This window comes from Sceloporus occidentalis, unplaced genomic scaffold (genome assembly GCF_023333645.1).
Source record: "Sceloporus occidentalis isolate IW3139 unplaced genomic scaffold, rSceOcc1.0.p SCAF_13, whole genome shotgun sequence".
In the NCBI taxonomy this organism is placed as follows: Eukaryota; Metazoa; Chordata; class Lepidosauria; order Squamata; family Phrynosomatidae; genus Sceloporus; species Sceloporus occidentalis.
The window spans coordinates 3,629,664-3,851,504 of record NW_028316993.1 but is presented as its reverse complement, the minus strand read 5'-3'; the positions used below and the strand labels follow the sequence as shown (position 1 = coordinate 3,851,504).

General features: G+C 45.6%; 10 protein-coding genes across 16 annotated transcripts; 6 read left to right on the top strand and 4 right to left on the bottom strand.

The window, feature by feature from the left end:
• The first annotated feature begins 3,532 nt into the window (after positions 1 to 3,532).
• Positions 3,533 to 22,863, top strand: SLC1A5 (solute carrier family 1 member 5). Its single transcript, XM_089479447.1, has 8 exons — positions 3,533 to 3,878; positions 12,103 to 12,145; positions 13,977 to 14,057; positions 14,916 to 15,082; positions 15,742 to 15,975; positions 16,498 to 16,692; positions 18,408 to 18,542; positions 19,741 to 22,863. Exons 1-8 carry the CDS (start codon positions 3,547 to 3,549, stop codon positions 19,976 to 19,978), a joined length of 1,425 nt encoding a protein of 474 aa, XP_089335573.1. The 5' UTR covers positions 3,533 to 3,546; the 3' UTR covers positions 19,979 to 22,863.
• Positions 22,864 to 24,913: 2,050 nt separating this feature from the next.
• On the bottom strand, positions 24,914 to 36,818 carry FKRP (fukutin related protein). 4 transcript variants are annotated; one of them, XR_016271834.1, is made up of 5 exons: positions 36,760 to 36,818; positions 36,007 to 36,135; positions 32,687 to 32,768; positions 27,934 to 29,610; positions 24,914 to 26,117 (listed from the first exon to the last, which is right to left on the bottom strand). XR_016271834.1 is itself a non-coding variant. In XM_089478622.1 (5 exons), the coding sequence occupies exon 5, from the start codon at positions 29,589 to 29,591 to the stop codon at positions 28,017 to 28,019; it is 1,575 nt and encodes a 524-aa protein (XP_089334748.1). In that variant the 5' UTR covers positions 29,592 to 29,610; positions 32,687 to 32,768; positions 34,031 to 34,163; positions 36,007 to 36,135; positions 36,760 to 36,818; the 3' UTR covers positions 24,914 to 28,016. The 4 variants fall into 4 exon arrangements, 3 of the variants coding, with proteins under 3 accessions (XP_089334748.1, XP_089334747.1, XP_089334749.1); XM_089478622.1 differs by adding an exon at positions 34,031 to 34,163 and having other exon boundaries at positions 24,914 to 29,610; XM_089478621.1 differs by having other exon boundaries at positions 24,914 to 29,610.
• Positions 36,819 to 36,904: 86 nt separating this feature from the next.
• STRN4 (striatin 4) lies at positions 36,905 to 57,490 on the top strand. Of its 2 annotated transcripts, XM_089478620.1 has the most exons (18): positions 36,905 to 37,350; positions 42,374 to 42,477; positions 42,794 to 42,867; positions 43,731 to 43,809; positions 44,127 to 44,327; positions 45,841 to 45,994; positions 46,887 to 47,037; positions 47,583 to 47,696; positions 47,847 to 47,962; positions 48,504 to 48,679; positions 48,955 to 49,002; positions 49,254 to 49,375; positions 49,719 to 49,889; positions 51,458 to 51,598; positions 52,350 to 52,448; positions 52,675 to 52,761; positions 54,046 to 54,235; positions 54,339 to 57,489. In XM_089478620.1, the coding sequence occupies exons 1-17, from the start codon at positions 36,961 to 36,963 to the stop codon at positions 54,213 to 54,215; spliced, it is 2,397 nt and encodes a 798-aa protein (XP_089334746.1). In that variant the 5' UTR covers positions 36,905 to 36,960; the 3' UTR covers positions 54,216 to 54,235; positions 54,339 to 57,489. The 2 variants fall into 2 exon arrangements, with proteins under 2 accessions (XP_089334746.1, XP_089334745.1); XM_089478619.1 differs by having other exon boundaries at positions 52,347 to 52,448; positions 54,046 to 57,490.
• On the top strand, positions 54,215 to 90,414 carry PRKD2 (protein kinase D2). Of its 2 annotated transcripts, none has more exons than XM_089478618.1 (18): positions 54,215 to 54,235; positions 71,757 to 71,895; positions 73,215 to 73,346; positions 76,355 to 76,509; positions 77,041 to 77,242; positions 77,685 to 77,765; positions 78,135 to 78,285; positions 78,818 to 78,935; positions 79,700 to 79,777; positions 80,608 to 80,866; positions 81,154 to 81,206; positions 81,328 to 81,400; positions 81,657 to 81,763; positions 82,342 to 82,503; positions 83,295 to 83,393; positions 85,595 to 85,862; positions 87,096 to 87,181; positions 89,060 to 90,414. In XM_089478618.1, exons 3-18 carry the CDS (start codon positions 73,307 to 73,309, stop codon positions 89,279 to 89,281), a joined length of 2,154 nt encoding a protein of 717 aa, XP_089334744.1. In that variant the 5' UTR covers positions 54,215 to 54,235; positions 71,757 to 71,895; positions 73,215 to 73,306; the 3' UTR covers positions 89,282 to 90,414. The 2 variants fall into 2 exon arrangements, with proteins under 2 accessions (XP_089334744.1, XP_089334743.1); XM_089478617.1 differs by lacking the exon at positions 54,215 to 54,235 and adding an exon at positions 65,021 to 65,353.
• A 2,499-nt stretch (positions 90,415 to 92,913) lies between these two features.
• On the top strand, positions 92,914 to 117,068 carry DACT3 (dishevelled binding antagonist of beta catenin 3). Its single transcript, XM_089478730.1, has 4 exons — positions 92,914 to 93,129; positions 113,100 to 113,211; positions 114,211 to 114,369; positions 114,852 to 117,068. The coding sequence occupies exons 1-4, from the start codon at positions 92,932 to 92,934 to the stop codon at positions 116,498 to 116,500; spliced, it is 2,118 nt and encodes a 705-aa protein (XP_089334856.1). The 5' UTR covers positions 92,914 to 92,931; the 3' UTR covers positions 116,501 to 117,068.
• Positions 117,069 to 127,625: 10,557 nt separating this feature from the next.
• Positions 127,626 to 128,062, top strand: GNG8 (G protein subunit gamma 8). Its single transcript, XM_089478741.1, has 2 exons — positions 127,626 to 127,709; positions 127,934 to 128,062. Exons 1-2 carry the CDS (start codon positions 127,626 to 127,628, stop codon positions 128,060 to 128,062), a joined length of 213 nt encoding a protein of 70 aa, XP_089334867.1.
• An 8,513-nt stretch (positions 128,063 to 136,575) lies between these two features.
• Positions 136,576 to 154,457, top strand: PTGIR (prostaglandin I2 receptor). The gene is made up of 3 exons (XM_089478922.1): positions 136,576 to 137,442; positions 151,666 to 151,966; positions 153,780 to 154,457. The coding sequence occupies exons 1-2, from the start codon at positions 136,576 to 136,578 to the stop codon at positions 151,915 to 151,917; spliced, it is 1,119 nt and encodes a 372-aa protein (XP_089335048.1). The 3' UTR covers positions 151,918 to 151,966; positions 153,780 to 154,457.
• Positions 154,458 to 164,191: 9,734 nt separating this feature from the next.
• CALM3 (calmodulin 3) lies at positions 164,192 to 174,952 on the bottom strand. Of its 2 annotated transcripts, XM_089479445.1 has the most exons (6): positions 174,837 to 174,952; positions 168,360 to 168,390; positions 167,777 to 167,920; positions 167,029 to 167,135; positions 166,666 to 166,801; positions 164,192 to 165,745 (listed from the first exon to the last, which is right to left on the bottom strand). In XM_089479445.1, exons 1-6 carry the CDS (start codon positions 174,837 to 174,839, stop codon positions 165,717 to 165,719), a joined length of 450 nt encoding a protein of 149 aa, XP_089335571.1. In that variant the 5' UTR covers positions 174,840 to 174,952; the 3' UTR covers positions 164,192 to 165,716. The 2 variants fall into 2 exon arrangements, with proteins under 2 accessions (XP_089335571.1, XP_089335572.1); XM_089479446.1 differs by lacking the exon at positions 174,837 to 174,952.
• Positions 174,953 to 180,220: 5,268 nt separating this feature from the next.
• Positions 180,221 to 195,298, bottom strand: LOC149304603 (uncharacterized). Its single transcript, XM_089479086.1, has 14 exons — positions 195,215 to 195,298; positions 194,795 to 195,097; positions 191,085 to 191,148; positions 190,644 to 190,898; positions 189,961 to 190,021; positions 188,194 to 188,324; positions 186,698 to 186,817; positions 186,304 to 186,438; positions 185,512 to 185,625; positions 184,969 to 185,082; positions 184,492 to 184,538; positions 184,089 to 184,265; positions 182,937 to 183,078; positions 180,221 to 182,780 (listed from the first exon to the last, which is right to left on the bottom strand). The coding sequence occupies exons 1-14, from the start codon at positions 195,296 to 195,298 to the stop codon at positions 182,419 to 182,421; spliced, it is 2,109 nt and encodes a 702-aa protein (XP_089335212.1). The 3' UTR covers positions 180,221 to 182,418.
• A 9,449-nt stretch (positions 195,299 to 204,747) lies between these two features.
• PPP5C (protein phosphatase 5 catalytic subunit) lies at positions 204,748 to 219,109 on the bottom strand. The gene is made up of 13 exons (XM_089478397.1): positions 218,872 to 219,109; positions 215,766 to 216,007; positions 214,895 to 215,042; positions 213,201 to 213,322; positions 212,219 to 212,284; positions 211,603 to 211,701; positions 210,736 to 210,841; positions 210,315 to 210,457; positions 210,107 to 210,194; positions 209,460 to 209,500; positions 208,439 to 208,617; positions 207,662 to 207,743; positions 204,748 to 207,504 (listed from the first exon to the last, which is right to left on the bottom strand). The coding sequence occupies exons 1-13, from the start codon at positions 219,008 to 219,010 to the stop codon at positions 207,442 to 207,444; spliced, it is 1,518 nt and encodes a 505-aa protein (XP_089334523.1). The 5' UTR covers positions 219,011 to 219,109; the 3' UTR covers positions 204,748 to 207,441.
• Positions 219,110 to 221,841: the final 2,732 nt, after the last annotated feature.

Genomic DNA, 221,841 nt, shown 5'->3' with positions numbered 1-221,841 from the left:
TGCCGTGGACAACCCTGATTTAAACATTCAAGTAATGACAATCTTGTCTAGTTTCTTCAATGCTGCCTTTTGTAGTCTTCTGATTTCTTGACTGCAGCCTCCATTTTGACGAATGACTGAGCTAAGGCATAGGGAATCTTAAACAATTCCAATGTTTTCGCCATCTGCTTTAAAGTTACTTGCATCATACATAGCCATTATTTTCATTATCTTAACAACCAGCTGTAACCCTGTCCTGGTACTTTATTCCTTGATTTTTCTGAGACAGTTTCTGGGTAGACACATTGGGAAGCTTGTTAGAAATCAAGCTTGAATTGGCAGGAGATGGAAGAGCGTCTCTTGCTGAGTTTGCAAGAGATCTCCTTTTCTTAAGGCCATCGAGGACCAAGGCGCCAGGGTCTAAAATTACCATCTATATAAAGGAGACGGTTGTATAATGCCGAAGCAAAGCGGGTCCTGAGCAGAAGCACATGCTTTGGATATCATTTAGCCCATTACACCTAGCAAATACATATATTTATACTGAGAGAATATATACATGATTTCATTATGGTTGTAGCAGAACAAGAAGAGCAGCCAACGGTCCATAAGAGAAGACTCTTTTCCCAAAGCCTTTTATAATGAAGAATGTTAACCAACAATAGTCCACAGTGGCTGAGTTTTGGATTTCTTCCAGTATGATAGATATATAATTAGAATTTGGCTTGTAATTAATTAATTGTTAACAAAACATGGAAGTCCCATATATATATATATATATATATATAGAGAGAGAGAGAGAGAGAGAGAGAGGGGAATCCAAAAACGCAACACATTTTTGGGTAATGAGATTATATCCTGTAGTTAAACAGCTGTTTACTAAACAGGGATGTCTCTTTTATTTTGTATATATAGATTGCCCAAATAGACTTAGCAAGCTATTTTGTAATTAAATGATGGTGTGTCATGAACAAATTGTTTCCAAAACACTGATAGGTCCAGATTGAATCTGAATCAAAAAGCAACCTCAGATTTTAAGATTATAATTTTTTTTGGAACTTGCTTTGACGTTTGTTGTGTTGCAAATGTGCGACTCAATGAGTCCTGCGAAGAATTATCTTGCAAAGAGTAAGAGTTGAAGATTATTATTATTATTATTTGTTTGATTGTTGAACGGTTGTTGTTTGCAACTGTTTCAAATGTCAAGTTTGTGTTAAAAATTGTATTATTAATAATAATAATAAAAAATCAGTATTCAAAATTCACTGGTATGAAACACAAAATAATCATTTCAAATAAAGCACTGGGACCTCAGCATCCACACTTCCCCAAAGCCAAACAGCAACTGAATTTATGTACAACAACATACAAAATCCACCACAAAAAAAAAAAAAAAAAAAGGATTTTGTTATTGTACTTTGATATCTTTATTGGAACCACCAAACCCCACAAAATACAGGATGCAAACTTTGTAAGCTCCACCGTCTTCTTCGTCGGCTATAAAGTTCGTCATTGTATAAAGATATCATCGGTTTTGTGGATTTTGGATGTTATTGTACTTTGCTCTATGGATAGTTTCATTTAATAGGGATGGCCATGTTGGCCATGTAGCAAAAATCCAAATTCCACAAAACAGAGGTATCTTTATTAAACTGAATGGGGGAGAATGTCAAATTTGTGGAAGACATCACTGTTTTGTGGATTTTGGATGTTATTGTACTTTGCTCTATGGCTATCCCTGGATATTTTAACATATATCCATGGGTGGCCACGTTGGTCATATAGCAAAGCATAATAACACCCAAAATCCACAAAACAGTGGCTGTCTTTATTCAACAGGTCACTGAATGGGTAAAAATAGGGAGTTTGTGTGGAAGAGCAGTGTATGTGTGAGGTACATTTTTGTTGCTGTTTTTCGAACTCAGAGCCTCAAAAGACCCTAAAAACAGCCACTATGTTGGAAAAAAGTATCTTTCATGGCAGGTCTGTGTACTAAAAGAAGTGAAACATGAAGCCCGGAGGTGAAGGGCGTGGGCTTTATGTGTTTCTGCCTTTCTGAGGTGAGGCGCCATTTCCCCGCCTCTGAGGTAAATAAGCAAAAAGCCAATTTGGGTGGGAAACCCCGCAGAAAGCCCTCTCGAGGCCGTCCCCGCCCCTCCGCCCCAAGCCACGCCCACTCCCCCACCCTCCAGCGTCCCCACCTTTTTTGTTCTTCTCGCCCGATAGCTTTCGCCCCCGTCTCCATTCGTTCCGATGACGACATCACCCCTCAGCCAATCCGGTGTCGGTATTGCCCGATCGGAAACAAGGGGCGGTCCTTTGCCTCCCAAAAGGGGCGGAGCGGAGAAGAAAGACCGGCGCCCAGCTCTCCGGCCGGCAGATCCCGCGTGGCTGCGGAAGGAGGCACTTGGGAGGCGCTGCTAAGCCTAATTGGAAGCGGCGCGGCCACGTGGAACCCTCGCCACCCGGGAAAGGAACAGCTGCGCCCCGCCGGATCCTAAGAGGAGATCCGCTTGGAGATCCAGTGGGACACAGAGAAAGAGACCGGGACCAGATTTCCCCCTCTCTTTTCTTCCTTGCTTTGCAACAGATTTCCCTACTTTTAAAACTCCCTGAAGGCAGACTGAGATAGTAATTGTTTTGCATTGGCTTCAGAAGCAAAAGCCACCTTAGCATTTTTTGAAAAGGGTCTTTTTCCTCCCCTGATTGATTGATTGATTGATTGATATAGGGAAGGTTCCCTCTCCCCTCATTGATTGAGATCTTATAAGGAAGATTTGATTGAGTTATTGATCTAGGGAAGGTTTTTTCTTCCCCAGTTGATATATATGTAGAGAGAAAGAGAAGGTTCCCCCCTTCCCATATTATATTGATCATTGATTGATACAGGGAAGATTTTTCGGATTTTTCCCCCTTTCCCATATTATATTGATTATTGATTGATATAGGGAAGGTTTTTTTTTCTACCCAGGTTTTGTTTATTTATTTATATATAGAGAGAGGGAAAATTTCCCCCAGATTTTCATTTGGGTTTTTTGTCTCTGATTGATCGATTGATCATACAATATACAGAGAGATTCCTCCATTATATATATATATATTTGAGAGGGTTTTTTCCTCCCCAGATTGATTGCTAGATACTACATATCTATACAGGGAGAGTTTCCCCCCATATATTTATTTTTGTGGTATATTATTTATTTGGGAGGGTTTCCCCCCCCAAGATCTACACAGGGAGAGATCTATTTAGATCTCTAGTCTGTGGGGCTTGAGGGCTGCCCTGTGGCCCTTGAAGTCCACCTAATAAGGACCTCTCTATCCCCGTTTCCTCTCTCTGTCCCTGCCATGGCGCTGGACCCTGTCCTTGCCGAGGAGGGTCCCTGCAAGGGCGGCCCTCCTTCCTGCTCCAACGGCGGTCTCCCCGGGGGCGAGTCCGTCCCTGTCCGGCGTCGAGGGCGCTCCTCTTGCTGCGCCCGGACGTTGCTGTTCCTGCGGGGCAACCTGCTGGTGGTGCTGACGGTGCTGGGGGTGGCGCTGGGGGTGGCGGTGGGGATGGGGGTGCGGCAGATGGGCCTGGGCCCAGCGGAGGTGCTGCTCTTTGGCTTCCCCGGGGAGCTGCTCCTGCGGCTCCTGAAGATGATCATCCTGCCGCTGGTGGTGTGCAGCCTGGTGGCCGGAGCGGCCAGCCTGGACCCGGCGGCGCTGGGGCGGCTGGGCGGCTGGGCCCTGCTCTTCTTCCTTCTCACTACCCTCCTGGCCTCCGCCCTCGGCGTTGCCCTCGCCTTCCTCGTCCAGCCGGGACACGGCGCAGCCCCTGCCACAACGGGGCTCCTTGCCGGACACGCCGAAGACGTCCCCGAGGCCAAGGAGGTCGTCGACTCCTTCCTCGACCTCATCAGGTGAGGGAAAGTGGCACCGCATGCCCTGGACTATCAGCCAACCTCATGTATAAGTCGAGGGCAGGTTTGGGGGGGACAAAATTATGGGTTTTGATAATGACCCATGGATAAGTCGAGGGTAAAGGTTAGGGCCACACAACAAAGGATCTAAAGGATGAAGCAAAGGAAAACAATGCCAAAGAACTGAGAAAATTCCAGCAGATATAACTGGAATGGATGGATAAGGGAGGAGACTAGAGGATGGTCAGTGCTTGCAGGACAGATTGCACTCTTGCCTTTCACCAGGGGATGGTTCCTTTTTTAAAATAGGAATTCAGGTACAGTACTAACATTGACCTGTGGACAGGTCGACTCAGGTTTTTGGGGTCAGTTTTTGGATTAAAATTCTAGACTTATAGCAGTGTAAAACTGCATTATTTCTCCAGAGCAGATGCACCCTCACTTGCCTTTCTAAAGAAAGGTGCTGGAGTTCGTGTCTACCCCTGTCTCACATAACACACTCTTTTGACCTGGCTGTCTGCTGCGTTATGTGTGTTGGGAAGCAGCCTTGTGTTGTGGGTGTGAACAAGTTCACATGTGTCTGCTTGTCACTCCTTGGCTGCAGTATCCAAGGTGTGTGAGAAGCAGCTTTGCAGATTTCTCACCAGATAGTAAATGTGCACAGTGTTGGCCAGGGTCCATTCCAAACACAGTCTGCTTTTTGCGAAAGATTTTTGGGGTTCTTGTGGGAGTGTGCAAGATTGTCATCATGGTGGGCTCTTTTGAGGACAGTATCACCTTTTTGTCTGAAGATTTTCCTCTACCAACCATTCCTTAATTGTAACAATAATAATTATTTCTTACCTGACTCTCCCCATGGATCAAAGCAAGGAACAACAACAATTAACAGACAAACAACATCAATTAAAAGACACATCAATTTAAAAGGACAAATAAGATGCACAAAGATGAGTTAAGAGACATCAGTTAAAAGACACATCAGTTTAAAAGGACAAATAAGATGCACACATATTAAAACAATCCGCATCTAAAATTCACAATTTACTTGTGTGTTGGAGTATAATCTGGGATAAGGACCATAGCTCTCGAGATGCAGAATAAATGAATGGGGATGCTTTATGTTTTGAGAATGGGTATGACAGTTTGGGCTGGGCCTGGACATGCTTTCCCTTTAAAAAGCCAGTTGTGTACATTGTGTAGTTTGCTTCCCCCTCCCTCCGCAGACGGTGGTACGGAATGTTCTGTGACACACCGCCTTGTCCCACCCCTTTGTTGGCGCTTTCTGACCTCCTTCCCCTAAAAACGTGTCCCAGAGTAGAGGAAAATCTGAGACATGCGTGTATGGAAGGAGCAATCTCAGAATGCACTGGGATTAGAAAGACCTGGGATGGTGTAGTGGCTGGAGAGTATTAGACTAGAGGGAGACCAAGGTTCGAATCCCCACTTAGCCCTTAAAATCCACTGCAAGTTTTGGGCAAGTCACACTTCTCAGCCTCAGGGAAAGGTAATGACTGAAGAAAAAGGTTTTTTTAGAGCCAGCATGCTACAATGCGTTGAGTGTTGGACTAGGACTTTGGGAGACCAAGGGGTGAATCCCCACTAAGCCAAGGGATACCAGGTGCTGTTAGGGTCTCTTACAGAGAAAGAAGCTGTATTCTTTGCCTAAGAAAACTGAAATTCATGGGGTCTCCATAAGTGGACAGATGCATTAAAGGTTCATGCACACATACAAAAATTGGGATGGTTATCTTCTCCCCATCATTAGAGACATTATAAACTTGGCAGGTGAAATAAGGGCCATGGCTCCTCTCTCTTTAATAGGGACTGTTTTGGCAAGGGGTGCTGGAGCTTGCAGTCCCACCACTTCTGGAGGGCCACACGTTCCCCACACCTGTCGTAGGAGATCTCTTCTTGTTTCCATCCTATGCGCACAGCTTCAGAACGTGAATGCTTATCCAGGGAAAGAGCACCTTGAAACTTGCCTAGACATTGCCCTGAGCCACAAGATTTGAAAAGAGCTGGGGAGAAGGCGGTGGCAAGAACCAGCTTGCTCACACTCCTTTGCCCTGGGTACCTGTGCCCAATCTCAGATCTGTGGCAAGCTTTCTTTTAAGAAGAATAGCTTGGAGCTGTGGATAGAGCTGGTATGAAATGATATCCCCCTTCCAGTGAGAGGTGGGCAGAGTGTGGTCCTTGGGACCCCTAAATTCATCCCCTGATGTCCCCCAAAGCACACAGATTTAAGTTAAAAAAAAGAAGCAGGGCAATATGTGGGCAATTCCAAAAAGTGCCCCATATGTCCCAAACCACGTCAGTTTCCTTCCCTGACCCTTCAAAGCCTCCAAACCTCTCCATAGCACCAAGGGAATGGAAGTATTTGAGCATGTGGATGGCATGTGGAAATGGTACCATTGGTCATAGTAAAACACACCAGTACGGCCCACTAGCCAGGTACAGATTAGAGAAGGAATGATGGGAGTTGCACCCCCAATGCAATTTGACACCCCCCTCCCCAAATATGCAGTTGGGACAGTAGCACTGAAATGCCCTTCAGAAGCAAGCAGAAGCCATTAGAGTGTTTGGAAAAGTTTCTAACATAATTTCCTGCGCTGCATTATCTTGGGACGCCTCCAAACTGCCTACTCATAGTTTGCTCTGTCAGACCAAGTACTCATTCGGTAACAAGAGCAGCCAGTGTGTCGTTGCAAATTGTTGCTGTGTCATTGTTACTTGCTATTCAGTTAACTTTGGCAATCCTATGAATTAGAGATGTCCAAGGGCCCATTCCTCAGCAGTCCCTCTCAGGTCTTGCAAACTCAGGACAAGTCAGGCTTGTAGGTCAAACAATCCCCGTTAATGTGATCTTCTTCTTCTACTGCCCTCCGCTTTCCCCAGCTTCGTTGCAGAGACAAGTCATGTTTCCACAAACTGTTTTCTTTTTTTAATTGTTCTTTGTATATTGATTCTTAAGTCTAGTATGGTTGAATCTGGTTATTTCTGGAGTCTTTGCCAGAGCAAGATGCTTGGGCAAGGGGTTGAAATGTATTTCCCTTTCCGATGCAATTGGGACAGTAGTGCTGATATGCATCTCAGAAGCAAGCAAAGGCTCTGCAGAGACATTTCTGACATCATTTCCTCCTCTGCGTTATCATGGGACATCTCCAGTGACGGGCGTGTGTATCTGCAAGTGCTCCCCTTTATCTGGCCTATGCAACGCATGTTCTTGCTGCACAGGGAGCCATGACCCTTCCCCTTTGTTAGCCTTTCCCCTTTTGCCATTTATTCCTCCCAAGTCTCCTTTACTCTCCATGCTTGCACAAAAATTCAGTGAGTTACATCCTGCATTTATTAACTGGCTCCACATGCCTCATCGCGCCTGATCTGCTGCTGAACCATGGCAGCCCCTTGCCTCCTTTTTGGCTTGCTTTAGGAAGCCTTGCAGTTTTGCAAGACCTGGGTGGCACTGCTCAGTATCACTTGCCTTTCTTTGCTGAGTCAACTGGCTGCCGGTGTCCCATCCTGGCCTCATCCTAGTTGGATCTGCTCCAAGTGAGCGATAGATGAGCTCTTAAAGAGGGGAAGGTGCTGCTCAGTCTGCCAGCCTGTGTTATTTGAATGCCACCAGCTGGGAGAAGTTGTGCGATTTCAATTAATGTTGGTAGTGATTGGGTTTGCACACTAACCCTGCAAGGCAGCTGCTCTCTCTTAGCCGAGTCTTGAACCTAGAAATAAGCAGAACTGATGCTTCCAAATTTCTGCTCATTCTTTGTGCAGGGAACGGCGGCTTGCTTCCTGAACTCAGTGGGTGTATTTCATACTTCAGTTAGCAAAGTTGACAAAGAAGCGTCTGTTTGCTATGTCCTCTTATGCTCACCAGCTCACCTTTCTTCCTTGTCTTCTATGTAGCTGGACACTTTTTTGCAGCATCGGAAGGATGGTGAAGGCACCTGGAGAAACAGAGTTTCAGTGCCTGCCAACAGCTTGTTTTCAGTAAACAATGCAATAAAAGGTTGAGCAGGGAAAGAAGGGGATACAGCTGATCCCTGTACCTGTGTGTCCCTGTTTACAACAGGCAAGGTAAACAGCTGTCACTGCAATCCCTTACTGAGCATATGTCAACAGCCAAGCAAGAGAGCAAAGGGGAAAGCAGATAAGTCTGCTCACCAGCTTTTCCCTTAGCATATTAGGAAAACATAGACCTGGACATTTGGCCTCCAAAACGGAAATGATAAGAGGAGAGTGGTGAAAGAAAATGTCACTTCTGGATGCATTTTTGAAGAAGTCTTTAAATAATGAGTTTGGGAGAGGCAAAGTGCTGAATTTTACAGCAGTTGAAAACCATTTGGTCTTTGGTTTGTTTGCACACTTAGCGGATGATTCTTAAGAAATCAGGAGAAAGTCGGGGAGATTTATGAGGGGATATATTAGGTGCACCCCCCTTTTGAAAATAAAGTATTTTCACCCACCTGCAACCACAACCTTTGTTACTACACATCTGTATCTCTCACTGTGTGCTTGTTGAGAGATGTAGCACCTTTGAGCCTAACTGAAAGCAAGCAGCTGGCAGCATTAGCTTTCCTAGACTTAGTTCCTCTAATGGATTTGGTGGAGTGGAAAGCCAGGGACAGGCCTATATATGTCATTAATGTGTGCTTGTTTTATGTGTTTTAAAGCAGTGGCTTTCAGAGAAGGGCTAACTTTTCCCCAAGGTCTGTGACAGTAGGGTCCCCGATACTTCGAAAAGTCTGCTGAGTAAATCTGCTTTTCTTTCTTCCTTTTCGGACCAGACAGGTCATTACCATGAGATCCAACTCTCTCACAGGCATGCATTTTGGATCAGACAGTCAAAATTTCCCAGTTTTGACCATGAATCATCACGAGAGCTGACATTTAAACATCTGTTGCTGTTTAGAGAAAGCGAAGCTTTAAAAGAACCAGAAGGAGAGCTCTTTTTGAGAGCTTGACGTATATGGCTTTTGTTGGTATTTTCAGTGAATCAGCATCTCGTAGTTGAACCTCAGCACTGGTACAGTAAGAAAGGGAGATCCTGCTGCAATGCTTCAGAAGGTGCAGGAGTTATTTTCATGCTGCCTGTTTCCTTGATTTGAGAAGGCGTTTCAAGGGGGAGTTGCTCTCCCGCTGTCTGATGCAACACACTCGAGTATTGAGTTTACTTACCAGCCTCTTTTTTTGCTCCTTCTTCTCTAAGCCTCCTTGTGGAAGCTAAATAAGAGTTCATCCAGGCCGTTAGGCAAAGCTTATTTTAGGGCTGAGAAGGAAAAGGTTTTGGATGCCTAGACACTGGAACGCCCAAAAATGTGTGTGTCCCCCTTCCCTAAATTTATTTAAAAACAGTGGATTTCTAGATTCTGTCCTAAAAGGACAGCAACGTGGATATATAGTGGTGTTGCTTGTTTTTAAGAGATAGTCCTATCAAGCTGATGAGAAAAGAGTACAATCTAGCAAAACAAACGTTGAGTTGTTGGTAAGAGATAGAAGGAGGGACCTTTAAAAACTGATGTGTTTCAAAGGCCAAGAGGATTTGGAGAATCTACGTGGCAGAAGCAAGACTGGCTTTCTGTTTACTTCACTGTCATCAAAGAATGGTGGAGTCCCTTGCTCTATTTTAATCCATACAAAACAGCTGATCTGGTTGAAAAGGGCATTTTTTCCCCCAGCAGGTTGGAACATACAGGTATCCTTCAGTTAATGAAGTAGATATCTTCCTGGGTATTACCTCTCTGTTTGAAAATTTGGTTCCAGAGGCAAAAGTAACACGGAAACAACAGGGAAAGGTTTCTACACAAAAAGAGCAGTTGAACCTGTTGCAGCAAAATTTAATCCAAAACTAACACTATGCACACATGCCAAATGAAATAACCAGGTCAGGTGAGCCTTGAAGAAGTAGAGAAAAACATTCAGAACCTTCTAGAGATCACTTGAAGGTTTCTTATGGGAGCTCTGTCATGAATGGCTCCCTCTGAACTTTTGTGTTCATTCAAATCCAAATAACTACCCTAATGGAATTACCTGTTAAGCATCCCTTATATGTGTTTTACTGTTAACTGATATCCTAAGCTTGTTGGGACATTTTTCTCAAGCTGCCCCCCACATTGTAAGAGCAGCAAATGGGGTTGGCAACATTTCCTCCCCATCACCATAACCTTTTCCTGTGGGCTGATAAAGCTGCTTACTGGGTGGGAGCCAGCTGGTCACTTGCTGCCTGAAAGGATTAGGGTTTAATCTTGTTTGCACTGCCCAGTCAATCCTCTGGCAGTGTCAGGCCCTGAATGGGATGAAGGTGGCATGGTGTGGGGGGGATACGTAGGGTAACTGGCAGGGATTAGGGCACAGGGAAAGCCCAGCAAGCAGAAGTTAAGCCCCTGAGAGCTGATTGTGTCTGCAGATAAGGCGACAGGGCAGGTTACTCCTGGTCAGAGCATGGGTACTTTCTGGATATACACATGCAAGTGCTGATGTGAACGTTAGGTTGGCACTCTTGGAGAAGTTACTTTCTTGGATAATGAATCCCAGGATCTGCCCCCCCAGCCGGGTGGAAGTGAATTCTGGAAGTTGTCATCCAAAACAGTAATTAGGTCAACGTCTGGTAAGATTTTTGTTTTTGTTGTGTGACTTCAAGTCATGTCTGACTTATGGTGAACCTATCTTGGAGTTTTCTTGCCAAGATTTGTTCAGAGGAGGTTTGCCATTGCCACCATCTAAGGCTGAGAGCGTGTGACTTGCCTAAGGCCAACCTAGTTGGTTTATATAGCAGGGCTGAGACTCGAACCCTGGTCTCCAGAGTCATACGATAGTTCAAACTGCTACACCATGCTGGCTAAGATAGCATCTAGAAATGCAAAGGATTGGGTCCTTGGAATATCATGGGTCCTGCATTTGGAGAAAGGAGAGATACAAATAAAATAGACATAGAGTTGGAAGGGGCCACAAGGGCCATCTATTCCAGCCCCCGTCATGCAGGAATACAACTAAAGCGCTCCTGAGAGATGACTAACATCTGTTTAAAGATCTCCAAAGAAGGAGTTTCCACCACCACCTTCTGAGGTGTCTGTTCCTCTTTTGTACAGGTCTTGCAGTCAAGAAGTTCTTAAAGTCTAAGTGGAATCGCTGAATTTCAAGCTATTGGTCCATGTCCTGGTCTCTGAGGCAGTAGAAAACAGGCTTGCTCTGTCTTCTAGATGACGTTGTTGTAGTATAGTGTGACAGGGCCCCTTGATGTTTGCATGATTCCTAAAATAGTCATTTGTCTGTGATGAGGATGAATAAGTATTTCCTTCCAGGCAAAGTTCTTGTAAACTGGAAAAAGGATCTGTTTATGCATCAAGAATGAGGACAGCAGTGGCTAGAATTCAGAGAAATCACCCTGTTAATCTGGAATATCAGTATGCGAAGGGAGACTATCTGAGCGAAAGTAGTTGCAGCATGAGATTTTGTAGACCGAGGTCGACTCCCTCAGATGCATGGCAGAAGACAGCAGTGTAAAAACAGCTTGTGGTTAGATATTTGTGTGGTCTTAAGTTTTAAACTTGAGTCTTCAATTGCCAGTTGTTAGCATGGTGGGAGTCACAGGCCCACTTTCCTGCTTTTTACTTAGGAAGGAATCCTTTGGCTTATCGCAAGTGGTGGCAGCCATTTGGAGAGTGTTGGTGATAATGGCACTGGAGAGAGTTTGCTTGCTTTTAAGTCATACAAAACAGAACTTCTGGATCCTAGAAGGATGAAGCTAAGGACTTCAAAATGTATATTAACTGAAATTATATATATATATATATATATATATATATATATATCACAAAACGATAAATCTCAGAATTCCATAGCATTGAGCCACAGCAGTTCAAGTGATGTAAACTTGCATTAATTCTGCAGTGTAGATGCACTCATAGTGAAAAGAGCCCATTAAAAAGAAAGCAATAATAAATAGTACACCGCATTCTGCAAGGGCCTCGGTCCATGGGGAAAGGTGGGTAAGAAATAAATATTATTATTATTCCCCTTGTTATTAAAGCTTTATCAGCAGCAGCAACAATAGTAATAAGAAATGATAATAAATATACACTCATTTCAAAGGTCCCAGTGGTGATACTTGTTAGGTTTTGGTTGCAAGACTGGAGGGTTTCTGGAAGAAAATGTGATTTTAAGTGTCCATCTTTGATGAAAAGTGGAGCCTTCTTAAATGTTTGGTTTTCCTCTCTCCTTATAGGAACATTTTCCCCTCCAACCTGGTCTCAGCTTCATTCCAGTCGGTGAGTCACCTAACTCTTTCTACATCCTTGGAAACTGTCTTCTGACCTCCTGGTGTGAGAGCCAGGGTTGGAAGGGTTGCTGTTTTTGGACTACAGCTCCCAGAATTCCCAGAAAAGGAACTTTAAAATATTCCAAATTCTGAGAGTTAGAATCTAAAGCAACTTTTACATTGGGCACATTTGTAGCATCAAGTCTATTGTACACGGAAGGCCAGTCACTATGGGTACTTGGATTTTGGAAAGGCCTTGGGAGATTTCCCTCCACATGAGTCTCATTCTTCTTGTATTTAATTTATATCCTACCTTTCTCCCAGTGTGGGACCTGAGGCAGCACCTTAAAAACACAAGCTCAGTGGCTTGCATTGAACTACCTTGGAAAGAGCTTTAGAGCACCCCTATTAGAATCAATCCACTTGCAGCACAAGTTTCTCTTTTTCCCAGCCTTACCTTTCCTGGTGAAATATCAGAGTTGGAGATGCTGGCTGCCCTTGGGGCTTTCAGTTGATCTCCTGGGTGTTTTCCAGGTCTGTGACCCTGAGGAACCTGTAACTTGAGATGCTGGTTGGATTGAACTGGAGCACCTTTGACTTGCAAAGAGGGATGGGTGCTCTTCTGCCAAGCTCTTCCCCTTCCCTCCCTCCCTCCCTTTAATACTGGGAAGATGAGGACAGAAAAATCACAAACAGGAAGAAAACACAAAAGAGTTTCCATGTTTATCACTTGCATCTGTTCACTCCTAACCCTCACTTTCAGCATATGCTCATTAGACACCCCCCCCCTTTCTTCAAAAAGAAAGATCTTTAGTCTCTGGTTACAAAATCATATCCTAACGTGGTTAATGTTTCCTTGCCTTTCTTCTTGTGATTAACTGGCTCTTTTGTGATGTGTTAATCCTCTTGAGGGCTTGGACAGGTTCAGGATGGCAAAGCCAATGTGGCTTAATTTTTAATAGCCTTGATAAATGAACCAAGGCAGATCTGAGAAAGGAGGGAGAGAGCAAAGGAAGAAAACCAGGTTGTCTGCTCAGAAAACCTCCTTTGGCTTGTATTTAACTGACCTAGTTTGAAATTGCCCCTCACCCCTTTGGCTGTGTACTGCACACCCTCCAACAGTTCACAGATGAAATCTGGGATGCATATGGCCAAGGAACATCAGATGGTGGCTAAGATGAGAAAAAGTATTAATAAAGAAAAGCACAGAAGCTAGGAAAAGCTACAACAGTTTGCTTTTGCCTGAGCCTACTAGGAAGGAAAAGATGGTGACTGCTTCTCCACTCCCTCCAACAGAGTGCAAGCTACTCAGTTTTCAGCCACTGAAATAAGCTGAGGACAAAGGGGGAAAGTAGGAGGAGGAGAGAGAAACAAGGATCTTATAAAAGCAGCTGGAAAAGTGGGATGATAGAAGATTAATTGGGACTGTCTCTGCAGAATTGGGACAGTTGGAGGCTATTTTACTGCCACCATAGCTCAGTGCAGTGATGGTTAGTATGCAGCTGCCAAAGGCAGATCTCCCTAGTTGCGTACTAGAGTGTATTTTTGGTTGTGTATTTTTTCTACCAAAAAAAGGAAGAAAGAGCAAATTGGCCGCCTGGAAACCTTCATGAGTGATGATCTCTCTTAAAAATAGGTTGCAGTGATCCCCTACCTACGCTGGCAGTGTCTTGTGCCTTTAGACAATGGGGCTAATATTAATTAAAGCTTTGCTCTTTTTAATTTAGTATATATATGCAAATAAATAAATAAATAGATATATCCTTAGACTCAAAGATGCACCCATTTGTTTAGAATGCCACTGACACTGTGTTGTCCTCTTTGTGTCCCTCCTTCTCCAGTACACAACCACTTACAAACTAATTAAGAAGAACACAACAGAGGAAGTGGGCATCATCAATGAAACCATCACAGAGCTGAAGGTAAGACGAGGGAGTTTTGCTCTTACAGAGCAATGTATGCCTTTGGGTGTGTTGGCTTGTACAGGTGAAAATGCTGGGTGTTTGTCCTTTTTAAAGTTTCTAGTCTTCAGGGTTGTGGTGAAGGTAGAACACTGGAGAATGTGTGTTTGATGGCTCCATGAAAGATTTGTGGGGAGAGTGGTAGTAAAATGTGTAGGTTTGTTTCCACTTGGTAGCCCAGTGTTTCTTGCCTCCCCTCCTGAGAAGTGAGGAAGCCTGGTCCCTCACCTGCCCCCCATCCTTGCTCTTTCCCTTCCCTTCTCTTTTCCATGCTGTGCTGATACGGCATCTCTTTGTGGCTTGGGAATGGGGTGCTACCAGGCTCCCCCAATAGCTAAAAGCTAGGAACAGTTTTTCCTTCCAAAAAGCACTTGCTGGGTTTCTGTATTACTGTGGCCCAGGGAGTTGTCGAGGAAGGAGACAGTAAGGGCTCTACCTGTGGGTGAGGTGATGACATGTGCTCTTATGCCTCAGTCGGTAGTGCTACAGAGTGAAATAGAGAGTATGTGTATGCAGGGGTCTGCAATTTCATTTTTCTCAATTTGCAGTTGGTTTCCATTTGGGTGACTGTTAGATTTGGTGATTGCATTGCTGGGATCAGTTCTCTAAATTGTTCCTCTGTCTGGTAAAAAAAATGGGTTTGAGAGAAGTGTGTGTTTGTGCAAAGCTCTCTGAGAGAAGTATGTGTGTGCAAATCTGAGTGAGAGAAGCATGCATGTTTGTAAAACTGAGTCTCTCCTTTTTAAGCTCTTGGGTTAATTTTTTTTTAACTGAAGCTTATGTATGTCTCTGCTGATCTCTTGCTTCCTGTTTCTTCAGCTCCCAATAGGCAAAGAGGTTGAAGGGATGAATATCCTGGGCCTGGTGGTCTTTGCCATTGTTTTTGGGATTGCGCTGCGGAAACTTGGGCCTGAAGGAGAGAACCTGATCAAGTTCTTCAACTCCTTCAACGAAGCCACCATGGTCTTGGTCACCTGGATTATGTGGTAATGAGTCCCTCTGCTCCACTTGGGGAGCTATAACCATCTCCAAGAGAAAGGTGCTGGTCAAGCATGTAGGGAGAGGGTTGCTGCAAACTGGGGTAGGCAAACTGCAGCCTGTGGGGTGATTTTGGGGTGATTTTGCCCCAGAACCATGTGAAAAATATGAAAAAATACCCCCAGAAGTTTCCCTGAATGCTACAGTATTCCCAAACACTCCCGTTTTCTTTCACCGCCTCTCTCAAAATGGGGACAGGAAGTAACATCCCATATCTTGCTGTGGCCATTTTGGGAGGGACAGCAGAGGAAAATAGAGGTATTTGGGCTTTCTGTGCAGAGATGCACCCCATGGTGGGGTGGTCGGGAGAAGGAAATTGGCAACTGTCCCTGACACACTTGCCCTCCCCTGCTGGACCAGGACTTTATGTACTCTGTGCTAATCTGGTAATTGTATGTTGTTGTTGTTTTCCCTTTTGAGGGTCCATGCCAAGGAGGCAGGCTCTGGCAAAAACTGAATTCTGAGAGCTGGATCTGTTGTACTAATTAGGGTTCATGGCAGCATGACCTTGCTTGCCTGAGTGTCATTTGTTCTGCTTTGGTTAGTCATAATGAGGCAGGCTATCAAGTCCTCACAATGTCCTTCCTTCCTTCCTTTCTTCTCCCAGGTATGCCCCCTTGGGTATCATGTTCCTAGTGGCTGGCAAGATTGTGGAGATGGAGGATGTGGCCGTCCTGTTTGCCAGCCTGGGCAAGTACATCTGCTGCTGCCTGGTGGGCCATGCGATCCACGGGCTCCTTGTCCTGCCCGCCATTTACTTCATCTTCACTCGCAGGAACCCTTACCGGTTTCTCTGGGGCATTTTCACTGCTTTGGCCACTGCCTTTGGCACCTCCTCCAGGTATCTGAATTTAATTATATTTTAATATACCATTTTTGTATGCTTTTAATTGTAATGTTTTTTAATGTTATGAGCTGCCCTGAATTCCAGTTTTGGGGAAAGCATGAGGTATAAATAAATATATGTAAACAACAATAATATATTAAGAACAGATAAATCCTTCAAGAACATCCCACTGGAAAGCTCATTGAGATGGGATTCATTTAAGTTGATTCCTAAAAGGTTCAGAGAGGGAGCCTACCATATCTGTTGAGGTTGGGTGCCACCACTTAAAAGATCCTTGTTTTCATATTTCCCAGATGCACTTCCTAGAGCAGAGGCACAAATATCAGACCTTGGAAAAAGTGACTTTTCCAGGTGACAGTTACATGCTGGCTCAGTGCTGTTGGGAATTTTAGCCTCAAAGGGTAACTTCTAAAGCTCAGTGCTGCCAAACAAATGGAGTTTGGGATCTGTATGTATTGGCTGGTTCTGAGGCAATTGCTGTTTGGGTCCTCATCTGTCTCTACCTCCTTCATGCAGCTCTGCCACATTACCTCTGATGATGAAATGTGTTGAGGAGAAGAATGGTGTCTCTAAGCACATCAGCCGTTTCATCCTGCCCATTGGAGCCACTGTCAACATGGATGGGGCTGCTCTCTTCCAGTGTGTGGCCGCTGTCTTCATTGCACAGCTCAACAACTTTCCTCTCAACTTCATCGAAGTCATCACCATCTTGTGAGTATTTTGATTAAAGTCCCAGACCGCATGAACCATAGGAAGAGTAATGGAATATATTTCCCCCCAAGAGTCAGTGCACAGGGCCTGATTCTATGCATGTCACTCAGAAGTACCCCCCACTGTGTTCAGTGGAACTTGCTCCAAATAAATATTCACAGGACTATTGTCTAATTCATGGGATGAGAAACATGCAGTCCCCCAAATGTTGTTGAACTGCAACTCCTAATAACTAGCATAGCTAATAGGCATGTATGCTGGGATTTAAGGTCCGACAACATCTTGGAGGCCACATGATTCCAACCCGTGGTCTCACATAGCTTATATGTCTCTGTGGCGTAAAATCAATTACACTCCCTGCATACCTCTCCTCAGCAAAAGGAGACAGTTGTTGGTACTTGGACATTCCACAATGTCCTGGTTACCAGGCTCTGTTTGTCTTAGCAGATTATATTGAAGCTGGTCTATGGCCGTAATAAATTATTGATTGATTGATTAGTAGGTTATATCCTGTGTTAATGATCATTCATTCAAGCCATCCAGTAGAGGCAGACCTTTGTTAACAAAGCCTCTTACAGTCAAGCTCATTTTCACAAAGGTTTATCTTATCCCAACCCGCCTGCCTGTTTCCTTCTTGTCCTCTGTCTAGCTTGAAGGGTTCTCCCTTGCTGGTTGAGTGAGAATATGAAAAACAAGTCAACCAACAATGAGGAGGACATGCGCTCTTGTGACTCCGTGTTATAGCTTTAGCGGGACAGAATTCTCAGAGGGAGATGGGATCATGGGGCTGGTGAAGGAACAAAGGGAGGATTTAAACTGGGAGGTCGTCTCAGGCCACCCAAAGGGCGATGAAAGGGACAGAGGATGAGATCACAAACGGTCAGCGAAGAAGAGTTTGGTGTGAGCTACAGAATTGGTTAACTGGATGGTACCCCAGGGAATGCCCACAGTTGCAGTTTGCGTGACTTGAGCTGGGTTCAACTGGCTGGGTGGAGCAAAGCTGCCTTGGCCAAAGTTCTCATTTCAGGACTGAAAATTTGCTGTTTTGTTTTGAGCAGAAATGGAGGTGGTACAGGGTGGTGGTTCTCAGGGTAGAAGGAACATAGGTTTCAGGAGGGTCAGGGAATCCTGATCACAAGAAAACTGGAGGGAGAAGAATCTTTGCAATTTGGGACTTTGTGGAAAATGCTAGTGGGTTCTTTTAATACAGAAAATACAATATAATTCCTTGACAGAGAAGGACACTACTATTCAGAAAATGGTGCTTTTTAGCACAAAAACCCACGTGTTTTTCATAAAGAATAAGTCCCAATCTCTGTATAGTCATAGTTGAAAGTGAAGACTCAAAGAGCTCCAGCCTTGCATTCCAGAGGCCGTGTTTTTTGTGTATCACAGTCACAAACCTCCTTTGGACTTTGGGCCAGGGCCAGAATCTTCCTGGTTAATAAATTTTGCAACAGAAAACTTTGCTCCTAGAATTTGGAGCAAAGTTGTTCCTGTTTTTTTGGATGACAGTTCCCAGAAACCATGCAGGCTGGGGGATTCTGGAAGCTGTCATTCCAAATAGGACCTTTTCCAAAGTATGTTCATCCCTTGCCAAGTAGTTGGGCCAACCAGTGCTTGTCAAAAGTGGCACATTTAGGCCTCCTTCAAAACTGGGGATGCAACTGGAAAACAAGCCCAGAATTTGAGTTTCTTTATCTGACCTGTCGCAGGGTCACTGCAACAGCATCCAGTGTTGGAGCAGCTGGGATCCCTGCAGGAGGTGTCCTCACCCTCGCTATCATTTTGGAAGCTGTTGGGCTGCCAACTAATGACATCTCTCTCATCCTGGCAGTGGACTGGCTTGTGTAAGTATGGAGTGACAGCTGGAACAAAATTTGAAGGAATATATTATGCAATAAGAATTCAAAGATATAGCTGTGTTAGTCTGTAGAATCAGTATGTAGAGAGATCTCTACAAGGTGCTGCAAGATCTCTCTACATTATCAGGAGCAACAAGTGAATCTACAGTGCTGTTGATGGGATCGTAGAGATCAGGAGGGTTAGAGAACTAGTCTACATTTTTGCTAACAGATAAGGATATTTTCCTACTAGGTTCCCTCCAGAACTGCCTGCACAGTTCAAAGTGATTTCGGACTTATGGCAACTCTAGGGCCAACCTAGTATAATAATGTAAAGGCAACTCAATCACAAAATGAATAAAATTTATTTTAAAACTTTTTGCTTTCAAACCTTGTGGAAGAAGAAACAAAATATATCACCCATCCATGTTAAGCCCCTTCCACTTCCTTTAAGCCTCTTCCACTGCAAATCAGGTATTCATGTGGAGTATGTTCCATTTTATGTCCAGGTACTAAGTTGTGACTGGATGAGAATCTAGTGAGCAGGCAGGTGTAGACCATGGTAATGAGCTAAGTAAACCAGGTGATTGTATTAACAAATTAGAAAGGTATAATTGCCTGGTGGATCTACTGGGTCTTGGGAGCACTCACTGAATCCTGCTTTCCATGCTGCCCTCATGGTAATATATGCATGCTGCTATGATTTTGTACTATGCCATTCATATTGTTTTGCTTCAGTTTTTTGAGACTTCTATTAAGTAAAGTTTTTGTTAAATTTCCTCAAACCTCTGCTGTCATTTTTGCTATTATACTCACACCCCAACATTTTAGCATGCCAGAAGTGATGTTGTGTCACTTCCTGCCACCATCTTGGTTGTTTTTCAACCTTTTTGTTTGTTTCTTCATAGGAGTGGAGGGCTTTGGAATGGAAGAAGTAAACCATAGCATTTCTGGCTGGTTTTTGGGTCAGTCTGGTTGTTTTGGGGCCCAGAAAATGCCTGACAGTCAACACTACACCACACAGATACAGTACATAGGATTATGGGTTTCAGGGACCACCTGTTGGTATCCCAAGGGCCACATGTGGTCTGCAGGCTGCACTTTGCCCTGGATTAGGTACAGTCATCAGTTCCTGCAAATTACTCTGAGTATCTTCTCCAACAGCCTCAGTTATTAATACTCCTTTTTCATCTCTCCCTTTCAGGGATCGTACCTGCACTGTCTTGAACGTGGAAGGTGATGCCTTTGGTGCAGGACTCCTGCAAGTGTATACCGAAAAGTCAATGGGCAAGGCAGAGGCTGAGGAGCTGATGGAGATCAAGACGGAGCCCCTGGATGGGAGCAAGGGATTGGGGGCAGAGGAGGGATCCCCGCTGATCAAGAGAGACAGTCCTGCCCTCTTGGAGGGTGTCAATTCTTGTGAAAAAGAATCAGTGATGTAATTATTGTAACCTGCAAAGACAACGGACTTCTTGGGAGAGTTTTTCTTTTATTTCTCTTTATTTTCTCTCCCCTTTTCATGTTAGGGTTCCAGTTTCTTTTGTTTTTTTAAAAAGGACAATGTTCACATCTGCTCCGCCTTTTAAAGACTCAGATCTCCCCTAAGGGACAGTTTCTTGGGTGACAGGGAACTTTTCAGTTAAGATCCTGCTAATGAAGCTCACGCCCTTTTTCGACGTCAGATTCTTCGCTCTTCCTACAATGTGGTTCACTTTAAAAACTTTATTTTTACATTACAAGGGCTTGATGTTGCCTGGAAATCACTCCGTTTTCACCTGGAAACTTTGTCCTCCAAGGGTGTGGGTTGTAGCATTGAATGCAGCAGAGAAAAAGATATTCTGCATAATCTCCCATTTCATTTTCCTGGCTGAACTTTTGTGTTTTTCATTCACATCATGGAAATTGATGGCAGAACCCTTGGAGGTCTCTTAATCACTCCTTTGCTTCAGCAGATCCTCCAGGTATCTTCTGCGCGTTGTTAAAGACTGGACCAAACAGAGAGCTGGAAGAACAGCTCTCTTCCACCCAGCCCAATGTTTAGCCTCCTACTCATGCCCTTTATGTATGATATTCCAACTTGTTACTACTGCAGAAAAGATGCCACTCGCTGGGTGAGACCTTCAGATTTTCTCCATGGAAAGGGACGCCAGGGGACAAACTGACCACTGTGCTGTTATCAGAGGAGGAACTGGAGGGGGAGGGAAGCCTCTGCATCACAACTGCTTTCATATCACCATCTCCTAGAATCCACATCTTGAAGTTAGGATCTCCTGGTGAACAGGGGCATCACTGTTTCGTTTTGAGAACTCCCTTGACTGCTGGCATTGCCAAATCGTATGAGTGGTTGGAAGAGCATGTTGTTTCCCTGCCGGTGGGGTGTGTGCCCATATGTGATGGTACTTCAGTGTCATGATGTCGCAGCTCTTTGCAGCTCTGATTTTTAATTTATTTCTGGAACTATTTTTTTAAAGGTTGAATGAATGGTTTCTCTCTCCTAACCAAATTATGGGAGAGACTTGTGGGAGTAGCTTTTCTTCTGAGAATCGGAGATAGCTTTGGGCTTTCTTCCTATCAGGTGCTTCTTGTTAGTACTAGGCATACATTGGCCTTGTAATAGGAGGCTGGTGACTGACTCTTTCTGGACCAAATATAGACCACTGTCTGGACTTCCCTGAACTAGCTTACATGGCAGATGCTTTAGTTTTTAGAGAGGAAGGAAGGTGGAAATAACATCAGCATATACTCATTTTCCCCCTTCCTACTTTAGCCCCTGGACATTGAAACCTTTTGTGTTTTTAAGGGTCTCCACAACCATGAGGACTAGGAATGTGTGGACTTGTTAACCTTTTCTTGGTCACCCGAACACCTTGGATTCTACAGAGGCAGAAAACTTGTTTCCATTTAAGTTGTGAGGTTTGCATCTGGGTGGATTTAGGAACAGAATCCTGATTCCTTTCCTTTTAAGATTGCATTCTGAGAGATTTCTCACAGGTGCAAATATAAGTTCTGGCCTCTTTGTAGCTGCCTGAAGCCAATAAGGGGAATGCTTTGCAATCCTGTTGTTTAGTGTATTAAGCCAACAAAATAAGAGAAATGCTTGAGATTCAGTTTACACTTGAACTGGCGATCCCATATATCAGTTCAGGATAAAGTCTGCTGTGTATGTTCTTTTGGGGACAGCTGCCTGGGAGCTTTGTGCCAAAAATACAAAGAGCCTCAATTAGTAAAGTTGATGCATTCCTGAGCATGACTTATTTAACAGAAAAATTGGTACCAGAGGCAGAAACAACATGGAAAAAAATAGGGATATGTTCCTGTATCGCAAAAAGAAGCAGTTCCAACATGTTTCAGCAAACTTTATCCAAAGCTAACAATATGCATGTGTGAAATGAAAGAAATAGATCAAGTAAGCCTCACATAAATAAACATTTTGAACCTTCTAGTGACACTTGAAGGTTTCTTCCAAGATGCATCCAATGACAACTTTTTCTTTTACCATCTTCCACTATATTTACCATTTTGGTGTCACACTCCTAGATCTATGTGTTTTTAAGATGCAAGGGGCAACTGGTGAGGCAGTCTGATCTGGTTTATTTTTCCCCCTCTATTCATGTATGCTCAGTAATGGATCTGAAGCTTTAGTGCATTCCAGGTACATTACTGCAAGCTGACACTGAACATCTATTTTTCCAGCCTGCCTATGCCATTTTATGAGATGCGATGCTGGGAAAACAACAACTAAATGGTACAGCTAGACAAGAGAAGTAGGGGCTGGGCAGGCATTTAAAAGAGAGCTTCACTGAGGTGGTGTTAACTGATTTATGCCTGTGTTAATATTTTTAATGGTGTCTTTGGAAACTCAAAATTCATCCTATTGTAAAAACACTCAAACTCTTCTTAGAAACCTTAGGAGATGTCTACGTAATCTCTAAATTGAGGTTGATGGAATCAAGCATGAGCAAAATAGATTGAACTCTGCCCAGTTTATGGACCAGCAACTGACATCTTCTCAGCTGTTTTTCTTTTTGTGAAGATTGTGGGATATTGAGGCTATGTGTGGCCCACCCTGATTTTGCCGTATTGCAAAAGCTGTTTTTTTGTTTAAAAATATGCAAATACATTTCCTTATTGGGCATAATGAATTGGTTGCTAGTTGTGAAAGGACAAGGGATGTATCCAGAAAAGGCAGACCTGTCCCTGGCAATTGGAAGTCCTAATACACACCCTTCCCTCACCCCTTTTCTGGGTTCTGGGATTACCTATGCAGCAATAATGGCTACCAACTTGACATTTGTAAAATAAAAACTGCAGTTCTCCAAATACCAAACTGTGTATTCAATGTGAAATTCTACTCTTGTGTGACATGTGATACACTTGGAGTATAACTCGACACTAGATTCATTCTCAAAGGAAGGAACCTGCAATTTTAGCAATCTTCTTCCCACTCCGAGAAAGTCTCTGAAAGCAACACAGGACTTGACACACTGTTCAGGATTTATTCTGTGCAAAGTTCACATGTGGATTTCTGTGCGGAAAAATAGTATTTCTGTGTGGCAATACTATTTTCTGTCCATAGTATGATGCCTGTGCAGAAAATGTTGTTTCATGACCACAAAAACAAAAAGCCAGTGTGTGCAATTTTGTGCAGGAGAAATCTAGAATTGCAAAAATTCTTGTTAACCCAGGATTTTCTGCATCAGCATGTCCTAATGCTCAAACATTTTCCAAGTATCCTTTCTATCCCTACAATAAGCTCTCACCTATCTGAATATGCAAAATTCTTCTAGCCAGGTGTCAGGTGTCCCATCCTCTTTGCCTTGGGGCTCCTCGCTTTTGGAAGGAGAAAAGGCTTGTTCTTTGAGAATGCAGAAGTGAGAGACCTGAAACTGAATCTCTTCTTTAAATAGATGTGGGAAACAGTCGTGTGTCAAGGGTTCCCTTGACAACCATCACTAAGGCAACCCAACAATTAACGTCTGCCTGCATCTGAGCTTCAGGTGAGAGAAGGTAACAGTGGCAGCTGTGATGGAGGCATCCCCAGAGGTCTGTCTCTAGTTATCTTGCCCTAACCTGGAATTGGCAAGTTTGCAAATCTGGAGCTTTGGAGCAAGGCAATGCATCTGCTCCAAAAGACATGAATTGAGTTTCCTAAGCATTTTCACTGATGGACAAGTTCCTAGCCCTCATAACTGTAATGATATGCAGGAGTGGCTCCTCAACTCACAGGACTCAGGAGGTGAAGGAAAGTCACCTTCCTCAGCTCTGAAACTTAGCTCTGAGTAGTATCTGCTCCTACATGGCGGGGGGTTGGTCTGGATGGTCCTTGAGGTCCCTCCAAGCTCCTTGATTCTCCTCCTCACTGGTCAGCCCCGCAGCTGGCAGCCTCCCCAGTTTGGCAGAAGCTGCAGAAAGGAAGAGCACTGGTTCCTGATATCTTTTCACACCATCTTGGGCTATAGGTGAGCCTGCCCTTCCAGGTCTCACTAACACACCTTTTGCAAGATGCAAAGCGCAAGTCGAACAGCAGCATCTGGTTGTTCGCTGACCTGCTCTCTAAACAAAGAAAAGGAGACTTATAAAGGCATCAGAAAACAACAACAGAGAGGAACGCGGCTTTGTGTGCTCAACCTGCCCCAACTTGCTTTCCATTTTCTGCCCCTTTGGTTCCTAGAAGCGCTTGATACATAACGCATCCCAAAAGAGGCACGGCTGGTAAGCCAGGGTGGCTGAGAGACTAAAGAAGCCAGAATCCTAGTCTATGAGTAGCTGGCGAGAGAGGTTGAAGGAGGAGGGCGCTGCCACCTCAGGGGAGAGTTATGGAAAAATTAGGGCATTTCCCTCTCAAATAAGATTTCTGCCCCCTGAAATTTTCCTCCACTCCTCAAATTTCTAGCATTGCAACCACCTAAAACTGCAGTTTGAACAGAGTTTAGGCATCCAAAGGAAAAGGGGCAAGTAAAGTGGCCCAAGGAAAGCCAACAGGCAGCTAGAAGAGTTCAAAGTGTGAGCAATTCCTTTGCAACATCAATTAGAGTATTTTGGAAATGCATGCCTTTCTGAGTATATATGGCAGAGGGCTGGAAAGAAAGAAATGTGCTCAGAGGATGAAATAGTTACACTTCCAGACTACGGCTTCCCCAACCTGGCTGGGGGATTCTGGGAGCTATAGTCCAAAAGAAGGACTTCACCATCAGATCTTAATGATGGAATATTGTTTCTGCAGCGCTGGAAATTGTATGACAGCTGGATAGAAACATGACTTGAACAGTTTTGAGTTAAAATTCCAAGTTAAAAAAAGGAAGGGAATGTGGGATGTAGAAATTTTTTACAAGCTAACTGGCCTGGAATAAACTGGATGACACATTTATTACACAAGATGGATTGCAATGGGTTTTATTTCATTTCGGTTTGGCTCAACCCTATACAATTTTAACCAGATGGAAATCCCGCCAAGATCCACGGAACAACACAGTGCTGTACATATTTCCAAAGAAGGGTCCCAGCTGTTAGTCCCTATGCAACTTTTCCCAGCAGTCAATTGGAAATGTCAGATGAAAGCCACCCATTTTCTGCCTCCAAGCTGACCCCTTCAGCTCCGTGAATGAGGCTTCCTGATCAAGTGAAACCTGGTTTGTTCTTGTGTTAGAAATGAGGTTTCATACAAAGCTTGGAGTCTGATGCTGCTATCAAAGTGGAAGGCAGTGACATTTGTAGCTCCCATAGTCCATGGTGAGAGCTAGTGTGATGTAGTGGTTTGGGCATTGGACTACAACTCTGGAGATCAGGGTTGGCATCCCCACTTGGCTATGGAAAACCCACTTGACCTTGGGCAAGTCACATCCTCTCAGCCTCAGAGAGAGGTAATGGCAAACCCCCTTTGAACAAACCTTGCCAAGAAAACTCAGTGATAGGGTGTCCTAAGTTGGAACTACTCGAAGGAGCCAGTGAGGTGTAGTGGTTTGAGTATTAGACTACAACTCTGGCATGCAGTGTTTGATTCCCAGCTTTGCCACGAAACCCACTGGGTGACTTTGGGCAAGTCGCATGCTCTCAGCCTCAGAGGAAGGCAATGATAAAACCACCTCTGAACAAATCTTGCCAAGAAACCCCCACGATAGGTTCCCTTTAGGGTTGCCCTAAATTAGAAATGATTTGAAGGCACACAACAACAAACAACACAATATGGTCCAGGACTGCTCTCCTTAGGTCTACTGACAGCTGTTGCTGTCCTCTGCTGGCAAGGATAGGCTACTACACAAGCAAAGACCTGGGCATTGGTTAAATATCTGCCTCTGGAAGGAGGGCCATTTAGCATTTAGTTTTGTTCTTATGTACAGATATCCCAGCAAAAGAAGACCCACTGTCCTCTTCGCTGGGCTTCCTCTTGCTAGAGAGAAAAGCCACTTCCTTTCTAGGCCCATCTGTTTCCTGCACTGGAGAGAAGGCTATTTCCTTTTCTGTTACCTTGATTCTTTTCCTGCAGAGAATCTAACTTCCCTCTCTCCGAAGCTAAAGGAGGAATCAGTTTTCTTTCCCCTGCTGCTCCTGTGTTAACAACCTTCCAAGAAGAAATATTTTGCTCTAGGAAAGGCAGAGGGAGAGAGACAATAAAGTTCAAACTATCCAAAACAGCACAGCAGCAGATATGCCCATGTTGGCATTGGGCTACTGGCATTATTTTCACATAAGCCTTACACCCAGTTTTGCACTTTCTGTGCCTGTCTTATGCAGGGAAGAGGAACTCTATGTTGTCTAAAGCAGATGTGTCACTTTGAATATAAAGTTCTCTTCTGCTTTCTACAACACACTGGCTGCAGTTCTAGATCACTATCTATATTACAGAACTCTATGCATATTAAGGTACGTAGGATTCAGTTTAAGTATAGCTACTTAGCCACAGAAAGGTTCTCCTTTCCGGATGAATTAGCTAACAACCTTTCCCTCAACTGAAGTGCGAGGTGTAGGCCATGAGACCGTGCATGTGACTGTCACAAGCTTTTTCATTTAATTGTTTTAAAACAGCTTTTGTTTCTATGAATGGGACTATAAAATACGGATTGGTTTCAATGACACGGCCGCACCTGCCTGATGTATTTGTGGCTATAAGGAAACAGCTTGTGGGAGGGTGAAGCAACGTAGCCCCATCTGCAAAGCAACCTCCTGGACATTTAGCACAGAGGTGGAATGGGGCAAGGCGGTCACGTAGAGTCACAAGGCACCTTTGCTCCCAAACAAGGAGGAATCCTTGCCACAGGTACTGTGCAACTGTGATGTGGGGCCCTGGAATCCTTTGTATGCATTGACTACACACATGCTCTCCTCTTCAGACCACTCAGAAAGTTACTTTTCTTCACTACAGCCCCCAGAATTTCCCTCCAATCAGCATGGCTAGTATTATACCAATAAAGGAACCTTTTTTTCAAGCATCCCCTTAGCACACCTACCCTATGGACCATAATATGCACAGCAAGCCCAACATGTGTTATCCTCTGCAGTCCCTCTCAAAATGGTGACAGGAAGTGACATTATGCCACTTCTTGTTGACATTTTTATAATAATAATAATAATAATAATAATAATAATAATAATAATTTTGAAGTCTTTCCAAATTGCTGACTTTTCTTCAGCTATCATCTAACCCAGCCTTCCCCAAATGGATCTTCTCTAGATGTGCTGGACTGACACTCCTAGAGTGTGAGAGGGCACCTGATTAGGGAAAGTTGACTTAATCCAACAACCCCCAATTGAGTTAGATTTGGAATTTACAACACCAATCACTGGCCGTTTGCTTAAAAGGAAAGAAAAACAGAATGAAAGCCAAATATAAGAGAAGCCTTGCCAAGTGAAATGTTAGTGGCACAAATGGCATTTGTGTGCGTGTGCATGTGCCTTCAGGTCCCCTGTCAAATTATGGTGACCCCATTAATTTCATAGAGTTTTCTTAGGCAAGGAATACCCAGAGGTGGTTTGCCATTGCCTTCTTCTGAAATACAGCCCATTGCTGTCTTCTGAAATATAGCCCACAGCACCTAGTATTCCTTTGCAGTCTCAAACTAAAGTCACCTATCCTACCAAGAGGCAGACAAACAACAGGAGACATCCCTTTCCTTTATTCTCCTCTCTCACCTTTCTATACAATTTTATAGCACTTGGATACCATTTTATCTGCCATGGCTCTATCTCATGGAATTCTGGGATTTGTACTTTCATGAAGTGTATAGAATTCTGTGCCAGAGAGCTCCAGTGCTTTACCAACCTACAAATCTCAGGATTCCACAGGATGCAGCCACAGCATTTAAAGTGGTATCAGAACACAATGACTGCAAGATCCCAGTGTTGTAAACACCCTCGCAGACTGCACATTCTATGAAAAGACTGGCCATGGTCAGGTAAGCACCTCAATAACCCATTGCTTGTGTGTGTTAAGGAGCTCTGAAATGCTGAAGAACATCTCAGACATGGGCCTTGGCAAGCCTTCTTTCAGCTTCCCTTCTCCATTCTCTTCATGGCTGGGTTGGGATATTCTGGCTTTTCAATCACCCCTTCACCAAACTTCAGTTCCAGGAAGCTCCGGTAGTCGTTGGGCGCTAGGGCAAGGAAGCCGGCAAATGGGATGGGGACCAAGGGCTTCAGAAAATGCTCAGGAAACTCAATGTCCTGTCGGTGGTCCATCCACGTGTCCTTGGTCATCAAGCCATTCTTGGGATAGAAGGGCCACAAGTCGACATGCAAGTGATTGTGCTCACTGTACTGGACTCGGTAGAAGTCCCCCTCAATGGCCTTCTCCCAGACAAAGCCCTTCTCATCCACGATGGAGCCAGACTCAGCGTTCCTGAGCAGCTCACAGTTGGGGATGTCCTCCAAGTAGATGCCGAGGTCAACATCGTAGTCCCATGGGATGATGTCTTGGTAACGGGCCGCCCCGAGGAGTGTTCCCCCTTCCAGCCAGTATCGCACGCCGGACGTCTCCAAGATATTGATAACATATTTGGCAGTTTCTCTCAAGGCTCTGAGGCAACAAGGAGGGGTCCAGCGGTTCAGGTAGAGGTATTCTGGGGTGTCATCATGGATAGTGCCAAAGCACCGTGGTGTCTCCTTGCTGCACCCAAACCACTGCACCTTTCCATCCTCCAGGATCACCCGCTTGATGCCAAAGTCTTGGAAGAGCTGCAGACGGTTCGCCTTGCCGAGGTTGTCAGCTTTCCACTGGTTATGGGAGGACGTGAGCACAGGCTGGTGAAGGAGTGAGAAGGAAATATCAAGGACACGGACTGTCCATCCTCGCAGTGAGGTCTGGATGAAGAGGGAGGTCAGCAAGGGCCTGGCCAAGGGGGCTGATAGGTTGAAAAAGTCCCTGGTGCGGAGGAGGACAATGGCCTCCCCTTTTAAGGCCGCACAGAGTCTGGAGGCAGGAGGGGCCGCTGTGTACTCAGCTGTCCATTCCTTAAGGCTCACCTTGAGGTTCAGGCACTGGAGGGGAACCAGTGAGTGCAGGGGAGCAGCTACCATCTCAGCCTTACCTTGGCTGCTCTTAAATTCCTCCAACATTCGCTCCAGTTGGGGTGACATGATGTCTGCCTTCACCCCATCAGGCACCAGGACCACATATTCTGTCCTCACATAGGTCTCAGGTCTGAATATGTGGGCAGACTGGTCAGGGGAAGGTTTGAGGAGGACCACCTGGACATTGGGAGTGTTAGGGAGAACCATGGGGGGGTAGGGCAAGTGGTCAGCCGTCACGACCACAGGCAGCTCTGGATTCTGTTTCAGAAAAAAACGCACCACATCAGGGATGTAATTTTCAAAGTCCTCGAATTCCCGTATGAGGATGGTCAGGCCTGACCTCAAGGGAGGGTAGAGAGGCTGACGGGAGCCAGGTTTCACATGGTCCCTGTGGCGGTGCAAGAGGCGCTGCTGAAGCTTCGAGATGTAGTAGAGGATCAGCAGGTTGACTGCGATGGCGACCGCAAGTACACCCTGGCAGAAGGTGATGCGCATTTTGTGAGCGCCGGGTGGCAGCCAAAGGACTGTGTCCTCCAGGCCCAGTAGGTTCATCCATCCACATTCAGTTTGCCTGGGGACCATGGAGAAGAAATGAGAGCAGGATGGTGACTATGGCATTCAGATTTCTAGCATAATGGAGAAATGCAGAGTCTCATCCAAGGATTAGAGGAAGCAGAAGGCACTAATGCTATTCTAATCCACATTCGTCCTTCTAAGAAAGACCAGTATCTTACAGTTCTCTTCAAAATCACAGTAAAGTCACCATTTTGAGAGGGATTGCAGAGGACAAGGGAGGTATTTGGGCTTTCTGTGAGGGGGTTTGAGGGAGAAATTGGCCTGTGCCCCCCTCACTATTTCATTTATTTATTTAATCTGCTATCTTTCTCCCAAGGTGGCTCACAAAAGAATTTAGGATGGATTCTGTGCTGTTCAAGACTTATTCAGAATAGGTCTTCAAAAATGCTGCAGTATTCAAAGACTATTAGCTGTTCGGGACTCACTGTGTAAAATTCAGATGTGGTTTTTTGCATGTGTTTACTGCATGTAGAAAACAGCACAAACTGTGGGGAAAATGCTGCTTTCTGTTTTTTGTACACACAAAAAGCCTAGTGAATTTTGTGCAGAATGGGTCCATTAACTACAGCATCTTCTGCATGGAAAATAATATTCCTAAATTGTATTTATTTATTATGGTATTTATACTCCACCCTTCAACCCTAAAGGCTATCAGAGTGTTAATATTATTGTTATGATTAATATTAATACTGCTTAGTTTTACATATGTAATTATGTTGGGGGTGTAGGAGCTCAACTGTTATTGGCAGAAAAAATCATTTTAGTGTCAACCTTTTCCACTGAGTCCTAGTTCTGGGGACAAATATATAGTGTACATATAGTATAATAGTAATAAAAATAACAATGCTAGGTAACACTCTCCCAGACAGACTCATCTTCTAGCTTCAGGTGAAGCAGCTTCAGCTGTTCCTATGACTTAACATGCAATAAATGCATTCTAATCTCTCAGTGGGGAAAAGCAGAATTTCACAGCCAGTCTTTCAAAATGTATCTCCGTTTTCAAAATGCTGTCTGTCCGCATGTGGAATTTCGGGTTTTGTACTGCAGTAATTGCCTGGAACAGAATCTCCAGGCAAGGGCCAGATTAGGATCTGCAAGCCCTGTGGGGTAGATAGGTAAGCTGGGTTGGAATCCAGCCTCCCAAATACAGATGAGATACTGATGAGAAAATGAGAGAAAGAGTCAACATTCCTGGGAGTGTGCTATCTGGCCCCTGTTGCGTATCGCCAGAGGCAAGGAAGCCAAACAAAAGAGTCACCCTAATAAGTGCAACCCTTCAACATATGCTTATTTTAAAAACCCACTAATCTTTCTAGTGTAGCAGATGGACCAGGGAGGAGCAGCCCTATTTAATCTCATTTAGATCAAGCTTGCTCATTTCCCTGGATAGATCACAGCTTCCGCTTTCAAGGGAACAATAAGCTTTCCACAACCTTCCTTCCCCAGCCCCCTCTGCCCCTCTGCTGACAAAGAGCAGGCGACAGAAAAGGGTGGGCAGGAGACAGACAGACAGCTTCCCAGGAGGGTAGTTTGGTCACAAAGCGGTTTATTCTTTTGCAATAACAATAATACAGCTGTAATAAAGAAGTTATTACGGTTGTAATAACAGAGTTATTACAGAGCAGGAAAAGACAATTAAGACTGGGTAAAGTGGAAGGCAGTAGGAAAAGAGAAAGACCACAATACAGGTGGATTGGTTCAATCAAGGGTTTTTTATATAGCTTTCCCCATCTGCAAAAGCCTTTGGAGCATCTAAGGGCCGACACACAGGAGGCTTCCGAACAAATAAAAGGCCTAGTTTTTTGTGGGTTTTTTGGGCTATGTGGCCATGTTCTAGCCCGAAAAACCCACAAAAAACTATGGATGCCGGCCATGAAAGCCTTCGACTTCACAAATAAAAGGCCATCTTTTCAGTATCCTGAGAAGTGCGTTCTTTCTCTTTTCTGAGTAACATGGTTCATGCAATCCTGAACAGGATCTTACCCTTGCACAAGCTCTGAGACAAAAATGGAACCACTTGCATAATGGCACTTGTGCATGTGTAATGTGCCTTCAAATCGCCCATTGACTTATGGGGAAACCATGAACTTCACATGGTTTTCATAGGCAAGGAATCCTCAGAGGTGGCTTTGCCAGTTCTTTCCTCTGGAATATAGCCAACAGCACCAGGTATTTGGCAGTCTCCCATTCAAGTACTAACCAGGGGTGACCTTGCTTAGCTTCCAAGATCAGACAGGATCTGGTGCCTTTAAGGTATTTAGGCTTACAGGTATTTACACCAGTATAAAGTAGGATTATGGCCTACATTTATACCATGTCATCCCTTCTCCTTCCTTACAACCATCCTGTGAGTTAAGTTACGTGAGAGCTGGTGATTGGCCTGTGTTCACCCACTAAGCTTTATGGTTGAGTGGCCACCTGAACCTAGTCTCATCAAATCTATTCTGACATTTCTAACTACTACACCATTACAATTAAGTGCCACAATTGTGGACAAAATCTGAGAAGGGGCAAAAGCTGCAGTTCATTATGAAGTATCATGGAATATGCATGTGTGGAGAAGAGTGTGTTTCTGTGCGTAATGCACTAATCGCCTGTACAAAAACTCCACATGTCATGATAATACTGAATAAATGCTTAATATTTCTCTGCTAGTTTCCTTGAGAGGTTTATGAGGGTCATATGAAAACAGGCTATTATGTTTGTGTCATGCTTCAGTTGGCCTAAAAGGAAGGTGATTTTTAAAAAGTATTTTAGAAATGGCAAAATTGCCGGTGGAGTGTACTTCAGTGTGTGAGATAATGGTGTAAATGGACCACTCCAGTGATAAGAGGTAACAAACATCTCAGTGATGTTTGCATTCAGCAGTTTACCTGCCAAGAAAGCCAGGGAGAAAAAAACTGCAAAGAACTCATCCAAGAAACTCATGGGACGACCCTTGGGCAAGTTAGTCTATTTTAGCCTAATCCATTTTGCAGAGCTGTTTTAATGATACACACAAGGAGAACCACATGTGGCATCCTAAATTCCCTGGAGGCACAGTGCAGTAGCAAGTTCAAAAGTAAGACTACCTGTTGTGGAGAAACTGGAGGACTATGAGTGCTGCCACTGTCAAGAAGGTGCTTTCCTCCCTCTAAAGCAGCGTTCAGCAAGCTGAAAAGCAAATTTAACAAACAATGATATAAGAGAGTTGCAGGGCCTAGGGAGAAAATATTAATCAAATCTGTGAATAATCAAATCTACAGAAGTCAATGCCACAAATGTGGAGGGCCAACTGTACTCTGAAAAAGTATTTACCCTATAAGATTAATAAGAGGTGGGTCAACTGACACTCAACCTGCCAACAGGAGGTCATCTGTTTTACCTGAGGCAACAAGGCAGCTGGAAGAGGAAAGCAGCAATGCAAAAAGAAGCGGAAAGTTAGATAATCTCAGATGAGCTGATTTGACCCATGGAGGCTTGACCCTTTTTGGCTTACCTAGGTTCCTCAAGAGAAGATTCATCCTTTAAAAACCTTCTAATTGCATTATGCCATGGAGTTAGACCAGCAAAGAATTAGAGGCACAGTTTCCCTTAGCTAACAGATAGTCCACTTTCCCTACTTTTGACAGCATCTACAAGACTAGTAACATGACACTAGTTTGGTTAACTCCTAGCAAAGATCTCTTCAGCCGTGTGTAAATCCGAGAGTGCATTTGTGAGAACAGCATCACAACATTTACCTATGTGATCCGATATTCTAATCATTTAGCGTTGCCTAAATTTCTTCCTCTTTGTCATCTTTCTTGACATAAGGTGCACCTACACTGTAGAAACAATGCCGTTTGACATCCCTTTAAGTGCTGTTGCTCCATCCTATGGAATCCTGGGATTTGTAGTTTTACAAGGTCTTGAGCCTTCTCTGAAAAAGAATCCAGGTGCCTCACAAAATCACAAATCCCAGGATTCTGTAGAACAGAACCATGGCAGTTAAAGTGGGGAGTCAAACAGCATTATTTATACAGTGCGGATGCACCCTATGTCAAGAAAGATGACAAAGAAAGAGCAAAACATTTAGGCAAGGGTAAATGGTTAGATTAATCAAACCCTTAAATGATAATTTGTAAGCCCCTTTTTTATGCTGCAAAGCACAATGTGCCTTGATAATGCTCTGTATAATGTTATCATTAATAATATAACATAATAATATTATAAGGCTCTAAGTCATATTATTATTCTTGACGCCTACAAGGCGACCAGCAAAAAAATGGGTATGCTGAGCGTCATTCTCTTGTCAGAGTTATTCCTACTGTCTATATTTGTCAAAAAAGGCTATCATCAAATATTAATTCATCTCGCTGTAACCCTCTCTGTTATTCATTTTCAAAATGAAACGTGCTGGGACTCAAAGCGTGTCTGGAATACAGAAGCCTTACTTTGGAAGCTCAGTTCCTTCCTCTCCCAGATGTCTGTCTGGAACAGCAGAACAAAAAGATGCTCTGTACATGCTCCTTCCTCGCATTTCTTAAGGCTCTGCCTTGGGATGCCAAAGAAGCACTAGGCTCAGGCCTGATCCAATTTAAAAAAATGTTTTTATTAATTTAAAGATTAAAATATACACACCATTTCCAAATTACACAAATCAATCATAAATTTACAAAGCTTCTCCTCACTTTCAAAGACCGGTTTCATAGTAACTCTCACTGGCTTCCACCTTTATCCATTGCTATTTCCCCCCTTTTTTGCCCTCTACTGGTAATTCAGAATTTTCTTTCCATCCTCCGATGCCTCTGCTATAATAAATCTTACCAGAAATATCAGGATGAACAACTCTATTTTTATTCTGCCCAAAGAGCCTGAATTGTATTACTCTAGTCTAACAGGTCTTCCTAAACTATTGCAACACGAATGGCTAAAAATAAATGGTTAAAAAGTCACCAAATCTGCGGCTATATGTGTTTTCTCATTTCAGGACTATAAACTCCAATAATGGTTTGCGTCCTTTTACAAATCTGGAAGTGCAGCCAGTCCTCCACATTTGCAGCTTTGACTTAAGTGGGTTTGATTATTTGTGGTTTTATCTAATATGTTCTCTCTAGGAAGCTCTAGTTCCTCCGACGCAACTCTTCTGGAAGCTGAACATAGAGCTATGATGGTTAACCAAGAAGTTCCTAGAGAAAACTTTCTCTAGGCATTTGTAGATCCTCCATCATGATTCTGTGGTCAAATTCTGGCGGATGTTGACCTTAGAGTTGCACTGGAGGACCTAGAGATTTCTAGAGAGGCATTCTCTTAAGTAAACAGACAGGCCAAAATAAAGCTGCTTCAGGTCACTTTTGGAGGTATGCTGTTTAACTGATGCATGTGTCCTAAGAGTCCGGAAGCTGCGCCAAAGCTGCGCTCCAGTCCTTAGGACTGGATCATGGCTTTGGTGTGGCTTCCAGACTCTTAGGATGCATGCATCATTTAAATAGCCTATCTCCAAAGTGACCTGAAGCAGCTTTATTTTGGCCTGTCTGTATGGGGCCAGTGTTTTGTTATTTGAGGCTTTCCCCCACATTCACAGGGATCCTCCATCCCTAACCCCAGTGAAATTGGAGGGACCACTTAAAATACATGTATATTATAATGTGATGTGTATTATAAGGCCTGGCCCAAATTAAAATCCAGAAGACACCCGCAATTAAGTCTCCAGCCACTTTCCACAGTTGTTATGCCGGGAATCTTGTCTATACCTTTCTCAGCCATTTTGTCTATACCCTTCTCAGCCAAATCTGGACGTCTTTATGTATTTCTTTGGAGGAAGGATGCTTCTGGATTGACATAGGGTCCGTTGCTATAGCAACTCCTCCTCCCTGGCTCCTCCACCTCCTACCCCCTTGTTGCCATAGCAACTCCTGCTTCCATCCACCCTCTAGGCAGGTTTAGGCATGCATACCATAATCCTATTGGAAGAGATAATATATGTCTGCTGTCCCCATTTTATTGGAGCAAATCAATCTGCCTGGCTATCCTCAGCAAGTCACACTCTCTCAGCCTCTGAGGACGGCCATGGCAACCTGGAGGGCCTAGAGATTCCTAGAGAGAACATATCAATCAAATCTGTGAATAATTGAATCTGCAGATATCAAAGGAGAAAATATGGAGGGATGAGTGTATAGGTTTGGACGCTATTGTACCATACTGTACAATGCTGGAAAGCCAGACAGCCTGGCCTAGTGGTTTGAGCATTGGTTGGACTATGGCTCTGGAGACCAGGATTCGATTCCCAGCTCAGCCACGAAACCCACTGAGTGACCTTAGGAAAGTCACACTCTCTCAGCCTCAGGGGAAGGCCAATGTCAAACCTCTTAATGAATCTTGCCAAGAACAACACCGCGAAAGGGTTGCCGGACAACAGCAACGTATTTACCATTTTAAGAGTCGTAGCTCCATCCTGCGCAAGGCGACCAGCTGTCCTCCTTTTCCACAGACACGTCCTCCATCTCAACCTTCTGTCCAGGAGGAGGGGATTCCAAAACGTCCTCCATTTTGAGCAGGTCTAAGAAGCATGAGTTTACATTTACATTAAGTCTCCTAGCTTTTATTCTCTAATGTCTTATATGCACTCATCCCTCCATTGCGGCTTTGGTGTTTTGCAGCTTTGATTGTTCACGAATTTGGTTAATGTGTCCTCTCTAGGAACATTTAGGTCCTCCAGCACAGCTCTATGGTCAACTTGAACCAAAAGTCGTCCTGAAGGACCTAGAGATTCCTAGAGAGGACACTCTGCTAGGCCTTTGCAGCTCCTGCAATGCAATTATATGGTCAGAGTCTGTCGGACGTTGACCATAGAGTTGCCCTGGAGGACCTAGAGATTCCTAGAGAGGACACTCTGCTAGGCCTTTGTAGCTCCTCCAGCACAAGTCTATGGTCAGTGTCTGTCGGACGTTGACCACAGAGTTGCCCTGGAGGACCTAGAGATTCCTAGAGAGGCGTCCCCTCAGGTTAAAAAAACCCATGGCGTTTTGAGCGAGACAACGAGTTAAAGCGGTGCCAGACTGCCTCCACCTCCTCCTCCTCCTCCTCTGCCGCTACAATGGTACCTCCCTCGTCTCCCCCCAAGAAACAACCAAATGGGACCGTTCCAACGAGAGAGGAAAGGGGGGAGTAACTAGGCCCTCACCTCCCGTTGCTATGGCAACGCCTGATCTCCTCCCCCAGGTAGCAGCAGCAGTAGCAGTCTCCGTGGTGGCTGAGGGAGCTAGGCCTCACTTCCGGCGCGGCTCCTTATTTGGCAGGAAGTGGGCTGCCGCTGCGCTCTCTCTCGGCCGGAGCGCCTGAGTGGCTCGGTCCCTTTCCCTCTCAGAGGCGCCTGAGGCTCACTATGTGGCAGCAGCCGCGGCAGCAGCAGCAGCAGCAGCAGTCGCCACCGCCTCCGCCTCCGCCTCCTCCGCCGCCGGCCAACGCCGCCTCTTCCTCCGCCGCCGCCATGGAGGCCGAGAGAGCGGCGGGACTCCGGGCCCAGCAGCAGCAGCAGCAGCAGCAGCAGCAGCAGCAGGCCGCCTTGTTGGCCTCCTCCGCGGGGGGAGACCAGCCGCCTCAGCCGGCGGCTCCTCCGTCGCTTCAGTCGGCCTCCTCCTCCTCCTCCTCCTCCGCGTCCTCCTCGAACCGGGCCGAGCTGAGCCTCCCGGGCATCCTGCACTTCATCCAGCACGAATGGGCCCGCTTCGAGGCCGAGAAGAGCCGCTGGGAGGCGGAGAGGGCAGAGCTCCAGGTCAGGAAGGCTAGAGAGGGATATGGATCTATGTCTGTGTTCCTTCGGGGTCTTCCTCGGAGGATTCCTCCTCCTCCTGCCGCCGCCGCCGCCGCCGCCGCCATCTTGCGGGGAAATGGTGGCCGAGGGGACCTGGCTGCCTTCGGCGCCGAGGAGAGAGGCGCTTCCCTCCTTCCCCCCTTCGTCCGCCCCATCGCTCGGGGCGAAGAGGGGCCTCCCTTGGCCTCCCCTTCACTTGCATTCCTGGGGGCCCTCCCCTGGGCTTTTCTTGGCTGGCTTTGGCCAAGGGGGGTGCTTTGACAGGGAGTTCCTGCATGGCAGAAGGGGCCCGGACTGACTGCCCCCGAGGTCTCTTCCAGCTCCGGGCTTTGGCCACTAGGGCTTCCCCTGAGGCTGAGAGAGAGTGCCTCAGAAGCAGAGCGTTGGAAGAGACCCCATTCTGACCCAGGGTAGTCTTGGCAAGGTTTAGCATTGTAGATCATAGAGTTGGAAGAGAGACCCCTTTGGCTATGGCTGCAACATACTCATTGACAGAGGTTGTACAATCTCAGTCTGTAGGGAAAACAATAATAGAATCATAGAGTTGGAAGAGAGCCCAAGAAGGGCCCTGATCCAGTCCCACCCCATTCTGCCATGCAGGAACTCACACCCAAAGCCCCCTGGCAGATGGCCCTCCATCCACAGAAGGAGGAGACGTTGCCACCTTCCAAGGGAGAGGGTCCCACTGTCAAACGGCTCTTGCTGCCAGGAAGGTCCTCCTGAGGTTTAGCTGGAATCTCTTTCCTTGCAGCTTGCATCCATTGTTCATCCAGGCCTTATTCTTATTCCTTCAATCTTTGGACTTCTCCCTTTTTTAAATGTATTATGTTCATCTTTCTGTACATTCACCTATTACACATTACACAGACATTTCCTGTCCTACATCACCTCTTCATACTAATCACATCTACCCTTCACTATTCCTAGCCATCCACACCTCAAAAGTGGTGTCAAACTGCATTAATTCTGCAGTCTGAATGGTTGCTATTCACATCCTTATGGTCAGTGGGGGGAGGTCCTGTTAAAGGTCTCTGTCCAGCAATGAAAAGGATGGGGATGCATATTGGATTTGTTCTCTTCCCCTTAAGAAAGAGGGTGGTCATTTTTGTTGTGTGTGCCTTCAGTCATTTCCGATTTATGGCAACCCTAGGGTGACCTTATTACAGGCTTTTCTTGGCCGTAAAAGAAATACAGTTAGACATTGCTGCCCAAAGCCATTCTGGAAGAAAGAGCGAATGTGGCTGAAGTTTTGTGACATGAAATGCATCTCAAATGCCAATCTTACTGCTTCTTCCTGCAGTTAGGATAGATCTAGCAGATTCATGTAGCATGGTTCAAATCTTGAATTGTGAAACTCATCCCCTCAAAGGAGGGATGCATGATCCAGGCATCCCTAGCCGTCACACTGGCCCACCTCTAGATGAAAACCTTCCCTCTTCTGCCCAATTTGCTTGAGAGGATAGGAAATGTCAGGCTCTGCTTTCCTCCCAAATGTGCCGTGATTTTCAAAATAGTGACTTAAAAGATATGTTAAAGAGGTTTGAGGAGGCATTTCTCCCCAAATCCTAAGACCCTTCTAGAAATGCTGCACATGAGATCTTCACCCTCATTTATAGAGACCAATGGTGGGAGATGTTGGCTTCCTGAGCTCCACAGAGCTCTTCTGAACATAGGCTGAGATTGTCCCAGTTGGGTAGGATGCTTCCAGTGCTGTCTCAATTACCATTCATTACAGAATAGGGGAAGATATGCATAAGAAGTGTGCATTTGAGGGGGATGCTAATTCAAAAACTGTTTGTATTTATGATCCAGAAGTCTAATCCCCCAAACAGGATTTCAGTCCCCATTAATTTCAATGAAAGTTGCTTCAAAGTAGGTGTGCTTAGGCTTAGTTGTTTTAAAAATTATTTTAGGTGAGAGGCTATGGGCCTGCCCAAAACGTAATGGAGGAAATAGGAACAGGGAAGATGGATGGGATATTTTAATCCAAACAATGGCCATGTTGAGTGGATGTGTTTAGTGCCTGCCTTCACTTGACTGGGGGATATTCAGAAGCATTCCTGGACCTGAGCCTGGGTATAGCAAACAGAGAAGAGGATGAGTTTCTTTCCTTTGTAGGGAATGGGGAGAGAAAGCAGTGGCCCACACACAAGTAGGCATGGAGAATTTGTCCCAAAGTGTTACCTTGAAAAAAAGTTAAGAGACAGAGCGTAAGTGACATCTCTCCAACTGATGGGTGGCACATGGAAGGACCGCATGGCAATGGAGTGGGTGAATATCACAGCCATTCCCTAAGACAAGGGGCTAACCTTGAAGCATATGTGAGAAGCAGGAGAGGATCATCTGTCCCCATTGCCATAAGATCTTTTGGGAACTGAGATTGTATGGGCTGCTTGTATTTGGGGGAAGGGCACTGGGCAGAAAAGAAGTCTACTTAAGCCTAAGAACAAGTGATAAGTCCCCCCCCACACACACACCCAAGGAACTGAAGGCAGTTTGAAAGCAAGTTTACTCTTTATAGATCTGTATGTTCGTCCTCTTATTCTTCTGATAAACCAGTTTTTGAATTGTGCTAAAAGCCTGTTCTACTGGAGGAAGCTTGGGGTGGAAGAGAGGAAGCATTGGCTCTGTCAAATCTCTTTCAGCTCTTTTGAAAACTGACAGGTTGTCTACATCCAAAACGGTGTGGGAGGCTCAGTCCGCGGAGGGGGAAAATCTCTCTCCAAACTGACACTTGGGAGCATCCATTACAGTGGTGGGGAAAGTATAGTCTGCAGAGGGCCCCAGCCTCTTTCTTGGGGCCTCTGATTCCCCCTCCTGAAATCTCCAAACTCTCTATGCTCCCAAAAAATGCACAGGGGAAAAATCCCCCAAACTCTCTCACTGCTGCTAGTGGTGCTGGATATTCTCAAAATGCACACCCACTTGCCAAAACCTAAAATAACTCCAGGGAATCTGGATATCACAATTGCAAGTCAATTCTGGGTGCTATTTTTGGCTGAAAATGATGCAGTGCAGCCTGCTGTGGGGGCAAACACTGGCCCCCGCCACAGTTGCCCACTTGCAGCTTAATAAAACATAGATCTAAAACACACTGCAGAAATCATTCAGTTTGAGACCTCTTTAACTGCCTTGGCTCAGTGCTAAGGAGTCCTGGGAATTGTAGTTTATTGTCACACCAGAGTCCTCTCTGACAGAGAAGGTTAAATGTCTCACAAAACTAGTTCCCAGAATTCCCTAGCATTGAGCCAGGGCAGTTAAAGCACTCTTAAACAGGACTATCTTCTTCTCTGAAGATGCTAGCCACAGATGCAGGCGAAACATCAGGAATAAATTCTTCCAGAACATGGCCACATAGCCTGAAAAACCCACCAAAAAAGATGAACTAGAAGTGCTTTAACTTGTCGTGGTGTATACAATTTCCTTTTTGCCATTCAGCTGCCACTCAACAAACGGGTTTCTCTAGTCCAGGGGTGTAGTGAATACATTGTGAAGGGCATGTGTTCCTCATAACAGTCTCTACATCCACGCCCCAAAGGAGAGTCCGGAAATACAGGCAGCAGGTTTGATTGGTATCAACAAACCGGTTTCGAGCAAGTCTTATCACCCCACAAGAGCAGGTCTTTTGCAAGCCCAATGCACATTCAGGTCTAAGCCATTCTGAAATATTTAGCATTACAACAGAGCTGTGTTGTTGTCTGCCTTCAACTCCTTTTTTGAGTCGACCCTATTGTGGGATTTTATTGGCAAGATTTGTTCATAGCAGGGTTTGCCATTCCCACCTTCTGAGGCTGAGAGACTGGACTTGTTCATGAATGAGTGGTGATTCAAACTCTAGTCCCCCAGAGCCCCAATTCAACCCTTAGGCTACTACACAATGCTGCATCTGATTTCAGACATAGCTCATAACAATATATGGTTGCTGGAAAATCCATTGCTGTACTGCTACTGTGAGGAATGATGCTCAACTCGGAGAGAATGAGGAAAGCCTGAGAGGGTTAGCAGGTTAGTGTAACTGCCTCCATTAATCAGAAAGTCCCAGCCCTCTGGACCCTGGAAGGTCCATTGAACCCTTGTGTGAAGCTTTGAAATGATACAAAAGCTTGGAGAGTTACTATCCCAAAGGTGAATGTGGGAGTGACTATATGTACTGCATGTGGGGAACAAAACTTTGAGGACCACACAGTAAGCAAGCAGCCAAAAAAAAAAAAAAAAAAACCCAAACACCATGGAAATGATAAAGCAAATCACCCTTTCAAGCTATCTGTCAAATGAGATTACTCTCCTTATCCTGAAAGGTTTAAATTTGTGTTTAAAGACAGCACAGTTTGGTTTTTAAGGACCCCTTGAAGTACTAGTTCATTAAGCCTCTTCACTTATGCAGCATAATCTTTCAGCAGGATTTTGAATTTAGGACAAGAGTCTGAGATGTTGTTGAAGGGAAGTAAATGAGTCTGTGTCTTAGCCTCACATCCGTGAAAAGCCACAGTTTCAGAGCTCTTTCTCTCCCTTCAGACAACCCAGTTCCTGGGCACCATCTACACTGCAGAGATAATGCAATTTGATGCCGCTTTAGCTGCCACGGTTCTCTGATGGAGAAGGCTAAATATCTCACAAAACCAAATCCCAGAATTCCATAACATTGAGCCATGGCAGTTAAAGCTCCATCAAACTGTATTATTTCTGCAGTGTAGAAATATAGACCCTGCTTCTCCCGTTTGTTGAGTGGCCATGTTCTAGAACATGCTCACATAGCCTGAAAAACCCACAAAAATGAAGAGTTTATTCCTGACGTTTCACCAGCAGCTGTGGATGGCATCTTCAAAGGAAGTTTTAATTTTATTCCAGTGTATATTGCTGAAAGAGTTTGCGTGAAACTTTACCGGAGTGTGTACCTGCCTGCAATGCCTTTTTTCTAGACAGGAGTATATGTGCCATGTTGTCAGAATCCTGTGTCCCTAACTTTTAGTTCTTGCTCCCTTAGGCACAAGTGGCCTTTCTTCAGGGAGAGAGGAAGGGCCAAGAGAACCTGAAGACAGATCTTGTGCGGAGGATAAAGATGCTGGAATATGCTTTAAAGCAGGAAAGGTGAGCTGCATGCACACCAAGATGTCCTCTTTCTGGAAACAGAATAGATATTCACAGCCATAATTGAGAGAGACCTCTTAGTTGCTCAGCTTAGAAGCCAGAGCCCTTGTTTTGAGAGGCAGTGAAGTTTCCCTTTCTTGTGGTGGGAAGGTACAAGCTGGGCTCTTTCATCTCTAAATGCCATCCAGATATGGTTGGGTGGCAGTCACTTCACCATTGTGTTGGATAGCATCTGCTTTCCGTAAAGACAGTAACAAATATTTACTGCTGCATTTGTTTCCCACATTGGTTCCTAAGGTTCTTTTGCCTGTTCCAGGTCAAAGTATCACAAGCTGAAATTTGGCACTGAGCTGAACCCAGGAGAAAAGAAACCTGATACGTCAGAACCAGGTATTGTGGGGTGTGAGACATCTGTGGATTTCTTGTCTCTAGCAGGGACCTGTTGTCTTGTAATTTGTAAAATATCATGGGCCTAGATGGCTCTAGATAGATTTTAAAAAGTCATGTTTAAGAAGTAGGTTGAGCAGAGTATATGGTATTGAGTGGTGTTTCCTCAAACTTAAGAGACTTTGTGCTAGTCATAAGAGACAGAACTAGTATAAATCCTGGGTAGGCAACTTTTGATTATCATTTCTGCCATCCTTAAGACTACCCCCCAGAAGGTGGACTATCCCACAGTACTCTGAGTATTTATTTTTAACGAACTATGCCCCCAAAGCTTTGGGAGGTAAGAAAATGTCATATTTTGGAGAGAAGTTACTAGCCAGGAAGGGCGAAGTGCCTCTGGACTTATACAGAATGCTACCCTTTCCCAAGTCACAGCCTCTTTCTTCAGTTGAAGTGAGGAAAAGGGCTTCCTCTCAGCTTGAGGTCTCTGTTGTTCTCGTTGTTATGTGCTTTAAGTCTACTCTGACTGATGGAAACCTCATCCTAGGGTTTTCTTGGCAAAGTCTCTTTGCCGGAGGTTTGCCATAGCCTTCCTCTGAGGCTAATAGAATGTATGGTTTGCCCAAGGTCACCCAGTGGGTGCCTCTGACTGAGCAGAAATTCAAACCCTGGTCCCTTGGAATCCTAGTCCAACACTTAACCTGCTACACATGTCAGTCCTCGCTTCCATGTGGGCTGCTTTCAGAAAATTGAGCCTTGCCTCTCTCCCTATCCTGACAAACCTTAGTATAGCACAGCAGTTGGAAACGTGCTTATGATAAGTAGCACTCATTGCTAATGGAAGCCTTCCATTGTTTTACACCTAGTCTCCAATGGACCAGCGGAGCCCATTTCCTTGGAAAGCAATCAATTCATGTGGAAGGAAGGCCGCCAGCTCCTCCGTCAGTGAGTAGTGAGACTCCTAGGGCCGAGGTTCTGGGAATCCAGGGAAGGGGATGAGGGACCTTTGCCAGCAATTTCTCATAAGCTGGTTGCCAAAGGGGCAGCTGCTCTTTAAACCAGGGTTGGGAATTGTCGTTGGACTGTAGCTTCTAGCATTCTTCACTGTTGGCTGTCCAGGGAGTTGTAGTTCCGCAATATCTGAAGGCTTGATAATTCCAGTATCTCCTCTAGAGAGATTTGACATAGAGCCTATCAGTTGCTGGCCTGCACAAAACTGAAGACATATGCTTCCTCCTCCCTCATGTGACTGGTTTCCCCAGGTACCTGGAAGAAGTGGGCTACACAGACACTATCCTAGACATGCGTTCCAAGCGGGTTCGCGCTCTGCTGGGACGCTGCTCCGTGGAGTTGAATGGCGCTGCTGAGCCCAGTGGCTTGGGGACGGGGCCAGCTTCAGGGCCTCCTGGTCTGAATGGGGGAGAGTCTCTCCTTGTCAAGCAGATAGAGGAGCAGATCAAAAGGTGAGTGGCAGCTGCGTTGGCTGTAGAGCTCTGTGTGAGAGTGAGAAAGGGGAAAAAAGAAAGGGAACACCCACTCTCCATATGCTAGACCTGTAATTTGACTGAGAGTGTGACTTCTCTCCAGTTTCCCTACTCACTGCTCTCATTGGCCGACTTCTTTCAGGAATGAAGCCTGGACCAGTCTCTAACCTCTTGAATTGTACTGAAATCTTTATTGATATTTCCTGCAGTATACAGTGGGTCCTTGGTATTTGCTGGTTTTTGGTTCCAGGACCCACCCACCTCATGGATACCAAAATCTGTGTATGTTCAAGTCGCATTATATACAGTGATGTAGTAAAATGATGTCCCTTATATAAAGTGGCAAAATCAAGGTTTTCTTTTGTTATGTTTTCAAGCCATGGATGGTTGAATCAGTAGATGCAGAATCCAAGGATACATTGGAGCTAACTATATCCTGCCAGTAGGCATGTGAAATTTCTGGAAATTTTGAAGCCATGCATGGGCACAGACAACTCTTTTCCCCTGCTTTTTGGGGACTGAAAGTTGTTGGGAAAATGCAATCTTAGCACTGTTTCCAAATCGAAAGTCATTTTGTTACTTTAGGAACATTAAATTTCATCATCTGTAACTTGGATTGGCAGGCAATTGTCATGTTTGCTATGTTAAGAGTACAGTTTATTCAAAATATAACGAAAAATTTAACATGCTGGTTTGCTCATTTATCTTTTTGTTTTGTAAATAGAGTTACATAGTCTTGAACTGTAAGAAACACCTGAACTATAAGGAATGTCTTTTGGTTCAGGATAAACAAACAAATACAAATTAATAAAATTAAAGCAGAAGAAACTGACAGTGTTATGAAAACAAAATTATCATGCCACCACTAGTTCTGCATAGCATCAAGCAGAAATAATAAACTGTTTTCCATAAAAAGAACTGAGAATAGAAAACCTAGAGTAAGAATTGTAATAAACTAATACCATATGTATTCTTATATAAAAGTCTTTCGTATTTCTACCTCCTACTGCTAGTTAAAGTGTTAGAGGATTTCACCACTGAGTTTCAGGGTGGGGGCAGTAGAAAGTATCCGTATCTACCTCTAAGGAAGGTCCTGGCTAATGCTGGCTTTCATAGTTCTTTTCAGCCATTCATTCATTCAGAGTTATTCTGGTCTTTTCTTGTCTCCTGTATAGCAAAGAAAGTGTACATGTTCTGTGTGGGAGAAGGGGCTATGATTAAGGAAGGCTGTAAGTGATCTTGCATGGAATGTGTAATGATGTTTGTGAGTGTTGGTAAACCAGGAATGGACATGTTGCATCAAACCAAGAAGAAAATTTGTATGCAGTTGCTTTAGGAGTTGGTATCCTATCTCCAAACAAGAAATTTTGTACCATTGAAAAGATAAATCTATAATGTCAAGTGTACTTTTCCCTGTCTTTCCACATGAGGGGTGCCATAGGCTTCAAACTGCATCCCAGTGTCGAACTGTTCCTATTTTTCTGGTTGGCAGGAATGCTGGGAAAGAGGCAAAGGACCGAATTAGCAACACAGTGATGGAGAAGATCCCTTTCCTGCAGGGCTGCGAAGAAGATAGTGATGAAGAGGAGGACTTGGAAAGCCTACCTTTAGAGACACAGCGGCAGCACAAAAAGCAGCGAGTAAAGGTACCACTCTCCTCCTCCATTTAAAAAAATAACAATTTGGAATCATCTGCCTCTTTTACTTCATTTACCAACCCACTTAGCAAATGTAACTTACATTTGGTCAAATAATTCCTCTCCTCCTACTACATTTTTATACTTGCCAGTCAAAAAGTTGCAAGCACTCTTGAGAAGATTCGTGTCCAATTTTGCCTAGTCAGAGGAACAGAAAAAACGAAGGCATAGACCTAATTTATTCTGTGATTAGCTCAGTTTTCCCAGACAAGAAGCAAGCATGTTTGTGCAAAGAGAATTACCAGTGTATTTGTCATCAGATATTCAGTTGGCACAATAGAAAACGGGTTGCAGTTTTGGAGTGGGGGAGAGATTGCAGTGCCAGCTCCTACTTTTAATAGCAGGGGGGCTGATCTAATGAGAAGCGTTCCATTTCTGAAGGGAATTAGTATCTAGTGATTTTCATTAAGAAGAAGTTGGACTGTAGCCTTTGTTGGCAACTTCCTCAAGGCAATGGAAGCCCACACATTAGTCACAGGTTTTCATTTAAATCTCTATGCTCACTTTTCAGTTGATAATGTCACTTGAGTATTTTGCCTGTCTTTCAGTCTTAACTTTTTCCCCATCCAAGTTGAAAAAGCAAAATGGGAATTGCCACTTCCAAGCTCAGCCCTTGAAGGATTCTGGGAGATATAGTGTGAAAAAGAAACTTTTTCCAAGCTGTTTTCTCTGTTTGGGGACAAAATGGAGTACCTAACACCTCTGCCATCTCCCCCACCTCCAAATTGATCTAGTCATACTCCTAAAATGCAACTTTTCCTCTAGCTAGACCAGTGTTGTTCTTCTCTCTGTGAGGGCATTGATGACTCACCCAACTCTGACCGTCCCATTCTCTTGGCAGCTCACCAATAAGCCCCTGATGCCAGAAGTGGAGGATGAAGATGATGATGAAGACTCTGAGGATGCACTAAGCGAATTTGACTTTCTGGGCTCTGGGGAGAATGGCGAGGGATCCGGGGACACACGGCGGGCCGGAGATGGCAATGAGCTTGGTAATTACAGAGCTGAGTCTCCCTCCTTTTTGTCTAAGCTCTATGGGCAACCTATCATGTAAGATCTCTGAATTGTCTCCTAAAGAACTGTATTAGGGTGAGGATATCAAAATGCCAGTATGTTGTTTCATAAATTGCCAGAGTTCATCCAATCGGTATCACTTTGCAGGAGAAGCTGAGACTTGTGGGCTGTTACATGGTGGAGGAGTGATCCTTTTTAAAGACTATAATAGGCCACAGGAATCCATTATTAAAGCCCCCTAAGGTGACCATCCAACCTTGCTTAAAAACCTCCAAAGGGAGATTCGACCACCCTTTGAGGCAGTCTGTTCCACTGTCAGACAGCTCTTATTCTCAGAAAGTTCCTAAGGTTTAGTTACACTCTCTTTTCTTGTAATTTGAATCCACTGTTTCTGGTCCTGCCCTCTGAAGCCGAAGAAAACAAGCTCGTTCCATCATTACATAGCAATCTTTTAGATATTTAAAGAAAAGTCTAAAGATTTATGGACTTCTCTCTTCCTCAGTTTTCTGCCTGCCTTTTACAGAAACCCGCAGGGTGAAGCTGCAAGGTATGCTTGCTGACCTTCGTGATGTGGATGGACTTCCTCCTAAGCCATCCATGCCCTCAGCCATCTCCGGTCAGCCCAGATCTCATGAAGGTGATGGATTAGTTAGCCCCCTGAGCTTTCGATCTTCCTGTTCCCTTTTGTGTGTATCCTGCTTCTCCTGGCCTCCTCCCCTTTTCTTCTGTACAGCCTGGCCTGTTGCCACACATATAAAATATTTTCTCTCCCCTCTCCTCAAAACAGGGTCACTGGGGTTCTCCTCGGATGTGTTTATAATGGACACAATTGGTGGGGGAGAAGTCAGTCTGGGCGACCTCGCTGATCTGACAGTTACCAATGACAACGAACTAAGCTGTGATGTGAGTAGCTGTAGAACGTGTACTTCCACTGTTGGCTCGATTTCCCCCATCTCCTGCCTCTTCAATCCCCCTTCTGCTCACCCATCTGCAAGGTGACTGTCATAGCAAGAAAAAGCAGATGTGGAAGTCCTTCAGAAGCAGAGGTTCTTAACCTGGGGTCCACAGACACTCTGCCTGGGGTCTTTGCACTTTTCAGGGGATCCATGAACCTGGATGGGGGAAAGTTTGCATCTATATTTTCACTAATCTCTCTAATGGAAATTTAGCATTTCCTTCAATTATGCATGTAGGCAACAAATCACAGTGGTGTCAGCAGTACTAGTGACTTCATCAGGAATAGAAATTACAGATATTTTCATACCACTTTGCAATTGTTGCAGATATCTCAAAAATTTAAATATTACTTTGAGAAGGGACCCATAGACTTTGCAGTTCTGCCAAAGGGGTTGATGGCACAAAAAGTTTAAGGACCCCTCTTTTTGAGGGGAAGGAAGATTTAGAAGGGGCACATAGATAACTAATTATTCTTTCTCCTCTACAGCTTTCCGACAGTAAAGATGCCTTTAAGAAGACGTGGAACCCGAAGTTTACCCTGCGGAGTCACTACGATGGCATCCGGGCTCTGGCATTCCACCATGTGGAGTCTGCCTTGGTCACTGCTTCAGAGGATGGCACACTCAAGCTGTGGAATCTCCAGAAAACAGTGGCAGCCAAAAAGTGAGCACTAAGAGAATCAACCAACTTATAGCCCAGAGCAGTTAGCCTAAAAATGGGTCAGCCCTTGGAGGCAGCAAAGCCAAAGAGCCCGTCATTGTTGGAAGAGCGTGAAGGTCAATCTGTCAAAGCTAATCTGCTGTGGACCAGATTGGGGGAGCTATCAGGGTGGGTGGGGGATAGCTCCATGTAAATAATATACTGGCTTTTTAAAAATGTGCAGAAGCATAGATTGCCTGACTCATCTTTTCATTGTCTCTCCTTCTCTGCCATTACAGGAATGCAGCTTTAGATGTAGAACCTGTCTATGCATTCAGGGCCCACAGGTGTGTATGTATAGAAGAGTACAGTATATGTGTGTATTGGGGAGGGGCTTTTATTGAAAACTGACCCCCTACCTGAATGAGCTGTATATGTGCCTAAGATACTTTACTGCCTGAGATACAGCAACAAGATTATTCCTTGCTCGAGGCCTGCTACATTATTTAATATTTAAGGCAGAAAATTCCTGGTTTAAAGAACAGCTCACCCTTTGATCTTTCTCCCTGTCTCTCACATACCTGTTGTTCCTTGATAGGGGCCCTGTGCTTTCTGTCACTATGGGTTGCAACAGCGAGTACTGCTATAGCGGTGGATTGGATACACGGATCCGTTGCTGGAGGATCCCAGATCTCAGCATGGATCCTTACGACGGTTATGGTAGGGACCGTTATCTGCTCATCCTGACTCAGCAGCATCTCACCTTGTTGCTTCTTGGGTGCCAGTGGCTGAGAATCACTGTGGTTTTACAGGGGAAGGAACTTGCAAGTGACCCCTCACATTGCACATTTAGATCTGAGAGCATGTGGTGATGGTGGCATAGGTAATGATTCCTGTTGACATCCAGCCCCTGGCAAAAGGAGGTGGGAAGAGGGAATCCTACCACATTGAATAAGTTGAGAAGCACTAATGCAAACTAACTGCAGAAGTCTCATGCCTCCTTCATTGCTGCGTTGATCTTAATGGCAGGTCAGTGATGTTAAACTTCCCTTTTTTTGTGCAGACCCTAGCATGCTCAGCAACGTTTTGGATGGCCACACGGATGCTGTCTGGGGCCTGGCCTTCAGCCCCTCAAAGAACCGCCTAGCCTCCTGCTCTGCAGATGGCACAGTGAGGATATGGGACCCAAGCAGCAGCGACTCCTCCTGCCTCAGCACTTACAACACAGAGAGTGGTGAGCTGGGCCTCTTTTATTATCAGGGCTTCTAAGGATGCCTAAATACCCTACAGGCCTGGTTAATATTTGGATGGTGACCACCACAGAATACCAGGTGCTGTAATTTGTATTTCAGAGGATGGCAGTGCCAAACCACCTCTGAGTATTCCTTGCATAAGAAAAACGGAGGCAGTTAAGGCACAATCCCCTCTGGCCAAGTCTGCATTCCCTAGGAATGAGCTCATCTGGCATACTAGCTGAACCAGGGCAAAGGCTGCAGCAGCCTCCTAGCCTTCCAGGAACAAGGTTTCAATAATACTGGACTTTCAGTAACCTTCTCCAAGCTTTGTGCATGTAATTTATTAATTGATCATAGTTCCTCTTCCTCTCAGCTTCCCAGAAAAGGGAATCATAGTGACCGTAGCAAATAAATAAAGAAGGTGTGACTGTCATTCTGTTGCAGTTACCAAAAGGAAGTAGGTATATAAAGCAACTTTTGGACTGTGCTAAATAATGGACGGTAGAGGGAGCCCTCCTCTTCTTAACTGGCAGCTGCTGTCTTGAACTGGTAGTCTAAAACTATTTCTCCTTGCAGAGCATTCATTATTTCTGGTCCAACCTGGTTCAACATGTGCAGTATTAGTTGGCTTCTGTAGTATCTGAGGCATTACCTCATCGGAGCCAAGTACATTCTTAGCATGTGTACAGGCCACAGTTGGATAGCATTTGTGATAAGTAATGCGCTGTGTGCCTCACATCTGGAGTTGGTTTGGAGCTGCATTAAATTTTTTAATTAATTTTTAAATACCATGTTAAAGGCAGCAGCACAGTTCTTCCATGCATTTTATCGCTTTGCAGTACTCTGCTATTGAAGAACATTTTTGTTCTTGGAAGTGAAATGGGTTAAACCAGAAGCCTTCATGCCAGGTTGTCTGATCAATTACACTACACCATTGACTTGTTGGCTGTAAAGGGAAATGGCTGACATTTTGCCAGCCTACCTGTGTTCCCCTGGCGGCCACGCTGTTCTACCCAACATGACATCTCTAATGTTCTCAAGCAAGCCATGCCATATTGGAGATAATGAAAGCCAATGTGGTACAGTATAGTGGTTTGGTCATTGGACTAGGATTTTGAAGACCAGGGTTCAAATCCCAGTTCAGCCATGGAAACCCACTGGGTGACCTTGGGGAAGTCACATTCTGTCAGCCTCAGGGGAAAGCAATGACAAACCCCCTCTGAAGAAACTTTCCAAGAAAAAACCATGACCGATTCTCCTTAGGGTTGCCATAAATTGGAAACAACTTGAAGGCACACAAAGTATTGAAAGAGAGTTACTCCAGTTCCTGCCCTGGGTCTTTTCTTAACACAGAAATTGGGTTCTCAAAGCTGGGAAAATGGGGGCAGCAGGAGGTCCTGTATTTTGAAGCCATGAAGAGGTTCATCCAACCTCAAGATTAGGCAAGGCTTTTTGTGAATGGTATGGAGAAATCGCATGTAATTGGAAATCTCCCCCTCCAGCTCATCCTTTGAATCGTACGATGCAGATCTGGTGTCCAGATGCTTTTCTCTTTCCTCTTCTGTAGAAAATGGAATCCCAACTTCCATCACATTCTCCAGTACTGAACCCACACATGCCGTGGCAGCTTTTCAGACAGGCTATGCAGTTCTTTATGACGTGGAGACCTCCTGCCCTGTCCTGACACTGGAATCTAGACCAGCCAATGGTGAGTATGGGCAGGAGGGAAGATAGCCATGTAGTTGATTTCTTGTCTTTAATTGGAACAAGAGACTATTCTAGGCATGCAGTCTTGGGAGCAGGGACTCTCTAGTTCTGGGGGAAAGTCAGTACATCTTGGTTAGACTTGAATCCATTTAAGAACTTTGGTAATGTGTTTCTCTCCAGGACATTTTGCTACATGCATTGCCTTTTCTCTTCTAGTTTTAGTTGCTTCATTGAATGAGTAATCGTTTGTTTAAATATATCCGTTTTAGTTAGCTTATTTTGGGCGGGGGAATAGCAAATGCTCTAAAACACGGGTGGCAAAGCCAGCCACATTACCCATCCCTGCCTTAAATCAATCCTTGTGGAGCACAAAGATACTTCATGGTTAGTTGTGCAAGGGTCTGACTGTAAGAAGAGTTTCAGGAGAGGCATTGTCTTGTGGGTGAGTAGGAAAAGAAGGGGTGCCTCTGTGAGGATAGTGCTGACCATCGCCAATTCTTTTTTACATATTAAAATAATATGCTTAGTTAATTGAGGGTATCTTCTTTTAATACTGCAGGAAAAATAACAAGTGTCTTCCAAAATTTGAGTGTAGAATTGATTTTCTTTTCCAAGGTCCCCTGAATAGAAATCCAAATAGGTTTGTAATGTAACATCCCAGAAGATATACCCAGCCTTTGTTCTTTTCTCAAGGAAAGATTTTTAGCCAACTTGACCATGGCCTAAAATTGGGATTCAACTTCTCTCATCAGGGGCCAGTCAGATCAACCAAGTGGTGAGCCACCCAACCCAGCCAATCACAATCACAGCACACGATGACCGGGGAATCCGCTTTCTAGACAATCGGACAGGTAGGAGAGAGCTTGAGAGTTGCCCAATGGTGGAATTGATAGTGGTGCAAGCTTGTCACCTCTGCCTCCTTCCTACTTTTAATAAGCCGCTTCTTAAAACACTGTTAACTGATCATCCTGTTCTCAGTATTCTTGTCCAAAATAGCCCAGCAGAAGGAGTTATTTACAAATGCTAATGTTCTGCAGTTGTTCTGAAATACTTGGGAACACTCTCCTTTTTCCACAGGGAAAGCTGTGCATTCCATGGTGGCTCACCTGGATGCTGTCACCTGTCTTGCTGCAGATCCCAACGGTGTCTTCCTTATGTCAGGAAGTAAGTCTTGCCTCTTCTTCTATATCCAGGGGGCTTTCTGGGGCATTTTGCTCCTAGACTAATGCTTTCGGTATAGATTGGAACCTTAAAGAGAAGGGAGGATATAGAAGCGGGGTTTATGTGTGTCATATACTGCAGATTGTTTGTATGCCCACAGATGGTGGCACTCCACTGACTTGTAGGCAGGGATGGACAAATAAAATTTCAGAGGACATACCCTCCTGCTGCATCCCTTCCCCACCCAAAAAGAGAAAGCATCCCCCCCCCCCACCTCACTCCCAAATGGCTGCTAGGGAACAGAGGAGCAATTTTCATTATGCCCTATCCCTGGCCATTTTAGGCTGTGGACAGACTTGTTTTAGTAACAGGAAGTGACTCAGAAGTTGACTTGTGCATTACTTCCTTTAGGAGAAAAGCCTCCTCTGGGCCTAATATGGCCTGACAAGGCCATGAATGTGGTAAAAAAACACCTAGAGGGCATTGTGGGGGAAGCAAAAATATTTGGGGGCTACAGAAATTATCCTGGGGCCACTTTCTCCACTTTTTTGTTAGGGAGTAAGGGCTGACATTTTGACAGGTTTCCCTCCAGAGCAAAGCTGTCCTGCCCACTGTTGCAAATACTCAGTGATCAATTTTAGCCCATGCCTAACTACTGCTGGGAGGTAGCATGCTCCAATTACATGCCCTGGATTTCTGGTGAGCATAAGAATGGGACGAGAGGGCTTCTCAGAGCTGCGAAAGAGGGTGCAGCAGGAAGTCCTGTGTTTTGAAGTAAGAGTCAGTACAAAGACAGAAGCTTTATTTTAAAATTCAGCTTTGAATTCGAGACCTGCAAATTCCTAGACTGAGTCTGTCCCCTTGAGTGGTCTGATTTGCCTTCCAAACAACATAACCTAGAGCAGTGATTTCCTAACTGTGGTCACCCAGATGTTTTAGACTTGAGCTCCCAGAATTCTGACAGTTAGCCAAGTTTGCTTGGGTTTCTGGGAGTTGAAATCCAAAACATCTGGAGGGCCAAAGTTTGGGAGCCACCGACCTAGAGGCAACAGAGTAAATGGGAGGTATCTGTGGTCATGTGCTTTGCACCTGGCTGCTTGGAAATGCATATCCCCCTCTGCCCCTCAAAGTAACCCTATATGGCTCACTTCTCTTACTCCCCCAATGAAGACGGTTGAGGGCTTTCGGAGGCACACCTGAAAACCACTATGCCCTCCTCGATGTCTCACCCATGTGTAGGCCTGTGACCCCCCCATAGTTAACCCCTTGACCCCTTGTCTCTTCCAGGCCACGACTGCTCCCTCCGACTGTGGAACCTCGACAACAAAACGTGCACGCAGGAGATCACTGCCCACCGCAAGAAGCATGAGGAGGCCATCCATGACGTGGCCTTCCACCCCAGCAAGGCCCTGATTGCCAGCGCCGGGGCTGATGCCCTTGCCAAGGTCTTTGTGTGAGGAGAGGGCAGGGCCTGCAGGTAAGCCACACCCAGAGGGGCGGGGCAGGAAGCAGCTCCACCGGGCCCACCTCTTCATGGGTGCTCTTTCTCTCTCTCTCACTCTTTCTCTGTCTCCCATTAGGTGTGTCCCCAGGACCTCCTCTGTTCTGTTGTTTTCTTTATTTCTTTCTCTGGCCCAGCCAGTGGTGCTAACACCTCTCCTCTTCGCCACGGGCGCCTCTCACCATCTCAACCCGAGCTCAGGACTGATCCCTGCTGGACAGCGGTGGCCGAGGCATGAGACCAGGGATCAGCGGGGGAAAGGCAGCTGCTTCTCTCACCTTGGGGCTCACCTTCACCAGCACTGAAATATTTTCCACTCATTTCAAGGTCGCCTGGTTTTTATTATTTCCCAGCTCAGGGAGCAGAAGATTCCCCCTCCCCCCTGAATTGTTGGAGGGGTGGCAATGGAGGGCGTTGAGACTCTTGTGATGTTGCAAAGGGCTTTTGGCAGCTCCCCAAAACATTTGCCTCCATGCTGTCTTGTGCACCAAGTTTTGACGTTTCCAGAAGTTTTAGCCTTCTTGGGCCTGTGACCTTCTTTTTAAAAGGACACCCCTGGCCAGCTGCAGCACAGCTACTGAACATTGACCAGGGCAGGCCAAAACTGAGCCACCAGGACTTCCTCTCTCTCCCTCTTCTCTCAGTCTTGGCTGTGTTCCTTCAGCTTAGCCAAATGAGGGACAGAAGATGCAATTGGAGTGACACTCCCACCCCCCACCCCAATTTCAGCTCTTAACAGCAGCCTGTTGTGGCAGTAATACGTTCCAAGTTGCATGCTGACGGTTTGACTTCTTGTGTGGAGGAGAGACTGAATCATATGGTAGCTGCTTGGGCCACCGGGTTTTCCCTCTTCCCCATGTGCTTCCTTGAGTTTCTCATTCCTTCTAGCTCTCCCGCCTCTTGACTCCCAAGGCACCCCTACACTGAACATCCCACCTTCACAATACTGATAATGTATTTGAACACCAAAGGAGGAAGGAGCTCTTTACCTACCTACCTCCGACCTTTTGTTTCCAGAAACCCTGACTAGGGCAGGAAAGCTTGCTCCTGCCTCTGTTTTGCTTCTGTCCTTATTGTGGAAGAGGCCACAGTTAAGAGGAGTGGGAATAGGTGGGGGAAATGAAAAAGGAAGGGGCAGGCAGCAACCATAGTTAAGTAAATAGGTGAGAGACTTGATTGACAAGATGGTGCGGGGTCATTGGTGGGCTGCTTGTGAGACTATAGGCTCCTAGTTACTTGTAATTGTTTCAAGAAGGGGCTGGAGTGATGGCAAGATCTGGGAACCACAAAGGAGGGGGATTGAAAGAAACATACCAGTAAGCAAAGTGGGGTTAGTTCCCAGTGAACTTGGAAGGGGTAGGCAGCCAAGGGTGGCAGTCTTGAGTTGACAGTTCTGCTTCTGCTGGCAAAATGTTCAGATCTTGCCTCTGCTTGCACTTAAGGCAGGAGTTGTACTGGCTCCACTTGTGGAAGCAATCAGAAGTCTTGGGAGGTGGGCTGCATTTGTTTTTCTCCTGGGGAAGGAATCGCCCCTCAAGGTCCATTCAGATTCCACTCCTCTATGGGATCAACCCCATCTCAGCAATAAATAAATCTCTTTCGTCCCTATGCCCTAGCTGGGAAGGGCCTACAACCATTAATTTTCTTGGGACTTTCAGTCAGCCTCCTCCCAGAGCCAAGTAAAGGGGCAGGTCTGGCCCCAGCTAAAAAGCAAACCAGATTGGGCACTACAAGTGGCATCTTGGGGTTGGGGTGGGTTTTAGAGGGAGGGCACATCTAGGGCTTCAAATACTGCTAAGGGGAGGTGCTGTCACGGTATCTTGGGTTTATCAGCTTTGGGAGTTGGTATCACATGTGAAGTCTGGTAAAGAGGTGTTGGCTTCATGGTTCAAGGCAAGTGTGGGGAGGAACCAGCCCTTGAGAGCCAGGAGCTTGAACTTCCATCCCCCTAACTTGTGTGGGTATTTGCAGGGGAGGGAGGGATTACTGTGTTTTTAAATATTTTATCTTTTTATCTTTGGTGTAACTTACCCTGCAGTTGGCAATCCTTACCAAAAACACTAAAAAAAGACAATGAAGAAGGAATGCTTGCTGGATTGGCGCATGAATTGCACATGGATTTTAGTGAGCATGTCCTCAGGGTGGAGGGCAGGGTTGAACTTCAACTTGTCTTCCTGTTGAGGTGGGCGGTTAAGGGAAAGGTCAAAGGTTCCAGATCAAAACGGCTTGGCATAGAGTCTGCCTGTCTTGATGGCCACATCAAAGCCTCTTTGTCCACTGCCTCTGGATTCTTCCACCTTGCTGAGTCCACCAGTCTGAAATTGGGATTGAAAGATATCCATGTCTTCTACAGGAAAACACACACGCACGGCTTTAGAGCACCCTTCCTGGCCACGGCACTTGCTCTGGGTGACTCTACCAGAGTCTGCTTTAGCACTAAAGGATAAGCTTGTTGTGGGGAGGCTCTGTTGTGCCAACATTCCCCTAATCAAGTGGAAGAGTAAAACCATGAAAGTCTCTTGGTTTGGTTTGGTTTTAATGATGGGAACTTTCTTCTCCCGATGGGATAACTTTTATACCTGGCTTGAACTTCCCTGACGTCCCCTTTATTGTTGTTCCCGGGGTTTAAAATGCCTCTTTCCTTGTATATTCTGTGTATAGTAAAAGAAAATCAGATTCGAGGGCGGGAAAACGAAACCCAAGAGACACACAAAGGGCTGATGCTGAAGTAACCACGATCACGTTATCACTGTGTGATAGTTTCTACGAGCCATGGTCTTTTTTAAAATAAAAATAGTGCTAATTTGAGCTAAAATAGGGACTGGGGAGGCAGTGGGTGGGTAGGGAGGGAATTAAAGACACTGCTTTTGAAGACTGTGCTTTCTCTGAATCTCATGGGCACATCGGATAAGAGGCTCATCTTCCTCCTTCCAAACTGGGGGCCACCCTCTGCCACTGACAACTAGCCACTTGCGAAACTTTTGGTCTAACCCCCACCTTTGCACCAGCCGGTCCCCAATTACTTTCCCCCCGACCCTGATACGTATCTGTGTGCTGTATTTATCCAGACTGAGAGCACTCCTGCCTTTTTAAAAACGCCGGTTAGCTTTTTATTGTCTATTTATTTGAACTCTGTCTTCTCTCCCTTTTTTGTCCTCTTTAATCACAAGACTGAAGTTGTATGTGGGACAAAAACTGCCTCAGTAATAATATTAATATTAATAATAAAAAGAATCCTTTGGAATAAAAGTGGGTTTTTTGGTGACATTGAATAGGAATAACCACTTCTCCTCCAGCCTCTGGCATGACTTTGTGATTGGGAACTATTTGTGCAGTCCTCCTTTCCAAATCAATGGTGGCCTCATGGATTGAGAGAGAAGCCTTATAGATGTCTAGAGGGGCAACTTCAAATTCTAGGCCAAATTTATAGTTATCTCTTTCACTATTTTGCCATCTTTCTCCAGAAAAGGGACCCATGGTAGCTCACAGATAATGCTTTACCTTATCTTATAAATGCAACAACATCCTCCCCCAAGTCTGAACTGTGTTCAGACTACAGATTCCATATTCTCACAACTGGCTATAGCAGTTGTGGAAGTTATAGTTCAACAAACCTTCGCCTGAGTGGCTTAGAGAGGCTGGGCTTATCACGAACAGGTTGAGTCTCCCTTATCAAGAAATGTGAAATACTCCAAAAATGATTTCCCCCCTTGCAATGGCTGAACTATTGACACCTTTGCTTTCTGATTATTCAGTGTACACAAATTCCCATGCACAAAATTATTTACAATATTGTCTAAAATTACCTCCAGGCTATGTGTAGAAGATGTCTAGGAAATCTAAATGAATGTTGCATTTGGGCTTGGGTCCCATCTCTACGATATCTCATTGCTTTGATTGTGGTTTCCTGCATGGCAGGGGGTTGGATTTGATGACCCTTGTGGTCTCTTCCAATGCTCTGATTCATTAGGTACATATATGCAAATACAGGTATTCCAACATCCAAAGGAAATCTGAAATTCAAAGCCTTTATAATCCCAATCAGTTCAGATAAGGGAAGCCTAACCTGTATGAATGTGAGGGGCCCAATCCCATGAGTTTAAAAAGGAAGTCAAGGAGGAAAAGTAAGAATTTAAAACTGATCACAGGTGGTGATTATCATTTTTGCAAAGAGATACCAAGGCTTCCTGTTGGGTGCTCAATTCTCATTGCATTGAGTTTGCTGGGGCTGGGGGAGAATAAGGCAGTGCTATATACAGTACCTTATGCCAGAGGAACTTTAAATAAAAATATTCCTGTTTAAAGAAGGAAGGATAGTCTGAACAGTGCTGAACTGATGTGATAGAGGACAGTAGGGACAGAGGCAATTGCATAGGATCTGACTTGTTCAGTTCAAGCTGCATTGCACTTCTAATCATGCGAGTCTGGGTGGGGCAGCTGCCAGAAGACATCAATGTTTCCTCTTGTGTATCATACAAACTACTGGGCTGTGCGCAGACATGGGGTAGATTGGAGGTGGCAGGTGCACAGACCCAAGGGACTGAGAGCCAGGGGCTGGCTTCAGTTGTGTGAACTGCTGCTGCAGCTGACTTCATGAAAGGATGCAGAAAGGGGAGCATGAGCCAAATGCATATCCTTCCAATGTTTCACAGATGAATACTGAGCCACATGTGGGCATGCAGCATCAGAGTGTGGTCCTGTTTGCCAAAGCTATTAGCAAGGAAGAACAGGCTAGCTAGAAGAGGCGGCAGCAGTTTGCTTTTGCCAGAGCCTCTTGGGAAAGGCAGGATTACCCCTTTTGTTCCCCTGCTGTGTTTGAGTGCGGATCACTTTGCACTTTGAATTCAGTGTGCAATCTGGAATAAACTGAGGACAAAGGGGGAATGTGAGAGAAGGAAACTGGGACCTTGTTAAAAAAGAACAGCTGGAAAAGTGGGAGGATTAAGGGGGATCATTATTAAATGGGGAGAGTTGGAGAGCATGAAAATGATGTGTCCTCATTTGCTCTCGCCTCCCATCCCCAGTTCGGCACCTACGTTGTCACTTGATTCTGTCCAAGGTTTCTCTTTTGTTGCTTCTCTTCTGTTGACCCAGCTATTTGCTTGCCTTTTGTTGTGTGTGCCAAGCTCCATGGGGAACTGCATGCAGAGGACTGTAGCTCTTCTTGAATGAAGATCTTCAGCCAAGGAGAGAATGTAGAGAAGAAGGCTGCCAAGACTCACACCTGTGAGCTTGGTCTTGAACAAAGCTCCCCTTGTGAAGGGAGACAGAACAGGTCTTTCACTACACTTGCTGTGTCCTTGGAGAATACAGGACATGGAGTAACACCCCAAAACAGCTCTAGGAGTTTGAAGCGGCCAAATCTTTCTCCTCCACCGCACCATTTGTGTATTTTGCTTTTTTATGAAATCAGCTGCACCAGCAGTTCACACATCTCTCCTGCATCCAGCCATGAGCATGCCATACAAATAGGGGTACCAGCAATATCTGACCCTTAAGAAAATTAAAAGATACAGCCGTATTAGTCTGTAGAATCAGTATCTATAGACATCTTGTAGCATCTTTAAAACTAACTGAAAGAAGTTGTTAGCATGAGCTTTTATAGACTGCATAGTCTATGTCCAAATGCATCTGAGGAAGTAGACTGAAGTCTAGGAAAGCTCATGCTGCCAACTTCTTTCTTTCAGTTAGTCTCAAGGGTGCTACAAGATCTCTCCACATTAAGAAAATTAGGTCCGTGTGGCTGTGAAGATAAATGAGTCTTTTGCACGTCACAGCTAAGAAACAGGAGAAGGCACTGCAGTCCTGTCACACAGGCAGGAAATCCTATTGTATTCAAGATTTGTGTTGCTCCGCAGGTACAGGACTGCAGCCTGAAGTTTCTAATCAGCCAACATACATTGAAGGTGCCCTTTTTGTCTGGTTGAAATGAGGCTGGATTCTTGGAGGACACTCCAACCACTGTGCCAAGATTTATTTGGTTTGCCTTTGCCTACGGCTGAGAGAGTGGGGTTTGCCCAAGGTCACCCATTGGGTTCCCATGGCTGAGCAGGGATTCAAATCCTGGTCTCCCAGAGTCCTAGTCCAACACAGGCCACTGTGCTACACTGAATCATAGAATTAGAAGAGACCCCAGACCTTTTGCTATTTTGGTCCCCTTCCTTTGGACATGCTTCAGCTTTTCAACATCCGTTTTGAATTGGGGTGCCCAGCAGTGGCCCCTATATGCCCAAACAGCCCCGTTTGCTCAGGCCTATAGCTGCAAGCTGAGCTGGGCCGCTCTTGCCTGCCTTCCTAGCCCTTTGTGCTGGAGGTAAGGTGGCTCTGCGCCCGTGACGTCAGGGCAGATCCCGATGAAATGCAGTCGGACCTGCTGGTTCTCCTTGGGATGGCAAAGGAGGGTGGGGCAGGGGTGCTGAGCAGGGAGCGCATGGCTCTGTCTGTCTGCTTTCGGAAGACAGTCACAGCCATAGAGAGGGTGCGCAGGTGTGCCTCTAGGTAGCCTGCAGAGGACCTTTGCTTTGGCCTTCTCCAGAGGGCAATCTTGCTTGCAGCGTGGATCATAAAGCTTTTATTTAAACAAAGGGGAAGCGAACGGCAGACAGGAAGGCACCATGCCTGTGTTTCAATTTCTTACAGCAGTCTTCCCTGCCATATCCCTTTCTAGGGACAATTCAAAGCCACAGCCATGTCAGTCTGGAAAATCAGTACGCAAAGGCATCTTGCAGCACCTTTGAGGCTTAACTGAAAGAGAGAAGTAGGTAGCACGAGCTTTTGTAAGCATGACCTACTTCTTCAGGCGAAGGCTGCTGAACCTATCATTCCCAGTCAGCCATGCTGGGAGTTGTGGTTTACCATGGTTGGATGGTAATGTACTACAAAAGGTTGCCCCACAATCAGGGCTTGGAAATGTTACTTTTGGGGAGTTGAGAGTCCCCAGAAGTACTATTTCCAAGCTCTACCTACAATCTCTTTTCTCCCAAAGCTTAGCTGCAATCCTATACAGTCTTTCTCTGGTGTACTTTACACTAACATTTGACTAGAAATGTGTAGGATTGTGCTGTAAAGTGATAGCCCTACCCAACCAGCCCTGGCAAAGCTCAGGTCAAATATACAGGTATATCTGTTAACAATGTAGATGTGTTCCTGGGTGGCAAGAATAGGGAACGGTTCCTACAGCAGAAGAGGAATTCAGCATGGTTCAAATGTTCATTCAAAACTAACAAGATGCACATGTGAAATGAAACAACAAGATCAGGTAAGTTTTTTATAAGTAGACAAAAACATTTTGGACCTTCTAGACGTGAATGAAAGCACCTTCCAACATGCACCCATGGATTACAGGTTGAACCTCCCTTGTCCAAAATGCTTGGGACCAGAAGGGTTTTGGGTTTTGGATTCTGGAATATTTGCATACCCATGATGAGACATTTTGAAGGTGGGACCCAAGTTGAAAATGGAAATTAATGTTTCTTATACACATAAACTGAGCATAATTTTATCCACAATATTTTAAATAATTTTGTACACGAAACAAAGTTTGTGTATGCTGAACCATTTGAAAGCAAAGGTGTCACTATCTCTGCCACTTGTGCGGACAATTTGTCTTCGGCAATATGAACGTTTTTGTAAAAAAATACTAATTTGGAAACCATTGGTTCTGCTGAGTCTACACTGAGTGGTGGAGCCAATGCAAGTCCATATTCCCAAAGGGGATTAAATGCCTCTTGTGTTTCAACAATAGGTGACCATTTCTGAAGTTTCTTCCATGTCAGTCCCTTTGCTCATTAAAGAGAACCTATATTGCACCGATCCTCTCGGAAATCACCTCTGATAATATTTTGCCCAGGTAAATGCAGTCGGTTCAAAGCCAGACAGGTAATTAAAAGCTTTTGGAGAGCCCAGATTAATGTGGCCCTGGAGAGATTATTAATTACATCTCTGGCAATGCTGCAAATTGCCTTTTGGACGGTTAAGTCATTTATCAACTCACTAGCAATGCTTATTATAAAGGGGGGGGGGGAGCAGGTTGAACAGATTAGACACAATGGAAAGGAGGCAGAGACATCAAGAAAGACTCGGAGCTCTCTGACTGAGAAGGCAATCTCACAAAACTATAAACCCCTAAATCCCATGGCAGTTAAAACAGTGTCAGACTGTATTATTTCTGCAGTGCAGATGCAGATCAAGAAAAACCTAGGAATGGGTTGCTATAAGTCAGAGTGAACTTGCATTGATTGCATTGCTTTGAGTGTTGGCCTGGGACTCTGGGAGGCCAGGGTTCAGGTAAAGAAAGCAGTTTCTTGACTTTGGACAGCCTGAGAAGAAAGCAATGACAACCCTCTTCTGAAAAAGATACACCCGGATTTACAATGTCCTGGTTTCTCTCTCCGCCTCCCACTTTCTCCCTTAGTCCTTGGCTTACTTCCAATGCTGCAAACTAAATTCAAAGCACAATCCAAGTCACCACAAACTGGAGCACACTTGAAGGCATGAAACAACAACAACAGAAGAGAAGCAACCATAGGTCCGTCTGACCCTCTCCAGGCCACACCAATACTGGCTCATAGGGAAACTTCTAGATTGATTTTCCTAATGTTTCAGGGCAAAGGTCCCCAGAACAGTATTTTCAGCCAAAACTGCATCCCCAGAGGCTACTTTTAGCTGAAGAAAGCATTTTAAGAACGTTTCAAGACCTTTCCAGAGCTTGGGGTGCTGCGTTACTTTCACCCAGATGTAGAAGAACCAACCAACAAGTGTGTCTCTATGCATACGCAGTGGGCAGGTCACAGAATAAATCCATTCAGGGGTCACGTTGCCAAGTTACTCTGCGCTCCTTGGAGAAGGGTGGGGATGTCAATACTTATTCCAGGCTAGCCTTTTGAATGCCTTGGGAATCATGACTCCTGGGCTGGGTCCATGCTTTGGGGGAAGTTGTGGCCCCGCTGACCTGGGCATGTTGCCTCGGCTCACAGGATGTTTCTGTGCGGCAGGAGACAGGAAGACTGGAGTGAAGCTGCCCCCAGTTTGGGAGTCAGATCTTCTGCCTCCTCTTTACTTTCTAGATTTATCATCAAGGGTGAGAAAGGGCAAAGAGGAGCCCATCTTGCCTGAAGAATCATAGCATCATAAAGTTGGAAGAGACCACAAGGGCATCAAGTCCAACCCATTCTGCCATGCAGGAACTCTCCATCAAAGCATCCCTGACAGCCATCCAGCCTCTGTTTAAAGACCTCCAAAGAAGGAGATTCCACCGGTCTCCAAAGAAGTGTGTTCCACTGTCAAATAGCTCTTACTGTTGTTATAGTTTAGTATTAAAGGATCCCTATTGTGTGGCTTGCGTGTGCCAGGGACTAGCGCCATCTCTGTGCCCATTTACTACATCTGGTCCATGAGCCGCCAATGTGAACAATTTGTGCAAGAAGGCAGAGAGACCCAGAGCGGGAAGCATGGAGAAATGACATTGCTAAAATGCCATGGAAAGCGAGCCAGGCTGGACGAAAGTGTTTGCCCTCTCTGCAGCGGAGAAGCAAACCCACAAGACTTCCTCAATCCTTGGAGAACTCTCTACTTTTTCTCAATGGAAAGGGGAGGAAACAGGAACCTGATCTTGGCAGGGACAGTCCAAAGCATCCTCTGCCCTCCGACTTTTCACTCAGCCTTTGAAATGCCCTGTGGCTGGCATCTTCAGAGGATGCTGGCATGGAAGAGAGTGGGGTGTGTGTGTGCGCGTGTGTGTATAATTGTGGTTTCCCTGTTAATCTGTGTGTTGTTCTGTTGTTGAATGGCAAGGCCTCAGAGTGGGAGGATACGCAAAGAGGATTTGTGTCTGTTTAGAGATCCATTGTCTGCTGGGGAAAAACCCAGACGCAGGGTGCTTTCCATTTGCATTTGCTGGGTCTCATCCATAGGGAGACATTGGGAGATACTCACCCATAGGGAGACATTGGGGGATGCTGCCCCATAGGGAAACATTGGGGATACTCACTCATAGGGATACATTGGAGGATACTTGCCCATAGGGAAACATTGGGGAATACTGGCCCATAGGAATACATTGGGGGATACTGGCCCATAGGGATAAATTGGGGGATACTCAACCATAGGGATGCATTGGGGGATTTGAGTGTCTTTCAGGGCCCAGTCAGCCCATAAAATCAGCTGTAGAGGAAGACGTTGGGCCTAAAAATGCTGTTTGAAAACACTGAGCAGCTACTACCAGGTCAGAATGCAGAGGGAAGCCATTGAAAGCCCCAAAGCCCTGGAGAGCATCAACAAGAGAGAAGGAACCCTGCAAGTGAGCCAAGTTTGGCTCCCGGTGCTGAAAAAGACCCCAATGGAGAGGCAGCCAATGCCAAGGGAAGCCCCCAGAGGCCTTGAGCAGGACTCCGAGGAACCTGGAAAGCACTGCTCCCGACCCAGGCTCACAGCATCGAGATAGATGTAGATCTAGATGCCCCCACTCTCTGGAGCCGCCAGCCATCAGATGCCCCCAAGAACTCTGTGCATGCTCAGCTGCCCTCCAGATGGGGACTCGCCCTCTTTCCTTCCCCTTCGGGATCCCTGCTGCCAGGGGCGCTTGAAGACCCCTCCGACCGGGAGGATCCGCGCCCCAAGGCAGGCGGCGGGCGTTCATCCGGAATCCGGATCCGCTCCGGAGCGAGGAGGGGGCGGGCTGCCGTGACTTCATCCCGGAGCCTCGCCATTGGCCCCGGCCCTTGTCACTCAACCCACTTCCTCCTTTTTTGGGGGGTGGAAAGCCCCAAAGAGGAAAGAAAGAAAGAAAGAAAGAAAGAAAGAAAGAAAGAAAGAAGGAAAGAGGAGGAAAAGTTTGGAAGAGGCGAAGAGTGACTTCCAGGGGATGTGAGGCCAGAGGGAGAGAGAGAGAGAGAGAGAGAGAGGGGCGCCATGGCTTCCCCTCCGGAGCCCCTGCCCCCGGCCCCCTGCCCTCCCTTCCCGGCCCCGCCGTCGCCCTCCGGAGCCGGGCTGGCCTTCCAGCTGCAGATCGGCCTCACCCGGGAGTCGGTCCTTCTGCCCGCCGCCTCCGAGCTGGCCCAGGTCAAGCAGCTGGCCTGCTCCATCGTCGACCAGAAGGTAGGAGGGAGGCAGGCAGGGAGAGAACAGCCCCCGCGGATACAGCCCCACATACTTCTCCATAGGGAAATGCAAGACTCTACTTGCCCATAAGGAAACATTGGGGGATGCTTCTCCATAGGGAAAGCATGCTTGCCTCTAGGGAAGCATTGAGGAAGACGCTACTTGCCCCATAGGGAATCATTGGGGAACACTTGCCCATAGGGACACATTGGGGAATACAAAGATATAGCCATGTCAGTCTGTGGACTCAGTATGTAGAGAGATCTTGGGACACCTTTGAGACTCACTGAATGACAGAAGTCGGCAGCAGGAGCTTCCCTAGACTTCAGTCTAGTTCCTCAGATGCATTTGGGGATACAGGACTTGCTTAGAAGGAGACATTGGGGAACGCTTGCCCATAGGGAATCACTGAGGAATCCTTGCTCATAGGGATTTCCATTATTATTATTACTATTATTACTATTAGTGATGCCACTGAGTGTATCAGATGCTTTCTGGGGGTGAGATTCACTTTGAATTAAGATACTCAGCCTTTGTCCACACTGCAAAAATAATCCGGCTTGACACCACTTTAACAGCCCTGGCTCAAGGCTATGGAATTCTGGGAATGGTCATCTGGCACCACCACAAACTACCATTCCCAGATATCCATAGCACTGAGGCCTGGCATTATAAAGTGGTGACAAACTGGATTATTTCTACTGCATGGGGATAGTTATATGAACCTACCTTGTGGGAGGCAAGCCAATAGGGCGCAGTGGTTTGGCCATTGGAGTCCAGGGTTCGAATCCCGGCTCAGTCATGGAAGCCCACTGAGTGGCCTTGGGCAAGTCACACTCTCTCGGCCTCAGAGGATGACAATGGCAAACCCCCTCTGAAGAAATCTTCCCAAAAAAACCCTATGATAGGTTCACCTTAGGGTTACTGTAAGTCGGAAATGACTTGAAGGCACACAACAACAACAGCAATGTGGAAATCAACAATGTGTGTTGCATGGGGACTAATGAATCCGCAAGAGGATCACCCCATATGTGTCAATGTTTGCATGCAACCTGGATTTTCCCAGCCTTTTGTATGTATTCTGGGCTTTGTGTGCATGAAAGATTCCAGCTGTGTGTTTGCCTGTCTGTAAACATGGCTTTTGTGCATCCATGACATCTCAACCTTTGTGCACATAGTTCGCCTTTTGGAAGCATTTTCCCAGCCCAGAAAGAGGTAACACATCACACCGTATCAAGTGGATTTAACTGTGTGTATCCATCTTAGAGTCCATTTGGATGCACAACTGTTACTGAAACAGAAACCTGGCGTCCCATAAAATGTGCTTTGCTCCTCAGTTGTGATGGAAGAAGATTCATTTAAGGAGCTGAGGAGCGGATATTAAGAATCTGAGGACTACAACTCCCCAAATCCCCATGTTTGGGGATTCTGGAAGTTATAGTCCAGCCCTGGTGGCGCAGTGGTTAAATGCCTGTACTGCAGCCATTCACTCAAAACCACAAGGTTGCTAGTTCAAGCCCAAGCTCGACTCAGGCTTGCATCCTTCCGAGGAGGGAGCTAAAATGAGTACCCAGACTGTTGGGGCAAATTAGCTTACTTGCTGTTCACCGCTATGATCTTTGGAATAGCGGTATATAAATAAAACAAATTATTATTATTATTATTATTATTATTATTATTATTATTGGTTAAGGTCAGAAGAGCAGATATCTGTGCAAGAATTTGGCAACCCTGTGGCAGGAGACCTCAGAATGGCTGAGCCAAAGGTGGTTGTTGTTGATTCACGCCTTCTTATGGCAACCCTAAGGCAAACCTATCATGGGTTTTCTTGGCAAGATTTGTTCAGAGGGGGTTTGCCTTTGCCATCCTCTGAGGCTGAGAGAGTGTGACTTCCCCAATGTCACCGTGGCTGAGGAGGGATTTGAACCTTGGTCTCAATGGGAACCCACTGAATGGCCAAGTCACACTCTCTCAGCCTCAGAGCAAGGCAAGGGCAAATGTAGAGTCACCATAAGTCTTGAAGGTACACAACACCAACATCAGGGGATGATGGGATGCAAAGAAAGCCTTCCCCTGAAGACTGCAAGACTTGAGCAAGGTTTAATGGGGGGGGGAGGGTGTGTGTGTGTGTGTATCTGTCATTTAGATCACTTTCAACTCTCTGTCTCACTTAATCTTCATCCAGAATGAATACCGACCTCATTTTTTATGTTCTGGGGAAGGAGCGGAAACAACAGCGGAGACGCTGGCTGCTCTGCTCAGGAAAGGGAAGCGTTCCTGGTTCCGAAAGAGGCTGAGAGATAATGGCTGGGAGCTCTCCAGGATGGAAAACGCCCTCCTCTACATCCTTTAGCAAAGGCAGGAGGAAACCTGGAAGCCTATCTGTGTGGGGGGTGGGGATAATGGGAGGGAGAGTTTAAGCACTTGTCTGGATTAACACACACCATTTCCCTGGGCCTTTTCCACTTAGGTTGTAGATTTCTCTCTCTGTCCAGAGCTTAGAGCAATGGTTCCCAAACATTGGTCCTCCAGGTGTTTTGGACTTCAACTCCCAGAAGCCACAGCCAACTTGGCCAATAGTCAGGAATTCTGGGAGCCAAAACATTGGTAGGATCAAAGTTTGGGAATTGCTAACTTAGAGGATATATATAGGTTTAGTCTCCCTTATCCAGAATTCTGAACTATTCTAAAAACCATTTCCCCCCCTTGAATGGCTGAGACAGTGACATTGCTTTCTGGTGGTTCAATGTATACACATTTCATGTACCTTCAGGCTATGTGTATAAGGCGTATTTGTTGCTGTGCGCCTTCGAGTCGTTTCCAGCTTATGGCAACCCTAAGATGGGATTTTCCTGGCAAGAATTGTTCAGAGGAGGTTGGCCATTGCCTTCCCCTGAAGCTGAGAGAATGTGACTTGCCCAAGGTCAGCCAGTGGGTTTACATGGCCATGCCATGACAGTAAAAATGGTGTCAAACCAGATCATTTCTGCAGTGCAGATGCTAGCTACGTCTACTTCCTCAGATGCAATGAAGTAAGCTTCGGCTACAGCTTTTGCCCAGTTAGTCTCTAAGGTGCTACATGCAGGGATTCCCAAACTGTGGTCCTCCGAGAGTTTTGGACTTCAGCTCCCAGAAGCCACAGCCGGCTTGGTGGATGGTCAGGAAATCTGGGAGCTGAAGTCCAAAACATCAGTAGGACCAGAGTTTGGGAATCACTGTAGGATCCCTTTGCATACTGACACATGTCACACTGGCGTGGCGATGTCTCTGATGTCTCTTGACTGTCCTCAGGCAAGGAAGAAATATTTTCAGGTGTGTGCATTTGTGGACGGATTGACAAGTTCCTCCTCTCTTGTTCTTGCCTTGCCCTGCTCCCAGCCTTGATCAGGCTTTGAATAAAGGGCCGTGCCCTGATGCCAGGTTGAGTCATGGACCATGTTTCTCTCCTGGGCTCAGCCACTAAGCCTGGCACTTTGGGCAGCAGAGAGATGGAGGGATGAAAGAGACTGGGGTGACTCAGGAGGCAATTCCAGATAGCTTGGCGGCGGCTGGTTCTTGCAACCGGAGTATAGCCATGGGGCGGCGGTGGGGAATTTGGAGAGCATTGCCCCTCCAAAAGAGGATTCTGCTGCTCCAAATGAAATGCTTAGGGGTTATTCAGACAGTGAAAATAATACCGATAGAACAACGGATCCCACACTTTGGTCCAACAGGTGTTTTGGGCTTCAACTTCCAGGAGCTCTAGCCAGTCAGGGATACTGGGAGCTGTTCCTCCTCATTCATAACTTTTGCCACCTTGACCACACTCTGATGTTACACGCCTCCCGGTTTTCATGTTGGAGGGTATGTGATTGTTGCCTATACTTTGCTCTGACGGTAGGAAGAAGGAAAGGGGGGGGGGAGTTGGAGGAAGGAAGGGAGAGGCTGGAGGTCAACTGGAACCAACATGTGCCTTTCAGATCTTTTCGAGTTAAAAATAAGTGCCTGGATTTGCATAGCAGCTTGTAACAGAGAATGAAAGAGTGGATCTTGTTCCTTGCCTATCCCTATGTAAAACATCCCATCCTTAAAACTGACAAAGACACATGCACATGTTTATTGCAAAGGTTTCGTCATTATTTCATTTCATTTCTATTCTCCCCTCAAACAACAATAACTCTAAGATTCAAGGCTGATCACAAAGATGAACTCGAATGCAACATTCTCATTGTTCAGCTGCAAATTGTTAATTCATTTGGAGATCTCTCCACATTTGTGGCTTTGTCTTTTGTGGATTTGATTATTTGCGGTTTTCATTAATATGTTATCTCTAGGAATCTCTAGGTCCTCCATCACAATTCTGTTTAATTTGAATTAAAAAGAAGGGGAGAAATCCCTATAACTCTTACCAAACTTTAGAAAAACTGGTTAGAAGAAACAACTGATGCAAGATGGCAAAAGATATATATTTGGGGATTATTTTTGTATTTTACTTTGCAGCAGACATTAAAACAGGGATGGAAATTGTACAATTCACTGACTAAATGTTGTGTGTCTGTTTGTCTCCCCTGGCTATCCACAAGCCAGGGCTGGGTGTCCATTTGGACGCACAACGATTACTTTTAAAAATAGACAATTATAGTGCTATGATTCCACAAACTCCCATGGCTGCCTCCTAAGAAAACCTGGGTTTTATAGTTCAGGGAAGCACTAGATCATCTCCCTCCACTGCAAATCCCAGGACTCCATGGGATGGAACCACGGCAGTTAAACTGGAATGACTGTGTTGTAATTGTGTAATGTGAAAGAGCCCCTGGTGTTACTGTTGAACAGTCGCATTCACACATTATGCTAGCTGGTCTTTTGTCTCCTGGTCAGAGCTTTGTACCTTGGCTTCAAATGAGTGACTGCTTTGAAGTTGTACAACGCAGAAGCCTTGTCTGGTTGTTTCACAGACTGGCAGCTTGCAACAAAAAGGACCATCTTTCTTTCAGTTTCCGAAAAGCTTTCCCGCCTCGTTGCCCAGAACGGCCTGTTCCTTGCCATGGGCAGCCAGGTGTGAGTGAGCCCTTCCGTACGATTGGCACGTAATTGAAAAACTGCCATTAGCTGAGTTGTCCCTTTTTCTCCAAAGCTCAGCCCTGCGGGATGCAATCTCTCCAGGAACGTGGCAGGTTTGAACTACACATTACCACAGATTTTCAGGTTGAATCTCTCTTATCTGAAATGCCTGGGACTGGAAGTGTTCTGGATTTTGGATTGTGAAGGACTTGTATTTGCATATGTGTACATAATGAGATATCCTGGAGATGGGCCCCAAATCTAAACACAAAATTCACTTACGTTTCATATCCACCTTATGCACATACCCTGGAGGTGATTTTATACAATACTTTAAATAGTGCGTGAAACAAAGCTTGTGTCTACTGAACCAAAGTTTGTGTCTACTGCACCATGCAGGGAAAGATTACTGATTTAACATATTTGAATCCTAATTGACTCTACCGACTCTTTCCCCATCACTTCACATACCCTTTGATATTTCACAGGTGAAAACTGTGGGACATGTGGCCAAGGAACATCAGCATGTGCTTAAGACGGCCAAGGTTATTAATGAGGAAGAATGCATAAGCTAGACGAGACTGCAGTGGTTTGCTTTTGCCTGAGGCTACTGGGAAGAGCACTACTTCTGCACTTTGAACATGTTTTGCAGCAACTGATGACAAAGGGGCAAAGTGGGAGGAAGAGAGAAAAACAGAGACATTTTCGAGACACCTGCAAAAGTGGTGCAGGTCTTTCAGATCTTTATAGTGGTCAGTTAGTGTTGATGTTTGAAAGCAAAAAATCTGGGTACCAAAAGTCAGTTTCCCTGGGTTTAAAACCTTCCCTGAGATGAGTCTTATTATTATGAGTGCAATAGTAAGGACTCTTGTATCGATATAAGCAGTGCGCCATGAAGCCATTATCTTAGTTCATTCCTATGCTCACAGACTGGAATTTGTGAACATGAATCAATTCAGCTGTTTTTCTTTCTAGTCTTCCTTTGTTCAAGGACTGCAACGTGTAAGGCCCATCCTGTATATTCTGGAAGGCTAAAATGCTCTGCAACTGGTTTTGGGGTGTTGCCATTTCTAGTGCCGCCTTGGGAGAGTTTCTAAGCTAGCAAAGGCCTAAGCTGAGTTCGTTTGAAGATGGGCAGCTACTGATGTTCTATCTGGGCCAGTATTATTTACTTTGACTGGTCTCCAGCATTTCAGCCAGAGGTTTTGTGCCTAGCCATGAACAGGAGATCTTGAAGCCTCTCCACACAAAGCATGTTTGCCTTCCCGCTGCGCTGTGACTTCAGTCCACAGATGTCGGCTAGGTGTGCCCAGCGTTGCCTTGCCTCATTTCATCCATGCCTTTCTTTTCTCTCTGGCAGTTCCCAGAGTGTGGTTTTTACGGTCTCTACGACAAGATCTTGCTCTTCAAACATGACCCATCGTCAGCCAACATCCTTCAACTGGTCCGAGCTGCCAGCGATATCCAGGAAGGCGACTTGGTGGAGGTGGTGCTCTCAGGTACATTGTGGAACAAATAGACAGCAACCTGTATTGATGTTAGAAGCTGTCCTGACCATGTGAAGTCGAAGGCTTTCACGGTTGGAATCCATAGTTATTTGTGGGGTTTTGGGACAATGTGGCCATGTTCTGGAAGAGTTTATTGTTGACGTTTCACCACCAGCAGTGGCTGACATCTTCAAGCATCTTCTCTGGGGTCAGATGAAGACTCAGGATGTTTCTTGGGTTTTTATGGGTTTTGAGCATGTAGGGAACAACTTAGAGGGCCATGTGTGTCCCTTCAGTTTTTATTCTCTGGCCTAGATCTTGTGACTCGAAGTGGCAGGTGATCTTTTTTTGACTCTTGTGTCTAGGCAACAGAGACATGGGCAGGATGTGGGTTTTGGGTGCAGTCAACCCCTTCTGTGTTTTCCTTTGTTGGGGGGGGGGGGCAGGGGAGAAGAAAGGGTGAGTAAGACTAGTAGTGACCAGAGTTTGGAGCAAGTTGCTTTTGTGGTCTACCATACCCTCCAACAGGGACAGTCCCGATTAATCCTCCGTTGTCCCACTTTTCCAGCTGTGTTTAAACTGCCCCGGTTTCTCTCTCGTCCTTCCACTTTCTCCCTCATCCTAGCTTACTTCACTTGCTGCAAACTGAGTTCAAAGTTGTTTGCATTCAAATAATGCAGTAGGAAGGGGCAGCACCTTGCTCTTCCCAGTAGGATCAGGCAAAAGCAAACTGCTGCAGGCACTCCTAATTTGTCTCTTCTTCCTCATCTATACCTTTTGCCATTTGCACCATGCTCTGTTGTTCCTGGTCCTCAGGTATCTCAGTTTGCATCTCCGAAATGTTGGAGGGTTATGGGCTCCAATGAGAGCCATTGTGGTATAGTGGCTTGTGTATTGGCCTCTGGAGAGCAGGGTTTGAATCCCTGCCTGGCCATGGAAAAAGTATAAATTCCAACTAGAAAACCTTGATTTTACCATTTTATATAAGGGACACCATTTTACTACACCATTATATTTAATGAGACTTGAGCATCCATGGATTTAGGTATCCATGTGGGTTCCTGGAACCAAACTGCAGTGCATACTAAGGGCCCACTGTACATAATTTGTTTTGAGAGTTGTTTTGCCCAAGGTAGAGAAAACTACCTTGAAGAAGGGTTTGCATTAAGTTTCGGTGCTGGTTAGTGGATGATGAGCCTTGTAGTCTCAACACACCAAGTTCTGGATTGCAGACCACTGCCCTGGCGTTTGAATTGACCATTTTGAATGGATGCTCCCTGTTGAGACAAACCCACGTCTGAATGCTCTCTCTCTCTTCCTCCCTTCCTTAGCTTCCGCGACTTTCGAAGACTTCCGGATCCGTCCGCATGCCCTCAACGTCCATTCGTACCGGGCGCCGGCGTTCTGCGACCATTGTGGAGAAATGCTTTTTGGGTTGGTGCGCCAAGGCCTTAAATGTGATGGTAAGGGATGGGCATTTTTTATGGGAAGGGATATGATGTGGGGAACATGGTTGTTGTGTGCCTTCAACTTAGGGAGCCCCTATCATAGGATTTTCTTGGCAAGTTTCTTCAGGAGGGGGTTGCCATTGCCATCCTCTGAGGCTGAGAGAGTGTGGCTTATTGCCTAAGGTCTACAACTAGTACATTATCTAAGGCTGAGGTAATAAAAGCATGTGAAGGGACATGTTGGGTTGCTAAACCCAGTTGTTTTAAAACAGTACAATCCAGAGTGTAAAATTCAAATGCTTTTAGTCCCTTTGCTCATTCCACCATAAGGAAGTCCTACTGGAATTTCCTAAAACCAAACACAGGGGGATTTTTCTGGCTTAATTTTTTACTTTCTTACTTTCCTTACTTTCTTACTTTGCATAACTTGTTCTAGGTTATTTTTTAGCTATTTGGAGAAGCAAGATCACAGTTTTGAAAAGTTCATATTTTAGTATTTGTGTTATAATCTGAGATATTCTGGAAGCTATCGTCCCAAAAGGAGAACCACTGTGGCATAGCGGTTTCAATCTTGGACTAGCACCCTTGAGACAGGAGTTCGAATCCTGTCTTGGCATTGTAAACCTACTGAGTGATCCTGCTCAAGTCACACTCTCTCAGCTTCAGACGATGACAATTGCAAACTCCCTCTAAAGGAACTTGCCAAGAAAACCCCTTAGCATCGCCATAAATTGGAAGCAAACTTTAAGGCACGCAACAACAACAGCAGTCCCCAAAAGTAACTTTTCTAAACTCCAAAGAAGTCTTATTCTGTGTCTGCCTCAGTGATGATATTTTGTTGCCTCTCTAGCCTTGAAAAGTCATTTTAAAATCTGCTAGGACTCTCAGCAAGGCTGCAACCAAGGTTAGGTTTGGTGCCTTCTCTTTGCTAAAACGGAACAGCAGCTAATCCTTAATTCTGCCTTTATCTTGAGATTTTATTCCTGTTTCTTTTTCTTAGTGTCCTTGCTCTGTTTTAAGATGCTGAACACATTTTAAAGACTCTCCCCCCCTCCCCACAATAATTTTGCACATTGATATTTGGAAAAAGATATTTGCTGTTTAATTCTCATCTGAAACTAGGAGCCTGTTCACAAGACTCAGATATAATGCTCTGTTTTGGGTATAATGGTTTGAGCATTGAATTAGGACTCTAGAAATGAGGGTCGAATCCCCACTCAGCCACTGGGTGACTTTGGGTAAGTAAGTCACACACTCTCAGCCTCAGAGGAAGGCAAAGACTACCTCACCCTTGAACAAACCTTGCCAAGAAAACCCATGATAGCTTCACTTTAGGGTTGCCAGAAGTTAGAAACAAAGGCACACAACAGCAAACAAAATTCTGCTCTAACTGCCAAGCCAACATCCTGTGAAATCCTATGATTTGCAGTTTAGGGAGCAGTCAGAATTCTCATCTCTAGTGCTTCCCCAAACTATAAATCCAGATGCAATCCTGGCAGTTAAAGCGGATGCAGAACATTAAAAATGTGGAGTCCGGAAAGGGGCCTGGGACATATGGGCCATGGCAATTAAAGCGGTGTCAAACTGAATTAATTCTGTAGTGCAGATGCAGCCTGACTGACCTCTGTGAGCCATAACCTTGCAAAACCCCTACAAATCCAAGCCCAGGCTGGCCATTCCACATCCCAAGTTGTGCAACCTGGCCCTTGTTTTTGACCTTCAAAGCCACGTGACTTTTTAGCGGCTGCATGCCCCCATTTGGCATTCGCCTCAGGGCCTGGCATGCAATTACCCAGTTGGTTTTTAGGTCCCTGGCATGTTTAATGCTTAATCGGAAGCTAATACATCGCTCACCTTACCATCTTTTCAAACTGGCATTTGAAGGAAATCTCCGTTCTTTTGGTTTACTGCTGTAGGGCATGAGAAGGTCCCTGAAGGGGTGCATTTTTTGGTTCCCGGACTGAGAAACATGGTGTTTTGGTTCACATGACTGTCACTTTCCCATTACTGAGCCTGGAAAGTTACAGTCCCAAAGCTCTCAAGCCAAGTTAGTCTCCCATCATAGCTACAGATTATTGACATACTACCGATTTGCTTCCCTGTTTCTTAAAAGTAACTAGAATTGAGATCTTTTTGTTATTTTTATTGTTAACAACATAAACATCCCAACCTTTCCTTTGGAATCAGGACTCAAAGTGGCTTACAGCGATCATACAAATACACTATAGAAGAAAGCATGGAAAAGAGTCTTATTAAAAGGAAATTAAATGTTCTGTAATATCGAAAGCCATTGAAAACGTCTTTACTGTGCTGTCTTACTTTTGTAATTTGTTTGTACAGTTGTACTGTTTTAAAGTGTATGGTTTTAAGTGCTTTTATCTTTGTAAATGGTATTCTATTTTTTAAACAGTTTTTAATATTGATCAGTTTTTAATATTGTAATAACTTAATTCTGTTAATGTTTAATGATCACTTTTGTATGTTTTTACTTGTCCTGAACTTTTAAATTGTAAGCCATTTTGAGTCCCGATTTTGGGGAAAAGCAGGGTCTAAATCATTATAATTATCGTCATCATTATATTTATATTTATTTAGGTCAGTGGTTCCCAAACTTGGGTCCATCAAGTATTTTGGAAGCCTCTGTCAAGTGGACAACAGTCAGGAATTCTGGGAGATGAAGTCCAAAACATGTGGAAGACCAAAATTTGGGAACCACTGATCTAAATAAATATGATGATGATGACACCAACAGCGATGATAATAATAATAGATAAGCAAAAAGCAGTTGAAAAAACAGTATATCCGCCTGTTAATTAAACTTGAATGCCAGTTTTCTGGCCATGAAAGCATCACTCTAGAGCAGGTTCTTCCCTCAACCTTATCTCCTCCAGATGTGTTGGACTGCAACACCCATAATCCTCCATCTGAGAGTTCTGGTCTCTACATAACTGAGGAAAGGCTGCCTTTGACTTACTTCTTTGCTTCCAATCTCACCGCCTTTTGCATTGCTTTTCCTCTCCCAGGCTGTGGGCTGAACTACCACAAACGTTGTGCCTTCAGCATCCCCAACAACTGCAGCGGGGCTCGAAAGCGGCGCCTATCGTCCACCTCTCTGGCCAACTCCCAGTCCTTGCGCCTTTCTATCACCGACTCCTTGCCCTCTACTTCTGATGATCTGGTGAGTCAACATCATCTCTCTCTATTGCTGCAAGGAACAGCTCTGCTTGATTATTATTATTTCATTTATTAAAACCCACCTTCCTCCCTGTATAGGGACTCAAGGTGGCTATTAAGGACGAGTCCCGTTGTCCCTAACGACAGCACAGCCGCATGCACATGCCACCACTGGGGACAACGGGGGCTGTCCCTAATGTTGCTGCGGCCACGTACGCAAACCATCCATTGAAGTTCCATTGTCCCCAATGGTGGTGCCGTGTCATGTCTACGCCATCTTTGGCGACAACGTGGACTTGAGAATCTGTGGATTTTGGTATCCATGGTGTGTCCAGAACGGATTCCCCCATGGCTACTGAGAGCCGACTGTACTTTAAAATAGAATTAAAGCATAGAATGCTTCTGAATTTGTTGCAGGATAATCCGATAGAGGACTGGCAAAATGAACAGAATTTCTGGCAGGGCTCTGAGCATTTCTTTCCAGTCAACTAACCCTATTATTACCCCCATTCTCTTTGTGCCCCCCCTCCACAAGAGCCGGAGTTCGGTGGAGCTTTTGCCCCGCCGCCTGACATCCTCCACATACATCGGCCGCCCCATTGAACTGGACAAGCTCTTCCTCTCCAAAGTCAAGGTGCCCCACACTTTCCTCATCCATTCTTATACCCGCCCCACTGTCTGCCAGTATTGCAAGAAGCTCCTCAAAGGCCTCTTCCGCCAGGGACTGCAGTGCAAAGGTGAGTGAAAAAGGTTGGACATTCCAAAATAAAATCCAACAACACTGATATAAATGTAAATCCATGCTTCTTAACCATGCTCCAAATGGAGGACATTTTGAAATTCCTCCTGGAGAGAAGGCTGAAATGTAGGATGTGTCCTGGAAAAGGAGAATGTCTGGTCACCTGGATGGGTCTCCTTTGGCACACACCTGTATGGGATGTAATAGATGAACAAAAGAAGACTGTCCTGTGACACAGTTCCACCTGGTGGCCAGGCTGTTGTATTGCACGTCCTTGTTGGCCAGGTGCGCTACCTTGGTTCACATCAACAGGTGGGAAGCCAAGTGATGCAGAAGAGGCAATAAACAGTGAGTGGGGACTTTTTCTGGCTATGATGTAGTACTCTAACCCTGCTCCTTCCTTTCTCTCCATGCCACATCCTTTCCCCAATTCCTTCCAGATTGCAAATTCAACTGCCATAAGCGCTGTGCCACTCGAGTGCCCAATGACTGCCTTGGAGAGACACTGTTTAACGGGGGAGGTGAGTGCCAACCACATTTCTTCTTGCAAAGGGCTGGAAGTGGGCTGGAAGTGGAGGATCCGGTTTCAACTCTTGAGATGGGAGGAACCTAATTCTGTATCCATGGTTTGAGATGGGTGGGGAGTCAGTTCATGCAGTTCAGAATTTAATTTGGAGTTCGGGATGGGCAGGTGAATGCCAGGCTCTTATTCATCTCAACAAGTGGATAGTTTACAAATTTGTTCAAATCTGTGTTTTTTCCAAGTAGAGGACTGGGACTAAGGAACCAGTTTCAGATCTTAAAAGCTTGCCATCTGCAGAGGTTGTTAGGTAGCCCATGCATCAAAAGAACCATTTTGCCACGCGCCTTTTTCTCCTTTCTCCTCCCAGATGTTACGATGGAAGAGCCCAGTGACCTCAGTGAGGCAGAGAAGAACTCACTCATGGATGAGTCGGATGACTCCGGGATCATCCCTGGGTCCCATTCAGAGAACGACCTGCAGATGGGCGAGGATGCTGATGATATCAGCAAACCTCAAGGGTGAGGAGAGGCTCTGACCCCAAAACTGTCCTTTCTTTGCTGTCCCTAAATGCAGTGTGAAATTTGTTCCTGACTGTTATTATTATTAGTTTGCATACATTTTATATCTGTAGTTCCTTCCTCCCATAATTGGCCCAGAAACTCCTTATTTTTAGGATTCATGCCACCCCAGTTTCAGGTTGGTGAAAGATAAAATAGGGGGAAAGTAAGTCAAGCTTGGTGCTCAAAAAAACCCAACACCAATTGGGTATATCTTTGGAGAAGAAAGTAGTAAATGGAATTATTTATCTTTCTCTTTTTCCCACTGAAAATAAAGAAACACTCTTCTCGTTTTCCACTGACTTCTGCCATCCTTGGTCTCACGTCTCCCTCTAGCTTTTGCTCTCTTTGAGAGCTTGGAAAAGTAGCTTTTTAAAAATGTGACAACTCCCAGAGACTTGGGTGGGAGATTTTGGGAGTTGTAGTACCCCAAACGGAAACCCTCCCAGGATCTGGCCTTTTGTTGATGTATGTTCCACTTTTGTCTCCCCAGCTCCATGGGCTACATCCCACTCATGCGAGTGGTCCAGTCGGTCCGACAAACCACCCGGAAGTCCAGCACGGCTCTGAAGGAAGGCTGGGTAGTCCATTTCAGCAACAAGGACACTCTGGTGAGCTGCGCTGGGGGCTGGGCAAGGTGGGCAGGAGGCACAGGAGACGTCTGGACAGCTTTCGGGAGCAGCTGAGGATGCTGTGTGCTCAGCATGGGTTTCTTGATGGCTTCTAGTCCCATAATCCATATACACACCCATGCACATGTTTCATACTCTTCAATTGTCCCGGTTTGGCAAAGAAAATAACATTTCTGGACAGAAAGCAGAAAAGGTAGATTTTGAGGCACAAACCTTGTTTTCTGACTAGGAAACTGGACATATTGAGGAAGATGTGGGAGAAGTGTGAGTGCATGTGTGTGTATGTGTTTATTTTGGGGGACCTAAGTCACAAGTGCAAGTTATGAGGCCTTCCAGATGCTGTTGGTCTACGGTTCTTGACATTTCTCACCCTCGACTATGCTGGCTAGAATAGCCAGGTCTTGCTCTCCAGCAATATGTAAAAGGCTACATGCAATGACTAGTCCTGTAGACCCCCTTGAACAAATAGGATTTATACAAGCCTTGACTTAACTAGTCAGCAGTTGAGTCATTGGGGCTGCTTTGGACTAGGAATTATATTTAGCCTTGGGACTATCAATCTCCGAATCCCACCGCCTCCATAACCCAGTGGCTATGCTGGCTGGAGGAGATCCTGAGAGTTACATTCCAAACAAGGAATATCTCCTCTTGCTTCAGGGCACAGAGGCTTACAAAAAGATGCCTCCATCCCATCCTGGTAGCAACGTGGCTGTAGTGGCTCTTGCTCTCTTCTTGTTTTGCAGCGGAAACGTCATTACTGGCGGCTGGACAGCAAATGTCTCACCCTTTTCCAAAACAACTCCAGCAGTCGCTACTACAAGGTAAGAGGCTCCGTTTCTTGGGGGACATTTCAGGGTGAATGAAAACAGGATGCTCAAGGGTCTTGGAGGGACACTGTTCTTCCTCTGCTCCAAACATACTTTTTAATCTCAATGCAGTTTCCGAATGACAGGTGGGCATTGGGATGAGAAGGTTTCATGTTTGACTTATACAGTACTCCTCTTTCTCCCAGAACTGGGAGTCGAGGTGACTTACAGCAAGACGCCACTGCTCTAAAACAAAAAGAAGCGTATTTTGGGGCAGGGAGGGAGCAGCGTAGCTTTAATGTAAGTCTTCCTTTTTCCTAGGCATAGGGGCAAGAGAAATAGTGCTCCCTCTTGCTGCTTATGCCAGAGTGAGGGCAGAAAACAATTGCCTTTGCTCTGTGTTGGCTTCATGGCATCATCACATAGACAGACAGAATTTGTGGTCTTATCTTGACCAGAGTTTGGAAAAGTTTGGGTTTTTTCTTCGGGCTCCACCTTGCTGTATTGCCTAGCCAATGTGACAATGCCAGCCGGGGGATTCTGGGAGTTATCGTGCACAGAAGCCCCTATCTCTTCTAAACTTAGGTCATAAAGCCAGATTTAAGTGAGTGTCATGCTGGAGGACCTAGAGAGAACATATTACTCAAATCTGTGAATAATCAAATCCGTACGAGTCAAAATGCAAATGCTGAAGACTGACTGTATTCCCAGTATTCTGTAGGTCAGAGACATGGCAGTGAGTTGCTGTAGAAATACAAGAAACCCATGCCTGCCTGGAAGGTTGGGATAGTTGTTGAAGGGAGCTGATTTCAGTTTTCTTTCCTCTTCACATCCCAACCCTATAGGAGATTCCTTTGTCGGAGATCTTGGCTGTAGAACCTGCCCGGGACTTTTCCCTGGTGCCTTCAGGGGCCAACCCTCACTGCTTTGAAATCATCACAGCAAAAGCCACCTACTACGTTGGGGAAAATGGCGTTCCCAGTAACAACCAGCATGGAGGGGACAGCCTGGAGCAAGCGAAGGCATGGGAGACAGCCATCCGCCAGGCTCTCATGCCAGTCGTCCTCCAAGGCGCGGCTTCTGCCCAGGGCGAAGCACCTCACAGTGAGTGTCTAAGAAACACACACATACTCTCTCATATGTTTTAAGTACTCTTCTCTCTAAACATAAGTCTCATGGAGTCGAAGCCTCCCTTCTGAGCATGCTCCTTGTCCAGTACTGACCTCTAGTGTTCCAATGGGGTATTGCCTCACCACATCTTGGTGGTTTGGTTTTGTCTCTCCTTCTTTCACAACAGCCCTTGTGGGTACACAAGGCCTTCCTTGTTGGACATTGGCATGGGAGCAAGTTGGAAGGTTGTTGTTTTGGTCTGACTTAGATTTTTCTTCTAGGACAAGCATCATTGCGAATCTCTGTGTCCAACAGCCAGATCCAAGAGAATGTGGTGAGTGTTGTAAGCCCTGGTTTTCTTTGGTGGTCACCCTTCAACTACCCTCTTAAGTCCTTAACTTGGAGGGAAGAGGAGGATCTACTCTATCCAGTATGACTTCTTTATCCGATTGTAGGATATAGCCACTGTCTACCAGATCTTCCCAGATGAAGTCTTGGGCTCTGGACAGTTTGGTGTTGTCTATGGAGGTAAGCTACAACTTGGTTTCACTTTACTCAAAATACAACATAACTACAGATTGAGTCTCCCTTATCTGGAATTCAGAAATCTGAAATACTCCAAAATCCAAATTTGTCCTCAGGGGTGGCTGAGATAGTGACACCTTTGACACCGAGTTTGAAGATATTTCAGCTGACATGGGAGGTGGGTTGGTTGCGAAGGGCCATATATCATCAGTGGGGAATCTTCATCTAAGAAGAGATTGACTTCTCTTTGAACCAACAGGGAAACACCGGAAGACTGGACGCGACGTGGCGGTGAAAGTGATTGACAAGCTCCGCTTTCCTACCAAGCAAGAAAGCCAATTGCGCAACGAAGTCGCCATCTTGCAGGTGAACTGGGTGTCAGCCATCTTGCGGAAGCGAACAGGCAAAGCGTCTGTGGAAGAAGATGGCTGAAGGGATTCCTTAAAGTTAAAGGAAGGAAGGGGGAGACATATAACCTGATAGAATGAGCAATTGCAATTGCAATTGCACAACCTCCCAGATCTCTCTTGTGGGTCAAAGCAAGCCCAAATACTTCAATTTTCTACTTCTCAAAATGGCAACAGGAAGTGTCAATAGTCACCATTTTGAGAGGAACTGCAGAGAAAATGGAATTATTTAGGGTTGTTATAGGCTTCTGGTTTGCTTGTGGGGGGCATGTTTTCATCTGTTTGGTGGGCTTTCTGTGTAATTATCAGGCAAAAATTGCCCAAAATCGTGCCAAAAAATTGACAGGTCTGCCACAAATTGGGATCCAGAGGCCTTATGTAGCACATAGGTTGCATTATGTTCATCCCTGTTCTACGTCTTGTTGGGCTGCATCAAATTCCATCACTGTCTCTGATGCTGGCCGGGGCTGATGGGAGTTGCAGTCCCCTGCTCTAGACTATGTACCAGCCCCTCCTTCCTATTCTGCCTTACTGCAGAGTTTGAGACACGCTGGGATCGTGAACCTGGAGTGTATGTTTGAGACACCAGAAAAGGTCTTTGTCGTGATGGAAAAACTCCATGGTGACATGCTGGAAATGATCCTGTCTTCGGAGAAAGGTCGGCTTCCGGAGAGGATTACGAAGTTCCTCATCACGCAGGTTAAAAAATAAAACCTTTTAAAATGCCTTATCATGCCTTTCCTTCAACCTCCTTCCTGTCCAGTTCTGCAAAATAATGGAAAGTATGAGTAAGAGAGGATGTAATTCAGGCAGTGTCCACTAGATGTCGACAGAGACTGGAGCGAGGGTATTCAATGTGAAGGTATTCTCTCCATATACAGTGGACCCTCTACATTCGCTGGGGTTAGGGGTGCATTAGGGGTGCAGAACCCCTGTGAAAGTGGGAAAACTCTTTTTTACTTGAAAGAACACCTCTCTAGGAATCTCCAGGTCCTCCAACACAACTCTATGGTCAACATCTGCAAGAAGACAACCATAGAATTATGCTGGAAGACTTACAGATGTCTGGAGAAGTGTTCTTTCTAGGAATCTCTTGGTCATCCAGTGCAACGCATTGACCATAGAGTTGTGCTAGAGGAGATTCCCAGAGAGAACATATCATTCAAACCCGTGAATAAGCAAAAGCCACAAAAGTCAATGCCGCAAATGCGAAAGGATGACTGTACAGGATGTTTTGTGGGCATGATAAATTGCGGTGTTCTATTTAGTTCTGCATTTTTACATCCCCTCCTTGTTTGTTATGCATCTTGGCTATAGATATCATTCTCATTGATAATTGTTATCACTTTCTTTAACATCCTTTTGTCATTCTTTTTGTGGTGGACTTTTGTGGCGCATGCGCAAGTGGAATCCCAACGAGAGAGAACTGGGCAACTTTTCTGCTCCTTTTTGTCTCATTTCTTCTTCCATATTTGTGTCCCTATGTTCAGATCCTGGTGGCCTTGCGGCATCTGCATTTCAAGAACATTGTGCATTGCGACCTGAAGCCGGAAAACGTTCTCCTGGCTTCGGCTGAGCCATTTCCCCAGGTGAGAATTCATAGTCTGAAGCACCTCCTAAATTGTAAAAGAAGCTGGTGCGTCCACAATGCACAATTATAGCAGTTCAATACCACTTTAATTATTATGGTTCCAGCCCAAAGAATCACGGTATATGGAGAGGGACTTATACTTATTTTGTGTGCTTCTCTGAACCCACAGCATTAAAGCTCTCTTGACTTCTCATAAAAATACACATCCCAGGGTTGATGAATTTTCAATGGTTTTAAGCCTGTAAATTGTTTTAACTGTTTTTAAGTAACATACACATACATATACATATAAAAAATTACTGATGTTATAATGAGTTTTTAATCTGTACTGGCTTTCGTTATTTATAAGATGTCCTGAGTCTTAGTATTGGGGAAAAGGTGGGATAAAAATGAATATAAAATTTCAATTTATAAATTATAAGAGTTCATAATCATGTATTATTAAGAATCATGTGCTATTAATATATATTAATATGTCTAATTTATAATACTATATTATTATTATCCCCGGTTTCGGGTGGTGAGATCTGTCACCCGGTCATGAATGGGGTCACGCTCCCCCTGAAGGACTCGGTGCGCAGCTTGGGAGTACTCCTTGATTCGTCGCTCCAGCTAACTTCTCAGGTGGATGCGACGGTCAGGAGTGCTTGTTATCAGCTACGGCTGATACGCCAGCTGCGTCCCTACCTGGACCGAAAGGACCTTGAATCTGTTGTACATGCTTTGGTAACCTCTCGATTAGACTTCTGCAATGCGCTCTACATGGGGCAACCCTTGTACCAAACCCGGAAGCTGCAATTGGTGCAGAACATGGCAGCCAGACTGGTCGCTGGTAGCTCCAGGTCGGACCATATAACACCTATTTTAAAAGACCTTCATTGGCTGCCTATTTGCTTCCGAGCTCAATACAAGGTGTTGGTTTTGACCTATAAAGCCCTAAATGGCTTGGGCCCAGGGTACTTGGAGGACCGCCTCTCCCCACATAATCCGCCTCGCACGCTCAGAACTTCCGGGACCAAATTGTTGGAGGTCCCTAGGTCCAACTTGATGCGGACCTCACAGAGGGCTTTTACTACTGCTGCCCCTTCTCTCTGGAATAAGCTCCCTGCAGAGCTTCGCTCCGCCGCCTCATTAGCTGTCTTTAAGACACAGCTGAAAACATATCTATTCCGGCTGGCCTTCCCACCTTAGACTGTCTGTTTTTTCCTGCTCTCCTTTTCCCTTTCGACCCCGGACCGTTGTAAACTCCTTCTCTCTTCTCCTTGCCCCTGACATGTATATTTTATTGTCTTCCTGTTCCGTTTTTGTACTAATGTTTTTAACTGTTATATTGTATTTTTTATCTTGTATTGGAATGTTTTAATAATTTTGTAAGCCGCCCTGATCATACCTATGGAAGGGCGGGGTAGAAATAAAATTTATTATTTATTTATTATTATTAATAAATATTCTGATTTAGAATATATAATAATTGATCGTGTTTTATTGGGAGTATATAATAGCAATGTATAATGCACTATTAATATGTAATAACACAATAAAATGCATAATTTATAATAATGATGTGTTATGTAATTACTTATATACATGTATAATTTATAAGTAGTTAGTCATGTATTAGTAATATATCACAATAATATGTATTTTACAATAATGCAATATTAATATGTAATAATAATAAAGGTGTTTTATTAATATGTAATTACATATATGTATTTATAATTTGTAGTAGTTAATCATGTAATAGTAGTATACCATAATAATATGCATTTTATAATGCATTATTAATGTGTAATGACATATAATAACCTGTACAATTTATATTAATGATGTGTTATTAATATGTAATTACATACAATAAATCTTATATGTGTAATTACATATTAATAATACATCAGTAATATAAATTATACAGGTTATTATCTGTTATTACACATTAATAATGCATTATTATAATAAATATTATTATGGTATTAGATCATGTGTTAGTAGTAGTATATCAGAATAATATAATGCTTTATTAATGTGTAAGAACATATAATAATTATAATGTTCAATAATTAATAGTAACGTATAATAATAATGATGATAATAACAGACCTCTTTTTAAGACCCCCAAATGATATTTTGGGGATTTTATGCCATGTTTCCTCAGTACACGGCAGACCTTCATCTGTTTTATTCTTTCCCTACTTGCAGGTCAAGCTGTGTGACTTTGGCTTTGCCCGCATCATTGGTGAGAAGTCCTTCCGCCGTTCGGTTGTGGGCACCCCGGCTTACCTGGCACCCGAGGTCCTTCTCAACCAGGGCTACAACCGCTCCTTGGACATGTGGTCAGTGGGGGTCATCATGTACGTCAGTCTGAGTGGTACCTTCCCCTTCAACGAAGACGAGGACATCAGCGACCAGATCCAGAATGCCGCCTTCATGTACCCACCCAACCCATGGCGCCAGATCTCTGTTGGAGGTAAATGTCCATGGCGCTTGGCTGAGAAGGGAGTGCTGGGGTCTGCTCTCACATAGTCTTTGTCTTTGTACCATGGATTACTCTGGCACACATTGGGCAGTAGGAAAACAATAGGTGCGGTAAGGAAATAGGGGTTTTGTGCACAGTGGGCACAAAAGTGGGCAGTGGGGAAATAAAAGGTGCAGTAAAGAAATAGGGGCTTTGCACAGTGGAGACAAAAGTGGGCATTAGGAAAACAAAAGGTGCAGCAAAGAAGTATGGGTTTTGTGCAGTGGGCTCAAATCCACGGATGGCCATCCTGTGGTTGGGGTTGGCCAACTCTGTGTGTGTGTGTGTGTGTGTCTGTGTCTGTGTCTGTGTATAATTTAAAAATTAATATTAAATATTTTAAAAAATATATTTTCAAGCCCTGGATGGTTGAATCTCTGGGTGAAGAATCTGTGGATACAGAATCCACGGATATGGAGGCCCAGTTCTTTCATATATACACTCTTGCAGCCAGGGATGGAGAGCATGTGGCCTTACTGAATGTTGGTGGAGAGCAACACCCATCATGCCTCGCTTCTGGTTGGGGATGATGGGGGTTGGAGTCTCCTGTCATCTGGAAAGGCCACACATTCCCCATCCCTCCTTTGGGGATGGGGAGGTATAGCTTCATTCTGAAGATGTCTACTGAAGATGACTGCCGCCACCTCAATAGGCAACTGGTTCCATTGCCCAACTTCTCTTACTGTGAAGAAGTTCCTTCTCATGTTCATTCAAACTCTACCCTTCTGTAGCTAAACCCATAAGACCCGGTCCTAGCTTCTGGGGCAGCAGAAAACAAGCCTGCCCCATCTTCTCTGTGACAACCCTTGAGATATTTAAAGAGTGCCATCATGCTACCCCTTGGTCCTACCTTCACCAGGCTCAACTTGACCGGCTCCCTCCACCTTTCCTCATATGATTTGTTCTCTGTGTCTCTTCTCCTCCTCATTGTCCTTTGAACATGCTCCAAAACCATCTAAACTCTTCTTAAAATGAAACACCCAGAACTGAACCCAGAGCTCCAGATGATTCCTGACCCAGTGCAGAATATAGTGAGGCTAGGACTTCCCTTGACTATGGTTCTACTTGAATATGGTTCTGTTATGGTTCTGTTTCTTACTGGGCAAGAGTTGGTGTTGATGGCATCCAAAATGGCACAGCATCCATCATGATTTCTCTTTCTTTCTTCCTTCCTTTCTTCCGTAGCCATTGATCTGATCAACAACCTGCTCCAGGTGAAGATGAGGAAACGCTATAGTGTCGATAAATCGCTCAGCCACTCATGGTTACAGGTATCTATAAAGGTTGGGTAGAATGGTATGGTGAACCTCGTAGACCCCAAACAAACCCTTTTGAACAGACATTTTAAGAGTATAAATACAGCTATCTCCATTTTACTCTAAGGAAAACATGCCTCTCTCCCCCTTAAACTGGAATTAATGTTGGAATTCATTCTCCATCTCATTTAATTTGCAATAGGAATCTTTGTATTTTAACTCTTACTTTGTTTAATTCTCTTTTAATTGGTTTGCGTTTAATTTTATATGACTGGGGGAGGGTTGGGATATGGGATTCTTTTTAACTTTGTCTGTAATTTTAATCTCTTGGATGTTTTAAACACCTGTTGTAATCCGCCCTGATTCCCCAAGCTGGCCACCTCTAAAGGTGTTGGATTACAACTCCCAGAATCCCCTTTGAAGGCTAAACCTGAAGCTTAGCTATATGACTGTGTTTCTCAACATGGCAGCCACTGGGATGTTGGACTAGAACTCCCAAGATCCTCAACCCAGTAGTAAAGCTGCAGATTAACTATAGGAGAGTGCATCCACTCTGGCAGCTTCCAGCGGAGTTGGACTATAGCTCCCAGAATCCCCCAGCCAGGGGTTGTAGTCCCATGCTTCTGGAAGCTGCAAGTGAATCAGAAGTACTGTATATAGGCATGTATAAGTCTAGAAATTTTAGTCCAAAAATTGACCCCAAAAACCTGACCCGACTTATCCAAGGGTCAATGCAAGTACTATATATCGGATTTAAAGCACAGTACTTACATTGACCTGTGGATAAGTTGATTCAGGTTTATGGGGTCAGTTTTTTTACTCAAATTTCCAGTCAAAGGAACCATCCTCTGATGAAAAGCAAGAGTGGAACCTGTCCTGGAAAGCGCTGACCTTCCTCTGCTCTCTCATCCATTCAGTCTTTAATGTGAGCGCAAACAGTTACGTCTGATGGAATTTTATTTGGCATTATTTTCCTTTGCTTTATCTTTTAGGCCCTTTGTGACATGCCTCTAAGTTTTACCTTCGACTTATCCATGGGCCATATTGAAATCCATAATTTTGGCCCCCAAACCTGCCCTCGACTTATACATGAGTCATAGAATCATAGGATCATAGAGTTGGAAGAGACCCGAAGGGCCATCCAGTCCAACCCCATTCTACCCTGCAGGAACTCTCAATCAAAACATACTGACAGATGTCCATCCAGCCTCTGTTTAAAGACCTCTAAGGAAGGAGACCCCACTACACTCTGAGGAAGCATGTCCCACTCTCAAACAGCCCTTACTGTCAGGAAGTTCCTCCTAATGTTGAGCTGGGATCTCTTTTTCTGGAGCTTGCATCCATTGTTCCGGGTCCTGTTCTCTGGAGCAGCAGAAAACAAGCTTGCTCCCTCCTCAATATGACATCCTTTCACATATTTAAACAGGGCTATCATATCACCTCTTAACCTTCTCTTCTCCAGGCTAAACATCCCCAGCTCTCTGAGTCGTTCCTCATAGGGCAAGGTTTCCAGACCTTTCACCATTTTAGTCGCCCTCCTTTGGACACGCTCCAGTTTCTCAATGTCCTTTTTGAATTGTGGAGCCCAGAACTGGACACAGTATTCCAATGGGGCCTGACTAGAGCAGAATACAGTGGCACTATTACTTCTCTTGATCTAGACAGTATACTTTTATTGATGCAGCCTAAAATTACATTGGCCTTTATAGCTGCCGCATCGCACTGGTGACTCATGTTCAACTTGTGGTCTACTTGGACTCCCAGATCCCTTTTCACATTTAGTCTCTTATACATGAGGTCAGCTTCTAGTTGAGTATATACAAGTAATGCCTAGATCTATGCACAAGTGAACTGTTCTGATTTGTCTCCATCTTCTGTGTTGCACACCAACAGGACTACCAAACGTGGCTGGACCTCCGAGAACTAGAGAGCCGGATGGCGGAGCGCTACATCACCCACGAGAGTGATGATGCCCGGTGGGAGCAGTTTGCCGCCCAACATGGCCTCCCATATCCAGATCACTTGCGGGTCCGCCGTCTGGATGAAGAGGAGGAGGAAGAGGAGGAGCAACAGCAGGAGATGAAGGGCTTGGCAGACCGGGTCAGTGTGCTCTGAATTGCTCTTGCCATCAGATGGCCAATGGCAGACATCTGACAGAGGGTTGTGGTCACCCTTCTCCTCCTCCTGCATCATCTTCAGAGGTCATTCTTTGGAACAAGACAACAGCACTAACTGCTAGCACAAAAAGCCAAAGACAACTCAAGGGAATGTCTGAATTTCACCCTTTCATTTTGCAAATTCTCCATGTCTTCTCCCCTGGGAGAGAAAGACTGAGGCGACAAGCGATTCTCTTAATTCCAACCCTGTTTGGGAGGAAGACACTGAATGATCAGAAGCTGAGGACCAGTTTTGAGGAGGAGCTGATGGAGGAAGGAAGGTGGAGAAGCAAACCGAATGCATGGACTGCCTGCTACAGTCTGTGCAGTAAAAGGATCTGGGGATTCCCTTGTGCCAAACCTGGTGGGTTCAGGAGCCAAATATTTGCCCCGGGACCATCTGGAGTTGCTGAAAAATCACACACACACACCCACGAAAAATGCAAAAATGGAAGTGTCAGTACCTCCACTCCTAGTTTGAAAAAATGCGGTCTTTTTCATGTGCCGCAGAACAACGGAACCCTGCAGCCTATTTAAAAAAAGGCATAGTGCCACTTTGGCCAGACAAGAGTCTGGTTTGGTGGATTCTGGGTAGGAGTAAAAAACCACTAAGGTAGTCTCTGGGGTCACATATGGCTAGCACTTCGACCCCCCCCTTTATTGGAGGTTTATCAAACCATAGTGCGGGAACCATGTCTTTTTATCTCAAAGGTAAAGAAGGGTTCCCGTTTTGTTCCTGTTTTCGTTGGAATGGAGAACTGCATCAGCAGCTATTGAAAGAGGCTGGCGCTCAGTCTAGAATTCGAATTGCTTCCTTTCAGCCTCCGTTTGTGCCGTGAACCTGGCTGGCTTCCTGCCTCCAAACCGCTTCCTGCCCTCTGACCTTCCAGCGGCACATCAGCTCCGTCTCCGTTGAAAAAGCGGCTGTCTGAAGGAGGCCGGCACTCAAAAGACTAGTTCCTTGTGCAGCAAACAAAGCCACCTTTTCTTCCTCTCTGGGGCTTGATGGCTAGTCCTTGGGTGAGCGTCTTGGCACCGAAAACCTTTCCAACGGCCAGCCTTGGCTCATTGGGTTGAGGAAGGAAAGCTTGTGGGGGGTGGGGAGGGGGTGGGTGGTTTTTCATTCTTACTCTGTGTGTTTTTTAAAATAATAATAATAATAATAATAATATTGGAAGCTTTGGTCCCTTGACTCCTTTCAAGAGGCAGCCATCTCAGCAAGACTTCAGGAGATGCAGAAGTGGCACTGAATTGTCCTAAGGCAAGGGTGGGAACAGTGCAGACCAGTGGATGTTGTTGTACTGCAAATCCCATGATTCCCTCACCTTTGGTCTTGCTGGCTTAGGTTGATGGGAGACTTACTCCAGCAACAACGAGAGTTGTGCCATTTCTATCCTGACTGAAGGTTTAAAGCACAGGGAAGCAAAGTGTCTCTCTCCAAGAGTGTCTGGAGTGCAACTCCCATCTGCCCTAAGCCTCGGTTAAGGAATAGTAAATAGTAAGCCACCTTGATTTGAGTCTTTTTCCAGCAACAGCTGGAGAATGGCATGATTTTCTATCCTGACTGAAGGTTTAATGCAAGTGTAAGCAAAGTGTCTCTCTCCAGGAACGGCTGGAGTGCAGCTCCCATCTGCCTTAGCCATGGGCAAGGACTGCTGAGGGTTGCAGTCTTAACAGCATCTGGAGGGATGCAGTTTGGCCACTCTTGGCTTTTTCCAGGGAGTGGGGCTTAAATTATCCTTCCCGAGGCATCGCCCTCCCTGATGCTGGAATGTATCCTCGAACTCACGCTGGTCCTTTTTCTGGTATGTCTTTATCTGTATTGTTTTTTTAAAATAGTAAGCCTCTTTGTGTCCTAGTTTTGGGGAAAGAGGCCAGATCCTCCTCCTCCTCCTCTTCTGCCTCTCCATCATCTCCTTTTGTCTCCCACAACCCATAGCTGTATCCCCAGATGTTTGCACACTAGGCTTTTTGCTTCTGCGTCGTACCATGCGCAATCCATGGCTTTATCTGTTGCATGTGCACGGATGTCCCATTGCACACTGATGGTCTCTAGTCCTCTTCCCAACACAACGGTGCAACACAAGTGTGCGTTTCCCGCATTCGCTGGGGCTCACCAGGGACCACCAGGCCGCCTTGTCGGGGCTGTTCTCCCCCTTTCCTCCCCTCCAAGGCCAACGATGCTCCTCACTGTCCTCTTCCCCGCCGCCTGCCACCCTCCCTCCTCCTTCCATTGTCATGGCTACCATCCTCTCCGTCGCCATGGCTACCCCATCCTCGCACTATTATTACCACAACCATTTATAAGCCCATTGTTGCCATCACACCCGACGGACCCCTTTCCCTTTGAGACGTGGGTCTTCTTAGCACTCTGGGTTCGGTCGCCCTGGCCTTGCGCTCAGATCTTCTTCCATCAGCGTTGCGATGGATGCAAAGCCATGGACACTTGGATAGACAGGGCAAACCTCACCTGGATTAGTTACTTATATTTACCAAAAGCAAGGTGTGATATCTATCTATCTATCTATCTATCTATCTATGAAAGCAAACATAGTGTGAGTTGAGGACCCTGATCCTGGAAACCAGAGTTTGAATCCAGATTCAGTTCTTGTAGGTCTCTCAAGCTGCACTTATTGGGGAATGGAAAATGTACAGAAATTCACATTTTGCAAAGAGAGATAACAATTTTCTCAATGACATAGTCGACAGGGGCGGGGACATGCTAATTTTTCATAAGTGGGCGTGGCTAGGGATACTAAATCTGTTGATACCTAAGCCACTGAGAAAGGGGTGGGAACACAGGTGAGATGGAAAGGGATTCCAGCCAATGGAGGAGGAGGAGGTCCAGAGGAAGAGAGAGAATGGCCAGACCTTAATACAGAATCTGCCTTAATTGCCTTGCATTGCAGGCAATCCTAGGATTTGAATCCAGGGGGTGTGGTCATTCAGGTAGATTCAGGACCAGGAGAGCCAATCACACACTTTCAGGGCGTGGTTATGCAGATAAGACAGAGAGGGAGAACCAATGTTTTGAATCAAATCCAGTGTTGAAATTGCTGGTGGGCGTGGTTTATGCAAATAAAGCACTGCAGGTGAATGAATGGTTTGGATGGCTCCAGGGCGTGGCTATGTAAATACAGATTCCTTAGGCGGACCAATAGCTTAGCAGGAGGGCGTGGCCAAAGCCAGAAACTAAGGCCGGAGAGCCAATGGGTTGTTTCTATGCAAATATGGACTAAAAGGTAGACTAAGATTATTTCTCAGGGCGTGGCTATGCAAATAGGGCCTCCCAGGTAGACCAATGGGTTGTCTCTAGGGGCGTGGCCATGCAAATAGGGCCTCCCAGGTAGAGCCATGTTGCTGGGAGTGGGCGCGAAGGATCCGGCAGGGGGCGCGGCTTGGTCCGGGGCGCGAGCCAATGGCCTGTGGGCCTGGCAGAGAGGAGTGCGGGCGAAGGGAGCCAATGGGGAGCGCGGAGAGCGCGGTATGCAAACGAGGGCCGGCGTGGGCGTCCAATGGGAGGCGGTATGCAGATGAGTCGGTGACAGCGCCGGAGCTGCAGGCGGGGGCTCCGCAGCAGAAGCGGCTGAGAGCCGGAGGGAAGCGAGGATGATGCAGCGGGCGCTTTCGTTCCCGGTGAGCCCCGAGCGGAGCCGGCTGCGAGGCTGGCTGGAGGGCACCGTGGCCGGCCTCTGCGAGCTCCACCTCCTCCGCGAGAGGCAGGAGCGGCGCGTCCGGCAGGCCCTCCGGATGAGCCCCAGCCAGGGCAGGAAGGAGGGCGCCGAGGAGCCCCCCGAGGACCCCCTGGTGAGAGCCCCTCTTCTTGAAGGCGCTTTGCGGGAGAAGGAGGGTCTTTCGGGGTTGGGTCTTCTTAGGCTGCATCCGCACTGGAGGGGCTAGAATCCCATAGCCTTGAGTCAGACAACGAGTTAAAGCGGTACCAAACCGGGTTATTTCTCAATGTGGATGCAGCCTTGCCTTCTCTCTTGGGGGCAGAGGATCCGGGGAAAAGGAGAGAGGGGCCAGTCCCTCCAAGCCAGCCCTGGAACCCTGGAATGGCTGTCGATCAATGGATCAATCAATCAATGGATCCGTTATCTTCGATCTATTAAAGTATCATCGATCTCTTGTCTATAGCTATCGATACCATCTGTCTATCGTCTCTCTGTAGCTGTTTATATGGTCTATACCGTCTCTTTCTATCTCTCTCTCTCCATCTCGCTTTCGAAATGACTTGAAGGCACACAACAACAACAACACTCTCTCTCTCTTTCTCTCTCTGCATCTATCTATCTATCTATCTATCTATCTATCTATCTATCTATCATCTATCATAATCATCTATTTCTGTCTCTATGTAGATCGAAATGCCTGAAGGTACACAACAACAACAATCTCTCTGTGTGTGTGTGTGTGCATCTATCTATCTCTATATCTATCTATCTAGCTATCTATCTCTATATCTGTATATCTAGTTGTCTATTTCTGTCGTCATGTATATCGAAATGACTTGGAAGGCACACGGCAACAACCATCTATATATATATGTGTGTGTGTGTGTGTGTGTGTGTTTCTATCTCCCTCACCCCCTCCCCTCTATATATACTGAAACGACTTGGAGGTACACAACAACAACAACGATCTTTCTGTATCTATCTACTGTATCTATCTTTCTATCTATCTATGCCTCTCTGTCTGGTGAAAGGACTTGAAGGAACAGAGCAATAACATCAACATCTATCTATCACTATCTTTCTTATCTCTCTCTCTCTCTCTGTATCTCTTTGTATCTCTTTCTGTATCTATCTGTACAGTATTTATATCTACATTCTATGATTCTATGTATGTATCTGTCTCTGTATCTCTCTCTCTCTCTGTATTTATATCTATCTATCCAACATCTATGTTTATATCTCTCTGTATCTATCTGTCTATCTATCTATCTTTGTATCTCTCTGTATCCCTCTGTTCTCCTTCTGTTCGTAGATCATGTCTGTTTCCTTCTCTTGCCTTTCCATCTCTTCTCCTTCCTTCCATTGGAATCCAGGGGAAGGGGCTTCAGGAGGCTGAGCTGGAATAAGGGGGCTCTTTGGGGGGGGCAGAGGGTCGGTTTCTCTGCAGTTTTTCTTAATGGGAAATGTGGGGGGGGGGTTGAGAAAATGTGGGCGGGGCCTGCCTGTCCAGGCCCCTCCCCCTGCTCTGCCCATTCAGAGATTTGGTGAAAGGGGACCCCCAGGCGCAGGGAAACTCCTGGGGTCTCTCCTGGGGAAGGGTCCCAGGGGGCTTATGGGGGCGAAGACCAGGGTTGCATCTACACTGCAGAGGTCATGCAGTTTGACACCGCTTTCCCTGCTGCAGCTCCATCCCATGCGATCCTGGGATGTGTAGTTTCATCAAGATCTTTCTCCTTCTCTACTAAAGGGTGCTAGTGTCCAACAGAGCTACAAATCCCAGGACGGCGGATAAGGTGGGGTCAAACTGCGTTAATTCTGGAGGGTAGATAGATGCAGTCAAGCTGATCTCTTTTAGTATAAGCTTTCCTAGATTGCAGGCTATTCCAATCCATGCAAAGGCTGTCATTGTGCGATGAAAAATCTCAGGTGAAGAAATGGATCGGACCGGTCTTTGGTCATGCATGGACCTTTCGGGCATAGTTTAGATTTTGGGCATGCATCGCTGGTGCCGTTTGACCCACTGTTCACATTTGGTGAAGGAAGGGAAAGAAGGGAAACCTTACCTTTGCACACACACACACACACACACACACAAAACAATTATGCAGTAAAAGAAATTTCTCTGCAGAAAGGAATGTTGCTAAGCAGAAGTAGTGTTTTTGTTATGCTGTTTTCTGCACACACACACACACACACAAAACCCTATAATGTGTGAATTTTGCAGGGAATTTTGCCTCGACTGTGGCATTTTCTTCACAGGAAACATCATTCCTTATATGCATCCTAGTATTTCTGCATGCATACGCACAAAAATGCCATTTTCTGTACAAGAAGTATGCAGATTTCCGCCAGAAATAAACCCCAAATTGTAAATGTCTCCCAAAACTTTGTAGTTTTTGAAGACTTTCTTGCAGCAGGTAAAAAATTGCTGAAATTACTTGTTGCTAAGTGCAAACAAATAGCCAAGAATTGCATCCCTAGCCCTAGATGTTAGTTTAAGGGGCCGTTTCTTTTTACCATCAGTTTGCATGTTGCTTGCGCTGCATTTGCAACTCCCATTGAATGCCAAACGGTCCTGATCTGCCCATTGAAGACCTGTGCTATTAATACCTGGGAAATGTAAGCATCCAGACACGGTTGTTGCTTTTGGAGAGTCTAGCGCTGAACGGAGGAGGCAGCGGGTCATCTCTCCAGCGCCTGCCATTCACCGAAGCTTAGCCAGGTATTTGCTGATTTTAATAACAGATTCGGCGCCTTCCCCGCTCCCTGCCTTTCAAATAAAACCCCTCGTGCTCCTTGATTTAATTAAAATTGCTGGCACGTCTATGGAACCGCTGTCAAGCACCCAGCGCACATGTTCTGGTGCGAAAATTAATGGAGCAAGCAGTCGCCAGCCAGTGGGCTATATGCCTGCTTTGCGTGCAAAGGGGTGTGTTTGTGTACATACATCTTTGCACAACAATGAATTCATTTACAGTGTACCCCTGTGCGAATTTATTCAGACGTGAGAGCCATAGCGCAGTGCTTCTCCGGCGATCTGATGTAGGGGACCAGCGATTGTTATTTTCTAATGTGTCGGGAACCAGCAGCGTATTTGTGCTCATTGGCTATAACCATATCTTTCTTTCCTGGAGACTTTCCATGCTCTAACGGCAATGCAGGGGTCCCTATGTTGAGTAATACTGCCATAGCGTTCACTGGGGTTTATAGTCAGCCCTCCACATTTGCGGTTTCGTCTTTTGCAGATTTGATGATTCATGGATTTGATGAATATGTTTTCTCTAGGAATCTCTAGGTCCTCCAGCATTATTCTGTTGTCCACTTCTGCCATAAGTCATGCTGGAGGACCTAGAGATTCCTAGAGAGGATACTTCTCTAGGCATTTGTATATCTTCCAATGCAATTTCATGATCACCTTCTGGCAGATCTTGGCCAAGAATTGCCCTGGAGGACTTAGAGATTGCTAGAGGTGTTCCCTGAGATTAAAAAAAGGTGTGTTTTCCCACTTTCACTAGCAAATGTGGAGGGTCCACTATATTTCCAAGGAAGTGTGCACACTAATGTATTTACCCTCCCTTACATATATATAATATCATCATCATCATCATCATCATCATCATCATCATCAATATTCTACACCAGCTACTTAGTTAAGCCTTTATAACTCATAGAATCATAAAGTTGGAAGAAAGCCCAAGGGTCATCCAGTCCAAACCCATTCTGCCATGCAGAAAGACACCACTAAAACTCTCCTCAGAGATGGCCATCCAGCCCCTGTTTAAAAGCCTCCAAAGAAGGAGATGCCACCACACTCCCAAGCAGCATATTCTATGTTTAACAGCTCTTACCATCGCGAGGTTCTTCCCAATGTTTAAATGGGATCTCTTTTCCTGAAATGGCAATCCATTGCTCTGTGTCCCAGTTTCTGGAATGGCATTCAGGAATATAGTGTTTCGATCGAGGGAAGCGATAGTGCCACTCTATTCTGCGTTAGTCAGACCTCACCTGGAATATTGTGCCCAGTTCTGGGCATCACAATTCAAGAGGGATTTTGACATATCAACCAAAATGGTGAAAGGTCTAGAAACCATAGAGGCTTAGGGAGCTGGGTGTGTTTAGCCTGGAGGAGAGAAGGTTAAGAGGTGACATGATAGCCACATCTAAACATTTGAAGGAGTGTCATATTGAGGATGGAGCAGGCTTGTTTTCTGCTGCTTTGGAGACAAAGACACAGAGCAATGGATTTGCTTTGTGTCAGAGCAATGGACACAGGGGAATTTGAATCCACTGCTAGACCAAGATGATTCAGAATCTCGTCCATAAAGCATGAACTAAACCAGTGGTTCCCAAACTTGGTTCTTCCAGATGTTTTGGACTTCTTTTCCCAGAATTCATGACTGTTGGTCAAGCTGACTGGGGCTTCTGGGAGCGGAAGTCCAAAACACCTGGAGGATCAAAGTCTGGGAACCACTGATCTAGACACTTTCCTGCTTCTCACCCAATACTACTCTAGCCATCTTTCCCACAGTCTCTCTTGTGGCATTGCTTCTCCTGCAAACGCACAACTTTGCCTGGGCCCTGTGTGAACTGTTTCCCGCCTCCATTCAGTTTGTGTTTTCACCTTCCTCCCAGAAGTGATGGTGTTTATTGGCATTCTGTGTGTGGCACACTGATCCAGAACAGTTGGGATGTTCCTGAACATGGAGTGACAAAGGCTTGGCTAATGGCAGACTAACAGGTGACGAAGCCCATTTTGCGCAGATGGCTGTTTCTGTGTGGAACCCAGAGTACTTAGCTAGAAATCCATTGTCTGTGCACAATACGAGTCTGTATTCTCAGACAGTCGAATAGTGTTGCGTATATGCAATGTTCTCTGCCGTTTCCAATTCCTTACTTAGACTAGCCAGTTTTGCATTTTTTAAAAGAAGAAGTTATTATTATTATTAACCTTTATTTATAAAGCGCTGTAAAAGTTACAAGATGTCTCATTTTTGCTTGCTTTTGGTGTGCAATTTTGGTTTTCCCACCCCTTTGTCTTGCAGCCGGAGATTATCCTTGTTGAAATCTCCAGCAGATAAGTTCCCTTTTGGACTACACCTTCCAGCATCCAGGGCTTTAAAATGGTGTCGAACTGGATTATCTCTGCTGTACAGATTCAGCCCTTATAAAGGTCTCATAGAATTTGCGCACCTATGCGGCTGCTCATCCAAACATCACCCTCCGAGGGAGCGTCTTCCATTGTCAAACAGCTCTTACTGTCAGGAAGTTCTTCCTAATGTTGAAGTGGGATCTCTTTTCTTCTAGTTTGAGCCCATTGCTTGGTGTCCTATTCTCTGGAGCAGCAGAAAGCAAGCTTGCTCCATCAGCAGTATGACATCCCTTCAAATATTGAAACATGTCAGGCTACTAGACCTCCCTGTTGACATTCTTGACTTGCTGAGTCAAGACCCAATGCAATGCTAAGTTGATGGTGTCTAGTGATGTCTCCTGGGTTCGTTCCCTTGTGCAATTGCTGGTTTTTGTGATGGGCCATAGTTTGCAAGAGTTCATCTCTGTCTCCCCTTCTAGCATCTGAGGTCATCACCTTGTCCTTCCATACTTCCAAGCTTCATGGGGTTGGCAGACAATTGATTTAAAAAAGAGAAGGGAAAGCTGTCACAATATAAATATGCATCGCTCAGGGTTGTAAAAAGTTCACTTATAACATCTGCATGACGTGTTCCTTGGGAAGCAAGATGGTGGTGGTCTTGTCTTGTTTGCTCAGTTTCTCTGCTGTTATGCTGCAACAGCATCTCCCAACCTGGCACCCTCCTGACACACTCAACTATGACTCCCAGCCAACATAACTATGCTGGCTGTGGCTGATGGGAGTTATAGTCTATCTTATTTGTCAGGGACAGAGGTGAAGAAAGCGCTCTGCAGAGTGCAGGCTTGGGAATCTGGCGCGCCAAATCTTCAACTCCTCTATTCTTCCAATGTCCAACTTCAACTCCTTCGTATTGCCCTATCGTTTCCAATCTTCATCATTAAATATTTGTATTTTATTTGTAGCAACTGCTTTTATATAGGTTGAAATGCGTAGGACTTTGAAAAGAATAAACCATTGACCATCTTAACAGCACATGGAGCCTGTCTCCTTTCTATTCCCAGTAATCTTTTTTCCATCTTCTTCGGATATCGCAAGGTGGCTCTCATGTCACCTCTCCAAGGCTGCCTCTGCACTGCAGGATTAATGCACTCGGAACACCACTTTAACCGCTAGGACTCAATGCTATGGAATTCTGGGAACTGTAGTTTGTTGTGGCACCAGAGCGCGCGCTGTCAGAAGAGGCTAAGCATCTCACAAAACTACAAATCCCAGAATCCCGTAGCATTGAGCCACGGCAATTAAAGCAGTGTCAAACTGCGTTAATTCTGCAATGCGGATGCCGCCCAAGCTAAAGACATCCAACGTATATTTAACTTCTTTAGCCGTTTCTCTTGTAAGGTTTGGTTTCCTGACCTTTGATCATCTGGCTTGCCCTTGGGTGCGCCGCTTAACCTTTCCAGAGGACCTTTCGGTAGACTTTGGATTAAGAGTCAAAAGGATGGACCAGGTGAGAGGGGAGGAGGTAGGAATACCAGCTTAACTGGGAAGGCCAGGTAAACACCATAAAGCAGGAGAGGCTTCTTTGCCACAATGGAGGAGGAAGTGGGATCAAGGCAGAAACTTTCCAGGGGGGCAGATTGAGCCAAGGAGGTAAATACAGAAAATGTAGCCGCTATCTCGAAACTGGGGCTGGGAGGTTTCTATGGGGCAGGCAAAGATACTTGGTTGACACTGGGAGGATCGGTTGAGCAATTTAGACTGGGAACAGTTTATGGCGAGGGATCAAATTGGGGTAAAGGTAAGAGGAATCTCAGGAGGAGATCACTTGGGTTTCCTTGCAGCCAGAGTTAAACCTTGACAGTCACTGATGATTGTTACTGTTCCTTCCATGCTCTCTTTCCACTCCTTCCTATGCTCAAATGTAAGGCTGCACTCGTACTGCAGAAATAATCCTGTTGGACACCACTTTAACTGCCATGGCTCCATGTTATGGCATCCTGGGAACTGCAGTTTGTTGTGGGACAGAGAAGGCTAAATGTTTCCCAAAACTACAGAATTCCTTAGCATTGAGCCATGGCGGTTAAAGCGGTGTCAAACTGCGTTATTTCTGCCATGCAGATGCAGCCAAGGAGAACAGGGAGGAAATGATGTTTTTAAAAGGGAATGGTGAATCCCTTCTCTCTGCAGCAAACCCCCCCCCCCCCCATTGCCTCCTGCTTTTTCTCTGGAAGGACAGGTTGATTTGTTTGCTAATAGACAGTCCTGGTTTCTCTCTCCCTCTGTCCAGATGCTTATCTTTGGGATTTACGACTTGGGGAGGCGAGAGGATTGTGTATCTGCTCCAGTATGACTCCTCCTGGGAGTAGTTAAAGAAAAGGACTTGCTGATCCACAAACAGGGGACATCTAAGGGACCTTTGCCTCTTAAAATCCCTACTCCAGGACCCCAAAGGCTCCAGATCCTGTCTGATCTTGGAAGCTAAACTTGGTGAGCGCTTGGATGGGAGACCAGCAGGGCATCCCAGGTGTTGTAGGTGATATTTCAGAGGAAAGCAATGGCGAAGCACCTCTTTTGGCGTAAGACATGGCAATATACATTTGGCTCTGCACATTTGCGGATTTCGCTTTTGCGGATTTGATTATTTGCGGTTTTGATTATTATGTTCTCTTTAGGAATTTCTACGTCTTCCAATGCAACTCTGCCTCAAGTGGACCATAGAGTTGCACTGGAGGACCTAGAAATTCCTAGAGAAAACACTTCTCTAGGAATTTGTAGGTCCTCCAGCATGAGTCTATGATCAATGCTTGGCAGATGTTGTCCACAGAGTTGTACTGGAAGACTTAGAGTTTTGTACATAGGACATATCAAGAGAAGACCCAACTCTCTGGAAAAGATGCTCAGTAGAGTGGAAGGCACTAGGATAAGAAGAATGTTGTTGCTGTTGTTGTGCGCCTTGAATCTGTTAGTGGCAAACCTATCACAGGGTTTTCTTGGCAAGTTTCTTCAGAGGGAGTTTTCCATTGCCATCCTCAGAGGCTGAGAGTGTGTGACTTGCCCAACCAAAGTCATCCAGTGGCTCTTCAGATTCATAGTTCAATGTTCAAATCACTACACTATGCTGGTTCTATAATGCATTACAGGTGGATAAACTAAATCAAGGAGACTGCCATGAGTTTGCAAGACCTGAGTAGGGCAGGTGATAATGAGGGATTATGGAGGTCTCTCATTCATAGGGTCATTGTAAGTTGAAGTCAGCCTGATGGCAAATAACATCAGTGCCAACAAAAGAAGAGAGATAACATGTTCTTGTTGGCTAAAGTGCACTCAAGAATCACAGCAAAGGGCCACTATGCGCATGTGAATTGACCCATGAGTGCTACTGATAATATACTCAGCACATGTTCAGAGCAGCATCTTCTTTCTTAAAAGATACCATTGCTGGCTTCCAAGATGCGCATGAGGATAGAAATCAAGCGTTCCAGTCTCCTTAGGTGGAAATATGAAAGTTCAGACTTCACTCTTTTCTTCTTAAACATAAAAACCTTTATGAATTCAAGGCTTCGAGACTAATAAATTTATTGTAGCATCAACTGTCTGGTCTAAAGTTGGCAGAAGCTTATGCCATAATAGCTTTGTCTCAGGAATGAATTTCGATTGCATGAATTGGTATTCCAGCCAAAAAGTACTTGCAACTCGAATATCATCTCTCAGTTCGTAAGACCTAGGTAAATGCTTTTGATTTCCAGCCAAATTTGCTAGGCAGTTGTTATGAATGGATACAAGGGTTTAGGAATGGGGGAAAGATTCCTTCAGGATCTTAGGTGGAAAACAAGGCCACTTCGTGATGTCCAAATTTGGAAGTCTGCAAGAACCGCAGTCAGATCCTAGGTATGTTTATTTGGAAATGCATCCAAGGGACTTCAGAAAAGCTCAGGATAAATGCGCATAGGACTGTGGCCTTGGTTGGCTTTCAATGGCTTGCAGTGCTTCATTTAGCTCTAATTTGCAAAGTGATCTAATTATGTTGCTCACAGCGAGAGAAAATGTGGTTCTGCGTCTTGTCAAGCGAAAGAGAGAGAGACTGTTTGGCATTTTGCAATTACATTTAAACTTTTATCCTGCCTCAGCGGGGTTGCGACAAAACCTGCGGCACACATATGACGGCCATAATTGTCTCAATACATAAGAGGATCCGAAGCCTTTGTCGGTCTGTAACAACATAACATCACTTGGTCCAAAACAGAGCACATTTCCCCGCAGGTAATACAGATTTCACATGGTTGTCATCTGCCTTCCTTGGGACTGCTTCCCTCCTTTTCTCCTAATCTGCCTTTCCCACAAGAACCCGTGATTGGAAAAAAACAGAAATGAAAAGATCGCTATGCAAGAATAATAGATTCCGCATGCAGCAACGGATGTAATAAACAGGCATGTTCCATGTTCAGGATTGCCGGCCCTGCAAGGAAATAAAAGCCAGCCAGCGATATAGAGGAAAGCAACAGAGGAAATCTGTTTGCTATGAGCTTTCTTAGAACTATAAAGAGCATAGGAAGTGTGGAACAGCTTCCTTGCCTCCAGGACCAAGAGCCAAAAGTATCAAGAGGGGCTGGGATTCAGGATGAGACTTACATCTACGTAAAGAGATTTACATCTGCGGGAAACAGAATTAGGCAGTTTCGCAATGTAATCCGTAGCTCCAATGCTATGCAGCTAAGTATGTGGAAAGTTACACAACCTAAACCACAATATAGAATAGCAGCTGGGATTTATAGTTTGGAGAGGACTCAGAATTCTCTGCCTTTAAAGGGCCATTCTGAAACATTTGCTGCTATGGTCCAAAGAGAAATATAATAGACTACAAGATACAGGCTACGTCCTCTGACATTGGCAAAAGTTATGGAAAGTATTTAAAAATTACCCTATATACTCAACTATATGTTGACCTCATATATAAGTCGAGGGCAGGTTTGGGGGCTAAAATTATGGATTTTGATATGACCCGTAGATAAGTCAAGGGTAAAATTTAGGAGCATGTAACAAAGGATGTAAAGGACAAAATAATGCCAAAGAACTTACAAAATTCCAGCAGGCATCACTGTTTGTGCTCAGCCTAAAACCAGTCTAGATGAGAGAATATTGGGGTTCAGTGCTTCCAGAACAGATTACACTCTTGACTTTCCCCAGGGGATGGTTGCTTTTTAAATAAGAGTTTAAGTACAGTACTTACATCGACCTGTGGATAAGTCAACCTAGGTTTTTTGTAACCTAAATTTCTAGACTTATACACATGTACAGTGGTACCCCGGGATACGAATTACCCGGGGTACGAAATTTTCGGGATACGAATAAATCCCATAGGGATTTATTGCTTCGGCTTACGAAGGTTTTTTCGGGTTACGAAAAAACCCCAGCGCTGTTTCAAATGGAGCCGCGGCGGAGCCGCGGCTTTTTTTCTATTAGCGCCTATGGCAATTCGGGTTACGAAGGTTTTCGGGTTACGAAATTAACCGCGGAACGAATTAATTTCGTAACCCGGGGGACCACTGTATATACAGAACTCAGCTCATGGCGACCTGTAGATGAGACATCCCCAAGCCTCCCTTTCCCCAGCTGCTCTGCTCAGGTCATGTAGATTTAGAACCATTGCCTCCCGGATTGAGTCTATTCATCTGACATGTGGTCTTCCTTTCTTTCTACCTCCCTCCACCTTTCCTAGCATTATTATCTTTTCCAGTGATTCGTGGCTCCTTCGTGGCCAAAGTACAACAGCCTCAATTTAGTCATCTTGGCTTCCTGAGAGAGATCAGGTTTGATCTGTTCAAGGACCCATTTGTTTGTCTTCTTGGCCATCTATGGTGTTCTCAGCACTTTTTTCCCCAGCACCAGATATCAAATGACTTGATTTTCTTTCCATCCACTTTCTTCACTGTCCAACTCTCATATCCATACATGGGGATGGAGAATACAATGTCTTGGACGATCCTCACTTTAGTGTTCAGAGTTATATCCTTATGCTTTAGGATCATGTCTTTCATAGCTGCCCTTCCTAATCCCAGTGTCCTTCTGTCACCAAAAAATCACACACTGTTGTAAAAACACAAAATTCAACACTGTGTCTCATCACACCACAACACTTTGCAAGCTAAGTCTTTTCAAGCCAGCCATGAGAGATGCTTTCTGGTTCATTCATATCCTGAACTAAAGGGCTGGAGCTTTTACAGACCTCAAACCCCAGGATTTCATCGGATGGAGCCATGGCAGTGAATGCGGTTATGAAATTGCTGTAATGGTGGGGTGTGTATACACCCTTGGTATGTTTCCTGGTTTAATGGCGCTGTCGCATTATGTCAGCGTTGTTCCTAAATTGTTATGATGAAGAAAGCAACAAGAGAATCTTGAAAAAGTAATGCCAGGAGATCTGTGAATTATATCCTGGCCAACCTAGGATGGATAGAGATGCAGAAGATCACATCTCTTTCAACTTTCCCAGTTCAGCAGCGATAGTCCTGATTAATCTTCTATCATCCCACTTTTTCAGCTACTCTTAAAATGTCCTAGTTTCTCCTTGGCTTGCATTTTAGTTGCTGCAGACTGAGTTCAAAGTGCAAACACCCTTTGTTGTTGTTGTTGTGTGCCTTCGAGTCATTTTTGACAAATGGCAACTCTAAGACAAAGCTATCTTTGGGTTTTCTTGGCAAGATTTGTTCAGAGGAGGCTTGCCATTGCCTTCCCCAGTGACTGAGAGGATAAGACTTGCCCAAGGTTACCCAGCAGGTTTCAAAGCTGAGCCAGGAATCGAACTCTGGTCTCTAGAGTTGTAATCCGACACTCAAACCACGATGCCATGTATTCAGCAAGGAGGAGAGGAGAAGACAGAATCCTCCCCTTCCCAGTTCTCAGAGGCAAAAGTAAACCCCTGCAGCCTCTCCTAGCCTTTTCCTCCTCATTAATAACCCTTGCCGTGAAAATGCATTGGAGCCATCTAGGTTGACGGCTTTTGGAGATATGGAGGTGGAAGACCGAATCTAGAAGCTCCCCTAGTTTCTCCCACCCTCTTCGTAAAATGATTTGGAACCAAAGCATTTCTCTTTCCTTCCTGCTGAAAAATTCCCAATAAATAGATTTGCAATGAAAGTACCGCAGCACCTTTAAGCCTCAATCCTGGCAGAGAGCCATAAACAGGGCTTTTGGAGTAACAACCGAGGGACAGATGACACCTCCATTGTTTGCAGTGGGCTTGAAGCACAGCCCTTTTCATTTGATTATTTGCTTCTGGTTATATTTAGAACCGGCATCCGAAAACAGGGAAGCGTTTATTCTGCAAATCTTCCCACCTTCTATTTTCTTTCCCTCCCTCTCTCTCGCCTTTATTCTTCTTAAATGAGAAGGAGATTTTCATTCTTCCCTCCCTCCTGTTTCTTTCTTTCTTTCTTTCTTTCTTTCTTTCTTTCTTTCTTTCTTTCATAATAGAGAGCTCCTTTTGTTCCTTTCCAGCTGTTTTCCTACTGGAAGCTCTGAGATCAGATTCTGGGAGAGGGTCCAGCGTAACAAAAGCATCCTTGGGGAGTAGCAGGGCTTCCTTCATTCTGGCACTTGGTCTAATTGTGCAGTTAAGGAAATATCTTGAAAGGATCACTCCTTTTTTTGTTTTGTTTTCCAAGTCTACAGGGCAACGGTTCGCCGTACGGACAGCAATCCCTCCACAGTTTGGATCCAAGGTTGCCAGATTCCAGGGCTTGGCTCTGAATCTTCAGTTTTGGGGGATCATCCCCAAGCAGATGATTAGGCCACAAATTCTCCAGTTTTGGGGGGGCTCAGCTCTGGACAAGAGGAAAGTCTTCTGTGTACATCTCCAGCTCACCTGGAAGATAAGCAGTTTGCTATAGTTTCCAAGACTTCATCAATTGGTTACCGCAACTTGCAAAGACTCTCTGGGTTTTAATCTAGTTGGCTTCCTCCTTCCATCCCATTCATTGTGGTTTCAGGGCTCACCCTCCACTCTGCTCTGCTGCTAAAATTTTAAAAAAGGGCCTTTTCTGGGTATAAAAGGGCTATTTTTCGATCATTGCAGACGTCAGGCCTCTTTACCAACGGTGCAATGACTAAAATAAATCCTCACAATCCTCCTCTTCCTCTTGCTGAGTTAATGAAATGCAAACCATGTTTGCATTTTGAACTCAGTTTGCAGCAGCTGGAATGGGCTGAGGACGAAAGAGGAGGAGGAGAGGAAGTGAGAAACAGGAGATAGTAGTCATTTTGTGGGTTCAGCTCTTCTTCCTGGGGGGAATAATCTTAAATTTCCTCTAGAGCATAGCTTTTTGTGCAGGACTGGTGCAATTCTTTCCTTTAATGTGCGTGCTGCTAAATGTCATAGAAGGAACATGGCATCAGCATACTGTGGTTTGCAATGCATCAGTAAAGACATATACAGTATATAATTAGTGAGAATTTATCATAGCATTCAATCTATTTTACCCGTGAATCTTTCATTCGGCTCCCTCCCCACAAATCGCCATGGCCTTTAAATGGCCAGAAGACCAAACTGTGGCAGCATTAGTTGAATACAGCATTCTTCTTAAGAAAATGGGACTGTTAATGAAAATGGGACTCAATTCTTTTCCCTTCCATGATCTGAAGCCCCTGTTTTTCCAACGCGTTCCAGAATGGAGGGAATGTTGGAGAATGTGATGAAAGAAGAAAAGGGGGGGAAAAACCATTGGTGAAGACTCTTTTAAAAACACCAAATCTTCCCTATTTGCACCCTCTCTGTCTTTTCAGCTCAGGAAGCCAGAAGGAACAGTTCAAGCAGTGCTTTCCTCCAAAAAAACAGGAGCTGAGCTTATAAAGGATAATATTTTATAGATCCCCCCCTCTCCGCTCTCTGTATCCCCCCCCCATTGCCTCTTGGCAGCCGGTCGAGGCGCATGGCGTCTCCGACAGCTTGGAAACCAATGGGTTCTTTCATTAGGAAAAGCAGAGAGGCGAAACCAGTGTCACTCTGTGTATGCGAGTGAGAGAGAGAAATGGAGAGAAAGAAAAGAATGACACTAAGTCCAGGAGTAGTCTGGATTTTGTCGTGCTTATTAAAAGCTCATGGGGCAATTTAACATTCCTCTTCCCCCAAAGCTGAATTTCCTATCCTGGAAGTCTCCTTAGCATTGAGCCAGGGCAGTTAAAATGGTCTCAAACCAGATTATTTTCTGCAGTGTGTTTTGGACCCAAGTCGCTGTCTCCTTTTGAAAGGAAGGTCTAGCACCTTGGATAGCTCCTTTAAAGTTTGGCTTCAAACCCAAACTGAATTCGCCGTGTCTCACGGATGCACAGGAGCTCCTTCTGACACCCTTCATACAAAGAAAGGGGGCTGTTTTCCCAGAACGCGTCTGAGAGCCCAAGAGGGACCAGGCTAAAACCCGCATCCGTTTGCCAAAGGGAATAAAGTCACAGCAGCACAAATAGGATTTTTTCCTCCTCTCCCCTAAACTGCCTGGCTTTGAAGTTCCCCATCCTGATCCCTTGAGGGAGGCTTGCCTGATTATAATAGCTGCAGCTGGCATAACCTCCACCGCTGCGCCAGGTGAAAAGTAGGTTAAATTTAAATTAGATAGATGGGCAAAAGCGGGGGGAAGAGGCTGCTGAGATATGCTGTGCCCCCCACTTTTGCAATCAGATGCAGCACCTGTGATTACTTTTGATTAGCCACCAGACAGTCCCTAATTCAGACTAATTTCTTCTCCCCCCCCCCAAACTATTCTTATTCCAACATTTTTCCAGCTGTATTCTCCAATATAACATTGTACTGTTGGCCCTGTACAGTTGGTACAGTTGGGAGCTGCCAAAAAACTTACTTAATCCAGGATAATCGATAACCGAGTTTCCTCCGGAGTTTTTTAATAACCAATGTGAATAGACCCAGATAGATGCAGAATAAAACACTGCATGCCTTGAACGGGTTCCGAATGCATTCACATCATCAACTCCATCTTTATTTGAATGCTTGCATGTGTGAGCAACCAAAATTGCAGAGATGCGCATCGATCTAGTTCCATAGCGTGCATAAGAAACCTCTAATGCGTGAGTGAGACGGTTCACATCATCGTGCTAAAGCAAAATGACATCTGAATGACCTCCTGAGAGCAGCCACCAAGCAGGCCTTCTCCCATATCCTCACCAAACATGCTTGGTAATGGTACTCACAACATCATGCTCACAGGTGGGACATAAGACCAGGAGTAAACCTTCCTCAGAGGATCTTAAAACTCAGGCAGGCTCCTATCCACATTGGTGCGTCATTAAATCATCCCTAATTTCATATCCTACAAAGTTGGGAATGAGGACAATTCACAAATATGGCTCAGGCCACTAGGATGCAATTAGTGTAGCTGTACACAAACACACACACAGAAACACACACACACACACACACACACACACACACCTCTCATACAAAACCCTAGCCAGGAATTGGCTTCCCTAAATCTCATTTGCATGGATTTGAAATGTTTGCGGGTGTTGGCGCGTCTTACTAACCCGATAGCTTTGAGCTTAACGGGATTCCGGCAGGGATTAGAAAGTTATAGGCATAAGAACAGCGACCGCGGCTAGGCAAAGAGAGGATCAGAAGAAAATAACATTTACATGGATAAAATCCATTTGCTATGGGGAGGTAGAGCAGGCTTGGGCTGATATAGCCTTGAGAAGGTCTCTTCCGTCGTCTCGCTTGGGGAGATTAGAACCGGAGGAGTTGTCATCTGGCACGGCCGATAGTGGACTGGTCTTGGCCTCATGGGTGGATTTACAAGAGGGGATTGGGGGATCCATTGTGTGGCCAGACAAAAGGTTGCTCAAGGATTTTGTTCAATCCGCACTTTTCAGTGCACCAACCTGACACCTGGACCTACAGTGAAACTGTCACACTCACAACACCATGCTCACAGATAGGACATGCCCTCCAACATTGCAATGGGACACATGTCTCCAAAGAAGGTCAGAGTTTGATCAAGGTAGCAAAAGTTGTTAATGATGAAGAATGGTCAAGCTCAGAGAAGGTAACATTTCCAAGTTCTGGTTTTGCATCTCTCCCTCATGCTTCTTGCAGCCAGTGGGTCTTATCTCATTGCAAGGCACCGATGCTTCCCCATATTACAAGTGAGAGGCGCGAAGGCTGGCTTTTATCCACCGATCTTGCTTAGTTTCTTGCTCTGAAGAATTGCCAGCCAGAAAGGGGGTTGGTTTTGCTCAGTCTATGACAAACCATGGGATAAATGATGATGATGATCTTTCTCTATCTCTTTCTCTGTCTGTCTCACACCCACATGCATCTCCCTGCGCATAAACCATATTTATGTGACCATGCACACATTGGAAAATCTGGGGACTAGAGCAGCTTTTCTCTTGTATTGCTGGTTTGTTTTTCGATGGTGGAAAGCACGATCAAAAGGTTCCTCTTGGTAGTTAAAGTGATATCAAACTGGATTATTTCTGCAGTGCAGATGCATCCTCTGTCCTTAGTTCTTACTAACCCCCTCCTCACCTCATAGCTCCAAATTATTGTATTGGACCTATGTTGCCCTTGAAGCTTTCTTTTTAAACGCTTAAAGACTATATGCATTAAAACAACTCATCGCACCCAGGATGATGTTTAAAAGCTTTCTGTTTTAAACAGAAAAGGCCTTAGGCTGCTGGGTCTCTTGCCAGCCTCTTGATTCTTCTCTTCCATCCATTTGACCCAACATCTTCCCTGCATTCCTTTTTCTGTTCCCCATCTCAGCCAGACCAACACAGTTTAAGTCCAGCCCTTAGGTTTCTCTAAGTGAGGCTTTCATCCCAGCCAAGTTGACAATTTCCTCTTCTCTCGCAGATACAGGAGAGCAGACATGCCAACAGCTTTCTTCCCGGACTCTTGGAATGTTTGCAATGAGAACATTTTCAGACATTACATCACTTGGGTCAATGGGTTTTGGTTGGACCCCAAATGCAATACAATGCAGTACAGATAAGCAGATTTCCTTGCCTTGTCCATGGGACTCTGCCTTTTCTGTGCAGAATTGGAGCAACACAGGTACAGAAGAGCTCCTTTTCTATTCTGAAGAAGCCAACACTGATTAATACTGATGTGTGCTTTCAAACCATGTTAGATCAAACTAAATCGGGCGGCAGGCTTGCAAGATCAACTTTTTTGGTTTAAAATAAAGCCATCTTACGATGGTTTTTTTTGTGGGTTTTTCGGGCTATGTGCCCATGATCTAGAAGAGTTTATTCCTGATGTTTCGCCAGTCAGGAATAAACTGAACATGGCCACATAGCCCGAAAAACCCACAAAAAACTATGGATGCCGGCCACGAAAGCCTTCGACTTTACATCTTAAGATGCTTAACTCAACGTACTTAGCTTCAGCTAAGCTTGGGAGAGTTATGTCTTTGACTACAGCTCCCAGAATCCCCCAGCTGGGCTGGTGAAGGCCATGCTGAGACTTGCCCTCTCCAAAAGTACCTTACTGAGATCTGGTTTGGAATACAAGAACTGAATGGAGCTTTCTACGCTATAGGAATAATGCAGTTTGACTGCCATAGCTTCCTCCTACAGAATCATGGGATTTGTAGTTTTGTGAGATGCTAGCACTCTTTGATAGAGAACGCTAAAGACCTTGCTAAAGCTACAAATCCCAGCACTTAAAGTGGAGTCAAACGGCCTTATTTCTACAATCCAGAATCTAGATAGTCCTTCAATGGAGAAATCTACTCCTGGTTACCCTTTGCAGCCACAACATTTGCTGCAGATGGAGAACAGCCAATTTCTTGCTATTGCTGGACAACTGAGAGTCAGAAATCATTAATGATGTCAAAAATGGAAGATCACCCAGATATTGAACACTAGCTTGTGATCTATGTTCTTCCCGCTGCTAATTTAAAACCTGTTTGCCTAGAATGCTAAACTCCTGATGTTGTTTGTTTATTCAAATAAATAAGATCTCAGGGTGACATACACCTCTGCCATCCCACTTTCTCAGTTGTTTGTGAAACGTCCCAGTATCTCTCTCCTCCTCTCCCTTTGTCCTCATCTTAATTCAATGGCTGCAAATGGAGTTCAGAGTGCAAAAGTAGTTTGTGTGCAATTTGATTGTACAATTGCAACTGTCTCATTGAGAAGAGAGGAGAAGAACGGGGCAAAGCTTGCCCTTCCCTGTAGGTTCAGGCAAAAGCAAACTGCCACAGCCTCTCCTCGCTTGTGTGCCCTTCCTCATGAATAACTTGTGCCATCTTCTTGACCTTGCTGTGATGTGTCTTGGTGGCACATTTCCCTGTTTTCACTTCTAAAATGTTGAAGGATATGCAATCTCCCCTGACCTACTTCATCCATATTCACTAGTGGTAGGTGAAGGCTTCCTCTCCATCTGTGTTAATTCATTTAAATGCATGCATGTTTAAAATTAACCTTCGGGCTTGCCTTATCTGTGACCTCCTCAAGTTGACATCCGAGCTAATTTGCACCATGTTCAAATGGGTTGCACTAATCATGCAGATTTGATGGGCCATGTTTAACATGCACATCCCGACCTCCGTGCCACCCCTGCAAAGTGTGTAGGAAATTTTCCTACAACCTCTGTTTCTCTTTTCCCTTTCCTCCTCGCCTGGGCCTGGCTGAGCTGGTCAGAACTTGGGGAAGTCACATTTTTGGTCTACAGGTCCTAGAACAGTATGGCCCCTGTAAAATTAAAATTTAAAAGTAAATTGAAAGCAAATTAAAAGTAAATTAAAAAGGAGCTGGTGTTCCTATATTTATTGTGAAGTGACATGATGATATAACTCCAAATAATTCTCTTATCCTTAAAGGCAGGCTCCAGTGAAATACTCTCACAACCACACCATACTCTTGAAATAGCAGACTGTGCACCATTTCCCCCACAATCTCTTGTAGTTTCCATAACACAGTCTTCCTTCCCTTCCTTCCTTCCTTCCTTCCTTCCTTCCTTCCTTCCTTCCTTCCTTCCTTTGTATCCAACCTTTCTCCCAATGTGGGATCCATTATAGTGCACAATCTGAGTTAAAACAAAATTCCCACTATTTTCTATCAGCTACGACTCTGGAGTCCAGGGTTCGATTCCTTGCTCAGCCATGAAACCCATTGGGTAACCTTGGGCAAGTCACATACTCTCAGCCTCAGGGGAAGGCAATGTCAAACCTTCCCTGGACAAATCTTGCCAAGAAAACCCCATGTTAGGTTTGCCATAAATCTGAAACAACTTGAAGACACACAACAACAACAACAACAAGATACTTAAAATTAAGTCACTTCTCTTAGCCGCTAATGGCGTCTGCTCTGGAAACTGATCTTGCTTCTTCTTGTTTCCTTTCTCCCACTCTCCATTTTTCTCCCTTTCTTCTGGTGGGGTGAGAATTTTGCCCCTTTGTTTCCAGAACGGAGTTTGAGTGATGCTCCTAAATGAGTCTCTTTTGTCCTCTGCCTACCCATCTGTCTGCAGGTCAGATGTCATCCCTGAACATACTCAGTTTCCATCACCTCCCAATTTATGATCCCACACAGACACCCCTCATGATGTCACGGGTTCAAGTTCTTGCTGGTTACAACGGGTGTATTTATGTGCTTGGACTTCTGACCCAATCTGTGGTCTGGGCTTGGAAGTACCCATCCCAGGTCCACCTTTTCCTGAATACGTATGGCAAAGGATTCACTTTGGTAAGGGGAAGAGGGAGGGTGCATATTCTCCAGAAGACTTGCATCCCTTTGAGATCAAACATCCTCTCTTGCACTCAGAGTTGGGTTGCCACATGTTCCGTCATGTAAGGGATTTCCCTTATTGAAAGGCCTGGAAACTTGTCCCATGCGGTAATTCAACAGGACACCAAAAAATTCCTATTATTTTCTGGCACTGCTTGAAAATTCATCCCTCGAATTACACCGCAAATGCTGCCATGATTTGGGCATCATTCACACTCAGGTGAAGGAAATCGCTGATTCTTCAAGAGACAACCCATTCTTCTTCTTCTGGTTTGCAGGATGTCCTCCCTGGCTTGATGTGGGAGTTAGAGCAGCAACTGGGATTACTGCGCTTGCACCCGGAGAAGAGCTCTGGAGAGGCAGCGGAGACAGATAGCTGGCCCAGTTCAGGTAGGTAGAGATGCCTCCAAATGTGGCACCATTCTTGTTCCTACCTGCAAAGTAAGATCCTTGCTCCTGTCATACATCCTGTGGCCTGTGTATATACAGTGGTGTACCTGGTATATTTGACACCTGGTGCGGATCAGTTTTAATACCCCTCTCCTCTCTTCAACAGTCTTTTTCATGTTTGACAGAGCTACTGGCCAGGTTGCAAAGGGAATTAGCTGTCTTTAACTCCTGGCCAGTAGAGCCACCAGACCCAAAAAGCAATCCAGTCTCACCAGTGGCTGCTGGAGGGCTACACCTGCCATGCCATAGTCTTTCCAAGTTTGGCGGACTTTGCAAGTCTGTGTTGGCCAGGTGGGAAAAGGAGGGGACTCACTTTCTCATCTGGCCAACAGTCACCAGACCCGGAAGGCACCCCTCTGAGGTGTCACCCAGTATGGTCCTCACCCCCTGCACCCCCTAATGACACCCCTGTGTGTAGGATTGGTTCTTTCACCTCTGTTGCTCCCACTTTTGGCAGGCCACATGTGAGCTAAATATCCCAGTCCCAGTGTTAAAGAGAGTTTGGAAAGGTTCCTTGGAAAACCTGCTGACTCCTCTTGCAGGGCCATTGGTGAAGCAGCTGAATAAACATATTGGCTGGTTAGCCCATGGCCATTGTTGGTTGGAGGTTTCCATACCCTTCACCTATCCACATTTGGCAAGGACTGTCCTGATTAATCCTCTGCCATTCCATTTTTTCAGCTGCTTTTAAAATGTCCCAGCTTCTCTCTTCCACTCGCTTTCCCCTTTGGTCCTTATCTTACTGCCGTTGCACAACTGAGTTCAAAGTGCAGAAGAAATTTGCACTCAGTTGAATCCACAGGGTGGAAAGCAGAGGAGAAGGTGGAATCTTGCCTTCCCAGCAGGCTGAAGCAAAAGGAAACTGCTGAAGCCTCTCCTTGCTTCATGTGAAATTTTGGAGGGTATGGGATAATCATGGGTGCCTATTCTCCCCTTTAGGTTTCTATGAGGGAGCCCAATCTGCAGTGGCTTCTGATTCTCCAGCATCCGGGTTCGGGGACTCATCTTCCAGTTTCCCCTCTGCCTCGGGGTCCTATTCCCGAATTGGCCGCCCCGAGTCTCGCCTTGGCTTTGCCAGTGAGCGCCCCAAGTCTGTAGGTAAGTAAATGTGCTGTGGATAGATTGGGTACAATTTGTGCAGAAGCCCTGATGGAATTTTTGGGGAGGATACACTCTCCAAAGAAATATTAATTCCTGCACAGAAAATGTTTTATACACGTGAAAGAAAAAGCTGCAGTTGTGGGTTTGTTGTGCTTAAAATTCACACTGGGTTGATTTGCCTAGAAAACAGAGGAAATTGCAAATAGCCTTTGAAAACTGTGGACTTTCTCACAGTGCAAAGAAAATGGCTGAAATTACTCATCGCCAACTTCAAGAACAAACTTAATGAAGCTTGAATGTAGGTCTACAGCTCTGGATAACATGTTCAAATCCTTACTCAGCCATGGAATCCATTGGGTGACCTTGGGCAAGTTGCACTCTCTCAGCCCTGGTAGTGTCTGTACCTTACCTCACCAAGTGGTTTCTCATATTGTCTCTTTTTCTCTTCCATCCATTCTTCCCACTGCCCTCATTCCCAGGTGATGTAGCAAACAGCAACAAAGATGGGACCAACCGGAGCACAGTACCCCGCTCCTTCTCTGCCCCCTACTCGAGTTCCCAGGACTACCCGGAAGGACCATTGCCGGCTTGCTACCCGCCGGACCCTTTTCTGTACCCCAGCCCCCTCCATGCAGTGGCCCTCCAGAACCCTCTACTCCGGAGCCACCTGTACGAAGACTCCACCTTCGCCTCCGCAGCTTCTCAGACTTTGGCCTACCCTGCTGACCAAGATAGCAGCCTGGAGGCCTATGGCAATGACTTCGCGTTCTACTCGGAGGCGGCCTCACACTGCCACAAAGTGGAGAGCTACATCTCCCGCCTCATCCGCCGCCGCAGCCAGCTGGTGAGAGGTAGCAAGCCCCGAACTAGCCTGGGCTCAGAGCTGCCCTCCAAGGGCAATGTGGTCAGGCAGAACAGCCTCTGCAAGAGACCCCTGGAGCTGTTGCCTCCTCAGGCTGAGCGTAAGCACCCACCGTCCATGGAAAGAGGGAGCAGCACCCCTTCGCCCTGTGGCCACGAGGGTGGGGCGACTGCAGCCACGCGTATCTGGTCTTCGTGGGACGCTGCCGCGGAGAGGACTCTGGCATCCAAGGCTGTGGTCGAGGATTACAGCCCACCACCCCTGTCCAGTCTCAAAAAGCCCCCCAAGCTGCAAGCACTGGCCCACATGAGGTCTCCTTCGGTGGATCAGTATGAAGCGGCCTACCAGTCATCCCCTTTGCCAGACAGAGAGGATGGAGTCTCCCGGGGCAATGGCCACGAACCCATCTCCTATGAGAATGGGGAGGGGGCCTGCCTAATGGTGAAAGCCCACTATATCCCAGCTCAGCAGCCCCCACGGGCTCAACAGGCTCACCACCGGCCTGGCAAAAAGAAGCCTCCACCACTCACGAAGGGGCGCTCCATGGAACTGTCTCCGGAACGGGTCCCTCTTTTGACAAGAGAGCGCTCCCGGGTTTCAGCACCCCCTAAGAAATGCCGCTTTACTGAGGAAGGGGGCGAGGTGGCGGGGAGGAAGGGGTCTGGAAGGAAAAGCTCTCCCCGGTCTCGCAAAGCTGCCCGGTCCCAGTCCGAGAACAGCCTCCTGAACAAACCAGGGGTCAAATATGGGACAGCGGAACGGGAGGAAGCGGCCACAAAACCGTCCCGGCAACGGCGGTCTCACGGGAACACATCCAGCGGATACCGCAAGTGGCGCTCAACAGCAGAGATCTGCCAAGAGGATCCACCTCCAGGAAGCATTGCGGAGACACCTCGGAGCCAACGGGGAGTAGGGCCGATGGGGTACAGTTATGCTGGCAGTGACTCTGAATGCTCAGGTGAGCAGGTCCGTCAGGCACCTGTGTGCCACCTGGAGGAAGGACTAGTCTATGGAGATAGCGAGTCCAGCTTGAGCGATGGGGATTCACCTCCTGCCTACAGCAGCGGGGCATCCAGTGACACGGATGAGAGTGGTGGCCTAGTGTGGCCCCAGCAGCTCTCCCCACAACTTGTGTCGGCCTCCGGGCCTGGAAAGGCAGCCAGCGGGCAACCCAAGGTCTTTGTCAAGATCAAGGCCTCACATGCGCTGAAGAAGAAGATCATGCGCTTCCGGTCTGGGTCCCTCAAAGTCATGACCACTGTGTGAAGGGAAACCATCACGTCCCGGTGCCAACTCCTGCCATCTTCCTCATACTCCTTCTTTTGTGGCTGAAAATCCCTCCCTAAAATGCATCTCTCATTCCCATCCGGTTCCCAACATTTACCCCCATGGGGGTGATCTACTTCTGTGCTCCCCTTGGGGGAAAAGCCTGCCCTTGACAGAGCTGGGGATGTTGGGTACCCTGATCCATGTCTCCCCAGCTGCACGAAAAATGTGTGTCTCTTGCTCCCCTGGCTTAGAGTCCGGAAAAGATCCCATTTTTTGGACTCTTAAGCTCCCAAATCCCTCCAAACTGGGGGGATTCTGAGAGTTAGAGTCCAAAACACCAGTAACTTTTCAAGCTCTTCCCCACCCCTACTGTTCTTTTGAACCCCAGTCTGTTTTTAAAGGAGAGGTTATTTATTATGTTTTTTGTACAGCGAACTTTTCAGGAGTCCACGTTTTGCTATAAACGTTCCGGAATCAGAATCCATGCCTCCAGTCTTGTATTTCAATACACGGTTCCTTCTCTCTGTCTGTAAATAAAAATTGAGTGTTTTTCTTTCCTTTTTTTCTTTTGGTGGCAGCTTGTTTGTCTGTTTAATGGTGGGCTCCAATATGTTTCACTTGCCAAAATTTCAGGCCATCTCCTAGTTTTCAAGAGGGTGCTTTGGTGAATGACGCTGTCGAGCCAAATTTTTTTGAGTTCGGCTTACCATATAGAAAGCTCTGGGTTGGCCATTTCCAGCTTGGAAAAGTTACTTTTTTATTGTCAGAACCTCCCAACCAACCTATAGGTTGGGGCAGGGTTGCTGTATTTCAAAGCACTGTCTTGAGATTTCATGGGTCACCTGAAATCAGTTTTCATGGGTCAACTGATGGCAACAGCCAAGGGAGCCTCCTGGCAATGAAGTTTGCTGTACTTTTCAGACATTGATAGAAATGCTGCAAACTGCACACTTGAGCTGCATCAGCACTGCAGAATTAATGCACTCTGACACCACTTTAACTGTCGTGACTCAATGTTATGGAATCCTGGGAGTTTTGTGAAAACAACTCCTGTGTTGGTGTGTACAGTCAGCACTTCATATCCATGGATTCCTTGACCACAGATTTAACCATCCACAGCTTGAAAATAGTTTTAAAAGATATACATTCTAGAAAGCAAACCTTGCTTTTGCTATTTTAAACAAGGGGCACCATTTTCACTATGCTATTGAATTGAATGGGACGTGAGCACCCACAGATTTTGGTATCCATGGGTCCTGGACTTGGTCCTGGAAGCAAATCCCAGGAGATACCAAGGTCCCACTGTCTGTGTGTTTAGCTATTTCACCTCTGCAAACCAAAGGGACTCCATTCCACTTTCTGCCTGGATATCTGGATGCATCTGGGTCGTCCCAGCCTCTGCACCATCTCCCCTTTCTTTTTTGTCTGCCTTTTCCTTCTGCTCCATCCGCCTGCCTAACCCAGATCCCCTTATGAAAACCAGATGTTGTTCCCTGTGCAGCCAGGAAAGCGGTTGCACTTTCCAAATTCCTTTCCCCATCCCCCTTTCTCACCCACCCCAATATAGGGAAAGCATGGGCCCAAGGCCTCCTTTTTTCTCCCCCTCCCTTCCCTTCTAAGCAATCCCAACTCAGCTAAAATATTGCCATGGCTTTGCAAGGCACACATTCCTCCGCCTGAACCAACCGGAGCCAAAGGGAAGGAGTGAGTTGGCTCTTAGTTCTGGCTTTCCCTGGTCCCAATCCTTCCTCCTTTGCAGCCAAAAAGCTCCAGAAAGGTGATCTTACTCCCTGCCCTGCTTGATAGCAAGGGAAGGAAGAGATCAGCCTCTTGCTGCCCATGGTTGGTTTACAACTCGCAACATCCCTAGGCAGCATGGCCTAGGGTGAGCAATGCTGGGACTTCCAATACAACTAGTATATATTAACCATTACATTATGAAGTTGAAGTCTTTCATGGCTGGCATCCATAGTTTTTTGTGGGTTTTTCGGGACAAGGCCACATAGCCAGAAAACCCCACAAAAAACCATTACATTATTAATGTGATTACTGAGTAGCATTGTATCAATTTAGACTATTGGTACCAGGATTGTTACTGTTAACTACTATCACAAAAACATGTTAAGGGTCATTTTTTCTCCCTTTGCTGGTTTTTAGCAAATTCCCCCATATGTGTCCAGTGCATATCCTTGCACCATTTCAACTGGGACAGTGCTCCGAAGCATTACTTTTTCTGGACTGCAACACCCAGAATCCCTGAAAGCTTATGCCAATTAGAGCTTCTTCTTCTTTTTGGGCCCGGATCGGGATTTTTTCCCCATTTATAAATGTTCTGATGTACTTCTTTTGCTTTATAGGCAGGCTGGGAATTCCTCGCACGGATGGGCAGGAGGGGGATCCTTTTTATGGGACGTGTGTGTCTAATTTGGACCATCTGAGTAGCTCACCACCAGCCCCTTGTAATGGAAACCCGAACGTGGGGCCCAGCGAGGTGAGGCGGGGTGAAAGAGAGGGTCTTTCTGGAGTCTAACTTGTGGCTGAGCATTTATTTTAGAAACCCATGGCAGGCGAACAGGGGCCTCTGCTAATATTTTCCAGATGGGACACAGTTTTGAACCGCCTACCTCCTTGTTTTTTAAACTTTATGACTTAAGATCCCTCCTGATTTGTCAACTGCATAGTATTATGAGGATTTTTTTTTTTTGGGGGGGGGGGCAGGATAGAGGACTGCATAGACAAATCTCTGCCATCACCTTCCCCTCCCTCTTGCCACGTTCAAACTTAAGTATGTTAAAAATGCTCTTTGGCCCACGGAAACATGTCCGTCTTTAAGCTTCTTGCAACCAAACACACATATGAACAGAGGCTGGGATAAGGGCTCTCTTTTATTTGGTCTGAAGAATTCACTGGGGGATTCTGGGGGTTGCTAGTCCCCCCAAAAAGAGGCGGGAAACTTACACATCACAATCAGTTCTCCATATCTAAGGATTCTTTATCCATAGATTCAAGCATCCACAGCCGAAGCACAGATCTGTAAGTTTGGCGATCAAAATAGAAAACATAAGAAAGGTGGAGGCTGATGAAAGAAAGTAAAAATGGTCCCTGGGTGCATTTTGGAAGAAGCTTTCATTTACTTATATGCAAGGCTTACTTGATCCGGTTGCTTCATTTCGCATGTGTGTATTTTTCATTTTGGCTAACAAGTTTGCTGAAACTTAGTGAATATATGGTGATGGAAACCTATCCCCATTCTTGCTATGTTTTTCCTGCTTCTGGTACCAAAGTTTCTGTTCCAAGAAGTCATGCATCTCCTTCATTAAATGAGGCATATACCTTTACCGTGAATGGAGGGAAAACTCTACTTCTTGAAGCCATCTGTTCCGCAAGGGAACAGCCTTCCCAACCGTGAAGAAGGTACACGAAATCCTGGGGTCTGGCCCAACGCTCCAGTTTGGATTAAACTCTGCTCCTGTTTGATTTATTCTCTCATAGCAGCAAGACAGGTTTTACAAGACGAATTACAGTTCCCTCTTAAACACACAATGGGTGGCATCCTTGTTCCAGAAGATTGCCAACTGCTCTTTCTGGACAAGCTCTTGTGTTTGCTTACTGTATTTGCAATAAGCAATTACCATTACTTACTGTGTAGAGAGATCTTGCAGCACCTTTGAGACTCACTAAAAGAAATTGGCAGCATGAGCTTTCAAAAGCTCATGCTGCCCACTTCTTTCTTTCGGTGAGTCTCAAAGGTGCTACAAAATCTCTCTACATACTGATTCAACGGACAAACACAGCCATGCCTTTGGATTCTACCATGACCTATTGCCATCATTTTGTCACCTTCAGGCACACGATGCAAAGGTTTTGCTTTTAAATGCCAGTAAGGCTGGTAGACCAAGATCCGATTCCCTGCTTGGCCATGAACCCGATTGGGAGACCTTGGGCAAGTTGCATGCTCTCAGCCTCAGGGAAAGACAATGGCAAACCCCCTTGGAATAAACTTGCCAAAAAATTCTGGGATAGAGTTGCCATAAGTCCGAAATGACTTGAAGGTGCACAATAACAACAACAACAACAAGGTTGGTAAATCTGTGCCGCTCCAGATGTTGCTGGACTCTGAGTCCCATCAAACTCATTCAACAAAGGATGATGGGAGCAGGAGGGCTAGTTTTATCAAATCCTCATTAAAACAAGGTTACAGGATTGCCCTCTATAGCTACAGCCCTGAGAAGAAGGACCCCCCATCCCTGTCTGTGTCCAGATATACTCACATGCACATGCATGCACACACTTTCTCTCACAGGAGACGGATGGCACCCAGCATGGGCAAAAGTGCTTGTGTATATATTTTTCACCCACGGCTTTGAGGATGCTGGCGCTTTCCCTTGCGTCGCCATGGCAACCGCATCAGTACAGTTCTGGTACTGGAAGGATGACAGAAGAGCCCCGGCGTCTGGAGTCACCAAAGAGTTGGCTGAGTATGAGCTGAGTAATGGAGACTCTGGGAGAGAGGACTCAACCTGGAATATTTCATTCTGGATACATCTCTCAGCTCAGCTCCAAGCCCCAAAAGAACTCCTCACTGCAGGAATAATCCCAAGTCGACACTGCTTTAATTGCCACGGCTCCATGCTATGCAATTCTGGGAACTGTAGTTTGCTGTGGCACTGGAGCAGGACTACAATACCTGGAATTCCACAGCATAGAGCCATGCAAATTAATGCGGCATCAAACTGGATTATTTCTGCAGTGAAGATGCAGCCTGCAAAGAACAGCAGAAGCCGATATTTTGAATGGTTGCATAGTCTCCAAGCGTTTCCATTTGGCAGGGACAGTCCCAACTAATCCTCTATTCCAGCTGCTTTTAAAATGTCCCAGTTTCTCTCTCCTTCACTCTTTGTCCTCAGCTTACTTCAATGGCTGCAAACTGAGTTCAAAGTGCAAAAGTACAGTAGTTTGCATTTATTCAACACACTGGAAGGAAGATGAAAGAAGGGACAGAATCTTATTTGTGTTTGTTTGTTTGTTTAATTTTTATCTTGCCTTCCCAGTTGGATCAGGCAAAAGCAAATGGCTGTGGCCTCTCCTAGCTTATGTCTTCCTCCTCATTAATAATATTTCCCATCTTGAAAGGACTCTGATTTTGCTTGACCACATTCAATGAGATGTTGGAGGCCTGACTTTCCTGAGCTTCCAAAATCAGATAGGATCTGGTCACGCAACTCTTCTTCTGGCAAATAGCTGATACTCTGCCTGGTTGCAAAACCTAAATGCAAAGCGAGAAATAAGGTGCGCATTTCAGCATGGACTGCCCCCCTCCTGTTTCCCTTCTCCTGGTGTCTGGATCCTCTCTGATCTTTTCCAGACACTGGCCTGAGGGTTTATTTTTAATTTTTGCCTGGGGTTAATTTTAGCCCCTTGGCCTCCTTATCACAGCTGCCGCAGAGGAGACGGAGAAACTAGAGCCAGGAGGCGACTGCCTCACAAAGTGTGTGTGTATGTGTGTGTGTGTGTGTGTGTGTGTGTGTGTGCGCATGCACATGGGCATGACATCAGGTCAAAGGAACTAGGAGTCCATCTGGATTCAATCAGATGCCACACTGAGTAGCAAAGTCTCCCCTTCTTGGATATAGGCCTCCATTCTCCAAAATGGAGGGTGGAATCTGTGAATAAAGAATCCATGGAAGCAGAGAACTGTAAAAGATGCGCATAAGGATCAATGCCCAATGTGACTGATGTGCGTTGGTCCCATAGTGCATTGAGACACTCACTAGGAGTCCCATTGTACCTTAATAGAGCCGGATGTACTATGGGACACTTTTGCTTGCTTCCTATTATGCATATTTGCAATTCATTAATGAGGTTTCTTAGCACCTTTACTACATACTGTATATCCTCTAGAAATTTTAGTCAAAAAATTGACCCCAAAAACCTGAGTCGACTTATCCCCGGGTCAATATAGGTACTGTGTGTATGTACAATTTCGTAAGTTCTTTGGCATTGTTTTCCTTTGCTTCATCCTTTAGATCCTTTATTATGTGCCTCTGGATTTTACCCTCGACTCATCCACGGATCATGTCAAAATCCATAATTTTGACCCCAAAATTTGCCCTCAACTTATACATGAGGCCGACTTATAGTTGAGTATATATGGTAGTTAAGTACCGTAAATACTCGACTGTAAGTCGACCTCATGCATAAGTCGAGAGGAAGTTTTGGGGGCCAGAGTTATGGATTTTTATATAATTCATGGATAAGTCAAGGGTAAAACTTAGGGTCCTGTAATAAAGGATGGAAAGGATGAAGGAAAGGAAAATAATGTCAAAGTACACTGCTGTTTTCCCACACAGACATTCAAAAAGGCCAGAAGAAACCAGAACTTTATTTGTGTCTAGGCTGTCCATGTGCTTCATTTCTGTATATGATTCTGTCAATATACCGGTATTTTTGCTTGTATACTTTATTCTGTTTGTCTTCCCTAGGGCTTCTGTATGGCATTATTCTCTTGCTTTCAGCACCTCACTGTGGACATAAATAGCATTGCAGACAGAGGAATGAACCAACACAAGACCAAAAAACCATCATGTTGAGACTTTGCTTTTGGATAGAGAACTCCTAACTCTTCAAAATGTCTAACTGCATCTGAGGAAGTAGTCTTAAGTCTAGGAAAGCTCCTGCTGCCAACTTCTTTCTTCAGTTAGTCTCAAAGGTGCTACAACATCTCTCTACATACCGATTCTACAGACAAACACGGCTATACCTTTGAATTCTAAGGCACTCTTGGTCAAACTAGGATCCACTTCGTAGCAATGTCACTACTGTCCTTGCGCATACATAACCCGCATGCAGGATCCCAGCCTATTTTTGTGCTTTGGACTCAGTTTGCAGCAATTGAGGCAAACTGGGGACGAAGAGGGAAAGTGGGAAGAGGCGAGAGAAACCAAAACATTGTAAAAAACATGTGGAAAAGTGGGATGACAGAGGATTAATCGGGATGTCCTTGCGAAAGAGGACAGTTGGAGGGTATGAGGGTACATAATACAGGTTGGGCCTCCCTTATCTGAAATTCTTGGGACCAGAAGTGTTTTAGATTTCAATTTTTTTGCGAGGGGGAAGTGACTGCAGAATACCCATATTTGCATATATTTACATAATGAGATACTTTGGAGATGGGACACAAGTCTAAACACAAAATTCATTTATGTTTCGTATGCACCTTATGTACATAGCCCGAAAGTAATTTTATTCAACGTTTTAAACAATGTTGTGCATGGAACAAAGTTTGTGTACACTGATCCTTCAGAAAGCAAAGGTGTCACTATCTCATCCACCCATGAAAAAGTTTTGGATGTTGGAATGTTTCAGATTTTGAAATTCCAGGTAACGGAGACTCAACCTGTAGCAGGACCGTGTGTTGGTGTTTGAGGCCAAAGTAATTCTTGGGGAGACCTGGAAGTACACTTTATTCCAGAACAAGACATCTGGGAAGCCACCATTGCCAGAAACAAATCAGAATCTCAGCCCACTTTTCTCTGGAAGATTTTGTCCTGGACTCTTTCTATTCTTGCCACAAACATCCCTCCAATGCGGCTGGGTCTGCCGGGGAGCAGAGGGAGGTGGCTCCCTTTCTGCCCTCCTTCCTTGCCTTTGGGGATGAGGCTCCAGGTGGCAGCTGCCAGCACTTGCTCATTGCGAACAGAGACCAGGAGAGAAGAGAGAACTGGAAATCTCATCCATCGACCAACAGGTAGGAAGCAAAGCCGCCATTCCGCCTTGCCTTTTCTTGCTGGGTTTGTACGTGAAATGAACATGTCTTCCTACCTAAAGTTGTTCACAGAACTTAAGAACTGACTTGCTGGATCCAGCTTTGCCAACACCAGTATCCCATTTCCAACTGGGAAGTCCATGAGAAGGGCACAGAGGTGATGGTTTTTAGGTGGGATGTAGCCAAGCGAAGGGAAGAGACCATTTCCCCCCCCCCAAAAAAAATAAGAATTCTGTTCCCCAAAATGAAAATTTATTTCTGTCTCCAAATTTCGCAAATTGCAGATCGTGAGTCATTGAAAATTGTCCAGCTCAGAACTCTTCTATTTGCGGTGTCCGCATTTCTTGTGTCCTTTTGCTCGGGATGTTTTATTTGTTTTAACTTTTGTGTGGCTTTTAAATGATTTTGTGGTGTTTAATGTGAGGGGGAGATTTTTAATTGTTTTCAAAGTTTTATTGTAAACGTTTTTAATTTGTTATTTCTGGAAGCCAGGATTCACTCTGGAAGAAAGATAGGATATAAATGAAGTAAATAATAGATAAGATAGGATAGGATAGGATAGGATAGGATAAGATAGATGGTAGGATGGATGGATGGATAGATAGATAGACAGAACCTAAACTGTTTTGCTGAATGCTCTGCTGAATTTGAAAGTTACTGCAATTGCTAGAAATTTGGGGATCTGTGTCTGTACAGAAATGCAAAAGTACACTCCATGGCTGTAAAGGCAAAGATTCTTCCTGAACAGAAGCCAATCAATAAACCTCCTTAAAATGAAATGCATTTTGCTAAAGAGTCAGTTTCGAGAAGGTATCATCTTCATGGCTTTGTCAGCCTACTCTCCCCTTTTGAAAAGGGGCTTCATTGAGATATTTTTCCAAGGATGAAGTCAGCAGCAATAAGAGAAAAGAATCACATGAATCCAATTGTACCTATTTTAAATGCTATATTCACTAAGGTGCTAATTTTAATAGACAGGTGGCAGCGATTTGGGAGTTCAAGGTTTAATTGGTGCTCTGGATCAGACCTTCTAATTCAATTGACTGAATTTGTGCCTATTTCTGAAGGTTGCCAGCTGGACCAACACTGGGTTATTTTGGGGGGAGCTGAAACACCTTGCAACACTGGATGCTGTTTTTAGTGGGATGATCTAAGTAGCCCCAGTTCTTTCCCAATCATAATAGCTCATCCTTTTTGATATTTACCTGCTTAGAGATGAGATGAGGGACTGTCTGTACCCTTGGGAGCAGCTGCCAAGCTTGGAAAGGCTTGGGCACAGCTGGTATAGGCGGGCACCATGGCAAGTTGGTTTCTCCGTAGGGATGGGGAAGGAGAAGCAGAGACACAACTTTTTGTCTCTGTGCAACCTGTGCTTGACATGACTGTTCATAACAATATTCCCACTCCACACATGCTCAGAGGCTCTGTGCCCAGGCTTCAGTTGTTTGACGATCCGCTCCTGGTGCAGAAAAACAAATCTGCTGCAGGGGATGTATATTCTTGTGTAGGTCTACAGATCCAGACCCAACTTCCATACAGCTCCAAATCTGGCAAATGAAATTCACAGATATAGGAAGGTAGCACCTGGTTGACAGCAGTACTGTACTTGCAAAAGGGATCTGGGATCTTAGTGGATGCCAAGATAAAATGAGGCAACAGTGGGATGCAGCTTAAAAAGCCAATATGATCCTGGACTGCATCAATACGAGTGTAATATCTAGATCAAGGAAAGTAATAGTACTACTCTAGTAGAGTCTCCTTCTTTGGAAGTTTTGAAACAGAGGCTGGATGGCCGTCTGTCGGAAGTACTTTGATGGGGTATTCCTGCATGGCAGAAGGCGGCTGGATCGGATGACCCTTGGGCTCTCTTCCAACTCAATGATTCTATGAAATGAATTCAAAACATTGAGATCCCCCCCCCCAGCAACCAAGTCCTGGAGGTCAGAAATCTTTGACTCCATGACACCACACTCCTTGGGGCAGCAGAATGTCTCTGCATATGCTCAGAGGCACCGAGAGCCTCGATAGATTGGCTTGTAGCATTCAAGCTAGGTTCTAGTGAGAGTTCTCCCTTGAGCCTGCTCTCTTTCCTGCACCAAACACAGTTGATGGAGCCCTCTGGCTGCTCTGTAGGCTTTTATCCTCCCTCTGCCAGCTGTAACCTTTCCTTTGGCCTTGCAGGAGGGCTGGGCAATTAGCCCAGGGCTTTGAACATGGATGATGAGGGTCAGGAGCTGGAGGGAAGTGGCAAGAAGGGGGCTAATTAGTTGTGTTTGCCATCCTTGCCACCCTGCCGCTCTGCCCACTGGGTAGCTCACACCTTTCCCTCTCAAATCATGGCGCAGTGCCATGACTCCCCGCCGTTGCGCTATCACGCCATGCTGATCGCTTTCCCTTCATCTTATCCCTTTGCTCTCTTGGTTCTTTATCTTTGGGAGCGTTCAAACAGGTGGCAGATCTTCATGTTGGTTCTCCCTCCCCTTTTCCTTTTCCTTTTCCATAGGGGAAAGCACTGTTAGTTGGACCACCTCCTCCAGAAGTCTTTATCAATTGATTTATTATTTAATGAAATGTTTTTGCATCCCGGCCTTTTATCAGCAGATCTCAGGGCAGGAAACCAATCAAACAAGCAACGTAAGCAATTCCAGATTTGAAATCAATAAATAATTGAAACAAGATTTTTAAAATATACAGTCAGCCCTACAGGATCCTTCTGCCATTTTTTGCAAGCTTTAGGATTTGGATGTGGCGAACCCCCTTCTTCCCACATGACCACACCGACTGGGTCTGAGCTACCTCTATGGGTGCAGTTACACTGTAGGAATAATGCAGTTTGACACCACTTTTAAGTGCTGTAGTTCTACCCCACGGAATCCTGGATTTGTAGTTTTACAAAGTCTTTAGCTTTCTCTGTCCAAGAGTGCTGGTGCCTCACAAAACTACAGTTCCCAGGGTTCTGTAGGATGGAGCCATGGCAGTTAAAGTGGTGTCAAACTGTATTACGTCAACAGTGTAGATGCACCCAGAGTGGGACTTGGCCAAAGCCACCCAGGGGGGTTTCAAAGCTGTGTGAGAATTCAAATCCTGGTATCTAGGACTCTTACTAGTCCAACACTCAAACTCCAATGCTATTCTGGCTCCCCTATATATTTTGTATGCATATATTTTATAGAGAGGAGGGCCGTCAGAGTTTGTCATATATACTGTAATAACTGAGAGAGCACATTGGATCAAAGGCCGGTTGATTTGTGTTGACTTTATGGCTGTATGTACAGATGGATGTATTTATTTATTGCCTCTTTGTCTCCCTGCCAATTGACAGCAAGGCCAAGGCAGACGTGAAGGTGAAGGACTATAATGTCCAATAACATGGCCAAGATTGCGGAGGCCCGTAAGACAGTGGAGCAGCTCAAATTGGAAGTGAACATCGATCGCATGAAGGTAAGCTTTCCAATGTGCTCTCCTGTTCCTCAGCAGTGTGCATGCATGTACATAGGTGCACCTCTGTCAACTATTCCATTGAGAGGCGAAGCCAGCAAACAGCCACTGAGGGCCACCCCTTGAGCAATGCAATATAATCGTCCAGCTTCAAGGTTGCAAAAGGATCTGTGTTAAAATGATCTCTGGAAACTTTGGTTTTCTTTCTCTGTGTGTTTCCATGGCAGGTATCCAAGGCAGCAGCTGACCTCTTGGCTTACTGTGAAGCCCATGCCAAGGAAGACCCGCTGGTAACCCCTGTGCCCTCTTCGGAGAACCCCTTCCGTGAGAAACGGCTCTTTTGTATAGTGCTGTGAGCCCAGGCATGGGGAAAGAAGATCCCAGAAGATGCCCCTTCCACTTCCAGCCCTGGGTGAAGTTTCCCTGGATCTCCATTTGGCATGTTTATTCCTAGCAGAATGCAGCAGAGAAGAAATCTTGGGGTTAAACAGGGGTGTACATGGATAGAAATTTGTAAGTCTGTGTGTCTGTGTACTTTACACAGTAGCCACCCATCAGTTTGTATGTGATGTTTGTGGCTGCATCTACAATGCAGAATTAATGTAGTTTGACACTGCTTTAACTGCCATGGCTCAGTGCTATGGAATTCTGAGATTTGTAATTTTGTGAGATCTTTAGTCTTTTCTGTCTGGTGCCACAAAAACTCCCTACAAATTACAGATCCCATAGGATGGAGCTGTGCCAGTCAAGGTGGTATCAAAGTGCATTAATTCTGCAGTGTAGATACAGCCTAAGTTACCATTTTAGCACATTGATCCCCATAGAGCGTCCCTGTCATTTCTCTAACTTGTCCCTCCACCTCTCCATCTTGGTTCTGTGATCCCAACTAAATCCAGAATTGTGTGTAGTCTGGTTAGAATACAAAGCACCACCGGTTAAATTGTGCAGAATAGACAATTCTGTCTATCAAGTATCTTAGCTTTCAGTAATAAGCAAGCAAGTTACTAGCCCTCATGGCTGCCAAGATAAACTAGGCTACCATACTACCCCACTGAGACTGCATCTGCAGTACAGAAATAATCCGGTTTGACACCACTTTAACCTCCATGGCTTAATGCTCTGGAATTCTGGGATTGGTAGTTTGTTGTGGCACCAGAGCAAAGCAATATGTGGTCCTATTGTGCCCACTTTACTTTCACCTCTTCCTGACTCCAAGGGGCTGAACGGTGTGTCATTTCTTTTCCCAACAATGAGCAAATAATCCCCTGCTGAATTAGCCTATGATCCATTCCACACAATTCAATTAATGTCTGTTAATTTGCCATTTTCCCCTTGATCATCAGGCCATAATCTCATTGCTGGCTCCGTCTGGAGCCTTGAACTTTTCACTGAGATCTATAACCATTTTCCCTATAACCAGCCCATATATCTATATCCACAGAATTTTGGACCTGCTAAAGTTTCCAAATAGTTTGCAAAAGAAATCCTTTGGAAAGAAAAGAGTCCCTATGCGGCTCTCCCACGCTCCTCCGTCTGATTCACCGCATCCCCAAACCAGGGTCATTTCTTGGTAGAAAGGATCAAAATTCCCAATGGGGTAGGAATCCAAGGGAAAGGGCTTCCTTTGCTCCTGCTTCCTCCGATGTCAAACAGCATACAGCTTTCAGTTGGAACAGAAATGGTTTTGGGATGAGTTGGGAGGACAACTTGGGAAATGCACAGGCACATTGCGCAATGCACTTCACTTCTGGCCTTTGGAACTCTAGTCTTGACCAAATTGGCAGCAAGTTGCCTGGAAAAATGCTCTCCGTCTGAACGCATCAAGAGGGGCAAAAGGTCAGACAGACGATAAGAAGGGGCAAAAAAAAGTTTTCATGCTTTGCAGACATTTTGTGAAGCAGCTGGGAAAGAATTTCCATGAATCACCCAGGCAGCATGAATCACTTTTACTTACTAGCTGGCAGAGCTCAGACAAATTCGATTTTGCCCCCCAGGAGGGACTATGACTCCCATGATTTCCTAGCCAGCATGCTAGTTGAGCATCCTGGGAGCTGTAGTCCAAAAGCCAAAGCTTTCTCAGCTTGCAAGGCAGAGGACTGAAGCCCAGCAAGCTGGCAGCAACTTCACAAAAGAAGGTGAGAGAGACACTCTGCACATGCTCAAACTCATCCTTGACTGAAATTAAACCTATGTATGGTATGCGTAACCAGACTCCTAAATATAGCGTGCCCTTTGTTTCTGATGGAGTTTGGTTCCAAGACACCCAGTGGATCCCCAAATCCATAGATACTGATGTCCCATTAAATGCAGTGGACAGTACAATGGTGTCCCTTATATAAAATGGCACAATCAAGGTTTGGCTTTTCTTCTTTAGGCACAAAAAAGCCTAAATTGACAACCCAGCGTTGGATCTATCTGCCGGAGGACATTCTCCCTTCTTTAATTAGAATACAACTGTCTCTCAGAATGGGTAATGATGGGCTATTTCTCTCTGCCCAACTGAGACCGTGTTTAAATTAATCCTTTACATTTAAATTGAAAACCACTTTTGGTTAATTACATTCTGGCTGCACACTCGGACTAACCCCATGGCTCACGTCGGCTGTGCCATCTTTGACCTTTTCTTCGTTTTTGTTATTAAGCGTGTAATCTTGAATTATCCTAATGGTCCTCTTTGTTTACTCCATGTTCATTAAAGCTGTCATGTCGGGTAGAGTAGTTTGCTTTTTCTTTTGCAAGGAACCGTTCTGCAAATGACTGAACAAACTAGTCCTCTGTCCCCAGCAAGCCTTAGAAACACAACATCAATAGATAGATAGATAGATAGATAGACACATACATACATACAACTGACTAGCACAACAGTGATGTGTAAAAATGGTAAACACTGAAAAGAGACTCACTTATTATCAAAATCTAAGTTTCTTTGTACAGTTATGCTGGGATCATCTATCATGGTCTATGTCAACTAACTTTATATGTACTTAGCTATGTAGCAGAAGTGCTAAGAAATCCAGGTTGACAATAGTAGACCACATGCTGAACATAAGACAGCAGTGTGATGCGGCAGCTAAGAAAGCAAATGCAATTCTAGGCTGCATCGATAGGAGTGCAGTGTCTAGATCGAGGGAAGTAATAGTACCCCACTTTTGTGCTTCTTGGAATATTATGTCCAGTTCATTGAATGTGGACTAAACTGGAGTGTGTCCAGAGGAGAGTGACCAATATGGGGAAAGGTCTGGAAACCACCAAGAAATCTCTGGAACTACTGGGCACCACTTGAACTGCCATGGCTCCATCTTACAGAACCCTGGGATTTGTAGTTTGGTGAGACATCGGCACACATTGGCAGAGAAGACCAACTACAGGATTGCGTAGCTGCAGCACTCAAAGTGGTGCCAAACTGCATTATTTCTACCATGTAGATGTACCCTGAGTTTCCTTCCCAGTCTTGACTACAGTCTCTCTTTTGATTAAAGACCTTTACATCACATTTTATGGTTTTAGGGGGATGCTAGAAACTCTCATCCCTAAAAATCGCTTTTCCAAGCGCTGATGTTTCCCCCATTTCAAAATGCAGAGAAAGAAGAAGCAAGCTGGGGGCTTCTTTCTCTTTTTTGGCCTCTGTGAACAGCTCCCATGGGCCCTTTTTGGTTTGAAATGACATAGCAGCCAGTCACAGTTGACTTGTATGGCTTTACGCCAACCTGCTTCCATCCCACAAAGTTCCAAAATCCTGTGTCCTTTTAAACCCTTACTTGGCTCCTTTTCCCACGACGCGAAGGGTTTCTGACGTTCCTTGTAAAGACAGTCCCTTTGGCCTCTTCCTCCGCATGGCTGCCCTACTGTGCTCCTGCCCTGGACTGGGATTTCCTGGGTGCATGCAGACTCATGCACTGGCTTGCTCCTGCATCCTTGACACTTAATCATTTTCGTCCATATTTGTCATTCAATTTCATATCTTCCAACATTTCACAGATGAAAATGGGGACACGTGTGACCAAGCAACATCAGTGTGCGATCAAGATGGGGAAAGTTATGAAAGATGCATAGGAAGAACTGCAGCTCAAAGGTGCTACAAGATCTCCCTACATCATGGTCCATGTGGCGCCACACTGGATGTCCATTTAATCCATACTTAACATTTGGAAAGGGTGGATCAACGAGTTCATACCTCCATTAAGAAATAGCGCACTCCCTTGGATATGTTCTTCCCACAGTTTTAAAGAACCTCTACTTTTTGGCTGATGCACTGAAAAGGAGCGAACAACAAGGGACAAAGGGAATGTTCTAAGCAAAAAAGTGGCACCACTCTGTAATCCTGAATTCAGCCAAAAGAGGCCACTAGAGCGTAAAATCAAAATGATAATGCTTCTCCAAAGCAAAGAAGTTGCTGATGCAGAATCTAATCCTTCAGCCAGACAGGAGGGAGTTACTGGAAGGTGCAGGAGCTCCAGGTTGCTGGGAAGAAAAACATGTTGTTGGACTGTATATCACCACAGTTCTTGAGGCTCGGGCCACAAGGGGAGTCTCATGCTGTGTGTTTGGATCTGGAGCCATGGAGAACTGTCTAAGCATTGCAAGGGAGAAGGACTGCAGGCCCCATAGCCATTCCACAGGCATTGGCCTCCCCTCCCCTAAACCAATCCTTTCCTAATATGTTAAGAGAGAGAGTTTTCCAGTCCAGATGGAAAGGCAGATTAGACAAACCTCACAGCCTAGGTAGCTGGCAGCCTGTGCCAAACATCCCATTGGCAAAAGAGGGGCAATCCATCACAAAACAGCTGCGCATGGTCACTCTCTGCCCCTCTGCATGGAGAAAGTGATGCTTTAGACAAGAGCATGGCCCTGTATTGCTCATTGGAACATAGCGCAAGGGTCCCATTTCTGTACTTCCAACAGGGGAGATTTTTAAAGTCTCCCGAGGCACATGGACGGCCACACTGCAAATATTTTAATGCTTAAACAAACCCCACAGCCCCAGATGATTTGAGGACTGAAAGATCCTGACTCCTAAGCATCTTTTGCAAAATAGGTAAAAGTTGATCCAGTATTGCTTGGGGATTCTGGAAATTGTAGTCCAAAGACAAAACTTTTCCCAAGCTTCGGGAAAGTCACAGGGTACTGTGGCAATGCTAAAAGGCCTGCTGCTTGGCAGAACTTACACTCTTCCTCTCTATCCTTGATCTGTCCCAATTTGGTAAGGAAAGTCTCAGTTAATCCTTTGTGAGATACAGTTGGCCCTCCATATCCACAGATTCTTTATCCGTGGGTTCAACCATCCTTAGCTTGAAAATATTTTAAAAATACATGAATTCCAATTCCAAATAGCAAATCTCGATTTTGCCATTTTATATAAGGGACACCATTTTATTATGCCATTGGATTTAATAGGACTTGCAAAACCAAACCTCAGCAGAGACCAAGGGCCCACTGGATTTAGCCTTTCCTGCCAGAGAGCTCCGGTGCCGGAACAAACTACCAGCCCCATGATTCCACACCATGGAGCCATGGCAGTTAAAGTGGTGTCAAACCGCATGATTTCTGGCATGTGGATGCAGCCCAGGGATATAACATAATGTTGCAGAGAACTGCAGAGAAAGGCAAGAAGACCTTACATTCGAGTGACAAATGGACAGCAGCTTCTGGGAAAGGACTGGAGAGGAAGGGGAAGAGGGAGAAGCTGTTGAATAATGAATGTTCTCTTCCCAGCTAAGACAAAATGCTCCGCTGGAAGCTAAATGCCTTGAAAGGGCAAGGCAATTAAACCTTGGTTTATCTCCTGCAAAAGAGGAAACACATCTCTCCACCTGTTATTGTTGGGGGGATGCTGGAGCAAGGCGTGTGGGGTGAGATGTGGGCCTCAGAAAGAGATAGGAAGACCTCTCCAAGACCAGGCAAAATGGGGTCCACTCATCCTACAGCCTGGGAAAGATCTGTCTGTCTATCTATCTATCTATCTATCTATCTATCTATCTATCTATCTATCTATCATCTATCTAGATATTTGGTATGTCCATTCTCAGGATTGCTTAACCAGAGATTAATAATTCCCAAAGGTGACTACAGTGGGCCCTTGGCATCTGCTGGGGTTCGGTTCAAATCCATAGACGTTCAAGTCCCATTATACATAATGGAAGATTCAAGGCTTAGGGCTTATCTGCACTGTAGAAATAATGCAGTTTGACACCACTTTAACTGCCACAGTTCTATTCTACAGAATCCTAGGATTTGTGCTTTGGCTATACAACAGCACTCTTTGGCAGAGAAGGCTCAAGAACATGTAAGACTATAAATTGTAAGATTGCATAGGATGGAGCTATAGCATTTAAAGTGGAGTCAAACTACATGTCAGAACACCCACAGAAAGATCCAAATGTCTGGGGGGATTCTGGGCATTGTTATCCCAAAATCACCCTGCCTTAATTGAAGCTTTCATTGTGCCATCGCTCTGCTAAGTTCACAGAACTGGATTGCAATCTTTCACCTGAAACCAAAGGAGGACCCAAGATGCCAAACCATTCAGACAGGAGAGAATTCAGACTCTTGGACAGCTCCTTTAAAGCCCAGTCTAAAGTCCAGAACAAATTTGTTGCTCCCCTGGTTTTGCGGTCTTCTTTAGATTACACTAACATACTTACAGAAATAAAAGTTATAAAGGAAAAAAATACAGTGTCCTTGGACTGGGTATTCCAGTTCTCCATCTGGAAACACATGCATCGTGTCAAAATGCCGCTCTCCAAGATGTCCAGAAGAGGGTGCAAGAGCTTCCCTTCCTACCAAATGAATAAAACCTGTTTCGCTGTCTGCGCTGATCACATCTATGCCATGCACACATATAGCCCACATGTGCCACGCTCTGAATTGTTGGCGAAATGTTGCACCTAGTCAAAGCAACAAGCAGCTAGAGGTGCTCCCTACCACTGTCTCCAAGAAAAGCCCTGTTTGGTCCTTTTGGAAGCAATGGAGCACACAGAAATTCATATTTAAGCCTGGCCAAATTAAGACCTTTAGACACCCTAAGTATTAAAATGATTTTGGAGCCCCCATACACATCTAATTCAAAATATAGACAACAATAAACCATTAATACATTTTTTTGAAATTAACCAAAACTTACAGTAAGAGGAAAAATAATGTTTATTTGTGTATTGTTGCTGTGTGCCTTCGAGTCGTTTCCAACTTATGGTGACCCAAAGGCAAATGGATCATGGGGCTTTCCTTGGCAGGTTTCTTCAGAGAGGGTTTGCCACTGCCGTCCCCTGAAGCTGAGAGAGTGTGACTTGCCCAGGGTCACCCACTGGGTTTCATGGCCGAGCAAGGAATCAAACCCTGGTTTCCAGAGTTGTAGTCCAACACTCAAACCACTATGCCAGGCTGTCTTTATATACGTATCTTTTGTTCATATTTGAAAATTTTCTTCTACTTTTTCTAATGGTAAACTCTTCAATACGATCAAATCAGGAAATCTGTGTGGCACCCTCCCTCCCTTGATGCCCTAAGCACATGCTTACTTTGCTTAAGGGCTAATCCAGCCCTGTGATGGAAAAAGTAACTTGCTCTCAAGCAAGTAGGCAAAAGTAACAACAGTATGCTTGCTAGTATTGAGTCTCTTCCCCCTCCAACCTTACAAATAGCTCTGGGGGTTCCTAGCCAATGATCCCCCAAAGTGGCCACCTTTGGCCATCCAGGGCTACATTTCTCAATACTTAAGCATGAGCCAAGGAAGCTTCCCTCCTCTCTCTAGTTCCGGCTGCTTGGGGAACTACTTGGAGGGTGAAGTCAGAGAGGCTGAGGTCACATCGGTGTGACAGATTGCACAAGGATCCTTTGGTCTGCAGTGGTGACAACAGCAGCAGGCGCATGATGCACCAGTGTGCATTGGGACCGGTGAGTCTTGGAGAGTCTGTGTGTGCAGAAGGAATGAGTCAGAATGTGGGAAAGTGGCTTCTTTAATTTAATTTTTTTTTTTTACCAAACAGCTGGCTGGGGGATTCTGGGCCCTGTAGTTAAAAAAAAAAGCAACTTTCCCCAGCTGGCTTAGGTCAAGATTTCTTTTCTTGACACAGCTGGCATGCCATATATATATATATATATATATATATATATATATATATGGAGAGAATGAACGTGGGAGTCTGGGAGCAAAAAAGGAACCGGTGGCAGCACGGAATGACACCCATTGGGCTGGCCTTGGTTAGTGGTTGGGCCAAGTCCCACCCCAGTCCTGCCCACCGTCCCTGGTTCCCACCCTCCTGCCTGCCTCCTGGAGTTGAAAAGGGCTGCTTGGGAACTCCTGACAGCTCAGAGGCTCACCCACGCAGAGCCACAAAGCACAGGAGAAGCCCTCTCTGAGCTGGAGGACTCCTTTTCTGCCAAGCTGCCAGTCCCAGGAAGAAGGACGAAGGGACAGAACAAGGCAAGACAGCACCTTTGGCTGGACCTGGCAAGCATCTAAGAATTCCTGGTCACAGAGGGACAGAGGTCTTTCTTTCTGCTTTGCTTTCCTGGGGTTGGAAAAAGAAACCCAGAGGTCAGAAGGTCTTTGCTTCTATATCCTATCCCAGTTGGATGGACTCCTTCCCATCCTTCTGCTCTGCACCTGACTTTGCACCCTAAGCTACTAGTCTGCAGTGTTGTTGTTGTCACTGTTTAATGCCAGGGCTGTCACCACCAACACCACTTTCTTGAGCTGTTCTCCCTCCTGCGTCAGCTGGAAACAGAGGAAAACTCAGCCTTCCAACTTTGCCCTCTCCAAATTTGCCAAATCTTCTCCTCCTGGTTGGAGACGGAAACCCCTGAGTCCCACTCCTCCCCCCTCCTTGCCCCCTTGCTCCCAAAGCCCCAGCAGTGGGGGCAGTTTGTGCCAATGCACCCCCCACAAGCCCCTCCAAGCCCCAGCGTGCCAACCTTCCCAGCTCCCTTACCCAAGGACTGCAGCAACCTCACCCAGCTCCATCAAGATGGCAACCCAGCAGTGAGCTCCTTCATGTTTGCAGCCGGGGTGGTGGGCAACGTGGCGGCTTTGGCCATCCTGGGGGTCCACCGGAAAGAGCTGCGGACCAAGACCTCCTCCTTCTGCATTCTGGTGACTGGACTGGCTGTCACCGACCTGCTGGGCACCTGTGTGGTCAGTCCCATTGTTTTTGTGGCTTACTCCCGCAATGCCACCTTGGTGGGTATGGTGAATGGGAAAAGCTGGCTCTGTGACCTCTTTGCCTTCTCCATGATGTACTTTAGCCAGGCAGCCATGTTCATCCTCTGTGCCATGGCTGTGGAGCGGTGCCTCGCCATCAGCTACCCCTACTTCTACTCCCAGCACAACATCCGAAGGTGGGTGAAGCTCTCGCTGCCGGCCGTCTATGCCTTCAGTGCTTTTTTCTGCAGCTTGCCCTTCCTGGGGATTGGGAAATACAAGCAGTACTGTCCAGGGACATGGTGTTTTGTCCAGATGGATGTAGACAAGAGGACAGGGAAGCCACACGATGCTGCCTTCTCGCTCTCCTATGCCACCCTGATGGCCATCCTCATCTTGGCCATCTTTCTCTGCAATGGTTTGGTCATCATCAGTCTCTGCCAGATGTACCGCAAACAAAAGGCCCGTCGACGTGGCTCCATCAATGTGGCCCAGCGTCGTCGCAAGAGCTGGTTCAGCCACGGCGAGGAGGAAGTGGACCACCTCATCTTGTTGGCTCTCATGACGGTCATCTTCGTGATTTGCTCTTTGCCCCTCACGGTAAGTCTTGCACTTTCCCATGCTCTCTGGTTTTTGGCAGGGATTGCCCCTATTAATCCTCTGTTGTCCCACAGTTTCAGTTGCTTCTAAAATGGCCTGGTTTTCCTCTTTCTTCTTTCCCCTTTTGTGCTGGGCTTATTTCAGTTCCTGCAAACTGAGTTTAACGTGCAAAAATAGTTTCCATTTAATTAACTGAACAGGAGGAGAGGGAAGTCCCAGTTTTCATCTGTGAAACTTCTTCTGACTTTTGAGCAAGAGAGCGGTGGTGGGTAGCTCTCCAGAGGTGATGGGATTGCAGCTCCCAGGAGCCTTTAGATGTCCCTGCTGATGCTCAGAGGATGCGGGGAGTTATTGTTCAAGATTGTCCAGAAGGCCACAAGGTGTCACTCAGCTCCGACGTAGAGGGATGTGGAGATGGGATGGGAGATGGAGAATGATGGAGGAATAGCCGGAGGAGGAGATATCTGAGCTGAAAGAACTCAGTGACAAAGTAGTTGATTAAAAATAGGATCAGTAGACATTTTGCTGAAATGAAATGCAGTTGTGGTGAAATGGCTGAAGGCCAAGGGTAAGGTTCCTTGTTTTGTACTGCAACTCCCCAAATCCCCCAGCCAGCGTGCAATTCATCAGAGATTCATTGCAATTCAGGGTGGGGTCACAAGGCAGAATTAAAGCAGTCTGACCCCACTTTAACGGCATGACTCTATCCTACAGAATCCTGGGATTTGTAGTTTGGTGAGGGATTCAACCAGGTCTGTCAGCGCACACTGGTGCCTCAACAAACCACAAATCCCAGGTCAAATTCTGGTGACTAGTTCTGATCTCAAAACAAGTGACTCGCAGCAGCAGTGGATGCGCCAGTCAGCCCAATGGGATGCCCAGGCAGACAGCCATCGTGGCGTGGAAATGGAGGGCTCTGGATTGTCCCAGATCTGAAGCAACAAGTATTACCGCATATACTTAACTATAAGTCGATCTCAAGTCGAGGGCAGGTTTTAGAGCCAAAATTATGGTTTTTGATCTGACCTGCGGACAAGTCAATGGTAAAACTTATGGATACGTAACAACAGGCCTAAAGGTTGAAGCAAAGGAAAACGATGCCAAAGAACGTACAAACTTCCAGAAGGCATCACTGCTGTGCTCACATTAAAGGCAGGATGGATAAAAATGTAGAGGGGTCAGTGCTTCCAAGACAGATTAAACTCTTGACTTTCACCAGGGCATGGTTCCTTTTTTAATAAGAGTTAAGGTACAATACCTACATTGACTGTGGATACATTGACTCAGGCTATGGAGGTCAGTTTTATATATGAATATTTATAGTACATAGGAACATTACCCCAATCATTTCCCTTTCCTAATTTCCTCTCCATCTTCTCTTTCCTGCCCTGTCTCTCTCCCAATCTGCTGTGGCCCTTCTCTTTGCAAGTGAATTGCTCCCCAGTTTCCAGCAATGGGACAGAAGGGGTTGGCCCAGGTTTTCCGGTGTGTGTTGGCATGTGAGCATTCAGTGTCAGAGAGGTGTGAATCACTCTGTGCAAGGGCCCCACCCTTACCCTTTGCAGGATCTGGGGCATGTGTGGACAAGAAAGATGACAGTGTGTCCACTCACACTTTCTGGAGGCCGGGCAGCCAACAACCAGAGTCTCGTTTCGAGACAGAAAATTGCATCACTTCCGTTCCTTACAAGATTGGGCAATTTTTGTTCTCACCCAAACAGAGGAAGCTTTCTTCTTGTGTCTTTCAGCGCATCTTGAACGGTAGTGGTAGGCTTGGAAAAGTTACTTTTTTTCAACTCCAGCTCCTAGAATCCTGCAGCTGTGTTGACCAGGGAATTCCGGCAATTACAAATCCATCTAGTGGTTCTCAACCTTCCTAATGCCACAGCCCTTTAGTACAGTTCCTCATGTTGTGGTGACCCCCAACCATAAAATTATGGTGTCTCAGTTCCTAAGAGACCCCTGTGAAATGGTTGTTTGACACCCCCCCCCCAGAGGTTGCAACCCATAGGTTGAGAACCGCTGATCTAGATCAACTCCAAATCTCATTAGAGGAGTACAAGGTGGCGGGGTGAGGCTGGTAAGAGTTCTCAGGGGCATGGCCAAAGACTCATGAAGGGGTTGACTGACCACCATAAAATCATAGAATCATAACGTTGGAAGAGACCCCAAGGGCCATCTAATCCAACCAAAGCACTCCCAACAGATGGCCATCCAGCCTGTTTCAAAACCTCCAAAGAAGGAGACAGCGTCACTTTCTGTGGCAGCATCTTCCACTGTCAAACAGCTCTTGCTGTCACAACATTCTTCCTAATGTTGAGGTGGAATCTCTTTTCCTGTAGTTTGTTGCACATCATTCAGATGGTTGTCCACCATGTTCCACATTGTTCATAATGAAGTTGAAGCATAATCATGCGTCCGGTGGTAGTTAACTGTAGAAACGCTGGAGCATTTTCTATCTTCTTTGCACACTCTATCCTCTCTATTTTTCATAGTCTGGGTCTCCACTTTCCAACCCAACTAGTTAAGGTTTCCCAGGATCAGGATTCTCCAAGGAAATCTCCCAGACCAGGTGGGATGAGTGAGGAATGGAGGTTTATCATTAGAAGACAAGCCCAAACCTGCCTCATTGTCAGAACAAACTCGAAACTCCTTTCCGCCTCCACTCTGGGCCTGATTAAATTTTAATCATTGATGTTGGCATGGATGACAGACGGAGCGTCCCAGAGGTGCCATGCATCTTTGTGAGTGTTTTCTCCCCTGAAGGCAGCCCGTCGGGAGAAACATGTGTATCCTTTTCACAGGAACTATCTGACTGCGCCAACCTTTTCTGGGAAGCCTTTATCCAAGAACTCGGAGATCTCACAATACATCGGCACTGTATACTTTCAGAGTGATTACCAAGACCCGACTGGCAGCAACCACAGCACAATGAAAGGGTCTTTATCTGAAAACTCTGGAGAGATTTAATGAGTCAAATCTAGAAAGCTTACTTTTGGAAATGAAATCTGCAGAGAAACGTGAGAGACAGTAATGGATCTCACAAACAAAGTAAGGAAATAGACAAAGCAGAAGGTGAACAACAGCCAGTCCCATTACCCTCCACTTGATCTAGTCTGTCCTTGTTTTGAGTTTTTCTAAACCATCCTCTAGGTTCCAGCATTCCCAAAGGTACAACTAATAGGATCATGGGTGATGGCCTTCTAGGGTCCAGTCTGTAATGGCATGGGGCAGCCCAGAGCAGAGTGACCAGCTGTCTTAACCACAACACACAACAAAATGTAGAATATAAAAAAAAAAATGTAGGAGATTCCAAATGTAAGGCTAAAAACACACATATAAATTCATGGTCCATGGTCATGTTCAAAATAGAGGACATTTTGTGATTCCTGCTGGACAAAAGATTGAAGTGTAAGACATGTCCTGGAAAAGGAGGATGCATAATCATCCTGGTTCAGAGTATCCCGGCCCTAAAGATGCCCTGAGCCTCCCCTGTTGCAAAAGCCTTCCACTCTGATTGCATGCGCATCACACTGAGCTGCCCAGTGCATCCATTGCCTTCACACATCACTTTGCTCTGAGGTCAAGATGTAGTGCCCACCTTCAATCACATGCCTGGGCACCTCATTCTGACCTCAGAGCAAGTGATCGATGGCAGTGGCAGATGCGCAGGGCGGCAGGGCAGAACGCATTTCAAAACAGCCCTCCAGCATTAGAACAGAGATCTCTGAAGATCTGGAGCACCTGGGGAATTTTTAAAATCTTCATAATACTTTGAGTGTTGGACAACTCTGGAAACCTGGGTTCAATTCCTGCTCGGCCATCAAACTCATTGAGTGACGTTGGGTAAGTCATGCACTCTCAGCCTCAAGGGAAGGCAATGGCAAACCTCCTGTGAGCAAATCTTTCCAAGAAAACCCCATGATAGGTTCAACTTTTGGCTTTTGGTGGCTTTTGGTGGACCAGGCCAGTGATGAAACGAGTTGGCGTTGCAGCAGTCTTATGGAGATGACATTTTGGCACCAGCTTTTGCTAGGAGGAACAGACAACAATCCTGTAACAGAGTAAATGGAAAGTGGGGGAGAAGGGGAGACCCCAGAAAACTGCATCTCAGTCAGGTTGGATATGCTGGCAAAAGTATGTGGAGCAAACGCGGTGCTTTTTCTGAGGCGGATCCGCTTATCTTTCCCCCTCCGGGTGTGTCTGCAGGTCCCTTGGCAAGGGTTACGTCAATAAGGAAGCCTATAAGCAGCACTGGGAATGGCTGCGCCAGAGGAGGCAATGGGGACCTTTTGGTAGAATATGAACCATATGCTACTTTATAGGCTCTTCCAAAGAGGTGTAAAGAAATGTGAACTCTGGCATGGTTGTTTTGTGCAGGAAACAACATTTTATTTTTTCCAAATGGATATTATTTTTGCACAAGAAACAGCTTTTTCTGTGCTAGGAATCAATTACATTTGAATTTCCCACAAACTGTGTACCTTGGTCATGTAGTACCGTGGTTTTTGCTGGACGTTGCTGGTTGTCAGTGGGTGATTTTATGAATTTGGGGCAAACTGGTCATCAATGGATATAGTTATTGCTTGGTTCATCACTAAAAAGCTTTTTAAACTGGGGATGTTGTTTGCCGATGCTAGGATGTGTCCCTATGGTACTGGGCTTTTTAATGCAAGGAATGCTATTTTTGTTGAAAATATTCCCCAAATGGTCAAAAACATATTTTTCAAGTGTTGACAAACTCCGACAAGAATAATTCTGGACTGATGATAATCTTTGCAGTTTGGGACTGATTCTGCAGAAAATTAGTACTTGGTTGTGCATTTTCTGTGCAAGAAACAATGTTTTATTTTGCACATAAGTATTATTTTTACACAGGAAACAGCCTTTTTTTTCCATGCAGAAAATTTTATATTCTATGCAAATCAATTAAATGTAAGCTTTCCGCAAAATTTGCCTGGGGCTGATTTGCATTGAAAACCATTTTCTTGGAGAAAAAACATGTGCAAAACAGCCACATGCAAATTCAGTGCAGAATAATTCCTGAACTGCAATAAGCTTTGAAAATGGCATGCTTTTCTTTCTTTATTAAGACAGTTTATTAATAATAATATACTTAAAATAGTATTTTTAAAAAATCTTATACATAGTGTTACATATACAATATATTATAAGTCACATTAATTATCTATTCTTAATTAACCTATCTAAATCTTATTCATATTAAACCATTTAATAATAACGAAATTGCATGCTTTTCAAAGGCTTTCTCACATTGTCCTTGCTTCAGCCACAATTTGGGGAAGCAACCTTTGGGGATTCATCTCTCAGAAACCCTCAGACATCACTTCTGCCATTGATCTCATGTTAAAAGCAATGTGCCTCATGTTCATCTCTTGCTAAAAGTCTCCTTTCAATATCCCACATTCCCATTAAAATGGGTGTCAGACTGCCAACTGACAATCTATTCAGCGCTGCTGTTTTATTGGTATCCAAAGAAAAGAAGAAGGCTAGCAGAGGAGAAAACACAGCAGTTAAACTTTATTAGGGAAGTTAAATATAACTACTGAGCAGAATAAATCCAGACATTACTCAGATGGCAGTGAAACTCAGAGGAGAACCTTCACAGATAAGATTTATAACCAGACAGCCTTATATAAGAGAAAAGAGTTATTTTTGTTGGATGATGCCAGTTTTTAGACCCGGTAAGGAGTGCCCCCCCTTCACTGTTTTGTCCCATGAATTATTAGCTGTGGTAGCTATATCTGGGGATGAATCTACACTGTAGAAATAATGCAGTTTGACACCAGTTTAAGTGCCGTAGTTCCATTGTATGGAATCCTGGGATTTTTAGTTTTACAAAGTCTTGAGCCTTCTCTGTCCAAAAGTGATAGTGCCTCACAAAACTAAACATCCAAGGATCCTGTATGGAGCCCTGGCAGTTAAAGTGGTGCCAAACTGCACTATTTCTACAATATAGATTGGGAGTGTTTTCTGGTTCCAGACATATATGTCTCTGCCCATGCGCAGAGTGCCTTTCCCTCACAGCTAGAGAAACAAGATGGGTGTCACGGCACTTAATCTCAGCATCTTTCTCTCTGTGTGTGTCAATTTCTTTGGTAATCCGCAAGAGACAGAGGTTGATTCAAAAGCCTCATTTTCATTTACAAACAAATGGCAACAAACAGGAGTGGAAGCCTTGAATCACTTTCTGAACCCATGCAAATCATTGGCTGGATGCAGGAAATGCTGCGCGCATTAGAATATTGCTCATTCTCGAACACTGACGCAGAGAAGCCACAAACCCAATCAAATGGGAGGAAGTCATTTAAGAATCAACATTCATCTTCCATGTTTGATCACTATCAGTCGCAGATAGAGACGAGAGAAGCAGCATGACCTTTTCTAGACATAGTTTAAGAATGCCCCTCCGTTTCCCCTTTGTAAATAAGACGTTTGCTCACCTGTCAGCTGCACCAAGGCCTTGCAAGAACAGCATAAGAATAATGGCGAAGCAATTAGCAGTTGCAAGCAATTAACAATTGCAGCCAATTAGCAATTGCAGTAAGTCAATTAGCAATTGCAACCAATTAGCTATCGCAGCAGGAATGTGTTGGGGCTTCCCTTTGCTCAGACCACGGACACCTTGTGCATTGCTGCAGCTAAGTTTCGGAATCCTTGCTGTGAAATTGAGCACAACAATTCATGTTTAAAAACAGGAGACTAGTCCCTATGGAGGTAAGCTACAATGATATTGCAGCGCTGGGAAAGAGTGGCCAAAATGGTCAAATCGATGGGGAAACTATAGTTTTTTGTGGGTTTTTCAGCTCTGTGGCCATGTACTGGAAGAATTTAATCCTGCTGCTTCGCCACATACCCTGAACCCCCCAAAAAATCTAAACTGGAGCACGTCCAGAGGACAGAGACCAAAATGGTGCAAGGTCTGGAACCTAGAATTAATGCAGTTTGACGGTGCTTTAACAGCCATGTCTCAATGCAACCCCACACCTAGGTCTGATCTGCACTGCAGAAATAATGCAGTTGGACAGTGTTTTAATGGCCATGACTCAATGCTATGGAGTCCTGGGTTTTGTAGTTTGGTGAGCTACCATATTTAGCCTTCTCTGTCAAAGATCTCTGGTGCCAGACCATGCTGCCAAACCACAAACTACAAATCCAAGGACTCCACAGCATTGAGTCATGGCCATTAAAACACTGTCCAACTGCATTATTTCTGCAGTGCAGATTAGACCCAAGTGTGGAATTGCCCACATCCCTACCATCCCAGGATGCCAGAGTGCTCCAAAGACACATGGGAGCGGGGTATCCGGCCCCAAGCAGGGTTTTTTTTGCAAGATTGTTTTGCCTTGCTGTGGCAACCGAAAGGCAATGGGAGTGATAAGTGACCTGGGAAGGGCATTATTGAAACAGGTGATGCCAAGTGCTGCTGGGCGTAGGAGAGGATTGCGGAGGAAGGAATGGGCGGGTGATAAGGAGCCTCAGCAAGCATCAAAGACGTGGGAAAGAGCAGCTTCTATTTCATTGATTTCCAGGATTTATTTCAAGCCTTCTTGGTGGCCGCTCCTTGGCTATGGACTCTCTTCCAAGGGCAGCTCGGTTGGCCCCTTCCCTGCTCTCTTCTTGCTGGCAGTCCAAGACCTTCATATTTAAGCAAGACATCAGCCTTTACTCTGGTTGGGTTAGAAGGATGAACAGCTGGGGTGCCTCATCAAACTACAAATTCTAGGATTCCATAGGATGTACCCCTGGCAATTCAAATGGTCTCACTTTGCTCTTAACCGTGTCGTGTGAAAGAATGATATGACAATATCTGAAGGCTAGGACAACATTATAGATTTGTTTATTGTTGCTGATTATGTTGTGTCATGATGCATCGTCATGCATGTTGATGCATAATGATGCATCATTATGCACAATGAAGATGATGTGCCTCAAACAAGTGGAGCGGGGAACGTTCTGTTCCGAAAGGATGCATCTATGTTTGCCTCCCAGTTATATTTGCACATATTAAGGAGTGAAGCCAGGGATGGCATTTTTGGCATTTATATCTTTTGGGAATATTTCCCAACCGTGGATGGTTGAATCTGTGGATAAAAAAAAATCAGTGGATCTGGAGGGCCATGGCTCAATGCTATGGAGTTCTGGGGACTGCATTCTATAGCATTGAGCCATGGGTTTAAGTGGTGTCAAGCCAGATTATTTCTGCGGTGTGCATGCAGCCCAGAGCCATGGCATCCGGTGACAAGTGGGAGATTCTTCCTCCTATCTTCCTCTAGTTCTTTAATATGGCTTAAGGAGTTAGTTTGTTAACACACTGTCAGGAGTCAGCACAGTGTTCTGGTCTGAGCGCTAGACTTTGACTCTGGAGACCAGGGTTCAAATCCTCATGGAAACCCACTGGGTGCCCTTGGGCAAGTCACACTCTCCCAGCCTCAGAGGAATGCAAAAAGCAAACCCCTTCTGAGCAAATCTTGCAAAGAAAAACCTATGATGGGGTCACCATAATTCAGAAATCGCTAGGCACACAACAGCAGCAACGCAGCACTCGACTTCAAAAATAACCAATTCATTTAAACTACTTAGGCACTAATTCGTCCTCCTTTCCGCCAACAAGGTTAATAGAAGAAAACACAAGGCTTGCTCTAATTTGGCAGGTTTCAGATAGATTGCTCACAAATCTCATTATCCCCAGTCTCCAATCTCATTCTGGGCTATGTAGTCCAACGGATCTGGAAAGTACCTGGTTGGGCCTGTGGTTTAGGAGACATTGCCAAATGTATAACTAAGAGGCCACAGTAACAACCAAGCATGTCATTCCCTGTAAATGTCATCACCAAAACCAACAACGACAACAAGACTGTTTAATTCAGAAATCAATCAACAATTGATGCCACAACTTAAAATTTTCCTATTTCGAGGTTACACTAGGCTAACAGATTAATTTTTAAACTATATTCCAAGCTGACTTGTGTGTAGGAGGTTGGTGAGGATGTCCGGGGAAGATACTGTCATTTGGCTTAGCAGCCCCTGCAAATTGCTTTAGGCTGGGTTGTTTACACAAGAGCAAATAGCTTTTTAGATTGCGTGAGCGCTCTTCCATATGGCTTGTGCTGTTTGCGGATCAGATGTGAGTCGGAGGTGCACTGAGGCGCATCTGAGCCATGCTATCTGAATCAAAAGACTGACCCAAAGCCTCGCATTTTCCTTTGCAGAGCCTGGGAAAGGTGGCAGAGAGATCTTGTAGCACCTTTGAGACTAAATGAAACCTGGAAAGGTTTGTTCTTCTTTTAAAACAGCACTCTGAAATTGTTGCTATAAAACCCAGGAACCATGTTCGCTAAAGGATCTTGGGAGATATAGTGCAATGGGACTGCCAGATTTCAGGGCCTGTCCCATCTGGCAAGGGGAAGGAATCTCAGAGTGAGAGGGCTGCCTTGAAAAGTGTGGACGCATCCATATTCCTTATTTATTAGACCCGCTGTTTTTTATTTGAATAGCATTTTCTGGACAGCTGTGGCTGATGCTTAATGTATCATGCTTTGTGGCATCTACATGGCGTTTCAGTTGTGGTGCGTACACCCGGCCACACTAGCAGTCACGCACACATCACACAGCTACTGAGGACAATGGGACTTGCGGTGCCACAGTTTTCCGTATCCATGGGGGAGGGATCTGGAATGGCTCTCCTGCAAATACAAAGGGCCGATTGTATTAAAAAACGATCCTCACCAGGTGTCAAATATACCAGGGTACGCCACTGTTTCTGTTGTGCAGCTAATGTAAAGTTACAAAACCCAGACCCCAATAGAGAATAGAGGAGTTCCATCGCCAAAGTGCAATGCCTTTCCTCTTTCTCCATCCCTTGCGTGGCAGTTGCAGCTCTTCCTTTTCTGTGATTCACTGCCTTCCTTAAAATAGCCCCTGAATGGGGCAAAAGAATCACGAGGCTCCAAGTCAGCAATAAAAACCCTTTTCAGCAATTTGGGGCTGGATTTCTGCAAGCTGTCCCTGCCTCCCCACAAAAAGAAAAAGCCCCAGTAACCCCAGACTCAAAGTAATTCATTTGAGATGTGAGGCTGAAGGAGAGAGTTCTAGAGATAATGTGGGCTGCCAAAAAACAAAGCAAAGCAAATAAATGGGTCTAGGAACATATCCCTAGAAGCCAAAGTGATCGAAATGAGATGGTTGCATTTTGGGCATATCATGAGCAGAAGACACAACTCCCTAAAAAAGACAACAATGCTTCGTAAAGTGAGAGGCAGTGGGAAAAGAGGAAGACCTCGTTCTTTTAAAGGCTTTAACTGATTTTAAATAGGATAGTTTGTTTAATTGTTTTAAAATTGTTTTTACTGTTATGATTGGCTTCTATGTGTGCTTTGTTTTAATGTACAGTATTTCCTGAGCCAACTTGGGTCCCATTCTGGAAGAAAGGCAGGGATATTAAACAGATGAGTAAACCTATCTATCTATCCATCTGGAAACATCTGGAGGAGAACTGATTCTCGCTCATTTAAACAGGCTTCACAAATGCAGCTGCATATCCTTCAACTGTCCTGATTTGTCTGGGAACACCTTGTTGTCCAATACTTTCAGCTGCTTTTAAAATGCCCTGATTTCTTGCTCCTTCTCCCACTTTAGTCCTTTGTCTTCTGCTTTCTTTAATTAATGCAAACTGTTCAAAGTGCAAAACTAGTTTGCACTTGTTAACTCAGCAAAAGGGGAGAAGAGAGAAAGGAGCAAACTCTTGGCCTTCCCTGTAGATTTAGGCAAAAGTAAGCTGCTGTAGCCTCTCCTTACTTGTGTGTTCTTCAATGATTTCATTTTCCATCTTGACCACACTCTGATGTTGCTTAGTCCCACATGTCCCAGCGTTCATCTAGAAAATGCTGAAGGGTATGCAGTTTTTTTCCAAAGCCCCTTCCCATCTGGGTCTAGCTCAGAATTTGGGTTGATGGGTTTAAACATATATTTGGTATGTTATGACTGCAAAGAACAGATGGTTTTTCTTACCCTTCCCAGTGGACTCCCAGTTTTGAAAGTTGCTTCTGCTAACTAAAAGGTCCAACCTGGTTTCAGTGCAATAACACCACAAAGGAGATTTGTGGTGTTGGATTAAATTTAATGAGAAATTGGAGTGGTTTATGTAAACCAGAACAGAGCGTGTCCAAAGTATGTGGTTATACTTGGTTGGCAATGTGGGCAGTCTGTGGGCAGAAAATGGATATAAGTGGCACTGTTTGGCTTTGGTGTGCGCCCTTTCTCACACGCAAACCCAGGCTCTTAAAGCGCATCTGACATCCATCAGAGAACCGGGATGCGTGAAACACTCAGCACTTAAAGAAAGGCAAGCAGCTAATTCAAATATTGAGTGTGAAGATCCAACTGGTAGATACACAGGCCACACCTGAAAAACCATCCCATGTGTTTTGTGGTTTTATTCATCCCAGCAACTCAAAACCCTCTGAAAGGTTTATGTGATGTTCAGATAAATCTGTATTCCTAAGGCCAGGCCAAACAGCTGAACTATTAACTTATAAAAATAAATTGTTTGTTGTGAGATTCTTCCGAGTTGATCCTAACATCTGGTGACCTTATCCTAGGGTTTTCTTGGCAAGGTTTGTTCAGATGAGGTTTTCCATTGCCTTCCTCTAAGGCTGAGAGAGTATGGTTTGTATGGCTCTTGGTTCTCTGAGGCTGAGTGACACTGACTTTAATTCGTGCCATCAGATTGTTATGTTGTTTGCCATTCCTTAGCAATCTCATTATCCCTATAGTCATAAAACCCTGGTGGGATCATCTCTGATATCATTATGATCACACCAGCGGAAGAGCCTGGTGTTGCCTCTGTGATAACATCCAGGGCGCAAGAGATCATTAAACAACCGTTGGGATCTGGATGTGGTTTGATTACATTACATGCAGGAAGGATGGAGGGCAACGAGACCTGCTTTCTTCTTGTCGCTTCATCCCCCGGTCTGCCTCAATGGGCGAAAAATAGGGATATTGGCTGGCATTCTGCTTTGGACTTATATCTTCATAAAAGGCCTTACCTGTTTACAAACCCGAGCTGAGTAGTTTTACAATGTCTGTATTCACCTAGGAGCTGCTGCAACAGTATCTAGGCATTTATTGTGCAGTGGTAGCCAGTGGAGTAACTGATGCATCATAGACACCAGTGCACATCAATGCATTATCTGATGTGCATCTGGACACCATCTTGGAAGTGCCTGGAACACAATCAGAGGCATCATTATGGGGTGCAGGAGGTGCGGACCACACTGAGTGACACTTCAGAAGGGGTTGAGAATCTGTTGGGGTATAACCACTCACCATCTGTCCCAAACATTTTTGAATGATCATTCCACCTCCTTTGAAACACAAAGGGGGAAAACAACCATGTTGCCTTTTCTAGTTCTAGCCTTTGCTCTCAGCCTATGCTTGCTTCCTTGTTTTGGTCACATCGCTCCCACATCCTTCTTTGGGTTTTTAGTCTCTAAAAGACTAGAGAATAACACAATTGTTCTTTGTGCCTAATGGTAACTTGGCATACAGAAACCAGTAGATTAAGGGGAGCATGATAAAGCTCAGATCACCGTTCGTGTTTGCACATAGAGCTGCGGTTAACAAAAGGCAAAGTTAGAGTAGGAGATTGAACCACTGGCAGCAATGCTCATATGGGGTGGTTTTGGAAGTGGCGGCGAAGTCATGACTGACCCCATGACCACAGCCACAAAGGGGAGCTCAAATATCCTGACAAGTGCAAACATTAAACCAGCAGTTACTCTTATCCCACTAAGATGAGATCTTTTGTAAAGCAAATGGATCTTAACTGTTCAGTCAAAACCCAGCCACTTCGAAATATTTTTCATTACAACAAGGGGAGCGCAAGGTGATAGATTGGAAGATCAGGATCCTGTTGGTGACATATGCATGCACAATGTGGGATTGCCCACACATCTACCTTTTAAAGGATGTTTCACAGGAGGGGATCCAGTTCCTCCTTATGCAATGCCCCTCTGGGCAAACCAGCTTCAATGGGGAGGTGTGCTCTCCTATGGCCTTTTAGTGGCTGGTGTGATGGAGGCATGAGATGCCTAGCTAGTATCTGGGAAGAAAGAGCAGCCACCACTCTTCCAGATCTCCAGCATACTCCTGTGGGTTTCTCAGATGCAGAAAGTAATACCAGCAACCTTGTTGTAGTGGGATGAGTCTTGGGTTAGGGCATAGACCAGCTAGAGAGTCTTGGCAATTTACAGTAGCTGAACTGGAGATATGCACAGAGCCCTTGCCTCTTCCCTAGGTCTGAGCACCCCCAAAACTGGAGAATTTGCACCCTTATCTGAGATGACCCATGGAAACCATGCCATGCTTCTTTTTCACTGGTGGCCACAGAACTACAGCTGGTATAATTCACACCGGTTCTTAGCATATGAGGTCTCTTTCTCGTGTAACTTGCCTCAGTGAAAGGGAAGGACCTTTTTTTCTGCTTCAGTTGCACTTCCCTGTGAGAATCGTTGCACAATTTTGAAGCATGTTTTGGGCACAGTGAGAATTGCTCACTCTTTCATTAGAAAAAGAAAAACCCTGAGCCCTTCAGGCAAAGAAAGCAGCCGGAGCAAAGGGCACAAAAGAGGCTGACGGGCCCAAGAGCGACAAACCAGCATGAAACAGGCAGAGCTTGGAGAAGTTACTTTGGTGGACTACGGCCAGAATCCTATTGGTTAGTCTGAGCTAGAATCAAACTGTTTTCAGTCTACATGTAGGCAAATCCAATTGAGTCGGGTAACTGTTTTATGTTAGGCTATATCTTGCACTGCAAAAACAATGCAGTTTGACGCTGCTTTATCTGCCATGTCCCTTCTTTCACTTGGCAACTCTACTTGCCGGTGGAAGGAGTGCAAGGAGGGAGCCAAGGGCATCACTAGATGGGTTCAGTGGGTGCGAAACACATGGCCGACACCTCAGAGGGATATGAACATCTGGTGGGGTGGTCCTAGCCTCCTTAAGGAAGAACTGCCAAAGTCTGGGAGGAACCACCAAGAAGGCCCTCTCCTTTGTTAAACAATCTAGCCACACGTTTTTGGACCAGCAAACATTCCTGAACACTCTTCAAAGGCAGCCTTTCGCCCAGCAGCCATCAGTGTGGATCTGGGCTGAAAGTTGCTAACTTTGTCTCTTCTCTCCCCCTTGACTTTTCCTACAGATCCGTGCCTACATTGGCGGCCTCAACCCAGACCATAAAGAAGATGAGGACATGATCGCCTTCCGCCTCAGCGCACTCAACCCCATTGTTGACCCCTGGCTGTTCATCATCTTCCGCAACACCGTCTTCCGCAGCCTTAAGAACTTCTTCTGTGACCACCGCTGGTGGCCTTATTGGCCCAGGACACCAAAAGTATCTGCCACGTTTGGCATGCAGGATGGCATCCCATTCCAAGACCATTCTGTCTGCTGAAAGCAGATGTTGCCTGAGCTACAAAGCTGGGGCAACCTGGCAACGCAAGGTATGGTTCCTCCCGCTGTGGAAGGGGGAGAATTGAGTGAAGATGAAGAGCAGGAGGAATGACCCTCCAGCCATCTCAGGAAGGATCTGGGATCTGGTGGAAAGGCAAGGGTTCTTGTTGTAGCAGATGGGAAAGTCAATGCATGTTCCTAGACCACAAGAAGCCCACCCCTATTCTAGCATCTCCAGCAGGAACTCTTTCCCATGGGAATGCTCTGCATCGTGTCTCATCCTCAACCCCCCTAAAGAGAAAGGAGATGGGAGGCCAAGTTCAAATGGTTCACGAAATTCAACCACCGAGAAGGGACTGAGAAAAAGGATGTGAAAGAACAGAGAGACAGACTGATGGCCGGCTTGAACATGGCCTCATGGGTTACCTGCATGTACCCATAGTCCCTGCATCATTTCATTGCTAGCGTACCAAAGCAGACGCTGCCTATTGGTGGTGCTTGACCTTGTTATGCTTTCAGTGTCTGTTATAGTTAAGCACACAGGATTTTGACTGGTTGCAAAGAGAAGCTGTGAATTTCTGAAGTTGTAGAAATAAAGGATGAGTTGATATCACACATAGCTCTCTGTCTGTGCCAAGGCAAGATTAAAGCAGTTGGCTGGAGCCATTCCCTTTGTCAGTTATTCTAGGAGGGGTAGCATAGAGAGTAAATAGGACCATAGACCACAACACAAGCATTTATATAGGTGAACCCATGTCTAGCCCTGCTCCTAACAGCCTGGTCCCAGCCATTATTAATCCAACTCAAGGCATACACAACATATGGACGAGAACAAAAAACAGCGAGGGGTGAAGGAAGCGATGGAGAAAACAAAGAAATTGAATTAGACCACTTCTTTTAGCATGGGACTTGTAATTTAGAAGTTTACCTGGAGCAATCGCACCCACAGAACCATTGATAATCCAGCCCTGTTATGTACCACACACAGAGGGAAAGAGTATATTCTATGCCTTTTCAGTGTATGCGCATATGGAGCTTTGTCTTTATTGTTGTCTGGAAGCAGATGCTAGATAGAAAGGGAGTTTTGAGTGATCGGAGGGAGGCATCGTTTCCCATTTTGATGGAGCACATATTTGTTCCACTTCCTCTTCTGTTCCGATCAAACAGATGTTGCAGATTCCGGAACAATGTGGAAACCTACTCTCTCTGTTTACAAGAGGTGCTTCCAGGTGAGGCTTTTATGACCAGTCACCCTGATTCGTTCATGTACCAAGGTCCTATGCAAGGCTGTTGGCGCATAGCTCTCTGCCACCACACTTCCACTGGAGATCTGTAACCCAATGGCTGCTCCTGTTTTGCCTCCCTGGCTACCAGTTTCATCTAGCTGCCTTTGATGTGGATCTAGGGCTCACCCTCCACTCTCCTCTGCATCCACCTTCTGTCTTGAAGCAATTGGGCTAGATTAAGCGTTCCTTGTCCTAACTCACTAAATAAATGAGAAGGAACCATCCCTTCATTTCACCCTGAAGAGCCCCTTTAGCTAAGCTATCTCTGGAAATTTCCAGATGGGATAAATATATTCTCTCTTTATTTGTCTGTCTATGTCTGAATGACAAGCTGTGAGCAATTGTGTTTGGTAGGTACTTAATGCATAATATGTAATGACATCGCCAGGGATCATCCCTAGGTTTCAGGTTTTGGTCCAGAAAACCAAGCAACCCTGTTATGCAAGAAGATATCAGACAACTCATTGCATGATGCCTAAAAAAGTACTTGCATCATCCTAAACTACTGGGAAGGTTTAAGGCCGTATATTTTAGAACAGGGTCACATAATCATTGTTTTCTATTTTTTCACATGCAGAAAAATCTGTTCAGGAGGAAAAGATAAACTAGGTCCATTCTGCCTTTTGACTGGTAGAGATAGGAGCCTCTGTCTGGAAACACCCAGCGATTGGGATGGCTATATCACGTGTGAGAATGGCCAGGAGTCTGTTGATGTCTCATATTGATGTTGTGTAACCTCCCCTGCAGAAACTGTTGTGGATGTTTATCCATTGCACAACATCCGCACTCAAATCAAGGCGACAGAAGTGGATGCTTAGCTGCAACACCATTACATACACAGATGCGCAATGCTTGGCCAATGAACCCCCATTTGCAGTGACTGAAACTGGTAGCGTGACTTCCATTGTGCATTGCATTGTACATTTGGTTGTGCAATGATACCATTTGAGACAAGGGTTGTGTAGCGCACTCAGTTTATAATGCCACTTGTGGAGACTTACGATCTGCCAAGCTGTTTCTCAAGTCACTTTTAATTCTCTGAGAAAAGGTATACTCTGTCAGGAGCTGCATAATGCACCTTGGCTACCAGTAATGTTGGGAAGTTGGTATGATGGAAAAGAATCTGTTACAACATGGAAGGGGCAGTATGGAAACGAAGAAGAAAATGATGTATTAATTATAATGAATAAGAATGAAGCCTGCCTGGCATTTGAAACCATGTGCCGTTTGATTAGTCAGTGTTAATGCTTGTTGGTCAGTTCTGTCAATGAACATCACCGGACTGGATCTATCATTTCTTAATAAAGGTTTTCTGAGTTTTAACTACCATGGCCTGGATTTCTGAACTTGATATCCCACTGGACTTGACATAATCTAGGTTTAAAAGAAAATTAAATTCCTAGCACATACACTGGCATTTCTATGTATGGTTATAAAAGCCAGACAGCAAAGAGAGCTGAAAGGAGGAAAATCAATTCATTCAAAAGATGGTGCTGGATGAGAGTTTCCAGTGATTCCCAAACTCAGGTCCTCCAGGTGTTTTGGATTTCAGCACCCAGAAGCCTCTTGGCCAATGGTCTAGGATTCTGGGAGCTAAAGTCCAAAACATCTGGAAGGCCAGAATTTGGGAATGACTGCATAAATGTCCAGTTTTGGACACCACCATTCAAGAGGGATATCAACAAGGTGGAACGTGTCCAAAGAAGGGCGACCAAGATGGGCAAAAGTCTGGAAACCAAGACTTAAGAGAGAGCTGGGCATGTTTACTGGGTATGTTCTCTTGGGAAAAAGAAGAGTGAGAAGTGGCATGATAACTATGTTTAAATTTTGGAAGGCATGTCACGTTGAAGGTGGAGCTAGCTTGTTTTTTTGCTGCTCCCAAGACTAGACCAATCAATTCATATTACAAGAAAAGAGATTCCACTTAAACCTTGAGAAGAACATTTTGAAGGCAAGAGCTGTTTGGTGAGAGTGACTCAGAGGTGGTGGATTCTCTTTGTTTGGAGGTCTTTAAATGGAGGCTGGGTGGACGACTTTCAGGGGTGCTTTTGTTGTGTTTTCTTGCAGGCCAAGAGATTAGATGTTGTGGTTGCTTCCAGCTCTATGATTCTATGAATGCTAAAAAGGCAAATAAACAGATCTTAAAGCAAAGTAAGCCCGAATTCTAAAAGCTGGCAGATTTTGTCCGGCTGCCTTGCTCACCGTCGCAGCATGACCCGGAAAATGCACAGCCATTAGCACGGCACATCAGCCAGGTTTTCCCAACAGTAATCTCCCCTTTTGCCTCCCATTAGCAAGTGGCACACTTCACATGATCTCCCCATCCTTTGCATCTAAGCACCTGCAGCCCATATCCTCTCTCTGCCTCCTTCCGCCCCCAACAAGATTGCAATCAACTCACCAGAAACTCCGGAAAGTTCAAGAGACCGAATAAATATTTCCTTTGCCGACTAATCCCCCACATGTTCCTCTCCATACTAACCCCTTGCCCAGCCAAGTCATAATCCACCTCTGTCTAAATATTTGGAACCCAAGTCCAGGGATGGACTAGAGAACCAGAATTCCCACTTGCATTTATGTCTCCCTCTCTGCACACATTAATGCAAACATCCCCTGGTTAGAAAGTGACCTGTTTTTGACCTCACTTTTTTCGGCATCCCTGTGGGGCAAAGCCGCCCAAGGGACCATGCCCTTCAACCCTTCACAGATGAAAACCAGGACAAACAACATCAGTGTTTGGTCCAGATGGCAAGAGGAACAAACAAACTACAAGAGGCTGCAGCAGTTTGCTTTTGCCTAGGTCTATAAGGAAGGGCAATATTTTACACACTCCCAATTGCTGAGTTAATGGAATTCAAACTACTTTTGCACTTTTGGACTAAGGGTGCATCTGCACTCTGTGAATAATGCAGTTTGGCACCACTTTAACTGCCATGGCTCCCATCCTATGGAATTGTTGGATTTGTAGTTTTATAAGCTCTTTAGCCTTCTCTTCCAAAAAGTGCTGGGCCTCACTAAACTACATTATGTAGAATGGTGCCATGACAGTTAAAGTAGTGTCAAACTGCATTATTTCTGCAGTACAGATGCACCCTCAGTTTGCAGCTATCAAAATAAGATGAGGAAAATGGAGAGAGGAGAGAGAAACTGGGACATTTTAACAGCAGATGAAAAAAGTGGGATGACAGAGGATTAGTTGGAGTGCCTCTGCCAAACTGAGACAGTTGGAAGGTCTGGGATTTCACATCCCTTTTGCCCAGTAATAAACAGTTTTTCAGGATTTAAGATTACAGCGTAGCTACAATTGTAATTTCAGATGGACTCTGCCACCAGAGGTTTTGGAGACCATGTTGTAGACGTAAGAGTCATTGCGTGTGATGCTGGGTTTTTGGACTGCCAGGAAGAGTCAGGACACAGCTTTTGTTGTTGCCTAGATAATCCAGGCAAAGTGTCTCCGCTGGAAAGCCTCCCAGAAGCTAAAGATGTCTTTTCTATACTCTGAGCCTGTGAAGTCAATTGGTAGTAAGCATCCCACCGATGGTCCGGCAGGGAAAAGACAACATCTCCACCAGCTTCCCAGGAAAGGAGGCAAGATCTGGCTCTCACACTCATATTTTGTCCTTCCTGTCTTTTTCCAGCCAAGAGCCAACTCAGATCTCTGGCTTCTTTAACCGACTGGCGATGGCATGGCTGAATACTTTAATTTCCCTGCAAGTGCTAACATTTTAAGAGCTCTGCTGGGGAAAGAGAGAGGCACCAGATTGTCTTTTTCCACCAAGGAAGGATTCAACATGTCCAGCGAACACTCTCAGCTGATCGCAGCAAAGGAAACTTGCGGGGAAATTGGGGAAACTGTGCATTTCATGGACAGGGTTAGACTTGATGGTCTTTGCAGTCCCTTCCATCTCTATGATTTTAAGAGAGCCCTGACCCAAAGCCAAGATTCCAAGTGATACACAGCAGCAAAAGATGCTCCAGACGCATCCATCCGGCGTGACTCTGCATGAAACGGAGAGGAGTGTTAAGTCCAAAACCCCGAAGAGACAGCCGCTCCATCTCCTGGTTATCAGAGTCAGACGAACAGCCTTTCACCACCATTAAGGCTTCTGTTGTGGCTTCTCCGAAGTGTTATCATATTACTCTTTAAGTAATGAAGCCAGCCACATGGGAGGCTATGCGTGGCAGGCGGAAATGATGTGGCTGTTTTGAAGCAAGTGCTTTTATTATTTTTTTAAACAACAACAACATTGTCTTAATGGCAACTCAGGCACTTAGTTATTATCCCACTTCAGGTCTTCAGCAACAGCAAAAACAACAACACAATGTCAGATGACAAAAATAAGAGATTGCATTTGTCCTTGCACGCCAACAATACATTGCTGTTGTGTGCCTTTAGCTCATTTTTGACTTATGATGGTGACCCTAAGGCGGAACCTATCATGGGGTTTTCTTGGCAAATTTCTTCAGACTGACATCCTTTGAGGTTGAGAGAATGTGACTTGCCCAAGGTCACCCTATGGGTTTATATGGCTAAGACAGGATTTGAACCCTGGTCTCCATAGTCATAGCCCAACTCTCAAACCATTACATGATGCAACATTATAGCTTCACACAATTTATTGGACACTGATAAGAGTCTGGGAACTTAGGGGGAAGATAAACAATTGAAATGGGACCTCATACCATCTCCCTTTCTTTCTTTCATACTCACATTCTCCAAATGTCCCCATTTGGAAGGAGTAATCTTTATTAATCCTCCGCCATCCCACTTTTACAGCTGCCTTTAAAATGTCCCAGTTTCTCTCCTCTCCTCCCACTTTCCTCCTTTGTCCTCAGCTTTCTTAATTTGCTGCAAATGAGTTCAAAGTACAAAAGGAATTTGTATTCAGTTGACTCAGTCAGTGAACAGAAGAGGGAGCAGGATCTTTGCTTTCCTTGTAGGCTCAGGCAAAAGCAAACTGCTGCAGCTTCTCCTAGCTTCCTCATTCATGATGTTTGTCACCTTGGCCAAGCTCTGATGTTGCCTGGCCACATGTGTCCCAGTTTTCATCAATGAAATGCTGGTTCTAACATCTTTAAGTTCTCACTCCACTCATGAGTATACGTTACATCTTTAGGCACGCTATAATTCCCACACCAAGCCATTCTCCCCCTGCTAGCCTACTTTGCAAGTTTGGTTTTCCCAGGTTAAAGCTATGTTAAGTGCCCTGAGCTGCTAGGAAAAGTGCTTTTGCAAATGGTCATGACTGAATTGTGCAGGCTGTTTGGCTCATTCCCAGGAAGCCACTGAAAATAATATATTGGTAGGCACTTTCTTATCCTGGGGTGGTGGGGTATTGGAGGTCTTTCTCAGGAATGCTCTCAAATATCTGTTGCATGGCTCATTGGGAAAATGCGGAGAACCTAAATGCCTGTGTGCCTTTCCTTGGAAGTCATTTCTTTAAGTCAAAGGAGGGCAGCTTGAGTCAAGGTACCTGGTGCAATGGAAAAAAAGCCAAACAAGGCATCAACCTGGCACCCGGGTATAAATAGCGGCGCCTGGATCTCATCAATTCCAAGGTGGCATGTCAATGCCTCAAGGGCACTCTCCCAATTTCCAAAGTTTTGAGCTCCCTTTGCCTGCAGATATGGAAGTAAGGGGGACATGCAACCCCCTGGCATCCATCATACAAAATTCATAATAGAGGGGGAGGAAAACATTTGCAAAGGATTTGGTCAACAAAAAGCAGAATGAGCAGCTATATATGGGTCACAAACTGTATATATTTGGGCCATGGGAGTGTACCCTGTCAGGTTCTTTTCTGCAAAAAGGGGCAACTGGCTGAACAGGGCATTCCATCTGTGATTCATTCTGACATATCTCAGACCTGCAATACCTCTTCTCTTTGCCGTAATGCCGGTTCCACACTTCAGAACTATAGCACTCTATTCTATTTTAATTTCACTGGTTGCATCCTATGAAAACCCAGGGGGTTTGTAGTTTGGGGAGGAACGAAAGGAGCTCTCTGGAACAGAATTCGAAACGCCTCTCCCCTAAACTGCAAACCCCAGGATTTCATAGGATGCTGTCGTGATAGTTCTAGCAGAACTGTACTGGGCAAAAGCAGACTGCTTCAGCCTCTTCTAGATGGTGTGTTCTTCTCATTAATAATGTCTGCAATTCTGACCTCCTTCTGATGTTGCTTGGCCAGATATGTCCCAGTTTTCATTTCTGAAACATTGGAGGGTAGCCCTACTGTTCTGCTACTGAGCTATCCTTTCTTGTAGGATTTCAAAATATCCAACATCAAGACTCCAGATCACCATTGGGAACCGAAGCACTACAGGAAGTCACCACTTTGGAAAAGTTTGGGGAAAGTTACTTTTGGACACACAATTCCCAGAATCAGCCCCCAGCAGCTGTCTGGAGGAAGTCCAAGGCAATAACTTTCTCCAAGCATTGCAACTCTGCAAATGCATTCATTTGCATTTAACCCTAGCGTGGGTTAATCTGAGGGAAGAATCAAGCACTTGCAGACATCCTTCTTTGGATGCTGTATATGACTCCTTTTCGTCTCAGGGAACGTGGAAAGTCACTTGATATACCAGAGCGGACTTTTGTTGCTGTGTGCCTTCAAGTAATTTCTGACTTATGGGAACCCGATCACAGGGCTTTCTTGGCAAGGTTTGTTCAGAGGGGAGGTTGCCTTTGCTTGCTTCTGAGGCTGAGCCCAAAGTCTCCCAGTGGGTTTCCATGACTGAGCGGGGATTCTAACCTTGCATTTAGAAACTAAGCACTGGATTTCAGACTTCTGTGCCATCATCCCCAGGATACTGGGCTAATGCAAACACCCAGCATATCTATGTTTGTATGTGGATGGTATCTCTCCCCAAAGCAGGGCTGTTGCAGGGTTATTTTTCACTGGAAGAATAGATTTATTTGGAGAGGCCAAATAAATCTTGCAACCTCCTCCCCACTATCTGGACTCCTGCCTAGACCTTCTCCCATGGCGGTTAAGCAAAACCCACCAGTGGTTTGAATCTCAACCCAAACAAGACACCTACAAGTTTAAATCCTCAAGTCAACATGGAGCCAAACACTGCTGGCTACCGCTTTATCGCAGTGGTTCTCAACCTTCCTAATGCCACAACCTTTTAATACAGTTCCTCATGTTGTGGTGACCCCCCCAGATAGAGGAGCAGTGTCTCGGTTACTAAGACCATTGGAAATATGTGTTTTCTGATGGTCTTAGGCGACCCCTGTGAAAGGGCTGTTCGACCCCCAAAGGGGTTGCGTCCTATAACTGCTGCTTTATAGAACGTGGCTTGTGGTTTACTGCTGCCCAAATGAATACCTAGGAATAAAGTCAATTTAGCATAGACAGATTCAAGGAAGGGGGCAGATGAAGATGAGGTTGCTTTCCTCTCTTCAGGCCAGCTGTAGGGCTTTTATATCTTTATTTTTTAACCATTGCCTTTTGCAGCTGCTGTGGCTGTTAGGCCATTTCTCCCTTTTTTTGAAGAGCCTGGGATGAGAAGGAAGCAAAAGACCACACAGGTGGGAAAGAAGCAAAAACTCACCTATATTAGCAGAGAGAAGCTGTGGGATGGTGCACAGCCCCTCTTCCCAGCCAACGGCTACCTGGAAAAATGCAAATATATATATATATATATATATATATATATATATATATGCCTGTAAACATAGGGAGAGGCGGATAAAAAATATTTTGTTATCGTTGTTATTGTGGGTTGCATACAGCTAAGATTTCTTCCTTCCATGCAAGACTTATGACATTTATCTATATATTTATTCAATTTATACAATACTCTGCTTTGGAAACACTAAGGGGAATCCTAGTAAGACATAAATATTTTCAATTCAGGACTTGTTCTGCATAAAAAAATGCACACATTTTCTTTTGCACAGAAAATGGCCTTTTCTGCACAGGGAACAGGGTCTCCTGCTGAGAAAACAGCATTTTCTGTGAGGAAAGTAACATTTCTGCAGAAAACAAAATGGAAAATGCAATTTTCTTTGCAGGTAACCTGATGTGTGTGCGTGTGTGTGTGTGTGCAAAAAATAATGCTTTCTGCACCAATAAACCACATACACTTTTTCTTTCCTTCCTTTCCTTCCATGACTTCTTTGCCAAGTTGGTTGGCTCCCTCTCCTGTCTTCTTTTGGGAACTGTAGTATTAATGAAATTGACTCTTAATTCTTGCTGCATTTACTTTCTCTCTAATCTTCCATTCCTGTCCAGTTATGCAGTCTTTATATATAGCTGACATTAAGGATCCTGAGCCACGCATCTAGTAAAGCAGACCCCAGTCTCCAAAAGCTCATACTGTTGTTAGAAGTGTGTCTTTTAAGGTATCATGGGTCTCTGGTTATTTGTTGTGAAACAGAATTACCTTTCCAAACTCAATATTCTCACTCAACTTTTTTGGTTGCCCATTTTGATTCCCAAATTGGCAATAGGATTCCCAAAACTGGGGCATTTGTGGATTGCCAAACTGGACTTGAAACTGCTGTCGCTTCAAACTGCAAGATTCCAGTGATTTTCAAGTAGGCCCAAAGCAATTTTACAAAACAAACAACAACAACAAATGCTTCCTCTTGTACTTGTGCTGCATTTTTTTTTAAAATGGTGATTACTAAAATAATGATCCCACAAGAAAATTGTTAGCAAGGCACAAGTGAAGATGGACTCCTCTAAGGGCACCAACACTGGAGGTTGCCCAGGATGTCTCTGCAGCAGCACCTGCTATGAGCCATGCTTCCTTCCAGTTAGCTCCTGATGGTACATCTGCTCCATCTTAACCTGTTGAGAATACAGATCACTCACTGAGGATACAGAGGCCTCTTGTGGAAAAGACCAGAGCTGGCTTCTCACTGCACAAACACACTATCTGGACTCACACAAAGATGGATTGCTCCTTTCAGCAAACAAGAGTAAAAGCAAAATCTTTGCGCAAATGAGAATAAGAGCATATCTTTGGTCTCAGTCTAGAGAGGAGTTTGATGTCACCTTTTCCTACCCTTTGGACAGGTGGCTCTTTTACCTGCTGGCCTGCTTCTATAACAGTGGGAGGGCCCTAAACCATTGGGCAAACTAGCCACCAACTATAACCCTGACTCACATTTCTGCAAACTTAACCATTTGTGCCCTTTAAAAGACAGCATACTGACAACCAGTAGGAGAAAACAGAGACCCAGTACCAATAAGTTCTCCTTTCTCCTGAGAGCACTGCTGTAAAAAGGTAAAGGTTTCCCCTTGACATTAATGCCTAGTTGTAACTGACTGTAGGGTGTTCTTACGATTACCATCACTAAGCCCAGGGAGCCAGAGTTGTCTGGAGATGATTCCGGTGGTCATGCGGCCAGCATGACTGCACCGAACACTGTTACCTTCCCACTGAGAAGTGGTACCTGTTTATCTACTTGCATTCGCATGCTTTCAAACTGTAAGGTTGGTAGAAGCTGGGACTAGTGCTGGGAGCTCATGCCATCAGGCAGCACTTGGCCTCAAACTGCCAACCCTCCAACTGTCAGACTTGACATCTTAACCATTAAGCCACTGCGTCCCCAAAGCACTACTGTACATAACTAAAATTACTTCTTCAAATCCCTTTTCCCTCCATCAGTCTTCAAGCCATTTCTAACTTGCAGTGACTGTATCATTGGGTTATCTTGGCAAGATTTGTTCAGATAAGATTTGCTAGTGCCTTCCTGTAAGGCTGAGAGAGTGAAACTTGCCCACTAGGGAATTGATTCTTTGACCGCCCACCGGAAGCTTTGTTGTTGTTGTGTGCCTTTGTTTCAAACATATGGCAACCTTAAGGCAAACTTCATAGAATCACAGGGCTGGAAGTGACCCCAAGGGTCATCCAGTTCAACCCCCTACCATGCCCCCTTTCATGGCTGAGTAGAAATTCAAATCCTGGTCTCCTGGACTCCTAGTCCAATGCCCAAACTACTATGTTGTGCTGGTTCACCCAGCTCCCTGCTTCTAGATAATTAAAAGTAGAGAAGGCCAAGAGCCAAGCCTGCAATGTCTTAACCCTCTAGAACAGTGGCCCGTAAACTTTGGTCCTCCAGATGTTTTGCACTTCAATTCCCTGAAATCCAAGCTATCAGGAATTCTGGGACCTTCAGTCAAAAATATCTGGAGGACCAAAGTTTGGAAACCACTGCTCTACAACCTTCCTACACACCATGTTGATGTAGTTCCAACCTATCCAGAAAGAATCAGATGAGGGAAGTTTGCTTTACCTCAGGGATAGGCAAAGTACAACCTCTAAATATGGTCCAACTGTAGCTCCCAGCATCCCTTACCATTGGCTATGCTGGCTGGGGCTGTCTAATGCCCACCCCTGCTCTGTACGGCAGAAGAGCCAGCATCTGTAACCAAATATCTACACTTGATGCCTCTCTCCATTTCCAAGGGATTTTGGCTGCACTCCATAGTCTGTCATTTCACTCCTCCTTCCCACTTGCAAAACAATGTAACCTGTGCTACATTTGGCCTCAGGATGTTTACTTCTGAAGGCTGTCCACAGAGCAAAACCATGCCAATGGCCAGACTAACTGCATATTGCCTTTCCATTTGGAGTGAAATCTGCCCACTGCAAAGCAAGTACATTAGGAGGCCAAAAAGAGGTGGAATACCCACCATCACAAGTAGTTTGTAGGGAGGAAGGCAGGGCCTTCCCAGTAGCTGCCCCTAGATTTGGGAAATCCCTTGCCAGGAGGACCAAGATGATCTTCTCCTTGCCATCCAGCAGGCAAAAACTTCTTTCACTCAGAATAAAGTTTCTAAAGAACAGACTAAGAGTGTTGTATTATTTTAAACTGAGCCATTTCATAGCTTTCCATCCTTTCAAGTGTAGGTATGAATTGCTTGAATGCTGTGAACAGTTCAATTTTAATGTACATTTTTAGCCATATTTTTTAAATAGGGAGAAAGGTGAGGTGCAAAGAAATAACAACACCGCAAGGGCAGCCGATTCAGGTAGTCACTGCATTTTATTGGAAAACATTGATATAACTTTATTTTCACAGCTTCAACTGAACACAACACCATCTGCTTTCAAAGACCTCCGTGCGCCAACCTTCCCCACGCCCCCCTCCAAGCTCTCAGGCAAGAGACCCCCCTCCTGCGCTCGCACACGGCTGGCAGGAGGCAGGGAACGAGCGGGGAGCGTGGCCAAACCCATCACGGACTGCACAAAGCACTCTTCTTTCACCCGGTTTTCAGGGAAATCCTGCGGCTCGCTCCGATTTCCCCTCCAAAACAAAATAATTATTTTTTTATTGTTGTTATTTGATTAAAAAAGAAAAGTGAAAAAGAGAAGCAGGTTTGCGGCTCATGCTGTTTGCCGCAAGGGAAGGTGGGGTGGGGTGGGGAGACAGGCGAAGTAAGGAAGCAACATTGAAGAGCATAGACACCGAAGCCAAGGTGCAGCACAAGCGTTAAACCAGAGCCACTAGGGGAAAAAGAAAAAGGCATCACACAGGGAGGGGAGTAGGGAGAAAAGGGCGTTCTGGCCCAGTTGGCATTGACTCAGCAGTGGCTTCACTGTTTTATTGCGGTTCCATTCAAACGCCTCAACCCCCCCAAAAAAACCCCCTCCCCTCAAGCTGCCAATCAAAAGCATCTGCCACAAATGGGCATGCCCCCCTCCCCCCAAAAAGAGGCCTGCAGCATCAGATATTTACATAGCAGCTCTGATGTCTGGACACAACGCTTAGGAAAACTCATTTAAGGACATTTACAATTTATACAGGGTTAAGAACAGAGATGGAAGTCCAAAGTTGTGGTCAATTGGGTCTGTGTGTTTGTTTGTAGAAGAGCCAATCGGACAGTGTGGGAAGCTTCCCCCCTCCCTTTCTATCAGCGTCTGGCTGACAGAGCTCTCTGGAATCCACCTTCAGCCACATGAACACCCAAAATGGTGGGGACAGCTCCCCTTCCCACCCTCCGAAGCAAACTAAGAGGAAAAAAAGAAAAGGAAAAAAACAACAACATCCCAATTTCTTCCTTGTACCCGCTGGTGTTCACTGGGGCAAGACTTTCGGTGGCAACCACCATGTCAACGCACACGACCACAGTGCCAGACACATGCAACACGATTAAGAAGGTTTTTTGCGCTCTCTCCACCCCATCATGTGGATTCTTGAAAGAAAGAAAATCTGCGCCCTGGGAGACGGGCCAGCTCTGACTGCAGAACAGAAGGAGACCCGATGGAAACAAAGACATCCACAAGGTATGGGGCTGTGGCAGATTTTTAGGGGATGCACCAGGAAGGAGGAAGGTAGGAAGAAAGGAAGGAAAGGGGAAAGAGCAAGAAGAGGAGGGAGAGATGAGTGCAATCATGCAGCTTGGGAAGTTTTTTTTTTTTAAATTGCTTGGTCAGATTTATTCCACAGCTGATTGTTTGCTTAGAGAACCAGGTTACTTAAGTAGAGAGAGTGTGTTGGAGAAAAGTATTGAAGGAGAATGGGCATTGCCAGCCACCCATTCTGCAGGCTTCACTTTGCAGTCATCATCTGCACAAACTCTGAAAGAGACATAAGCCAAAGAAAGGCAGTAAGCATGATGCCAACCATCCTTTATACTGAAATAGTCATCTAATCTACCTCCCGAAAGGATATTCCCTTCTCCCAAATGACAGTCATGCCCATTCCATCCTTTCTCAGCATGCCTCCAACCAGACTGAATTAAAGGAGTAGCCCTCCTCTGTCCCACCAGGGTTTTTTTTACTGAACATGATATCCATGTGTACTCCTCCCACCCAGAATGAATATATGGCCAGTACATTCTCCTAAAGAAGGGCATGTGTATTTCAGGTCATGTTTTAAACACCACCTCAGTTCTTCCCAGCATCCAAGAAGGATGTCCATCAAGATACACTGGTACCCCGGGATACGAACGCGCCGCGATACGAAAATCCCGGGATACGAAAAAAAAAAAATTAATTAATTATTTCCGGGTTACGAAGGTTTCCCCGGCTTGCGAAAAAAAGCCGGCGCTGTTTTAAATGGAGCCGCGGCGGAGCCGCGGCTTTTCCCCATTAGCGCCTATGGGGATTCGGCTAACGAAAGTCCCCCGGGTTACGAAAATGGCGCCGGAACGAATTAATTTCGTAACCCGGGGGACGAGTGTATACTGGGTGGGTTAGTTCTAAAGATCAAAAGTACTGAAGGGAGGCTGCAAAAACAGCCAACACCACACACTATAAGTGAAGTCACGTGGGCCTCATAGCCCAAACTGAAGCTTGATGTAATTCAAGGCACATCCCCCTCAACACAGAAGACCTGAAAGTGTCTCTGAGAATGGTTAAGGCTTTTCCACTGCACTCAGAAAGCAAATATTTGGTGCAAAGATTGCCTTAGTAGCTGGCCATTTATGGAGCCCCATAGCCTACACTGCACAAAGTGGCCAATAGGTAAGGACCTCCAGGGTCCAGCCCTCACTCACCTTCATAGTTGACCTGTCCGTCCCCGTCGATATCTGCCTCCCTTATCATTTCGTCCACTTCCTCATCAGTGAGCTTCTCCCCTAAGTTTGTCATCACATGGCGTAACTCAGCTGCACTAATGTAGCCATTTCCATCCTGAAAGCAAAGGCGTTTGTTCAGTGGAAGTGTTGTAACAGTCAGCACTTTCTGCCTGGGTCCTGGCTGAAGGCATTCCCTTCCCCACTTTGGAGGCTCCAGCTTCAGGGAAGAGATCAGAATAGCTCCCTTCTCCATTTCAGACTGGAAGGCCATGGGTTGCCTTTCAGCATTGCCTCCTCAATTTCTCCCTCCAGATGACTGGTCATCCTTTTCCACTGCCTCACCTTATCGAACACTCGGAAAGCCTCTCGGATCTCCTCCTCGCTGTCTGTATCCTTCATTTTCCTTGCCATCATAGTCAAGAACTCTGGGAAGTCAATAGTGCCATTCCCTGAAAACAGTAATGAGCAATTGTTAGAGGATACCAATGGAAACCAAAGCACCTGCTTAGAGGCACATCCAACTTGGCAGTCAAGAAGAATTGCCCACAAGACAAAGCAAGCCTTGAAAGATGAAGCCCTGCCTGAATTCAGGCCCAGCTGACTGACAAGGCCCGCACAACTGCTTGTATTTTAACAGGAGGCATCCCATTTCCACTCAATAGGCCACAAAACCATTTCTAGCTCCCTGGATCTAGACTGTTACACAGCTGGAGCTAGAGCTAGTATCTCCAAAGGTCTGCCTGAAAAACAATTAACAAGAATATTTCCAGGCTGCTGTGACATTCTTCTGTTTTCACTAAGCATCTTGAACACCACAAATGGAATGCAGGACATACATATGCTTGGCCTCATTAAATAGTCTTCTATGTCAACTTGCCCACTAGGCCTACAACTCTGACAGCCACCAGAAAAGCTAGAGAAATTTGGTGAGCTAAGAACAAGAGGTCTTCTTCTCACTTGCAGAGAACAGAACTCTCAAACAAAATGAAAGCTAGCTAAGACTTTGCAGCAAGGGCTTGGAGAATCCCTATATTCTGGCCTGCCTCTGGAGCATGGCCATCCCTGGGACAAAAGGTGTGCAGCCACCTACCATCGGCATCCACCTCGTTGATCATATCTTGCAGCTCAGCCTCAGTGGGGTTCTGCCCCAGGGACCTCATCACAGTGCCAAGTTCTTTAGTGGTGATGGTGCCATCCCCATCCTTGTCAAAAAGGGAGAAGGCCTCCTTGAATTCTGGGGGGCAAGGAAAAGAACAGCATTGTAAACAGTAAGGAGCTGACATTCCAAGTAATCTAAAGTGTTTGGGCTGCCACTCTCACTTTTCCAGCCCAGCTGTTTGCCTATTCTTTTCAGCCTTATGCCCACATTTCTCTAATAGTTGCAAAAATGAGGCCCTCCTCTCTGTCTCACCATTTTCTCAGGCTCATTTGGTGGAGGAACAAAGGAGACAGGGCCTTCTTGATTGCTGCTCCCAGATTTTGGGCCCCTACTGTATGCTTTCTTGCCATGTTCAAGCAGTAGTTAGCCCAATTCAAACACCAAGAGTAACTTACTGTAGGAGGGGAGGTTATTCTCCCCACCATCACCACCAATGGCATGGAGGTCAATTCAGCATGTGGGTAAGCACTAGATGGGCTGGTATTTATTGCCACAATGCATAGGGAGGACTCACCTGCAATCTGCTCTTCGGTGAGCTGGTCAGCCTGGAAGCAGAGAGAGAGAAGGAAAGGGAAAGAGAGAGAGAGAGAGAGAAAGAATAATAATTGTTGAGTCATGGTCCTCCTCTCAGATAAACCTCTTGGCCTCTCTCACCAACTCCCCAATGAATGGAACTGCAGTGAAGCACCAGGGTCTCCTTATTTTCCTTATCTCTCCTCATCATCTAGGCACAATGCAACTTGTGACCTAACCAGCCAAAAGCAAACTGCCAACCACATTAGTAGGGCCCATTAAAGGTTGAGAAGCTTCTGCTTTTTGCTGCCGGCCTGAGACTTAAGAAACAAGAGGCAAGCTGCTAGATTCTCAGGGCAGAAACCATGAGGATCTTATGGGAATGGATCTTGAAAGGATGAGGCTGGGACTGTATTCTCTTTGCCCCACCAAGCCAAATGCTTATCCTTGCCCTTTTGAGACTCAGTGAGAAAGCAGTTCCTACACACTGCCCCCTCTAACCCAGTCACAGCCCCATCCTGCTGTTGCGTGTATCGCCTTCTATCTATCAAGTTTCACTGAAGAAAGCCTTCAAACTCCTAAGTTACACCCATTCGCCATTTAAATTAGCACCAGCACAGAAACTGCAACCCAAGGGCACTGCCAGCATCACCCAGGCAAGTCACCCAAATAGGACAGCATTACAAAATAAAAGCCAAATCTAATGCTTCCATGCCTGCTACTGAGCAAAGCCAACCCCTTTTGCCTTTGTTTGCCTTCACAGAAAGCCATGGCTGCCACATGTCTGTTCTGAAGATGTTCAAAGCAGCACCTGTCAGATTCTCACTACTGAAGTTGTGCAACCCAGGACATCATGCAAGATGGTGCTTACAAAGACCAACAGACAATTTGTGGGATTCATTGCCAAAATATGTGGGGAGGGCTAATGAAGGCATCTAGGTGAATGGCAGTCTCCACATCTTGTGGCAATGAGTTCCACAAAACCCATCACCTGAACCAATCCATGGAGGATTAGCCTACTAGATTTAGAGATGAATATGTCAGCTGCTCTGTAGTAACAGGACAGACCTATTATTTTCAGCCCCTAGTAGCAGCTCTCCAGAGGGCAGCTGAAAGGCCAGTAGCAGGGACCTTTGGTATGACACAGAAGGATTTTATTACCACTAAAGGGAAATCCATTCCCAGCCCCAAGCACAAGTCCCCTATTTGGACTTTATTGGGTTAACCTGACAGATATCCAACAGGCTGTATCTAATTTAGCAAGTTACTGACTCTTTAAAGGAAAGAGAAATCCAAGCTCAAGCTAACTCCAAGTCAGCTCTGAATCCTCCTAGATAAATGTGTAAGCAGAGTACCAGAACCAGATATGGATTCTATTCCACTCCCAACTTACCAGGCTTTTGGCAATGAAATCCAAAACCCAACTGCTGACTCACTGTAACTGAGATCTATGACTCTTCCCACCCCAGGAGAAAATGGAACCCAGTACCTCTTCTTCTGGAGTTTCAGATCGGCAAAATTACAGCTTCAGTTTTCTAACTACTATGTCAATTTCTTTTATTTTGATGGGTTTTTTTCCTGAGGCCTCTGGGTTGGCATCCAGTGTGGCATTGTAATATACATGTCAGACTATAGCTAGAGGTTCTAGTGCTTTCTCAGCCCTGAAGCCTTACTTCATCAGTCAGTTGGCAACTGAGCCTAGACTATCTCACAAAAAACAGTATTAAAATAAAAGAAATTTGCGAAGATCACTTGGACTCCAGCCTCCACTGCAGTCTCAGCCACATCATGTACATAGGACTGAGCTCCTGGGAAAGAGTGTGGGATAGACACGAATATGCCCTGGCTTAAGGAGGCATACAAGTCTTTTATCAGCTGCAACAAAGTGCTGAGGGAAAAGTAGTATATTCACACCTTTGCATTAGCACCACTGCATCGTGGGACTTCCGGGCATCCCACCTAAGTGGCACATCTTGGACGGCAGCCTCTCTGCCGCATTCCCCCTGGCCAGGCCTGGCTGGAGTTGTCTGGACCAGTCAACTGTGCTTCTGCATTGGCCACGCAGCAGCCTGCAGCTCACGCCCACTACAGCACGCTTGTTCAAAAAAGAGTTTTGCATTCAGCTTCAACGCTTTCAGAAAGAAGAGCTGTTGCAAGACAAGGATCACTTGGACTCCAGCCTCCACTGCAGTCTCAGCCACTTCAGCACTGCAGCACTGCCAGAGCCCAAGACCCAAGGCAAACCTGATACGGCTGGAGAGACGCTCACTGCAAAATGCCAATAGCACCAAGGACTGCCAAGGGTACCACAATTAGAATGGTGCAGCCCAGGGGTGGGGTGGGGAGCCCCAGATGAAAGCACCATGGCAGCTGTATGAAGCCTCTCCCTCACCCCCTTCCTTCTGGAAAAATCCATTTTGGCCTAAGGCAGTAAGAGGTCTTTCTGCAGATGAACTACTGTAATACTGGGGCACAGAGAGCTCAGCTCAACAGACTGCAGTGGACTCAGCAGCCCTCTACTGACAGCAACAGGAAGAAAGATGAGAAAGCAATTCCAATCTAGCAACTGGGGTCAAGAACAAGAGGAAAGGTTTCTTCCCATGTGCCACAAAAGGTTGCATCAGGGCAGAAAGGATGCTAAGATGGCACAATGGTGCATCTCATCAAACTGGGCCAATCCTTCCTTTGGGCTGCACTACAGAGCTGTCGGGAACAAAAGATCAAAGGACCAGTGCACTCTTTCCTTTTGGCCAAAGCTCTATTGAGACCTTTTTCTGACACTCCTGCTTAACCCCGACAGGAGGGGGAAAAGAACAAGGAAAACTGTACTGTTCCTGGGATTCAGTTTCTGAATGTGACTTAGCATTTACACCCATAAGGTATCCAATCCCATCTGATATTGGAAGCTAAGCTGGGTCAGTCCTGGTTAGTACCTGGATAGGACACTGCCAACAAATACCAGGTGCTGTAGGGTATATTTCAGAAAAAGGAAGTGGCAAAGCTACCTCCGAGGATTCCTTGCCTAAGAAAACCCTATGGAATTCATGGGGTCTCCACATAAGTCAACAGGCAACTTGGAGGCGCATGTGCACACACTCACTCTTCAAATAAAGTGTCAGCCCAAGATCATGAAGGGACAAAAGATCATGAAAGGGCAATCACTATTTCCACCGTACCAACTGAAATCGCACTGCTATCCACTCAGTATAGCTGGCTTCATGGGTTTCATTTAGTAAATGCAAAAGAGAACTAGCAGCCCTTCGGGATAAGCTTTTAAAATAGCTTGAGGGAAAGATTCTCTCAAAAGTAGGTTAGTGCAGCAAGAGCAGCCAGAGAGAAAATATTTAATGGCTTGGACTGTCTAGTAAGAGCTGTCACAGAGAAAGGCAAAGCCAAACATGGGGACATTCTTCTAGTGAGTGAAGCTGCAGCAGTGTGCAAAAGGAACGAGGGTGACATCTGCGTGCCAGAAGTTACAAGAGCCTGGGGTTTTTAAAGAAGAACATAGTGTCTTTAATGACACTTTCCACCACCATCATTTTGGACCCTAGTCCCACAAGGACAAGTAATCCTAGTTTTCTGAATCTGGCTCATATGCATTATCAATATGGGGGCGTTCACCTATCCGGGTTAGAGGTACACAGAGGTACAGAAATCCTGTACTGTATAATGAGAACCCCATGTACACTGTTCTAACCAAATATTCTCTTCCTAAGTCAGTGCTTTCCCACTAACACACCAGCTTCCCAGTTGCCTTCACCCTGCTTTCAGCTCAAGATCACAAGGATTCCCTTTCCTCATCACATCTCGACAAAGCAATCGTCTCCCGCTGTGGCTGCCCTGTAACTATCCCACTGAGTCAGCATGCGTATTTCATTTCAAGTGTTCATTGCTGGATCGCTTCCTACTATTACATTTCTCCCAAACCAGTCAGTAGACAGCACTTCCAGAAGCAAAGCAAGGAGTTAGACAAACTACATTCTGAATTGGGCTCTTGTTCCCAGGCTGGTCAAAGGCATCCCACAGACTGTGAATTTCCTTGTCCACACAAACCAAGGTGACTTCTAATGGTCTGGGAAAACCAGGTGGTGCAACACTGCTAAACCTAAGCAGAGGTTGAGCCTGGACCAACCATCAGGAAGACCTACATAAGACAGGACAGGAATACAGACAGTTCAGTTCCCAAGTTCTATAATGATTAAACCACATCCATATACTACTCACTCCCAAAGATAGCTGATTTATCAAGTGCAACCACCCACCAGCCAGAATGCAGAAATTCAGTGCACGCCAACAAAATGGGCTGCAGGGTTTCAAGTCCCTTGCCCTGGAGTTTTGCCTCATGGGGTTCATCAAATTATGGTCCCATCTGCTTCACACACACTTATCTGTTAGGTTTCCCAGCCTGACAGATACCACCTGGCCCCTTCAGGATCCTGTAAGCCCTCCACATCTAACACTGATCCATCACTGACTAGACACCCAAGGCAGCCCACTTCACCAGAACCACCTCCCCCAAAGCCCCCTTGCCTGTCACTTTATCTCCACTGAGACACAAGCTGCCATCTCCCACACAATCGCCTCAACACCAGACTCTCACCCTGCACTCCATGATCAAGATCTCCTTCCACGGAACATGACTCTTCCTTGCATCATTCACCAGCCACCACCCAAGGCTGCTTTTGGGAACTATAAGGCGGGGGATCACTAAAACTGATGCCCACACCCCAGAAATCTCCTATGACTAGGCCACTTCCCCAAGGCCTTGCGATGATTAAGGCACTAATACTGTGTTTGCTCCCATCCTCCTCACCCAGTGCCCCTGCCCCCATGGCACCCAGCTAGCTGGGCCTTCTGTCCAGGGTGCCACCCACCCCTTCCTCTACTGGCAGCTCTCTCATATCAGATGCCACCCCCTCGTCACTTCCCCCCAGCACCTCCCACCCTATCAGCCAGGGGCTCTTCCGCAAGCCAAGCCCTCTCGCCTGCCTTCCTTGCCCCACTTGCCAGCCGCCCAACTATCCCCCGCCCCACCGCTGCCAACCTGCAGTCCACCGCTGCACCACTTCCCAAATACTTATGCCAAAACTCTCTGCCCCGCTTCCAAACCTTGGCAACCATTTGCCCAACCTTCAGCCCACAGGACCCCTGCCAGCCCCTCCTGCTCCTGTGTGACACTGGCACTCTTACAACTCCCAGCCTTGGTAATATCTTGCTCTGGCCTTCATGCCTGTTCCTTCTTCTCTGGACAGAGCAATAGAAATGCCAAGTAGGCCCTAAGCCATTGACAAGCCAACTGCCCCAACAATGGCCTCGAAACCCACCCTTTGCTGTCCCTCTCCTCGCCCCTTTGGACACTCCCTATGCCCTTTGACATCCAAGCATATGTGCCCCAAATAACCTCACAACCCCCAGCCACATAAACAAGGGGCATCCTAACCCCTGGCTCAGACTATACCCCTCTCCCTCCCCTAAGGATCCATCCTGCCCAGCCCCATAGACCTCACTTACCCACCAGCTCCCCTCTTCACTCTGTCCCCATTTATCCTCAATTCCAAATGGGCTCCCTCCTGCCATGGATCCTGCAATGCACCTTCCATATACGTGTGCGCGCATGCATATAGATGCATAAACGTGTGTGCGTATACATATACATATATATGTGCCTAGCGCACGTGTGTATATCTATATCTATATATAAAGTGTGTATGTACACACAGACACATATATCTGCCTTGCATATGTGTGTGCGTATATATAATGTAGAAATGTGTGTTTACACACACATATGTATGTGCCTTGCATTTATGTATGTGTGTACACTGTTATACGTGCCTTGCATATGTATCTATATATATGGATGTGTGTGTGTATGTATGTATACACACACACACAAACACAAATATATCTCTATGCATCCAGACTCACACATATAGAAGCACAACACACCTTCAGGTCCCCAAAGCCCCCTCCCCAAAGCCCCCCCATTTCCCTACCCACACACAGCCTTCCCCCAGAGACAGAAAGTCCAGATCCTTTCCCCTTCCTATATTCTCCCCCTTCCCCAGGCCCCCTCCGAAAGGCCCTGCCCCAAAGCCCAGAGACATCCTCCCCACTCCTTCTCTAGCTCCCCATATGCTCCATAGTTCGGGAGGGGAGAAGACCTGCCCCCCAAACCCTGCTCGCCCTGAACCCCAAGAGAGAGCGAGCGAGAGAGAGAGAGGGGCCCATCCTTTGCCCCACAGACCCCCCAAAAGAGCCCCCCTTCCCCCCAAGGCAAAAGCAGACAGTCTGAGCCTGCTCCCTTCCTCTAGGCCTTCCTATAGCCCTCATATTTGGGGGGCGAGGGGCACACCTAAGACCCCCTTCTCCCCATTGGGAGGACCTGCCCCCAAGCCCCCCAAGGGAGTCCACTCTTCGCCCCCTCAGAGACCCATCGCCGGCCCCTTCCTCCCTCCCTCCCTCCTTCCCGGCTGACCATGGCCCGGTCCGGTTCGGCGAGAAGAGCCCCGAGCGTTCAGAGAGCTTTCCCGAGGAGATGCACCTTCGGCGGCGTCGCGAAAGGAACTGAGAGGAGCAGCAATGGCCGGGACGCAGCCGCTTCACCGACACGCGCCGCGCATCCCTCCGCCAACCGCCTCGCCTCGCCTTCGGCCACGCCCCTTCCTCCTCCCTATAAGCCACGCCCCTTTTCATTTCTCAGTATCCGAGCCTATAGCTCCGCCCACTTTCCCCTCCCTTTTCTCGACGTCGGGACTACTTTTCGCCTCCTCTCTCTCTCTCGCTCCGCTCGGCCTCGTTTTTCTGAGGCCTCCTCCTCCTCCCTAGGACCGTTTTTTTTATTCACAGCGGAAGGAGACGTCGCGGTGAAGCGTCCCTATGTACCGCGCGCTTCCATTGGCTGCTGAAGGAGGCTCAGGATGAGAGCCCGGCGCCCATTGGCCGCCTATCACCTGCAATGCGTCAAAATTGGAGCGGGCCACGTTGAGGGGAGAGAAAGGGGCGAATTAAGGGAGGGACCAAGCGCTGAGGGGGAAGTGGGAGGAGGCTCCTCTTTCGTGGCTCTGAGGGGCGCCATAAAGGAAGGAAAGGCGACCCTTTCTTCAATGACACGCATTACAGAAATAATCCAGTTTGAACCCGCTTTAACTGCCTTGGCTCAGTGCTGAGGAATCATGGGAATTGTAGTTTATTGTGGCTCCAGAGCTCTCTTCAGAGAGAAGGCTCAATGTCTCATAAAACTACACTTCCCAGCATTCTTAACATTGAGCCAGGGCAGTTAAAGCGGCCTCAAAGTGGATTATTCCTACAGTGTGGTTTTGGAGTCTGGGATGGGAGGGGCAATAGTCACCATGACTACCAAGCCCCGCCTCTTTTGCACCACCTTCGCAACAGAAGTGACCACGTCCCTCGCTCTGGCCACGCCCCTCCAGCCGTAGCCACGCCCTCTTGAGAATGTTTCCTCCCCAGAACTCTCTCTTTGGCCCAAGACTGCTTTAACTGCCCTGGGTCAGTGCTAGGGAATCCTGGGAATTGTAGTTTATTGTGGCACCAGAGCTCTCTGACACATGAGGCTCGAAAAAACTACAGTTCCCAGAATTCCCCAGCACTGAGCCAGGGCAGTTAAAGCAGTCTCACACTGGATTGTTATTTCTGTAGTTCTGGAGAACAGGGTCCGAATCCTGACTTTGCTGTGTAAAACCCATTGGGCAAGTCACACTCTCTCAGCCTCAGAGGATGGCAATGGCTAACCTCTTGTGATGAGACTTGCCAAGAAAACCCCATAATAGGTTGGCCTTAGGGCTGCCATAGGTCAAAAGCGACTCAAAGAAGGCACACAACAACAAACAACAACAGTCCAAATAAATATTCTCCTCCCAAGCTCTGGTCAGAATCTCCACTCATCTCAGCCTCCTTTCTTTGCAAGGTCCAAAATGAAAGGACATACTAAAACAAATGATAGTACTTGCCCATATAGGGGAACCATACTTGCCCATAGAGAACCATTGGGGGTCGGGAAGGCTTGCCCATAGGGAAACCATACTTGCCCATAGAGAACCATTGGGGGTCGGGAAGGCTTGCCCATAGGGGAACCATACTTGCCCATAGAGAACCATTGGGGGTCGGGAAGGCTTGCCCATAGGGGAACCATACTTGCCCATAGAGAACCATTGGGGGTCGGGAAGGCTTGCCCATAGGGAAACCATACTTGCCCATAGAGAACCATTGGGGGTCGGGAAGGCTTGCCCATAGGGAAACCATACTTGCCCATAGAGAACCATTGGGGGTCGGGAAGGCTTGCCCATAGGGAAACCATACTTACCCATAGAGAACCATTGGGGGTCGGGAAGGCTTGCCCATAGGGGAACCATACTTGCCCATAGAGAACCATTGGGGGTCGGGAAGGCTTGCCCATAGGGGAACCATACTTGCCCATAGAGAACCATTGGGGGTCGGGAAGGCTTGCCCATAGGGAAACCATACTTGCCCATAGAGAACCATTGGGGGTCGGGAAGGCTTGCCCATAGGGAAACCATACTTGCCCATAGAGAACCATTGGGGGTCGGGAAGGCTTGCCCATAGGGGAACCATACTTACCCATAGAGAACCATTGGGGGTCGGGAAGGCTTGCCCATAGGGGAACCATACTTGCCCATAGAGAACCATTGGGGGTCGGGAAGGCTTGCCCATAGGGAAACCATACTTGCCCATAGAGAACCATTGGGGGTCGGGAAGGCTTGCCCATAGGGAAACCATACTTGCCCATAGAGAACCATTGGGGGTCGGGAAGGCTTGCCCATAGGGGAACCATACTTACCCATAGAGAACCATTGGGGGTCGGGAAGGCTTGCCCATAGGGGAACCATACTTGCCCATAGAGAACCATTGGGGGTCGGGAAGGCTTGCCCATAGGGGAACCATACTTGCCCATAGAGAACCATTGGGGGTCGGGAAGGCTTGCCCATAGGGAAACCATACTTGCCCATAGAGAACCATTGGGGGTCGGGAAGGCTTGCCCATAGGGAAACCATACTTGCCCATAGAGAACCATTGGGGGTCGGGAAGGCTTGCCCATAGGGAAACCATACTTGCCCATAGAGAACCATTGGGGGTCGGGAAGGCTTGCCCATAGGGGAACCATACTTGCCCATAGAGAACCATTGGGGGTCGGGAAGGCTTGCCCATTGGGAATCATTGGGGAACACCTGCCCTTAGGGAAACGTTGAATACTTGTCCAATGTTTTCCTATGGGCAAGCATTCTCCAATGTTTGCCTGTGGGCAAGTACTGTCATTTGTTTTGGTACAGCCCCCAAAGATTTTATTATTATATACAGCTTATCATTAATATGTTTAAATATATCCATATTTATAGGTGTTTGTGGATTTCAATGGCATCTCTAGACACACAGATTAACAGGTAAATCACTACCTCTTAACCAAGGATCACACTATACATACATACATACATACATACATATACCCCACACACCTCCATGACACCTTTCTCTGAAGATACCAGCCACAAATGCAGGCAAAATGTCAGGAATAAACTCTTCTAAAACATGGCCACATCGCCCAAAAACTATGGATGCCAACCATGCAACCTTCAACTTCACAAGAATATCACCGTTTGGATGTTATTGGATTTGCTATACATCCAACACGGATACCCCTGGATACGTTTTCGTGCGTATCCACTTGTCACCCTGGGCATTGCTGATGCCACCCTGTGCCATCCCCCACACACTTGGCCTGGCGCCCGCCGGTATCTTGATCTCCCAGCTCCGAGGTTATTAACGATTTTGGACATGGCTCTGCTCCAGGGTCCTTGTAATGGAGACCTCTCTCCCGCTGACTCCTCTGCCTTTTCCTGGCCTGTAAATGGACTTTCAGTGCGCTTTAAGAGGGGGATAAGGTTACCTTCAAGTGGCACAGAGGCAAATCACATAAATCTGCTTTGCACCAAGGCTGCATTTACAGCCAAACTATAAAAAAATAAGGACACCGTCTCCCAGGGTTCATATACCATCTAGAGAGGACACTGAGTCGGGTCATCCGTCTGAAGCCTTTGCTCCAACAGCCCAAGTGTGAGAAGGGAAGGACAGGTGCAGAGGACTACCAGCTTAATGTTTCGGAGAATGTTTTCATTCTTGCAAACAATTGCTTTCATTACGGACTACAGCGGCTCCTCCACATTCACTGGGGTTAGAGACACAGGATCGCTAAGAAAGTGGGAGAAAACAAAAAACACAACCAAAAGAACTCTCTAGGAAACTCTTGGGTCCTCCAGTGCAACTCTCATGGGCAACGTCTGCTGGAAGTTGACCACAGAGTTGTGCTGGAAGGCTTTTATTTGTCTTGCTGATGCCTTTCAGGAAGACCCTTCTTTAAGAGCTGGTCCTTCTCTTTCTCTGTTTCTGTGGCTAGAAATATCATTTGCCTTGATTGCTGCAGCAGAAAGGCCGGATATAAGAATAAAGTGTATTTGATCTATTTTTATTATTTATAGCTGTGATCCTTCAGTGTCCTCCCATTATGAGCTTGAAGCCCACAGACTTGATCTTTTGAGCCCAGCCAAGCAAATGCCAGGGACTGCTGATGCCCCGTGAGAAAGGCACCTGCTCCTGTGCTCCAGGTGGCCAGATCTTTAGAAAACAACACTCCAGACGATCCCTTATTTCTTCATTCCCGGCCTCCCACTCTCCGCCTGTGGCCATGGAGGCCAACAGCTGGTGCACGGTGGGCTGAGAGAGCATGACTGTTTGCAAACAGTGCGCGCCTTGCCCATACAGGTTGGGAGCTGAAACGCCGCCTCCACACCCACAGCACCCTTGGCCCTGATTCTCAGGAGACCAAGAAGAGCCAGGGGGCAAGGCAGGCTGCAGCCCGTCATTCGCATCCATGCTCCCCGTTGGCTGGTCACCAGCTATTCCTGCAGCTACTGGGAGGAAATGGGAGGAAAAAGGGAGCAGAACAGGTCAGGGATGAAGGGTAGGTGCCAAGGGAGTTAATCCCTGCATGCCAAGGGAGAAGGTGCTGAACCCTGGAGGGGTTTCACTCCCTGGGAAAAAAACGAGAAAGGAAAGGGAATTCCGCTGGGTCTGGGTTTGGCAGTAGCTTTGGGGGTTCAGGAGTCAAGCCTTCATCAAAGGACGGGGAAAGAAAAGGGCGTATCCTGACCGATCCTGCCTGCCTTCAGTGCCATCTCCAGAAGTCTCCTTTGCACGTAGTTCAGTTAACAGACAAAGAAACCAGCCAAGAAAACCCCAAGTCAGAAATGCAGTTGTATCCCCCATGAACATGTATGGATGCGAGAGCTGGACAGTTAAGAAAATGGACAAAAAGAGAATGAATTCCTTTGAGATGTGGTGCTGGAGAAGAGTGCGGAGGATGCTGCGGACAGCAGGAAGAACAAATAAATGGGTCAGAGAAAGACTCAAGCCTGAGATTTCCCCGGAGGCAAAGATGACTGAACTGTTGTACTTTGGCCACATCATGAGAAAGACAGGCTCATTAGAAAAGACAATAATGTCAGGAAAGGTGGAGGGAGGTTGAAAGAGAGGCAGACCACATGCAACATGGATGGACTCAATATTGGGTACGAATCTGCAAGAACTTAGAAGAATAGTGGAAGATAGGGATTCTTGGAGATGTCTCATCCACAGGGTCGCCATGAGTTGAGATCAATTTGAGGGTGGTTCACAACAACAAAGCCAGAAGTGACTTGAAGGCAACTAACAACAATTCAGATTCTTTAAGGAGGAGTAACCAATCACTTCAATCCCCATCTGGGCCTAAAAATGACATCACTCTCAAATGGAGGCAAACCAAGTATTTACTCGTGGTTTATCAACCTCGCCCCGGATACAAAAGAATCATCATAGACTATCCAGAAGATCAACAACATCAAAAGAAGCTATAAAGACATTTTTTTACAGTATTTTACAATTTAAATACATTCAGTCAGGCCCCAGCTGGGAATGGGAACAAGAAGATCCCACCCATTGTCTTTACCCTGTTTCCTCTTCCAAATCTGTACACATTTAGGATAGATGGGTTTTTATTGAGGGTCATGTGTTGTTCCCAACTTGGCACTACCTTCCGGTGCTGGTAGGACAGTATATTGAAGAAAGCTGGCAGGAAGAACATCAAATCATGTGAAATGTGGTGCTGGAGGAGAGTCCCACAGATGCGACAGGCGGCCAAAATGACAAATAAGTGGGTCCAAGAGCCTGGACTTTCACTAGAAGCCAAAACGACTTTCATACTCTGGACACATCATGAGACAACACAATGCCTTTGAAAAGAGTAAAGTGGAAGGCAGTAGGAAAAGAGGAATCCCATATTATGGATGGACTGAGTCTGTATCCACATTGCAGAAATAAAGCAGTTTGACACCACTTTAGTTGCCACAACGTTATCCTACAGAATCCCGGGATTTGTAGTTTGGTGAGGCAACAGTGCACTTTGACAGTCCAGGCTGAATACCATGCCAAACTACAAATGCCAGGATGGAGCTATGACAGTTAAAGTGGTGTCAAATTGCTTTATTTCTTGGTTCTTTCTCGATTTAACATCCTCCAGAGCTTGGAAAAGTTTCTTTTTTAGACCACAATGTCCATTTCCCCGGCCCTAACAGTATTCCACTAATATGGCTTAGAGATCTAGAAAAGTAACATCTCTGGGCATCCTGGCAGTTCCTGGCCACACTTGCCCATAAGGCAATCTTCCATCTCAACTTAAAGCAAGACAGATGGATTCGTAACACAGGCACCTAAGAATCTCCCCAGGAGGGTTGCCCAAGACTTTTTGCTGTCTGAGGCAAAAGACAAGAAGGCACCCCTTCTGTGTACAGAAGGATCTCACTTTGACACTGGTGATGGAACAGAGCTCTCCCTCTTTACTGGGAGCAGCACCAAGTCAAACATCTGCCCTGTAACACCTTCCCGCTTACCCTCGACCTCTCCTGCAGCATCTGCCACCTGAAGCAGGTGCCTCACTAAGGCATTTTAAAAGGCATCGTTGTTTATCCCAGCAGATACCCAGTCCTGGCTTTTGGACATCTAGTGGAGACAAATGCACACACAAATTTTAAATTGGCAAACCACACGATACCCATCCCATTTGCAAGGCTTTCTGTAAATTACTGCAAAGCAGCAAAATAAAAACCCACCAGATTATTTGCAAATCCAGATCAGTTGTGCTTTTTCACCAGTTTTTCTAAGCTTTGCTAAGAGTCCTCTTTCTTTTTAATTCAGGTATTTTCTGGTAACTGGGAGGATAATAAAAATTGCTAGGCAGTTGATGGCGTGTAAATGTAGTGACTTTCTCCTTTTAAAAAAATCACCTTCAACGCAATCTGAATGTCAGTATTGCTTGTAGCAAAGAAGCTTCCACCTAGCAATGGAAGAATGGACAATTCCTTAAAGCATGCCCTAAGCTTCATTCTTCCTATGGATAAAGCCAACCATATCTCTTGTATCTCCAGAAGTATAGCTTTCCAGGAATAGTAGCCATTCAGTGGGCAGATAATGGTGGCCCATTTCTTCCAAACCACACACTCAGCTTCCAGTTATTTGCCCTTCCTTTCAACCTTTTGCAAGGGTGACTTCTCTTCCTAGCTTTCATGTTCCATCTTGGCCAAAATGGGTGAAGAGAAAAAGGACAAGTGCTTCCACAAATTTCCTTCCAACTGACCTCCCAATGCGCCAACCTGTTGAATTTGTGTCTGGCAATACACTACATTTCAGGGTCCTCCACAACACTGTTCCCCAATGAATACCACTTTTGGGAAGGGGAGTAAGGGAAAGGAAAGCAGACCAGAAACCTCAAATCTAGTTATTCTCTTCCAGAGCAGAATGGCAGCAGGCGCCATCAATGTTGTGCATTAAAAAAAAAAATACTAGAAACATCAAAATAAGGTGCTTTGGGGCTCTATCTGCATACGTTTTGGGGGACACTGGGCTCTCCAACCCCATATCCCAGCGTCGAGGGACTCCTCAACAGAGTTCACGTCCCATTCAGTGTCCCTTTTGCTTTGCCGTTCTCTCTCAGTGGGTCAAAGCAATGGCCGTGCCAAAGCCGGAGCCCTGTTAAGTTGGTTCAGTTTGGCTCTCTCCTCATTGGAGATGTCAGTCTTTGGCAGCCCGCAAGGTAGGCGCCCGCCTGCGGGCAAACCTGCCTTGACCACGATGCCATCCTCCCTCAGTCCTTGCTCAGCATCGCTGTGGGTAATGTTGTGGATGAGATGAACGGCATCAGGCAGAAGGCTATTGTTTGCAGCCGGTTCCTGAGGTCCTGCTGGGGTCTCCCGGGACTTATGGCGACCCCTTAGTGCCATTAGTGCCAAAACGAGGGCTGCCAGGATCAGGAGCAGAGCCAGGGGCAGCACCACATACAGGAGGAGTGGGCTACTGCTTCCTAGAGGAGAGAAAGAGAAGAAAAATGGCATTTTTCTGCACAAGAAACAGCATTTTCTGTACCCAAAATAATACTGACATAATTTTGAACTCCCACCAGAAGAAGATCTTAATTCAGGTCCAAACTCAGGGTCTGTTTCCAGCTCCTGGCACTTACCTTCACACACGCCATCCAGGCAGGTCTCTTGGGATTTCTGGCAGGAGGTACCTTCAGGACAGGAGCAAACATAGCTGCCTTCTCCACTGAGACAGCTGGCCCCATTGGGACATGGGTTTGGGGAGCAGAGATCCACAAAGACCTGCCAAAGCAAGAGCAAAACCCATTAAATGGAGGCCACAACCAGATGGTAGCTGCAGCAGAGTGGGGAGAAGGGTTCCAAATCACCAGAAGCAATTCTCAGACCCATACTCAGAAGGGTCAAATGTAGAATGAAAATTTTACTGGAACATTATCGTTGTTTGTATTACACCTTGAGTCTGCCTCCCTCGTCTGAAATGGTTGGGATCAGAAGCGTTTTGGATTTCAGAATTTTTCAGATTTTGGAATATTTGCATGTAAATAATGAGATATATCCTAGAGATGGGACCCAAGTCTAAACACAAAATTCACTTATGCTTTCGTATATACCTTATACACATCGCCTGAAAGCAATTTTGTACACAACATTTTAAAGAATTTTGGGCATGAAACAAAGTTTGTGTACACTTAACCATCAGAAAGCCATTGATGGGAGTTGTAGTCCAACCCATCCAAAGTGTATCGGGCTGGGAAAGGATGCTTTTATAGAATCATAGAAACTTAAGAAGGGTCCATAAAGGCCATCTGATCCAACCCCCTGTCATGCAGCAATACACAAATACAGCATCCCTGAAAGATGCCCAAAGCAGGGTCTGCTTAAAGACCCTGAAGGATGGAGAGTCCATCACCCTCCAAGGGAGTCCATTCCACTTTCAAACAACTCTTACAGCAAAAAAGTTGTTTCTAAAGTTTAGGTGGAATCTCTTTTCTTTTAATTTGAATTCTAGTCTCTAGAGCAGCAGAAAACAAGTTGGCTCCATCTTCTCCATGACTGACCTCCAGATATTTAAAGATGGTCCTACCATTTCCTCTCTCAGTCTTCTCTTCTCTGAACTAAACACACACAGCTCCCTCAGTCATTCCTCATAAAGCTTGGCTTCTAGACCTTTGATAATTTTGGACATGTTCCACCTTGTCGATAACCTTTTTGGAAACCCAAGATCTTATGTATGACGCCTTGAGATGACAAGTTAACCCCCCCAAAATACCCAGACCCAGAGGCACCTTTACCTCGCAATGGGTACCACTAAAACCTGGAGGACAGCTGCATAGGAAACTCCTGTTTTCTTTCTCCTGGCACTGTCCTTCATGCAGGCAGGGAGCAGCCTCACAGACACTCAATTCTGTTTCGCACTCAGCACCAGTGTAGCCCACTCGGCAGATGCAGCCAGGTCTGCTGCCTTTCACCTGTTAGGAACCATTACAAAAAGATGGGAACTGGTGAGTTGCATTGAGAGCAGCAGAGACGCATAGGGGAAGGGATTTTGAAAAGGGTTGGCACCAGATCCCATTTGGTCCTGGGAGCTAAGCAGGGTCAGAAATCTCCCAGGAATCTGGGACATGTTGACAACCCTTGCACAACCATTTCTAGATTTTGTAAATAACTCCCCTTCATGCACACACACACATGTACCTGGCAAGTCCCTCCATTCTGACATCGCGCCTGGCATGCGTTTTCTCCTATTCAGGAAGGAAGAAGTAAAAAAAGAAGGGGTTTTTTTTATAAATAGTATATTATCTATAAAATCCCAATTAATTTCAATGGGAGGCATTACTTATCAGTGCAGTTAAGTCAGCCTGTTTTTGAGCTACTTGAAGAAGAATTCTATGAGTCTCTAAACCTCCCTCTCTGTTTTTAAAGCAGGCCTCTCTTGGGTATACAATGGCCTGGGTGTGCTGAATTTGCACAGTCTGAATGCAAATGAATAGTATGCATGCTTATAATAATTTCCACAATAGGCAAATAGATGCCCAGATATGAGGAACTGGAATACGGCAGCCTTAGTCTTGGGACTGTGAGTGACTGCCCCACCTCTGAGGTGTTGCCCAGTCTGATCCGCATTCCTTGCACACACACACACCCCAGTGATGCCCTTGCAGGATCTCTTACGGATATTGCAGTTTGGTCCCTTCCAGCCGTCCAGACAATCGCAGAAATAGCTCCCAATGAGGTTTTTACAGCCCCTGGCATGGAGGCAGGGGTTCTTCAGACATTCGTTCACATCTGGAATGAAGAACGTAAGCTTGTAGTGAGCAGGGTGGCCAGCTGTCATAGCCACAAAGGAGGACAAGGCACTGAATAATGTTGGATATTCAAAAAGAAAAAGTAGGACATTGCCAAATGAAAGCATCTATTTGCTATCCACTACAATACTACCTTTTATATCTTATTCCTTGTATGTGTGTGTGTGAGAGAGAGAGACAGTGTGAATGTCAACATCCCTCTTGTTGTTCAAATAATAAAACTGAGTTGTACTTAGTACTCTGGAGTTCTAGCTTTTTGGAACCAATATACAAAGGGTTAAGATTCCGGCTTTATGTTCCCAAAGTCCTCTCTCTACTCAATGAGCTAAATCAACTTCCCCATTGAATACAATTTGTGGGGCCCCCTCGGGCCCCCTCTGCAATTTAGGTAACAAACCAAGTTGCTCACCGATCTGACAGGTCTTCCCCATCCATTGCGGCGGGCAGAGGCACATGAAACCGTCCGGATGGTCCCGGCAAGTCCCTCCGTGGCTGCAGGGCTGTGAGAGGCAGGCGGTCACTTCTAGGGACAGCAAAACAAGAAAGAGGGGTCAAAAAGAGGGGACAAGAGCATCCTTCATGCTGCATAAGGACTTCCACTGGACAACCTATTGACATTAAAAAATTATAGCACTGTTATTCCACTTAAACTCCCATGGTTCTGTCTTACTACACAATCCTGGGATTTGCAACTTTGTAGTGTGGCATAGTGGTTGGACTGTTGGACTATAGAGACCAGGGTTCGATTCCCAGCTCAGCCATGAAACCCACTGGGTGACCTTGGGCAAGTCCCACTCTCTCAGCCTCAGAGGATGGCAAAGACAAACCTCCTCTGAAGAAACATGCCCAGAAAACCTTATGACAGGTTCACCTTATGGTTGCTGTAAGTCAGAAATGACTTGAAAGTGCACAACACACACATACAATATAAATTTACAAAATTGTGGGAGTGGGGTGGAATGTATTAGAAAGATGTGAATCTTGGTGTGACTTGACTTGGCAGCTCAATTATTTCTACGTTTGCATCTGCATGCTGAATAAACAGGTACGGTATTGTCCAAAATGTATCATCTATTCTGCTTTTTCATACCGACTTCACGAAATACATGTTCACTTTTCCACTGAGGCAATGCGACTGAATATGATTCCATCCATCTCTCTTTTCATGGCTCCCAAATCCTCTGAGCCAAAAACTTCTTACCATCCTGGCACGACTCTCCACTCCATCCTGGGAGACAGATGCAGTGTGATCCAGATGGGCTTCGGAGACACGTTCCCCCGTTGGCACAAAGCTCCGCTGTGCAAGTCAATTCAGCAGCGGGCAGCAGAAGGAGAGCTGGAATGGAGAGGTATGGAAAGGAGTTTTGGGGGGGAAAGTGGAATACAGATATACAGACAGACAGACAGACAGACAGACAAACAGACAGGAGGAAGTTGTGCAGGTAAAAAATTAATCCCTGCCCATCACACACAGAGTTACCCATCCCTGCTCTATCTATCATGCCTTGAAATGTCCTCCTAATTCCTTCCTGCCATTTGAAAATGTCCCAGGAGGAATTCCAGCTATTAAAAGCAAAGTTCTCCTTTTTGCTCACCGTTCTCACAGTTCCGGCCGCTGAAACCTTCCAGGCAGAGGCATTCGTATTCATTGGGTTCCTTGTTGGCACATGTGCCCCCATTTTTGCACGGATGGTGTGACCCGCAATAATTCAGATCTGGGCAAGAGGGGGGGAAAGTGAACGATCCTTCCCAAAAGAGGCCAAGATGTGTTGGCTCTCCAATACAGCTGCCAGTTGTCTAACAATCCAGTTACATATAGAGAGATTTTTAGCCAGACATTTCTGCTGTTGAAAGACTGAATGCATAGACTCTGAAGAAACCATTCAGTATTATAAAGGCTAAAATGCATTGGGCTCATTACAAAACAAGACAATCATAAGACCTTTTTAGAGAATAAAATGCAATCATCAATAAACATGTGAAGATTGGTTTCCTGTTTTGCTAAGTAAACTGCCACTGTCTCTAGATTCATCTGAATCCCCACCGAAAGAAATTTTACTGTACCCATGTAGAAATTTATTATTATTATTATTATTATTATTATTATTAATATTAATATCTGCTTTCCCCCCCAAATTGCTTACAAATTAAAAAAACAATACAATTAAAAACATACAAAAATGGACATTAAAATAGAATTAAACTAGTATAGTATTAAAACACATCACTCATTCAAAGACTAAAATGCAGTTTTGGAAGAGAGAAGTGCTTAAAAACACTACATATTAAAACAGTTAAAATGACTAAAACATTAAAACAATAAAAAACTATATAGTCAGTCCACAGGACCTCTGTGAAAGTGGAAATACTGCTAATAATAATAATAATAATAATAATAATAATAATAATAAACCCTTTTTTTACTTGCGAGAAAACCTTTCAAAGAATCTCTAGGTGCTTCAGTGCAATTTTATGCTCAACATCCATCTATTCCAATGATTCCCAAACTTTGGTCCTCCAGGGGTTTTGGACTTCAACTCCCAGAAGCCTCAGACAGCTTGGCCAACAGTCAGGAATTCTGGGAGCTGAAGTCCAAAACATCTGGAAGACTAAACTTTGGGAACCACTGATCTATAAAAGTTAACCTAGAATTGTGCTGGAGCAGCTACAAAGGGCTAGAGAAGTGTTCTCTTTAGGAATCTCTAGGTCCTCCAGTGCAACTTCTGGTGAAGGTTGGCTATACAGTTACACTGCAGGACCTAGAAATTCCTAGAGAATCAAAGCCATAAATGTGGAGGATTGACTGTATATAGGCCCTTAAACCTTCAAATCCAATACAGTATATTACAGAGCGTTAAGAACTGAACTTCAACCAACTGTAAAAACCTGGTGGCACAAAAATGACAGCAAGGACGGGGCCAGGCTGGCCTCTCTGGGAAGGGAAGTCCAAAGCCTGGGAGCAGCCACCAAGAAGGCCCTTTACCACTTTGCAGTGGCCTGGAAAAAGATCTAGACTGGACAGTTTCCTAAGCTGCCATCTCCTGGGCATGTTCAAAGTTTGACTGTGCCTTGTGCAGGGCAGGGGACTCACCCTTGTCACATAGAAGGCCACCCCAGTTGGTCTCGCAGTCACACTTCCATGGTTCGGTGCAGCTTCCATGAACACAACCAGGGAATAGGATGCATTCGTCACAAAGGGGTCCTGTCCAGCCGTAATGGCACCTGGAAGGAAAGAAGAAATCCATCACTGGTACAACACCGTGGCTGGCTGGATAAATAGTAAACATTCCAACCTGTATTGAAAGATTTTCAAGGTGGTGCCCAATAAACTCAAATTGACCATCTTAAAAACATAAAAAATAAATGTAAACAGACAGAAAACATAGCGGATACATCTTGATACATCGGAGGAAGCAGACCTAGGCTGCATCTGCACTGCAGAAATATTCCAACTTGACAAATCAGATGGGTTTTCCCTTCCTCTATTCTTTCTATACTGGTGTAGCCCTACACATTAATGCAAAAGCCATATGAACCCTGGTTTAAACAATAAAAACAACTTGAAGGCACACTATGAGTTAAAACAAGTCTAAAGCTGAGCTATTGTTTCAGACTGCAACAATAACAATAACAATAACAATAACAATAACAACAACAACAACAACAACAACAACAATCATCCCAGACAGGGAGCTGTAGTCCAAAAAAGGAACTTTCCTAAACTCTGCTGCGCTCTAAACATTCTGCCACACAGGAAGGTCCCTTGAAGTATCCTGGATCACAGTTACAGCCACAATATGTCCAGATTTTATTCATCTGGAGAGAGCGACCCAGGTGTAGCTGGGTGGGTTGGTGGGTGTGCCAGTCTGGTCTGTGACCCACGCCAAGGCTTCCCCATCCAAGGCTTGGGTGGTCCTGCAATCCCATTTCCTCACCCGCCACCCCACCCCATCCGCATCGGCCTCGGGATCCAAGGGGTGACTTCATTTCCCTGGCTGGGAGTCAAACCCTTCCCGAGATTCCCAGCTGGACCGGTTCCCTGATCCGACAGCACAGATGAAGTGAGCACCAGGGTCTTTGGGTCAATGGGATTTGCCCCCTCATTGGCATCGCTATATGTGGGTGTGGAAAATTAGGAAATAACAGAGGAATGACCCAAATCCTGACAGTTATGGACACAGTTCTGAACTCATCTCCCTTCCTCCTTTGCACAGTGCTCAGAATGGAAACTTCAGCCCTGAGCAACTGCTCAAGGCACAATGGCTCAAATCTATAGAAATAAAATTAATCCTATTCAAAATACATTGAAAACGTTCAAGGAGACTGAGTCTCCCTTACCCAAAACGCTTAGCACCAGAAGTGTTTTAGATTTGGGATTTTTCCCGATTTTGGAATATTTGCATAGATATAGAGCCAGCACAGTGTATAGTGCATTGGTTTCCAAACTTTGGTCTTCCAGGTGTTTTGGACTTCATCTTCCAGAAACCGCAATCAGATTGACCAACTGTCAGGAATGCTGGGAGCTGAAGTCCAAAACATCTGTTTGGGAATCACTGGAGTAGTGGTTTGAGTGCTGGACTAGGACTCTGAGAGACCAGGTTTTGAATCCTGGGTCGGCCACATAAACCCACTGGATGACCTGGGACACAGAAGGCTAAAGGCCTTGTAAGACTACAAATCCTAGGATCCAATAGGATGGATTTAAAGTGGTGTCAAACTGCATTATTTCTACAGTGTAGATGCTCCCAAATGGGAAAACCGTTGCTAGTTCAAGCTTATGGTCACTGGATGTCGAGGAAGAGAGATGGCCGTCTTCCCTAACCCCATTACTCTCTTTGAATGTGTTGCTGTGGCTTACCTGCACTCACCAGGTTCCTCACAAAACCCATGCGCTTCATGACACCCCTGGCGACACACCGCTGCAAGAAACCAAGAAAGACAGGCATTGCGATTTTTTCTCAGGTGAAAGAAAATCAAATTTCTCTGGAACGCCATTTGCACTGCCGAAATAATCCGGTTTGGCACCATTTTAACTATCATGGCTCCATGCGGCAGAATTCAAGGAACTGCCGTTTGTTGTGGCACCAGAGCTCTGCTTAAAGTGGTGCCAAACTGGATTATTTCTGCAGTGTGGATGCAGCCATACTGAACTGCTCTGTCTTTGGTACCAAAGGAAAAAAGCCCAGAAAAACATCATCTGTGTTAACTGAGGTTTCACCATATTTTGGGTTTTGTCCTGGATTTGTGAATTATCTTTCTTGGTCAGGTTCACCTAGCCAGACTTTTCCTACTTTTATGCCTTGTGATTCTTTGCTTCATCTTCTTTGTCCTAAAGCTGAGGACAATGAAACTGAGCTGAACTATAATTCCCATAACCCTCCAGGCAGCATGGCCAATGGAGCTGCAGCACATTCCAGACTTTCCTTGTCCAAGTTTTGGGTCCAAATGAGATCCAAAGGGACCAGCTGGGCTCCCGGGCTCGGTTCTGTTCCCCATCCTCCCCTCTTTGCCTGTTCCTTCCCCAGACGTCCGAGCACATACCCCGCTTACACTCGTCTCCCGTCCAGCCGTCCAGACAGACCTTGTTGCCCACAGCGTCGCAGCTGTGATGCCCAAAGAAATCGTCCCGTGGGCGACACAAGAGGTTGCACGCCGGGCCGTAGTAGTGCTCCTGGCAGCGCACTCGGACCCGGTAGTCCAGCAAGGTGCTGCGGCCGTGGTGCCACAAGTCCTGCCAACCCTCGCCTGGGTTCAGCATGCCCGATCGGGTCACCCGCTCCATCAGCTGCCCGGCTCCTGAAAAGAGAGGGCACAAAGTAGGGCTGAGAAATGCTGTGGTTCAACCATGCCTCATTTCCAGAGAAAGGTGCCCTAGAGAAATGGGACTCCCATCTATGTTATACAAGCCTTTACTGCCAACTGAGTCAGAGATATTTTAGAAAATGTAAGGAGGACATTGAAGGAGGACAGGTGGGTCCTTACCTGGAGAGGTGACCTCCGTGTCATTAGCAGCATCCCAAGCCTCCAGAACCAATGAATACGAACGCTAGAAGAGATGAAGCATAAAAGTAAAAAGGAAGGTTCTGACACCAGGACTGTGGCGCCAAAGCCTGAATTGTGGAGTCTGCAGAAACATATTGACTCCAGCTGGTGCCTCACCAAACGACAAATTCCAGGACTCCATAGGATGGAGCGACAGTGGTGTCGAACTGTGTTATTTCTGCAGTGTAGATGCACCCAGAGGGTTATAACTGTGTTGTGTGTAAAGGATGCAACCATAGAGGATAGAAAAAGTGGTGTCAAACTGCTTTATTTCTGCAGTGTGGATGCAGCCTATATTTCCCACTAAGTCCTACTCTGCTTGTCCTCTTCTTGGGCAACCTCCTAGCTCACAAGTGTTGTACCAACCAGTTGTAAAACAGGTACAGCCTCTATATAAGTTATGAAACCCTGTGAGGTCTAATCTGCACTGCAGAAAGAATGCAGTTTGACACCGCTTCAACTCTATGGGTGCTTCTGCATTGTAGAAATAATATCGGTCGTCACCACTTTAAGAGCTGCAGCTCCATCCTATGGAATCCTGGAATCTGTAGTTTTACAAGGTCTTTAGCCTTCACAGCCAGAGTGTGCCGGTGCATCACAAAGCTACAAATCCCAGGACTCTGTGGGACGTAGCCACAGCAGTTAAAGTGGGATCAAACTACATTTTGTCTACATATGCACCGTATATCAACAGTGTCCTAGTTCCTGAGCATATCAAGAGTGGAAAAGTTAGGAAACTGGAGCGGGTTAAGAAGAATGAAGTCATCATCCCTTTGGGGATTGAAGGGGAAAGGAAAACAGAACCACAATCCAAGGGGAGGGGAAGTGGCTTTGCAACAATTAAGCAGAGCGAAAGAGGGAGACTTTAATTAAGTTATTTATCTCCTGATCTGACTTCTATTCCCTCTCTTCTCACCTCCCCACCTTGGGAAGGACAGGATCAACAGCAAAACATGCTCTCCCAGTTCAGGCTGAGAAGAGCGACGCTTATGTTTCCTCCGTTTATTTGCTAGCATTTAAAGGGATACGGTGGGACTTTGGTATCCGCTGGGACTTGGTTCCTGGACCCCCAAGGATACCGAAATCAGTGGATGCTCAAGTCCCATTATATACAACAAGGCAGCATAAATGGCATCCTTCATATAAAATGGCAAAGATCACATAGATAGACAAATAGAGCAGATAAGACAGAAGAAACCCAGTGTGGTATAGTGGTTTAATCTATCACGCCACAACAACAAGTATATTTTCAAACAGTGGATGGTTGAATCCATGGAGGGCCAACTGTATAGCTAAGGATCATCCCTGGCCAGCACAGCCAGTGGTGAGGGATGCTGGGAGTTGTGATCCAACATCTGGAAAGGTTCATTCTTACCACCGGTCTAAATCCAATTGCTAGCCAGTGGTCACACTGGTGAAGTTGGGTTTGAATTGGACAAAACAATACAAAAGAAGGTACTTTTCTCTTCTTGCAATATGGGAAAGGATTATAGGGAATCTCAAAGAGAGATTCTTTCTCCTCCTCACAATATAACCTTTCCCTCTTCTCCCCGGGGGAGAAACTTAACAATTAAACCCAAATAAACCCGTTTGACTCCACGAAGGAAGATGAGTTTGCCTCGGTTGCTGGGCTGAAACTGAACTGATTCATCTGGGACCGTCCCAAGTTTCCCGTCCTTTTGCCTGGGAAAGCCCTTGGAATTTGCCTTCAGAAAAAAGCTTCCAGGTCCCAGGTGCAAACCATGCAGCTTTCTTCCAGAGGTGTTGTTGGACTGCAGCTCCCAGTAGTCCTCACCGTTGGCTGGAGCTGATGGGAATTAAAGTCCAAGAATCTCTGGAGAGCATCATGCTAATGCCCACTCTTTCCCTATATTCACCCATACAACACCCACCAGAGGTATTGGGCAACAGTTCCTCATCTTTAGCCTCCCCTGCTTAGGATGATGGGCATTATAGTCCAACGCATCTGGAGAACATCAAGTTGAAGGAAGGCTGTAGCTGCAACTTAAATCTCAGCCCTCAAAAAAAACAGTAGTATGGTTAATAACAGTCAATAAAGCCTCTGGCAGAGAAACGCCTTTCTACAAATCTTTTTATGCTTTGCCTAGCTGTGTTCTAATGGTTTTATAACATTGCATTTTAACTGTAGGTTTTAGGTGTTTTTTAACTGTGTTTTGTATTTCAACAGGCTGTACCTCACCTCAAGCCTTGAGGAGAGGCAGGAAAGAAATAAACATTATTATTATTATTAATTATTATTATTATTAGTAAGTAGTACACTGTATTACTGGGACTGGTTCCAGGACTCCTGTGGATATCAAAATCCATGGAAGATCAAGTCCTATTAAATACAATGGCACAGCAAAATGGTGTCCCTTATGTAAAATAGCAAAATCAAGGTTTGCTTTTTTGGAATATATGCATTTGTAAAACATTTTAAAGCTGTAGATACTTATATCTGTGGCTATGGAGGGCTGAGCGTATCATCATCATCATTTCAGACTTATGATGATTCTAAGGTGAACTTATCACAGCATGATTTGTTCAGAGCTGGTTTGCCATTGCTTTCCTCTGAGGCTGAGAGATATCAGGACTTATCATCCCAGGACTAATGAATTACTAAATTAATATACAAAGTAATCTTGCAGCACCTTTGAGACTCACTGAAAGTCTTTCTCTCCATTGCTCTCAAAGGTGCGACAAGATCCCTCTTTGCATGCTGATATCGCAGGCAAACACAGCGATGGTCTTTGAATTAGGTCCAAAACACACTACAGAAATAATCCAGTTTGAGATCAATTTAACTGCCCTGGCTCAGTGCTGGGGAATCTTGGGAACTGTAGTTTATCGTGGCACCAGAGCTCTCTGACAAAGAAGGCTAAGCGTCTCACAAAACTACAGTTTCCAGAATTCCCTAGCATTGAACGAGGGCAGTTATATTGGTCTTAAACTGCATTATTTGTGCAGTGTGTTTTGGGCCTTAGTCTCAAAGGTGCTACCAGATCCCTTTGCATGCTGTTATTCCAGACTAATGCAGCTATGTCTTTGAATTCTATGGAAATTAGAAACACACAAATACACCCCTCTCTCTCTAAAAAGACTCTGGCACCACAGCTAATGGAGACAGAAGCTCCAGAAATCAATGCATCATGGCACAGCTGGTTGACACCAGAGCTGTCTTGGTCAATTTATGGATCAGGCAAGATTCAGTATCTGCCTCAGTTCCCTTTCCTCCGGGGAAAAAGAGGACAAGCCAAGTCCATCTGGCTCCAGCTTCCCTTTTGCTTTCTCTGGCTCCTTGTCTCTCCCGCGGAGCACCTGGGTCCCGCTCTCGAAAAAGAAACCAGCTGCTCCAATTTCATTATTTCAACCTGCCACCCGGCAAGCCTCCTCTTATCATCTCCCAAGGAGGAGGGTGACAGGTTTGCAGAGAGAGAGAAAGGCTGGGCAGGAAGAGGTGCAAAGTTCCTTTTAAACATCACTGCTATGGCACAAGCCAGCCTCTAGGCATGTCCACAATTCCCTCTGTCACTGCATAAGGAAAGCTAGCCTCCAAGCATGTGCAGAGTTCCCACGTCATCCCCAAGCAACCTCTTCCAGGCTCCCAAGGCATTTGACTCATACACTCCAGGACTTATCTGCTAACTTACCGGCCAGGCAAAGTCAAAGGGCACCACCATCCTGTGGGCATGATCCAGACGCTTCTGGTGGTTGGTGGAGAAGACATTGCCCCCAAGGACAGGGGTGTTGGCTGCACCTAGCACACACGGTCCCCCCGGCAGCACCCGCAGCTGGTACTCCTTGAGGCAGATGCGGAAGAAAGTCCGACATTGCTCCCCCACGGGGCATGGCGGCTCCAGACCTCCCCGGCAGCATCGCCCATCGGCCAGCACCCCCTTCTCATTGCGCACAAAACGGATCTGCAGCTCAAAAGTGCCCACGGCTTCGGCAACCTGGAGGGAACGATGAAAAAAGAGGCAGGTTGAAAACCAAGGCCTAAACAAGAAACAGGAATACCTCTGCTAACAAAACCTCAGACAGTGAATCTCCTTTCTCCAGCCCTGGTTTACCTCTTCATCCTCTGTGTAGTTGGACTTTTGAAGCACCATCAGCATTGGGAGGATAGTGAAGGAGGGCTGGAGAAATTCAGACATTCGGTGCTAGATTGCAACAGTGCATCTGCCATTGAGAACATGATAAAGTGTAAGCTGGAAAAGAGGAGGATTTTAGATGATCCCACAATAGCTGTGCATGCCTGCTTGCAACAGGAAAAGCAAGCAGCAGCTTCCAGCAGAATTCCTTACTGAGAATGTGTGAACAGCAAAACAGAGAGAAAAGGGCAGAGCTTATAAGCTTGTCTCACCAGCTACCCCCAACAACCATGAATCTTTACGTTTGGCCCCCAAATGGTAAAAGCCAATGTGGCATAGTGGTCTGAATGTTGGTCTACAACTCTGAAGACTAAGGTTTAGTTTCCAGCTCAGCCATGAAACCCACTGGGTGACCTCGACTGAGCTATATGCTCTCCGCCTCAAAGGAAGGCAATAGTAACCCTCTTCTGAACAAATCTTGCCAAGAAAACCTCGGGATAGGTTCGCCTTAGGGTTGCCATATGTTGGAAATGGAGGCACACAACAACAAACTACAAAGAAAAAATGGAGGTTGGGGAAAGAAAAAAGTCATTCCTAAATGCATTCTAGAAGAAACTTTCATGCAGTGGCATCACTAGGGTTGGTGTCACCCACTGTGGTAACTCATGCCGTTGCCTGGCACATGCCCTAGCCAGGCCAATGGTCCTTAAGTAATAAATTGGGGCACTGTGGAAGGGAAAGGCTGGCCTCCTTGGCAATGACGACTGGAGGACCTGGACACCCAAAGGGACTGTCTGTGTCCCTGGCCATTCCGGTCCACCTGCATTTGCAACACCCAAAGGGGTCCAGGTGGCATTCTGCTATGGGAGAGGCTTCCAGGAGTTTGCCATAACAATGCCCACAGCATCCCAGCCAAACTCTGGGTGGGTGGACCGGGGCCTTCCCAGGACCTTCAAACTCTGGGAGTTCCAGTCTACCCACAGAGAGACATAGTAGTACACCGGAGGGCATCCCCTTCCCACCAGCAGACTGGGTGCCAAACCCCTCTGATGTGTCACCCAGTGTGTTCCACACTCCACTAATGATACCCCTGCCTTCAAGCAGCCTCCAGAAAGTTAAACCTGTGTTTGCCTGCTTACAGAAGACTTACCTGACCTGTTTCAGTTTCACATTTGCACATCTGCATATGGCTAGTTGGGAATCAAAGGTTTGCTAGAACATGTTGAGCAGCTCTTCCTTTTAGTGGGGTAGGAGCCTATCTCCTATCCGCTCCATGTTATTCTGCATCTGGTACTCAGTATTCTGTCACGCCAGGAATATGTTGACCTTTCTAACTGAGGGATACCTCTGTATCAAATAGAGTTTCGAATTTGGAGGGTGGAACTCCCCAAATGCCCCGGGATAATAAGCATATATTTGGAGTTACATATGTTGTATTATTATTATTTTGTTAAGGTGCTGTTCTCATTCCCCAGTTGTTAGGACTTGCCTGGGATTTTAACGCTGCTCGGATCACACCCAAAGAGGAAATCATGCCCCTGGTCCTTCGTACTTTGGCCCAGAATCAGCTTAACTTTGAATCAAGCCCTGGCTGCAGAACTTGTTCGGAGTACCAGCAGGGCTTGATCGTTGGCACAAAGTATATCTTAATGGTAAGGGAACCTCTAAGCATAAGCAGAATGCATTTTCCTAACTACAGGCCAGAATTTGGCATAAGTGTGTAAGGCTTTGAGGTCAAAAAAGTTCCATTTCTATTCTTGTTTGTTACTCCCTCTTCTCTATTTGCTATATTTTAATGCCTCTGAGCATGTGCACAGTGACATTTCTTTGCCAGAGAAGCAACCTTGGGTGAGTCACACACTCTCAGCCCCAGAAAACCCCATGATAGTGGTTTGCCATACATTAAAAGCACACAACAATAACAAGGATTATAAGACTCTAGAACAGAGAAGGGGAGACACCAGTTTGTGTGAGCATGACTGAGGCTGCATCTGCACTGCATAAATAATCCAGTTTGACATCACTTTAACTGCCATGGCCCAATGTTATGGATTTCTGGACTTTATAGTTTTTGTGACCTATTTGGCCTTCTCTGTCTGAGAACCCTGGTGCCACAGCAAACTGCAGTTCCCAGACTTCCATAGCACGGTGCCATGGCAGTTAAAGTGGTGTCAAACTGGATTATTTATGCAGTGTGGATGGAGCCCAGGCAAGGGAGAGAGGAACAATTCCCTCCCCTCTTTCCTTGCCCATAGCTGGAAGGGGGCAGATTCACCCCGCCCCATCCTGGCATCCCGATGAGGAAATCTATCAGCCCCAGGGGATGCTGGGCGTTGCTGGAATTAATCACAGGCAGGATTTCACCTCTGCTCTCCTGTTTGGCTCAAGGGGCCTGCAGGGAAGGGGGAGGCCTTTTTTTGCATGGGGCTGCCCTTGGCTCTCACCAGATGTGGAGCAGCTACCATGGCAAGGCGGCCAATTTCTGGCCCACAAGGAGTTCTGCGGCCCACCCAACCGGCCCACACCGCCACAAACTTCGCAGCCTCGGAAACGTCAACACTTTGTGGTGATCCAAAGATGACACACTTTCTTAACACTCTCCCTTAAATGCATACATCAGGAGTCCAATTCTTTGTTTCATGTTTGAAGAAAAAAGAATAAGGAGAAAGGAAAGAAAAACAGAATGCAAGAGCGGGTGGAAAATCCAAAGTGCACCCTCCTCCCCTATTTATTAATGATATGATGATGACAGGAGGAGGTGTAGAAAGGTTAAAAGAGATTGCTGTTGTTGTTGTTGCTTCTAAATCATTTTAGACTTATGGCCACTCTAAGGTGAACCTATCATAGGGTTTTCTTGGCACGTTTCTTCAGTTTGCCTTTGCTTTCCTCCAAAGTTGAGAGACTGTCACTTGCTCAAGGCCACCCAGAAGGTTTTCATGCCCGAGCGAGGATTTGAACCCTAGTCTTGAGTCGTAGATCAATGCTCAAACCACTACACCACGCTGGCTTACCTTACTTCCAAAACCAGACAGAATCTGGTACCTTCCCTTAAACATCTCTTCCATTAATCATGGGTTTTTCTTCAGTATGAAAGAGAGACTTGGTTTGTGGGTATTGGGTGGTGGTTGTTTTTTTGCAGGGAGGGATTGTGACTAGAAAGGATGATGGATGTGGCAGTGCCAAGCTCCCTCTGACCAGAGTTGCCCAGAGAGGGGGTTCAGAGGTGCCAGATCTTATGCCACCCTTTTGAATGGTGCTCGATCTTGCCCCCCCCAAAGATACTTAAAAAGAGCACAACCACCAAGCTGCCCGCAGTCCGCCCAAATGTGGTTTCATTTGGGAAGCCAAGCAGGGTCAGGTCTGGTTGGTTCTGGGATGGGAGACCACCACTTCTTCTACCACCAAACTCCAGGTAGGACAGAATCTGGCCCAAAGCCTTGGCAAGCGTCTCAGGTCAGTCAACATTGAGGACATTGAGCTGGGTTGGATCAAGAGCTGACATCTGGTCTGAGGCTGCTGCTTCTGTTCCTAAACAGAACAAGGATCTAGCAAAGGGAACTAGCAAAGGGATCTGGTGGTACTTTGAGACTAACTGTGCGAAAGATCTTGTGGCGGAAGCTTTTGAAGATTTGGCTTACTTCCTCAGGTGCGCACATGCAGAAGCATCTCCCAGTGGTGGATCTACACTGTAGAAACCATGCAGTTTGGCATCCCTTTGTAGCTCCGCTAGAAATCAAAAATGACTTGGTGGCACACACCACCACCAAAGAAGCTACATATAAAAGTCTCTCCTTACTGTAGTTGTTGCTGTGAGCCTTCAAGGCCTTTCCAACCCATGGCAAGCCTAAGGCCAACCTATCCTGGGCTTTTCTTGGCAAGTTCTTCAGAGAGAGGCTTGCCATTGCCTTCCCCTGAGGCTGAGAGAGTGTGACTCACCCAGGGAGGTTTGTGGCTGAGCCAGGATTCTCCCAATGTCTCCCAGTGTCCTGATCCAATACCCAAACCACTATATCACAATGGGCTTCCTGTGCGTAAAAAGGGCATAAATGTCTCTCCTAAAAAGTGTGTCAAAACCTCCCCTCCTGAGCGTAAAAAGTGCATTAAAAACTTCCCTCCCTTGAGCATCAGAAACATGCATAAAAAACACCTCTCCTGAGCATAAAAGGAGGAATACAAAGGCTCTCCTCCTGTGCGTAAAAACTTGCATGGAAACCTTTCCTGCTGCGCGTAAAAGTGTGTAAAAACCTCCCTTACTGGGCATTACAAAAAATGCACACACATTTACCCTCCTGGTGCAAAAAGTGCATAAAAACCTCCCCTCTTGAACATCAAAAAATGCATACAAATCCCCCCTCCTGAGCGTCAAAAGGTGCATAACAACCTCCTCCCTCCCTGAGCATCAAAAAAGGCATCAAGAGCTCCCCTCCTGAGCATGGAAAGGGGAATACAAAGGCACTCCTCTTGTGCGTAAAAACAGGCAGGGAAACCTCTCCTCCTGCGCGTAAAAATGCCCCCAAACCTCCCCAGTTGGGGGTCAAAAGTGGGTCAAAGCCAAAGCCAAGGGGCTGGAGGGCTGTGTGGCACAGGGACTCACCTGGCTCCTCAGGTGGAGGAGGAGGAGGAGGAGGAAGAAGGAGCAGCAGCAGCCGAGGAAGGCAGCAGGGATGGGCATCCCCATGGCCAGCTCCAGACTTGGCGATGCCCCCGGTGCCCTGATGCCAGCCCTGGCAAGGCCACCCGGGCACCGGGCATCAAGGAGCCTGGAAGAAGGGATGAAGGATGAGGGAGGAAGGAGGAGGAGGAGATGGAGAAGGTGGAGATGGAGGAGGAGATGGAGGAGAAGGAGGAGGAGGAAGAGGCAGTGGGGCCGCCCCTTTCTCCGCCTGGAGGAGGACCAAGCCTGCCTCGCCTGGATGAGGAAGGATAGAGCGAGCAACAACAAGTACAGTCAGCACTCCTTATCCACGGATTCAAACATCTACTGCTTGAAAATATTCCCCAAAAGTATAAATTCCAAATAGCAAACCTAGATTTTCCCTTTTATTTAAGAAACACCATTTTACTATGCCATTGTCTTTAATGGGACTTTGAGCATCCATGGATTTTGTTATCCACAGTGGAGGTGTGTGTGTCTCCTGGAACCGAACCCCAGCGGATAACAAGGGCCCACTTGTACATTCCTATAGCACTTGTCAGTGCACTCCCGAAGTGGTTTACAACATGTAAGCCAATTGCCCCCAACAAGCTGGGCCCTCATTTTAGAAACGTATGAAAGGATGCAAGGCTGAGTCAACCCTGGAGCCCCTGGCTGGGATTGAACTCACAACTGAGTAGTTTAGAAAACATGCAGTGGGGAGCTGTGTTGGCCATTCAGTAAATTCAAACAAGACTCTTTGGCTGCATCTGCACTGCGGAAATAATCCAGTTTGATACTGATTTAACTGTCCTGGCTCCATACTATGGAATGCTGTGAGTTGTAGTTTAGTTGGGCATCAGAGCTGAGAGAGAAGGCACAAAGCAAAGCTCTGATGCCACAACAAACTTTTAATTCCCAGAAGTCCATAGCATTGAGCCATGGCAGTTAAAGCGGTGTCAACCTGGATTATTTCCGCAGTGTGGACACAGCTTATGATGTTTCCTATTGGGGTCTTTCCATCTTGATTTGAACAGATAAATGTGATTTCAGCATAGGATTCAGCCTCCCCCTGCTGGTCACCACCCCTAAAAACACCCAGCATGATTCTGCATGATTCTCACTCGACACACAGAGTGCATTACACTGAAAATGAAATGACCAGATGTCCTAACTGCAAAGGAGGACAAGGCACCAGAAAATATAGAGCCTTCCAGAAAAATTGAGTGCATGACCACATAAAAGCTAAAAACACTCATGCTTCTTAGCTTTGTTCCAAATGGATGTCATTTTGGAATTCGCCCTAGACAGATGGTTGAAATGGAGGACAGGTCCTGGAAAAGGAGGACATGTGGTTACCCTGGTCTTATGCCGTATTTCCTTTCAAAACCTTGACAAGGCTGTGATGGGGAGAAGGAGAGCATTGCTCTCCAAAAAGAAAATTCAAGCCCCAACATAAAGTATTCTTTAAGGCTTCAAATTTCTAGCATTGCAGAGTTTGAGACCCTGAAAATCATTCTCTCCCAGAGCTCTTTTATTCTCTGTACTCATATTCCCTTGGCCACTTTGCTTCCTCGTTTTCCTTTGGGTGCCTAAATGCTAGGGGATTTGGGAAACTGTAGTTCTGAGACATTTAGCCTTTTCTGCCAGAGAGCTCTGGTGCCATGATAAACTACAATTCCCAAGATACCCTAGCAGTGAGCCAAGGCAGTTAAAGCAGTGTTAAAACCGGATTATTTCTGCAATGTGGATTGGACCAAATCCAGATAACGAACAACACCTGCCCAAATTCCCTCTTCTACACAAGGGATAGGATCCTTCCCCAGTTTTCCATCTGGCAACCCTAATCTGGAAGGCCAACGATTCCTCTTTCATTCATTCAGACCTTGAACTCTTTTTTCCTTTTGACTGGGCTGAGAAAATAAAATTCTTGGGCAGCAGTCACCCCAAAAGAAGGGAGGGAAAGCAGACCCTTCTTCCAGCCCTACTACGCTCCCCCTCCTCACATCCCTCCATTTTTGGTATTTGTTTTAAGGCCTAAACAAAAGGTGCCCTCTTGACATCTCTGGTCCAGCTTCTGCAGGGCTCCACAAAGGTTTCTTTGTCCTCTTGGCAGGAATGGAGAGGCTTCAGTGCTGGGAAGAGAAAAACCCGACTGGCCCCAGCCAAGGGGTCAGACCTTTCTCAGGCTTCCCCCAGAAGGAATTAACTCCCCACTGGCCCATGAGCAGCCCTTACGTTGCCTCGAAAAACAAAAATAAAGGTGGATCAGCGCTTTAAAGCTGTCTTGGAAGATCCAGAGGGTTTTTGCCATCTGTCAAAACAATTGCTCCCAACTCAGAGGTGTGTCGGGTTTGGCTTGTTGCAGACCAAGTTGGTTAGGAAAACTGGCCTCTTTCCAGAGTAACTTGGAGCATTTTTTTCCAGAGAGAATCAGAAAGAGAAGCCAGGTGTAGCTTTTGGGGTTTTTTCTTTTAGGGTGCAGTTTGGAATAAACGGGCCGCTTGAAACGGGATCATGGGCAGTTAAGAAAACTAGGCACGTTCGATGTTTTGTCGGCATGTTTTTCTCGAAAACAGAAGCAGAGAGGGAGCCATTTTAGCAATGAAAGTTGGATGGAGCAATAGGAATGGCTCTTGCACTGGGCGAAGAGTCACTGATTTGCATTGGTTTGCATAAGCTGTTGGATTTTCCTGTTAATGACAAGTCACCATATGGCCCCCATGAATTTTGAGGCTTTTCTTAGGCAAGGAAACCTCCGAGGTTGTTTTTGGCAGTTCCTTCCTCTGAAATACAGCCTTCAGCACTGGGGATCCCTTCGTGGTCTCCCATCCAAGTATTGTATACTAACCAGGGCTGACCCTGCTTAGCTTCCCAGATCAGACAGAATCTGGTGACTTTAGAATATTTTGGCCTAGAAGGGGGAATTGACAGTGTTGCCATCTGGGTTGAGGAAGAAGCAGAAAGGACAAGAAATCCAATAGATCCAGCCAAAAGTTTGTTGCTAGTAAACAGCATTTTAAGTTTTTGACTTGCTCAGAGTACTGTAAGGATTTTGCAAGCCAGCGAGGCATTTTAATGGAGAAAAGTTCATCACAAAAATCTGTCTGAGAGCCTAATAAAATACAGTATAGGTAATCCAGCTGCAAATATGCCATATGATATGGAATGTCTAGTTCTGTGAGGGTTTTTAGCTTTTATTTGGTAACGTCCTCTGTTTTTCTTGACTACCCTCCATTTTGCGATGCCTCGTCCTCCTTTGCAGCTAGGACATCTGGTCACCTTGTGTCGGTCTCAGCCATGCCTTGGATCTGCTTTTCCAAGCATCATGTTCCCATTTTCCTTTCCTCGAGGGACATTCCAGTTGCTGCCTGGGCAAGTTGATCCATTTCCCCAACAGTTCTGCCTGGCATTTCCTCCCCATGTGAACTTGTTTCTTCTTGTTTCTATCCTTCCAGTACATCATACTGTAAAAGGCTTCCTTCCTCTTCCTTTATGGCATTCTTTTGAAGCCAGCGAAGAAAGGGAAGTCCACCAAAACCAAGCCAAAAACAGCATAGTGGTTTTACTGGAACCCATGTAAAAGGGTGTTCAGGCTTTTGGTAGAGCAATAGAGCAGAAAATCAGTTCCATATGCTACGATGATTGATGATGCCAACCATCCACATTAGGAGGAGGATATTTGTAGTGGATCTCCAAAATGGAATCCATTTATACAGGAATAAGACCCTGAGTCTTACTGGCTGAGCAGCCTTGGATTAATTGCAATTGAAAACACTGGCCAAATATTTGATTATGGATTGCTTTTATTACACGTAAAGACTGTGGACTCAGCACAGTTCAAGTTGTGACACTGTAGTATTATGTAGTATTCCTTTATATTAAAGAATATTGGCTTTTGTGGTATTTGTATAGTGGTTTTTGATTTAATAATACTAATATTGTAAAAATGTTGTTAGTTGGCTTATATCTGATGATTATTGGGTAAATAGGTTGCTGTTGTCTGCCTTCAAGTCGTTTTTGATTTATGGCAACCCTAAGGCGAACCTATCATGGGGTTTTCTTGGCATGATTCCTCAGAGGTTTGCCACTGCCATCCTCTGTGGCTGAGAGGGTGTGACTTGCCCAAAGTCACCTAGTGGGTTTCATGGCCAATATGGAAATCGAACGCTGGCTTCGATTGTAGTCCAGCACTCAAAAACACTACACCACACTGGCTACCATAGTAAATAGGTATATCTGAACTGTATACGTCTGGGGTTAATTTATTCTATTTTGTATGCAGGAATAAGACCCAGCATTTCCTGAGGCTCATATTTTTTCATCTGGAAGTCTGAGCACTAAAGTAGCTAATCATTTTACCACAAGGTGGCAGTGATCCTTTTGGAAAGGTATCATCTCACAACGTCTCGGTTTGGGTGGCCAAGCTGTTGTTGTTCTTGTTGTGTGCCTTCCTTCAAGTCAGTTCCAATTTATGGCGACCCTAAGGCTATCACAGGGGAACAGATATTTTTAGTAATTTTTATTTGCCTTAGTGATTATCTGGTCAAAACATGGAGCAAAAATATGTAAACCGAGCAGTAATTCCTGCTAATCCATAATTTCTTTAAAACCTGACTCAAATCTAGCATTAAAATTTGGAATTATATTCTTAAATATATTTACTCAACAAGAATATTGAAGTTACATTTTACTCGAGTAGACTCTCAATTCACCAAGGCAAACAAACAATTATAAAGCTAGATTTTTAAAAAAATTACCTTTTATATAAATTGTAATGCAAAAAAGGGGCTCAACCAAAGTATTTCTCAGATGAACGTTTATGTTAAGGAAACTCATGTGACTTAACCTCCAAAAGGCAGAAAGAAAGCCCTACAGATCTTTCAATAGTTACTTTATTTTAACATCTTTTGTTTAATTACAGACAGTAAAATAGCTCAGTAGATAGGAGGGCAAGTGGAAAAGGAATCCTGGATGTATAAAAACCCTCCATGGTCATCATGGAAAAACAACATCCAAAGTGCTTCTGGAATTATTCGCTGGTTTCTCTTTCTTTTTCGGCCACAAAAGAAAAAAAAGCAGCTTCGTTTGGGTTCGGGAAAGCCAAAACGACACTTCCTTCCCAGAACAAGAATGGGAGGTCCACCAAGGTGTGGGGACAATAGGGCTTGGGGTGAGGGGAGAAGGAAGAAAAACCTATAGACATCACCACCCTGTTTCCTTTAACCATTTCCATAGCAGGAATGGACCCTAGTGGCCAGATCTCCCACCCTAGACTTTTGTGCCTTATTTTGGGTGAAAAAGAAAAACATAAGAGGTTGGGGAGGGGAAGAAGGATGGATGATTAGCCACCACAAATTCTGAAGTCAGATAAGACAAGCCCTAACCTCATATCCACTGTTAGGCTAAGATATAGTGGCTCTGGTCTTGGTCACAATCTCTCTGTCTCCCAAGCCCAATGAGATGTCTAAACTGGAAGGTCCCTTAGAACACCAACAGATCCAGACCTTCCCAAGACACCTGACTGGAACACATCCTGGCCTAAGAGAGTTTGCTGAAAGAGATAGAGGGAAAAACTTAGCAGGATGCCACGTTTCATAGCCTGGCAATCAGATTCCTTTAAACAACAAACAGGTTCCCCCAGCCTTCAAGACTACAGTTCTCAGGACTGAAGAAAAGTCACATTACACAGATGAATGTCCACCTCTCACATCACTTACACTGTCTTAAACTAGGAGACAGGCGAGGCTGGAGCACTGGGGTCCACCAAGCCATAAGGGCCAGTCCTAGACCCCTCTTCTTCCACTTATTGGAAACCTCCTTGCAATCCTGAAAAACTGCCACCAGAGAGGTAACTTCCTCCAGCCAACATTTGCTCATGTTTACCTCCTTCTGGTGAATTGAAGCCCAGAGAACTGAGAAGAGCAGCCAGGGACATGCCATCTCCAAGCCAAGTTGTGCCCCTGCACAAGTCACTAGCAGCACCCAGGTTGCCCACCACTGCTGGCTTCAAGATGGAAGGAGCAACCCACTCATACTGGTTGACACAAGACCTGCTCCCTCAGCCTCAAAAGACTTATAGTAGTTTTCCAGTGGTGTCTCCCATGTCAGTGGGATGCTGAAACAATTCCAGATTTTGGCTGGCATTAAAAGGATTGGATTCATCACTTCGTTCACATGGAAGTGCCCAGCTGCAAATGCAGCTTTCATTTATCAAAATGTGAAAACTGGTAGATAGGTGTGTATCACAGGAGAGGTGTAAGCGTACCTGATGGAAGCAGGAAACAACAAGGCAGACGGAGGGAGAAATAGCTGGCCAATGACTGAAAGACCTTTCCTTCCCTCCAAGAAATTATGCCATGAGAAGGCAACAATTTTTGGAAATACACCACTGCCTTAATCCAATATTTGTTTCCCCTCGTGGGACTGGCATCCTGTTGCTGATTTGCACATGTGTAAGGGAAAATTACATGTATGTAAATCTCTTTTTGGAAGAGGCATAGAGAGCTATTCTCTTGTTCTTGTACTCTGTCCAAGGTCCTCCCATGTCTGGTAGCTGTCAAGCTCTGGGAGTGGAGGAGGCTGCTGCTACTACTTCTCCTCACAGGGAAATTGGTGTGTGTGTGCGTGTATGTGTGTGTGTGTGTTATTTCAGATCATGAAGATCTGGCTGCTCTGATCTCCTGGGGAAGGAAAAGGCAGGTGCACTCCACTTGAGAGTACACCCTCATTTCTCTTTCCCCACAACCAAGTTGAGACCAGCTGATTCTCTATAGTCTGATTTGCTTCCTTGTTCACATCCTCATCTTGCCAATAAGTGATAGCAGAAGGGTCTGCTCCTGAAGTTTGACAGCTGCCGGGCTGTGGGAGGACACAGAACTGAGCATGTGAAACTATGTGCATATGTAGGGTCTCAGCTGTAGAATGTGCCATCAACCAAACCATTTGCTTTGCTGCAATGGAACAAAATGCAGCACATTGGAGAAGAAATGTGGGTAGGAGGCTTGCAGCCCAAAAACTGCCTTGCTCTGCCGTGTGAGGGGGAGAAGATCCCCACTGGCCAAAGGAGAGCTTCTCCCTCTCTATCTCACCCTGCACTCTCTGATGGATATAAGTATGGGAAGGAATAGTCTAATCAAGTTGGTAAAGAAGGAGGAGTAGAAGAGCAGTGGGAAAAGAAAACCAGACCGTAGGAATAAATACAATCTTCCAATATATATTAAAAAAATGTTTGTTACACTCTGGCTGCCGACTTCTCCTGTGTGCACACGCACAGCTGCTAGTGCATAAAAAAGAAAAGAGGGGCTGAACCCTGGATTGGTACCTGTCCTGGGGGGTTTACGGGTAGTGTTACATATGCGATCCCACCCCAGTTCAGGGCTTATCACCTACTTTCTCTCCATTCTCCTGCTCCCTTCAATAACCCCTGCTTTGAAGTGAAGGCTGATGTTGGAAGAAGTTTTTAAAAAAAGGAAAAAAGAAAGAAAACCATTGTTGTTTGCCTAGCGCATGGTCTCCAGACAGGGGGGAAGAGGGGAGGCAGGGGTGAGAGCCAGCAGAGGTGACAGGCGGCTTACATCATCCCCAGCTGCAGCAGCGAATTGGCATACATCATTGGCTTGACGTTCGGATGAGGCTGGGAAAAGAGGAGGAGAACCGTGGTGAGCAAACACGCCTCCCTGCCTCCAGACAGGAATCGCCCACAGAAGGCAAACCTCTAGGGCAAAGTGAAGGAAAGGAAACATGCGCTCATGAACACCCATGGGTGACGCCCCACAAGACAAAGGACTCACCACTGCTGTGAACTGGTGAAATTCTGGTCGCAAGTCTGAGCCTTTCAAGTGGATGTAGGAACCTTTATTGCCCATCTGGTCACTGGCAAGAAATGGTCAAGAAAGGAGAGGAGAGATTAGTACAGTCATTCTCAAACAGAGGAAAGAAGAAGGGCAGCTGCCACCAGAAACAGGTCTGAGTGGTATGTGTGCGGAGGTGCATTCATACTTCTGCCGCATGGATGACAGGGAGTCAGGAGGGGGAGAAATGGTATGACAGGACCATGCTGTTCTTAGGCGTCTTCTCAAGTTGACTCCTTGATAAAATAAGATTTCTTCAGAGGCTTACATTGCTTTCCTCTCAGTCTGAGAGAGCATGACTTGCCCAGAGTCACAAAATAGGCTTAAACAGCTGAGTGGGGATTCAAAACCTGGTTTCTCACAGTTTAATACAACACTTGAATCTGGCTCTAAAAAAACCAGCAGGGAGTGTTCTTGCATAGATTTATTCAGATGTTTCCCACTGCCTTTCTCTGAAGCAGAGAGAGTGTGACTTGCTCAAAGGCACCCATTGGGTTTCTCCAGCTGAGAAGCAATTTGAACCCTGGTCTCCCAAAATCCTGGTCCAGCACTCAAAGACACTACACCATGCTGGTTTTCAATCTATGACAGAGCCACAGTTCCTTAAAAATTAGCAAACAGTTTTCATCTTAAGGGTAGCACTTCATCCAAAGAGTACCGCAACCATCAGACAGACCACCAATGCTGCAGGAAAAGTCTGCTCACTCATTCACTCACCAGTAGTTGGGGGCTGAGAAAACAGTGACACACTTGCCATCATGTGCCACCTCATATCCCTCGGGCTTGACTTCGTGGCTGCGGATGATGTAGTCTAAATGGTTGCGTTCCAGGAAGCTTTTGGTGACGTCAGGCCCAAACTGACAGCTCACACCGCGTTTGCTGATCGACCGGCCATTCTGGAGGCAATAAACGATAAGAAAGCAACAACTAGGTCAAACATATCTAAATGAGGAGGGAAGTTCTGTTTCCCCACTCAGGAAAATGACACCACCAACTTATTCACAGGTGATGCTCCAGCCCTGGGCTCCAGTCCCTTGGCAGAAAACAAGGGAGTCTGAAAGGCAATGAGTTTATGTGTCTAATCTGTTGGTTATATTCTAATGTGCTACTGCTGTTCACAATGAGAAATCAGTGAGATATTATTGTTGATGTTATTATATTTGTTGTTGCAGCTACTTTTCTCCATCTTTAATAGCAACATGACTTGAGGAAATCTTATGGATGAAAATGGGATTCACCTATCAAGTTTCTGCCTTCTGCTTGAAGGTGCAAACATAATACAAGATGGAGCTCAAATGGAGAGGCATACTGAAGGGTGTGTGGGCCTCCTTCTTATAAGTTCCTCATACTACTTTTCCTAAACAAGGCCAGAGTGGCTCCACTAACCTTATTTAAACTTTTAGAGGTCCCCCACCACCATCTATCCTAAAATAACAGGCAGCTTGGCATGTATACATTTGCAACATATTCCTCATTTGCAACCTGGCCTGGCTTGGGCTGGACAGAGGAGGGAATAGACTTGCTAGGATGCCTGCCAAGAAGGATGACAACAAAAGGGTTCTGACTGCTATCAAAGGTGGCCTGAAGCGTGAGTTGAGAGGAAGTAGGTGGCTCCAGCAGGTCAAGTGTACCAAAGGGTGACTCAAGGAGGCTTGGTGCCCAGGACATAGATGATTTTGAGTGGTTGAACCAGGTTAAAAATGCAGGTAAATTGGGTGAATTGCCAAAGCAGACTTACCTGAGGTTGAGGGTCTGACCAGAGTAAGTCACACATGGGACCTGCCAATGAGAATATCAGAGGTCAACTAAACAGACTGCGGAGAAGAGGAAACACAGAAAGGTACAACTAGTAACCAGGACTGGTGTGCCCTGAAACACTGGCAAATAATAAATGAGGTAGATATTAGAATTTTATTCATTTATATCCCACCCTTTCTCCAATACTGGGACTCCACTTAGCTTACAGAATATTAAAATCAGATTAAATTAAGCAGTGTGTGTATGTGTGTGTGTGTGTGTGTGTATAATTTGTTATTTATGTATAAAAGTATTTGTATTACAAATACCTCTGTAAGGTACAGATGGCAAACTCCATGTGTAAAGATGTATTTGAAAAATGTAATTAAGACGGCACCCGCTGTGACTCAGCTCTCACATAATAAAAAACAGAAAGTTATGTTTTGTTGTTGTTTGGAACTAATTATTTTTCTTCTTCTGAAGTGCAAATTTATGCACATATTAAACAAACAAACATGCCAAAACTGAATTAAGATTTCATCAGTTGGGCAACAGCCCTTGAAGGGGATCAGACTATCCCACTTAGAAGTGCTGTTCCACCCCATTAACCTGTACCTTGAGTTCACCACCCCATCTTTTCATGCCCACCTGAATCTGGAGGTTGCCGATTCCTCTCGATCTTCCTGATATCATCTAATGTTACTCCATCTTCACTGAAAAGCCCACCGTGCATTATCTGGAGAGGAGGAGGAGAAAGAACAGGCCAGGCTCAGCAAGGGTAAGAATACCCTGAAGAGAGGACCCCTCGATGACCTGGGCTTTCCAATCCAATGAGCCCAGCCCATAACCCCCTTACCAAGATTTTGCCATTAATGCAGTGCGCCAGAGGTAGCCATTCAAAAACTTCGCTGAACAGTTCAAACATCTGGGCTGTGTATTTGGCTTTGACCTCGCCTTCAAACCCATAAATTTGATTCATATTGTCTGTTTCGTGGTTCCCTGGAAAGGTAGGCAAGGGGAATCAAGAGAAAACAGAAGCCAAAATGAAGACGGCTTTTTTGACTGCACTAATTTTCCAGCCCCAGGCAACGGCTCCCATTTGCCTTGTGGCCACCTTAGCATCTCTAGACATCTAAAACAACATGAAGGTACAACACACACACACACACACACACACACAACCACCATCCTAAATTGAGAACTGATCAGAATATCATTTTAGGCTTTGGAATAACAATGAGGCATGTGTCCTCAGCAGGGGAGGAGAAGGCCCTTACCTCGAAGTAGGTGGAAATGATCTGGATATAGCAGCTTAAAACCAAACAATGTTAATATCACCTCCACAGAGAAGGAGCCACGGTCCACAAAATCCCCATTGAATATCTGCAGTGGTGAAGAGGCCATGTTTAAGAAAAATAAATTATGCCTTGTTGGGAAAAACAGCCATTTCATTTTCAATCTGGACACATTTTTTCCTTCTTTTCTCCACCTTTCTTTCTTTTAACTTACACTCTAAATGGCTCTTCCTTCCCAAGATGCACTACATCCCACCCAGAGCTGTTGCAAAAGAAACCAAGATGAACATTAACCAAAGGACAGAGCAGAGTAACCATTGTGCCAAACATAGAAAGCAGGTTAGTGATAGCCACTTCTGAGTTCAAGAAACAGTGATTAAAGTAACTGAATTGGAAACAATTGGATCCTACTCTCTGAGAAGAAGGGGTTGGGAAGGAATCATACATCAAACTTCCAGAACAATCCAGTTCTCTCTCACACAACTATTAAAGTAAATTGGGGGGAAACAAAAAATGTTCCTCTCATATATTCCCCATTCCAATCCACATTTCCCTCTCTTCCCCAGTTTCTTTCTTTCCTTTAGGAAATCCAGGTAATCACTTTTCTATTCATTGCTTATTCTTGCTTTTTATTTCATTAGCCAATCCATTTGCAATTTCATTTCCAAAAATGAGTATTTGTCCCTAGAACTCAACAGTCGGCACAATGAAAGCCAAACCCCAAACTGGCTGGCTAGAAACTCAAGAGCATTTTGCTAAAAATTGCTGCCAGCAAAATGACCCCAGTTTCAATCCAAGGAGAGGAATAGATCAATACAGCAACCCAGAAGGAGTACCAAGAAAGGATACATATGGATTTGTTTCTGACGGCAGCCCATTCAACTCAAATATATTAAGGAGGTCGTAATACTGCCCATGGGTATCTCCACAGACTGTGATTTTCTCTGTCTGGAACAAAGGAACAGGAGAGAGGAGAAGGCACAAAGAGACAGCAGAGGGAAGAGAAATCAGGATAAATCAAAGATATTTACTTAATAATAATAATAATAATAATAATTATTATTATTATTATTATTATTATATTTACTTATAATTAGCTCTGAACAATTCTCCACCATTTAATTCAAAGAATCACATGGCTGTGCTTCAAATTAGTAGAGGTGAGAGGGGAATGTTCTTTAGATTCCCTTCCCTGTCCCCCTACACATCAGGAACAAAAGGATTTTGGGCCATCTTGCCAAAAGCAACTAGCACAGAACTCTCTAGGAGGATTCACACAAATTTAGGGAACGGACCACAGAGTAGACCAGCACTCCCAACCCAGCACCACAAGATGCTGTACAGAGGAACGTAGATGTGTTTTACAGTTTGAAAATCTCAAGAGTTCCCAAAACCAGGTATTACAGGGTAAACTGTACCTACATCTTCTGACATTTAAATTTTGGATGCGAAGACACACACTTACTTCTTTTAATGTAGTTTCTACTAGGGTGGGGAGTTTCGATAGCACCTCTTTTACTTGCACCAAGATCTGCAAGAGGGAAAAGAGAAGTCATAGAGAGAACAGGCAAGGTGAAAGCTGAGAAAAGATTAATGCAATCAAGAGGAATGGAAGAGTCGATAAAAATTCTAAATACTGTTTAGGTCAGTTTAGATTCTGGGTTGCATTACACATTTAATTAGTAATATTTTAAAGTTAAATTTGTCTTCATGATTGCAAACATTTTTCAAAAAAGCTAAGAATGGTCTTGTAGCCTCTTATAAACTATCAGTGTCCATAAAACCTTCTGCCATAATAGATTTGCTAGTCTTTAAAGTGCTACAAGGCCCTGTCATTTTTTTTTAATTGTGGCTACTACTATGGAAGTTAAAAAAAAATACAAGAGGAATAGCTATATGGATCATAATGATTAAGGCTTACAAAGTGAGAGATAGTTGAATAAGGAACCCATATAAGCGATAATGATCCCCCAGCTTCCTCATCATTTTCCTCATGCCCTCCCCACACCTTACTGCAGTGCAAGAAAACACATGCCTTACATGCATTCTTCAGAGTGTCAGATTTGGAGGACTATCAGAATTTGCTGTTCAGGCCCTGGGGACTCAATCACACATAGTCACCTGTGCTTGTTGGCTGTGTAAAAGTTACATGGATGGAGTCTGAGGAGCAGTATGAAAAATAACCAATGGGAAACTCATTCTAAATAGAACAGACAATCTCCCTGGGTTGCATCTCCAAGTATGCAATGGCCTCTTTTTACCTGAATTACTTAGGCAAACAACCCAGTGAATCTCCACCAATCTCATAGCCCAGGGCAAGTTCAGCATGCCCTCTCCGCCCATTACATTAAGCCTACTTATATAAGCAATTCTCTCTGAATCCAGCATTATTGCAGCAGTTTGCCCTTGTGACAGGTCTTAAGGAGCAGAGTAAGAAGAGGCATTACCTGGTAGGCACACTTCCTGTGAAGCTTCTTTTGATCTTTGTACCACTGCATTAACTCCTTCATGAATTCAAGAGTCACCTTCCCATTGTCCAGCTTTGGGCCACTGTATTCATCCTCAATGGCTGCAGAGCGCAGGAGGAACAATTTTAAAAAAAAAGGATGAAATGGTTAGAGGGGCAGAAGGGCAGGACGAGCCTAGCTTTGCGCAAGGGTTCTGCCCAAGTAATATAAAATGGGGGAACATAAAGAGAGCCACACGGGCTCCAACCAAAGTCCTACTTAGTCCAACATTCTGGTCGCACAGCAACTACACTGACATCCATCATATCTGACAAGAGGCCACATGGGATATTGTCCATCACTTTCCTGAAGGCAGGAGCAGAATACAGTGGGGAAAAGAGTTCAACCTTCAGGACAGTGCTGCTGCCACAAAATGTTAGTACTGTGCCTAAATGGTAATTAAAAATCAGGACCCTGCCTTCCTGGAATTTAAGGTCGAAGTGTCAGGCATGAAGCATAGTCGTTTCCTTCCCTACATCATCTCCCTCAGCTATCTTGAAACACATTCAGGGGTAAGAGAAAGGTGATGCATGCAGAAATTTAAAATTCAGACTTCGGGGGCATCCAGGATGCAACTGTGCCATAGTTTAGTCCAGACACAGGGATTAAGGGATCCTGCTCGTGCCAGCAGCTGGCCCATTGCAAAGAGTTTCCTATTTATTTTTACTGATTGAGCCTCTCCATGCTATGTATTTATGATATGAGGTTTTGATCTATTTTGGGAACTGGCAGGAAAACCTTGGCACAGCCACCTGTGTGAAGCAGCATTAGTCACTAACAGGAAGAGGCCAGGGCTCCCTTGGAAAGGAAGGACATTCTGAGACTCACGAGGCACAAGGCCTCCTCTCAAGCACCCATTTCTGAGCCAGACCATGAGCAGGCTTGCCAGAGAGTAAGGCAGGGTACGTACATACCACAGCATTAAGAAGCTTCAAGCAGAAAACCTTTAACCCAGGAATATTCAAGTTCTATAGAAGGTCAAGACTTCCTCAGCATAAAAATGAATATATCTACAGCCCAAATAAAGTTTATTTTCAATCACTATCTTTCACGGAACCCTGCCTTAACTCTGCCCCAAAATCCTGTGCAATGAGCATGAATTTCAAGGCAGATATGTAAAGACCCCTCCAAAATGATTCTGAAAGCATAACTTGCGAGTATAGAAAAATCTGAGAACTGCCGTTCTCAAGACCAGCAGCCAGCAGATGGACAGAGAGCACAAACACTACAGCAGCAGTTAAACTAGGATGTTCAGATACAGCTTGCTAATGGCCAGGCGGCTTTCCCAAATTTAGAAAGATGTAAAGGATGCTGGGTATCTAGGCCCTGTGGCTCACCGTCAAGGACAACAGCACTAAGGACAACATGAAAGGACTTGTTCCTGCTTCCAGCAGCTCAAGCTCTTTGCCTTTGAATATTGCCATGTGGATATGGTCCTCTTGTTGATGCCTGTCACAATTGCTAATGCCACCAGCTTTAGCAACGGGGTACCAATTAAGCCCATCTTGTAGAGACCAAAAGAAAACCTGTAGTTCTCCTCAAGATCTCAATGGCCCCTGGGCACCCTGCTTACATTCAACCCACATACAAACCCTTCAATCTTCACTTGAACAGCCTCCCCTGCTACCACTCACTCATGTTTTCAATGTCCAAGGAGTCAACCACAGACCGCTTGTGCTCATCGCTGGCAATGGCGCGCTCGAAAGCCTTCTGCTTCACAATCTTGTTACATTCCTGGTACTTCATCTTGGCATCCTTGTCATTCGGCTTCACCTTAACAACCTGGGCAAGGGGGGAAAAAGAGGACCCCACTTATATTTACAAAATCTATAGTTATGCATTTGTGTGTAAAACCATCCCTGTCCATTTCCCCATTTTGTCCTCTCTCATATACACAATTCCAAGGCACATTCCTCAGTTTCACAACTGGAGATGACTTGGAGATGGAATCAGGTTGTTGAGGCAGCGTCCTCTCTCACCTCACCTTACTTTAGAATGTAAAGGTATTTCGTAGTACCTTTGATACTAACTGAAAGAAAGAAGCTAGAAGTATGAGCTTTCGTAGACTTGAGTCTACTTTCTCAGGTGCAACTTCTTTCTTTCAGTTTGTCTCAACGGTGCTAAAAGATCGCTTTGCATAATGAATTCCTAAATTTTCCAGAGTTTGGGGAACATAAAAATAAGGAATTTCTCATGCAACCCTCAAAGAAGTTATGTTATTAATTACCTTTGACATATACTAATGTAAATGACAGATGATCTTCTGCCTCCCACTCTCAAGTCTTCTGTACACAATGAAGGACTTGGGTGAGGAGCAGGGGTTGGAAACAACCACAAGTAAATGGCTGGGTAGTAAGTAAAGCTTACTTTACTCTGTGGACCCTGCAACTACTACATCTTCATAATGTAACTCCAAGCAAACTAAAAAGCTCCTCTCATATTGAGGCAACCTCAGAAACTTCAGAGGAAGGGAGATGACCACTTCTTCCTGACCTTCCCACTCACCGTCTCATAGTCCCGCAATGCCGCCTTGAATTTGCCCAAGGCCATGTTGCTGGTGGCCCTCCTATAATAGCCTTTGATGTATTTCTTGTCCAACTCAATGGCCTTGGTGGCATCAGCAAGAGCGTAGCCGTAGCACTCTGTCCGCAGGTATGCCAAGCTCCGGTTGCCATAATAAATGGCATTGGTGGGATTCAGTTCAATGGCCTGGGTGTAATACTTCACGGCGTTCTCGTAGTCCTTTGCTAACAGGGAGGGAGGGAAAGAGGAAAAAGCAGAAATGAGCCTTTATTGGGGCTGTATTATGTTACTAACATAACACCCATAAGCAAACATGCTACATAGTCCAAAGCTGCTTCTGATGCGAGGTTCATACAAGTGAAAGCTAAGGCTTGTGTGATGCTTTTCTGTAAAGGTTATTCTGTGTTGCTTATACACAGGAGAACATCCAACACATTGAGAAGAACATAGAGCAGAGTGATCAGGTCAGGCTACCTCAGATGTCTCCTGCTTTCTCATGAGGATAACACACTCCTAACATAGTGACCGGGAGCAATCTAAGGTTGCATCTACACTGCAGAATTAATGCAGTTTGAGACCACGTGCAATCAACCCCTCCATTACAAAATGTAAGCTGCTATATGTTTATAAACTCAAACATGAAAAACACATTAAACCACAATAACTAGTATGCAAACATGGATTGAGTTATTGCAGAGTCTATGGCACAGTCCATGCATAAGTAATTAATTCAGAAGTTAAACAGAAACATGCATATTTATATCTGCATGGGATTGCCGTCTCCCACCGCTGAATCTTTAAAAGCCAGAATGAAACACAGCCTAAGGCTCTATAAAAAATTGTTTTGGGGCACAAACCAGCCTAGCCAAGGATTAAAAGCAGCCACACTGTGGAAGTTGGCAAAAGTGCTACCAAATGCAGCGGAGAGTCCAAAATGACTCAACGGTTTAATTACAGCCTTCATCACAATGTGTCCTGAGGACACAAGCAAAGGGTAAGGATCAAGGGTTGCAAGGAAAGAGATGCCACAGAAATCAAGTGCAAGAGCTAGTTTGCAAGGAAGATTTCGGGACACAGAAGAATATGGACTCATCATGGCCCACCTGGAAGAAATCTGTTTCTGCTACATCCCAAGATGGAAAAATCCCAGTACAGGTTGAGTCTCCTTTATCCAAAATGGTTGGGACTTGAGTATTTTGGATTTCAGAATATTCACATAGACATAATGAAGTATCTTAGAGAGGGTTCCCAAACTGAAACATGAAATTCATTTATGCTTTGTATACACCTTATACGCACAGCCTGAAGGTAATTTTATGCATAATGTTTTTAATAACTGTGTGCATGAAACAAAGTGTGCCTGCCCTGAACCATCAGAAAGCAAAGCTGTCACTACGTCAGCCATCCATGGGGATGATTTTGGGTCTCTGGATAAGGGATGCTCAACCTGTACTGCCCAATGTTTCTTTCGTCTGTTTCTGAAAAGGCAACGCTTCGGTTCACAGAAGGCTGCCTCCCGATGAATTCAACCTTTCATGCAAACAAGTAACTGGAAATGAAACAGCACATCTTTCTATAATATCACCAGACTCCAATGAACTGCTAGTCAGCTCTATCTATCTGCTATCCATAGCAGTCCATCAGCCCCAGAGATGACAATGCCTTTAACTGCTAATCCTACGAATGGATCGCAATGCTCGCTCCCTGGAAAGATCATTCTAGGGGATGTGTGGACAATGTGTTGTGTTAGCACAGCCTGCACATGTACGATGAGATAGAAGGTTGCATCCCTGCTGTAGGTGAGAGAGGGGTAATGATGTACCAACTGCCCTGCTCTCCTGTGAAACCCTCCCTTCATACCTCTCCAGTTGAGAAGCTGGAACATGTCCAGAGGAGGGCAACCAAAATGGTGAAGGGTCTGGAAGCCATGCCCTATGAGGAGAGACTTAGGGAGCTGGGAATGTTTAGTCTGATGAAAGGAAGGTTAAGAGGGGACATGAGAGTCATGTTTAAATATCTGAAGGGGTGTCATACTGAAGAGGGAGCAGGCTTTTGTTCCATGGCTCCAGAGACTAGGACAAGGAGCAAGGGATTCAAGGTACAGGAAGAGAGATGCCACCTAAATCTCAGGAGGAACTTCCTGAGGGTCAGAGCTGTTTGATGGTGGAAGACACTCTTTTGGAAAGCGGTGGAGCCTCCTTCTTTGGAGGTTTTTAAACAGAGGCTGGATGACTGTCTCTTGGGGGTGCTTTGACTGTGAGTTCCCGCATGGCAGGGGATTCCTGCCTCTCCTCCCCCTAAAAAAGGACATCCCTCCTTAAAGGGTTCTAGACTAACCCAGGTATATCTTTGAGTTCTACCTCCATGAAATATATACATACACATGGTCTATATCTCCTCTCTCTGCGTTTCAGGAATCCCTGCCTCTCTTAAAGAAAAGGGCACTCCTCCTTCAGACAAGCCCCCGTTTTCCTATTGGCATTCCCAGTCTCCCCCTCCTTCCTTAGACTGACCATCCCACAATCCACACACAGAGCCACTTGCAGGGATTCCTCCACTTTAGAAATAACCCAGGCTCCATTCCTAGAGGCACCCTGGGATTTGTAACAGGGTGGCGCTGCTGCTGCTGCTGCTGCTGCTGCTGCTGCTGCTGGTGGTGGTGGTGGTGCCTAGGGGCTAAAACAAATGACGGCACTTGCCCACAGGGAAACACAGGGCAATACCTGGCCATAGGGAGACACAAGCCATGATCCCCAAACTGTGCCCTTCCAGGGATTGTGGACTTTACTTCCCAGAATCCCACACTATTGGCCGACATGGCTGAGGCTTCTGGGAGCTGAAGCCCGAAGTCTCTTAAAGGGCACAGTCTGAGGATCACCGATTGCCATACATAGGGAAACACTGCGGAACACTGGGCAAGTCATGGTTCTCTATGGGCAAGCAATTCCAATGTCTCCCATGTTTGGTCAATCCCTGTCTCCCATTGGCCCCTGACCCACCGGGGAGGCCCCGCCCCCTGAGAAGGACCCCGCCCCTTCCACGGTTGACCCCGCCCCTCCGGGCCACGGGCCCCGCCCCCTTCCCCTACCTTTGAAGTAATCGTTCGCTTGGGTCTTGAGGGACTCGGCCTGCTCCATAGCTCCCGGCTCGCCCTCCTGAGGCGGCCGCCCGGAGCCCCCTCCGCTGCCGGCGCTGCCGCCACTCTCCGCCCGCTCTCCCTCCGCCATCGCCGCCGGGCCGTAAAGCGAGCCGCCCTGACCACCGCTGAGGGCGGCGGGAGGGGGGGATACCAACAGCCGTCAAGCGCGGCCGCCGTCGCAAAACGCCGCCTAGCGGGAATGGGGGCGGGGTTAAATTTGGCGCATGCGCAGAAACGACACCAAGAGGAATCCTTGGTTCTCCTTTCCCTGAAGTGAAGGGGCGGGGCCTTGGCGGAGGCGCGTCATCACCATAGAGAGGGGATTCCTTCTACAGAGGCGGGGGGAAGGGTGAGCTAGAGCGTCCCCGCCTCTGATTGGTTGGAGCAACGTTCGAAAGCGCTGTGATTGGTTTTGGGGGGTGCCTGGTGGCTTGGAATTGAACGCGATTGGTTGATGTTGGATGACGTCAGTTGTAGTTGCGTGTTGTCTGGCTCAAGGCTATGGAATTCTGGGAGTTGGTGCCACAATAAACTACAATTCCCAGGATTCCCTAGCACTGAGCCTGGCCCTAGAGGCTTAAAGTTTTACACTGTAGGCAGGTTTTTTTTATCTCTTATCTTGTTTTTATGACTATGTAAAAAGTACAGCGCTATAGAAATAAACCTTAATAATAATAATAATGATAATAATAGTTATTTAAACTACTGTATAAGAATAATGGAGTTTGGCGCCATTTGCGAGTGTTGCCGCTCCGTCCTGTTAAATGCTGGGATTCCACTTGCGTCTCACAAGGCCTCTAGCCTTCTCTGCCAAGGAGTGATGGTGGGTCACAGAACTACAAATCCCAGGATTCTGTAGGATGGAGCCGTGGCTGTTAAAGTGGTGTCAAACTGCAACCCCCCCACACTCCCCCAAGACCATAATAATGGTAACAACAGCACAAAAACCCTCATTTATGACCGTACAGTTTCAAGGAGACTGAACACCCGGTCCCTATGCCTTTGCGTTCAAGTAAATAGACAAACTGTTAATGGTAGCAGAAATATTGGGAGATTCAGGGTGTGAATGGAGGAAAGGAGGACTCACACTACGGAACGCACTAAAATATATGACAGACACTTGCCCATAGAGAGACACAGGGCTATACCTGCCCATAGGGAGACATTACTTGCCTATAGTTTCCCTAAGGGCAAGTATTCCCCCATGTTTCCTTATGGGCAAGTATTCCCCCATGTTTCCCTATGGGCAAGTATTCCCCCATGTTTCCCTATGGGCAAGTATTCCCCCATGTTTCCCTATGGGCAAGTATTCCCCCATGTTTCCCTATGGGCAAGTATTCCCCCATGTTTCCCTATGGGCAAGTATTCCCCCATGTTTCCCTATGGGCAAGTATTCCCCCATGTTTCCCTATGGGCAAGTATTCCCCCATGTTTCCCTATGGGCAAGTATTCCCCCATGTTTCCCTATGGGCAAGTATTCCCCCATGTTTCCCTATGGGCAAGTATTCCCCCATGTTTCCCTATGGGCAAGTATTCCCCCATGTTTCCCTATGGGCAAGTATTCCCCCATGTTTCCCTATGGGCAAGTATTCCCCCATGTTTCCCTATGGGCAAGTATTCCCCCATGTTTCCCTATGGGCAAGTATTCCCCCATGTTTCCCTATGGGCAAGTATTCCCCTATATTTCCCTATGGGCAAGTATTCCCCTATATTTCCCTATGGGCAAGTATTCCCCTATATTTCCCTATGGGCAAGTATTAACCAATGTTTCCCTATGGGCAAGTATTCCCCCATGTTTCCCTATGGGCAAGTATTCCCCCATGTTTCCCTATGGGCAAGTATTCCCCAATGTTTCCCTATGGGCAAGTATTCCCCAATGTTTCCCTATGGGCAAGTATTCCCCTATGTTTCCCTATGGGCAAGTATTCCCCTATGTTTCCCTATGGGCAAGTATTCCCCTATGTTTCCCTATGGGCAAGTATTAACCAATGTTTCCCTATGGGCAAGTATTAACCAATGTTTCCCTATGGGCAAGTATTCCCCCATGTTTCCCTATGGGCAAGTATTCCCCCATGTTTCCCTATGGGCAAGTATTCCCCCATGTTTCCCTATGGGCAAGTATTCCCCCATGTTTCCCTATGGGCAAGTATTCCCCCATGTTTCCCTATGGGCAAGTATTCCCCCATGTTTCCCTATGGGCAAGTATTCCCCCATGTTTCCCTATGGGCAAGTATTCCCCCATGTTTCCCTATGGGCAAGTATTCCCCCATGTTTCCCTATGGGCAAGTATTCCCCTATATTTCCCTATGGGCAAGTATTCCCCTATATTTCCCTATGGGCAAGTATTCCCCTATATTTCCCTATGGGCAAGTATTAACCAATGTTTCCCTATGGGCAAGTATTCCCCCATGTTTCCCTATGGGCAAGTATTCCCCAATGTTTCCCTATGGGCAAGTATTCCCCAATGTTTCCCTATGGGCAAGTATTCCCCTATGTTTCCCTATGGGCAAGTATTCCCCTATGTTTCCCTATGGGCAAGTATTCCCCTATATTTCCCTATGGGCAAGTATTAACCAATGTTTCCCTATGGGCAAGTATTCCCCAATGTTTCCCTATGGGCAAGTATTCCCCAATGTTTCCCTATGGGCAAGTATTCCCCCATGTTTCCCTATGGGCAAGTATTCCCCCATGTTTCCCTATGGGCAAGTATTCCCCCATGTTTCCCTATGGGCAAGTATTCCCCCATGTTTCCCTATGGGCAAGTATTCCCCCATGTTTCCCTATGGGCAAGTATTCCCCCATGTTTCCCTATGGGCAAGTATTCCCCCATGTTTCCCTATGGGCAAGTATTCCCCTATGTTTCTCTATGGCCAAGTATAGTTTCCCTATGGGCAAGTACTGTCGTTTGTCTTAGTACGT

Excerpts from the sequence above, each read along its gene's own strand:
- FKRP (XM_089478622.1), bottom strand. The coding sequence starts at position 29,591 with ATGAACCTACTGGGCCTGGAGGACACAGTCCTTTGGCTGCCACCCGGC.
- LOC149304603 (XM_089479086.1), bottom strand. The coding sequence starts at position 195,298 with ATGTCTGAATTTCTCCAGCCCTCCTTCACTATCCTCCCAATGCTGATG. Across the intron at positions 188,325-189,960 it reads GAGGAACCTGGTGAGTGCAG|GTGCCATTACGGCTGGACAG; the intron begins GTAAGCCACAGC and ends CTTTCCTTCCAG. Across the intron at positions 185,626-186,303 it reads TGGAGAGTCGTGCCAGGATG|AAGTGACCGCCTGCCTCTCA; the intron begins GTAAGAAGTTTT and ends TGCTGTCCCTAG.
- CALM3 (XM_089479445.1), bottom strand. Across the intron at positions 167,921-168,359 it reads CACCGAAGAGCAGATTGCAG|AATTCAAGGAGGCCTTCTCC; the intron begins GTGAGTCCTCCC and ends CTTGCCCCCCAG. Across the intron at positions 165,746-166,665 it reads CGGACAGGTCAACTATGAAG|AGTTTGTGCAGATGATGACT; the intron begins GTGAGTGAGGGC and ends TGTCTCTTTCAG.
- DACT3 (XM_089478730.1), top strand. The coding sequence starts at position 92,932 with ATGATGCAGCGGGCGCTTTCGTTCCCGGTGAGCCCCGAGCGGAGCCGG. Across the intron at positions 93,130-113,099 it reads AGCCCCCCGAGGACCCCCTG|GATGTCCTCCCTGGCTTGAT; the intron begins GTGAGAGCCCCT and ends TCTGGTTTGCAG. Across the intron at positions 113,212-114,210 it reads AGATAGCTGGCCCAGTTCAG|GTTTCTATGAGGGAGCCCAA; the intron begins GTAGGTAGAGAT and ends TCTCCCCTTTAG.
- SLC1A5 (XM_089479447.1), top strand. The coding sequence starts at position 3,547 with ATGGGCCTGGGCCCAGCGGAGGTGCTGCTCTTTGGCTTCCCCGGGGAG. Across the intron at positions 15,083-15,741 it reads TTGGTCACCTGGATTATGTG|GTATGCCCCCTTGGGTATCA; the intron begins GTAATGAGTCCC and ends TTCTTCTCCCAG. Across the intron at positions 15,976-16,497 it reads GCCTTTGGCACCTCCTCCAG|CTCTGCCACATTACCTCTGA; the intron begins GTATCTGAATTT and ends TCCTTCATGCAG.
- STRN4 (XM_089478619.1), top strand. The coding sequence starts at position 36,961 with ATGTGGCAGCAGCCGCGGCAGCAGCAGCAGCAGCAGCAGTCGCCACCG. Across the intron at positions 49,376-49,718 it reads GGATCCTTACGACGGTTATG|ACCCTAGCATGCTCAGCAAC; the intron begins GTAGGGACCGTT and ends TTTTTTGTGCAG. Across the intron at positions 52,449-52,674 it reads CTTTCTAGACAATCGGACAG|GGAAAGCTGTGCATTCCATG; the intron begins GTAGGAGAGAGC and ends CTTTTTCCACAG.
- PTGIR (XM_089478922.1), top strand. The coding sequence starts at position 136,576 with ATGCACCCCCCACAAGCCCCTCCAAGCCCCAGCGTGCCAACCTTCCCA. Across the intron at positions 137,443-151,665 it reads TTTGCTCTTTGCCCCTCACG|ATCCGTGCCTACATTGGCGG; the intron begins GTAAGTCTTGCA and ends CTTTTCCTACAG.
- PPP5C (XM_089478397.1), bottom strand. The coding sequence starts at position 219,010 with ATGGCGGAGGGAGAGCGGGCGGAGAGTGGCGGCAGCGCCGGCAGCGGA. Across the intron at positions 212,285-213,200 it reads ACAGGAAGTGTGCCTACCAG|ATCTTGGTGCAAGTAAAAGA; the intron begins GTAATGCCTCTT and ends TCCCTCTTGCAG. Across the intron at positions 207,744-208,438 it reads TTCTCAGCCCCCAACTACTG|TGACCAGATGGGCAATAAAG; the intron begins GTGAGTGAATGA and ends ATTTCTTGCCAG.
- GNG8 (XM_089478741.1), top strand. The coding sequence starts at position 127,626 with ATGTCCAATAACATGGCCAAGATTGCGGAGGCCCGTAAGACAGTGGAG. Across the intron at positions 127,710-127,933 it reads TGAACATCGATCGCATGAAG|GTATCCAAGGCAGCAGCTGA; the intron begins GTAAGCTTTCCA and ends TTTCCATGGCAG.
- PRKD2 (XM_089478617.1), top strand. The coding sequence starts at position 65,168 with ATGGCTTCCCCTCCGGAGCCCCTGCCCCCGGCCCCCTGCCCTCCCTTC. Across the intron at positions 77,766-78,134 it reads GACACTGTTTAACGGGGGAG|ATGTTACGATGGAAGAGCCC; the intron begins GTGAGTGCCAAC and ends TTCTCCTCCCAG. Across the intron at positions 85,863-87,095 it reads GCGCCAGATCTCTGTTGGAG|CCATTGATCTGATCAACAAC; the intron begins GTAAATGTCCAT and ends TTTCTTCCGTAG.